The sequence below is a fragment of the Talpa occidentalis genome, unplaced genomic scaffold, assembly GCF_014898055.3.
Source record: "Talpa occidentalis isolate TD23 unplaced genomic scaffold, MPIMG_talOcc4v2.1 talOcc4.3, whole genome shotgun sequence".
NCBI lineage: Eukaryota > Metazoa > Chordata > Mammalia > Eulipotyphla > Talpidae > Talpa > Talpa occidentalis.
This window is the reverse complement of record NW_023603184.1, coordinates 103,615,204-103,903,561: the sequence shown is the minus strand read 5'-3', so window position 1 is coordinate 103,903,561 and position 288,358 is coordinate 103,615,204. Positions and strand designations below refer to the sequence as shown.

General features: G+C 41.5%; 1 protein-coding gene, 1 long non-coding RNA gene and 1 pseudogene across 5 annotated transcripts; 1 reads left to right on the top strand and 2 right to left on the bottom strand.

The window, feature by feature from the left end:
• Positions 1–124,983: 124,983 nt before the first annotated feature.
• Positions 124,984–125,912, bottom strand: LOC119255156 (GMP reductase 1-like). The gene is given in 2 exon segments (XM_037522116.2): positions 124,984–125,333; positions 125,336–125,912. Coding segments are annotated over 2 exon segments (759 nt in total). The 3' UTR covers positions 124,984–125,151.
• Positions 125,913–156,891: 30,979 nt separating this feature from the next.
• Positions 156,892–270,956, bottom strand: LOC129146639 (uncharacterized). 4 transcript variants are annotated; one of them, XR_008553583.1, is made up of 4 exons: positions 270,806–270,956; positions 250,714–250,872; positions 169,057–169,276; positions 156,892–158,052 (listed from the first exon to the last, which is right to left on the bottom strand). It is a non-coding gene; the product is annotated as an uncharacterized LOC129146639 (long non-coding RNA). The 4 variants fall into 4 exon arrangements; XR_008553584.1 differs by lacking the exons at positions 156,892–158,052; positions 169,057–169,276 and adding exons at positions 218,992–219,076; positions 222,253–222,392; XR_008553585.1 differs by lacking the exons at positions 156,892–158,052; positions 169,057–169,276 and adding an exon at positions 218,992–219,076.
• Positions 270,957–274,550: 3,594 nt separating this feature from the next.
• LOC119254783 (60S ribosomal protein L37a-like) lies at positions 274,551–274,821 on the top strand (annotated as a pseudogene).
• Positions 274,822–288,358: the final 13,537 nt, after the last annotated feature.

Here is a 288,358-nt window from a genome sequence, read left to right as displayed (position 1 = left end):
TGGCTTTCTTGGAGAAGCTGAGGTAGCAGAACATCCTTTCAGTAAATTTTTACCTTACTTCAAATAGCCAGAATTGATTCCTGAAGTCTTGAAACCAAGGCCTGAACTGACCCAGGAAGTCATCTCTTTCCCTGACAGTGTTAATACATCTCCGAAACACTTGCAAACAGATCATGAATTGGACCCATCATGAGCCAGAATTGCTCCCAAGGCTTGTGTTTTGCAGAGCAGGTGGTAGGGGCCTCTGTGCTTCTGCTCGCTGCGGCCCTGGAATGCTTGAAAGTGTCCCAAGAGCTGTCATGTACCCGATGTCTGAGGGCTGGCTCTGCTTCCAGCTTGTCTTCTCTCAGAAAAGCACTCTTTCAGCCAAGGTTTGAAGAGCACCTCTCAATGGAGGCGAACAAAGTTTTCCACAGACAGCAAATGGAAAAGACTCAGTACTTGGTGTCTACTCCGAGTGTCTACTTCCTGAGTGTCTACTCCCTACTCCCCGAGTGACAGTGCAAGCAACCCCCAGGTGCAAAGTCCCTGACACAGGCGAACTTCTGTGCAGGTGGGAGAGAAGCCCAAGCAGAGTGGCTGAGCAGAACAGAAACACCTCTTTACTTTTAGCTGAGGGCCACCATCCCTTCTTCAGCACTGGAAATGCTCTGCAGGGTAAAGTCTGGAACAGTGACGATAACCTCTCCAGCGTTCTTCCCATGGCAGAGCTGAGATCCCATTGTGGAACTCGTGGCAGAACTCGACCCATAACTTCCAGTCTCTATCCCCAAGTCCTCCTAACCCCATTTATTTACTGATTGTCAATATTTTATTATAGGGCATTTTGAACATTCACAAAAATAAAAAGGAGAGTGTCATGAACGACCCTGGCCCCGTGCCCGCATCGTGCACGTTGGATAACCATCAGCTCTCAGCTACTGCTGCCCGCTCACCCTCCCACCCGCTCCTCAGGCCATCATTTGGAAGCACACTCTGGTCCTCGTAGCTTTGCACAGCAGTTGAGGATGTCTCCTTTGTCCCCTTTTCATTCGTTTCCCCTGTTTATTCTCAACTATAAAACCATTAACACGCAAACAGTATTTTTAAAATGCCCTCACATATAGAACATTTTCATATCAAATACCCAGTGTTCAAGGGCCTAACTAACACTGTTAAATGATTTTAACTTTAAATTGAGCCCATGTAGTTTTTACATCACTGTAAATTTTAAAAGAAATGGGGCAAACCAGGGGTTTATATCCTGTTCTAAGGGGATTGGGGCCTCGAGGAGAAGAGGGAGTTTTACATGAAAAGAAGGGGATGGTTTCGAGGGCCTCTCTGGTGACACAAGAGGATGCAATCTGCAGCCTCTGCAGCACAAGTTCGATTCGTGGCTGATCAGGGAGCAACCCACATGGTGAGGCAGACCTCTCCTGCCTCACCCGTTGCTTCCCTCAGCAGTGTGTTTCAGTCAGTCTGCCTGTTCTGTTCCCTGCTCTGTATCTGGTAAATCCTCTCACCCCCCACCTCTCTGGCCTGTACCCCAGCTCCTGTATGCATAAATAAATAAATCGTTAAAAAAAAAAGAAGGGGATGGTTTCATATGATAAAACCTTGTCTTTAGATGTTTGCCCTCAAGATGTTTCTAGAGAGTTCCCCAAATCTTTAAGTAATGGTACCAATTTCTCCTGAAGTTAAAGGGTCTCCATTGACCTTGGTTCCACATGGCAAGGTGACACATATTGGGAAAAGCCTACTCAGGGCATCTTGGAAAAAGCCTATCCGAACATTTTTGGGGGTGGCTGTTTCCATGCCATCCCCAAAACAGAGAAGGACTAGGAAACAGAGAAGAAAGGAGCAGGTGCCGAGAGGTGGAAGAAAGACTTTCAGGGTTTTCTATAAGGATCTAAATCCTACTTCTTGCCTTTCTGAATCCTGGCTGTTTAACAACTCTTCACTTCTTTAAGATATCTCAGAATTCTTAAAATGCCTATTTTCTTTGTTTAAGCTAGCCTGAGTGGAGAAATGGATTTCTATTTCTTGCAACCAAAAAATATCCTAATAAAATGTGATTCTTCCCCGAGGGGAATCGATTTGCTCTATCATTCATGATTTGCTGTAATAGGCCTGACATAGAGTGCTGACATGCATTTTGAGAATGAGGTGGCTTATCTTTAAGGAGAGCATTTAGAAATTTAGGGTGAGCTGGGTAAATGATGACATAGGGCACAGTTACTTGGCTGTTTTCCCAGTCAGCTCTACCTCTAGCCTGGAGATCTCCAGCTTCTAGCAAGGAAAAGGAATCTCAGGGAAATCACAAAACAGCACACAAGCTCTTTCTCTAGGTAAACAGGCAAGTTCACTCTGCATGCCAGATTGAGATGCTGTACTTTAAAATCCTGAAGTTCCCAAGACTGGAATCCTGAGTGGAAAATTGGACCCCCCAAGGTCCATGGCTGTTGGCCTTGAGTTAAGTGTCACCCTTTGTTCTTACCATGGGAAGTTCAATTTAGAGCAATTTGGAATGATTCCCTCTAGTCCCAGGGCATCATTAGGTATTTCAAGGCTGGTGGTTAGCTTGGTAAAAGCCACTTCCCCACATTAGAAGATCACAGGGACTATTGAAAAGACATCACAGAGTGTATGATTTTAAGCAAGTCATAGTTTTCAGATTACCAGTATTTTCAGACAGTTTAAAAAGTGCTTGTATCTTGTATATAAACACAATCTATGTAGTAAAAGCTCACACTGACCTTGGGAAAAGCCTCTTTAATGCAACATGGAAGCATTGTGGTCTCCTTGGGTCTTACGAAGCATTCAGGAGTATTTTATTTTATTTTATTATATGGGATATTAGTTTATTTCCTTAAAGCCAAGATGGAAAAAAAATAATTGGGGCCCCTGATGAATAAATATGGACCTCAGATTAGACACCAGTAGTTCTTTCATTGATCTTCTTTTCAGCCTTTGGCATGATTTCTATTGCCACAAAATTGTTATTTTTTACAGGAGTTTACTGTTGGTTGGCTCTGGAGTGTGATTCTCATTTTAATCTTGTAAGATCAGTCAAGCTCAGTGTATCTGGAGTTGTCAGCTACTGCACTCCTAATGTGATGCATGGGGTACAATACCATTATTGTATTGATATTGCCCTATTTTGGAAGCAGAAATTATAGGAAAGAAGCTTTAAATTATAGGAAAATTAAGATTAAAGTGAAACAGTACTGAACCATCAAAGTTTCTATAAATATGAAATCTAGAGTGACATAACTCATCACCACATGGAAATTTCAAAGAACATTATTCCAAAATAGGGCAATACTTAGATCACTGACCTATGTGACAATGCTTTCCTACGTGTTATGATTTTTCAACCTCAGAAATAACATTTGGGCCAGAGAATTCTTTGTGGTAGAGGTCTGTCATAGATATTGTAGCATGTTTAACAGCATCCCTGGTTTTTCACACACCAAGTAGCAGTATCATCTGCTCCCAGCTCTGAAGTCATGACAGTGAAAATTTCTTCAGACATTGCCGAAGGTCCCTGGTGGTGTGGGGTGGTGCAAAATTACCCTGGTTGAGAACCACTGCCATAAATTTATGAGTAGAGATCGAAGGATAAACGTGAAAAACAAGGTCTGGCTCATAAGTATGTCCTAGACTGGAATGGCAGCAACCTCAGACATCCACCTCGTCCAACCCCACTTTCTCTATGAGGAAATAACTCAGAGAGGTGGAGTTGATTTCCTGGCTTCCCAAGGTCCCTGTCACAGGCAGAACTGGGAAGAACCTAGGTCTCCTGACCCTTGTACGGTGCTCATTGTGAAGTTGGGGATAAATAACTATTAAATTTCAACAGTGCTGCTAATTTTAAAGTACCTACGCTTAGAATTCTCGGTGCCAAAAATAGAACACAGAAAAACCTTATCTAATTAGTTAGTGAATAGCACTGAATTAAAATTGGACACTATAATTAATCAATGCTAAATTGTAGTCAAATCCATTACCCTTGAGTAGATTATCTATGTGACCCACAGTCTCCTTCTGACACCACACACTGGGGGTCTGCAGGCACTGATTGGAGGGTTTTGAGAAAGCGTGAAGCTGGGGCTCAATGAGGGGAACCTGTGAGAGGCAGTAAATCATTTGTGTTATCTGTAGTTTGTTTTTTATCTATGTCACTGCTCCTCCATTAACAATGATAATTGAGAATTGACTATCGCAAATTTTTATTATAGAAGAGGCTAAGATGGAAAAGCGCATATACATAACAGAAATTATTCAGTTGTGTATTTGAACTGTGGTCAGATTCAGGACCAAATGATCGAATTTCAGAAACTTTTCTTTCTTCTTTTTTTCACTAATGTACTCTTCAAAGGGTTTTTTCTTTTTGTCTTTTAATTACCGAACTAAACCTGCTTTTCCTAGAATTGTTTGATTTCTTTCCAGCACTGTCTTGCATGAGATGTATTTTGGAAGAAAAATTTGGTAATTTCCCTAATATTCTGTTTGTGTGCTTAGATCTGAACTGCAGGATTCAGTTGTCTAGGGCCCAGCACCTGAATGCTTGCTGTGCACCTAAATTAAAAAAAAAGATTTACTGTTTATGTCTCAGATTATTGGAACTCATCTCCCGCCTCCTTAATGACCCTTTCTTGCCCGGTTCTGTCGGTGGATTCCAGTGTCTTTGGCAGAAATCTAGACATTATCAGTGCTTTCTTTCTTAATAATCTTTAAAATTTAAATAATGAAAAATGTTATTATCCATATATTGAACACTTATCTTGCACCAGACACTGTGCTAACACGTTTCTTTAATCTTCATAACAGTCACAGGAAGGCAGGCAGCATGAAGGAATGAATCAGTGTACCCACAGTATTCTGCTGAGTCACTGCATTCTGGCCTCCGCTCCCTCATCAAGGTGGGTCAGATCACGCCTGTCTCTCTCTCTTCACACATCCTTTTTCCCACTTGAGAAAATGGTGGCTTTGTCCTCCATTTCCCCAAGGTCTCTCCAGTCACTGAGTCCGGACTTGAGACTTCTTCTTCAATGAGACTCTGTCAATTAATTAGTCAAATCAGACTTCTAATTTTTCTCTTACTGCTTCATGTTATTTGGGCCAAATCTTATGATCTTGTGATTGTGGTGTCTTCTAGAGTGAGTGCTGGAGACCAAAGACGAGTGACAGTTAGTGCACCCACACTACAAGCTGGTACCTGCTTACTGGTTTGTTTGGCATCACTTTTCAGATATGGGAAATTAGGCTGGGATAGAGGGGAGACTCAGTGCAAGCCCCTGGACATGCGCTGCAAGACAGAGCTATTCAGTCACCAAGTTAGCAAGCTTTCCTGACACGTAATCAGGGATTCACACTCATTTTTAAACAAAATCATGTTAACTTTTTTTTCTTTTCATAATCCACATTGACAAGGTCTGTTCTAATTCTATGAGTTAGAACAAAGTCCAACCACCTGTTTATGATTTATGCCTGATTGCTGTTATTAATTTGTGATAGATATTTGCTCTGATTCCAAAGTGTATTTTTCCAGTGTTAATGGTAAAGTAAAATTCTACCCATTTCTTTCTTTTTTTTTTTAAGATTTATTTATTTATTTTATTTTATACAAGCACTGGGTACAGTCAGAAGCGCGGGAGGGTGAGAGAATTCACCAGAGCCAGAGCGGGGAGCAGAGCAGGCAGAAGGACCGAAGTACACTGCTGAGGGGAGCAGCAGGCGGCAGGAGAGGTCTGCGCGCCATATGGGACCCTCCTCCGGTGGCCGGGGAGCAGCCGGGGATCGAACCGGCACTGCAGAGGCTGCGGGTAGCTTCGCAACCCAGTGCTCAACCATTGCGCCACAGGGGAGGCCCAATTCCACCCATTTCTAAGCAACATCTATCTTTGGATTTTTTATACGCCCTGTTGCCTACCACATAGTTCTAAATTCCATGAGCTCTAGTACTGTGGCTGCTTTGTTAGAGGGACTTTAGAAATACGAGTTACAAAAGATTTTTATTTATTAATGACACGAATGTTTCTTAAGGATTATTTTAGGTGCTGACAGGAATTAATAGAGTGCACAAAGCCCAATTTTAAAGGTGCTTCTAGTCTAGAATCTGTTAGTTGCTCACTCTGTCCTTCTTAGCTTGCGGTAGCTAGCTTTATCTCAATAAAGGAGAGGCCTTTAATAGTAATAGTATGGTTAACAGCATTCTGTGTTTTCTTAGGTTTTGTATTTGTCTATTTTGGCATCTATTAAATGCAGGGACAAAGTAATGTCCAAAGTTGTTTACATCTCCTGCCACCCAGGGTCTACACACCAGCCACCTCCCCTATCACACAGCAAGCCTGTATACCCTTGCCTGAAGCCCCCCAAGTACCAGGCAGCTGAAGAATCACCTAGAGCCCAGAGATCACCGACATTATTCAAACCAATCAATTCTAAGCTGTCCCCTCTGCTCTGCGTTGCCTTTCTTGTGGAAAATTCAAGACTCCGGCCTGAACTTTCCTTCACTTCTGCTTCTGCCTCCCACCAAGCTGTGTGGTCCTGCATGGCATTTCCCTGCCTCCTGGGAAATGTAAGTAATAAACATCTTTCAATGGCTCTGCCTCCCTGAGTCACCATTCGGTTGCCTCCATAAATGAAAATCCAAGGACTACAAATGAGACAGACAAGCATGCCGTTCCTGGGTGTTCTCTCGGTCAAGTGCATCTACATTCTTTTTTACGTCACTTTAGTAGCTCTCCTGTTCTGTGCTCTTGGAAACCTGATGTCTGGGGCTTAAGATGATATTCAACTATGCAAAATGTGTGCTGAAACTATCAGTTGAAGCTCAAGGTGGACTTCTTTCTCAGAGATGGAGATGGATAGTTAGCAGAAATGTGTGGTAGGAGGGGGAGAGGATGGCTTGAATAGGTAAAGCAGGTATAAGGACAGAGACAACCATCACAGAAAATGAATTCTGACCACCAAGATCTGTACCAGTTGTAGGCTGGGACCTGACTCATAGCATTAGGGTATCCAGTCACTCATTGACTAGATGTGAGGGTGATCTGGATGCAACATCTGTCATCCTGTGGACTGCTAGGGTTGATTTGGCTGATCAGACACTGGCTTAGGGAGTGTCCCCTTCTGCTCCCAGCTGCAAGCTTATCACCGCTGATGCTGAGGGCTCCATTAAAGAGCATGCCTTTCTCCATAGAGGAGGGTCATTCTTTGGTCAAGGTACGCAGTGGCTGTGCTTTCCTGCTAGGACCTGCACATAAGCCCTTATTTATTCATCAGTCCTCCCACCTTTCAATCACCCATCCGCTTAAAAATATTTCCTTAGCGTATTTCCATAGCAGGCATGGTTCTAGAGCTGGGGATTTATCAGGGAATACAGTCCTTGCTGTTTTGGAGTGTATATCACTTGGGAGTGAGGAAACTGGTGGTAAAACTGGCATTTCAGGTAGTGATAAGTGCTGCGAACAAAATGAAGTAGGGCAGGGGAGATAATATAGAGGATTGGAGATGCTATTTCAGTTAGGACGGCAAGGGAGGGCTTCTGTTGGGAGGTGCTTGGAGAGTGGAGAGGGTAAACAGGTGGGAACATGCGGGAGGCAACCATGCCAGGCTGAGTGAGCAGCTGGCAGAAAAGTCCCAGAGCAGCAGAGGCAAGAAGGCCAGGTGCGAGGCGCTATGGCAGGAGAGGCCCGAGACCGCCTCACGAGATGCCCTGTGCCATCCACAATACAGTCACTGGACGCTGCACATGCTGAGGGAGTCGCTCAGCTGCCCACAGAGAGGGTAGCACTTGGCAGGATCAACCCTGACATCAAAAGTGACGTCACACCAGCTACTGCATCAGCGTGCTCCCGAGATTCAGGAGCACGGGTCGTTGATAAACAATATCTCTTTGTATTATATCTTTAAATTAACGTTTTACTTTTATTAAGGCAATACATGCACACAGTTCAGCCATCAAGGAGAAAAGGCTGTGCCAGCTGACTTCTTCCTCCCATCTCAATTTTTTTCCTCCAGAGTTGGCCCCATCAGCTATTTCTTCTGGCACGTACCCCCTTATTCCAAATTCTGTGTTCTCACTGGTATGGCCTGCCTTTAGTCCTCTATTGAATTGTGTGTGTGTGTGGTTGACAACGATTTTGCTCTTACTATCCTCCTCCCTTCTCACCTTCTTCCCTTAGAAATACTTACATGAATTTTAATAGTGTAAACATTGGTATGACTGTGTAAATATTGTTTACTTCCCATCAGCCAGGGCAATATCACTATTTTTTCTCAACCTATCTTTTTCTTTTTTTTTTTCTTTCTCTTTTTTAAAAAATTTAAAAAAAAAAAGATTTATTTATTTATTTATTTATTTATACAAGCACTGGGTACAGTCAGAAGCGCGGGAGGGTGAGAGAATTCACCAGAGCCAGAGCGGGGAGCAGAGCAGGCAGAAGTACCAAGGCACAGTGCTGAGGGGAGCAGCGGGCGGCAGGAGAGGTCTGCGCGCCATGTGGGACCCTCCTTCGGTGGCCGGGGAGCAGCCGGGGATCGAACCGGCGCTGCAGAGGCTGCGGGCAGCTTCGCAACCCAGCGCTCAACCGCTGCGCCACTGGGGAGGCCCTATCTTTTTCTTACTGGAGTGAATAATTGTCACTTTTTACCTGCTCAGCTCTAAGTTCATATCATTACTATTTCTCTAAATTTGCTAACAGATGTGTCACATTTGGTGTCTACCAATAGCTTGTCCAGTTCCAAACACTCCATCATTTCTGTTCTTCTTTCTGCACACTCATGCATCGCAGTCCTCCATCCTCCCTCATACTTGGGCTGGGTGCTCTCTGGGTATGGGGAGCATCTCTTTCTCTCTTTTCTATGTTGCAGCTCTACTTCCCTGTAAACATGCTTATTTTGGGGGCTGATTTTCTCAACTTGTAGAAAGATCTTCTAAGAGCTTCCTAAGAAAGGGTACATGGACAGTTAATTTTTGATTACTTGCATGTCTAAAAAGTAATTTTATTCAAACCTCATATTTGAATGACTATTGGATGGGTATACAATTCTAGATAGAAAATGATTTTCCCTCAGAATTTTGAAGATACTTGTATCTTCCAGTCTCTACAAGTCCTATCGCATTCTGATTTTTTATATGTAATCTATCTTTTCTCTCTAAAAATGTATGATATTCTATTCAGACGTGAAATTTGAAATTGTACATTTTAGTTTCCTTTCAAAAGAATGGTAGAAGATTATTCTAAAAAAGATACAAAGTTTCTATGGCCATTAAAAAAAAACAGCAAAAAAACTTTTTTGAAAGAAAGGTATACTGGTAGCTGAGAAAGGAATCATACTTTTGAAAGCAATTCAGTGATTCAGTACTTTTTTGCTTTGTTTAAAACAGTGGTCCCAGGGCCTCCCCGGTGGCGCAGCGGTTGAGCACTGGGTTGCGAAGCTGCCCGCAGCCTCTGCAGCGCCGGTTCCATCCCCAGCTGCTCCCCGGCCACCGGAGGAGGGTCCCACATGGCACACAGACCTCTCCTGCCACCCACTGCTCCCCTCAGCAGTGTACTTCGGTCCTTCTGCCTGTTCTGCTCTCCGCTCTGGCTCTGGTGAATTCTCGCACCCTCCCGCACTTCTGACTGTACCCAGTGCTTGGATAAATTAATACATACATACATACATACATACATACATAAATCTTTAAAAAAATAAATAAATAAAACAGTGGTCCCAGGCTGGGCGTAATTTTGTCACCCTGGGGTCATTTGGCAATGTCTGGAGGTAATTTGATTGTCATGGTTTTGTATGGGGTGGGGTTGCTCCCAGTATCTGGTGAGTAGAGGCCAGAGATTCTCTTAAACAAGGCATCAGGCAACCCCTGCCTCCCCCTCCCCTGCAAAAAGCACTTTGGGTCCACAGTGCTGTGGTTGAGAAACTCTGCTTTAAGGATTTCAAGTTTGTTAGAAATGTCAACAATAATTACAATACAATACAAAACACAACACAACACAACAAAACAAAACCAGACAACTATAAGTCAGAGACATCCTGCTGGGGAGGAGGAGGGAGAGGGGCCAGAGGGAGGGAGGGAGGAGCACAGGGGACTGAGGTGATGGTGCACAGGTGCATTGGGGAAGGAAATTTTATGGGGACTACACCCGAGGTGGGGGCGGGGGGGGGACCATATATTGTTTAAAATTGAACAATGATGTAAAAATTAAAAAAAAATGTCAACAATGATTAATATAAGGTGAGTACTGTGCTTATCATCACAGAACATCTAGTCCCTCAAAGGAAATTCACTTGCTTTTAATTTTTGGTATATTTAGAGCTTCTATGAAATAGGCAAAACTTCTCTCACTTTTAGGGTTGCAAAACCAAATTTCTTAAAAAACCAACAACAAATCTCTTCAAGAAAAAATACAACGCTTCCAGCTTCCAAGTTTTGCTGTGTTTTGTTCTTGTACTTTCACTTCCTTGACCCTGTCAGCGTGCGATGAGGCAGGTTCATAGTGTTTACCGAGGAGAGAGGCATCAAAGTTACCCTAACACTTTATTCTGGTTTCCATTCAAGATCCGTGTCTGGGTGACTTTTACATCAGAATCAGAGGGATGCTGGTTGAAAATACCGATTTCTAGCACTTAACTCAGAAAAGAGGAATCTCAAATGATTCTTTTCCTCGTCAGCATCTGAGAACCTTTGACCCAGACTCTATGACATGTGGGAATGGGTGTGAGAGTATGGATGGGGGTAGAAATGGTGGTAATTAATGCACAGTGTCTTTAAATTTAGGAATAAGGTCAAGTATTAACATTGAATAAGAGAGTATCAATACTGTTTCCAGGCTGCCCCATTCGATGCCCACCATTTATTAACTGTGTGACACTGGGACATGACCTACCTTGAGTCCCAGTTTGCTCATATGTAAAATAGATTTAACAGTATGTATTTCATACAGTGTTTGTTGGAATTCATGGGGAATGTTGCACACCATCTGGTACATAGTAGTGCTCAATATTTTTTTTAAAGATTTATTTATTTATGCATACAAGAGCTGGGGTGCAGGCCAGAGATGCAGGGGGTGAGAGGATCCACGAGAGACAGAGTGGGGAACAGAACAGGCAGATTGACTGAAACACACTGCTGAGGGGAGCAGCGGGCGAGACAGGAGAAATCTGCCTCTCCATGCGGGTTTCTCCCTGGCTGGTTGGGGATCAAACTCGTGCTGCAGAGGCCGCGGATTGCTTCATGGTTCGGTACTTAAACCCTTGCGCCACCAGGGAGGCCCAGTAGTGCTCAATTTTACAGTCATAAAGAAACTCAGTTTTTGAGAGCCTAAGAAGAAAAATTTTCATCTAATCTTGACCCATCTCCCCAGCAGAATTTGGTGTATTCAATGCCAAACTTATTTCCCCCATCATTCTTCCTTAGAATGGTGAGACCAGACAACTGGTTCCATTCCCTGGATCTCCTCCCCACAGACTTCATGCCTGGACATGCTCAGACTTCATGCCTGGACATGCTCAGACTTCATGCCTGGACATGCTCACACAGTGCTCACTCACATGCTCTCATACATGCTTTCTCATGCACGTAAGTATCTCACACTCCCCACAGTCACAGGCACACAACACACACCACGTGATGCCTCTCACTCACACATGTTCTTTCTCTCACATACACTGCATATACCGCAAACGTGTGCGCTCTCTCTCTCTCTCTCTCTCTCTCTCTCTCACACACACACACACACACACACACACACACACACGGTCTCATAACACACATTCTCTGCAATCCCCGAGATAGCTTTCTCTTTCAGGGCCTAGCATCTGCTTGACTTTCTTTGTTCTGGAAAAGCTTCTTGTCAGCATTCTCCTTTCCAAGACCTGCACTGAACAGTGGCATATTGACTGTAATAATTAGTCCTTTTAGACGGTACAGGCTTAATGATAACCAGTGGGCAGAGCTGGATGGTTGGAAGGTGGGAGCAGAGGTGGAGAGGGCAGAGGAGGAGCAGAGTCAGCAGCTTTCCTGTGTGTGTGTGTGGGGAGGGGGGGTGGCCAGAAGCTGGAACATGCCCTCTTTCCTTCTGTGGCTTGTGGTGCCAGGTTTGGGGGTGAAGCAGAGACAGAGCACCCTCCTGGTGGCGGCCATTGGCCTGATGCTGCAGGAGCAGAGGGTGTAATCAGAGCCAGCCCGAGAACCCTCCAAGGCTCTTCCAATCACAATGTTGTGATTAGTCACACTTCCTGCTTAGAAAACAGGCAGACATGAGAAAGGGAAGTCCTACCCAGAGGTTTGGAAAGGATTTCAAATCATCTTTTCTGCAAATGAGATTGAAGGTGGGAGGAAGAGAAAGGAAAAGTGAATCAAAACTTTCTCTCCGGGTCGAGCTTGTTGTCCTTAGGGGTCAGGATGCTCAGAGACCCTGGGGCCCTTATTTCTATGTTTCCATTAAGTGTTGGGCTTTCCAGTGACCAGCTCGCAGATTTGGTGGGTTGTTGAGACATGGCAAGAACTTGAAGTATTTTTACATGGAAGAACAGGTATGGTGCCATGGGCAATGTCTATTGAGCCTCAACAGGAGAATTCTAGGGAAGCTGGGTTGACCCCTGAAAGGTTACTCTCTAGCTAGTACCCTCACTTGTAAATTGGGTGTTTTATAGGCTTTATTTCATTGGATTATTGTGAGCAATTTAGGAGAGGATGCTTGTGGAGAATTCAAACTAGCACATGGTGAGACTTCAGGAAACGCCAGCAATTACTTCCATGAGAAATTCAATATTCTATTTCTAAGTGCTTGTGGGTCGGGCTCACTGAGATATGGTGAAAATCTATGACTTTATGGTACAATTTGAGGCATAAGAGTGAGTTCTTTATGTATTTAAAACTTTATGTATTTAAAACTTTCTGGAAATAGAAACATACATTTTGAAATTTAGTTCTGAGAGGTAAGCCTGGGGCTCTCTCTGTTGGGGTGCTAACAATGGGCATGTTGAAAGAAAGGAGGTTTGTGTTCCTCTTGAAGCCTACAAAGAATATCCTTGGCTTTGAATTTTAAATTTCACAAAGGGACAAATAAAATGCATTGAAACAAAAGTTGTTCAACTCTTCCATCACCAACAGACAGGGTTAAGGGCCCTTTAGTCTCTCTTCAGAATTAAGGAAGATGCGACATTCTGGACAACCTTTGTGAGGAGACTGGCTTCTGTTCATTTTTTTTTTCTCCCCACTACTTGGGAAAACAGATTCAAACCATATGGAGATGGTAAACCAAGAACGTTAAAAAAAAAAAAAAAAGGTCTGGAATATTGTTCATTCAGAAGTAAAGTGACGACTGCTGGTTGGAAAGTATATTTTTGTTATTAAAGAAGCAAATTAAAATTGCAAGAAAACAATGGAACGATCAACTTGCAAAAGTTATTTGCTTTGATTAAAAGCACCAATAAATGTGTCTTGATTCTATAACTGCTTCATTTAGCACTTGACATATAATAGATTTTTTTCACAGCATAATATCTCCATTGAAATATAATTATTTTGCAGATTGCTCAACTGAATACTCTTATAAACATGCTGTTGGGGACTCGCCCCGGGCGATCATCAGGAGATCGTGACAATGTGCACAATTGATGGACACGTGAGGGACGTGGCAGCCGGGCGTGGAGCAGAGAAGGTGATTTGTTGCAGAGCAATTACCCTAATGCATTTTTAAAAGCATAAAATAAAGAATCATTTCATTTGGTGAAAAGATATTTTAGGTGCTTCTGTAAAACAGTGACAGAATATTTTGATTGTCAGGGTTTTTTTTTTTTCTTTAAAGTTAGATAATTACATTTACCAGCTAAAGAATTGCCATTTAAAAATAATATTTTGTCTAAATGTTTAAAGATGTCTATTAAAAATGTATACTGAACATGACAGCGGTCTTTTCATGCTGTAATTCTAGTCAGTGGTCTGAAAACAATTAGGATGAAAAAATGTACATTTATTCAGTGCTAGCTGCAAGTCAAGATCTGCAGAGTGTGCTGAGGGCTGTGTTATGATTTTTAAGATAGTTCTATTTTTGCTCAGATAATATTTCTAAGATAAGTCCTGCAACTGTGTGTGACTTTAGTTTCTGTAGTAATCTCTCCAGTGGGCCAAGCCCCCAGGGGGCTATGGTCTGGGGCACCACCTCTCCCATCCATAAGATTGGAAAGGAAACAGAGAAGAACTTTAATAGCATTGAATAGCCAACTACTACCCATCTCATTGGGATTATCATTCAGTTGGTGTACACTGGAATGTATTGGTGTAGCATTGAGATATCTGGTAAACCGTGTAGTCCTCAGCGGACTCCCTTATGGCAGGGCTGTGGTTAATGCGGGTCAGGCAGAATGTGTAGCACACGGTGATGCTCAATCAACAGCACCCACCAATGGCAACCAGTGACGAGTGTGGCTGTCCAGGTGGGGTTTCTGAGACAGTCCTATAATGGCATGGCAAGAAAATATTAGGAAGTACTAACCTACATATTTTAAACCTCTTCTTTTAATTTCTAGTTTGTGTTTTAGAATGTACATGATGTCAGCAGAATATTACATATATGTTTTAGAAATAAACATAAGTGGAGAATATGTTCAAATCTTATTTGGTAGAGGTACACGATCAGTAACTGAGGAAGTCAGGGGTCTGGGATAATTGTTGGCAATTTTTGGTAAGTCAAGTTTGATTGAATCACAGCAGCATCCATTTTTTTATGTGGTGTTGATGGCTTGTTCAGTGATGTCAGAGTTGAATAGTTGGAGCAGAGATTGTATGACTTGAGGAGGCCAAGAGACATGTCTTCGAGTACTTCACAGGCAGAATATGCCTCCCTGGCTGGTGGATGTTAGCCCGTGGGCTGCAGGTTGCCCCACCTTTCAAGTTCTGCTGAAACTCTTGTCCAGTAAAAACAGTGAGATCCAAAGTTATTACAGGGCTGGACCTCACCATTAGCAGCTTGTTCCTCACATGCTGTGAAAGGGACAGTTAATTGTTTCCCAATATCCAGTCTGCCCTCTTTCTTAATAACAGGGAGGCACAAAGAGGCCTAGAATAAAGACTGCATTTTGTAGCCTTGTTTGCAGCTGCTAAGACCAAAAGTCTTGTCAGTGGAATGTATAGTGTTGTATGCTGCATTCAGAGGTGTACTAAAAGAAGTGATTATGTTCTTCTTTTGCTCCTCCATTGGCTGGCCAGAATGTGGATAAGATGGCTGGAGCTTGAGCAGCCATCTTGCACCATGTGCTGGAACATGCTGAGAATAATCTGGCGGCCTAAAGGAGGAGGCTGGCTCCCTGCCAATGGTATGATGCCACTTAACCAGTTTTGAACTTCTATTTTGTTTAAGCCATTGTTCGATGTGAATCCTAAAGGGTTTCTTTTTACTTAAAATTGAACATAATTCTAATTGATACAGGTAGATTTATAATATAGCATCCCTCAAAAGTTTCCCATTTTGGATAATAAATGCCATATCTTCCAGAAGGTAGTTTGCTCTCCCCTGCCCCAAATCTGCATTATTAAAACTAAAGAACTAAAGTTCATATCTGTGTGAATGTTACAGAGTATTGATGAAATCAAGGGGATGATCAGGAAAGGCACACCTTGGGCTACTGTGCAGGGACCCAAATAAGTCACACTTGGATATGTAGTGTTTTTTCCTTAAAAGAGAAATGTTCTTCATAATTATATCTATGAAGTTTTTTCCTGTATCTTCAGAGACTTGACTTGTATAAACAATTCTTGATTCTTTTTTTTTTAACTTTTAGAACTTTTTCTAAGTAAATACCCTAATTACTTAGCAAAGTGATAAATGTTTTCCTGGCACTGCCTAACTTTATTATGTAGCACCTGAGAACAATCACTTAGGTTTTACAACACCCCTAATACAGAATTAATTGAGTACATCTTTTTGACTGGGCTAATTTATTTAGAGTTAGAATTTTTGAAGAAAGTAATGTTTTTTGTGCTCACAACAAAGTAATTAGTGACAGTCATTTTACTTAAAAGAAGGGTTTTGGAAGAGCCTTTTTTTTTTTTAAAGGTACCATTTAATATGGTAGCACATGTGAGAGGAACTCTTTATCCAGGACAATAGTCTTTTAGCCTTGTTAGTGTCTTATTCTGTATAAATGTGCCTAATTGTTATAGTTGCTAAACAGAACCCATCCTACTGAGTGTGATCATTTAGCCGTGAGGAAGCATAATAGCAGTTGCATCCAAAATTTGCAGCAATTTTACATATTCTTTCTGCAGAAATTTTTTTTCTTGTTGCCAAAGGCGCTGAGGAAGTGCTGCTGTTTTCCCCATTGTCAAGGGCAGCTGTCTGTCTGTGCTGAGACTGCGCACCCACCGACCAGGCAGATGGTGGAGGGGAGCTGAGGCATGTCTTCTGTGCTCCGGATCCACTTTGCTGGCTTTGGGGAGTGCAGCTGCCACACTCTTAGGATGGTGACAGCGAGGCAGCGGCTGCATATCAGAAGCCCTTGTATAGAGATGCGTGCTCTGAAAGGGTGTTGGGGTCTTTGGAGCATTGAATAGGCACTTGCATATTCAAACTGCCAGAGCTGTGTGAAAATATGGATTCCTGTTAATTAGAATTTTGGATAGGAAGCAGGCAGGAGTTGTATTGCGAGGACTAGGGGAGGTGGTCTGCCAGATCTGCATGTTAATGTGTTCCTGCTGGAGAGGCCAGCCAGGGCCCTGTAGTTCCTTAACACCACCAGGTTTCTAAGACACAGTTCGCTCCTCTACCTTAACCTGTGACATCCTTCCTGCTAATCACATCCTTCCTGGCTTTGACAATGCATTCAGTTTCCTGGGAGGATGGTCATAGAGTGGTGGTGGTGGTGGTGGGGGTTTGGGAGTGGTAGATAGTGGTTGGGGTGTTTGTATGCAAGGAATCCCTTTTTATCCTGTGTAGTGTGAAAGAATGCTCCCTGGTTCTGGTGCTAGGGCCTGGCCTTCGGAGAAGCCAACCTGTGGCCCATGGCTGCGATGCTGGGCTTCCTGATTTTCCAGTCAAGGCCCCGAGGCATGGCTTCAGCTGCTTTTCCTTTTTGTATCTTCCCTTCTGTTCTGCCCACTATTTAAAAGTGGACATTCAGGTTTCACTCAGTTATACTTTCAAAGACAGCTTTATTGAGATTCAATGGACATGTCATACCATTCACTCATTTAAAGTAGACAGTTCAATGTTTTTTAGTCTATTCAGAGGTATGTGCAGCTATAACTGGAGTCAACTTCACATTTTCCTCACTTCAGAAAGAAGCCCGCTACCCTGTACCTGTTACCTCCTGTTCTCTTCACTCCTTCCTTGAGCACTAAGGAACCACTGAGCTACTCCTTGTCTCTATGGGCCCAGATATTTTTCCATGTGAACCACTCGTTAAAATTGTCTTCATATTACCATGAAATAAAAATATCTGTTTTAGAGGATTTCATGACACTTCTGGATATAAAAATTACGTTTGCCCTATTGTCAGCTCTTGAAGGTTCCTGGTTGCTTAGAACAGATGGATTTGGTGAAAGAATCTTGGAAATTTTGCCAGAGCAGAGGTCAGAAAATGAAGATGCAGTGAAAACCTTGGGAGCAGTGGTGGGGGAGCTTCAGACTGTAGAACAGAGAGGAGAAGGAGGTGGGCCCTCAGAAAGGAGTGTTATCTCCCTGAGGCTCAGAGTGGAATAATGGAGTGAAATTTGGGGTGGGAATCAACCTCAGAGTGGCTGAGGGAGAGGGGCCATGAATGGGCTGGACCCAGAAGACCCATTTTGCAGTGAGCACTTGGCCACCAGGCACACGCTTCTCTTCTCTCAGGCTGGAAGGTTGCGCCACTCAGAGTGGGTGTTCTCTGCCGACTGGGCAGCAACCGAGTTCTGACTGTTACCTAGAAATTATTTCTGACCTAGAGTGACACTTCAAAGGCTGCTATCTCCATGCCTTGTCTAAGAGAAGGATGCTCTGTGATTGAAGACCAGGACTGATGCTGGGGGCAGGATACAGCACACTCCTGGTGCCTGGAAAGTAAGCAAGCTGGGACATCTGACCCTCAGTGTAGCCTTCATCAGCAAGTCAGATATAGCAAGGATTTAAAATTATATGCTTTAAGATTCAAATTCAGGTGTTTGTTTTGTTTTTGCTTTAGGATAATTTGATACCTTAGTTTTATATTTATATAAAAAGACATAGGAAGCAAGCAATGGTTATCCAGAAGAGGGTATGTTTAAATACAGTACAAGCCCTTTTGGTGATTAAAATATGGTTTACCCAACACATGTCCTCTGTAGTCACATCTCTGTGACCAACAAGCCATACTTTCTATATGTGGATACCAGACAATTTGCTGGCCTAGAGGGAGGAGGCGCTCAGAGGTTTCCTTTCAGCTGAACCATGAAAACACTGGCCTGTGGAAGCTTCTGAGGAGGAATGTCAGCTGTTCAGATGGTGTATTTCAGTTGTTTCTTGGGATTTTCACATTGTTACCAGCATGTGTAATGTATTTTATTTTATTTTTTTAAGATTTATTTATTTATGCATACAAAAGCTGGGGTACAGGCTAGAGGTGTGGGAGGTGAGAGGATTCACCCGAGACAGAGCGAGGAACAGAACAGGCAGACTGACTGAAATACACTGCTGAGGGGAGCAGCAGGTGAGACAGGAGAGGTCTGCTGAGCCATGTGGGTAACTCCCTGGCCAGCCGGGGATCGAACTCATGCTACAGAGGCTGAGGCTAGCTTAACCCCTTGCGCCACAAGGGAGACCCCTGTAATATATTTTAAAAATCGTAAACATTTGATATTGAAAGAGCCTAAATGATGCCATGGAACTTTCAAGAGAGGTAGACATCGTGCACTTCACAGAGATCACATAATGCTGTTCCCTAGTGGTGTTTAATCATTATGGACCTTAACACATAGGAGATACAGCGAGGTTGCTAGACTGTCTGAACAGATATTTGCCGTGCTGGCAAATAATATGCACACAGCATTCTTTAAAGGTTGGTTTTTATATTGAATATGAAACTTACTTGTTAAATTTATGAATGAAATAACCAGTTAACTGAAGCAGCTGTTTCATTTCTGTTTGACTCAGGAAATGGCTTCCACCTTCCACTTTATCACATGCCTATTTTGGAAGTAGTTGACTATTTTCACTGTACTCAGACTGACCTAAACCAAACCCTCCACACCATCTTCATGCTTTCTGTTAGATGGAAGTACGTGTGTTTGTGTGTGTGTGTGCGTGGTGAGAATATGTGAGACAAAGACAAAGAAGAGAGCAACAGAATGGAAAAAAATATTTCTCCAGGTACGAGTTTTTGAACCTTTTTCATTAGATTTGTATATCATTTCCCATTGTTTGCTTTTATTTTGAAAAATCATTTCCTAGTGCTATGACTGACTCTAACTGCTTTTAGGACTCTCTTTATCTTTAACTTTGTACCTTAATTATGCGTCTTATTTTATTTGGAAGTCCTTGAGTTGGATCTGGATATCTGGTTCCTTCCCCATGTTTGGGTAAGTTCTTGGCTATTTTTCTCAAAATAGTATTTCTGCCCTTTTCTGGAACCCATAAGCTATGATGCTGTCTCATCAGTGTCTTATGTTGTCTTCATTTTTCTTAATTCTCTTTTATTTTAGCTGGGCTTTTGGGATGGTTTCTTTCACTCAGTTTTTCACCTCTCAGATTCAGTCTTCTGCTTCATCAAGTCTATGGTTGAGCCTCTCTATCACACTTTTTAGTTCAACTATTGTATACTTTTGCTCTAAGATTTCTGTTTGGAACTTTTTCATATTTTCTCTGTCCTTCTTGTAGTTCTCATTTTGTTCATCCCTGTTGTTCTACTTTCAATGGGCATCATTAAGGCTGTTGCTTTAAAGATTTTTGTAGTATATTTAGTTCTGTTGCATTGGGATATTTTTTTCCCTAGAGTTTTGTCTTGGTCCACTGATTGGGGTAAATTCCTCTGTCTCATTATGTTTGGTGCCCTGTGTTTATAGCTGTGCATTAGGCTAAAGAGCTTCCCTCCCCATTCCTGTAGTAATGATCTTATGTTTAAATCAAGGGTGGCAGAGTATTGGCCTACAGAATTCAAAGCCTTGAATTCTGTGCTTTCTGTCATTGTGTGGGCTGAAACCTTATCACCAATCAGGATAACTGGAGCTTCAGGGCCAGCATGGAGTAATGCCCCAAGAACCCAACCTACAGGGTGGGGTGGGTAGGTAAGAAGCAAGGAGGTTGCTGCTGTAAGTGCGAAGGGCATAAACCTCCCTCGGTGATGTAGTTGCTTGCTTCAAGGGAGGGATCTGCAATCGCTGTCAACTCAAGGACTATTCCACTCACGGCTTTCCCAGAATCCTCACACTGCAAATGACCTTTCAGCTGCAGCCCAGCTCTGATCTCAGCAGGTTTTGCAAGCAGAGTTTCCCCCCTGAGGCTCAGGCAAGCACAGAGCAGCTGGGGAGGGGAGATGGTTAGACTTAGGTACAGCCAGGTGGTTGTAGTCTTAGTAGCAGGCAGTATGACCAAAAGGCTACTGAGCCCACGCAAGAGAGGGGTGGATATTGTGCAGATCCAAAGACACTGGGTGAAAGCAAACACTAAGATTGCTGCCTGTCCCTAGCACGTTTCACAGAGTTTTCCCTGGGAGACACCCTCTCATGTAGTTGCTGTGGGTGGGCAAATGAACCCGGGGAAACCCACAGAGTCCAGGCTGGGAAGGCACTGGTGTTTCATGTGGGTGGCAGGTGCTGACTGGCAAACTGAATTTCAGGGCAAGTTAGAGTTAACGAGGCAGCTTCAGGGATAGTGCAGGCAGGGGCTTTGGGAGAGTTGAGGAGGCTTCTGAGATAGGACAGTAAATTCTAAGAAGTGCTAACCAAAACATACTCCAGAGATGAGGTCAGAAAGTCCCGGAGGACTGAACAAAGACAGTAAAACTTGAGAGAGTAAGACCTTGGACAGGGGTGGTAAACTCTAAGATAAGAGCTGGGAAAATGGGCGCATCGGCCTGGAAGAGTACAGCCTCTAGGAGAAAGAGCCAGTCACAAAGTAAGATGATGAGATTTTAGAATAGAGAGAAAAAAGGTTTAAATATGTGGGACTCCTTACTTTCTTCCTTAAATAAATTTACCTTTACTTTCTTAAAGTTTGCTTCTCTCTGCTTACTTATCTAAATGGTCTGCAAATTCCTTTTTACGGCTTCGTGGAACAAGAACCTGTGTGGCTCAAGAGCTAAATTAACAGCACACACCGGTGTCAAAATCACGCGAGGGAGTTGCAATCACTGACTCCTCCCAGGAAGTACCGCAGGCAAATTCCCTGGAAGCCCAAGCACCAGCAGTTATTTGTGGGCTGGCGAGGCCCTTTGGATTTGCCCTCTGACCCTAGCTCATTTAATTTCAGTCAGTATGGCATTCTCCCGTGCCAGAGCTCCCCTGGAAAAGAGGAAAGGAGTCTAGGAGAGGCATCTAGCAGAGAGTCGGCTCAAGGAGTGTTGCCCCTCCTCATGCTGAGGCTTTTGTTTCAAAAAAATGTGAGTACTAAGTTGCTCTCTGCCCCTTCACTGATTTCTGCTCCCCCAGTTCTCTTGTTTTCCAAAACAGCTTTTCTGTTTTCCACACCTGGCTGAGTGCTCTCTCCTCAGTGCAGCTCCCACCTGATGCTGGAGTAAGCTCTGCAGACCCCAGAGGGAGGATCAGTGTGATGCCCCCGATGTCCCTCCTGGCCACGGGGCCCAGTACCCAAAAGTGTTCTGGTGGGACTGGGTCTCCGACTTTCCTACCCTTTCTGACTTTCATTCACTTTACCTTGTGAAGACGCGAATCCTCAATTCCTTGGTTCTTTTACAAGGGCAGTTGCTTCATTAGAGACGCAGGGTTTTTGAGCCTGTGGGGGAAGAGAAGAGTCCAGGATCCTGCTAGTCAGCCATCTTGCCTGGAATGCCAGAGACTGATTTTTAGGGAGCTTTCTTCATAGAGTAGTAAGAACTTTCATTCTGCACATACTGACCTTAATGACACTGGTCTGGATGCTCAGGATGGTGTACTGTGTGTGTCTGTAGTGCTGCAACCTCCCTAAAGTGGTCACCTGTGCCATCTCTGTTGGTGAGAAGACGCTTCAGCACATTCATTAGGCCTTTATTGCTTCTGCTGAGACAACCACCTGTGTTTCTTATTTGCTACATAGGAATGGGGTAGGGGGTAACTTTATGTGATGGAAAGGTGTTTTCCTTTGTTGCTCAGTGATATTCACTGGTAGATATAACCATTTGATATAATTAGTAATTGTAAGTTACTTCGTACTGTAAATGCTGTACTGGAATAATAGCAAACAGTTTAAATATAACTACATGAAAGAATCAGGGTGGGTTAATGTAGGACTAATGGGGACTTACCACAGGGTGGGTCAGAAGACCTTTGGGTCATGGGCCCACGTTATGAAGTGCCTGAAAATTTACATTTTGACATTATTATCAAATAAGGCTATATGTGGCCACAGGACTACTCTGTCAAGATCGACTATTTAAGCCATTCTTTTGTAACCCTGTTTTGGCCTTTATTGCTATTTTAATATATTGAGAATCTCCAAAAATTGGATGTGATCTAGTGGTCTGACAATCACTAGGAGACCCTGACAAGCTTCCTCAGTTTTATACTTTTCCTTACATGTATTCTTTCCTTTGTGCTAGAGGATTGAACAGAATCAGTGACTTTGTTTTCCAGTTTAGACATAAGTATGAAATGGCAAAGCTGAGATAAGGATAAGTGCAAGTGCTACACACCAGGTTCAGCATTCATTCACCCATTGAACAAATATTGATTGAGTTGCCAGACAGACCTGACAGGGTGTGCAGTCTCTGTCAGTCTCCAGGGAATGCTGCCCCCCCCCCCACCCAGAGTCTCAATTTCCAAATTTGTTAAGTGAGATCAGCAAAGTATTTGCCTCCAAGGACACTGTAGGTATCAAAAGAGGTAATTCATTTAGGAGGCAGCATAGGCCTGATATGAACAGAGAGTGCAGCAAAAATTAGCTGCTATTTTTAGTAGCATTGTGTTATACTACAGCATGTAAAAGTGCTATCCTAGGAGCTGGGATCAAAAGATGGATAAAATATGTCCCTGTGTTCTAGAAGACTGTGGTTTAGGAAGACAGGGGAACAACTGTAAAGTCAGTGTCTTAAGAACCATACCTGGCATTTGTGCAAGGAACCTGGACCACATGAGGAGGCAGAGTTCAGTGCCTCTTGGTGTAGAGGTTCATTAATGTCTAGAAAAACCCAGATTCTTATCTCAGCCATCCCCTGACTAGCTGGGAGACTTTGGGCATATCATTTGACCACTCTGAGTCTCAGTTCCCTAATCTACAAAAAGAAGGGCAAACTAAGGCATCTTAGAGATTTGCTGAACTGACCAGTATGTGGAACTGCTTCTGAGGGGCTATTTGTCCACATAAAGATATCAAGACCAAATAGATATCAGAAATGGTTAGGAGTCAGCTCTTCAAACTGAATTGAAAATGCAAAATCATCCCTAAAAAACTTTGGTGTTACCCTATAGAGAAAAATTCCTTCTGAATGGAATGTATGGCCTCAAAAATTTAATGGTAAAATAATGCATCATCCTTCAAAAATAATCTGGAAGAAAATATATAACAGCAAGCACAAAATAATTCAGTTAGTCTTGGTCTAGAGACCTGTACAATCACAATATTCCTATTCCTCTACCCTTGTCATTTCCTGCAGGCAGACTAGGACAAAGTGAGAATAAAGGGTAGAAACACCCATCTTCATATGGTGCAGGCTATAGGGAATGATGTGGAAAATAGAAACTCTCATCCACAGAAAGTACTGGGAAATAAGCCTTCCAGCATATGGTTCTGCCATTTTAATTTTATTATTATTATTTTTTGAAAGATTTATTTATTTATACAAGAACCAGGGTATAGGCCAGATGCATAGGAGGGTGAGAGGATTCACCAGAGACAGAGCAGGGAACAGAACAGGCAGACTGATGAAATACACTGCTGAGGGGAGCAGGGGTGAGACAGGAGAGGTCTGCCACGCCATGTGGGAATCTCCCTGGCTGGCTGGGATCGAACCGGTGCTGCAGAGGCTGCAGATAGCTTCACAGTGCGGCGCTCCACTTCCTGCACTACCAGAGAGGCCCTGGTTCTGCCATTTTTAGAATATTGTGGTAATTACATAGAAATTTCATTTAAACCTCTGGTACATACAATATCCTTGAAGATAATGTTTTAGAGTTGAAGGCAATGTTTTCCTTTCTCCTTCCCACCCTCCTCTGATGCCCTTCTTTCTTTCCCTTTTGCGTATAGGGAAACAACTTTTTAAAATCCCAGTTGAATAAGGAATACCATGAAGTACATTTTAAAAAATATATTGAGAGATGAGTAAAATCTGTTTGGGCTCATCGCTATGGTGAGAGAATGGATAGCTCCTGCAGTCATCATACTGCATCCCCATTATTTTATGCCTGAGTTTAAAAACATGCTTGTTCAATGTAAGCTTGTTCAATCTAAATTGTAAAGGGAGTCTATGCTGAAACTTTCATCAAATTGACTGTGTCACTCTTATTAGATCAAGAGCAAATTTTTTGTAGTGAACACTTTTTTTTTTAAGTTTTGACATCTTGGGTTATTAAAGATAGAAATAATGCTTAATTTGCAACAAATTCTAAGTTGGGTATATACTTTGCAGTACTTGACTTTAGCTTTCCAATGACTGCTAAAGTATTTCTGGCAATTATACTGTATTTTGACTGTGCAGAATTGAACTTAATTGAGAAGTGGTAAGTACATTAGTTCCTTTTCTAACAGACTTTTAAATAAAGCTGCCTACAGAGACAAAACTATAGTTTTCTGCTTTGCAAATTGATTCTCTTTAAATGTGATTGTTCATTCAACTCATTCATTCATGGATTTATTCATTCATGACTCTTAGAATGACCGGAAATCAAAACCAACACATAATATTTAGTTAAGTAAAAATGATTTTTCTCAGAGCTGAATTTACAAGGTCCAGATATTATCCTTCTGGTTGTCCAGTCCTATTTAAGGATTGAACTTGAGAGTCCTTGATGAGTGTGTAGGTTACATAATCCTTACACAGTCTCCTCTAATATTATTTGCAGTCAAACTTTTAGTAGGCACAGGAAAAAACACTGGACTGTGGTGAAGATTCAGAATATTAGTACTCTGTATTTCTGAGTGATAGTGGATATTTGGCAACTAAGAGCAGGTAATGGCAGGTGAAGTCCAGTTTAATAGGTTGAGGAGACTTGGTAGGTTGTAGACCACAAACCTCTACAAAGAAATGGGTCCCAGGAGTTTGCAGCCCAGCCAGCATTTTTTTAGTAAGCAGCCTTGAATTTTTTCCAACCTTGAATAATTGGCCTGTTGTTTCCAGTGTTTCATACAACAGCAGTGATTGTCAAAACAAAGAATTTTTTTTTCATTGAGGGAGTTTGTTTTCAAATGAAATTGTATATAGTAGACTGTGTATTAAATAGAAAAAAGCACTTATGCTTTGTTTGGAACAAGGTGGGGACCTAGTGAGAAGAGTTTTGAGACAAGAAATTTCCCCAAGTGGGTTTTGAATCACTTATCAAAGTCAAGAAACTGCCATTATCTGTTTACAGACCAAATTAATTGCAAAATATATATTCAGGAAACTGAACAGTATGACCTAAATAATTTAATCATGATTGAGAGAATTTTGGAGAATATCTAGCAAAAATGGTGATTTTGTTTGTATTGTGATAAAAGTAGTAGTTAACTGGCAATGTAGTGAAGTCACAACAGATGTGAACATGTGTTTAAACAAAAACCAAGAACTATGTCAGCTGCACATGAAGTAAACTATAAAACTTTACTAAATCACAGAAAAAGAAACCTAAATAAATCATAGTAGAATTTTTTGAGAAATTTGTCAAACTGATTCTGAAATGCATCTGAGAAAGAAAATGTTCATGGCAGTCAATGTTACCCTATTAAGCATTAAACATACAACTAAGTTTTAATAATTAAAATAATTCTTGGCATAATAATAGATCAGTAGAAGAGAATAGAAAGTTCCAAAACTGATTCATGATAAATGGAGATTATAGGAGGAAGTTGCCATCACTGTGGGAAGAAAGTCACTGTGGGGTGACTAGTGACTTCCTGTTTGAAAAAAGTAAGATAGACTTTTTCCTCATATCAATATGCAGTTAAACTACTGATGGACCATGGATTTAATTGGAAAATGCAAAACTATTAAAATAGTAAAATGAAACATGGAAAATGGCAAAGAAAATATACATTTAAGAATTACTGCCTAACCTCACTAGAATTTAGGGAAATGAAAATTAAAACAGTGGAACTATTTTTGTCCATCAGATTTACTATAAAGCCAATAATAGCCATTGCTGGTGAAAACCAGGGAAACGTGATTCTTGTTTATGATTGAGGGTGTTGAGACAGCCTAGGTAAAAGAAATTGTCAGTAGAATAAGAGTTACCCCAAGTCCTGTTTGAACAGGTGAACTGAATCATGGAGCAGTGAGCCCTGTCTAATCATCCTTTCCAAATAACTTTGTCCCCTATACTGACCATAAGGGGCCTTGTTAGATAAAATACATTAGGTCCTAACTAATGATTATTTCCATTTCCTGGAGGGAGAGAGCTGAGAGCCCACATGCATAGTTGGAATGTAATCCATCTGTACAGGCCTGGGTGTAGCCCAACCCAGAACAAGCTATGATACTTCCCTCCTCCATACCACGTCATGCACCAACCCTTTAAATATCTCTTCCTAACTCTGTTCAAGGAGCCCAGCTAAGTCTCCTTTCCAGAAGTGGTTGGGTCTTGCACAAGCCTCTAATAGAACTTTGCCTGGTTCAACTATACCCAGTGCTTGCTGGTGAATTCTTTCTCTAGAGGTCAAAGGAGGCACTCTTTTTGGGTCAGGGTCTGTAACAGTGTGCATTGGTATGGTCTTAGAGAAATGATAGTTTTGTTGAAGCTGTTCCAGTTGAAGCCATTTCTTCAAAAGAATGACTTGGAGATGTGCCTAAAGTTTTATATACAAGAGCATTCATTACCACATTGTTTGTGATAGTGAAAAATTGGAAACAGTGGGCAGTGGTTAAACAAACTGTGATACCACAGGCTTTGCAGCCTATTTTTTTTTTTTTGAAGATTTATCTATTGATGCATACAAGAGCTGGGGTACAGGCCAGAGTTGGGGGGGGGGTGAGAGGATTCACCAGAGGCAGAGTGGGGAACAGAACAGGCAGATTGACTGAAGTACACTGCTGAGGGGAGCAGTGGGCGAGGCAGGAGAGATCTGCTTTGCCATGTGCGTTAGCAACCTGGCTGAGGATCGAACTTGTGCCAGGCCAGCCGCAGTGGCTGGCGATAGCTTGGTAGTACTGAGACTTTAACCCCTGTGCCACCAGGCCTCTCCTAAGCCCAGGAGAAAAGTTTTAAAAGTCAGGTGACACAAGCTCCAGGAAGCAACTATGCTCTGTGGTCATATTTTTGTGGACTGAGACCTGGATATTTCACATCCTGCCATGCTATGGTCCCCATGTGAGGAAAGGGTCTGAAAATAGATGTCCTGGTCTTTTGTCCTCCTTGCAGAGAGCCCTTGCCAGCTCTGAACTTCCTTTTGTGTCCTGGACAGTGGCCTGCTGTGACTTTGGACAAGATTACTTCTCTACTTTGGTGGTAGACATAGAGAGCCTGTGTTGAGCAGACATCCCAACAAGATGAGCTGTATCATCCCTTATTTCTTCTGTTTCTGTTAACTGCATGTTGCACATTTTTAGAATAAGCAAGTATTTGAGAACTATTCCATGATATACTCTTGCAACTTATTTACCTATTGGGTAAGGCTGCTATAACTTCAGGGATCATAAACATACAATGAATGACTCCCCTGCCATGATGCACACATTTGAGGCCCCTCTGGTTCTTGGCAGCAGAGTCTTAAACGAGGATTCTGATTACATCAATTGCGCATCTTAACCTGGCCTTGGTCTCCCTTCCTTTCCTCCCTTCTTTTTAGAAACTTCTGGATGGGAAATTGTTTAGTTGTATTTTCTTCTGGGATTTTGGCATTTGGGATGCTGGAAAGAAATACTATAGACACCTGTGGCCTTCAGTATTCTGTTTGGTGCCCTGGCAGTAAGAACAGGAAGAAGAAGGAACTTCTGGCTCTCCCTTCTCTGTTTATTGGCAGGTGTTTGGGCCTTGGGGAGAGCACAGGCTTTTTTTCAGCTCTCAGCTCAATTATTTACCAACTGTGAGACCTTGGGCAAATTCCTTAATTTTTAAAATTGACTTTCAGCAGTCAGTGGTTTTTGTATTAAAAGGGAAAAAATATATTCCCTAGTGAATAGGGGGATTTAGTTTACTTTCTGGAAGTTCCCAATTTTCTTGGCTCACTCATCATTTCCATTTCTGGCCAAAGGACATTTCCTTTACCCATCTTTCCCCAGACTACCCGCCCCCCACCCCCCAACACTTCTGTTCTCTCAGCCTTCAAACTCTGCTCCTTTCTCTGCCACCACTTCTCTAGTACTGGGGTGCTGTCAGAAATTGTGTAGCTGTGTTCTGAGGTTAAGTGCCTTGCAGGGGTGTCAGAATCCAGAATGAAACCAGATTTCCCACTTTTCATGATCATTTCTTTGTTATGAAGACCACGTGACCACTCTATAAATTTGCCAGATTCTGATACTTTATATATTTCTTGCTCCTGAATGATGGAAACATGCATATTTTGTTGTGTCTTTGTGATGAATTAGATTTCCTTTGGAAAGAGGCAAATTAAAGAATGATTCTTGCTGATTACTTTAAAGAATTGAAAAGAAACACCTGCATAGACTGATTTCCTAACTTAAATATTGAACTGTTGGTGATGACTTGGCCATGTGTTCATTCAGTAGTAAGTCCTTACCTCTATTTAAAAAATATCAGATTGGGCCTCCCTGATGGCTCAAGCAGTTGAGCGCAGCGCTGTGAAGCTGTCTGCAGCCTCTGCAGTGCCGGTTTGATCCCGGCCCCCGCCGGCTGGTGAGGGTCCCACATGGCACGACAGACCTCTCCTGTTGCACCTGCTGCTCCCCTCAGCAGTGTATTTAGTCAGTCTGCATGTTCTGTTCCCCACTCTGTCTCTGGTGAATCCTCTCACTCTCCCACGCATCTGGCCTGTACCCAAGTTCTTGTATAAAAATAAATAAATCTTTAAAAAAAAATCAGATTAATAGCACACAATTTTAGGTTAGTAAAATTGCAACTTTAAAAAACAGGATTTTTTTTTTTTTTTAGTCTGTTCTGGCTCTTACACAAACAACTACAGGTTAGCTAACTTATAACAAAAAATTTATAGCTTGCAGTTTTGGAGACTTTAGGGTTAGCAGCCTGCACCTTCTCTCTGTGTCCTCATGTAGCGGACGAGCCCAGGGCTCTCTCAGGAGGCTCTTTCATGAGGTCTCCATTCTCACAACTGAGGCTCCTCCTAAGTGTCCCAAATACCAATACCATCACGGTGGGCATTAAAATTTCAACATGAGAATTTGGTGGTGGGACACAAACATTCATAACAGAAACTAAATATTGTTTTGAGTGATGAAAAATAATATTTGTTAATAGAAGAAAAATTGGAAATATGGAAAAATATAAAGTAAAAATTATCCACACCTGTCATGCAGAGGTAATTATGATTAACAATTAATGATTATTGTTTTTTATGTGCACATGTATCAATAAAACATAATATAAATATTTTTAAAGTGGAGATTATAATGTGTTTATAGTTTTCCAAGTAGTTTTTCACAACGTATCATCAAAGTTTCTTTTATCACTAATAATTATTTTATAATTTGATTTGTTTTTTTAATTTTTGCTATTTGTTCATGTCTACCATGATATCTATTCTGCTTTGCTGTTTTCTAGATTAAATTTTAATGATTAATTTTCATATTTAACTCTACAATCCATCTGAAATTTGTTCTTGTGGCTGTGAGGTGTGAGGTAAACATCAATATTAATTTGTTTTCTAACATGAATTTCCAGTTGACTATTTCCCATTTATTGAAAAGACCATCCTTTCCCTGATTGCTCTGGGGAATATTTATTTATAAATCAAGTGATGGGTTAGGTAGGTCAGTTTCTGGACCAATTATGTTCCATTGGCCTATTCCATTCTTGTACAAAATTCACTTTGTCTTGATATTGTTGTGTTATAGTAACTTAAAATATGATTCTTCCTAGAAGTATGATTTAACTGCATAATTTATAGCTTATATGCATGTGCAAATTTTGATAGTTTATATTATTGTTATCATTTGATTGAAAACACTTTCTAATTCCATTGCAATTTCTCCTTTGTGCCACCATGTATTTGGAAGTATATTGCTTGTTTCAAACATGTGAGGATTAAACAATTTATCTTTTGTTATTGGTTTCTAGATTAATTCTATCATAGTTAGAGAACATGTGTATAATTTCAGTCTTCTCAAAATTATTTTGACATGCTGATAACCATGCCAATGTAAATATTACATTGTGAATTGTTCATGTGTATTTGAAAAGTCTGTCTTCTGTCTTCACTGTTCTCTATATATTGTCAGGTTGTTTGATCATGTTTTAATTTTCTATATCCCTACTGCTTTTTTGTTTTTTTCTTAACATAATTTCTTAACATAGTTCCATTGGCAGGTGTTGAGTGAACTCCTGAGGATTACTAGGGAGGTAGCATTGGCTGGAAGACAGCAAAACAAATAGTTCTGAGGTGTAGAAACAAAGCCAAGTGACCTCTTGAAGGGTGAGTTTATGGGACAGCAAAGTAGTAGCTACCAAGGGAAGAATTTTGCAAAGGCTGATTAGGGCAGTGTCCAGCTTACTTAAACCATCCAGGGTAAGATTTAGTTCTGTGATTTCTGGGATAACTAAATCAAAATTAATAGGAAGAATTGTTCCAAGAGGGGGAAGTGTGTTGTTGGATGTAGTCCTGTCCTTGCTTGCTGATTTTCTTTGCTTAATTAATTAATTCAGGAACCGTCTGATTGACTAATTGTATATCCTTAATTTTATAGTTGGCATTGCTGATGAGATGATGTATGTTGAATTACTGTAAGCAAAAAGTTGCTTTGCTTTTGATTCCGATTCATCCTAATGATACATGTTCATGTTTTACTGGGCTCGAACTAAATCATTACATTAGTGGAACTGCCATCAGAGATTGCTATAAACATTTCCGTTACACTAATTGCCATGATTTAGTCCAATTCTATGCAGAAACTAAAGAGCAAAATGACCCTCTTATAGGCATTAGTTTTTTTTTGTTTTCCTTAGAACACAAAAATATACCCATAATTGCTTGATAGAAACAGAGTTTAATCTACAAAAAATGTAATTTTAAAATAAAATGATCGCTGTAGTTTAAAATGAAAGCAGCATATTTGATTTTAAGAATGTTATCATTTATGTTCATGGTCATGAATTGCTTTGATTGTTTGTTTGTTGTTGCTCTTTAACCTATGGGACTATGTTGAAGGCTTAAATAAGACCCAGAGAGCAAGATGTGTTTTGGGAAGTACACATATGTGACAGAAATTCCTCTCTAGATAGTTAGGATCTTTTTCACGGATACAGAGGAGCCCATCAGAGACTACATAAAGGTTATTTCTAATGCCTTTGGAAGCATCCCAGAAATTGGAAGAATGTAAGTCTTAGTTAATTATCTATTAAGCTTGGCAAGGTGAGCCTGGGCATCAAGGCATGACGGAAATGTATTGACCATGGCTAGGATTTTGCAGCTATTAGAGATTAACTACACTTTGAATAAAAATGATTGGATATGTGTATGTGATGTTAACAAAGGACTCCCTTGCATAAATAGAGAGGAAAGGAATATCCTTTTGTAAGCCATAGAAAGCCTCCTGATTCTTTTTTCTCTCCCCGTCTCCCTGCCCTCCTTTTCTTTCTTGAAGTTTATTTCTTTTCATGCAGTCTTTGTTTTTCCCAAGTTGCTTTTAGTGTGTGTGTGTATGTGTGTGTGTGTGTGTGTGTGCGTGAGTGTGTTCCTATCTCTGTATTGTATTTTAGGAGATTTCCTCAGATGTCTGATATGTTCAATTATCTGCTCACACTTAAGAACAGGGAGAAAATGCTAGTTGGAAGTTCTAACAGTGTGATGGGGACTTTAGTGTGGGAGGCCCTAAACTTTCTTGTCCATGGCTCCCCTGGAGTCTGATTCATTTCTTCATGCCACGTTAAGGTCCCAAGAAATTCCTAACATTTCTGCTTATTAGGTAGTTAGGTTGAAAGAATTTAATAACGCTAGATTTCATGGTGAGCAAGAGAAGTTGCTGTTTCACTTGAAAGTTCAAAATATCCACCGTGCTCTTGTGGGCTCACTGTGTGCTGCAGGCACCTTAGCGCACAGTTTGCAAAATATTTGTCAGTTTAGAAGTTCCAAGTCAGATCATTGACTGTGCCTTTGTCTGAACAATGGAGTTCTAAGCCCTTGTTTATTCCATTGTCTTTATGCAATAAAAGTGGAAATCAACCAGAGATACCCTTTCAAAAAAAATTCCGTAAGGAATTATTTCACCCATGTAAACTAGACCTTTATTAGCACGCAATAATACTGCACACATGTTTCTTTGGGGTTTGGATAGAAGGCCATAGTTCTTAACCTTTCAGTAGTATCTTTGATAATTCATTACTCACTTTGTAAGGATGAATTCTCTCTTTTCCCAGAAGCAATCTAAGCTATCACTGTGCCTAGATATAGAATGAGGGGATCTGGCTAGAGATCCGGGGTATCTGACAAGTCTTGGCCTTCTATGATTAGGAGAGTAGAGGAAAACCATGTACCCCTGCACTGGGAACAGGCGTCATCAACTGTGCAACTCTGGGGTTTATAGTGAATGAACCCTAATATGTTACTCTTAGACATAATTGGTGCATGTGTGCTCTAGGCGGCTCCTGTATTCTGGTTGTAAGTTTAACATATATGCAAATTACACAAAACTTACATGTTTTCAGAACCTTCATTGGACATAAGCAGCTCTTAAGGACTGGCTTGATTAGGCTCTGCGACCAGAACTAGGACTGAGGTAATGATTACTTCTCACCACCACCGCCAGACACTACAGCCTTCTCTTGTTAGAATTTTCATCTGTTCTGTTGGAGTCTTTGAGAAGATTCTTCTGTTTCTTCCTGCAGAGCGTGTATCTGGCTGCCAGCAATGTGGAAACAGAGCAGCAGAAGCAGGCTGAGGTCTCTATATTCAGGACCTTCCTCCACTGCTCCCAACTTGACACATATACACTGCCCCTGTTCCGAGTCTCCAAGTCTTTATTTTACCCTCTTGAGAGACAGCCTTCCAGGCATCTGCTGGGGCTGGGGAGACAGTTGTCTGGGACAACTGAAAAGAAATGAAATGTTGGGATCTAATTCTTCCTCAAACAGCTCTTCACTAACCTGCTCTTTCACCCAACTTCCAGTGGTATCTGCTACATAGATTTATGACCCTTTTGTATTTTCTACCATGTGGGTCAGATTGGTTCTTAGCTTTCATCACTGCTCATTTTGGATTCATTCTTCCAGATCTGCTGAGTGAGGGCCATCTGGCCGCCTGTTTTCCAGCTCCCCAGGAAAAACCCACATTTTGTTTTCCTTGTCTTCACTTTATTTCCCCATGTTTGTCTGTTTGTTTTAAATCAGTTTGCTGTAGTGTTGGTGGAATTTAGGGAGAGTTAAATTAGATATGCTTGTGTCAATCATCACATCTTCCTTCATTTACCCCTTCCTGAGTATCTTCATGTGTCAGAGCCTGCTTGAGCACTAGGATTAAAGTCTTTGGAGACAGTCTTTGACATCAAGAAGTTCACAGTTTGAGATGGGGGTTGGGACCAGGGGGAGACAAATAGGTTGATAAAGAATGAAAATGCACGTGATGACAATAACGCCTGGAGGTCTGTGTGGGGCTCTGGGGTTGTATGAGGTTAACCAATAGAGTTAGGTACTGCTTGTTGTGTCCTTTGACAGATGGCAGAGGGCATCCAAAACTGAGGAAAGGGCATGGCTTACCCTGTATGCATGGTGGATACCCCAGGAGTACTTCTTACCCAGCTCCTTGGCCCACTGGATCCCTGCCACGCTGCACTGTCTCATGACTGCTCCACTTCCTATTCCCTCAAACCTGATTCCATCCAGCTCCAAGCCTCCCAACTCCTGCTATTATTTCCTGATATCCCTTGGACTTGATGTTTGGCTTGATAGTCCCAGGAATGTTCTTGGCTCCTTTCTATTGAGATCCCTGATAGCCTCCTGACACACTGTCTCTGGCACCCACTGATAAATTTTTCTCCGAAGTAGGGAAGGCCAAGAACCCTACCCCAGCCACACATAATCCCCTGTTTCCTCTCCTGCAAGAAGAGAAGACAGGGTTAGTTTGGTATGTCACCTAGGAAGCAGTGGTCAGTGTGGGTGGTTGGGCTCTGCACAGCAATTCTTTTTTTTTTTTTTTAATTCAATTTAATTTTTTTAAAGATTTATTTATTTTTATACAAGAACTGTGGTACAGGCCAGAGGTGCGGGAGGGTGAGAGGATTCACCAGAGACAGAGTGGGGAGCAGAACAGGCAGAGGGACCGAAAGCACTGCTGAGGGGAGCAGCAGGCGAGACAGGAGAAGTCTGCCGTGTACCATTGGGAATCTCCCTGGCCAGCTGGAAATCGAACCCATGCTGCAGAGGCTGCGGACAGCTTCACAGAGCTGCACTCAACCCACTGCGCCACTGGGGAGGCCCTCTGCACAGCAATTCTAAGGAGAGGCTAAGCGCCAAAGCCAAAACCAGTGACCCAATAGGTGTCAGGGTCCAAGTCAAGGCAACTCTGTGAATCTCAGGCAATGACTCCTCAAAAAGGATTTTGGTGTGGATCGGCTTGAAGACTGAATGTGGCTAAATCTGCAGGTTAGGCATCTGCAAAGCCTATACTTGAACAGGCAAGGAGAAAACGGGTTCCCAAATACCCAGTTGTTGTAAGGACAGTGGACCCCTTCGTCCCCCTCTCTGTTTGTGCCTGCCCTCCCTTGGCTAGGTCAGAGTGGGATTCTCTGTCTCATACTGCTTGGCCCTCCGCATCCTGCACTATGTGGGGAGTGAATTTCTTGAGCAAAGTATCCTACAGAATCATGCCACGAAGCACTGTCGGTGTTGATGAGAGAGACAGATGTTTGTTCTGCAGTTGCCCAACTCAGGAGAATTGAGGCTCCAGGGCAGAAGACACTCTACACTCATGCACAAAGGCATGCGGGACCCGGGGCTAGGAAGGGAAGACAAAGAAGGAAACAGGCTAAGGAGTGGAATGAACGTGAGGGGCCCTGGGGACAGAAAGAAATTCAAGGAATTGTGAAGATGTGTTTGTGCTGGCCTGTGGGTTCTGAAGCCTGATAAAGTCTTCCCAGGACTAGATGGAACTTTCTGGACTTCACTGTGAGTTAACACAGCTTTAATTTCTCTCATTTATGGGTTAGTTCTTTAAAAAGACCTTAACTGTCCTCTTTCTAACTTCCTTCTCTCCCTGTGCCATCCTCCTTCATGCAGGGTTACCTCTCCGTGTCAGATAGCAAAGAATGAGCTATCAATAGCACTTAGAGAACTTAGCAGTGCTTAGAGTACTAGGTCGGTAATGCAAGTAATGTGTGTGCTTAATGATTTCTCCCAGGTAGAACCCAAATAACTTGATTTTCAACAGTTGGTGAGGCCAATTCAGTTCAGTCCTATTGATGTAAGCTGTCTGCCTGGATTCTGAGATTCTAGTTTTGCAAGTCTAGGGTATATGGGGATGCCTCTGGCATTCCAGCAGGTGTTCTGAGTGTCCATGTAAATCAGTACTAATTGTTACTCTGTGTCATGGTCCCTTGTCTTCATGCTTTGATCTGATCATGGTCACGCTCATACCCATTACTTGAAGATGGTATGGGGAAAGAGAATGTTCCATCTTTTGGTGTTGCATTTCAGGTTGATTGAACCCTGAAGTGTTCCATGCTAGCAGCCAAGCATCTGCAGAGCCTGGAGCTGAAAAAGCAATGAACTTAGAGCCACTTTCTCTCCATGGCAAATACAAGCCACCTAGTGTCCAAGTAAGAGTTGGGGCCATGGGGAAGCTCTACTGAGTGTTCAGGATAGCAGATCTCTCCAGTCTCTTGTCCTTGGCTGAGTCTTAAACAACACAGGTATTTTGCTTATGTTGAATTATATCCCAGGAACACTTTGTTCTCTTCATTGTGGCTCCTCCATCCTCTACCATATCCCCAGCACTACACAACATTGGATGTTGGTGTAATTACCTGAACTTCTGAATTTTTGTCCACATGTGCATCCATGGGTACACAAGTATGCTGTGGAGAGAGGCCAAGAAGCTATCCGACTTTCTTTTAATAAAATAGCAACTTACTCCCTCCCCCATCATATAGATCTTTGCATTTTAAATTTGAATTTGTATTGATTGTATTGTGTTGGGTTTTATAGTAACAGCCAACTATTTGTTATGCGCCCCTCTTTAGTAAAGGAAGTTAAGGCATCAGAGAATACATAGGAGACTACTTTTTTGGGGCTAAATGCTCTTGAAATCGTGTCCCAAGCTCATGGAGAATTTTCCATTAGTGCAACTCTTTCCCCTTTGTTTCCCTTCCCTTTCAGATTCTAGCATGTCAGACCACAGAGGGCCACAGCCAGGTTAAATTTCCTTGTTTTCTCTTCTCCAAGCCCAGCTGAGAGAAAAGGATATTGCATACTGAGTGCATATTCCATTTTCCCACTCAGAAGTTCTCCGGAAGCAGAGCCAAAATCTAGCAGAAGAAGGCAGTCGATTTATTCTAACATATGCTTCGTGTAACTTGAGATGTTGAAAATCTCTGATAGCTGCACCGAATTGAACACAGTCAGCAAATCCCGTGATCACCTGACATGTGTAATTTAGACAAGTGGATTAGTCAACCTGGGACTGGGTACCTTCATGCATGAATATGGAAGTGGGTTGCCAAGATACCCTCAAGAATGTCCTATGTGCCTACTGAAGCAGGAATCCAAAATTAGAAAAATGCAAATGACTGTGGTACATACACACAGGGGAAGGTGGGTCCTTGCCAATTCAGCTGGCTCCCCTCTAAACCCCAAGACTGAGCCTTCTGTGAAGTGAGGACGCTCTGGGCCTGAATGCTGCTTAGAGGAGGATTCCAGTTGTATGTAAGTCCTTTGGAAGGAGTTGAGGTACACTCTAGGTGGATAATGAATTGATGAAGGGGCATGAGTGATGGATAAGACATTATTTGTGCCTTCTGAGTAGTCAGGATTCATCAGACCTGCAAGCATTTTATTGGCTTGAAACCTACTCTAAATGATACCATTTCATCCTTTCTCTCTTTAACTCCTCAGTTTATGGGACATGGTTCCAGATATTCTCAGATTACCAACTGAATGTAAAGCTATTCCACTCCATCCCTAAATGTAATATAGGCTGGAAAGGAAAGTTCCATTTGGCATCTGCCTGATTTTCTTTAATTCTTCCGCTGAAGATTTTTAAGCATGAGCAGTAGGATCTGCTCCTCTCCAATTCCAAATAATGTTTTGATTTCCATGTAAGTCATAGATTGGGTAGATTTGACATTAAAAAAAAAAATCACAGTTCTGTGGTATTTTCATTTGGGGGGAGAATTTGATTTTATGATTATAAATAGTGGTTATTAGCAATTCCTCTCTTTCATTTCATCTCCATGAGTGGAAACTTCTTCACAGAGCATGGTGTTGTGCAGATGAACCCCACCCTCCTTCCATGAGGTATTTCTTCGGGAGGGCACTCATTCAGGGCTCTCTACAAAGCAACCTTGAGAAATAAAATCGATGAAAGAAAAGTGATTCACATCAGAAATCTCTCTTCAAAATACAATGTTTTAGGTAGGAGAATCATCTGTGGTCAAAGGCTATATAGAAGTTCAGAATTTTGAAGTTCTCCACCCCGTATTCCATGTAGAGACCTTAAAATGCATTACCATAGGCCAAATCCTTCATGATTGTTTTATTGGTATACTGCAATACTATAATCAATTTCAGCAAATTTATGTTACTTTAGAAATTATAAGATCCACACATGGAGTAATTCACTCAAATTTAGTTATTTCTTAATATACTCTTAAGTGCTATTTCCATTTTGCTATGACATGTAACACCCGAACTGGCTAATAATATAAGGTACCTCTCCTGACCTTTGCAGTAATTATTGAGGTTGATTCAACAAATTCTTACTGGAATTCCATTACCATCAGACACTGCGCTAGGGCCTATAGAATAAAGGAGTTTAAAAACCTTTGTCCCTTCGCTATTAATATCTGACAGTTTGGAGGGAGATAGACATGTACACAGATGGTTTCTATCATGTGGCAAATATAGCCCTAGATGTATGCCAGGCCCATGGACACTTAGCTCAACAGCACCAGTCAGGCCAGACTTCCTAAAGAACAGGACCCATATGGTAAGAATCTTCATACATTTTGGGGGATTTTTTTTTAAATAAAAATAATCATGAACAGTTGAATGCTACAGAAATGTGAAAAGCAAAAAGTGAAATGAGCTCAATCAGAGTGAGTGGCTTTGGGGGGTCCTCTGAATCCAGGATAGATTTGGGGTGGGGAAGATTTGAATGTGTTTTGCAGATCAGAAGAAGAGAGAGACTGCAGAGGAAAAAACCAATGACCCAAGACCTAGGAGAGCAGGTGCTGGGATTAAGAGGGCAGAGGAGACACCTGGCTTTAAGCAGGTGCAGGGTCCACTCTGCAAGCTCAGTCCCTCTGATTGAGGGAAGGGTGACTGCAGCTGTCAATGAGGGGTGTGTGTGTGTGTGTGTGTGTGTGTGTGTGTGTGTGTGTGTGTGTGTGTGTGTGTGTGTGTGTGTGTGTCTGTGAGAGCACAAGCAGGTAGAAAGTTATGTTAGGTTACCTCTGAATGTCATAATTTTAGACTGAACGTGTCCCCTCACAACTCATGTTGCAATCTTAACCCCCAATGTGATGGTATTAGGATGTGGAACATCTAGCAGGTAATTAAGTCATGAAGTAAAGCCTCATGAGTGGAATTAATACCTTTATTGGAAGAGATTTGAGAGAACTTGCTCCTTTTTCTTCTCTCTGACATATGAGGATAAAAACAGGAGCGAGTCATCTGAAAACCAGGAAATGGGTCCTCACCTGACACCATATGATAAGACACCAACCACAACTGTTGGCATCTTAGTCTTAGTGTTATAGCCTTCAGAATATTGAGAAATAAATGTTTATTTTTTTAAATTTTTTAAAAAGATTTATTTATTTATAAAAGAACCAGGGTACAGGCCAGATGTGCAGGAGGGTGAGAGGACTCACCAGAGACAGAGCGGGGAAGAGAACAGGCAGACTGACAAAATACACTGCTGAGGCGAGCAGCTGGTGAGACAGGAGAGGTCTGCTTCGCCATGTGGGATTCTTGCTGGCTGGCCAGGATCGAACCTGTGCTGCAGAGTCTGCGGACAGCTTCACAGTGCAGCGCTCAATCTGCTGCACCATCAAGGAGGCCCTAAATATTTATTTTTTTAAGTCAGCCAGTCTATGATAACTTGGTATAGTTGCCCAAAATGACAAAGACTAACGTTCATTGAACAAATGCCAGTGAGGCACCTACATTGTGCCAGATACTGATCCAGTCATCTGAGTCCCTGCCTCATGAGGGGCACAGATTAAAGTGTACCCAGTAGAAACAGGGTGTGCAATTATGGTTGTATCACACTCACTGATAAGGTGGTAGCATTGGCTGGACAAGTAGATTACAGTAGATAATTTGGGCTGTTTGGGTAAAGACCTCTCTTTCTCAGGTCTGCCCTTGCACACCCGGGGGATAGACCCAGAAGATATGTTCGTAGTTGTTGGCCCTGACCGTTCCCCTGGCATTGTCATTTGCATCAGGAATGGACACCTGGCCTAAGCTGAATAATTCATTTTTTTTTTCTGGGCATTTGGAATTGGCCCTAAGAGAGCTACTCTGTTTCTGTGATTGCTTTAATTAAAGATATGTAAATTCAGGAATCGTGAGCGTGGCCATGCTTGACTGTGTATAGAAGAGAATGGAAAGGCGATCTAGGGAAAAAGAGAATTAATTATGACAAGGGTACAGAGAGAGGCAGGGATGAAAGACCATCTAGCCTGACAGAATGAGAGAGCGGGAGAGAGAATGAGAGACAGATTCATTCACCAATAATAATTTGAGTGCGTACTCTGTGCCAGGCACTGTTAGACAGTGGAGAACCTACAGTGTCAAGACAACAAACTATCACCCTAGAAGCTTCTATTCTAGAAGGGAGGCAGGACTTGATTCTGGACAGCCTCTGGGTTCCTGGGTCAGAGGAACCCATGTATTATGAGGGGTGTCTCCACTTTCTTCTCGCATTTTCGTCTCACTTGTTTCTTAGGATAAGCAAGCCCTCCTTCCTTTGTGCCTCAGCTTCTTTGAGTGAGTCTTTACTACATCTGCTGGAAGAACTTGATCATATAAAAATTTTAATTTTTTAAATTTTTACTCAGCGACACTCAAAAATGAAAAAGAACTCTTTCCAGGTGGTTGTGAGATTCCAGCTCTGCTCTGCTTTAGTTCCCCAATAATTACTTTTTGTGGATGACGATGAATCTGTTCAGTCAGAGCCAGTAGTAACTTGTGGTGGGTCTGCAGCAAAGCAGGCTAATTACACATTAAATCTGCATCATCTTATTATGTACCACAATTTAAATCAATTATGTGGATTGATTTAAAAAATCATTTGTGGAATGCCCTATCTCTCATCAATTTTTATTTCAATTTATATAAGAAACTTCACAACAGTACAAAGGATACCATCTATCTTACTCTTTCCCTACCCCACTGTATTTCTGGACTGTTTATCAGAGTAGACATTTTGGCTGGTATTTCAGAGACAGACAAAGGCGAAGAAGGTGATTGTCAATCACACTGTGTGCTTTAGTGGGGTGTTCTTCCTGTGTTTTCTAATATCAGCATCAAGATTTAGCTCAATATTACCTAGGATGAGGGAGTTCTGTAAGGATTATTACAGTTTAGCTGGAAAGTCTGAATCTTCATACAAATAAGGCATTTTCTCATATATATCTTAATTGTTATCTTAATATATATCTTAAGATATTACAATTAAGTTGTAATATCTTAATTGTTCTAATAATATTTCCCTGGCCATATTCAATTTTTCCTAATTATCCTCTCAATATTTTTAATCCTCCAGCATGTGAGGAAATAAGTCATCATTTTCATAAATTGAATTCTAAAACCATATTTCATAAAATAAAGTTTTTGTGATTTCCTTCAATGCAGTTTTTTCAAAAACAGAAAAAAATTTAGCTGATCAACTAGCCGGCAAATCATTCCTATCTTCGGTTTAAAGTTTTTAGGAAAACCTATAGCATTGAAATCTACAGTGGGCATATTTATAACTCTTAATTCCTGATATGTGGGAAGCATTAAACTTTCAGAGAAATTTAAAGTCCATTTTTTTGTTGGGGGGGTGAGAACTGAATATAATTTTAGATTTTTCTAATGGCCCATTAAGTGTACATTTTTCATTTTACCAATGATCAGCTGGTCAACTAGAAAGGACAATTATTCTTTTTAAAAACTCTAAGTCAAAAAAAATCATACATATTTCAGGACTATCTATAAATTTTATGACTCCAGTTTAGTAGTGCATATCATCAGCAAACTTCAAAGGCAGAAAAGATTCTTTGCAAGTGGAATTTGGGGATTGGTAATAAAGGTAGGTCTAAAAATTTGCTTTTCCATTTTATTTCAAAGATTTTATTCTAGCATTATTCCTTCAACCTCAAGAAATGAACGTGAAGCCAATATAAATTTTAAGCCTTTTTATTGTAAAAAAAATTCAAATATAAACAGAAGGAGAAATGACTATCTACTGAATCCTCACTCACCCATCCCTTAACAGTTGTTCATATAACCACCATATTTAATTGACCATACTTCTTTTTTGCTGAAATATTCTTAAGTAAATGCAGATATTGTGACTTCACCCTCAAATACTTACATATAAATCTCTGCACAAATAAAGCATTTTTTTCATATATAACTGCCATGTCTTTAGGGAACACTCTAATAATAGTTCTTTTATATTATTTAGCACCCTGTCCATGTTCCTCAATGGCGGAAAAAGATTTTCTCCAATGATACCCTCAATATTTTTTAGGTTTTTTTTGTTTCAAATCAGGTCCAAAAAAGGTTCCCATGTTGTATTTGGTTGTATGTCTTTCTAGTCTTTTTAAATCTAGAGCAATTATCCCCTTTTGCCTCCTCCCCTGGCATTTCTTAAAACTTCATATCATTGACTTGAACAGACTGATTGCCCTGTGGAGTGGCCCACATTCTGGATTTGTCTCTCTTCCTCATTGTGATATCATTCGGTTTGTTTTATCTTTTGTATTTCTTTAAATTCTAAAGACTTTTAACATATTTGGGTAAAGTTTTCATATTTCATCGTATCAGGAGATAAAATGTATCTGGGTATTCCAAATTTAGTTAAGCAAGGATGGATCAATGCATTTCGCCGGTGACAGCCCTTCTTTCTACTATCACTTTATGGTTTCCTCTTATAACTATAAGTAATCTGCCCCAAATACCAGTTCTCCAGCAGTCCTTAGCATACATTGATATTTGCTGCCTCAATCAATTATTATAGGAGGGGTTACAAAATAGTGATTTGATAGTTCTATCTTCCTTTTACTATGTGTTAATTAGAACTGTTCTTAAAAAAAAAACACCTTTGCCTTATCAACTAGCACAAGTTAGTTATTCTGAAATATAGTTGATAGAATAAAGACAGAATGAAGGGTCTTTCCTTTAATTATAAATTTTCAGAGTAAAAATAGCCCATTGTTTTTTAAGCTTTGGTCATTGAATTTTCTTAAACAATAGCCCCTGTGATAGCATTAAGAGAGTGGTTAAATTCCATCCCTGGGCTGGAATCCCATGTGTCAAGAATGGAGTTACATGCAGGCTATGTCTCTGTGTAATAATAGATAAGAGGACCATTTGTAAGTACCTGTGTAGAATGGACCATTCATTCTGAAAGGTTTTGAAGCAAAAATTCTATTCTTTCCCCCCTAAGTCATGCTTATTTCAATTTTTCTTCTTCACTTTCAATCATAAAATTAAAATCAATCTATGCTATTCATAGTGTGTATAATACCTACAGAAAGGGCAGGTATGGCAGCTGAGATAGAATGGTGGGGGTGTGGAAATGGAGATCTTTGGAAACTTTTGGGCCCCAAATTGTTCACAGTTTAAAGAATGTTCTTGAAGCAGTGGGCCATGTGGTGCTCTTTCAAATATTTGACTTTGAAACAGTTTAAGTGAGAACATTTTTTTCAGCCATTAAGTATACTGTAAATGGCATATAATAACAAAATATTCTTTTCTAGTTATTATATTTACACTTTTACTGACCTCTGGAGAGTTTGGTATCACCTCTCACAAATTACTTGCTTTTTTTCACTATATGAAGTGAATCGACAGTTTCGGTGATTTTAAGAGTTGAGATTTTCTGGGAAATATTCCTGAGGCAGGGGGCTTCCTGCATTCCAGGAATGGCTGCACGCATTTTGTTGACTCTCCCCCTTTTAAAGCAGGTGGCAGGTGCCAGAGGATGGTGCCATTACTATGCCAGGTGAGGTCACCTGGCACGGAGGTTGCAGTTGTGGGCCCCCGAGTCACAGTGTCTCAGCTTGAAACCTGACGTCACCTTGAAGGACTATGTGATTTTGGGCAACTTAACTTTTTTCTACCTTAGATTCTTCATCTCCATAGAAAGATCATAATAGGTCTTAATTATTTTGAGGTTCAAATAAGGCAGTAGATCTAAAGTGCTTAGAATAGTGCCTAAAACTGTCTCTGATGAATCCTCTCACCCTCCCACACCTCTGGCCTGTACCCCAGTTCTTATATGCATGAATAAATAAATATTAAAAATGCATTAAATCAATATTGGCTTTTGTCCTTCTTTTTCCGTTATTGTTTTTATTGTTATTGACTGGCAGGAGTGGGCAGCCGGGAATTGGCATGCACAAGGTTTGCTGGGGCTTCAGTTCTGGCTCTGGCATCTCCTGGTTGCATGACTTCAGGAAAGTTTTGTTTTTTAATCTTTCCATGCCTCAACTTCTTCATTTGTCAATGGAGGTAACAATAGTTGTGTTGTTGTGTGTGTCAGGGTTGTGCTGTAATGAACTGATTAAAAATGTGTAACACCCTTAGACGAGTACTGGCAATATATGACACACAATAAATATTAGTCGGTGTGCCCAGGGTCATCGTAGTGGTTATGTGAACACAGTCAGAGGAAAAATGTCCTGCAAATCGATTCATGCCTGCACCTTAGGGGGAGGGATGCCATGAGCAGATGTCACGGAAGTAATTTTCTTTTTTGAGCTCAGTTAGTAAAGTATAGCATAAAGGGATGGGGCAGCCTCTTGCAGGAGCAAGGAGGGACTTCAGTGCCGTGAAAACTGCAGAGAATGTGATGCTGGTTTGGTGCCTGGGCACCTGCAGAGTGTTGCTGATGACAGTGGTGCCTCTGGGTGGCAACTGGTAAAGGGGACTTCTCAGTGGGCCTGGGCAGAGTGAGTCAGATGCCCACACATGGCATTGCACACAACCAAAAGCCCTGGCACAGAGAAGAACTGAGATGAGGTAAAAAGAAAGTGACGGCTACTTGGCAGTCACAGGGAGAACATGTTCATGAGTACTGAGGAGACACCATATGGTGACTTCTAGAAGTAACCAGGGCAGGGGACTTTCAGAGGCCTGAGGAAGGGCCAGATCCTGTGAAACAGAAGCAGCATTCCACGGAGGTTTTTCACTTGTGGTCTTCATTTACTCCACTCTTTGGAGAGGCCTAATCATTTGAGAGCCATACAAGGTGCTGGGCAAACTCAGCAGAGCAACCAGGGTTTGGTGGCTTGGTAGAGGAGAAAATAGGTGTTACAAGGAGCACATGGTCTTGTGGGCTCAAGTGGAACTAATGGTCCCCAAAGATGTCTAAAACCTAATCTGCCAAAACTGGGAATAAGTTTGTTACTGGGCAAAGGGCAATTAAAGCTACAGATGGAAATAATGTTGCTAATTAGGTGACCTTGTGGCGGGGAGATTCTTCTGGATTATCTGGATGGGCCCGGTCAGGTTCCTTGTCAGGTGAAGGGTCCTTGTCAGGTGAAGGAGAACCCCAAGGAGAACCAGTGAAACAGGACTCAGCCCTGCATTGCTGGTTTTGAGGATGGAGCAAGGGAACCATGAGCCAAGAAATGCAGGGAGTAGGGGTGGGGCTGAGATAGGCTCTAGAGGCTGGAAAAGGCAAGGAAATACGTTCTTCCAGGAACACTATCTTGCTTACACCTTGATTTTAGACTACTGAGTTCCATTTTGGGCATCCAACCTCTAACACTGTAGGATAAGAAGTTTTTTTCTTTCTCTTTTTTTTTTCCATTGACGTAATGTTAGTTTACAATGTTGTTTTAGAGGTATAGGATCTTCCCCTTCAGGGGTTGTTACCACACCACACCTACCACCAAAACAGCCTTAGTTCTGCACCAGAGTTAGTCAGTAGTGTGTTGTTGTCTCCACATATTAGAGGTTTTTCCTGCTTTCTTTTTCTGGTTGATTTCTATCTTGATAGCATTGTGGTCAGAGAAGATGCTTGGTATGATTTCAACCTTCTTGGAGTTGTTGATACTTGTTTGTAGTCAATCCTGCAGACTGTCCTATGTGCACTATAACAGAATGTGTATTCAGCTTTATTTTAAAAAAGATTTATTTATTTATACATACAAGAGCTGGGGTACAGGGCAGAGATGCGGGGGGTGAGTGGATCCATCAGAGACAGTGGGGAACAGAACAGGCAGACTGACTGAAATACACTGCTGAGGGGAGCAGCGGGCTAGGCAGGAGAGGTCTGCTGCGCCATGTGGGTTGCTCCCTGGCCGGCTGGGGATCGGACTTGTGCTGCAGAGGCTTCGGCTGGCTTCATAGTGCAGTGCTTAAGCCCTTGCACCACCAGGGAGGCCCCATTCAGCTTTTTTTGAGTTCAGTGCTCTGTGTCTGTTAAGCCATGTAGTCTAACACTTTGTTTAAAGCCATTGTGTCCCTGTTTATTTTCTGTCTGGGTGTTCTGTGCATTGGTGAAAGTGGGGTGCTGATGTGTCCAGCCACTAATATGTTTTTCCCAACATCTGTTTTCAGATTTGATAGTAATTGCCCTATGTATTTTGATGTTCCCTCATTTTGTGAGTATATATTGATGAGTGTTATGTCTTCCTGATATATTGCTCCCTTAATCATTATGTGGTGTCTATCCCTGTCTCATTACGCTTTCTAACTGGAAATCTATTTTTTTTATATACAAGTATGGCAAATGGGTCCTCCCTCCATCATCATCACATAAATCCTGGACTTGATTTAACTAAAGATGCCTCTGGGTTCTTGACAGCTGTAAACAACTCTTTAGACTCCCACAAGATAGTTGGAATAATCGAAGTTTGTGCAAAGAGCTAACTGGGGATTTTTTTTTTTCTGTCAGAGATATTGTGAAATGACTCAAAGTATCTGATTATAAGAGGATAAATGGTGCAACAGATCTCACACCTCTACGTTTTGGTGATAGTATGAAAATTGCTTAATTAAAGCTTGTTTATAGAAAATGATGCTGTGGGCCCCTTTGGAGTCAAAGTGGCTCACAGTTCATTCTACTTCTTTCCATCTGACAACAGGTCTTGTAGATGTGTGCAGATGCTGGAACTGGATGCTAGCTCAGGAGAACTGGTAATGTGTAGACAAGTTTGGTCTCCTTGGCACAGAGCACATGGCTGATTCCTCCCGCCCACAGCCACCTGCATCTGCCTTCACATTTGTGTTGCCCCCACAGATGCCCTGCAAGAATTGCTGGAGAAGGTGCAACGGCTTGGAACTTTGTTCTTAGTTTCCAATCCTACCTGCCAGTGGATCTATTGGCACTCCATGGAATTCTCTAGTCTGTACCTCCTGGTAGATTATGTGGTGAATTTATCATACACCAATCTAGGCCTGTCTCTGGTTAGGCCTCTAATTTTTCTAGAGTTTATTCACTGCAGGTGGGTAGGTAATCATATCCTTCTGGAAAAAGAGCATCCTCAAGAACACCTTTGCTGCTGTTGTTTTATAAATTTATCTTGAAGAGTTAAACTCCCAAAGGTGTTTTCAGAATTGAAGTTTACTGCCCATTTGGTGAACAGACTAGCTGTAGGGTAAATGATTTTCAGGTTTTTCTGCCATCAGGCCATTTTGTTACATTGTTGTAAGTTATATTGTTTACTTTCGTGGGCCATGGCAACAGTATTGATATAATCGCCAGGAGAAGCAGAAGCAGAAGACAGGCAGAGAGAGAAGGGGAGAAAGAATGCCAGAGTGAATACTTGCCAGGGGCCTGGAGGCATACTGGCCTCGTGGTCCCCCGGTACCCCCGGCACCTCTGCCTGCCGTGTACCTGTTTGCCACACTACATGTAAAAGCTCAATAAAAGCCTGAGAAAGCCACTGACGGCTCCAGGACTCTCCTTCACCGGTCTGATCTGCTCCAATCAGAGAAAACCTGCTCTGTGCTCATCATGCCCCTACACTAGCCCTATATTTTATTTAAGTCTCATGATAGCTCTGCACAGGTAGACAGCATCACCCATTACATGGGTGGTGGAACTGACATTCAGGTAAATTGTGTAGTTTGGTCAAGATCAGCAGGCACTTTGGTAAGCAGGGAAAGTCGCGAGATCTTCTAAGTCACATTGCTGATTTTTTTAGGAAAAGCAAGGCTTTCTTCAGGGAACTGGTATCATTCGACTGTGTTGTCAAATTGCACAGGAGAAACACATTCTTCCTTTTAGCCTAAGGTGCTCTCCTAATATCCTGCTATAGGGACCTTGAAGGAGAGAAGGAGAAGACAGACTGAGGTAGGAAGAGGAAGCAGGGCATTTGTTTCTAAAGGTACTCTTGTCTCTAAGGAAAGGAATTCAGTAGTCTTCTGCACAGTGAGTGGCACGCATGCCTGTGCTCTGTTAAGGGAGACTTGAAAGAAAACCAAATGGTGAACACATTGCTTTTTTGGTCTCATATTCTCATTCACAAAATTAAGTAATTACACCCCGGGAAGAGAAAAGGCTGCTATACAGTTGCAGTGGATGTCACTACAGGTAGCAGATTGAGTTTAACAAGCCATATGGGTTGTAATTGTCTAAGTATGATTAATTCATAATGTTTGTTCATTTTATGCCTTATATTATGATTTGTTATTATTTCATTTAATTACAGTATAAGTCCTTCTGCTAGACATGATCAAAAATCCTTGGGGATTTTGCTATCTTTCAAAAAAAAATGACAAATAACATCCCAATATTTCTGGACTTTACTTGGGACTCATTTCTGTTGGTGGAAGTTCCACAGAAGAGCAAAGGGACCTTGGTATAGCTGGTGCATCCGTCCATTGCAGAGCTCCACTTGCAGCCTGAGAAAAACTTTATACCGAAGGTGGAAATAATGGCTTTCTGCTCAGTTTGTTGTAAATTCTAAATGGGGTGATTGAAGGCTGTAATGATCACTGGTGTTGGACGCCCCTGGGCTTCAACATCTGGTGAGTGCCTTTACTGGCTGACAGCTGTTAGCCTTCATATTGCTGTGTGCTGCCCAGGGCTTTTGTTTTAAATAGGCTAGGGATTATGCTAGAAGCCACTATCACTTCTTCATTTATCATGATATTAGAAAAAAAGAAAAAGAACAGGATTAACTTCACCATGGTACATTTAGTAAAAACAGAGCCTTTTGCATATTGTTATGGAAATGCTGCAGACTCTTCTGCCCCAAATCCATGACTTTTATTACATTTTTAGTACAAGTGTTCAAATTAATATTCTTAACCCTGTTTAGCCTCTGCTGGAGATAAATCCAAATTACTAACAAGCCCAAGATAAATTTAGGAAAATTGGCTTATGTCCTGAGATCAGGTTCAACCTGAATCACTAAAACTGATACAAATGTAAGAGGAAACAATCTGACTGTGAAGAGAACAGAGAAGGAATCACACTGAAAAGTATAGCACTTCATATTGGAATAAGCAGTTTGTACAGTATTTAAAAGTATGAAGTTTAAGATATAATATAGGCAAAATATTTGGAATAAATATTTCCATCATTTAAACTGTACTAAGATACTTTCAATCTAGGTTTTGGGTGATTAATTTACATTTTCAGTAAGAACAAAAGTAACATCTGAGGAGAGAATTATCATTTGAGGTTTTACATTTTTAACTATTCATTCTCATCACTTTTTCAAGTTAAAAAGTTATGGGGCCTCCCTGGTGTTGCAGGGGTTAAGGACACACTATCAAGCTATTCACAGCCACTGTAGCATGAGTTCAATCCCCGGCCAGACAGGGAGGTGACCCACATGGCACAGCAGACCTCTCCTGTCTTACCTGCTGCTCTCCTCAGCAGTGTATTTCAGTGGATCTGCCTGTTCTGCTCCTCACTCTGTCTCTGGTGAGTCCTCTCACCACCACCCCCACACCACTGGCTAATACCCCAGTTATTGTATGCTAAATAAATAAATCTTTTTAAAAAAGAATTAAAAAGTTATTTTTAGTTGCTGTACCCAGATTTATTTTCTTTCATATTTCTAAATCACTGCTACTGGATTTAAGAACCATGGAATTTTGCTTTTTTTTTTTTTTTTTTTTTGGAGAAGCAAAACATATTTTCATAAGAATCAGAGGGATGTGTGTGTATGAGAGAGAGAGAGAAAGAGAGAGAGGGGTAGTTGACAGGTTATGATTTGAAATGATCCAGCTTACAACTGTGTGCTTCCCATGTGAGCATAGAAGTATGAATTTTTGATGTGAAGGAAAATGTGGTGGTGGCATGTCTCTCTCTCTCTTTTTTTTTAAAAGATTTATTTATTTATTTATACAAGCACTGGGTATAGTCAGAAGTACGGGATGGTGAGAGAATTCACCAGAGCAGGATGCAGAACAGGCAGAAGGACTGAAGTACACTGCTGAGGGGAGCAGCGGGTGGCAGGAGAGGTCTGCGTGCCATATGGGACCCTCACCCGGGGGCTGGGTATCGAACAGCCGGTGATGGAACCGGCTGGGGATCGAACCGGTGCTGCAGAGGCTACAGGCAACTTTGCAACCCAGCGCTCAACCGCTGTACCACCGGGGAGGCCCTGGTGGCATGTCTCTTTTAGAAAGTTTTCAGAGAAGGCCTACTTTTCAGACACAACAAGTAGAGCTTCCTGGGAGACAATCCTAAAGTCTAGAAACGTTTCCCCTTTACTAACTCAAGAAGACAAATTGCTCTTCTGATCTTCAATTTCCCTGCTATGCCTAACAGAAACCATATAGTCTTATATCTTACTGTTCTGTTAAAATGCCAAAGTAACCTCTTCACCAACGTAGATTCCATCTAGATGGCTGCTGACAACCCAGCAGATAATGATATATTGAAAAAGGTGATGAAGGGCCTCCCTGGTGGTGTAGGAGTCTCAGTGCTATCAAGCTACCGCCAGCCACTGTTGTACAAGTTTGATCCCCGGCCAGATAGCTAACCCACATGTATGTATAAATAACTACAAATAAATCTAAAAAAAAAAGAAAAAGGTGATGAAGTTGAGGAAGAATTTGATGATGATGATGATGATGATGATGATGGTGATGGCAATGTTGAAAATAATGGAGTTGGAGAAGATGGCGGTGAAATAGTTATGGAACTGTTCTTTAGAGTCTAATGTTTTACACTACGTGATATGCACATCAAAGACATCTTTACAGACACATCACCCAAAGCGGTGATAGTGAAGGCAAAGATAAACAGCTGGGACTACATCAAATTAAAGAGCTTCTGCACAGCAAAAGAGACAATAACAAAAACAAAGAGAAACCCCACCGACTGGGAGAACATTTTTGCACACAAGACTAATGATAAAGGACTGATCACAAAAATCTGCAAAGAGCTGATGAGACTCAACACAAACAAAGAAAATAATCCAGTCAAAAAATGGGCAGAAGAGCTAAAAAGAAACTTCTCTGAAGAGGAAATTCAGATGGCCAACAGGCATATGAAAAAATGTTCAACATCACTTGTAATCAGGGAAATGTAAATTAAAACTACCATGAGATACCATCTCACACCAGTGAGAATGGCACATATTAAAAAACTGGCAACAACAAATGTTGGCGAGGATGTGGAGAAAAAGGAACTCTCCTGCACTGTTGGTGGGAGTGCAAACTGGTCCAACCACTATGGAGAGCTGTGTGGAGATTTCTGGACCTACTAAACATAGAGCTTCCATATGATCCAGCAATTCCACTCCTAGGTATTTACCCAAAGGATACAGAAACATCAATTCCAAAGAACTCCTGCACCCCTATGTTTATAGCAGCACTGTTTACAATAGCTAAGCTTTGGAAACAACCCAAATGCCCCAAAATAGATGACTGGATCAAGAAGATGTGGTACATATACACCATGGAATATTACTCAGCATTCAAAAAAGATAAACACATGCAATTTGCAGCAACATGGATGGAGCTGGAAGGGATCATGCTCAGTGAAATAAGCCAGAAAGAAAAAGAAAAATACCGGCTGGTCTCACTCATAGCAGGAATCTAGAAAATTTAAATAAGGGACCAGGAAAATGAATAACTATAAGAAAGTGAAAATCAAAATCAACAAACAACTATGAACCAGAGACACTCTATGGGTGGTGGGGGGCAGGAAGGGGAGGGATTGGGGTCAAAATAAGGGGATTGCAATTGGATGGGGAATATAAAAATAAAATTTATTTAAAAAAAAAAGAGTCTAATGTTTTAGATGCCCCTAAAAGCACTGGCACACATTTAAGCAACTCATCCAGTAGGCTTGGTATTTCAAATCAGCACCTTCCAGAAAGCAACTTTAATAGAGTGCAGAGTTAATATCTGTGTGAATGATTGATTGGTCTAGTTAAATGAGTATGTTAAAAATCAAAATCAAAGAAAAGCAAAAAATTAAACTCATTAGACAAAAAGGGACAACTGGCATGTTGTGAGCTCTGTAGTGTCTCATCTCGCTGAATCTTTATTCAGTGAGGGAGGTGTTATTTTTATTTCCGTTTCACAGATGCATAAACTGAGGTTTTGAAACATTAAGGAACCTATCTAACGTCACTCTAGCATTAAGTGGTGGATCCAGGATTTAAATCCAGTTTTCCTAACTACAAAGTCATCAACTGTTATCCACTAGCAAATGACTTACTGCTTGACTGACTTTCAACAAAAGAAAATTACCATAGAATTTACTTCCCTCTTCCCATGCAATCACTCAAGTCATCACTAGGTGGTCCCACACCAGGCCACATTGTGTGGGCTGCAGCTGGGCCAGAGCACGAACTGAATTGGTAAGATAAAGGCATGTTGATTTAGCTATGAATACAACATTGTAAAATAATAATTTTGATATTATCTTTCCGGGAGATATTGATGGATGTGAAAGGAATCACAAGGGCAGTCTGCCAGAGAATAATGCTACCTAGAAGTCAGGGCAAGCACTCTGTCACTAACAGTGTGACTTTCAGGTAGTATAACTTCTCTGAGACTCATTTTCCTTAATTGCAACAGTGATTATGTCCAAGTTCTCTTGAAGTTATAACATATGAAGAAATGGGCCTTTATTACTTCCACTCCATTGTTCTTATTAATGTGCAAGCACATTTCTTTCGGAAACTTAACCTAACAAGTATCATTTGTTATAGCTTGAAACAGTCAGGCAAATTGCTTTACCTATGAAGTTCTCCTTTTCCATCGAAGGTCTAGGATCTGCCATTTGGGAAAGGGCTGGGGAGATCTGGAAGTTTGCCAGTTCTCCTGAAAAAGGGTTGCAATGTAGTTATGCCAAAAACTCTGCGTGTCAATCTGGACCCAATACTGTGTCTCTTGTTATTGTCTGCTCCTGCCAACTGCTGATTTCTGCTCCAGCTGTTTGGAATCCAGACTTGGCACTATGAAGTCTGCTTGGCATGCTGTGTTTATGTGTGTGTGTGTGTGCTTGGGCATGTGGGCCCACGAGTGAGTATGCATGCATATGCCTGTAGACTCCGTATGACATGATGGAAAGGAGCAAAGATAGCAGCCATATATGGAACTTTATCGTTCTTTCCTGCACCCTGCCAAGCCATATTCCAAATTTACTTCTCCCCATGTGACCCAGGCCTGTCTGAGTCCTTTCTCAGCACCTTTGGCTGTACTGAGATGAAAAGAACCAGAGACAACAAAACAAAGAGCGGATCAGTGACGCAGTGGTCTATCTGAACTGGAGGGCCAGCAAGGGTAATAGCCAGAATCTCTGCAGATCCATCGGATTATACTGTCATCTTCTGCCTTATGTTCTTTTGTATTTTGTCTTCCGGTGAGCCATAACATTTGAAACATTCATGGTTTCACCAGAACACTTAAGGCTCCATGTCAGGATGGGAGGCAGCTGAGTGTTTCTTTGGAGGTGTTTGCTATGTATTTGGGTGAAGCCCAGAAACAGAGTCAGCTCAGAAGGTGTGCGGGGAAGCTGCCTCACTCACGGATCAGCCCAGGCCTCACCTCTGCTGTAGGTCAGTATCATGAAAGATGGCCTTTTTGGGAATGTGACATTTCAGATGGAAATTCAAACAGGGCAGCCTCACAAGCTCTGAAGAAATGTATATATGGACAATTTATTACCTGTAAAATTGTGAGGTAGATGAGGTAGATACTTTTTTCTGTTTTCTCACCATTTTCTGTTCCTTTTAATTTTCTTTATAATTTTGTATCATGGCACTGTTTTAAAAACCTTCTGACTTTCCTTAGTTACTTTGATGGCTGTTTGAAGTTGTAACAGTCATTCTTTCAATAAGTGTGCCCAGTTAGTTGCTGGGAATATAGGAAATAAGGAAGAGAGACTAAAATCTTGCCTTCAGAGGGCTTAAGTTTTAACAAGGCTCACCCTAAATGACCACAGTGATGTGGGCTCAGGGCTGTGGGAAGGGACATCAGGAAGTAAATAAGAGAGGACAGTAGAGATGCGTGACTAGTCTTGATGCTGCTGCTGGCCACCCAGCAATGTGTGAGGCATTGAGAAGCCTGGCCACCCAGCAATGTGTGAGGCATTGAGAAGCCTGCAGAATGTGCTGGAGATAAGATCCTGCCTCCAGAGATTTACAGTCTGGCTGAGGAGAGCAGATAACACAGGGACACCACTGTGGAGGGCTAAGCTAGGAGCCACCTCAGTGTTGGCCTTCAGAGAAGTAGGACTTGTGGTGTCAATATTAGTCAACTCACAAAATCTTGGATTTATTCTACTCCTTTGATTCTTAATTTTGAAATAGAATTTGTGGGGCTATGTGATTAGTTAGGACCTGCATCATTATATAACTCGAATTTTTTTTATGGGTGTGCAGCTTTTCTTAATGAGTTCTGACTTTCTTTAGGGGTGGACATCATGAATTGTACTATGTTGTGTTCCCTGTCATATCCCACCCACTGTTTCTATATAGCAGCCATTCACTAAGCGCTGTGGGAAACAGTGCAGGACGTCATGATTTCATATTGTTTCCTTGAGAGTAATTCTAGAAGGATGAAAGGCTACATGAGAAAGATGAGAGTCTACAATTTCAGCCAGAGATTTGGAAGTTCTAGACTCATGGCTTGCTCTTCTGCTGATGGTTTGTCCTACTGATGTACCATCTACGACTCCGGACTGGCCTTGACCCCGCTGGCGATGGGATGAGTGAGCGCAGCTCCTTCCGCCTGAACATTTTCAGCAACAGAGCAAGCTCTTAAGCATTTGAGGGGATGGAGAGTGACAGCAGACAGATGGGCCCATTGACAAGTGTGTCCCCTTGTGGTACTCCTGTCACAACTGAATTATTCTGTCATTTATGCTGTCACCAAATCAGGCTGATCCAAGAAGTGGGAAGAAGAGCATTTCTTGTGACTCTTAATCACAAAGGGAAACGGCTCTGTGACATGTGTGCGTCTGGGAAAGGGGCTGGCTTTATTATTTTCTAGGAGGAGACAGGGGCCGTGGCATAATACTCACCTGCTTGTGATGGAGATGATTTTTTATTACCTCCTGAGTAATTTTGGTGAACTGATGTGTCTCTCCTGCATCTGCCCACTTAATTTAGGGAGCTGGGTTTGGGAGCTCGGGAGCCACGCTGGACCACAGCTCTCACCTGCCAACTGCGCTGCCTCCACGTCAGGGGCCCTTCCCTCCCCCTGTGAGTAGGTGCCTCACTGCCAACCTCTAGGGAACCCCACGAGTGGGGCAAGACTTGCCCATGTTCCACATGTGTCCTCCCCACATTGGTGGGTCATTCTTTGAGGACAGTCCCTCCCCAAAGCTCCAGAACTCTGGAAGCTCAAGTAGCCTCCTGGTGCAGGAGCTCCGGTGGCTCTGGAGGGCTTCTCTGTACGTCTGTCTGCCCCTGGCTGGAAGACAGCTATTGCGATTCCAATCCCAGAGAGTCTGAGGGCCCAGGGAGTGGGGGAATGGCATACATTCAGACCCCATTGACATAAACTCCAGAAAAAACTATTTACAAAATATATTTAGAGTCACATTTATTTTCTGAACTTGGGAAAATACAGATTTTTAAATTGCTTTCCACACTTCACATGTTGCTCAAGTTTTTCTGACTTCCCAAGAACTTCATTTTACTCATTTTGTATATGTAGATTTTCTATGCTTTGTCAAGGTGAAGTTAGAAGTGCATGAATGTTTATTAAGTTCCCACTGGGAGTCTGGAGATGAATATGGCCTGATTTTGACCTCAGGGAATTCAAGTATCCAGAATTCAACTGTCTGGCTAAGAGGACAATAAAAAGATGTTTAGCTACTAAGTAGCAAGTCACTGTCCAGAGCACCTCAGTATCTGCTTGATGCTGCTGAATTAATGGGATGTGAGTTTAAGAGTGTGTGTGTGTGTGTGTGTGTGTGTGTGTGTGTGTGTCTGGGGCTGTTTAAATATTCTCTCATATTTGAAATTTGATAAATAATTGAGTCAGCAGTAGAAACATAAAAACAGAAGCCACCCGGGTGTCTCACGATGTTGGTGGCTTCTTATTAACAGCAGCAGTGAATTTACTACTTGTCTTTAATTCTTGTAGCTCATATTAGACAGTAAAGCCATTTGTATGTGGCTTTTGTTTTTTTTTCCCTCCAGTTACAAGCCGAGGCTGAAAATTGGCAACTTTATAGATCTTTTCTTAGAATATTTAAAAAAATTTTTTTCAAAATGGTTTTTAGTTATGGAAAAATTCAAATTTATGCAGGAATGAGGAAAATAATAAAATGAAATTGATGCATCTATCACCAGTCTCAAGAACTATCAACTTCAAGCAAATCATGTTTCATCTCTAACCTTCTTTCCCTCGACTCCTTCCCATGCTGGCCTCCATTAACTCTGAGGCAAGTCCCAGATGTGTTATTTCATCTTTAGATACTGCAGGGCTCACTGTGTTTGCTTCCATGCAGTAGAATGTCATTACTCACCACATGGCCCATGCTTTGTAGTCCCTACCATTCACATTACCTCTTACCAACCTGCCCACCTTGCCTCTGTGAGCATTGGGTTTTCAACCTCTAAATTTCCTATTTTCTTATCTGTTCCCCTCAGTCACTTTTGTTAGTGCTTAAAGCCTAATTTGTGCTGCTGTCTATAAATTACCAAGCCATATTGATAACTGTATCCTAATAGTAAATTGCATAATTCAATGTTAGCTTAATTTTTATCCTTTGAGAGGTTTTAAATTTTATTTTCTAGGGTATGTTTACATTCCTGACTGGCTAAATGGATTTGAACATGCTGGCTTATTTTGCATTCTCTGTACAGCTTGATGAAAATGACTTTCAGATCTACCTCAAAATTAATAATGCATCATTAACAATCTCACCTACTTTAGACTTTGCAATCACATACCTGAATTTTTGAAGGCAAGTAAACTAAAGAGTTTATGATCATTTGAAGTACATACCTCAACCTAAAATCCTTCATCTTCTCTTCTACCTGCATCTCCTCCTCATCCTTCTAATGTTACTACCATGGCCATTGCACCCCATAACAATAAACCCCAGAATAAAATCCTCTAGAATTATTAGCATTCTTAACACTTAGAAAGCACAAGACTGTTGCCTATTGGCAAGCTACCTTCCTTAAAGAGAGCAGGAAGTTTACCTGAAAATTATACTAGAGAAACAATGTCCAGGGAATGCTAGTGTTCATTTGCATGAGGATGTAATTGAATAGTAAGGTAACTTAATTACAAGTATTATTTATGTATAGAGACATCTATGACATTGTCTATCACAGCAATGTATATCATATAGCATATATATGTATAATATATTTGATAGAATATAATTATAATACATACACTAAAATATTATGACATATAACACTTACAAATAGAATCATGTTATTATACTATTCTACTATCTCATCAGAGATTTTGTCATGTCAATAAAAAATCTAGAACTGATAAGAGAGTTACTTTTAGTCTAGTGATTAGAGCTTTAGAAGCATTGATGTACATTTTAGAAACTTGATTAGCGTGATTCATATTTCAAATTAGCCACTGCCAGAAAGCAGTGGTCAAAGTTGCTAATCCTGGGCCTCCCCTGGTGCCACAGTGGTTGAGCACTGGATTGCGAGGCTGCCAGCAGCCTCTGCAGCATCAGTTCGATCCCCTGCCACCGGCAAGGTTCCCACAAAAAGAAAAAAAGAAAAATAAATAAATAAATAAAGTTGCTAATCCTGTGACTAAGGGGCCTAGTAAAGGGAATGTGATAAAAACCAGAATTAAAGAAGAACACACACGTCCTTTCTTCAATAAGAGGGGTTAAGTGGCTGTGCAGAGGACACATTAAGGCCCCTTCCAGAGCAATGTTATTAGTGTTATCAAGGATTCTTTTGCTTCTTCATTGCCTGTTATACCATTTTGCTCAAGTTTTTCTGACTCATCCCCATAACTTCATTTTCTTTGTTTCCTATGCATAACCTTTCTATGATTTGTCAAGGTGAAGTTCCCAAGTGCATAAAGACTGTTTTGTTGGTTAATTCAAAAAATATTTATTAGGTATCTAGTATGTTCCAGGAGTCTGGAGGTGATTAAAGTCTAATATATCACTATTTTCCACCCACATACGGTCAGTTGCTATGGCCTATTTTTTTTTTTTTTAAAGATTTATTTATTTATTTATACAAGCACTCGGTACAGTCAGAAGCGCAGGAGGGTGAAAGAATTCACCAGAGCAAGAGCAGGGAGCAGAGCAGGCAGAAGGACCGAAGTACACTGCTGAGGGGAGCAGCGGGCGGCAGGAGAGGTCTGCACGCCATGTGGGACCCTCCTCTGGTGGCTGGGGAGCAGCCGGGGATCTGTGGGACCTCCTCTGGTGGCCGGGGAGCAGCCAGGGATCGGGGAGCAGCCGGGGATCGAACCGGCACTGCAGAGGCTGCGGGCAGCTTCGCAACCCAGCGCTCAACTGCTGCACCACCAGGGAGACCCCTGCTATGGCCTATTGGCTGAGCCAGAAAGTCACCAAGGAAGGCCAGTGGCTTGAAGCACCTGTCCAGCAAGCTGAGTGGAGAAATGCTGAGATTAGAGGGTGCTCCAAATGTTTTGTGGCTTTTCCGGTCGTTAACCAGGGATACATTTTTTTTTTTTTTTTTTTTTTTTTTTAGGACTGCTTGAATATGAGTTTCTTGGTTAACAGTATACAAATGTGAGATGTTTGGAATGCCATAGAACCAAGACCCCAAATACAAGAGAAAGTATTCTTTTGTGAAAATCAGGGACCTGATGATTTAAACTGGAAGTAGCAAAACTTAGTAGTTAAGAGTGTGTACTCTCATTTAGATACTTTGTACTTACTGTGTGATCATGGGCAAGTTGTTTAACTACCCTGGTCTTAGTGCCTCTGTAAAATGAGGGCTGATAATAGTAGTGACTCCATGGGGTGATTGGGAGGAGGAGCTGAGATAATGTATGCCAAGGACTATGTACCTGGCACAAAATCAGCACTCAACAAGTGTTAACTAGACTAACTTCTTTTGCCCTCTTCACATAACCTCTACTTGGGTGTGACAGTTCACATTGAAATCTGTTGTTTTTGTCTTAGGAGAATGAGAAGAGGTAAATCTTCTACTCTGCTCTCCCACCATCTCTCCCCTACCCACAACCCTTTTCAACTCATTGTGAACCAAAACAACACCAGGGTCGTTAAATGATGCAGCACACTTCCACAATTGTTATGTGGACCTGTATAGGATCCATGACATGCCAAGTTCCTCTGGTCACTTTAGACAATCCAAGAAGGTCCAGCAGACTGAACGGGGCCTTCCTGATTCTTTCTCCTCTAGTCAGCTTTCCAAAATTGGGAACAGATAACTTGCTTGAATCCCAGTCTGGTCTCCAGGATGCTTGCCTATGCCTGTGGATGTAAGGATGAGTGTGTTTATTTTTACTATAGATTTCTTTTTAAGCCATATGCACATTCCATTGCTCTGTCTTAATGGTTTAATGGTGTGTTTCAAAGTAGATATGTTACAGGGCAATCCTGATATAAAATGGGTTGCCTGACTGTGGGTCCTCACCTGTGCACTTAAAGGGGACTTAAAGTGCAGGAACACACAAAAGGTTAACAAAAGGTCTATTTACAAGGGAAGGGGAATGAGGAAATGTACAACTCAGGGAGAAAAGAGGGAGATAAATTCTTAAATGCGTCCTACCCATTCTGCCAACCTGGAATCCCAACTGACCTGCCAAGACCAAACCTGCCTGGCCAAGAGCTCTAGCTAAGTGCCCCCGACCCCACTAACATGACTGGTTTTTATTTACAAACAGAGAAAATGGCTGCTTAACTCCACCCTTAGGTCCTTGCAACTTCCCTTTGGGGATCATGGGATTTGTAGTTCCCAGTGTCTTGATGGAGTGGGGATGGCATCCACAAAGCCTGTATGGAATTCACTCAGGACATCCTTTCCCCCTAACAGATATGGAAGACAAGTACCTAATTATTTCTTAAAAAAAAAAATCTTCCCTTGCACAGTTTAACCACCATTGGGCCTAAGATCAACTTCTATTTATATGTCAATAAAAGGTAATACCTGTCTTAGTGTTTCTCAATTAGTGTTCTTGCTTCATTTCAGTGGTATAGAAGTATGTCAACTGATTTCTCACTTCTTCAATGTTTTAATTCTTCTATCTTAAAACATAATTATAGTAGGAGATTTTTTAATCTAGAGCCTAAACCCAAGATGCATCCAAACAATGTTTTGTGTTTTTCATAGTCACTCATTTCAAAGATACTGCCACCACAAGAGTTAGGAATGAGTCCATACACTGAATTGCTTGCTGGCAGTGTGAATGACGGGTTAAGTTAGAGGTTCAAGCCACAATATGTGGACATTTTGGGGATTTGGCTGTATCACTGCTATTGATGCATAATTAACATGGCTTATATTCTGTTGGGAAATAGCTATTCTACAGCACTCTGCAAACCAGCACAATATAACCCATTTTTTTTAATCTATGTAACAAAAATTTCTCTTGGGTTTGAATGGGGTTCTGTTCTGACAGTGCTGCTTCACATGTAAGCTCTTTAAATTTTGGAAATGTTTTTGTTTTGGAAATGTTTTTGAATCAGAGTACACCAGATTCTGGATATGCCTAAGAAATAGTCTACCAGTTATAAGTTAGGAAGTCAGAGGCATGATAAAGAGGATCTTAGGGCACAACTATATTATTGGCTTAAAATAAATTGAATTCAGATCTAAAGAAGACAGCTAGTCAACTAAAAGAAAATTGGATCCCTAATGTCAAAGAAATTTATAATTTGCAAGTTTCTTTTCCAAATAGAAACACATTTTATAAACTTTTTTTTTTTTTTATTTTAAAGAGGCATGTTTGTTTATTTATTTATTTATTTTATTTGTTTGTTTTGTTTATACATGCACTGGGTACAGTCAGAAGCACGGGAGGGTGAGACAATTCACCAGAGCCAGAGCAGGAAGCAGAGCAGGCAGAAGGACTGAAGTACACTGCCGAGGGGAGAGCGGGCTACAGGAGAGGTCTGCGGCCGGGGAGCAGCCAGGGATCGAACCGGCGCCGCAGAGGCTGCGGGCAGCTTCGCAACCCAGCGCTCAACCGCTGTGCCACCGGGGAGGCCCTATAAACATTTTGTTCATGGGTGACTATACATATTCTATGGACAGACATCCACATAATGTTTCTTTCTTCCAAAGAATGGGTGCTGGATTGAGAACTTTACATGATCAAAATCAACATTACAAAATTGAAAGGGGAGAATTAAGAGATGATCACAAGTGGATGGAGAGAGGTACAGAGAATTCTAGCAGATAAGAAAGCAGGTGTCAGGGTAAAGAGGGCAAGAAACAAGGCAGCTGCTGTAGGCTGTCCTGGGAATAGAGAAGCACCTCATGGGTCTTTCCTCTGCGGGTGATAAGCTTTTAGCACCCTCTGTCCCCTTCTTTCCTCCTTAGCATTTTATTGAGAATAGATAGGAGGAGGATACTTGTTGGGTCAGTAAGTGAAAAATTTCCAACTTTTGGCTGTTTCAGCTCATTTGAGCAGAGGTTCTCAACCCTGACAAACCTTGTGTTCTCCATCCAAAACATTTTGCTAATGCCCTTTACCATGCAGAAATGACATTCATAGTTAATATAGTCTACCTAACACAAAACATATCCTACCCAATTACAACATAAGAGAAAAATTTAAAAATCATTTCAAATAAAATATCCTTTATCTTAACATTGAAAATGCTTACATCTGTGCATCTGTGTAAGAACCCAGACACCGTCACCATGCCCGTGACAGCTCGGAAGGCAGCTGACGCCAAGCGCAGTGTCAGAGTCCCACATACCTAGAGCAGCATTACTGTCATGAACTGACATTCTGAAACAGTGACAACTCTTGGTAAAGTCTTAAACAAAGCAAGGAATAATCTTTCCTCAATCAACTGGAAAATTCAGAGCATAATAAAATCGTGCAAGGTGCAAAAGAATCTTGTGATTATATGTAAAATAGAAGAAGGTTCTAGGCCAAAAAAATAACATGATGTTCATGTATATGTATGTGCAGTAGATCATTTGAAAGTCATGGAGGATGCAGATGGAAGGATGATTCTTTGTTGCTTGGAAATGCCTATATGTTGCAGGACATATGACATCTTTGGCCCTGCCCACTAAATGTGTGCATCACTTGAACAGATAAACTAGGTCCAGGTCATTGCAAAATAGCAAATGGGTATAGAGTATTCTTCTAAGAACACTTACTATTCCAACTGACCATCTCTGTACACCATATGTGAAAACTTTGGGCTCCTTTCTATAACAATTTTTTTTTTAAATAATAAATTTTATTGTTATATTCCCCATACAATTGCAGCCCCCCCATTCTGACCCCAATCCCTCCCCTCCCGCCCCCGCCCCCCTAAAAGTGTCTCTGGTTCATAGTTTTTTGTTGATTTTGATTTTCACTTTCTTAAAGTTATTCATTTTCCTGGTCCCTTATTTAAGTATTCTAGATTCCTGTTATGAGTGAGAGCATCCGGTATTTTTCTTTTTCTTTTTGGCTTATTTCGCTGACCATGATCCCTTCCAGCGCCATCCATGTTGCTGCAAATTGCATGTGTTTATCTTTTTTGAATGCTGAGTAATATTCCATGGTATATACGTACCACATCTTCTTGATCCAGTGATCTATTTTTGGGCATTTGGGTTGTTTCCAAAGCTTAGCTATTGTAAACAGTGCTGCTGTAAACATAGGGGTGCAGGTGCTCTTTGGAATTGATGTTTCTGTGTCTTTTGGGTAAATACCTAGGAGTGGAATTGCTGGATCATATGGAAGTTCTATGTTTAGTAGGTCCAGAAATCTTCACACAGCTTTCCATAGTGGTTGGACCAGTTTGCACTCCCACCAACAGTGCAGAAGAGTTCCTTTTTCTCCACACCCTCACCAACATTTGTTGTTGCTAGTTTTTTTAATATGTGCCATTCTCACTGGTGTAAGATGGTATCTCATGGTAGTTTTGATTTGCATTTCCCTGATGACAAGTGATGTTGAACATTTTTTCATATGCCTGTTGGCCATTTGCATTTCCTCTTCAGAGAAGTTTCTTTTTAGCTCTTCTGCCCGTTTTTTGACTGGATTATTTTCTTTGTTGTTGTTGAGTCTCGTCAGCTCTTTGCAGATTTTTGTGATCAGTCCTTTATCATTAGTGTTGGGTGCAAAAATGTTCTCCCAGTCGGTGGGGTTTCTCTTTGTTTTTGTTATTGTCTCCTTTGCTGTGCAGAAGCTCTTTAATTTGATGTAGTCCCAGCTGTTTATCTTTGCCTTCACTATCACTGCTTTGGGTGATGTGTCTGTAAAGATGTCTTTGATATGCAAATCACGTAGTGTTTTGCCTATATTTCCTTCTATGTATTTTATGGTTTCAGGTCTTATGTCTAGTTCTTTAATCCATTTTGAGTTGATTTTTGTGTATGGTGTGAGGTAGTGGTCAAGCTTCATTCTTTTGCATGTAGCAACCCAGTTTTCCCAGCACCATTTATTGAACAAACTTTCTTTGCTCCAATGCATAGTCTTTGCTCCTTTGTCAAAGATTAGTTGACCATAAATCTGTGGGTTTATTTCTGGATTTTCTATTCGATTCCATTGGTCTGTATGTCTGTTCTTGTTCCAATACCATGCAGTTTTGATGATTATGGCTTTGTAGTAGAGTTTGAAGTCTGGGAGTGTGATGCCTCCATTCCCTTCTTTTTTTTTTCAGTAGAGCTTTGGCTATTTGGGGTTTTTTGTGATTCCATATGAATTTCATCAATAATTGTTCTATTTCTTTGAAGAATGACATTGAAATTTTGATTGGAATAGCATTGAATCTGTATATTGCTTTTGGAAGGATGGCCATTTTAATAATGTTTATTCTTCCAATCCATGAGCAGTTGATGTCTTTCCATTTCTTTGTGTCTTCTTCTATTTCTTTTAACAGTGTTTTATAGTTTTCTTTGTATAGGTCCTTTACCTCTTTTGTTAGATTTATTCCCAAATATTTGATTTTTTTTTGTTTCAATAAAAAAAGGGATGGTTTTTTTGATTTCTTCTTCTTCAGATTTATTGTTTGTGTATAGGAAGGCTACTGACTTTTGCGTGTTGATTTTGTATCCTGCCACTTTACTGAACTGACTGATAAGTTGAAGTAGTTTTTCTGTGGAGTTTTTGGGGTTCTCTATGTATAATATCATATCATCTGCAAATAGTGATAGTTTGACTTCTTCTTTTCCTATTTGGATTCCTTGGATGTCTTTCTCTTGTCTTATTGCTCTGGCTAGGACTTCCAGTATTATATTGAAAAGCAGTGGTGAGAGTGGGCATCCTTGTCTTGTTCCAGATCTTAATGGAATTGCTTTCAGCTTTTCACCATTGAGAATGATACTGGCTGTTGGCTTGTCATAGATGGCCTTTATGATGTTGAGGTATGTTCCTTGTATCCCAAGAATTTCAAGGGCTTTTATCATGAATGGGTGTTGCACTTTGTCGAAAGCTTTCTCAGCATCTATTGATATTATCATATGGTTTTTATATTTCTTTTTGTTGATGTGTTGGATAACGTTGATTGATTTTCGGATGTTAAACCATTCTTGTGCCCCTGGAATGAATCCTACTTGGTCGTGGTGAATTATCTTATGGATACATTGTTGGATTCTGATAGCTAAAATTTTATTGAGGATTTTTGCATCAGTGTTCATTAGGGAGATTGGCCTGTAGTTTTCCTTTTTTGTGTTGTCCTTGTTCGGTTTTGGTATTAGTGTAATGTTGGCTTCATAGAACGTGTTTGGTATTGTCCCTTCCTTCTCAATTTTTTGGAAGAGTTTGTGAAGGATAGGCACTAATTCGTCTCTGAATGTTTGGTAGAATTAATTTGTAAATCCATCAGGTCCTGGGCTTTTGTTTTTGGGGAGGTTTTTTTTTTTTTTTTTTTTTAATAGAGGCATGTTTTATTTATTTATTTATTTATTTGTTTGTTTGTTTGTTTATACATGCACTGGGTACAGTCAGAAGCACGGGAGGGTGAGAGAATTCACCAGAGCCAGAGCGGGGAGCAGAACAGGCAGAAGGACCGAAGTACACTGCTGAGGGGAGCAGCGGGCGGCAGGAGAGGTCTGCGCGCCATGTGGGACCCTCCTCCAGTGGCCGGGGAGCAGCCGGGGATCGAACCGGCGCCGTAGAGGCCGCGGGCAGCTTCGCAACCCAGCGCTCAACCGCTGCGCCACCGGGGAGGCCCTTTGGGGAGGTTTTTGATTACCATTTCAATTTAGCTGCTTGTAATTGGTCTGTTTAGGTGTTCTATTTCTTCTTTATCTAGCTTTGGGTGATTGTAGAGTTGTAGGAATTTGTCCATCTCCTCTAGATTGTTAAACTTGTTTCCATATAACTGTTGATAGTAGTTACTGATTATTCTTTTGATTTCTGCTGTGTCCGTTGTGATTTCTCCTCTTTCATTGATGATCCTGTTTATAACAATTTTTTTTTTTAAAGATTTATTTATTTATTTATTTATACAAGCACTGGGTACAGTCAGAAGCGCGGGAGGGTGAGAGAATTCACCAGAGCGGAGACTAGAGGAGGCAGACTGACAAAGTACACTGCTGAGGGGAGCAGCGGGCGGCAGGAGAGGTCTGCGCGCCATGTGGGACCCTCCTCCGGTGGCCAGGGAGCAGCCAGGGATCAAACCGGTGCTGCAGAGGCTGTGGGCAGCTTCGCAACCCAGCGCTCAGCCACTGCGCCACCAGGGAGGCCCTCTATAACAATCTTGATGATCAAAAGCACTTCCATAAATTTTCAAAATACCCCCATGGGGCAATTCTAATCCCTTTGAGAATCACTGCACCATACTTCTATGTTCATTGATGACACAGGAGATGTCGAGCCGGGAGAACCTTGCAGAAAATAGAACCCAGAGAACATGGAAACTGTTTACAAGGCCAGTATCTGCAGCACAGAAGGCCTCCCAGTGATGGAGTTGAATACAGTCCAGCCTGGATACCTCACCTTGAGTGTAACATCCCAGGGAGGTCACGTGCTCTGGACATCTGTCATCAATATTTGCACCCTACAGGGAGCTCTTGCTAATTCTCTATCTGCTTTCTTTTCATTAGTCAGCAGGATATGATTACTGGATGTATTTGGGCAGCTCATCTAGCCTCTTCCTGAAGTTCTCAACAAGATTACTTACAGGAGTGTCGAGTTGTCCAGTGGTTCTCCCTGTAAGAGCCTTGTAAAACTTCTAGTTCTCAGATTAAGATAAATAAAGCACATCAAATCTCTCTTTGAGAGAGGAGAATGAATTTACCAACCAAGACATCCAGTCATTTTGGCTTTCTTTCTACCTACACAGCAATTGAAAGATTTTTTTTTTTGGCGGTGAAAGAACAGATTTCTCTTTATTTTTTATTTATATATATTTTACATCATTTTTCATTTTCTTTTTACAATGTTTGCTTTCTTTTCTCAGGTTTAAGTGAAAGATTTTTGAGTCTTTCCAAGGCTACTGGCACGTGAACAAGAAGCATGACCCCTCCCTCCCACAACAAGAATTCTCTGCATAATGTAAAACTCAAACAGTCTCCTTTCCTCAGAGTTAAACTGTTCAGAGTGCTGAAACAGAGACACTGAGTCCAGGATACTCTGCTTTGTTTGAATCTGAGATTTCTTTCCTCTCTTTAGCGTGACTCACAGGGCCTAAGTCTGTTGGCTCCCAGTCAAGAGCCATTAGCTTTGCAGTGACCTCTACAGGCTGCAAGATGTGAAAATGGCCAACACAATTAGTCTGAGATGAGTGTTGCAGAAGACAAGCATGACGTCCGCAGACCTGGAGTCTGAGGTTACTGATATGGCCAAGACCACTTTTCCTGCACAGAGTCCCCACTGCTGAGAGCTGGTGGGGCGGGGGGGACTGGCATTCTCACTCAGCTCTGGGCCTTCTTTAAATTGTGTTTCCCTAGCAGAGCCAAGGTTTAGAGTCTGCAGTCACATCTTTCTCCATGTATGACCAGTACTCCTTATACTCCTCAGCAAGGTAATAATTCCTTCCTTAAAGGATTATTCTTTAAGAGAAAATTTTGTCTTCCTATCACAAGGATTATTCTGACTCAACCAGGTGATTCTTCCTAGGAGAATTCAGTGACGTGGCATTTTTATTCAAAGAGTGAGTCTTGTGAACCCAGCTGGAGAGAAACATTTTTCTTCCTGGCTGTGGGGACTTTTTAGAACAGTCAGATCTTTCTAGTTGATCCTTTAATTTCTAGAACCCTTTCTTTTCTCTCAGTACCAGAGTATAAATAATGTCTCATTTCTCCATTCTTTCAAAGGTCCAACATCATTTGTAAGTATTTGTTTTTCTTTTCCTCAAATGATTCATTTCCCTACCTTCTTTTCACATGAACTGGTAAGCACGTTGGGCTTTGCAGAATAGCAAATGGACATATATTATTCTTGCAAAAATAAAAATACTACTTACCATCTCTGGGTACCATATGTGAAAACTTGGGTTCCTTTCTGTTGCCCTCCAGGCAGACATGAAACTTTATTTTATGTGTATGATGCCTAACTGGGAGCACTTATTTATTTTATTTTTAAATTGCATCTTTAGCTCATAATTTTACTAATGAGATAATTAGCCAGCTTATTATTTTGAGTACTTTTGATTACAATCTCCAAATCCTTCCAGAAGAGCTTTACTTATCCTTTTTCATCTTGAAAGTCTGCTTACCCTCCATCAAGTATGTTGTTTGGAAATCCATGATATTTGCCACAAAGAAACAAGAGAAGAAACATTTATTATAATTCTCTTGCTGATTTCTTAAAACTGTTGGTCCTGTTTCCAACATCACAGCAGGAAATCAGGGTAAAAAACAAAAGATCTAGACATTTCATTAACATTAGATATTACATTAAAAATACCTAAAGATTCAGCCATTTTAGTCTTAAAACATTAATTCATAACCTTCATAACAACCTCAGTAGAAGCTCACCAGGCTGTGTGCATGTGGACCTCCTCTGTGCCTGTGGCTTCTCATAGCATGGTTGCTGGGTTCCAAGAAGGAACACCCGGGGAGGGAATGTTCAAGAGCCCAAGGCAGAATCTGCAAGGCTTCTTTGGACCCAGCCTAAGTCAGGTGAGGTCATTTCTGCCACATTCTTTGGAGGACAGATGAATCATCACCGTCAGTCGGCACTCACAGGGCTGGGACTCACACCCCTCGTCTCGAGGGGAGGTCTACTAAAGAATTTAAGACTGGCTTTAATCTACCATAGGTGGTACTGGAAATATGTTTAAGATGTGAAAAAGTCATACCATTTTATATTTGATGAATTACTCCATCTTACTCTGAAGCTCTAGCTGAAGAAATGAAAAGAGATCTTCTGGGTTTCTTTTTTAAGTATGTAAATAATTGACAATGAATCTAAATTATTTTTAGTACCTTGGGTTACAAACTGGTAATCTGCTGGCTGAACTCACCTCAGAATATTTTGTTTGACCTCTACAGTGCTTTTAAGAAAATGAGCCAACATTTGATAATAGGAGGATTTCATATAAAACCAAATTTTCAGCTTCTCTTGAAAAATGGAAAATGTGGGTCATAAAGGGCCTAATTCCACTTGGCAGTGCTTGACTAGAGCTGAGTAACAGCTGTCCCCATAGACGGTATAAACTCTGTGTCAATCCCTAGAGTTAAATGCCATTTTTCCACATTTCCGCAGAGGTTTTTTCCCCTTATGTTAGAGAAATAAATACCTATACCCAGTCCTTATTAAAAGTGAGAAAATAAAGGAAATATAGGGAGGGCCGTGCATTTCAAAAAATGAGAGAATGCTTTTTCCCCACCTAGTGTGGGGAATAGAAGAATATGCTTACATCTTCAAAATGCCACTTCACTGATATAGGTCCCCTGCCTGACCTCTGTAGACATTTGAGTTGCATTTCCTTTGTGTCCAGAGGATAAGGTTGCTCTTAAATGTTTAGCAGAGAACCTTAGAGTTTATGGGGATGAGGACATGTAGCTGTGAGAGCAAAGCTCTGTCACTCTGATTTTTATTCCAGCAGTTGTGGGATTATAGAATAAAACAGAGGCTATCAGTGGTGGATTAAAGACAACTGCAAATTCTTTGTCCCTTTGCTTAAGGAGAGTTGGACTCTATTTCTCCACCACCTTGAATCTGTTCTGAGCCTGTAGTTATGTTAGTCAACAGGATATGGGACAAGTGCTGCTAACCTTTCAGATGATTTACAGCTTCTGTTTCTTCCTCTTGAAATCCAACCTCCATACCGTGAGGAAGCCCAAGCAGTCACGTGGAAAGGCCCATATGGAGAGAATCGTGACCGCAGCTGACACCCAGCACAACTTGTCATTTTTGTGAAGGGGCCTAGCCCCAGGGGCCTAGTCCCAGCCTAGCCTCCCTAGTTGACACCATGTAGGACAGAAATGAGACATTCCTGCTGAACCTTGCCCAAATTGCATAGCTGTGAGCAAATAAAAGATAATTTTTTTTAATATTACTAAGTTTTGGAGGGGCTTGTTATCCAGTCATAGTAAGTCTAGTGTTAGGTTTATGCTCCCCAGATTCATGTGTTCTTCCTACAGTAAGGTTACCATCCACTTCTTTGAGGAAACCAATCTGATTCCTATACCCAGTACACATATTTTGAAAATAATTGACTCAATCCCTGATTCCGGGTATGGGCTTATGACTCAACTTGACTCAAATCAGAGGAACTGAACCCTGAGGTGTTTTCTGGAACCTGGCATGTGACCCAATCAGAATCAGTGAGATTCAAGAAAACCTTTTCTGATGCTCTTTCTTTTCAACTGCATCAAAATCCAAGAAGAGGTGAACCTGGAATTGCCAAGGGCCACCGAGTAGAGAGCCTCAGAATGAAACAAACATAGCAGACGACTGAGCTGGGAGAAATCAAGACCTGATGATACTGATTTTTGGCATAAGCAATGCCTGAGGCCAACCTTTCCCTGGGTCTTGCCAACTATGTGGACTGGTAAGGTTGGTTTTGTCTACTTTGCCTGAGCCAATTTGAATTGGATTTTCTGTCACTTGTGGCAGAAGAAATTATCAGACACAGAGGGTCATTTCTGAATTTGGGTTATGTTTTGATATCTTTTTTCTTTTGACATAAATTTAGATATAACAGAACATTTTTCAAGAATAATACGAAAAATTCCCACACTTTTTTACCTAGATTCCAAATGTTAACAATTTTATCACATTTGCTGTTTACCTTCGCCTTCTCTCTATCCCTACCTCCTCACTCTCCACACTCACAGATCACTTATTTTCTGAACTGATTGAGAGTAAACTGTAGACACAATACTCTTCTATGTTTTTTTATTTTGATATTCCCCATACAATTGCAACCCCCTTATTTTGACCCTAATCCTCCCTTTCCCCACCCCCCATAGAGTGTCTCTGGTTCATAGTTGTTTGTTGATTTTGATATTTTCTTTCTTATAGTTATTCTTTTTCCTGGTCCCTTATTTAGGTTTTCTAGATTCCTGCTATGAGTGAGACTAGCCGGTATTTTTCTTTTTCTTTCTGGCTTATTTCACTGAGCATGATCCCTTCCAGCTCCATCCATGTTGCTGCAAATTGCATGTGTTTATCTTTTTTGAATGCTGAGTAATATTCCATGGTGTATATGTACCATATCTTCTTGATCCAGTCATCTGTTTTTGGACATTTGGGTTGTTTCCAAAGCTTAGCTATTGTCAATAGTGCTGCTATAAACATCGGGGTGCAGGTGCTCTTTGGAATTAATGTTTCTGACACAATACTCTTTTACTTAAAAATCTTTCAGTGTTCCCCCAAACAAGGATATTCACTTTTATAACTTAAGTGTAATTTCCAAAGTCAAGAAATTAACATTAATATAATGCTTTTATCTCATCTATTAAACTTGCTTAGATATACTAATTCTCTCAATAATGTCTTTTATAAGAAAAGAAGAATTTGGATCATGCATTGTCATGTCTTTATTTTAATCCAAAAATGTTCCTCACTCTTTTATGATATTGACATTTTTTCCAAAAGTATGGGCAGGTTATTTTATAGTATTTTCTTCAGTTTGAATTTATCTGATTTCCTTATGATTAGATTCAAGTCATGATTTTTTTAGTAGGAACATTGCCTTTGAAATATATAAATATTTTTGTGGTCGGGTTCTTTTGAGTGAATCATAGCAGGAGGCACATAATGTCTATTTGTTCCATTACTGTTGATGTTAATGTAGATCATTTGATTAAGATGCTAACTGCCAGGTTTCTCTACTGTAAATGTACTATTTTTTCTTTTTAATTAAGAGGTATTGTGGCGGGGCACTTTGAGACTATGTAAACACCTTGTTATTCCTTATGATTTTCACGTGAATTGCTCATTGCTATGGTAGTAGCCAAATGGTGATTTTTCTAATTCTATCATTCCTTGTATATTTATTTGTTGGCTTTCAAACACAATAACGAACTTTTCCTTGTTATCCTCCCTCATTCCCTTTCTTCTTTCCTTCCATATATCCATTTATTTCTTCTCTTTATTTCTCTGTCTCATTAATTTGTATGCACTTATGGATCCCAGTTTTATTCAATGGGTTATAATCCTTTCCAGACCATTGTGTCTGACCCTCTTTAATAAAGAGGGAAAAGCATCAGCTCTGAGGCCAGACTGCTGAGCTTAAAATTTTAGTCCCATGACTTAACCTTACATCCTTGGGCAAGTTACTTAACCTTTATCTCATCTTTCTCATTTGGAAAGTGGACAGAATAATAGTGTCACTTCAGAGGATTATTATGAAGACTAAATGAAATAATATCAGAAAAGCAATTAGAACTATATGTACATTAAATACTCTATATGTTAGTTGGGTAATGTTAAGTAAAGTACATAAAAACAACTCTCATTCTAACAGAGTAAACAATGTTAACTACCTTGCCTTTCCCCTTTGCAAAGAGGAGTAAATAAAATATTCTGTTACAGATGAGAAAGTGTTTTAGTGCTGTCTCATCACTGGGGAAACTCATTTTATTCCCAAGCAGAGGTCCCTGGAGTGAAGGTAAATGCAGAAATTCCTTAAAACTCCATTTATCATGGAGGTGCATGGGACTTGCTTTTTAAAAAAAAAAAAAAAAGATTCATTTATTTATTTATTTATACAAGCACTGGGTACAGTCAGAAGTGCGAGAGGGTGAGAGAATTCACCAGAGCCAGAGCGGGGAACAGAACAGGCAGACTGACGAAATACACTGCTGAGGGGAGCAGTGGGTGAGACAGGAGAGGTCTGCCGTGCCATGTGGGACCCTCGCCAGTGTCCAGGGATCGAACCAGTGCTGCAGAGGCTGCGGGCAGCTTTGCAGGCCAGCGCTCAACCACTGTGCCACCAGGGGATGCCCGGACTTGCTTTTTATGGATTATGTCTGAATCTCCATGATTCAAGTGGAAACAGCTGAGTGGAAAACCTAGTAATTTAGGAAAAGCATTCTTTTCCCCTCCCTCCTGCTCCTCTTCTTTCTTATCTTCCTTCTCCCCCTCTCCTCCTCTCTCTGCATCTCTCTTTCGACTCTACTTTATTGGAACCTCCCTCTGTGCTCACACTGACGATCATTCTAATCTGCTTTTTGCTATAGTTTGATGGTCTTGACCAGAGTGAACATATATCTATCTTAATTTTGACATTGTAAATTTATTAACTAAGAAAGCTCAACCTGGGTTGCACATTAAATACTGGGCAAAGTATAGAAGCCTCATTGCCTCCTGGCTAGTCAGTTAAAAGGGCAATTTAAATCACCCACCACTTCCTCATGCCACCCCCACACATTTGGCACAACTTTCCCAGTCAAGTCTTCCTAGCACACCACCTTGTGTATGTATTTCTTAAACTCAGAAATCTTTAGAGCTTCTAATTACTTAATATATTAAGCACAGATTCTGAAACCTAACATATAATGCCACCAGCACTGAATAATAGGTAACAATTGTTAAGCACTTATTATTGCTAAGCACTGCTTAGTGCTTTAATGCTTTACCTGATAGAGTCATAGCAAGATACTCTTTTTAATTGTATTATTTTTATTGAAGTAACATTGGTTTATAACGCTATATAATTTGGGAGTTCACACCTCTTCAGATGTGTTACCATACCACATCTACCAACAAAGCACCAGCAATCCTCACCGTATTCTAATGGGCTTCCTCTCTTTTCACCTCCCCCCTGCTACCAACTGGTAGCTTTAGTTCTACAACAAATTTGTAGGGTTTGTTCTGACTTTGTTTTTCTGTTTCTTCCCCTCCCCTCTCTGTTCTGCATATAAATGAAATCCTCTAGTATTGGTCTTTCTTCTTCACACTTATCTCCTTTAGCATAACCCCCTCCAGTTCTACCCATATTATTGCAAATGGCAAGGTTTCATTATTTTTTATATTCCATTGTGTATATAGACATGACACCTTCTTAATCTACTTGTGTGTTTTTGGACTTTTAGGTTATTTCCATAACCTGGCTCTTATAAATGGGGCTGCAATAAGCATAGGAGATATATCAGTTTTTTTTGCATCTTTCTGGTAGATAACTAGGAGTGGGATTGCTGGATCATAAGGCACTCTATTTTTGTAATTTTGAGAAGACTCCATACTGTATTCTATAGGGACTGGTACAGCTTACTTTCCCACCAACAGTAGATGAGGGTTCCTTTTCTACACCCTCACCAACACTTGTTGCTTTTGCTTCTGATCTTATGTTATAGGTCATTCTCACAGGTGTGAGATAGTATCTGATTATGCTTTTATTTACATTTCTCTGATAACAAGTGATGCTGAACATTGTTTTCATGTGCCCGTTGGCTCTGCATGTCTTCTTTGGAAAAGAGTCTACTTAGCTCTTCTGCCCACTTATTAAACTGGGTTATTTGTTTTCTTTTTTGTTGAATTGTATGAGTTCTTTGTAGATCTTGGATATTAGTCCCTTGTCAGATGTAAGGTGTACAAATATTTTCTCCCACACAGTAGAATTGTTATAGGACAGGGAGAGGGGCAGCCCAAACCCCGCAAACCTGCCTATTCTACATGGGTTCTGCCATCCGCAGCATCAACACAAAACATAGGAGACTTTAATGGGAAGGAACTTTAATTAAACTAGGAAACAATACAGGTAAGGCAAAGAGTCTAGTTTCTAAATGAAGCACCCAAAGTTACCCGTCCCCTCGTGGGTAAAAGTCCATCCATATGGGATCGGCCCAAAACAAGGCCCCAAAGTCTACCACAAGTCTAAAGCATCTTCCAGTGGGGACCCACAGAAAAGGGTCACAAACAACCAGACAAGCCCGGAAGGAAAAGAGCAAAATCAACATCAAGATAAAAGCTGCCATTGTCACCTCCCCACAGGTCTCACCCATATCTGTGTCACCCAGTCCACGACCAAAAGACAAGCGCAGTTTCTTCACGTGTCTCTAGGCTCCATGCGCCTCCTCCAGGTCTCCTGGCTCCATCCTGCTTCCTTCCTTTCTCAGTCTCTTCTGCAGCTTCTCCTCTTCCTGCTCAGCTCCACCCTTCCTTGGGTGGGGCAGGGAACCTCCCCCTTTCCTGGGGACCACCCTGTTACAGAATGTTCATTTTTTTTTTTTTTTTTTGGATAGTTTCTTTGACTGTCAGAAGCTTTGATATAGTTTCGTTTGTTTATTTTTGCATAGCAAGATTCTTGTGAGGGTGGAGGTTACTGTTACTAAATTCATTTCTACCCGGTCATATGGCTAGAAAGTGAAAGAAATGGACTCCAGACAAACTCCAAAGGCTTAACAACCACACCAATGTGCATTCAGCTCCCCAGTGCTTGTGCTTCAGGAACTCACAGCAATTGGAACCACACTCAGGTGTCACTTATCAAAGGGGAGACTTTCTAAGAAATGCATCATTAAATGATTTGGTCATTATGTGGATATCATAGTTTACTCATACCAACCCCAGTGGGAGAGCCTAGTACTCACTTAGGCTGTATGGAAGAGGCCACTGTCATGGTTTATTGTTGATGTAAACATCTTTGTGACTGTATTTTCTACCAGTCCCACTGTCATTAATGTCTCTCTCTCACCTTTACCTGTACATACCTGCACATACCAAAATCCTTAGTACCTTTGAGATTCTCCTCAGATGGCTTTCCAAGTATTACATCTACCTGCAGCTCTTCCTTTAACTTCCCCTCTTCCTCACGCAAGGTGTCTGTACCATCCCTTCTTGAGATCTTAAGTACTTTCTTCTTTTTATTGTGGTAACATTAATTTATAGTATTCATGGGTTTCAGGTATACAGTTTCTCACCTCGGTAACTGCATATTTCATATCACTTCCACCACCAAGATTTTCCCTCCCTTCTCTTCCCCCCTCTGGTAACCACCATTTGGTTGTCAGAGTCTAAGGGTTTGTATCTGTTTTTGTTTTGTTTGATAAGTTGCTTTTTTCCCCCTTTATATGCCACAAATGAGTGAACTCATCCATGTCTTGTCCTCTTCCTTTGGACTTATTTTACATTGCATTATCCTTTCAAAGTTCATCCATGTTGTCACAGATGGTAGGATTTTATTTTATTTTTTTTATACTGAGTAGTATTCCATTGTATATGGACAACATGTTTTCTATATTCATTTATTTTTTTTCTCTTATTTTCTTATGAGACAGCCAGTTTGAGACCAGAGGTGACTCTGTTGAGGAGCCCAGACTCATCTTTGCCCCCTTTATTCCTGTAAGTTGCCAGGACTTTTTTCTGAGGAATTGGGAATCTTTTTAATAAACCTGAGAAGACATGAAGCCCACTTGGAAAACTAAGCTGTAGTAGAAATTCATATGGCTTTTTGTGAGCAACATAAAACAATTGGAAAAGGAGATTACTCATGGATAGTGACTAGTAATAAAGTAGCATTGCACCAAAAAACAAAAATAAAGGCTAGGTAGCAAAGAACCTGATAGGAGAAAAAAAAATTGAATTAACTTTAGCAAAAAGGCAAAAGGCAAAAATGAGTAACTTCAGAATAATTAAACTTGCTTCATGTATAGCTTTACCTTGAGCATCACTGGGTGTAGATCTGTCACTGTGCAGAGACACTGCAAATTTCACACATCTCAATCCAACTGGTGAGTCCTCCTCTCACACCATCCGTACCTCTCTCTGCACTAGTGGGTGCTCAAACCACCCAAGCATTCACCCAGGCAAGATTGTTGGATTTATTCCAGAGAATAGACTACAGATATTCCAGCCTGCCATATGGAGCCCTTTGCTACTTGGTCCTTTTCCATACTTCCAGTTTCAGCTCCTCATGGACCCCTCATCCAGTGGTATTTGTGAGAATGCTTTCAGATGCATGTAGAAGTAAATAAATGACAGTTTATTTTTCACATGAAAAATCTGGAGTTCGGGGATCCCAAGTATCAGTTCAGTAACTCATCTCTTTCATTGGCAACATCATGTCCTGGGTTCCTCTCAAAAGCATATCCTGAGACAAATATTAGCATGTAGGTGGGTAATTTGGAGAGTACTCCCAAGGAACAAGAGTATGGAGCCAGGGAGAGTAAAACAGGGAAGAAGGGAAACCCTAAATATTTATGTTAATTATGGTTAGTTGAGTGTGACTGAAGTGATGTGCTGTCTCTTCTAGACTAGATGGAAAAGGGCTGTCTTTCTCTTCAGTCACCATATAATGAAGAAGACAATGTAACTTGGACAGCTCCTTTTGGAGGGATATAATGGTCTTTGATCCTCAGTCCAGGCTAATTCCCAGCCACCAACCCACCAGCCACATGAAAGGATCATCTTGGAAGCCGATCCTCCACTCTCATTGAAAAAAATGTTGATTGGGGCAGAGATAAGTGTTCTCCTCTAAGCCTTGTCTAAATAAAAGGTTCTAGAACAATAATACATGATACTGTGGTCTTAAACTACTAAGTGTTAGTGTAGGTTATTAGTTATTGGTAGATGACTGGAGCAGATTTTGGCCCCTGGAAGTAGGGTATGGCTTGCCAAAACCCCCTAAAACATGTGAAGGTGCTTTTGCAACTGGGAGGTGGGTAGAAGTTGGAAGGACCTTGAAAAGGTTGTTAGCTAGACCTGAGGTCCCTTGAAGAAACTGTGAGTAAGGCCTTGAATGAATTGGAAAAAGAAAGGTTAGTGGAATCTGATGGAAAGAGGATTTTGCCTGCAGTGACATAAAAAAATAGTAAATGTACCCAATGAGCTGGTGAATATGACCAAGGAAATATCCAAGAAGAATTTTGAAAATGCCAATTATATCTATAAATGACTAGATAAGGACAGAGAGATGAACTAAAGGAAGCACTATTTGGTTTTCAAACCAAACATATTTAAAGGAAATATAAATGAACCAAAACTTCCTGGATTTGAAAATAAAACTTTATTACTCCTACTTTCTCCAGATGGCACAGAATTCCTAGGGAATGGCCTTAAGGAAAGACCAACTCCAGAGTTGACTTTAAGATAATTAGTTGAAACCTCAGGAAGATCTAAATCAGTGCTCAGAGAACCTTTCCGACAGATCAAAGACTTAAATATCTATAAGATGTGACTCAAAGATTCTATTAAACAATAGAGTTTATAAGAAGTTGAAGGGCATTATCCCTCAGCATCTTCACCAGTAATTCAAAATAAAGAAAGGCTTACTAGAGATTTGTGCATATCACTTTATTTAATGTAATTTCGATGAATTTATAAGAAATTTGTAAGAGTTTAAAATGGTTACATTGTAGTAAACAAAGTCATGTGAACAAAAGGGGACAGAAACTTCACAAAATACAAATAAATCTTTGGTACCTGAACTTCCATGGACAGGAAGCAAACTGAGAAAATTACCCAGTTACAAATGTGTGCTATATTTTATTGAAAATATAAGGATAATTCAGAGTATAGAATTAGGAGCCCAAAGGGTATAGTTATGAGATATAACAATTTTACACAGGCAGCAGAATTAAGCCCTAAGGAGCTGGCAAAATGTGCCCGATTGTATTTCAGAATTGCTATGGAGCAATATCTTTGTGTGGCTCCATTTTCTTCCTTTTTGAACAAGAGTTTTTATAGAAGTTATCTTATATCTGTCCAACCACTGTAGGTTGGTTGTGTATAAAGTTTATAACTTTATATTTAATTCATGGGTTTTAAAATTAAGAGAAATTTCACATTGGTATCTATAATTGGGGAGCTTCACCTAAGAGCATTGTCTCTTTGCATGGCCATGAGCTTTTATTTCTTTCAGGTAAATACCTAGACGTGGAATGGCCAGACCATATGAGAGGTGTAATTAACTTTTCAAGAAATTTAACTTTAAAAAACCTGCTTTCCCTCAATTTGTTTTGTATGATTTAATCCTGGACTTGCAGCCTGAGCCCAGTATCATCATGGAATGAGGCCTTGGAGGTGGGAGGGAAAGAGCATATTTCGCATGTGAGATGAATGTGATTTACTGAGCCAGATGGTGAACTGTGGTAGATTGTACTTTCAAAAATATAGCCTCAACATTATTTCCCATTCCACAGGCTTTTTCATAATTTTCTGCTCTCCGTTGAAAGGTAGATTTGGTGTCCCTTCTTCTTGAAACTGGGTGTGCCTTTGTGACTACTTCAATTGCTGGGATTTGATGAAAAGGAAACTACATGATTTCCAAGGCCAAGCCTTAAAAGGGGATTCAGCTTATACCTGACTTTCCCATATGACACTTGTTACTCTGAACCAGTCACGAGGCTGGCAGTTCAGGGCACTTGTAAGGTCACTGGCAGCACAGGTTCAGTTAGAAAGAAACTGAGGCCTCTAGTCCCCAACTCACACTAGCTCCCAGCTTTTAGTCAGTACCGACATGCTACCATGTCAATGAGCCACTTTGGGATTCTGTCCTGTAGCCCTCAGCTGAGTTGTCACAGCTGGTATCCCATGGAGACGATATGAGCCCTGCCTATTAGCAGATCCATTAGCAAATTAAATGCTTTTATTTAGCTTTGTTTTAAGTCAGTAAATTTTCTTCTAGCATTGCTTTTCAAGATGTTATTTAAAAAATTTTTATTGAGACAAACGTGGGATATAACATGGTATATACTTAAAGTGTCCAACTTGTTGAATTTTGACATATGCCTATGTCTATAAAACCATTGCTATAATGGAGACAATGATTGTATCTACTACTCCTTAAAGTTTCTTTGTGCCCTTTGAAAGATCTCCAAGTGGTTGCATCATTTTACATTCCTACTAGCAGAATATGAGAGTTCCAGTGCTCCAATTTCTTGGTAGAGTAAACACTTGGCACAGTAAATCTTTTGAATTCTAGACATTCCAATATTTATGTAGTCACTAAGTTTTGGAGTGATTTGTTGTGCAACAATAGATAACTAGAGGGGATAGAAAAAGAATCCCCAGAGTTGAATACACACACCACTTTTAAATTCATTAAGAGCTATATTTGTTGAGGCCTCTTCATAGTTAGAAATATCAGAAAACATAAGAAAGGAAGAAAACTCTGTGCCCAAAACACAAATATTTTATAATGCTATTAAATAGTGTTTACAATCCTAGTTTACAACCATATAGAACTTAACCACCAGTGAGTAATTGAAAGCTTAGAAGTTTAAGAAGACATTAGAAAAATGATACTAAAGGTGCTCAGAACAGACTTCCCGGAGATGTGTCACTTTGGCATATAGATTATTTCAAACTGAGGTCAATTGAGGCCCTGTTGGCTTTCAAACTTTCACCACTCCCTTAACTACCTAAAAAAAAAAAACCCAAAAATTAGAGGTATTACTCAAATTAGTTTTTACCAGAAATACCCTCTCTGATGGAGAAAACTATCTATATGGCAGTATAAATGTATAATTACAGAGCATGTAGTCTTTGTCATATGAGTCTGCTTCCTCTCTCTCTCCTTTAAGCCCTATTCCTTAGCTAAGATACATACCTTTACATCCCTCACTGAAATCAAAACTCTTCATTTTCTGTGTAGATTCCCTGTATGTAAATACTTAAATTAGTATTTTTCTCCTGCTAATCTCTCTGATGCTGTTTCAATTAATGACCAACTTGGGAAAAGCCTAGAGGGCAAGAAGGAAAATCCCCCTTTGCCCAATAACACCAATTTGCAAAGACATAAAAACTGAAGCTGAGAGTAACTTACCTAAATATCACAGTCAACAAAAATGGAAACTGGGCATACATAATGAATATTCCTTCACTTTTGATCCCCTTTACTCAGGCTGACCTTCACTTTCTTGCAAGTGATACTCTCCACCATATGTTTGTGGGGTCCCCAATGTTGTCTTTACAAACACTCTGGAATAAGTCTGAGCAGATGATGGGTTCTTCCTCCACTGATTCCTCCACCCCAGTGGGAATGCTGGGTGTCCCCAGAGCACGAAGGATGCATGTTCAGGCTTCAGGTGGAAAGATACCTCTCTCTTGTGTTATCAGAGAGATCACCAAGCAGGGAGATGCCACATGTGCTCATATAACCAAAGAGATTTTTCACAAGTAACTCATACACCATCCTGCTCTATTATGACCCAACCATGGGTCAAATTTAGGGCTAGCATGGGAAAATGAATCCACTCACAGACAGATCTATGTTTATTTTCATGTTTCCTCTCTCTTTATCATTGGGTCAGGCTCAGTGTGCCTGGAGCCTTCTTTCTGAAGGATGAAGTATTATCCCAAATCTCCCCCCCAATACTCACACACTCTTTAGTTATAGAAATTACAGGTATATGCACCCCAGCTATTTGTCAGATATGCCCAAATTTATTTGATTCAGCAGATTCTTAACCACAGATTAAGCTGAGATACTCTCAAATAATGACAAATCAGAATTATTCTACTGCTCTCAAATGTATTCTCTGTTCAAAATCTGTTTTGGTTTTATGACTGATTTTTAAATGGATGTTTAATTCTAATTTTCTTGTTTTCTCAAAGCAGACCATCCCAAACAAATCTCCCTCCCCAAAGAATTTTTGTCTTTCATGGGTTTTATTTTCCTGACATTCTCTTAACTTGGATGTGTTTTAATCCAGCCTTCATTTCAGCAGTGTAGACAATAAATATGTAAAAATTCTGAGATACCAAACAAATATTCATATTCCTTGTGAAAGAATAAGAAATCTGTAGCTCCTGCATGTGTGTTGTGATTTACTTTCTCAATTCCAGTGCTTAAATTGAAAATGTAAACATCTTGATCAAAAACTTTTCAGTTGGTTATCTTTAGTCCTTCGTGATTAAAACTGTGAGCTCAACACTCAGCTTTCTCAAGTGCCCTTGGAAAGAGAGTTTCCTTAATGCTTCTCTCTCTCACAGAGCCACCCCCACCCAACCTCACACACATTATGCAAACAAAAGCCTGAAAGGATAGGGCTCGCACCGAATTTCAGGAGGCTGTGATTACTTCTCTGAAATTTAAAAAAGAATCCCACATTTGACAGAGATTGTTAAGAGTCTACAATTAACAAATAGATATGGCATTAGTGTTTTTTCTAATCAAAATCTATTGTTCTGCCGCTGCTCACTGCTGTTGTGTTAACTGACAGTGGGTTGCCCTTGCGGGGCGCCCAGGGAGAGTGTGCACCGGAGAAGTGCTTGTGCTTTCACGCTCATGTCCCCATCTGTCAGATCACTCGGGAACAGCACAATTCCTATCCTGCCCTCTCTTCTGACGGTACCAATTTGTCCCTCATGTTGAGCAATGACCCCTTTCTTTCCTGAAGTCTTCAAGGGAAAGGAAAAAAAATAGATGATTAAATTCTTATTTAACTAAAAAAAAAAAAAAAAAAAACCACAACAGCAACCAAAAAACTTGGCTCTGCTAGAGCAGAAAGTCCCTTGCTGGGTTGCCCTGGACAGAGGGGGCTTGGCTGCCCCTTTCAGACTAATCTACAGAAAGCATGGCAGACAATAGGCATTGCCAGGGAAATCCGTGGCGACTACATAATGAATCAGATATATAATTCGATTAACAAAATGGGAACTTTAGATGTTCCTTTATAAAACTATGGCAGTGATATTTTTCAGCAGAAACATTTTCATAACCAGCAACCTAATTTATTCAAGTATTGATTCAAATATAGTAGCTGCTGCAAATATAAAGTAGCCAGAAGAGGAAAATCCTGGCGTGCTTAATGGTTTAAATATAATAATAAAACAACAGAAACAGGTCATCTGTACCACTAATTTTCATGTTCAGGGTGTTTTTGCAAGCCTGTAAGATGTTGATGAAATACCTGTGGGCCACTTTGTTTGCGATGCTTCTGCTGCACCTGACTCCACCGTGGAGCTTGGAGCTCAGCTGCCTCCCCACCAGCTGCCCGCTTTGCTTCATGTTGCCTGCAATGTGCTACTTAGGGGCCTTTGAAGGTGTAATGTCTTGGGCAAAGTCTGCTCCTCATTATGTTTGGAATCCCACCTGGAGAACATGGGTTTAAGTCGGTGGGAAGTGCAAATTCCAAGGCATTCAGAGGTTTCATTTTCTGGGATTGCTTTCCTAGGAATATATTATAATCAAGAAAAAGATTACTTTCAAAATCAATCTTAAAATACAGATGTCTTCCTCACCTGCATTTGACCACACAGCAGTCATGTCAGGGATCCTTTCCTTTCCTGAAAGATAAATTTGGAAGTTCTTACCTAGAGAGATGGGCCTTGGCTATTTCCTTGCCTTGCCTGTCATCATTCAAGGCTCTTGGTCAGTTCCCCCCATCATGGTGTCTTCAGGACCAGGAGGTTTTCTGGGCTTCCTGAGGGACACTCCCCCCAGTCACCCACTGCTTCATATTCCTCAGGCCCATCATCTAGACACACTGCCCCTAAATTTCTGCTCTCCTCCCATGAGATGAATTCTTGGGAGTGGCTGGCTCTGGTCTCACCACTCTTAAGTCTCCACTTTGGAATGGGACCCACATCCTCCCTGCTCTAGGTCCTTCCATAAACTCTTAGGGTTTCTATACTTCTCTCTCCATGAAGTTTAGCCTAAGGACTGTCAACAGGGAGCAGTTGGATCTAAACCTCTTGTGGGTGTGTGTCCCAGAGTGCATTAAACCTTGGCCTTCATCCTCACTTACCAAGTCCAGAATCTCCCCAGCAATGGGGCTGTATGAAGTGAAAGGCAAGGCCTTGAAACCAAGCAGCCTTTTCTCTCCCCATGCCCCAGCCCCCAAGGCAATGAATGTTCCTGACTAAAGATGTGAAAATACTAGAGGGAGTTAATATTTCAAGGTATCATCCCACCCCAGAAGGATAGAGTATACATCCTGTTGGTACATCTGAGTCCCTTCCTCTGGGAACTTGTATTAAGAAATTAGCCTCTCTTGGGGCCTTTGAATGGAAGAGGTATAAACATTCCAGAAAGAGCAAACTCACAGATCTTTAAGTATGCATTTTTGAAGGGAGAAATAGACCATCTAGTTCACCACATTCATTTTCTGAAGTGTGGCATGGGAACACAGAAAGCTGCCCGAAGATGAGCACATCACTTCCCATCCTGTCACACCTCACCTTGTGACTCCAGACTAAGCCTTCCTGCTCCTGAGCTTCATTGAAGGAGAAGGAGGTGGAGTAGAAGAGGAGGAGGCGAAGAGGAAAAACAAAAAGGAGAAAGGGAGAGAAGGATTAAGAAGAGGAAGAAGATCTATTTTTTGTATGCTTAACTACTAAATAATATTACTATTTGTAACCAAAAGTCCAAATTAAATCAGTGAGACTAATTCTGCCTTAGAAAGAGATGGAATGGTTTTTTAAGAGGTGATATTTACATGAGTTTTGAAGACTGAGTAGGAATTCACCAGGCAGCCAGAAGGAGGGAGGAAATAACAGCAGGATATGAAAGCAGGTTGTCCCTTATGTTTACAGCAGGGCCCAGAGCAACAGCACAGAAAGAGGTTCAAGTGCCATATTTTGAAATATTTAAAAGTTATAAATCAAGATAATAAGCTATCAAATGAAACATAATCTACCCCACCACCATGGGGGTAGGTTTCTTTTTTCTTTTAAAGATTTATTTGTACAAGAACTGGGGTACAGGCCAGAGGTGCAGGAGGGTGAGAGAATTCACCTCCTGAATTCTCTCTGAGGAGAGTGGGACACAGAACAGGCAGATGGACCAAAAACACTGCTGAGGGGAGCAGGAGAGACAGGAGAGGTCTGCTGTGCCATGTGGAATCTCCCTGTACGGCTGGGAATCGAACCCTCACTGCAGAGGCTGTGGACAACTTCACAGCACTGTGCTCAACCCGCTGCATCAATGAGGAGGCCCGGTAGGTTTTTTTCGCAATGACCTAGAAGGCCAAATTCAAATTTTGAATTCTAGCACTTGGTTCCATACAGGAGTGTAGTGGCCTGAGGTGTGCTGGTCCCTATCTCCTGGTGCTCCTGTCTGGGATCCTTTCTTTTCCCACCCTTAGCTGTATCCTGTATTGTAAGGAGCCTCATGTGCCACATAGAGACACCCTGTTTTCACCCCAACTATCCTGCAAACCTCATGGCAAGCCTCGAGGCCAACAAATGGTCAGGCTTGGTGGTGTGGGCTGCCCTCTGGAGGAGGCATAGGGGAAGAAGCCACACAGGCCTTGGCTGCAGGTTTGGGTTCCTTGGTGGGGAACTCTGGAGCCCTCTGTACAGGAAAGGCAGTCTAGAAGGAATGTGCAACCTCTGGACAGGCATTGTGACCTTGGTGTCACAAATTGCCTGCCTAGTGTAGAAGGGTGGTCAGAGGAGAGTCAAGCAGGCGCCCCTAAAGTATAGGAACCTGGACAGGACCACCACTAGCCCAATCAAAGGATGATTTTGCCGAAAACCTTGAACACCAATTGAAGTTGTGAAAGAGCATAGTGGATGTGAGAAATGTTAACAAATTCAGCGTGTCTCAAACATGGGTTGTTTGTTATAAGAGGCAGAAGATGAAAGTAGGGCAAGGTTGTAAAGGGAATAGCAAGTGGTATGGACTTTGTTGGATGAGCGATGGAAAAATTGAAGCATGAGAGTTTTGTTGATTTTATCTGAGGAATACTGGAGACAGATGGAATCAAGGTAATAGGGAGACTGTCTATGATTCCTGGAATTTTTGTAAATGAGAGAAGGGCATGATGCCTGAACTGAGGGACAAAGAAGAAAGATCAGATTCGAGAAACATTTCTGGAACAGCACTGACAATATTTTATGGGAGACAGTCTACAATGACTTTGGGATTTCCAGCGCGGAAGGCGCTGGGGATCGTGGTGCACTGACACAGGGGAGAGGCTCAGGGCAAGGCTCAGGCTGTAAAGTGTTGAACCTCTTTGGCCTAGGGTCATAACTCTAGCTATCATGCCATTGTCAATGATCATAGACGTGGCAGTCATAGGCCTTTGAGATCTGCATCCTAAGTGTAAAATCCAGGAAAAATACTGTGGGAATATTGTATAGGTTTTCGTATCAAAGAAGTTTGCCTTTACAGTGCCAGCATTTCCTAAGTGCTTGATGACTGCCAGGAAGCTTTTTGACAATCATTTTCATATTTTGAGGTCCGTTTCTGATAGTCAAGTAATAAACCCCGGCCCCTTCCACTGGGGAAAAATAGCTCATGTAATGAATTAAAATAACAACTTCTATTTTTTTTTTTTTTTTCAGACAGCACAAAGGAACTTAGTGTGGCAGCATTTCTCTTGCCAAGATCTTCCTATGGAAGCAAATATCCCTTGACACCTCAGTGTTTGCCCACTAGTCTGATATTTTAGGAGCAGTGGCAGGCTCTTGATGCCTTGGGCTTATTACATTTTCCGAGCGTTGAGGATCTGAAACAAATTTTGGCAGAATATAAATTCTAGGCGACTAAAAATGTGACTCTATGTTTTTAACTTGTGAAACCAGAGTTTGGATTCTCAGGAATGTCAGGCCACCTAGCAGCGGACGCACTAGTTCATCCAGCTGCCTCCCCACATTGTCCCTCCTTGAGCAAGCCATTCCCCAGGTGACGTCTCGCTCCCTTCCTTACCTTTTTTGCTGGTAGGCACACGATGGCATGTTGTTATTTTCCAAGTTGCTGGGATTAATGCTCATTTTCTGGTTAATTAAAATCTTTTAAATAAAAACACTCCGAGTTCAGAGCATTATTGTGCTCATTACCATGTCTGCAGTATCTTTGCGGCTCAGCTATTATGCGAGACTGTGGCAATTTCACCACAGCCCTTTTATTCTGTTTGTCTTTATTGAAGACTTTGTGCTCATTACCCGATTGTCTCCTGACAGCCCAGAATACTCCCCCAGACTCTCCTCCTGAACTGTGTGAAATCTATTTTGCATTTGCAAGTGTCTGGGCCTTCCATGATCAGGTAAGTGACTGAATTCAAGGATAATTAAAAACCGGGAGGGGAGGGGGTACAATCTCTTAATATGAAATTCTTTCCACTTGGGTCTTCAGATAGCTCACAGGCTTCGTTTTTGGTATTAAGAGCCTTGCAGAGGTAGAACTGGCTGCATTCCAGAGAAAAAAAAAGAAGTGTTTAAAAATATACTTAAAATGCAGCATGATACTTATGGATTAATCTTAAAAATACACTAGATGATGTGAGTTTGAAATATTTGTCACTTACTTTGGAAGGTGTCACCCCAGGAGCACGCCTGCTTCACTGGATTTCGAGGGCAGTTTTCACTCTGCAAACACGCACTGTGTGCTGATGGCTGTTCTGATTCTCCTCGTCCGTCCATTTTCTGCTGGACAGAGGTCCTCTCTGTCATGTTTTAATAGGTGCGTGTTTTCTCTCAGCGTGTTTTTTCTAGGCTTGTTCTGCATGGGTGGGAGGATTCATTTTGACATGCTTGCAACCCACTCCAACTTTGGTGATTCACAGAAGCAGCTTCAACTAGACAGAAAAACCATTTCATGCTCAAATTATTCTTAGCAAGAAGCTACATCTACTTTTGAAGAAAGATGAATTTAGAGTATCTGGGTTTTCTAATAACAAATAGCACTGAATATACACACAAAAGAAATCTGTAGCAGAGCTGAAGAGGAGCAGGCCACCTGCTCTTGAATTCGGATCCATCCCTCTCAATGGCAGAGGAGGGGCGCTTCCACAGACACAGCCTCTGTCTAACATACTTGAACCTGAAGGCCCCCTCCTGCATGCACACTAGCATGCTGCTGGGCAGGGCCTGCAGGGGCCAGGGTGACTGGGGAAGCCCCTCTGGCTCTTTCAATCAGTAACTCTCCTCTCTCTGGTGTGTTTGAGATGTGACCAGCTCCAAGATGGGGGATGGTCACTGGCTCATATTTTAGACATTTCTAAGCAGACTGCTACCTGCTTCAGGCTCATTGCCAACTCACCACCCAATGCAGTGACGTGACCATATATAAAAGATAAAAACAAACATTCAAACAAAAAACCCCAAATGGGTCTTTTTCCTAGCCCCCCCACATGGGGGTAGTAGATGTAACACCCACATCACACCTATCACACTAACTTCTGTCTCTCACAGTGTTTCCCCTTAAACGTCTACAGATTTAATGACTCAGAAAACAATTATTAGCAGCTACTGTGTGCCAAGCACTGAGTTGGGCCCTGGCCCTGCAGCCATAAATAATGGACATAGACCTGTCTCCTGGCAGCTATGGGTCAGAGGAAGGTGCCGGTAGGAGTGTCCCATGTGTCTTTGAGTTACAGCAACACTGGGGTAGGGGGCGTTGTGTTTCCAGCAAACCCTGGAAAGAGAGTCCCTCCATCCCCACTGCCATCTCTCTGCCAGTGGAGGGTACCTGGAGGAGAGCAAGGACATGAGGATTCCTTGGGTGGGAACTGTTTCTATGGGCTGGGAGAACATTCTGAGAGTGCCTGATTACACAGTTGTCTGAGAACCTGCTGACCCTTGTACCACTCATTTAAATTCATGCTCAACTTGGAGTCTCCAATGCTTCAAATGTCTCCTAGAGAACGTGTGGAAATAAGTGCTCTCTGGAAGCCCAGCGACAGTCCTCATCAAAGGCTGGTTCCCTCTGTCCAAGGGTGAGTTTTATGAGAAAGAGAATAACGCATAACTAACCACATTTTATTCTTTGACATTCCAATTACATTAGCCAAGGCAGGTATTAGAGATCAATTGATGGGCCATCTCAGTGATGTGAGGGCTGAGAGGGGAGGCTCGCAGAGGAGATGGCCCTAGGTGGCCCTGGGGCGGTGGTGGGAGCCTCTGAACAGACACTTTCTCTCTGTGAACCTCGGCCCAGTGCTTCTAAAGTGCTGTCCCTTCATTACCTTCCTGCTGTTCTTTTCTGACAATCTGAACCTGTCAATCTGGACCATTGCCTGGGTTGGAAACCCAGTTAACTAGGATTCATCTCATCATTTCAAAAGACAGTTTCTGTTTGTGAGCAAAATAAATGAGTGAGTTCCCAACTACTGGGCTTTTCATTGAAGCCCTATGGGCCCCCAACTTAGATTTAATCAATCTATTCCTAACTTAACCAGCTCAGGATCCAGTGGATTGTTCCTTTTCTCAAACTAACTGTGAGAAGCTGTGCTCACCTTCTTTATTTTTCAGCTGATTGACTATGGCATGGAGTTTAGTAGATTGTGGATCAAATAAATGAGAACCATAAAATTTTCCCCCCAGGGACTAGGTTTTGATTATTTCATTGACCCTAGAATAAGAAATGTGCCCTCCAGACCAAAAAAAAAAAAAAAAAAAAAAACCCTCCACATGGCAACCCAAGGCCAGATGCTCCTGCCCAGACTGATTCAATTACATTTATTAAGAGTAAAAGGGTAGGGGGGACACTTTTTTTTTTGAGAATTAGCACATGCCTTGATGGGGGAAGAACTGAGAGTAATAGTCAATGCCTAAAAACTTGATGGTTCCTAGAAAGTGAGTGTCAATTTCATACTCTGTGGTTCAGAAAGAATTCCAGGAATGATGATAGGACAGTTATGTAAAAATTACAGCATTGGTAAGAACGTGCTTTTATTTGGAAGGATCTAAAAGCTTTGTAATTGCATTACTACTGAAATTTAATGCTTTCTAAATAACGAACATCACTATCAGAGATTTTTGCAGCCTATCCATAAATATTTTATCTTTTATTCCACCCTGAAAATTTGTGTCCTGGGTGCCTACTATGTGCCAAGTTATGGAAAAGGGAATGTGATAGAATTTAAAGAATGTATTTGGGGTGCAGCATATCTAGGTCAGAAGTCTACTTACTATGTGTCTAGCCTTGGGCAAGTCAATCACAATAAACCCATAAAAAGGGTAAAATAGTAGCCTTACTTATAATAGAGACTTCTGAGAGTGTGTACTTAACTATACCCTCATTTCTCTAAGTTCCACCTTCCATGCAGGACTGGTTTCAAGGACATATCGTCTCTGGTCCAGCAGGACCTTGGGCTTAGAAGGGCCCTATTCTTGGATAGTATGCTGTCACCGTCTTGAAATTCTTAATAACTTATTGAATAAAAGGCCCTGCATTTTCATTTTGTGCTGGTCCCCCTATGTCATTTGACCAGCTTTTCTCCATGCACAGGGCCCCTCAGCTGTGCAGGAGTCACTCAGAACAAATCTGCAGTGGAATTGCTCTTTCTGTCCTTGAACAAAGAGATACCCACCTCCCTCCCCGGAGATTCTTCCTTTTTGCTCAAGTTTGTCTGAATGGATTCTGTAACTGCCAACCAAACCTTCAACAAGCTGCCCCTGGCTAATGTAACTGGAATATCAAAGGATAAAATGTATTTCTCTTCTTATTATGTGCCAGACTAAAACTCTGCCCAAGATGGACGAATTGGAATATTTCTTTCAGGTGTTGAGAATGGGGCTGAGAGACCCTGGTTAATCTCTGTAACTGTCTGAAGCTGTAGGCAGCTATCTTCTATGCAGGGAGAGAGGGAGTAGGGAACCAACACACAGCGAAAGGCTAAGATGAGACACTGGAGCCTCACCCAGGGATTTGTGGAGCAGATGTCACGGCTCCTGGTGACTCTGACTTTTGTTTCCTGTTCCTCTTGAAATGAAATACTTGCTGTCCTTAAGTTCTGAGGGACTTGTGTCTCTCCCCTGATAATTGCCCCTGTTAGCTTATGATCGTTGGAATGAGTTTCTGAAACTCAACCAAGTCATCTTCAACATACTGCCCTGCTCCTACATGGGTCACAGGGAAGAGCAAATGAGCCAGGTGATGTGGGGCAAGCACTTGGTCATCTGTGAGGCTCCCCAAAACCTTGGCGTGCTATTTATGTAACAAGCTAAGCTGAAAGTAGCTGGGACTGGTAAAGTCTTTGGTGTTTATTTTAATATTTTATTTCTCAGGTGACATTCTTCATCATCTAAATTCTCTAAGATGGTACTTACATCACATAGCAAATGCCACAAAGTCATGTGTTTAAAGTCGTTTTAATGTTCATGGGGAAGATGCCACATTAATCATATAATTTGAACTAATGTGAATATTTTTATAGGGTTATTAACATTTCAAAGATGTTAGGGCTGTTTTGGAATTTAAAATTAGATTTATGGCTTTAGGGAGCACGTAAAAAATTAATCTGATATCTTTTGGTTTGAAACCATGAGGTTGAAACAATTGAAAGAGTCAGTGGACAGCATAGAAAAGGCAATTTAAAAGAAAAGGAATAGAAGGAAAATATTAAATAACTTGGAAAAACATTAATGCAACTGACAAAATGGAAAAGTTCTGATTGGACAAGTATCAATAAATGGAAATATATGGAAAATAAAAGAAGCACCAAGAAGCAGATATGTAGTTGAGGTACATGCTAATGATAACTAAAACCTACTATAGTTTCTTTTTTAAAGATTTATTTATTTATACAAGAACCGGGGTACAGGCCAGATGCGTGGGAGGGTGAGAGGATTCACCAGAGACAGAGTGGGGAACAGAACAGGAAGACTGACGAAATACACTTCTGCTGGGTGCAGCGGGCGAGACAAGAGGGGTCTGACATGCCATGTGGGACCCTCGGGCCGGCCGGGATCGAACTGGTGCTGCAGAGGCTGTGGACAGCTCACAGCACTGTGCTCAACTACCTGCGCCACCAGGGGAGGCCCAAAACCAACTATAGTTTATTTCTTGCTTATTTTATTTATCCCGCTTATTTTATTTATCCACTCATTCTACATTTCCTGTGCTCTTTTGGGTGCTGGGGTTACAGTGGTTAACAAATGAAAATATGTCTTTCTGGAGTTTGCTTTCTTGGGAAATTAGAGCCTGAAGAGCAGGAAATCATGGCGGAGGAGAAGGAAGGGTATAGTCCTGTCTCACAGTCCCATTCGCTGAGTGCCAAGTACCATGTGGGCTCCTTTCTTCTATTGTGTCGCTTAATCTTTACCATACTTGGAGGTAGATTGGATTTCAAATGCCCACACAGGCCAGGCAGGCCAGGCCATAGTGCATGGAGGACGCAGCAAACGAGCATATACAGCACTTCCTCAGGGCAGTCCTAGCCAGCTGCTGCCATGTGGGAGTGGGAGTTCTGCTCTCATGCTCTGCCAGATGTTTCAGTTTTCAAGAAAAGCCTCACATTCATTTTTAAAGTGAAATCTGATTTTTTAAGATGTTGGATCAATTTTTAAAAAACCACTAGGCAGCATTTGTGAAACAGCACGCATAAGATCATTACTCTAGTGTTGTTCATAATAGCAAGAGATTGGAAACAACCGAAATATCCCTCAACAGTATATAACTTCTGAGCAGCCTCAAAGAGCTATGAGGAAGCTCCTGATGTGCTTCACATATTGTTAAGTGAAAAAAGTTAGCTGCATTGCAGTGTGTATGACATCCTACACTTAGGAAAAGGAGGGGGAGAGTTTAGATAGATAGATGATAGATAGACATTTGTTGATTAATAGAATAGTTCTGAAAGTGCTGACACGTTTATAGGTCCACAGGAAGGTAGGTAAGGCTGCAAGCCCTCTGGGGTGTCCTCCCATACAACTCACACACCATAGTGCTGTTTCAGATCCTGAGAGCGGCCAGCCCCCACATCCCATCGTGCCCTGGAGCTCTTCTATCTCTGTTCGAATAGCAAGTTCATGAAGTCTAGCCCCACTCCCTCCTCTGATCCAAACTTTGCTCAGCAACCTCTCCTCCCTTATTCTCTGTGCCCAGAAGATCTCAACTTGGCAAGTAGTATGAAAAAGGTCACGTTTCATGATCCCATTCATCACACCTCTGGTGCACATCCTTCATTATAGCTCGGGTCAGCATCTGCAGAAGCATAATCGTCACTGCTGGTGTGGTGTGTGGTGTCTGGGTTGATTTGGGGGTTTTCACCATTTGGGATGTGTGGTATCTCTGGCTTTTACTGCAAGGCTGAGCTGCTGTCAGCTCTCTTCTAGAGGTTTTAAGTCTTCCTATGGGCCTCCTTGATGGTGCAAGGGGTTAAGTCTCAGCACTATGAAGCTGTCCACAGCCACTGCAGCACAAATTTGATCCCCAGCCAGGGAGCTAAGTAGACCTCTCCTGACTAGCCCGCTGCTCTCCTCAGCAGTGTATTTCAACAGATTCGCCTGTTCTGCTCCCCACTCTGTTTCTGGAGAATACTCTCATCACCTCCACATACCTCTGGCCTGTACCCCAGTTCTTAGGTGCATAAATAAATAAATCTTAAAAAAAAAAAAGATCTTCCTATGGCTGCCTCTATTTGTCAAGTTCCAGAAGGAAACAGAATCCCATTCAGGTGTCCCACTGAAGACTTTAATGAAGTGTCTCTTCACAGAGTTGTGGGCAGGTGAACGGCACCGTTAAGAGAGTGGAGGTACTTGGAGTGAAGACAAGTGGGAGAAGACTTTACTAACCCAGGTCAGAGGCTGGGGGAGGGAGGGAAGAGTATTAGTTCTCTCTGTGAGAGCTTGAGCCCAGGAGACAACCCCCCTCCCCGCAGGAGCGCACACACACACACACACACACACACAAGCTGTCATGTGAGAAGATCCAACCCCTGCCAGCCATGGCATCCATGGAAGCAAGGAGTGGGGAGCAAATTCTACTAATATTATCCTGCTAGTGTCTCCCACTGGATAAACCTGACTGGAAGTCCGACAGCCAGGGGGCAGTCAGGCAACCCGCCAGGTCCAGGGAGGAACAGCAGGTAGCAAGTGCATCAGGAATCAAGATGGCAAATGGCGACAATGAGCACTTGTGCTGAGGGGCTGGCATGCCTCATGGGATCACACTTTAGCCGGAGATGCCCTGTGTGGGACATGGGCCGCAGGGGATCATTCTGACCTAGCTCATGGGCAGGTGGGAGCGAAAGGCCACCATAGTGTCTTAAAAAGCACTGGCCGTCATTCCCATTGAGGAACATTTCCACGACCCATTCTTGTGAATCCCCTACATACTTTTCACTTTTCAATTTTTTAATTCTTTTTTTTTTTTTACATTTCAAAATTTGAATTAATAATAATAAAAAAAAGTCCTCAAGGTTGACAAGGACTAGGATTGACAGTACTATGGCTTTTAGGAATCCCTGTTGTCCATTTAAATTTTAATGTTTCTATCATTTGTTCCTCAGTGTAAATTAACAGCCATGGCAGTGTGTTGGGTTTCTTTTCTGAAGTCGAGACTTTAAATTTAATTCAATCGTCGAGATTTACGGCACTTCTATATTTCACACGGCAGAATCAATAATGTGACTGAAGTGAAGAAGATAAAAATTTATGGTATCTTGCAATTTAATGGTTGAAAAGATGCAATTGGAGAGATCATAAATTGTGAAGGAGTTTATGCTTCATTGCTCCTGATTCAGTGCTTGCTGTTAGAACTTGATTTGTGGCTATTCACAAGGTGTGATTAATGATGTGATCAATGCTTGCTTCAGTGCAGTAAAGCAGTTGTAATGCTCTTCATTAGAATAAATAAAATAAATTGACTGAAGCTTTATAAAAACTGTGTAACATTTAAAATCTAAAATGTCAATTTTTTTTCCTGTTACAATTTAGGTTTCTTCAGGCAGTTTCCACCTACATCACATCACTCATTGTCATTCTTTTTGGATATTATAGAAATCCATGTGGGTTTCGGTAAGCTTTATGCAAAGCCCACTGAAGAGGAAAAAAAAAGTTGAATAGGATCGACAGAGCTGGGGTATTGTGGGGACTGTGCTTTGCCACCCTCCTCATGTGCATTTGATCCTTCTTAAACATCTGAAGTTTAAAGGAATCGAGACAGAAAATGACCCTTCCACACAGATTTGCTAACAAACACAAAGTGTTTAAGTGGGATGCATCTATGTGCATCTGAATCTCCTTGCAAGAGCCTGCCTGAGTGGGCTCACCCTTTCGACAACTTTGTTTTAATGTTAGGATTTTGCCTGACGTGATTCTATTGTTAGTTCATGCTCGGATTCAAAAAAGTGAGCACACAGAGAAGGGGCATGGCAGGCTCTCTGGGTTTGGAAAGAATGAAGTAAGTCTAGGTAATGCTTCCAGACCTCAGTGAGTCACCAGGCTGGGAAAGTTGCCTTGGCCGTGTGTGGACATCTTGGGAATGTATTTGTCACAACTGTGAACCTGCAGCTTTTGTTTCAATGTCATTCTCTGAAATGTATTACAGTCAATTGAAGAAAATTTTTGACCTGCCTTGGAGAGTGGCACCTGTCTCCAGGAGATACCTTTGCTTGATTCATTTCATACATTCATTTCCTCTTTTACAAACACCCCAAGTTGCCATCAAATGACATGATTCATCATACAGACTTAGAGAGCTGTAGCTGACTTACGGTACCCTGATCCCAACCTCATTTGCAACTGTGGATTTTTACCAGGCCCTGGTGCTGGCACATTTTTCTAATATGTCTCCAACTCAAGCAGATTCCATTAGGATGAATCTGGAAAGGCTTGATGTGGCATTTTGTTTTCCCTTCACGGCTAGGCCCTAGGGAAAGGAAGACATGGGAGCAGACTTCCTGGGCTTTGCCTTTGTCCTGTATGGAGGTTATTTCTGCCTCTCTTGGGTACCGCAGGAATATGAGGGGGTCATGAATAGCAGTTCTCAATTTTAAGGCATCAATTCAACTGACCTCCCAGATTTTCCATTTCCCTAAATAGATCCTTAACTCATGCTATATTTCAAAATGATGAGATCTCTTGATTTAGTAGATACCTACCTTCCAAAACTACTTCCAGGTTATCTATACTTGGCAAGCCTCAGTTGAGTGAATTTCCTTTTGAATTGGTATCTTGATGTTAAACAGGAAATAGGGGCTCACTCAAAAAGTTTATAATATGTATATTTTAAGGGTACTTCCTGAATTATTTGGGGTAGAGAAGCTGGAGGGTATAAAGAATGTGCTGATTAAAAATCAAAGAAGCGAGCAGGAAGACTCAACAGAACTTGAATGGAAAAGAGCTAGTCACCTCTGATTGTTGTTAGATTCCTGGAAGCTAATGGACATGAAAGGTTGGGTAGAAAATAAAGATTATGATATTCCGCTGAGGACTGCTCCTGAAGTTGGGGGATACAGCAAATTTCTGGTGTGAGTCCCAGGAGGGTGGGTCTTCATGGATATGTGCATCACTGTGTGGCAGTGTCGAGAACAATACACCTGCAGCAAACCCGCAATAAATGTTTGCTTAATGGGGTGAGGCAATGAATACATATTTCTAAAGACTCTAGGCAGACTAAGCAAGTAAGAAAATGTCAAGGGCCTTCACTGAAAGCTGTAACAATCAAAGAGACTTTTAAGAGAGAGAAAATCTGAGGAAAATTGGGGGGAAAAACTAGTACAATTTTAAATGCAAGTCTACCTTGTGACCTCAATGAGCCATTGAATTTGTTTGGATGCCTATGGCTTTAACTTGACTTCCAGTCAATGTATTTTAGCCCTTTGAGAGGGAATAAAAATAAGAAACCCTAACTTTTTGTGGAGGAGATTGGAGCTGTGGAAGTCAGCAAAGAAATTTCAGCTTAAACATATAAATGGATGATGGGATTTTTTTCATCAAACGTGGGGAAGTAAATGATGCTCTCTGGGCCTGTCTTCCTGTCTGCAGTACAGTTTAGAGGCCAGAGATCCCCTGGGGGGATCTTTCAACTCTGTGTCCTTAGCTGTGTGTCGGGTATAATTCCCAACCCCTTTCTGGGGCCAAAGCTCCACCCTCTAAACAAAGATGCCTGGTTTTCTTCCTCTAAGATTTTCCCCTTGACTTTCCAAAGCACTTGCTGGCACGTGACCATTCTCTCACCTGCTATGATTCCAAATACGTAAAAAATTGACTGGAGGTTACAAATAAGATTTGCAGTGAGAAAAGGAAAACTTGAACTCGATTTGGTGGGAAGTCTTTCCCTCAGTGTAGCAGTGAGGGTCCCCCACAAGGGGACCCCCATGCCTCTCCTGCTCCTCGACATCCTCTATCCGTCTCCTTCTCAGCCAAGAAGGGCAAAAGACAACCCCAAACCCATCTCACTACAACCCATCTTACTCATCCTGAGCCAAAATGAAACTCTAAACGCAGGGCCCCAAATATCTCCACTTCAGAATAGGATTTTGACCAGACATTTGCATTGTCCGCAGAGATATTTCATTTTGCTTGTGTTTTACTCCCTTAAAATAAGTGTACCCTGGCCCTCAATTTAAACCTTCATCTCCATCAAAAAAGAAGCAACTACCAAAACTTTGTTTTTTTGAATGTCACTGACTGCAGAATGAATTTGTCTTAATGGCGCAGAGATTTCAGAATCAGAATTTGACCTGCAGCTCTTCTGTATTGAAGATAAACAATTAAATTTCTCTATGACCTTAAAGAGCACTAAAGAAAAAAACTGTTTCTCTCAGCGATTGTATTGCAGATGCAGTTAAAAACAACAACTCCAAGACTGACTGGGGCCTGAAAACACAGAGAAAGAAGAGGCTACCCAGAAGAGTGGACCTTGAAAAAATGAAATCCTTTACTATATGCAAAGTCTTTTCTAATTGCTTTGGGTGCATGGATGGATGGATGGGGCCCTTACTCTGTCCCATGGGCCCTGTTACTATATTGACTCTGATCTCTGGCCCTTTACTCCAGACTTATTTAGTTCCCTTTGTCTCCAAAAGGCTGCAGACATTAAAACTTCCAAATAATTGTAGTTCAAGGGTGTAAACAGTTGGGATTTCAACACTATGACAATCAGTCACATCTCAGGTTAGCTGGCTCATATGAGGCAGCCCCAAACTTCCACCCCTCTCCAGCGGGAAGTAGTTCCAGAAGACAGACCTCTGCCCACTGGCCCTCATGAATGAGGAGCAGGATAAACAGGAGGGAACTGTCACCAGCCTGGTCACCATAATTTTTTTGCCCTTGCCCTGTGCCCTGTTCATCCTTACTCTGCTCCTATTAATCTTTTCTTATGGACAAAACCAGAAACAAGCAAAACCAACTGAAATCAAGATGCAGATAGAAGTAAGACAAGTATAGAGCCACAAGCTCACCACCATATTCAAAATCACACCTGCTCTGTGCTTGACAGATCTGGTCAGCACCAAACTTGGAAGAAAAAGGGGTATGAATACAGTTTATAGCAATGCCTGCCTATTTCTCTGAAATCCTGCTGGTGCAGACAGTTTAGCCAGATTCCCCAAAATTCTTCTGACACTTTGACCAGCTGCCCCGAAAGCATGTAGCTCTGATTAGAGCACAGGGTAAGATTTCACAAGGCCTAATTCCACTGTACCAAAGCTGACCTGATAAAAATTTAGCTTTTTCTGTGTAGTTTAAAAAAATCATGATTTGGGCAGATTTTCATAAGAAGTCTTGAGTTTTAAGTTCTTTTGTAACAGGGTGGTCCCCAGGAAAGGGGGAGATTCCAGGTTTCCTGCCCCACCCAAGGGAGGGTGGAGCTGAGCAGGGAGAAGAAGCTGCAGAGGAGGCTGAGGAAGGAAGGAAGCAGGATGGAGCCAGAAGGAGATCTGGAGGAGGCACATGGAGCCAAGAGACACATGAAGAAACGGCGCTTGCCTTTTGGTCATGGACTGGGTGACACAGATGTGGATGAGAGACCCATGGGGAGGTGACAATGGCGGTTTTTGTCTTGCTTTTGATTTTGCTCTTTTCCCTCCAGACTGGGCCTGGGGTGCCCCTCTCCCTGCCCTGTAACAGATTTGGTGCCCAACGTGATTTAGGACAGAGCCATCCGTGGTTAGTCAGCCCCACGGAGAAACTGGGCTTCCCTCGGGCACTGGCTACCATAAGTGCAAATGTGATTTTTGGTTTCTCTGGTGTGTTTGTTTCATATGTAGATTTGCTGTTGAAAACTGGCTTGGGCTTTGTGAAGATCTGTGTGTCTGTGTGTAATTTGTAGTGACTTGCTAAAATATTTGATTTTGTGGACATTGTTCTGTGCAACAGTTTTACTCAAAAGATTAGGGCCATGTGGCCAGGTCAAAGATGGCGTCTGAGGCCACTTGGAAGGCTCTTACAAAACTCAGAGTTTCGTGTTGCTAGGACTTTGGACCTTTTTTTTTTCCTTTTTGTGATCTCTGCTGTCTCATTAGCATTTCTAAAGGCAATAGTGATTCTTCAGTGATATGTTGCTTTGTCTTAGACTACTTCCTGACCCCCAGCCTGAGGGGTTTTGCAAGCCAACTGTGGAGCAATGGTGTTTAAATTAGCAAATGTATGCCTGGGTGTTAACAAAAGTTAACCGGTAATTGCTGGTAGCCTTGATGGATTCTTGGAGATAACTTGAATTTTTGGAAAGTCTGGATCAGAAAAATTAAAAAAGATTTTGTCTGAGTCTGAAAGGATTTGCTGCTGTGAATTTTGTCTACACAATTTGTTTTGGGCATGTTTGCCATTTGAATTCTGGATTTAATTGCTGGTGTAAGACAAGATTCTAAGTTTCTGCTTCTACTAAGGAAGGTCTGTTGTGGAAAGCACTCTGTATGGTTCATCGTGTAACTGTACCAGGTTTTCATACCTGTGTTGTTGCTGTCCCTCCCTAGTGTGGGGGAGGTGTAATCTGTGCTTTGATGTTGTATCTGCTCTTTCAGCTGCTGTCCCAGATTGGCTAACAGAAGTAAGGAGGTGACTCCTTGTAATTGAAAGTTGATTGCTGATAATTTGATTTTGCTTTTACAGGTTCTGTTCCAGGAAACCCAAGGATTGCCTGCTTGGTGGCTAACGAGATGACTCCTTTTGCTTAAAAGTTAACTGTTGCTTTTGCTCTTTCAGCTGCTGTGCCAGGATACCCCAGGATTGGCTTCCAATAAAAAGGTTGAACACTGAAATCCCTAAAGGGATAAAAAAGGTCATGTAACTGTTGTTGTTACAGAGCAACCCGGATATAAAACGGGTTGCCATCCTTTTCCCCCTAACATTGTGATTAAAAAAACTTTTTCTTCCTGGTTCCAAAGTCTTAGGTTTGTAGGATGACAACTGGAACCTGTGATTTCTGCCAGCAACACTCCACATTTTTTTGGACTTTGATTTTTTTTTTCTGAACCTATGCAGTAAAACTACAGTTATATAAGATATTCCACATGGCATAACTTAAAAAAAAACTGTCTATATGTTGTATGTCTGTATGTCCTTGTGTCCATCTTGGCCTCAAGAGGTTAAAAAATTGGTATACATGGTGCCCATACACATTGAAAAAAAAGTCTCCAGTTATGAGAAAAAAACTAAAGGTTGTGGTTTGATTGTCAACATTGTACGACTGAACTAAGCCAATGCCTTCATAGAGATTGAATATTGTTGTTGCTGTTGTTTTCTGATGTTTATGGCAAAGCTTCCCAGAAATCTAAATTCAAGTAAAAATTTGGTAGCCTGTCATTTGGTTCATCAAGAGAAATCTTGTGGAACCTCAGTAGAGCTCCTGAGACACTCCACAAAGTTTCTTCCTTTCCTCCTGGGGAAAGGCATTAGATGAATTTGTCCTATTTGGTTTACCTAGTAAAGTAAAACTAGAAGGGAAGCATTGTCACTTGGGAAAATGGTAAAACTTTGACATGTACAGAAATGTTAACATTGGTTTTCTAAAACGTGTATGAAATTTCATAGTACTGCAACAGGGTGGTCCCCAGGAAAGGGGGAGGTTCCCTGCCCCACTCAAGGGAGGGTGGAGCTGAGCAGGAAGAGGAGAAGCTGCAGAAGAGACTGAGGAAGGAAGCAGGATGGAGCCAGAAGGAGACCTGGAAGAGGCGCATGGAGCCTAGAGACACGTGAAGAAACTGCGCTTGTCTTTTGGTCGTGGACTGGGTGACACGGATGTGGGTGAGACCCGTGGGGAGGTGACAATGGCAGCTTTTATCTTGATGTTGATTTTGCTCTTTTCCTTCCGGGCTTGTCCGGTTGTTTGTGACCCTTTTCTGTGGGTCCCCACTGGAAGATGCTTTAGACTTGTAGCAGGTTTTGGGGCCTTGTTCTGGGCTGATCCCATATGGATGGAGTTTTACCCACGAGGGGACGGGTAACTTTGGGTGCTTCATTTAGAAACTAGACTCTTTGCCTTACCTGTATTGTTTCCTAGTTTTTATTAAAGTTCCTTCCCATTAAAGTCTCCTATGTTTTGTGTTGATGCGGCGGATGGCAGAACCCATTTAGAATAGGCAGGTTTGCGGGGTTTGGGCTGCCCCTCTCCCTGTCCTATAACAGTACCTGATATGTATGTAAATTGTCTGGTGATTGTCACCTTGCAATATTATATACTTCAAGTGTTTGATATCTACAGAAATTGTTTCTGGAAAAACTAGGGGGTAAATCCTCAACAGATTCCTATTGATGGAACTTTTGATGGGTTAAAAAAAATTTCCTACAAAAGACTGAATAGACTGTTGGAGACACACCTGATTTTTACTAAGTTTTCTTTGACATAATACTGGTAATTTTTTTTTTTTTTTTTTTGCATTTTGCTCTGAATCCACAAAGTTTTCTTGTTTGACTGACCAGGATCTGCAGCAAGGTTGCGTTTTTTTTTTTTTCCCAGCAAAGCTAACTTGTGTTTGCATTTTCTCTCCCCTTGATACCAACACAACATAAAAATAGTGGTAGTAATATTTTACTGCTTATCTCAGAGTCTGTTTTTGCATAACTTCCATAGGGATTTTGTCTGCTTAAAACATAAACAATTGGAAATGAGTTTCTTTGTGTGGCTTTGAATGGAGTTCTTCCAGGAAGTTAAGCAGAGCTGAACCAAGAAGAGAACCTGCTGCTGCTTTGTTTGTAGGGTTCCAGAGACCTCCAAAGAAGGTGAGGAAGCTTGCCTCCATTGGCAGGACTGGACAACCCAGAAAGCGAAAAAGCCCTTGTACCCTTGAGAAGAGGAAGTCCAGGTGGAGTCTGGTGAAACCAACTTTGTTCTTGAAGACTATGTGGACCGGATGTCAAGAGTTTGCTCTGATCCTAGATGGAGTATTCCAACAAAGCCAGCTAAAATTGCTCTTTAGTTATTCTGCCCTGTGATTGTATGCAAAAATATGTAATATGGTTTAAAAGTAGATTTAGTTTGTAAACTTTTACTATGCTGTTGAAACAATTTGAGATCAAGGTTGAGAGAACTTGTTTTTGTTTTTTTTTTTAACATAAGTTTAACCAATTTTAAGATTTTTTTCCCCTGTGATTTTGATATATTTGCTGTCTTGTTTTAGCTAGTGCCTCCAGATGTTTTTTTTCTTTTGGCTTGGATAATGGACTTGTTATAGGACAGGGAGAGGGGCAGCCCAAACCCCGCAAACCTGCCTATTCTAAATGGGTTCTGCCATCCGCTGCATCAACACAAAACATATGAGACTTTAATGGGAAGGAACTTTAATACAATTTGGAAACAATACAGGAAAGGCAAAGAATATAGCTTCTAAATCAAGAGCCCAAAGCTACCCGTTCTCTCGTGGGTAAAACTCCATCCAAATGGGATTGGCCCAGAGCAAGGCCCCAAAGCCTGCCACAAGTCTAAAGCATCTTCCAGTGGGGACCCACAGAAAAGGGTCAGAAACAACCAGGCAAGCCCGGAAGGAAAAGAGCAAAATCAACATCAAGATAAAGGCTGCCATTGTTACCTCCCCACGGGTCTCACCCACATCTGTGTCACCCAGTCCACGACCAAAAGACAAGCGCAGTTTCTTCACATGTCTCTAGGCTCCATGTGCCTCCTCCAGGTCTCCTTCTGGCTCCATCCTGCTTCCTTCCTTCCTCAGTCTCCTCTGCAGCTTCTTCGCTCCCTGCTCAGCTCCACCTTCCCTTGGGTGGGGCAGGGAACTTGGAACCTCCCCCTTTCCTGGGGACCACCCTGTTACAGACTGTTTTCCAGAATGGAAAACTGTCATACTGGACATTCATGGACAATGCTGCTGACTAATTATTGCTTCTCTTACATACATTGTAACCCTGAAAAAAGACCGTCTCCAAAGACTACACCCTGAGATCTGTGCCACCATAGATATGGTGGAATAAAAGTTAAAAGGAGGGGGGAATTGTAACAGGGTGGTCTCCAGGAAAGGGGGAGGTTCCAGGTTTCCTGCCCCACCCAAGGGAGGGTGGAGCTGAGAGAGAGAAGCTGCAGAGGAGACTGAGGAAGGAAGGAAGCAGGATGCAGAGCCAGAAGGAGACCTGGAGGAGGCACATGGAGCTGAGAGACACGTGAAGAAACTGTGCTTGCCTTTTGGTCGTGGACTGGGTGACACAGATGTGGGTGAGACCTGTGGGGAGGTGACAGTGGTGGTTTTTGTCTTGCTTTTGATTTTGCTCTTTTCCCTCCAGACTTGTCTGGTTGTTTCTGATCCTTTTCTGTGGGTCCCCACTGGAAGATGCTTTAGACTTGTGGCAGGCTCTGAGGCCTTGCTCTGGGCCAATCCCATTTGGGTGGACTTTTACCCACGAGGGGACGGGTAACTTTGGGTGCTTGATTTAGAAGCTATATTCTTTGCCTTTCCTGTATTGTTTCCTACTTGTATTAAAGTTCCTTCCCATTAAAGTCTCATATGTTTTGTGTTGATACAGCGGATGGCAGAACCGAGCAGGCAGGTTTGTGGGGCCTGGGGTGCCCCTCTCCCTGCCCCTGTAACACTTAGTCTGGTTTTGTGATGAAGAAAAGAGAATTGTATGTAGTTTGTGGCTAAATTTTGGTCAAGTCTATGCTTGTTGCCTCCAGTTTAGGTGTCCAGAGGGGGGAGAGCGGTTTCTCTATGTCTGATGTCCACGCATGTCCAGAAGAAAAAGTGTTTTACCTGCTCTGCCATATTTTGATGCTGGCAGTTGCTTCAAGGTCAGTAACTGAGAAGTTAACCTGTCAAAGTAACTCAGGAAAAAGACAATTTTGCTTTTTGAAAATATAAAGTGCTACCATAAAATGCTTAATAATAAAAACACTTGTGTCCAGTTCATTTCCACGTTCCTTCTTTCTCTCCAGGTTGAGTTTTGCGATGGTCGTGCAGAACGTCACAAAGATAACTTTACAAGCACTTTGGAATTTCCAGAGTACTTCCCTGTTGTCTTTGGACCTTATTCCTTACAGCTGAATGAGAAATCTTGGTTTATTAGACCCACTTTGCAGTGGAGTCAACAGCCTCCCCCTGGGCTCACCATGGGGCCACCACAGCTGCCTCAGGATGGGCGTTGGGGGGGAGGGATGGGCAAGAGGGCAGGGGTTTCTCCAGAACATCCCTTCATGCTCACACCTGGCATGAATACAGCACTCTGTGCTGCAAAGTACAATCTGATTTTATGGAAAGACTTTCTGTGATAGTTCAGAACGGAAATTCGCTCTGCTACCTTTTACAAATCAAAGTGATTCTTTTAAACACATTTTTCCTGGAAGGTTTGAGCTGGCTCTTACACAAACAACTGTTTTATCTAGTACTTTCTGAAAGAACATGTGAGTTCCCCTGGGATCTGAGCAAGTAGTTTGCTGTCATTGCTGCCCTGCTTCCTTATAATGTTGTCAAGATTTGGGGGACGGGGGTGGGGGGCAGAGACAGGGCCTTCCCCATCCAAATATTCCCAAGCCGTTCCTACTTTGAGTGTTTGAGCTTGCCAAATGTCTAGCCTGCTGCAACACCCCAGAGCATTTAAGCCAGCCTGAAAGGGCTTTAGAGAAAAATCTTTTAAGCATGACATCCTGTCCCTTTAACCAAACTGCTTGCAATTGCCATGATTTTTGGAAGCTTTCTTCATAATTCCTTTCTCACCATTTGTCTTAGAATGAAATCACGTTTCTTTTCGCAGCACCCTTTACTACCTACATTTCAGTGACCTCATATAAGGCAAACCATATATATGCAGTTAATATATATGACAGCTGGGTCAGGACTGAGAAGAATTACTGAGAATCCCTCCTGTCCTGGTTTTTTCTGAGTGGGCAGCTGACGCGGGGCGGGCAAAGGCCCATGGGAAAGCAGCCTCTGAGTGGCAGCGGATGCAGGTCATGTATGTGTGTAGGGGGGCTCTCATTAAGCCTCCCAGGCTCCACTGGAAGGCTGGAGGCCCTCTAGGAAGATTGCTGGCGGGACTCCTGCTGTTACCCTTAGTTGAGTTTCTTTCCTTTTTCTCCAACTTATCCCCTTATTAGAGCATCCTGTAAAACCAGGAGGAAGGAGGAGAATTTTCCGGCTAGCTTATAGTCCTTCTGTCTCTCATTAAGGCCTCTTTCTTGGGGTGTTCTGTGATGTGAACTTGTGAACTCAGCACTGCTTACTTCACCATCATTGCAAAATCAGCACTTAAAGATATTAAGGACCCAAAAGCAACTCGGCTCTTGGGAGGCAGGAACAAAAGCCCATCCCCATTGTACTCGACCGTCTTCCTGTCACTTCCTGCTGCTCACAGGTGAGGGCATTTCAAGGAATAGGAATTGGACTATGGGATGCATCCTTACCCATCCTTGGGGCTCATGTAGCACGGGCAAAGAGCACTGTTTGGGCTTCTGAAATGAATTCTGAACATAGTAATAGGGAAGGGGGTTTTACAAATCAGTTATGCTTCAAGCCAGTGGGAAAGCCTTCAAGATTTCAGTGTTGAACACTAACAAGATGGGGTAGTTATGAATAAAGTAAAATGGGAGGAAGGATCCCAGTTCAGGATAGTTCTGAAGGTCTAACTATGATGGTGGTGGGAATGGTGGGGTTGTTCAGTGGGTGGGGGTGGAGGCTGGGAAACCGATGTCTCAGCCCCTTTGCTGACTCTGGCTCACGTGACATGGCCTTGGACACAGTCACATGTGTCGTCTGTGTATTCCTGCTGCAGCCTGTAGGATGACCTTGTGCAACTGTGATCATGAGACCAATTGCTGAAGACTCCTAAGGGTAAGGGAAGATCATCAGTTAGGTCCCCAGACCAAATTCAATTTGATGTCCATTTCTATAAACAAAGTTTTATTGGAACACAGTCAGACTTATTCATTTAGATGTTATTTATGCTGTTTTCATGCAACAATAGCAGAATAAGTGTGAAATCTAAAAACAATTTCTATTTTTAAAAAATGCTGGCTTTTTGGAACAGGGACTATGTAAGGATAAGATATGCTTAGTGGATTTGTAATAAGGATATGGGGTGTTATAGGTACTATGGTTTTGGACCAAATCACACCAAAACTTAGTGAGTGGCATAAAACAACCATTTCTTATGCTCATGGGGTCTATGTATCAAGATGGGGCATGGAAGTAGGTCTTGTTTCTGCTTCATGATATGTGGGTCTCAGCAGGAAGAGTCAAAGGCTGTGGATGAAGGTCCTTGGGTATCTGTGTGCTCGCTCCTGCATTTGTACCTGTTGCCTCAGGCTCCCCAGATGTGTATGTGTGTGTGTGTGTGTGTGTGTGTGTGTGTGTGTGTGTGAGAGAGAGAGAGAGAGAGAGAGAGAGAGAGAGCAAGAGAGACAGAGACAGAGAGAGAGAGAGAGAGAGAGACATGAACCTATATTGCCTTTTATGACCCAGTGGCAGTGGCATAAGTCACATATCATCACTTCTGCTGCCTTCTATTGGTTGTAGCAGTTGCAAAGTTCTCAGAGGATTCAAGGGGAGACAACATGGACCCCACTTCTCAATGCATGTGTGTCAATGTCTCATTTCAAGACAAGCATATGGAGGTTACATATTTGTGTGTATCTCCATCTTGGAAGATCTCCACATGGGGAAAAAGCTTTCAGCCAGAGAGTCCCAGCTTTCAGACTACTTTCCCCTGATCGCTGTCTTCCCTTGGTTACTCACACATGCCTGCGCTGTCCGGGACATCCTTCCCCCGGACACTGCCTGCAGCGCTCTCCCCTTACAATCTGGCCTACACACCCAGCCAGATTCATCTTTCTCTGCAGGAGTCACTTCCTCTGACGTCTTTGATACTTGCCCTTTCTTAGCCAGTTTCACAATCCTCACCCTCTCGGTCATCACGTCCCCAGCACGGACTTTCCCTCACTGCTCCACTGGGCTCTGGCACAGACCCCAGAGAAGATGGGGTCTAGAGAGCTGTTCCTCCTCCATAGGTTTTAATAACTGGGAATTTTTCTTCACATGGTGTTTTTTTCTTAATTGGGGTCTCCTATCCCAATAGCTTCTGTTCTCCCTTGGTTCACCTTCTCCCAGTCACATATTTGAAGGTCAAGTTGGATCTCTTTTATGAGCTCTTCTCCACCATCCGGTCTCTAATGAACTTTCCTTTCTTGTGTATCGTCGTAGTGCACATGTGACCTTAGCAAGCACCCAGTAAACACTTGTTGATGCTCATCTGCATAGTACTCAAGTTCTTAATGGGTGAGCATGTTGCCAAGTGAATATATAAATGCATCCAGTTCACACTGAAAATTCACTTGGGTTTATCTGAAATGAGTAAGGAAGAGGCTTGTTGCTTCATCCATCTGAACAAGTTTTTAGACTCTGATTAGAGGTAAATATAATATAATTCAAAAGTAAGATACCAAACTTCTACTTTTAATCTGTATGAGCAGACTTCTTGCCAGTGCCTTTGCCTCCTCCAACAGTATAAAATAGATATTTGGCAAGAAAAAGCCAATAGAAAAAAGAGAAATAGAAATAGAGGAAGTTCATTGAGGACATTTCTCCACATGGCCCTCTGAATGTTTCTGTTTTGGGGTGCTAGGTTAGCCATGCTGGACACTTGCCAAAAGATGGCTCTAATTTGTGTCTGACTCCTAAATGGACTAATTTTTCTGGTTGTCTCGAATCCTCTTGGTCATTTTGCCAACAAAATTAGCAATTGGTGTATCACGGAAGATGAAAAGAGATCATCTCTCTGTACACATACACAGAACATGTATACGCACCATCTGTTTTTGTCTGCTTTGCCATTTCTGTGACAGGTATGTAATAGTTCCTCTCCGGATGGCTCACAGTTCATTGAGGGGTTGCCCAATTTATTAGGAACCAATCATGCATTTATACATTCTTTTATCTAAGTGCACTTTTAAATGTTAGACCATACACTAATCAAGTTGAACAAGATAATGAGCGCACGTTCACATTGTTAAGGTAAATGACCCAATGCACTTAGAGTGGGGACATATTGGAACTACAATTTGCACTTTTCATTGCAATATTGAAGAATCCCAGCAAGGGTCACATGCTGTTGGCAACTGTCTTGGGAAGATTAGATTAGTTTCACATGCAGAACCAGACCCTCCTTACTGCACTATCATTTTTTTTCCATTATTGTGTTAAAATACAGCAGGATAAGAAAGCAGAATTTGAAACAAACAATAGAATTTGTAGAATGACAGAGTCAAGTTTTGATAATTTCTAAGTAGTAAGAGTAGAGAGACGGAAGCTTTGTGGATGTTCTTAAACAGCTGGGAGTCTGGGGGAAAATGTGTGTTTAGAACACATTTGGTCATGATTTTAAATTGGTTGGAGTTTGCTTTGAAAACAATAGTGGAGCCACACAGTAAAGACATCACTCAGGAGAAGATGGAAGCACATCTAGTCCTCCTTTGTTTCTGCCCCACCCTTTGTTTCATGCTTGCTGGGATTGAAACTGTTGAAACTGTCTCAAATCCAAGATAGGAATTTAAACCAAGCTGGGGCAAATGAGGGGAGGGATAGTTAATGTGATTTCTCTTCTGTCTTATAAACAATGTGCAAAGCAAGTATTTTAGAACAGGTAGAAACATTCAATAAATCAGAAATATTGTATCCTGGTGTCATAGTTCCCTAGTTTAAGTCAAACTAAATGCAGCTTGTCTGGATTGAACAAGGTCTTACTATCACACTATTGCTGGGTCGATGAGTGTACAGAAATCCATAAAAAGTGGCGTATTTGCTGAAGAGTCAGGATAATATTTAAGCTTTTTAGGAAATAGATAACTACATTCTGAAACCCATTAAAGGAAATATAGAATAAGGCATGCCAAGACATGCTCTTTGCCAGGCATTCTACTCATATAAATATTAGCTTCTTAATACTCTAAATTCTGATGTTCTAGAGTAGAAATTGTCACCTTCCCCCAATTTACCACCATTTTCCTTATTTGTATCATAGATAAACATTTGGTGTCTTTACATGAAAATTCTTTTAAGGTTAAATAAATTTCTGGACATTCTGGTTTTGTTGGGTAAATGCTTATTGAGCCAGGCAAAGAGGAATAGACTCGGGAGTGTGTATGTGTGTGTGTGTGTGTGTGAGAGAGAGAGAGAGAGAGAGAGAGAGAGAGAGAAAGAGAGAATAGTGAGGGAGAACAGGATTCATTTTCACACTAGGGAGCTTCTGGAACTAGCTTCTCACCGTGTCTACATGTCATGTAATTGCCATCATCAGGTAATTCTTACAGAGCACCCTGGTGAGCTCAGCTCTGCTGACCATTTTGTACTTACTTAAAACGTCCTAATCATTGCTCAGTAGAAACTTATGAGCTGATGAAGAACTTAGAGCGAATCCAGATGAGCAATGTCAAGCAACTGTGGTGTGCAGTGGAACAGGCTTTCAACAGGGAAAGCTGACTGCCTCTGCCTCAGTGCGGATCCCCAGGCCTCTGTTTGGATCCCCAGGCCTCTGTTTGGATCCCCAGGCCCTTCGGTTCTAGCATTCTGTTATTCTCATTTATTGTTTTAGTTTTCATTTATAAGTAAACCAAAACATTCTAAAATTAATCAAGGACATTATCGAATGTATGACATTTTAAACATAAGTACTCTCTACATCTCTTTGCATTCTCATTATAGCCAGAACTAACTTGAAATTCTTATTGGGCTGATGAGAAATATAAAAGACACAGCCACATAGAAAGGGGGAGAGCTGGGATCTCAACTGGTATCATCTGACTCAAGACTGTGCACATGACCCCTGAGCTCTACAGCCCTCCCCAAGCCAATCAACAGTGTCATTTGTAGCACATTTTACAAAACGGCAGACTGTTGAAGCATCCTGCTCTCTGTCTTCAGGCTTTGGGACTTGGTGAAACTTTTCCTCTTTAGTGATTTCTCAACATGATTTAACCAGCCATCAGCTCTAACACAAAAGTGTCATTTCACCATCCTTTTGATTCCAGAAAATTATTTAGATTGCTAAGTATATCAGATGTAACAATGCAGCAGCTAATTCTTACACAAACAAAACTTTTTCAGAATTGCCATTGGTAAGAAATCTGACCTGGACTATCCATCCTCTTAACTGGAAATTCATCACTACATGGAAAATGATTTTGTTCTTTCCTAACCTTCGCTTGCCAGTTCGGCTTGTTTTCTTCTGCATGTTGCATTGAAGTTGCCACTTGAAAAGTAACCACCCACAATTTCTGATTTATGCGCATTTTTCTGAAACTGAAATAATCTTACCAAATGGCCTTGGGAATTTTTGACAACTTGATTTGAAAGTCCATCAAATTCATCCTTAAATTTTTTCTTCTTGATGAATTTTTGTAAAAATATTTATTTTCTAACAAAAGATTTTCTTTATCATTCCTTCAAACTGTGTCTCCTATTCTTCTCATTTTGTTAATAAAACACTGGTTTTTCTTCTTTTTCTGTCAGGTTCCTTTGTTCCACATTGCTTTCCATTTTTTTCTTTATTACATATGTGATATGTGGCCTTTTTAGACAATCATAAATTGTAAATAAAGCAAAAGAAGAAGAGAAATATGAGGAGAAAGAAGGGGGAAAGGAGAGAAAAAGAAAAGGAAAAGAAATTCCATTCTCTCCTTTCTTTTGGTGTCTATGTCCTCTTTTGCTTTAATCTTTGGGCGTCTATGTCCTCTTCCAACCATATAAATTTGTGGAGTTTTTTTTTAGGGCTATACTGTTTTTAAGACCTCTATTAATGTTTTTAACAGCTCTATACTGTTTTTAAGAGCTCCATCCTGCCTCTTCCACTGTCTTGTTTCAGGCAACTACAGATTTTCTTTCTGTCATTATGAATCAGTTTAAATTTTCTAGAATCTTAGGTAAAGGAGATCACACTTTATCTACCCTTTCTTATCTAGCACATTTCACTCTGTAATCAGCTTGAGAGTCTCCCATGTTGTATAACAATCAATAATTCATTCTTTTTACTGTTGAATAGGTTTGATTGTATGGATATAACAATTTGTTTATCATTTCGCCTGTTTTTAATCAGTTTTATTGATTTGTCATTGTTCTCGTAACTATATAATTGCCATCACATATATAACGTTATATAATTTGGGGAATACAACTTCATACCTCAATTGTGCATGTACTTCATTTGCTCTTCACCAAAATCCCACTGCCAATACACTATTACATTCTTCCTCCCATTCTCTCCTTCCTCTCCTCTTCCCTCTGGTAGCTACCATATTTTTCAAAGTCTAAGAGTTATTTTTGATGCATTTTCCCAGTTTTCTTTGGTTATTTATATTCCACAAGCAAATGAAACCACCTTGTAACTGTCTTTCACAGTCTGACTTACTTCACTTACCATCATCACTTGACACTCCATTCATTTTGTCCAAAAAGGAGCTACTTCATCTTTTTAACAGCAGAGCAATATTCCATTGAGCATATATACCACAATTTGTTTTTTTAATCTCCGTTGTCTGTCAATGGGTATTTAGGTTAATTCCATGCCTTGGCTATTGTGAATAATGCTGTTATGAACCTAAGCGAGCATAAGTCTTTTCATATTCGTGTACTCATATTCTTTGGGTAAATACCTAGGAGAAGTACTGCTGCATCTTACAGAATTTCCATTTTTAATGTTTTAAGGACTCTCTTACCATTTTCCATATAGAATGTGTATTCTGTTGCTGTTGAGTGGAATGTTCTGTAAATGTCAATTAAGTCAAACTGTTGGGTAGTGTTACTCTAATATTCTATATTCTTATTCCCTACTTACTTGTTCTATCAATTGTTGACAAAAGGCAGTTGAAATCTCTGGCTATAGTTGTAGATTTGTCTATTTCCTTTTGAATTGCTTTCAGTTTTTGCAACATTTATTTGTAGATATGTGACTAAGGGCAAAAGTAGAATTGTTATGTCCTTTTAAAAAATCCTTTCCTCTTTTACTAAAAATCTATCACTGTACCTAATTCCATTAAGCTCCTTGCATTTTTCTGTAAATGGCATCATTTTGGTTTTCCTTAGGACTAGTAGTATTCCATAGTGTGGATATATCAATCTAGAAGATTGGATCAAGGAGATCAATGGGCATTTAATTTGCTTCCATTATAAATAGGGCTGCAAGAAACACTGTAGAGTACATAGTTTTTTTAAATGATGGTTTCACATTTGTTTGCTAGATAACTAAGAGTGGGGTTGCTGAGTCATACGACATTTCCGTTTGTAGTTTTAAGGGTAAATGCAGATCACTTTGCATGACACCAATATACATTTCCACTAATAGTGTAATAGGGTTCTTCTTTGTTAACATCTTCTCCAGCTCTTGTTATTGGGGGTCTTTTTGATATGTGCCATTTTCACAGGTGTGAGATGATATCTCATTGTGTTTTTAACCTGCATTTCTCTTATTGGAAAAGATGGTGAACACTTTTACGAGCATCTGTTGGCCTTCTAGATATCCTTTTTGGTGAATTGTCTGTTCAGACTCAATATCCATGTATTAGTGGTTTTTATTTTTCTCTCTTTTTTCTCAGGATTGCTTTTGTTATTCAAGGCTTTTCATAGTTCCATACAAATTTCAATATTTTTGTTAAATTTCTTTAAGGAATATTATTGGCATTTTGATGGAGATTGCATCAAATTTGTATAGTCTATGGCAAGATAGTCATTTTGATTGTATTTATATAACATATTTAAATCAATATCTGTATAAGCTAATTCTGGTCTTCACCAAAAATCTAATTTTCATTAAACACTATACAATTGACCTCTTTCACAACTCCTTTGGTCACTACCTCTCTCTTCTCTAATAATCTATTAGAGAAGAGACATTGTTTATATTTTGTTTCAGTCTAAGATATTTAAAAAAAATTTTTACCTCAATAAATAACTTCTGCAGTATTACTTTAGATGACTGCATAATATTCCACCAAGTGGCTAGACCAGAAAATTTTAGACCAATTTTCTTATTGAAAGTTTATATTGTCTCCAATGTTGCTGTCATTATAAACAATATTAATATAAACATTTCTAAACTAAATATTTTAGCCTTCCCTAACTACTTTATTAAAAGAAATTCCAAGCAGCGAATCTTGGTCAAAGTCAAGCATATCTCTGATTTTTTTTTTTTTGTATTTTATCAAACAGCTCTTCATAAAATTTATGTGGTATTTTTTCTTTGTTTTACTTATTTCCTTGCTAATTTTTTTAGTATGTGCTGTTTTCCTCTCTTTCCTTTAGCTTTTCATTATCCACTGCATTTTTTAAAATAAAATCCTACAATTCGCATTGTCTCAGTAAAAGAAGGGAAATCTAGGTAGATGAAAAATGTGGCTTTAGTCAGACTGCTTTCATGCCCTCCAGAACTGAGGCAAACTTGGTTCAAGATCCTGCTGTCCCCAGCTGGTGTTTGCTCACTGGTGTCCACTCTCCCACGGTTCTCCTTTCCAAGTTCAAGCTTTATGGCAGAACTAAAGAAAAATGTCACCACTCTGGGAAAACAGCAGGATGACTGATATTTCTAGAGTAAGCAAGACACTGAAGCATAACACAGTTGTTTGGTGCATCAGAAGCAGACTAGTTCAGAGTGATTTTATTTCCCTGTGACTCTTTCTTGTCTCCAAAATGTGCAATGATTAAACTTCATATGGAACTCTCTGAGTGTAACAGAGAAACCTACAAGAGACTCATATCTCTCTCCCTGCTGAGGGAAAGACTAAATTCTTGGCAGCTGTTACAAAGAGAAGAGACCAAGAGTCCCCAAGGGAAGAAACATGTGGCCCCAGAATGAAGGGTTGATGATGAAGCCTCACTCACAGGTAACTCAAATTAAAACTGCGTTTTGAAGTTCACAGACACATGGTAATGTGGCAGCACAAAGACAACTGTCGTTTTCTTTTAAAAATTACAAAAATCGTGGTGTGAGAACTATGGTAACCACACCTGAGGGGAGAAATCGTATACTGTCCAAAAATTTATGATATATGGGAAAAAGTAATACATTTGAAAAGAAAAAAATTATAAAAAAATTCTCTATTTATGGTTGATATTTTGTAAGACTTTAAACTGTGTTAGTGGTTATACTTAAAAGAAGGTGTGTTCTTATTTTATCTACTTCCATAACAATTAAAGGAAAACATACAATGTTTTTTCTTTATTCTAAATTGCAAGGCATGTGACTCTGCTGGGGGTGTGAGGTTCTGGAACAGTCCATACAGGTTGCAATGGAATTGCAGGTGGGATGGGCTGCAAGTCAAGGAGAGCAGTAAGAGCTGCCTGTGGAGTCAGACAGAATGACTATGAATCCAGCTCTGTCGTTGGGGCTATATAATGAGATACAAGCCACTTACCTTACCCTGTGCAAGCCTCAGTTTCCTCATCTGTAACACAGGATAATATTCCCATGAGAGATGGTTGTGAAGGGTAGAAGAGCAAATGCAGGGCACAGAGGCCAGAAACATAGATAATGTTATCTCTGGCAGACTGAAGATCCCCTTGCTGCTGCCATTTTCCCAGGATTATGGTCACCCTGTACATGTGAACACTGGTCGCTGGGCATAGAGCAAGGACTTGATAAAATGCTACCTATTATAAGTGAGGTGGCAACATAGATGCATTGGTATGCCTTTTAGTAATGGGAATATAATTTCTTTCTTGAGGGCTCTCATAGAATAATTTGCAAATGAGTTGTACATTAATATAAAAGAGGAGAACGTGTGACATAAGTCTCAGCTGTGCTCTGGCTTGGTGAAACTTCATCATAGTCCTCATTACTGAGAAAGGAAGGCCCTTTTATTTAACTGAGCTTTGCCATGGGTCTGGAGCTGGGTTCGAGGATGGAGTGGAGGTTCTCTGGATGAGCAAGGGAGAAGATGGGGAGGGTGAGGGAAAACAAGTTAGCACAGGGCCTGGCTCTGCCCTATGTGTCTGGGGCTACCACTATCCCCATCAGGCTTGAGAAGTGGCATATGCAGGTGTGACAGCTGAATTTTCATGAATTATGCAAGGTAGATGGTAAACATTGCATTATTGAAACTTGAATTATATAAATAATTATTAATTTTATGGCATTGTAAATCCAGTTAGCAAGTGACTAAAAGGTCTTTCGTGAACACGGGTGCTAATATTCAGTGTCAGGTTGTTACATGGCTCCTCCACTGCCCAACACACTTGCCCATGATGCTTCCCTGCTCAAGTCCTACCGTGCACAGCCGCCCTAGCCCATGTCCTCCATACTCTCTTCCCCAGGCGAATCCAGCTGCACTGGCTTCCTGTCTGTTCCTGGAATGTAGCAAGCAAGCTCTCTGATCTCCAGCCTTTGCAGATGCTGCCCCACCTGCCTGCATGCTCATGCAACTCACCCTTTACTTACCTCAAGTCTAAGTCCAGAAGCCACTTTCCAAGGGCCCCCTGACCACGCTGTATAAAATAGTGACTACCTCCCCTGGTCCCCTATCCCAGTGGTGCCTTGGAACTGGCTGGTACAGTATGTAAGAAGTGATTACTAAACTTTCAGGAAACTTGTAAGCTAGTTATTAAATACAATATTATTAAAATGTGAATTATGCAAATAATTAGTGATGAAATCACACCAACTTATATTAATAAGTAAATTAAATTATACTAAAAGAAAATGTAATAACTAAATGCTGAAAACTCATCACTTCAATACTCACCCTAATTATTTTTTCATATTTTACTATTATCCATGGTCTTCTATGCTTGGCACTTAAGTCTTTTGAACTAAATGAGTCTTTGTTATAGGATGCTTAGTGGCCTCCCTGGCCTCTACCCACTCGATATCAAGGGAAATATCTCCTCCCCCACGGATGTGACAAGTAAAAAGGTCTCCAGACATTGCTGCATACCTGTGGGGTGGGGGCTGGGAGATGACTGCCCCCTGCTGAGCACCACTACTTCTGATGGAAATGCTATCCCATGGGTCTCTTTCCAACTCTGTTGTTAAGAGCTTCAAGCTGGAGGTCTAACCATGGAAATCTGCAAAGACAAAGTAGAGTTTAATTAATTGTTTTGTTTGTTGCCTGGGCTTAATATTAATAACAGTTTAAACTTCACAGTGTGTCATATCTGTAGCCAGTACATTTTGGAAAGCACAAAAAAATTGGGGATATGTTCTAATGATCGAAAACTATTTGCTAATTCACTAAAGAAGTCACTCACATCACTAAGTTTTGAGTCCCTCTTTATTATTTCACTTTCACCTGCCCTTAGTATAATCAAAAGTATCAGTTGGCATTCCTGTTGAAACTATCCTCCTTCGCCCATTACGTTCAGAGGGTAGCTATGGATACTAGAGTTTGGCAAAAATCAGAAAATCAGTAAGTTACATGAAATTCACAATGAAAAGCATTATATTACACATTTTATTATTTATAAATGGTGTGCTACAAATCTTTATGTAGTAAGCTTGATAATAAATATAGCACATATGTTATATAATAATATTCTATATAATACATACTCAGATGAAGTATGAAATCTATGATGTACATATACAGACGCATACTCTTGTCCAGGGAGCTGGTTGTTAAACAGTTACCAGCACACCACTGCCTTAAGCCTTTTATGCTTCATTCATTCACTATTCACCCCCATGTGCCAGGCCTATTCTAGGTATTGGAAATAGGTCAATCAATAAAACAACAAAACAGAAAAAATCCCCCACCCTTATGGACCTTGTGGAGCTGACATTTTCATGCAATGCTCTGTCAGTCACTGCAACCTTAAGCACTCTGCTAGGCCATGCATTTACTTGTTTCTTGTTTTATTGCACATCTTTAGTCATTAAGATGTATATTCCATGACAACAAGCACGTTTATGAAGGAATGGATCCATGAATAACCATGTGCATGTGTGTCTCAAGGGAAGGAGCTGGGTTTCTTATCCAGGAAGGACAGTATACATGAGATGACAAAGCAAGACATAAGATTGAATTAATTTAGGAATAGGTTGAGCCTAGAGACAGAATTGAGTATGAGAATTTAAAGCCCTCTAGGATTTTCAAAAATTTTTAAATCTTCACACTGTCCACATAGGATTTGAATTAAGTGTTATATCCTAAGTGGCAGGTGACTTTGCTGTCACTGAGGTTATGCCTGCTGTCCACCCAGGGGAGTCTGGACGTGGGGTAGTACAGAGGTGCATCTCAGGGTTAATTGCTCACCTTTGAATGTAGCTAGGGAGGCACGTGCTCTCAGTGAGTGCCAGCTCAAGCTGTGCATAGCAGAGGACCTCGAATTTACACCTAACACAGGCTGTGCTAGATCTTGGAATACCACCTAATGTAAAAATGAACTTGTGGACATCTTTCTGAAATCAGCTTTACTATGAATCAGGGTGGCAGGATGTTTTAGACTGAAGATTTGATATAGAAATTCAGACAAAACGGCCACTGAAAGTTGGTGGGCAAGTCAGACTTCATAGACAAAGTTATTTAAACAATGAAGTTTTTCCTAAGGGCAACTATGGCTGTTCTCAGATATACTCAGTTTAATAAGAGAGTCTCATCTCTGTTGCATCTGCCCACACAGTCTCATAAAGGCTAGGCTTGTTCTGGGCACTGTCAACCTGTCTAGCATCAGAGTTCTTCATGGTGGAGGCCAAAAGTTCCCAGAAACTGGTATTCTCTCTGGAAGTGGTGGAGGGAAAATGCTGGAGAGTGCTAGAGTCAGGGTCCCTGGCATTGCAGGCATCTGTGGTTAACAGTTTAACCTAAGACAGGTTCTTTGTAATGAGTTCAACTCAAACTCACAAATGACAGACATGTGGTAAGATGAGAATGATTATTGCTGAAAAGCACAGAGAATTGGCATTGAATGGGGAAAGGAAGCTCCATTGGAGTAGGAAGGGGTTTCTGGGTTTATTAGGAGGAAAATTATGTGGGAGTCATCTGGACTATACAGGGGTATGGAGGACCACTGCATCCCACTGTTGGGATGGTTGACTTAGGAGAAGAAGAAGAAAGGCGAAATCAATACTACTCTCACAGAAGAGCCCAGAACATGGTAGAGAGACAGAGTTGATGTGAGTCTGGTTACTGCTAGGAAGTGTGGCCTAGCAGATCAAGCCAATTCCCACCGTCACTGCTGAGCCCCCAGGTTAGTGACTATGCCACCTGTTTGGCACTGGTGTGGGCTTGCCAGCTGGACAGCACCCAGTGGGAGAGGACTCTGAGCTTGCTCCTGAGGAAGCTCAGGAATGCTTATGGAGAATACCTTTGGATCAATGAAACAGGAATCCCAGTGTGAGTGTGTGAGAGAGACATTTTTTCTTGGCAAGCTGCATCCTTGCTGAGAAACTAATACTGATCTTGAAAAAGCAACTATTTCCCTGAAAGGATGAAGAAATGAGGACCATGCCAAAGGGGAACTTGCTGAAAAAATAGACCCAATTAGAGAACTTTCTCACTTTTTTTGTTATAAGCAGAGGAGGAAACATGGCATCCTGTTTCCTTCCTCACTCCACCACAGCCATGACAGAGGCAGAGGATGGGCTGGAGCTGGGAGAACTTAGAGGATGTGGGGGTCTTATAGGCGGCGTTGCTCATGCCTTGTCTGGGTTTGCCTTGATTACACAGCTCCAAGGTGATGGGATATAATGTGAGGTGGTTTATTTTGTGAACATTCTTAACTCTATTAAATTAAGTTAGAGAAACTCAGAAATGCCTGAGATCTCTCCATTCTGCCTTCTCAAACTCACAACTCTGAAGACAGGAATTCCATTCCAAGCACAATAAACCCAACAAGACACTCAATTGTGTCCCTCATCCTCTCCCACCTCCCCCACAGCCCCAAAGTCTCTGGCACTTGAGCTTCCTGTTTCTGATGGAAACCAACTTAGTTTCCATGCTTCCTCTTAAATTCCAGTTCTCCTTTCTCCTAAATCAGAAAGATAGACTCTCCTTGGGTGAGAGAGTATGATTACATCTCAATAAAAACCAGAGTTTGTTTCATTTAAATCACTGATGCTTTGGAAATTCATGGGGGCAATTGTCAAAAATGAAGTCAGTGTTGGGGAGGGGGTGCCACAACTCATTTAAATGAGAGTGGGAGACAGGATGTTTAGCTCTGTTCAATAAAAAATTGCCACACCTCAAATCTCAAATATCCCTCATTGTACATTCACACAGATGAAAATATATCACCTGAGATTAGAATGCACTCATTTTGAAATACTCTTTCATTTATAAATATGAAACACTTTGCACAGTTTTAATAATGCTGTTTCTTCTGGAACATTGTGTAAAATCAAGGGAAGTTTGTACTTTGTTTCACTTGGAGCATGACCAAAATTTGCTTCTGATTTTGGCAACTCCCACCACCAGTTGCAACACACTCATGGTATTAAGTGTGCCAGTACAACCACTCACCTCTTCCAGCTGCCCTTGCAGCTCTCATACTTAGGGCCATGCTATGTGTTTTTTGGTAGCAATATTCAGACCTGAGTGTGTATGTATTGAAACTCAGGTAATGCTACTATACCCACTGGCCCTTAACTGTGCCTTTATAACATAATTAGGCCATCTTATGAGGTTTTTAAAAGTTTGTCTAAATAGGATGAATTTCATCTCAAGATTTTTTTTAAAGATTTATTTATTTATTTATACAAGCCCTGGGTACAGTCAGAAGTGCAGGAGGGTAAGAGAAGTCACCAGAGCCAGAGCGGGGAACAGAATAGGCAGACTGGCGAAGTATACTGCTGAGGGGAGCAGCGGGCGGCAGGAGAGGTCTGCACACCATGTAGGACCCTCGCTGGTGGCTGGGGATTGAACTGGCGCTGCAGAGGCTGCCGGCAGCTTCGTAGCCCAGCGCTCAACTGCTGCACCACCAGGGGAGGCCCTCATCTCAAGATATTAAGGGGGCATCCTAATTGATTCATGATAAGAAGGGGCATTGGCATTAGTTTGATAGAGTTGGGATCAACTGGTCTAGAAGTTCTAGAAGGTTCATTAGGTTTCTTTTCTTTTCTTTTCTTTTCTTTTTAAGATTTATTTATTTATACAAGCACTGGGTACAGTCAGAAGTAGGGGAGGATGAGAGAATTCACCAGAGCCAGAGCAGGGAACAGAACAGCAGACCGACAAAATACACTGCTGAGGGGAGCAGAGGGCACAGCAGGAGAGGTCTGAGCGCCAAGTGGGACCCTCGCCAGCAGCCGGGGATCAAACCAGTGCTGCAGAGCTGCGAGCAGCTTCTCAACCACCGAGCCACCGCCACTGGGGAGGCCCTCATTAGATTTCTTTATGACTATAAATGATTTGCTTTATCAGTGAGAACAAGGGGGTTACAGAACTGCTTATAACCTCTTGGGGATTAAACTCTGTAGATGGTCTTGTTGGAACCAGTGCACAGGCTCTGCGGGTTTCCTGCCTTGATCCCTTTATGATAAATAGCAAATTCCATGTGTTCCTAGTCTATATTTTACCTTCTTGGGCAGAGGGACCTATCAGAGGTCAGAGAGTTGGAGTGCAGCTAACGATACAAAGTTCATTCATTTTGAAATATGTAGACATTTATGTATTTGACACTAAGTTATAGTGCCTCCTGATTTCCTGTGGGCTGACACACATGATGGTACCTTTTGGGATCCCTGTATTTCGCCTCTTATTTGGAGCCTTTCAAACAAAACTATTTCTTCTTTTTTATTTTAACCATCTCACCAGATTTAAATTTTATCTCCGCTTTATGCTAACATCCTACCTCATTTCTGCTAGTGATATGACTATTTTGTGCAGTGCAGAGGAAGTGCCTGGTGAGATAAATAGGAATGTATATCCACAATTTCAGTTTCAAAGAAATTGGTGCTATTCTCAGGTTAAAAGTATTGCCACAGTATTTACTCAGTTTTCCAATTATAATTCTGATCTTTGTGGTAGAATTTTAAATCTTGTAGCTGGAAAGGCAGTTCAACATCATTTCTCTTCATTTATGTCCATGTTGTATTATTTCAACATAATCACACTATAGTTGAATGATTTATGTTTATAGTATGTCATTTATATTTGAAAATGTGCACACAGATATTGCAATAATTCTAATAACCGCATTTCACTCTATTTTCAGTAGCAGGAAAATGCAATATTCCACCACATTGAGTTACAAAAGCTACATAATGTAATCTTACTGGAACATTTATTCAGCGCCTAATCTGTGCACTGTCAAAAAATTTTTCATTGTTATTGGAAAATTAAGACTATAACAAGCCTTACATTGGTATATATATATATATATCAGTTTTATATTTCCAGTAGTTAAAGCTAACATAATAAATAATTCATTTTTTTGGTCTTTGTTAGAGGGAGGATTAAAAACAAATCCATGTGATTTACATTAGTATCTGAGGTCTGCTAATTGCATAAACTTGCATCATTCAAAAGGGATATGTTTTCATCCCTTTTCATAGTTGGAGTCCCATAGTCCAAGCATCTCAAGCTGTGTACATGAGATGGTCTAAGCATTTGCCCTTTAGAGCAGTTGAAGTCAATTATGTTGAGGGAAGGGTTCATTCCGGAGTTGGCAAAGTAGATGTGGGGTCTGACAAATTTTACAAGCCATCTGAAGATACAGTAATATCTTACCACAAATCCCCTCCAATGACTACATAATTGTCTGGTTGTTACTGCAGAGCACCAATTACCCCATGGTTTCCATGGGTTAAGAATTCAGGAACTGCTTGATCAGGGAGTTCTCTCCTGCAGTCACAGACACAGTAGCTGGTATTGCTGCCTGCATCCAGTGGGCTGTCTGGAATAGGCAGGGACTAGGCAGCCATTTCTTTCTCTATTCTTGTGGTCTTCAGCTTCTTCAGGTGCTTTCTCCCTGGGATTAATTGGGCTTTCTCTCAACACAGTGGCCTGGGGGCTGTAGGATTGTGTGTATGGCAGCTGAGGGCTCCAGCATCAGTGTTCCAAGAATGAGGCAGAAACTGCCAAACTTTTACTCCCTAATCTCAGAAATCATGGTCATATTTCCCTTATTCTATTGGTTACAACTGAATCAAAAGCCTACCCAAGTTTATATAGCCCCTTAAGGCTAGGGATATAAGCCACACTTCTGGGAGTGTTATAGGACAGGGAGAGGGGCAGCCCAAACCCCGCAAACCTGCCTATTCTACATGGGTTCTGCCATCCGCCGCATCAACACAAAACATAGGAGACTTTAATGGGAAGGAACTTTAATAAAACTAGGAAACAATACAGGTAAGGCAGAGTCTAGTTTCTAAATGAAGCACCCAAAGTTACCCATCCCCTCGTGGGTAAAACTCCATCCAAATGGGATCGGCCCAGAACAAGGCCCCAAAGCCTGCTACAAGTCTAAAACATCTTCCAGTGGGGACCCACAGAAAAGGGTCACAAACAACCGGACAAGCCCGGAAGGAAAAGAGCAAAATCAACATCAAGAAAAAAGCTGCCATTGTCACCTCCCCACGGGTCTCACCCACATCTGTGTCACCCAGTCCACGACCAAAAGACAAGCACAGTTTTTTCACGTGTCTCTAGGCTCCATGCGCCTCTTCCAGGTCTCCTAGTTCCATCCAGCTTCCTTCCTCAGTCTCTTCTGCAGTTTCTTCTCTCCCTGCTCAGCTCCACCCTTCCTTGGGTGGGGCAGGGAAGCTGGAACCTCCCCCTTTCCTGGGGACCACCCTGTTACAGGAGGAGTGTCTGATACTAGATAGGAGAGGTTGTGGGGGTTTGCTGTGGGGCGCAGGACAATCCCACTCAGCTTGGGATACCCCCAGTTGCTGTCCTGCTGTCACATCCTTTTTGCTTCTGCAGCAATAACCCAACTTAAGGTATGACTCCATCCCAAATTGAAAGCAAACCTTTGAAGAAGAAACCTCATCTTTAACCAGACTACACTGTACTAGTGCACATGACCACAGATTACATGAGGCAGGGCCATCTTTGAACAGGATTGAAGTATATTTTCAGTTAAGGTTGCAAATAAGGGACAGTTGTGTATTTTCCATGGCCAATCTAGATCCACCTAATCCTCTCCAAAGTTTCTTTTTCCTCTCTGAATATTGATACTTATTTTGTAGCAGTGGATAGCTACAACTATATCATATAGATTAGACAGAAATTTACTTGTAAAAATACTTACTGTTTAAAAACTAAACATGCAATATTTGAAGACAATTGACATCAACACGCTGCCTTTTTTCCTGTGTCTTGCATCATTTATTCATGCATTCATTCACTCAAACTCCAAGCGCACTTAAGTGCTAGTCACTATGTTCAATACACCTCATACCTAGGATAAAAATGCTGGATTTGTGACTGATTTTTTTCCCATACTCTGCACATTTGTATTGATACTTTAAAAAATAATATCTGTATCCACTTCAACTCTTTCCATTGCAAGTGTCACAATGTATTGACTTAATAGAGCTTGTTGGAAAGCTAGATAGCACAACTGGATCTAGGGGCCTGTGAGGTAATTCACTTGTCAGTTCTCTCCCTGCTCACTCATCTTTTGATTCTGCCTCTGCCTCTGGCACATAACATGCTAAACCTCTATTCCCACCTGCTGCAAATAAGCTGGCCAGTACTGAATATGGTGGCTAATATCCTCCAGCTCTGAGGACTCCATTCCTCCCATTTGAAATTAAAATTTCAATAGGCTCTGCTTGTGCCCTATCTCCATTACCCCAGAGCCAATCCCTGCGGTCACTGGAATATGCCAGAACAATCTGTAAGGTGAGGAAGTGTGGGATTGCATGGATAGCTGTTTCATGCCCACTGAAGTGCTGCTCAGGCTAACCTTTTGCTATTTTTTTCTGCCTCTGGTCTCTCTTTTTTATAGGGAAAGAACAAATGGTGTAGTTGATTTATCTAAATGCCAAAATTAAAAATTTCAAGGTACTAGATACTTTACATATGGAGGGGTGTTTGGTCGCATGGTACTTGTTAATCATAACTGATTCACATTTGGTTTAGGCACTGGGAGTATCTAGGTGTCAGATTTTATTCGAGAGAGGGGCGGGGCGAGAGGGAGGTCTGGAGCACAGAGCATGGTGGAGCAGCAGGCACAGAAAGAAGAGAACTTCTGCTGCACCACTTGCGCTCTGGCTCCATGCCCCCTTATGGGGGCTAACTCCCACGCTCCTTGCGGGTAGCTCCCTGGCCGGGGCTTGAACTCAGGCCGCAGCGGTGAGAGCGCTGAGCCTAACCCCTAGGCCATCCTGGCAGCCCCTCCAGGGGCTTACTTAAATGGAGCCTTTAACCTTTATTAGGAGGCTTCAGGAGAACTACTGACAGCTGCTTCTCTAGCAAGTCAGAAGAGACTACGGCTGCCCTTCCCTTCCCTCAGTGATCATCACTGTCTCCTCCTAGGGCCCGTGGGCGCTGAGGGAAGATGGCTTTCAGCGGCACCTCCATGTCTTCATCGGTGACAAGAGGGGGCAAAGTATGGGGATTTTTCAATTCTAAAACAAGTATTTTTCATTGATGAATCAGAAGAAAAACCTACACAGTTCAGAAAGTAATCAGGATTGTACTGATCCTGAAAGATTTCTTTTGTGATGATCATGTGTAAAATCAATATTTAGAAGTTTCTAGAGATTTAAGTATGCAGACTTCTGATGTCCTCATAGAATAATGACTGCTCTTAGCGAGCTGAAGAGACTCAAAAACAACAAAGTAAATAATCCAGTCACAAAATGGGCAGAAGAGCCAAAAAGGAACCCCTCCAAAGAGGAAATGCAAATGGCCAACAGGCATATGAAAAAATGTTCAACATCACCTGCAATCAGGGAAATGCAAACCAAAACCACCATGAGATACCATCTTACACCAGTGAGAACGGCACATATTAAAAAAACTAGCAACAACAAATGCTGGCGAGGTTGTGGAGAAAAAGGAACTCTCCCGCACTGCTGGCGGAAGTGCAAACCGGTCCAACAACCATGGAGAGCTGTGTGGAGATCTCTGGACCCACCAAACATAGAGCTTCCATATGATCCAGCAACTCCACTCCTAGGTATCCACCCAAAGGACACAGAAACACCAACTCAAAAGGGCATCTCATCCCTATGTTTATAGCAGCACTGTTTACAACAGCCAAGATAGGGAAACAACCCAAATGCCAAAAAATAGATGACTGGATCAAGAAGATGTGGTCCATATACACCATGGAATATTACTCAGCATTCAAAAGATAAACACATGCGATTTGCAGCAACATGGATGGTGCTGGAAGGGATCATGCTCAGCGAAACAAGCCAAAAAGAAGACGAAAAACACTGGATGGTCCCACTCATAGCAGGAATCTAGAAACCAGCAAAGCACCTGTAGTCCATGACCTTAGTCTATCCTTTGCACTTGTTTTCTTCACGTTGTATAGAAGAAATGGATTAAGTAGAAGAAGCCATACATTTCTGGGCATTAAAGAATAGTTTGAGTGGTTGTTCAGAATCATCTTGGAAGGTGCAGTGATTTATCTCTCCATATCCTCCAGATATTTCTTAGCTCGTAAGTGTCTTCTAGTACCACCGTCTCTTCTCCCATCAGTATACATTCTGTTTGCCTTCCTTGCTCCTAGAAGAGAGATGATGTGCCCCTTGAGGCCGTGGGCAGAGTCCGCGCACTCGATCACGGCGCTCAGCTGGGGGTAGCCCACCCGGTCTTGGTGCGGGTGGTGCACACGGAACCAGGCCCAACTCCCACTTTGATTATATCTGCTCCAGAAAGAATCAGCTCTTCCACCATCTCGCCTGTCACCACGTTCCCTGCCAAAATAGTGTGTTCTGGAAATTTTGCACGGACGAGTTTCACAAATTCCACAAAATGCTCTGAGTACCCATTGGCCACATCCAGGCAAATAAACTTGACCTGTGGCACAGCTTCCAGGATGCTGCTCATCTTCTCTAGATCCTTCTTCCCACTGCCCGAGCTCACGGCTATATGCGGCAGGCATTCTGGGTGATTCGCGGCAAAGAGCTTCCAGTCATCCAGGGTATAATGCTTATGAATGGCTGTAAACATGGAATGCTGTGATATCACCACTGCCATCTCGAAGGTCCCCACTGTGTCCATGTTGGCCACGATGATGGGAATCCCTGAGTAGGTCTGCTTCGAGTTCCGAAACGTGAAGTTTCGCTCCAGATCCACCTCGGACCGGCTCTTGAGGCTGCTGCGCTTGGGTTGGAGCAGGACATCCTTGAAGTCCAGCTTGAGGTCCGCGTCGATGCGGGGCATGGTCCTCTGGTCTCTCTTAACTTTATTATACCATACCCCAGCATTGGATTCATTCCTCAGAACCTTCATCATGCACGCCCCTTCTCAAAAATCTCCCAAGAATCCGCAGGATTCGATTTCCAGTATATAATATCCCCCCTATACCCCATTCTAGCACTTCCACAATTGCCCAATTGCCCCATGCCCAACCTCCACTCCCGATTGATTCTTCCTTCACAAAGTCTTATTACATCCTTTCAGCCCCTATGCACTTGCTCTCAGTGTTTCCCTGGCCCACTTGCCCCCATTTCTGATTCCCCATTTAGTGACCCTCTCGGCTCAAAGCCTCTTTGATCGCCTCATGCCAGAGAAAAGGGTGAGTCTCAGAACAGCACACCCATTCCGATTTTTACCCTCTTTCAGGATAAATCCTGTAATTCCAGACACTTTCTCACAGGACCCATTTCCACCTCTCTTATCGCCTCGTTGGCTTTTATTCATGTCAGTTATATGACTGTTTATATGTTAAAAGTCTAATATAATATAAATGTAAAATGTCTGTGGACATGGCAGGAAAGGCACATAGCAGCAGGCCCTCAGGATTATATGGACTCTGAACAGAGCCAGCTCCACCTGAGCACATCATGGATTCAGCAGAGAACATGAAGCCAGGGCAGTGGGGTGGGAGTGGGGAGTATCAAACTCATCCACTGCCCTTGGATGTGCTCCGGCAGGTTCCTTGTGGAGAAGCTTGAGTTGTGTAGACAGCTCCAGTGAAAGACCAGCCCAAGGTACAGAACTAAGTAGACTTTGGATCCTGAGGCGGGTAGCTCAGACAATCTTACCATAATTTACTTTCAAATTGTGAAACAATAAAAGGTCAGGAAGGACACTTGACAATTGAAAAAACTATATATTGTTAACAGTTCTTCTTTTAAGTCAACAAACTTGGATAAGGGATGCTTTGATGGATTTAAGTACTCCTTTGAAACATTTTCTTCTGCTATAATAATCCATTCCATTGTGTTATAAAGTAATTATAATCACCACTCAGAGTCCCAAGGCAGAGCAGAATAAAAGAAGTATTTAGAGCCAGAAGTATCAGAAATACCTTACAGGCTGGCTTTCTGCTTTTTAAGCACTAGAAAGCAACATGTCTTTATACTATGATCACCAGGACAAATATAGACAATCCTTGAGATATGACTAGACCTGAAAGGTGTACCATGAAGATGTGACACAAGACTGAAGAGCAAAGGGTTCCGTGGATGACCCATTTGGAGAAGGAAAGTGTCCCTGGTCAAGAGAGAATTAGCAATGGAGCAAAACAGAGAAACAAGACTGGAGTCTCTATTGAAATCTCAGGGTCTACTTCCCTGGGCAACAGTGTGTCTCTCACTCTTGCTGTTCCCAATGCTGGAAGAGGGTGGGTGAAACAGCCAAAGCTAGGGCCAGGCTGGTGCCTTTCACAGCCACGGAAGGCTACGAGACCATGATTTGACATAACCAGGGAGCAAGTGCTTGACGAATTCCATGTCTTAATGTATGCTTGAAGTTCCAGAAAAGGTTGGGAAGACACACAGGAAAATGTACACTCCAAGTTTCCACATCTGCTTAGGAAAGGAAAAGCAGCACCCATGGTTGAGAGGGAAGGGAATGTGATTTGCAGAGATTGCCCAAAATTCATCAGATCCCATATTACAGATTTCACAGTGTGTAGTGTAGGTGTTTCCCCTTGCATAAACTTCTTGCATCAATTTTCCACAAGAGTATTTCTCCAAAACTATAGAATTTAATAAAAATAGTAATTGGAGGAATTTATGGAGCACAGTAGCAATCCATTGCAAAACAGAAACAGTGCTCTCAACATGGAGCCTGGGCAGGCCTGGAAAGCACAAATAGAGTAATGCTCAGTCTCCCATGTCACACCTTGCTGCACCAAGTGTGGCCCTCAATTCCACCCTTGTGCTCGTCTGTGTGTTTGTATTTACATTTTTATTTATACGTCTATTGAGGTAACTTTAGTTACTACAGTAACTGTAGTTACTGTGTAGGTTTCATTTGTAAAATTTCTCACCTCAGTGTCTGTATACCCAACATCCAGTCATGATCCACCACTAAACAGGAGGCCCCTCTACCATTCCATCCCCCTCCTTCCTCTCTGGTAACCACCATTCTGTTGTTAGAGTCTAAGCTACCACATGCCCTTGGGAATCCCCTTTGGCCAAATGAGGAAGAGAACGTGAGCCAGAGTTGGGGGGAGGTGGCAGTCTACGCTTGGGTTGGCGGAGACAGGACTTCAGCTGCCTTGAGACCTCACTCAGAGGTGATTGTGAAGGACAGTGGGGTTGAGGTAGTCTCCTGGCATATAGGACATCAGTAGGTCACTTCTTATGAGGGAGGTTATAAAGAGACTGGTCAGCAGTTAGTGACAGGCTGCAGGAAGTAAGACTATAGCCTCAGAGACAGGGAACAGTAGGGCAAGGGATGTGGATGTTTCTAACAGAACTGTGTTTACCAAAAAGTACCCTTCACAGAGAAGGATCTTTTTTTTTTTTTTTTAAGGGAATCCCTGATTTTAAGGGACCTCACATAATACTTTCATTTTTTTAAATAAAGATTTATTGATTGATTGATTGATACAAGCACCAGGTACAGTCAGAAGCGCGGGAGGGTGAGAGAATTCACCAGAGCCAGAGCGGGGAGCAGAGCAGGCAGAAGGACCGAAGTACACTGCTGGAGGGAGCAGCGGGCGGCAGGAGAGGTCTGCGCGCCATGCGGGACCCTCCTCCGGTGGCCGGGGAGCAGCCAGGGATCGCACCTGCCATGCAGAGGCTACGGCCAGCTTCACAACCCAGTGCTCAACCGCTGCACCACCGGGGAGGCCCCAACCGCTGCACCACCGCCACCGGGGAGGCCCCACAGAGAAGGATCTTGACAAGCAGGTAAGTGGGCAGTCTAACTCCTCCCAGGAGCATCAGGCCTGTCTGTTCTCAACCCTCAGGGAGCCCAGTCAGCGTACCAGGAAGCTTGGTGTGATCACTGGGTTACTTTGGGCTTCTAAGACCAGTAAGATGGCAGACAAAGAAAGGAAGTACTCTATTTGGGGGGCATTTGACCCTGACCAACACATCAGCCTCATCTTCATCCCTGCACACCCCTGACCTGAGAGAAGGGAGGAGCTTTAATCCAGACATGATTGAAGTATACAAGTGGGACTAGGCTAACTCAGCCTAGAAAATAATTGTCTAGATTATAATATGTCTGACAGGTCACTAAAGCCGGGAAAGATTGAAGGCTAAGGTTGGAGAAAAATAAAGCTGTTTTCTGTTTGTGTGTCATCTGGTTCAGCTTTTTTCAATAAGCCAGCTTTTAGCATATTATTGAGAAACACAGAGGGACATCTCAGAAGGAACAGCTAAAAGACAAGAAAGAGGTTGCCTCTGGGAGCATGATCTGGAGTTGGAGAATTTTATTCCATGATGCATTTTGCTCATATAATTTTTAGAACTATATCCATGTGAGACTGAAAAAAAAAATTTTCATTTAAGTCTAGCAAATGCTTTTGTGTGAAGAGGAGGGAAAGGCCGACATGAAGAAACACAGAATGGGCTTGTGCTAAAAATTATAGAACATAATTTTTGAACCAAATAGCCCTTTTAAGCTTCTAGATCAGATTTCCTAAACTGCAGTGCATGGATAGGGAGTCCTTCAAGGGGCTTTGTAGTCAACATGAGGATTTTGCTTTTAAAATGTATGCTTGTACATTTTCTGGGAGGGAGGAAGATACTTAATTTTCATTCTTAAAATTCTTGAAGTTTAATAATTTAAGTTCTTAAAATTCAAAAAATGAATTAAGAACTATGGCTCCGTGTTTTTGCATAAAGTTAACAACAAAATAATAACAACATTTGTACAGAATGTGCATGTTTGATAAAAGTGGTGGAAAGATAGATCCTCCACAGCATGTTTGCAGAAGTTGTCATGCAAGGATGGGTGGGATCATGGGGGTCGACGGGACTTTCACTTTATCCATATTGTTTGGATTTTTTAAATAATGGGAATATAGTCAGCACTACTTATTAAGCTAAACGATTTTAATATTGATCCTATTGATTCTTCTCATTTTATAGTTGACAATATGAGTTTCAGAGATGCAGCTTCACTGTCCAAGTCATACACTTTTGCAGAAATGAGACAAGATGCAAATCGCTCACATTCCACCCTCACACTTGCTTCATGCCCCAGTGTCATTCCAAGCTGGTTTAAAGGCATCTCTGCTACCCTTTGGGTTGACCTCTTTGCCAGGCACATTTTCAATTATTTGGTTGTACCATATGTATACCTGCACGTACAGTCATGCAAGCCAAATGGCTTTACAAATATCATCACAATGCCATCACCACTTCTTATACATGGTTAGAAGGCGAGAATAAAAGAAAATAGTTTACACAGGATTTTAGTGTCAGACATTCTGGAGCTTTTGATTAATAAACTCTTCTTGTCTTATGAGACCAAGCTGCCTGCTCAGTGTGACAATACCTGTAAAATGTACCTGATGAGAATCATAAACTGGGCAACACACCCTGAGTGATGAAGAGTAGGGCTCTGAAGTCAGACTAACAGCTTTGAATTCTTTTTCCATTTACCTGTGTGTAACTTGGTGACTGTTGCATCAAGTTCTCAATCTCCCTGAGCCTCAGTTATCTCATTTAGAAAATGGGAATATAATAATACCACCACTTAGGACTGTTGTAAAAGTGTAAAAACACTTAGCATATGTATGGCATCATTTAATGTTAGCTGCTATTCTTAGCAAAAGGGGGTCTCCTTCTTAGGTACAGAACAGCTTAGAAAAAGCTGGAACTCTACACGTGGAATGGAATGTCAAACAACTCCCACTCAAACAAGATTTCAGCCTATGTGATCCTAATTAAGGGAAAGATGGCAAAGAGCAGCATTTCAGGGAGAGCAAACCCCAAACCCACTGTTTTCCCTCTCCCTTGTGGCCAGTTCCCCTTGCAGACAGATTCCATTTTGCTCATTCGCTTTATGATTTGATCGGATCAGGGTGGGTAAAACAGATGCTGAGCCCTAAAGGGTTGCTATGGAGAAGAGGCAAATTTTACAGTCTCTTCCAATCAGTTACTGACGAGCACATTCCAAAATCCCTGCCAACTGCTGCCAAGTGAGTCAGTCTCTTCATGGCTGTACTGTGGCATACCTCCCTAGCCCAGGGTTTCTCCCACTTCAGGAGGCATGAGAAGGATCAGGTGTGGCTGAAATTTGGATTTAACAGTCTAGCATGACTTTTGCTAGCTGGGTTTCCCAGTGTGTGCCTTCTGACCACCTGCTTTGAAATCACCTGTTGACTTGTTGAAAAGTATGGTTTCCTGGATGAGCAGATAAACATTAAAGTGTGAGAACTACCAGAAAAAACCTTTGCAACTTGGCTTCTTGTGGGGCAGAGCAAATGGGCAATGAGGTTATGGGGAGTCACTGTGTTGTAACAAACTAGAGGAAATCTGATTGTACTGATTCCTCCATGCCCTTGCCTAGTGGGATCAACTCTCAGGAGCTAACAGGCCTGTCTAGTTGTCGCTGTTGGAGTCTAACTCAGTAACTCAGTTACACTCTTCCTTCTCTCCTTCAACAATCAGACCGCTGAGCCAAGAGTTTCTTGATGGTGTTGATTTATCAAATAAGTCACATCAATCTAAAATGATCCCAGTCAAGAATCATGTGTTATTTATTGATAACTTTAGTTAAGAAGAGATCATAAAAATTTCAATACTTGCCTAATGCAAGCAGAGGGTGACATTTTTATGATGCAATAAACTCTGACTCTCCAGCACAGCAGAGCAGGTTGCATGAGCACTGATGGAGCCTTGCAGAGACCAAATCTGTACTGTTCAACATTTCTAATAAAATTATAATAGTGAAAATCTTTTGCACAGGCTAATGAGATTTTAAGTGAGATCAACCAGTCGCTCACATGAAGGTTCTCTGGTTTTAAAATGAGAAGGCCAAGACCAATATTTAATTCACTCATAATAAAAGAAATGCAAATTCCACAAGACCATCTCTCACCTCTTAGATTGGTAAAGACCATGAAGTATGATAGACAAGAGTCTTGTGCTGAGAATAGAAATTGAAAGAAAGTTTTTAGAGGCATGTCTATCAAAAATTTAAATACAATGAAATAGACTCAGCAATTTTGCTTTTAGGAATCCATCCTACCTTTAGAATCAATGTGCAATGATAATTGTTATAGCATTGTTTATAGCAGCAACCTCCTGGAAGCAATCTAAATGATCATCAATAGGCCCAGTGAAATACATTTTTGTGTTTTTATACACTAGAAGACCATTCAGTAACTAGTAACAAAGAGCTATATCTAAACAAACTAATCTATAGAACTACAGTTAAGTCGTAGACAAACTTGTTATAATTTAGATTGCAGGCACAATCCTGGCCTCCACATCTATTAGTCAGTGAATCATATTATATAGTTACCATTGTGTCCTAGTCCTATTGATGCAGAATATTCATTCCAAAGAGGTTAAGTAACTGATCTGACATCACCCAGCTGCCATATAGCAGTCAGGATTCAAACCCAAATCACCAGACACCAGAGTGGTGTCCATTGTGGTGACCATTTTGTTAACATTAGTGGCAAAAACATTTTTATTGCTATGCACACACACACTTCACACAGTGATACATGCACACTCTCTTCCAAAAGACAAATATGAAAACAATGATGGGGTTGCCTTTGTGGTGATGAACTTGAGTCTGGGGATCAGTGGAAGGGAGACCTGAGAGTTGTGTTTCACTCTTCAAATTTTCTTTTTTTTTTTTTTAAATGTCTGGGATTTTTTTTTTTTAAGATTTATTTATTTATTTGTTTATACAAGCACTGGGTACAGTCAGAAGCTCGGGAGGGTGAGAGAATTCACCAGAGCCAGAGCGGGGAGCAGAGCAGGCAGAAGGACCGAAGTACACTGCTGAGGGGAGCAGCGGGCGGCAGGAGAGGTCTGCGCGCCATGTGGGACCCTCCTCCGGTGGCCGGGGAGCAGCCGGGGATCGAACCGGCGCCGCAGAGGCCGTGGGCAGCTTCGCAACCCAGCGCTCAACAGCTGCGCCACCGGGGAGGCCCTCACTCTTCAAATTTTTTAATGAAGTTTTCAGTTATTTGAAGGAAATGGACAGGCAAACCAGATGATTCACTAGTCACTGGGAAAGAAGAGCTGCTTATTACAAACCTATTGAGTAGTAAGTAACAACAGCTCTCCTTGACCTCAGACACCAGCACTGAAGCTGTCAGCATCCTCAGGGCTGTGCATAGAGCTCTCTATTGTGCTTTCACTATAGAGGAAAACTGGGAAGAAGCCTCACCGCAGGTATTCTCTTAAAGGTCAGATGTCACCGCCAGCTGGTGTGGGTTGTCCAGAGCCTCCAAATCCCTAAAGAGAAGAAAACCCACAAAACTCACAGAAAGCCGAGACTGGGTTTGAATTTGTCTGATTCCAACAGAGAGAGTGAAGCATTCTGGGAGTTTTACTTCTCTCTGAGATGCTCCGTAAGACCCCTTCAGAGCAAACACTCAAAGATAAAAAGAAATTTCATGGTAACCATGCAACTTTTCAAGACCCTTGGGAGGTCCCCTAAAGATATGGGTTCACTGGATTTGTCATGTTGGAACCCACTCTGGAGTATGCTGGGGAACATGGACTATAAATCCATGAAACTGGCCTTGTTCGTTGGAACCTCCTCATGCTGTACCCACCTAAGAGAAACTGTGTATTGCTTGGGCAATGTGCAGCCAATTCTCTAGTATCTTCCATCAGCCAGTGTTCACCGGCCCTTATTCCAATTTCTCTCTCACTTCTGGCCTGGGCTCAGTTTCTCTGGACCATCCTCAGTGCATCATTAGCAGCTCCAGTCACAGCTGAGCACATCTGATACTGCTAGGTCCCATTTCGTGGTGGTGAGGTGAATGAGTCTGGATTTAAATCTTGGGCCTACCACGTGTCAGCTGGGGGACCTAGGGCTAGTTTCTTCACCCCTCTTTCCCTGTAAAATGAGATGAATTAATACCTAAGTTATAGAATTGATTTAAGAATGGAGGAGAGATCATCTATATAGCTGACATCACTTTTTTTTTTTTTTATTTTGGGCTTACATGCAGAGGAAGTAAAGCATAAGTAAAATGTTTAAACCAGGGCAAAGATATTTTTGGTGGTAAGAATTAATGCTGACTTGGATTACTAAGAGAAGGCATGGAATTAAAACAGAACAGAATTCTTCTCTTAGGCTACCTCGGCGATCTGGGTGAGAGTCAATGGTGAAAGGGACGTCTCCCTCCCCTCCCAGAGTCTCTGTCTTACATCTGACTCAGGGGCTGTATTGTAGGGGTAGGAAAGGGAAGGCCTGCTATCTTGGCAGTGGAAAGCAAAAATTCTCAGAACTAATCTCCCAAATGTGCTGCCTAACTGCCGGCTAAAGGGTAGGTACAAGAAGACAGCTTGAGAACCGCACCCCTCTTCTGCTCCATCCTTATGTTTCTGTTGCACAAATGCAGCAAAATGAGTAGCAATATTTTCATTGAAAATATGCCTCATGCAAATCAGTTTGGTAAATATGGAATTTAGCCTTTATAAAAGAGCACCTGTTCCCCCCTCCCATCCCTCCATTTAGTTTTTGCATTCAGATGTGCTCTGCTCGCGCGGAAGCCTAGTCCCATACACTACCGCAAGAACAGCCTGGCTGGTTTTGAATCCAGTCAAACGCACACCCTCTATTTTCCAAGAAAAATCTTCTGTAAAAATTAGAGGCACCTGCATGTCGGTTTTCCAGTGGGCCTGAAGAACACTTCCATAGGGGTGAAACATACTGACATTTCTAAGACATGGCAAATATTGGGAGTTGCCCGAACTTGGGAGTGAAAATAGGGCGCCGGGGCAGACGCTAGGGGCCGCCTGGTCAGCCACCGCCTGGGCACCAGCGGAGGCTCTGGTCCCCTCCCGGCGTGGCGACGCAGGGGTTAAACGCTCTTCTTACTGAGGAGCTGGGATTTTAACCCAGTTGTGGTTTGGTCTGGGTGGTTGCCTTTTTCCCTCACCATCAGAGGGATATTTTAAAATCACAAACAGAACCTGGGGAGAGGAGGCCCAATTTGACACCTTTGAACCTTGATGGGGCCACTTTATAGATTCAGATTTAGCGGGGTTGTTGGGTGGGGATTCGCAGCCCGGGAGAGGCTTCCTGCGCCTTTCATAGAGGCTCAGAGAATCAGTTTCCTGAAATGGTGTTTTTTGTGTGAGACCTGTCAATAGAAATATCAAACTGTGAATATACAATTGAACTTTATTATGCCTTTTGATTTTGTAACTACATAGGTATGACAGACGAAGCCGACTTGAAAAGAAACTCACAATTGCCAGCGCGTCCCTGGTATGAATCCCACCGCTGGAAGTTTTTCTGTAAATCGGCATCTTCAGGTAGGGGCTGTGCAGGTGCCTCCCACTGACTCTTGAGATATGTTTAATTAAGGAACATGAAATCTCTCAACTGTCCCTTACAGAGTGGAAGTGCCCTTGTGTTCTGAATGCGGCTCCAGAGCCAGCATTGTGGGGCTCCATATTTACTCCCCGACAACTTTCATTTCAAAGATTCTTACTTTGTGAGCCAAAGGGTTTTTTTTTTTCTTTTCTTTTCTTTCTTTTCCTTTCTGCTTATCCCTGAAATGGACTAAACCTGGAATTCAAGAATCAAGCTGTGCTCTTTCTGCTTCTGACATTGTTAAAAAGCCAAAAGGTGGGAGCTGGTTTTCAAACATTTGGCCTCAAAATGAAAAATCTTGCCCCACTGAGGGATTCAGAGTCTGGGCCAAGGCCTCCTTTCCCGGACCAAGCAGGAGTCAGACCCAAAGACTGCTGTGCTGCCTGGTGCTCCTAGTTGCTTGAAGTAACAGGATGTGGGGCTCCTTCTGGGGTGCAAGTTTGACATCAGTTTTCTAATTTTTAACTCCCCAAACCTACATCTTGGTAAAACAGAGAATTCACAGACTGGGTGAATGAAGTTGACATTAAGGATGCTTGCAATGTAAACTATTTTAGCAGAAGTTGCTAGAACTGACACGGATTGATAAACAAGGAGCACAGGGGTTAGGGATCACAAAAACCGAGGCCAAGGTAAGAAGGCTGACCCAAGACTAGGCATTTGACCTACTTCTGCAGCTATGCAGTGGGAGATTGGACCAGGTCATCTATAGAATATCCTTTCGGTACTAAGATTCCATGACATCAGCGATGGCAGTGAGATGGTGAGGAATCAATGGCCATAAAGAGAAGGTAGGAAAGGTAGCACTGCCTAGATGGCCTCCAAATGGTGACAGGATTAACTTCTGGAGAGAGAAGAGAGGAGTGGGATGGAGGTGACAGGCAACAAAGTTTTAGTTTTATCTGTAATTTCTTTCGTTTTTTTCTTTATTACAAGGAGTCTTCACTCTCATACTAATTGTGTAGTTAAAAGTTAATTTGAAATCCAGAAAGCTCTAAAATGAATTAGTCAGAATGGGCCAAGTATTGTCTCCCCACCCAATCTAGCAAGTGGCAAATCAGTGCAAACCATATGGTATTTTTTTTTTTATCAGAAATATGCACACACAGCTCTTCTGTATATTTTATGCGGGCATATACATGAAAGTAAGTGTCCAGGAAAAAGGTACGGAAGTACATATACCAAACCAATGCCAATGGTGCTTTAAGAGGTGGGAAGTGTGTGTTGCGTGATGGTGGTTAAAGATAATTTTAGACTTAACTGCAGTGCTTTAAAGTTCTATAGGAGGAATGTTTCATGCATTTCTTATCTAATTATACAGTTTGAGGGCAAAGCACATGTATACTCATGTGTGTGCACACACATATAAACTTTACCCCAAGTAAGGATTTACAACATAATTGGAGAAATTTCAAAAGTGTGGACATTCAACAACTGGAGAACAATCCTTAGGCAAACATTTGGCAAGCTCAGTTCACCTCCTCCAGGAAGCCTCCACTATTAGGCTCACATTGACCTTGACCTTCTTGAATGCCTACCTACAGCATCATGTCTCTCCTCACCCCATAATTTCTCCTTCCCAGAATTCTTTGGATCTAGTTTTATAGATCCCTGAAACAAACATTCTCCCAACATCTTATCCAATGTTTCTTATCTTGAGGCACAAGCTTGGGCCCCTCACATATTTGTTATTCCTTATCCTGGCATCTCATTGCTTGAGAAGCACCTCTTCTCTGCCATAGCATGCTCTGGAGAGCCCACTAACAAGCAGAGTCCAGAGATAAGCCCATAGCGATTGCATCAGACTGTCTAGGTAAGAGCAATATACGTCCTTGTCAGTAACTGGCAGCCCAGGGAAACTTAAACCAGGTATATTTGGGTAACACCGCTCTGAGGTTCGACACCGCCCCCACATTACATGGAGGGGAGAAAGCAAACACATTTCTCTCCCATGTGAGATGTACTAAAAATGACTTAGATTCTCTTCCACTGATAGACTCAGAAAGGAAAGCAATTTGGCATTATGTATTAAAAAAAAAACTTTAGAAAGCTCATAACCTTTATTTAGCAATGCCACTTCAAGGCATCCTCATGATAAGAATCAGAAAGAAAGATAAAAATTTATGTATAGATATTTATCATGCAGTTCTTTATTATGGTTAAGTATGAAAATGGCTAAATGAAGTGTGATTCTCCCATATAATGGTACTGTAGAGTCATTCAAAAAAAGAAGGCGAATCTCTAAGTGCATGGTTATGTTTATGGCTATGTATTAAGGAAATAATCAGCAATCAAAAATGTCAGGAGCACATCTTTCTATAACTAGAACAAGGCAGAGGTAAAAGGCTGAAAGAAAAAAGAAGGGGGTGGGAAAATGAGCAAAAAGAAAGGTCTTAAAAAGAGAGACACCTGAGAAACAGAGTTAATTGACATAAATCAGCCCTCAGCCCTTGGCATTCTATCCCATCAGTACCAGCAATAAAGAAAAACTGAGCAGACAATTTGGTTGACGATGTGGGAGGCAGAATATCACACAGCTGCTCTACCCACAGCTGTATGGCTTTGCAGTGTTGACAGTTTGAAAAAAGAAAGACAAATAGGAAATAAAACCTCATCTTGGGCTGGGAACTGAGCAGATGGGATGTGACCCATACAGGGAGCCTTGGGTTGATTAGTAGAGTTACTGATTTAACTTGAATTTCAGACCTATAATTTCTATCTTTTTAATGAAGTTTCCATTATTTGGGGTTTTTCTCTCCCCCACCCACCCCCCAGGGTTCTAAGTGTTTTTTTAAAACCAATATTTATTTCTATATGTTTTGTTTCATGCTTTGAAAACCTCCATAAACAAAATCACTATAATATACATTTCCCTTTGAAGATTCATCACCTCCTTACCCAAATTGTCTTCTTCTCACCACCCCCAGATAGTAAGTAAACTCTGTATTGTTGAAAATCTAAGCTGGTAGACACAGAGAAAGTGAAGCAGTGAATTAAGTAATTATTTAGTGAACTTCAGCTGGGTTGACAATTTGCCTAACTGATACCATAAAATGTTTCATTTTCTCAATAGCAGTTCTTTTTTTCTTTTTTGTGGCCAAAAATATATGAATGACAGCCTCAGCATTCCGTTTCACTTTGGCCTAAATCATCTTGTTACCGCTTCTTAGGTCAGATGTCAAGTAATTAAGAGAATTATATTAACACGTCAATTCTGCGTATTCTCTATTTTATGAAAGCATCTATTTTAGAACTCTTGCAGGTGGCTGATGCTTACAAAGCTTGTCAGATGTACTGGATGCAAAAAGGTTCAAGGGCTGCTTGTGTTTTTCAAATGTTATCTAAGGAATCTTTTCACAAATCCCTCCTATTGTTCGACATAATTTTTGTGGCTCTTGGGGACTTAAATGCAACTGAACAATTTTAAAGAAACCTAAATATGACAAAGGAAATAATAGCCCCCTATTACAAAGCATTCTCTTCTTTTTCTTTCCCTTCCTCGTCCACCTTTCAGCCAGTGCCCTAAGCTGGCTGAGGCAACTTATGTCTGAGACTGCTTGAAGTTTTAGGGTTTTTGACTGCATGGGTTTAATAGAATATCTGGAGCACTATACACATATTAGATTACCATAAATTAAGGGGATTTTTTTTTAAACTTGAACACACTGAAATGAAATATATGGCTGCTGGGTCAAGTTCATTTGTTTGATTTAATACCATCTTGATAGCAATTATGATCTTCATAGATGAGGTGCTCAGTGACTATGATACGCATGGCCAAGGAAAACTACTTTAAAGAATTTCCAACTTTGAAATTATTTGTGAATTTCAAAAATCAAATAGAAATATATCTACTTTCTCCACTTTACTTTATTCTTTCTTTTTAATCTCCCAAAGCCCTCCCTTTACTTTAAAACATCTTTTTCAGAGGCTCTCCTCCATTTTCACATTCAGTTTGTGTGTAATAATAATGATGGTGATAACTGATATTTATTAAGTAATGACTACATGCAGGACATGGAACTAAACACTTTATACATACTCATTTACTTAAAACTCACAGTACCCCTGTGAAGTCAGTACTGCCATTATTTCCATTTTCCAGATGAGAACATTTGCTTAAGGCCCCCTAGGTTCAGGACCCAAAGTTTTAATTCTTGGCACCCTGCTCTTATCTACTGTGGTGGATCATAAATATATATTTTCCACCCTGGGAAATACTGATCTATCGTCACACCTGCACAAACAGAATTCATTCATTTTTTTTTAAAAAAAGGAGAGTTGCCTGCCAATACTCATTAGATTCAATTATGTTTTTGATTTATAAGATCTGACACAATAGACACATAATGCCATTTATATATTTAACTGTAGCTTTGATGGCATAACAATTCTGTGCTTAGTATAAAGTGCTTTTTCATTGCTTTATTCATTCATTTCCATAGAATTCCTTGACTTGCCTCTAACCTTTACTCATTTCACAGGAGAAAGGGCCAATGAACAGTCATTTGTAGATTAAACACAACTATAGCAGATTTATGAGCTCTACATTGGGTAAATAAGACATTTCTCCCAGCAACTTCTCCCATCTAAGAAGTTTATACCAGGGAGAATTATTCCAGGAAACCAAACCCCATTGTTTTTCCTCCAGTATCCCCACTACTACCACCATCTAAGATTTGACTAGAAAAGGTTATCAGCAGAGAGAAAAATGAAGACTCTCTCCAACTCTAATAGAGTATCACAAGATAAGCAGGAAGTGAATAAAACCCAAACTAGTAACAGGCCAGTCTTGGAGACTGCTGTAGATGAGGGCTTGGTGCCAAAACATAGGTTGCAAACTTAAAAGTGAAGTCAGGAGCAGTCAGAGGCAAAAGATCAGGCCAGTCAGCTCAACAGCAGGATAAGAAATCAATACTAAAGAGCTAATGCAAGAAAGAGTTTGTAGGCAAATGCAAGAATAAAGGCTGCAGGGGGACTGACAGTGAGTCTAAGTCATGAAATGAAGGTAGGAGGCTGTGACTGTCCATCCATCACTGCATATAAAACATGTTCCTGCAGCAGGGCCTCTTCTAGCAGCACCAAGGTCTTTCTCTTCCTGTGTAGGCTTTCAATCGTGAAACTAAGTTTGTTAATCCTGGTGAATGGTCCAAGTCTGATTTTAATAGAGAGAAAGAAATATTTGAGAATGTAAAAAGAGCTTCAATAGAACAAATAAAACTTTTGCCTATTTTTCCATGAGAAAGCTGTTTGAGAAGTTGAGAGCTTCATATTTATAAATTTCTGTTTCTAGGCTTTGCAGAAACTCTAAAGATGGTGATTCTGTCAGCTGAGTGATGTCAGCTCATCTGCCATGGAAACCACAACTGGGTAAAGCCATGGTCATGCATATGCAAGATAGAGGCACAGCCATAGATAAATTGGGAGTCAAATAAATTAGGAGCCCTCAGCTTCAGAAAGCCATGACTTCAGGGAAAAGCCAGATCCAAGAAGTGAAAAATATGGTCAGGTCGCAGGAGGGAGGTTTGATGGCAGGACACATTACTGAAGCTTTCTTTGTCCTGGAATAAAGACGGTACCAGTCAAGATACCAGTTCATCCTCTGACAAAGCCCTTTCACAAATGCAGCCTATTTCCTTCTTTTACTTTACCCAAAAAATGATAGTTATTAATTGCTGTCTTACACAAATTAGCCTTCAATTCCAGACCTGTTCCTTCCATAACACATCAGATGAATGGTCTATGAAGTTCTTTACCAGCACCAACAGAATGCCTAATACTGCTGATATTTGACCAAAATCACTATAATCTCCTTGCTTCCTGTGGAAATTAGATTTAATGGTTTTCTATTCCCCCAAGAGCTAAGAAATTATCACAATAAATATAAACACCATCTCCATAAAACATGGCTTATATGTTTATGTATGTAGGCCTGGCTCACTTTCTCATTATCTGGTCCTGGAGAATTACTCAAATGATAGGCAGAAGGAGCTTGGCTTGTGGTTAAGTTTTCCCTAAAATAGAGCACACAAGTTGTCAGAGATTTCAACACAATTTCATCAATTATGTCTTTTACCTTAAAGAAGATTTCATTAAAACAATAGTGTAGAGGGCCTCCCCAGTGGTGCAGCTGGTTGAGTGCTGCGCTGTGAAGCTGTCCACAGCCTCTGCAGCATGGGTTCGATTCTCGGCTGGCTAGGGAGATTCCCATGTGGCGTGGCAGACCTCTCCTGTCTCACCCGCTGTTCCCCTCAGCAGTGTATTTCCATCGTCTGCCTGTTCTGCTCCCCGCTCTGTCTCTGGAGAATCCTCTCACCCTCCCGTGCCTCTGGCTTGTACCCCAGCTCTTGTATAAAAATAAATAAATCTTTAAAAAAAATAGCGTAGATATCCACATTTAATTTCAGTGGCAAATTGTGTCCTTTGGAGTAAGACTTAAATGAATATAAACATCTAGGCCAGATAACACATTTAAATGTTAGGTTCTTAGAAATGGACTAGTCTCCTTAGAGGACTGATTTGTCATTTGATCTCCTTGATTTAAGTTTCAGAAAACAAGCTAGAAAGGGCAAGTGACTGGTCCATGGTTGGACAACTACTCCAATAGAAAGCTTGAACCATCTTAGAGCACGGGCTTCCTCTGATGTTAAATTCAGAGTCTTGGTGTCCTCACATATAAAGTCAACAAGCTTAGGTAGGTAATCCCTGGGGAGATCCCTCCCAGCTCTTAGATGTTCTGATTTCCCTAGACCTGAGCAAGAGTCAGCTGCTGGCCGAGTTTCCGTTCAGCTTGACCTGGGTAGCCGCAGCAGCTTCAGCATTAGTGACGTCAGCTTGCAGCCTTGGCTGGTCATTCTGGAGTCTTCAAGAGCACCCATCTTTCACCATGGTCTTTTTGAGCATTGGGTAAAGATCATTAAGTCTTGACTACTCTCATTCTGTCCTGCTCCCGGGCTAGTCCATATCCTTTCTCTTGCCTTCTGACAAGGGCTGGTGTCTACTTCCCGCTCAGAGTGCTCCCAGCTCAGATTGCTCCCAGCTCAGAGTGCCTGGCGTGCCAGTCTGTCTCCTACACACCCGCATTCAGATTCCCTATCAGCCCAGCCGGGGTCCTTGGAGGGACCCAGGAGTCAGGAATGGCTGTTCTTGGGGCAAAATAAAAATTCAGGGCTCCTGTTCAAAATGAAAGACTGTTAATGATACTGAAATGTAGTGTTTTCCTTTCTGCTATGACATTTTTCTCTTGGCTTATTATGGTTCTTTTTTCTTTTTTAAAGATTTATTTTGTTTGTTGTTTATTTATTTATTTATTTATTCATTTATTCATTTATTTATACAAGCACTGGGTACAGTCAGAAGTGCGGAAGGGTGAGAGAATTCACCAGAGCCAGAGCAGGGAGCAGAGCAGGCAGAAGGACCGAAGTACACTGCTGTGGGGAGCAGCGGGCAGCAGGAGAGGTCTGCGCGCCATGTGGGAACCCTCCTCTGGTGGCCGGGGAGCAGCTGGGGATTGAACCGGCGCTGCAGAGGCTGCGGGCAGCTTCGCAACCCAGCGCTTAACCGCTGTGCCACCAGGGAGGCCCTTATTATGGTTCTTTTTTAATTTGTTATTTCATATTTTTCTAAGGAAAGAAAAATTAAAATTTCGCATTGTTGGCATGAATTTTACGATTTGTCTTTATACTGTGCATGTCCACTTTTAACATAAGCACATTTTACTTGTAGGTGGCATCAGCAGAGTAACACGATTTATACTCCTGGCTCATACATGCACGTTTCTCCTTATTATCAATACAGGGAAAATGCTATACAAAATTACCTCAACTCTTTTCACTTTGCTGCTTGTTTGATAAATACTTGTTCTCCCCACACTATCTTCAATTTACTGGTAAGGAAGGACTGAAAGGAAAAGGAATTATGGGATGCCCATTCTTTTTCCCTTGATGTCATCATTTTCAGAATAAGTGGTTGACTAATACAGGGAAGTAACATGAATCAGAAAAAAAATAGGAGTGTCCCTTGGTGTTTCTTAGAACACAAGTTCCTTCTTTCTGCCTTGGAAGCAAGTTCTGCTTCCAAAAAAAAAAACAAAACTATAGGGCCTCCCTGCTGGTGCAAGGTGTTAAGCACAGCACTATGAAGCAATCCACAGCCTCTGCAGTACAAGTTTGATTTACGGCCGGTCAGGGAGCTACCCACGTGACTCAGCAGACCTCTCCTGTCTCGTGTGCTAATGCTCTCAGCAGTGTTTTCAGTCAATCTGCTTGTTCTGTTCCTCACTCTGTCTCTGGTGAATTCTCTCACCCCTGGCACCTCTGGCCTGTACCCCAATTCTTGTATGCATAAATAAATAAATCTTTAAAAAAAAAAACTAGCCTCCCAGGAACGATAGCACCCAGGGACTCCATCACTGATGTACTGTCCCTATCTGGTGCTGTCTCTTGAGCTCGTGAGCCATGCATCGTGGGTCCAGAGGAACTCTGTGCTTGGAAACATGGTGGGTGAGTGGGGCATCAAGGAACAGCAGGCATGCACATTGCAGTATCTTCTCTGCTCACACACATGCTCCATTGTTCCATTGGACATCACTCACAAATCACAAGTTCAGACATAAAGCTATTAAGAATTTGTGAATAGCAACATCAGAGCCTTGGGGTTTCTGGCAGCTGCTCAGGTGGCACTTTCATGTAGCTGGTCCTGCCTCAGGGTACAGGCTGTTGTGCAGCTAGGAAACTATGCAGCGGCATCCTGAAATATAGGGACCTGCACCACTGTGATAGAAATGTAGTAGGCAGCACACAGAGTCCTCACAATGAACCCCACTCACAAAATGGGGCAGAATCCTGGTGAGAACCCCTGGGCTTTGATTCAGGGATGGGTCCACTTGTCTGACCAGTGCTCCAGGACACTTGCTCAATGACCGGCCAGAAATCCTTTCCTGGTCCATGAATATATCCTTGACCTGTACTAACTCTAGAAATATTCCAGAATGACTTCGACAGAAAAACCAGAGCCACCTCTCTTTTGCCTTCCTCCTCCTCCTTTCTCCCGTCTTGTTTTCTGAATGTTACCCATCCTTCTGTCCCTTCCTACAGTAACAGAAGAGAGCTCAGTAGCCTACAGGAAAGGCTACCACCTTAGAAACACCCAGTCCTGTTTATCTTCCCTGCTCGGGGAAGGTAGGGAAAGACATTGGGGAAAACTTTTCATTCCTCCTGGTGAGTTTCTACTCCAAGACTGAGCAAGAGACACTTTCTGGTATCTTTTTGCAAGATGGCAAATAATACATCACAGATTAATTCTTAATCTGTGGGTCTTCCAGCTATATATATAGGATCAAAGTTCAAAAAAGGGTGTCTCATCAGAGGGAAGGGAAAACAGAGAGCTGAATTATGAGAGAGTGTGTGCATATGATTTTGTGTCACTTTTCAACTGCCTTGTATATAGGGAGATATTTTTATCTTTATTTGACAGACAGATATGCAGCAGAGTAATTGTGACTTGCCAAAGTTAAAATTATACCAATTCTCTGGAAATTTTATGATTATATATGCATTTTTATATAAATCAAACCAAAGCACAATCTGTGATCTCAGGTATTTGGGCAACTATTCCAGATGGTTAAATAACTAACCCAATATTCTCATTACTGAGTACCAGAATTTATTTATAAAAATTGTTTATTATACATATATAATTGTCTATATATAATATCATATATGAGAGAATGGTCTTATAGATATACATCAATGTATCTATACGTGTAGATGATATATGTATGTGTGTGCATATATCTATGGCCTTGTAGTCTTATGGACAATTTTGGCAGTTCAAAGTGCTCTTTATAGGATGCAAAATCTTGTGTAATCTGATTTAAGTTGCCAATTTCAATCACAGATTCTCTCTGTGAGAGAGGCAGTCATATAAAGCATCTAGTTTGACTGATAGTAACAGTTCCAGAAATCCAACACAGAGTGCTTTTTAAAATAAAAATGTATACAGGATTGGAGTGTTGATAAGACATTTGCAAATGTATATAGAAATATGATAATTTATACTATTTTGTGATAAGACTCCTGGTTGGCATTAGTGATGCGTCATATGATTGCATTAATTGCAAAGAAGAAACTCAAAATGGCATAATTGTGCCTGATGTTCAAGTAATAGAAATGGAATTTAAAGTGTTGTTAGAAAATGGAAAATGTTACTGAGGTGAAAAGGTTTTAAAAACATGAATGCAAAATGCAACCATTAACACATGTAACCCTTTCACGGTAATATGAAGTGAGAAGAAGCGTTCTCACCAGCATCCCCTGAGCTGGACAGACAGTGGGAGATGAGCATGTCTCCAGTGGGTTGCCGGTCAGCTGAGAAAGGGCAGAAGAGGATGGTCACTCGAGGTAACCCTTCACACATTCAGGTCATCAGTAAATACCTGGTCTCAGAGGCAGGCAGCCTTGCACAGGGACACTGACCACTTCCTAGGAGCTGTCGTGTCACGTGACAGACTGGACCTTGATCTCTGCACGTCCAGGTGCCTGAGGGCAAATCTTGACTCTATTGCCCAATCAGTGTTCTTAGGCAAATCACTCCACCTCTCTGTGTCTTTAATAGAATTTGCATAATATGAGCCATTCATTGTACCTTTTTTTCAGCAGGTTATAAGATTTAGTTAATATTTGTAAACTCTTGAGACAGTGCCTGGCACATTGTAAATGAGGAGTATCTTTCTTAAGTAAAAAACTTTAATTGATTATAAAGTGTATACATGGTATTTTTCATAGTCCAGGTGAGCAATGATGATCTATCCTCTGACTCTCCCTAGCTCTAGAGTGGAAGATAAACTTCATCCAATCAGTGATGCCAATTCAGCCCCAACAGTCACACCTGAAACTAAAGCAGCTTTATTTTACTTATCACCGGGCTGACCAGGTAGGCCCAGGCGGCTAGAGCTGTTTACAGCTCTGACTGCCGCTGATTGGACCAGAGACTCAAGCTGAACAAGGTTTTTCCCTCCAGAAATTTAAAATGAGAGAACTGGAGAATTGACTGGGCTACTTTCAGGAGCTGAAGTGCAAGGTCATGTGGAAACTGAGCAGCAGTGAGCATCACTGCAAGGCGAAGTCAGGTGCCAACACTCCTTAGGAAGGAGCACAAACCAAGAGCCTGTACAGGAAGTCGAGCTGTGAGCAGCTCCCCTGGCCTTGCAGTAAGTGCCCTTTGCCTCAAGCTAGATGGAGTAGGTTATTGTACCTGGCAATTCTGAAACAGTGTTAGAACTCATGCTGGCAGATAATTATTGAGCAGTGTCTGCGGTGCCCTCTGCTGACTGGGAGGAAGGGCTGGGAAGAATTTCTGTGTATTGAGGTGCTCACGCGGTGCACCCGCTTCAATATGTTATGCCTCTTAAGCTTCTGCTTATCCTATTTCGTCAATCTCATTATCCCAGGTTCACCTGTAAAGATACTATGCTCAAGGAAATGACTTAATTAATTAACTGGTTTTCCCAAGAAATTACAGAGTTAGAATTTTATTTCAAAATTGTCGAATTCTAAAAAACTGTTAAAGGTGTGTCCAGGGGCAGAGACATGAAAATCTCCACCACATAGTTCAAATAATTCTTTGGAGATTCCAAAAATGCGGTGCACATCATTGTAACAACAGAGCCCAAGAGCCAGCCTCTGTCCTTTTCCATTCAAATTAGCAAAAGTAAAGTCAATAATTTTAGTCTTTGGTGTTGGAAGTGCATTTTAGGAGGAGGGGAAAAAAATAAGTGCAGAACTGGGTTGAACTTGGGTGGGGGGAGTTGAGAAACCTTCCTTCTATAATAATCAAAGTGAGAAGATGCTGGCAGTTCATCTGCTCTCTATCTGGAGACTTTCCTGTTGTCTGGAGAGCCCAGGAAAGTCTCCACGTGGAAGTCAGTGGAAGTCAGATCTCCCTCCTCTCCAATCCCGTGGACCTTGCTTAGTAAGTGGTTCTTGCACCTAAAAGCAGATATCGGTATTAGATGCATTCTGAAAACTCTTTGGCCACATTGTGCAAGCCAGAATAACATTCTGAAAGACTATTTTCAGCAGATGTCATGTAAACAGTTTATTGAGAAATCGCTGCTCTTGGACATATGAACATTAAAAAATTTTGTTTTACAAGAACTGACACCAAACTGCTTTTACTGTTGGGTAGTGGTTCCCTTAATTAATGTTTCATTTCTCTTATTAATAGATTATGAAAATCCAAAGAGATCATAAACACTAAAATACTTTGACAAAGGAAGGTTCCTCATTGCCTATAAAATAGCAGAACAATCTACTAAGTTCTTGGGCTGTCTTTCGAGGTTTCCTATGCCTCAGTTGTCTAAACTGCCTTTGGTTCATTCATTCACGCCCTAACTCAACACAGACAACCTGCTGGATACTAGCTCGGGGTGGGGGGAAGGCCCACAAGGCCTATCCTCACCCACAGCCATGCTCAGCTCAGCCTTTGCCTTCACCTCTGCCTGGATTGTCCTCTGTTCCACCATCGTCCCACAAAATCCTTCCCAGCATCTGTTCCACTAAATCCTTAATGTCTCCTTATGATGCCCTCCTGTTCCACTTTGGTGCTCCATATAACAGCAGAAGTCACCTGTCCTTGAGATTTCAATAATATTGATTCAAGTTAATCCTTATACATTCTGGGGAATTGAAAAGTCATATGTGATTCTGGCTCCAAATTCCTGCTCTCTCTGAATTTTAAACCTGGTTCATGTTTCACTTTCTGTGGCTCCTTCTCTCAGCAAATATGAGATGCATCCCACCCGCCATTTTTGTAATTTCCTCCACACAAAGCACTCAAAGTAGGAGGCATTTGTGTATTAAATTTACCAGACAGTCGAGGCAAAGGGGGAGGTGTATATACCTGCCACAAAGGAGCCATACCATTAAATCTTAGACAGCCTTACCCTCAAACGTTTTTTGGTCACTGCAGAAGAAGAATATCTCATGTTTCATTTTTCTACACAGACAAAGCCCCCGCCATTTTGTCTGCTCCCTCTGTCTCTTCTCCCTCCTTCCCTCTCTACTTGCCTTTTCTCACCCCCAAATTCCTATAGCCAAGTTCCTATCTCCTTCTAAGCTTTAGCTTTAGGGCCTTACCTGCACCCTGGTAATATAGCTTATCACATTTGTTTTTCTTGAGGATTATTTCCTCTTCAAAATATATGTGCCATCTTGTAAAAGCCATTTTTCTCCTTATTACATTGTCTGAGTTATTTAAGATTATGTTTTACAGCCTTTCCTGGGTTACATGTCCTTCATGGGATTATTTAATTCCAATTTATTTTTTTAAACTTCCCCAGAGTTTCAACCCAATGCTTTGCATGTAGTAGACTCTCAGTAGTGAATGAGTGGGTGAATGAACGAATGAATGAAGTTGGTATCTTCTATGTAAGCCTAAAAACAGTGGAGTAGAAGGAATAGAAGCACCAAATTTACATGGTAAGGTATCATTATGTTTAAATCATTACAGAAAAGACCAAGACGGAATACAGAGAGCCCCACAGACTCATCCTGACCCTAATAAGGAGGTGAACGCTGGGGCCGGGGGCCATGAAGGTTTTGTGCTGTGCCTGCTTCCCCGGAAATGAGTGTGCAGCAGCGAGTCCTTTCAGAAAGGCAGCTGACCTCCAGCTCAGCGGTAACAATTTATGACCATTACCAATGAGAACTAGAACCGCTCCTGTGACCCATGGGATTTGTCCTTTAGATCCCATTTGTAACCCTTCAGATCAGATTTCCTTCAGTGAAATCAGAGTTGTCACAAGGAGTAAAAATTCAGGGCAGAATCACAAAAATCCTTATATCCACTGCTGGAAATCTGAAGCATGTTTTTTATTATAAAGACTGCCATTCATCTTATAAAACATAGAGAAAGAGAAAAAAAGACTATGGCTTGAGCATCAATGAAAGAGGCTGTACAACAGGGAACTTGCTCTTGAAATTGTCATTGAATGCTGCAGTTCTTTAGATCCTGAAAGTAAAAATACAGATGTTCATAGAGCTTTATAGTTCACTAGTGAATTCATTCAAGAGGTGCATGATCTCACTACACCTTTGCAATAAATCAGAAAGGGAAGCATCATCACTATTCCCATTCCATAGATGAAGGAACTGAGACCCACAGGCCAGTCTTCCCAATGTCCCTTATCTAGGAAGAGGCAGTGCTGAACCCAGAAGCCTTGTCTTTAGGCTCTTAATCTTATTTGCTCCCCATCACAGTGTGCCATCTAGACTGGAAGAGAAGTGTAAAGTCCTGCCAGTACACTGCATATCAGGACAGAAAATATTTAAAGGCTATTTTAAGATGAATAAGATCATTGATCTGATTGATGCAGGGGCTTAGTTACTACTGACAAAATTACTTTCTGAAGAGTAATTGTTTAAGTCAATAAATCATTTTCCTCAACTGTATTTGACATATTACTTGGATTCAGTTTTGACCCATTACTTGGATTCAGTAAATCTGGTGAGCGTAGCACTGGATCCAAGAGAAGCATAGAGGGTTTCAGAAAGAGAAAAGTAGTGTAAGCTTTCTCTTCTGCTCCAGGAACTTATTCCCTTGCTGTAATAGTCAGCAGAGCACAGTGTTACGATCCAATGTTTTGGAGTCTGATTAGTGTGGGTATGTGTCTTGGCCCCACCATCGACTTTGAGCAAGTTACTTGGCCCCTTTGAATTTCCATTTCCTTTTCTTCATCTGCAAAATGGGAACATGTCAGTCAGGATTCTTTGGTTGTAAGCAAGAGAAACAGACTCACTTATGCCAAAAAGTTTAATTCATTGAAATGGCCTTAGTTCTCTTCCAAAGTCAAAGGGAAAGTTGAACAATTAGGCCTTGCAAAGAATAGAACCAGCGACTCCATTGATCTGAATGACAGAGGAAAGAGACTTTCCTGCAGCACTCTGGCATCAAAATGATACTAAAATGATACCATAACATTTCCATCCCAGTATCACTCAAACGAGCTTGATTGGCCTCACTTGAGTTGTGTGCCTACACCGAAGCAGGAAGGAGGGGTAAGGGCCTTGACTGACAGTCTCTCCAGACCACATGGAATGGGGCCAGGGTAGTTATTCAAATTAAAATTGGGGTGCAGTTTGGAAGAAAGGAGAAGGCAAAAAACAGGGATTTACTCCATAGTAAAAAAAAATACTTCCTAGGTCTGGTTTTAGTATTCAAAGATAAAGTAAATTTAACATGTTTAACATGCTATCTGATACAGAGTAGGTGATAGATAAATATTCATTGTTGTAGTTAGATTGAAACAGAAGTGAGTTAAGAAGGACTATGAATAGTCCTAGGAGAACAATAAATCAAAAAGAGAAAAGGATTCAACAAGTGGCTTTGCAGGGCAAGTAGGGGCCTCCTTCTGCTGATACCATGACCACCCCTAAAATACCTTGAAATCGGTAATGAATGCCTTTAATTAGTTAAGCATTCTATTTTGTAGAAAGAATGCTGAGTAAAGAAGCATTAGTAAATTGACACAATCAGAAGTTACTTCATGACTAACCTGAATAACAGACACATAGACAAATCTATACAGAAATAAATGGCAATAAAGTTGAAATATAAGTGATTCATTTTTAGGAAATTCAGTTTTAACAATCTAAGGAATGGAATGAATATTTTATAATTATTATGATGGAATCATTTAAAAATTATAGTAAAATGGTTTTCACTTATTCCTTTGTAACATGAATGAAATGTATTGGCAATTAACAATTACACTCTGATATTTCTGCATACCACACTAACTGTAATGAACATTAATATTTATGTGTTACCTACACTGTTACTGACTAGGCCAGATTTGGTCCCTAGATCCTCATTTCTCTATTCCTAGAGACATAAATGGGAGTTGCAAGTGAGTATCTGAAGGCACATTTTCAACTGCTGTAGTTTATCATTCTTATAGTTTATGCCTTGAAAGCTTCATAACCGTGGCAAATCAGCCCTCACTCTGGGAATGGTCTTAAACAAGTTGGAAACCATAAACCTACAGATAGTGCCAAGTATATCTGAACAATCACTCACCTTAATGATGAAAACGTGGCTCTATTATTTCTAAAATCACAAAGTAAATTACAATTTTGAGCAAAACAATATCTATCTATCTATCTATCTATCTATCTATCTATCTATCTATCTATCTATCTATATTATTTATCTGTCTACCTATCATTCAAATCAAATGATACAGCTTCATAAATTTACTCTGTTACTACTTTGTGTGATAGTGCAGAATGGAGCTAGATCTCTTTGGGTTCTCAAATTTGCATCTAAACTTTGACTTTTCTCTAGAATCTTCATACAAATGAGATTTAATGGATCCCTGTTGTTGACCTTCTCCCTCACAGTACCCCATCCTGCTACTATCAGAATTTGCCTTTGGGGGATTAGGTAACGTCTACAACATACAAAACAATTCCAGACTTCAGAACTGTATTTTGTAATCATTCTGTTCTCCATTTATTAGGAAAATGAAATGGGAATGCTTTCAAACCTCTAGCATTTTAAACAACCCTGAATAGTCACAATGAGTGAAGAAACTTTTTGTTTTCCTTTAAAAGACCTATTGCTGGGCCTACCCTGGTGGCTCAGCAGATGAGCGCTGGCTGCAAAGCTGCCCACAGCCACTGCCGCGCCGGTTCTATGCCCGGCCACCAGCGATTGTCCCACAGGGCACGCAGACCTCTCCTGCCATGCCCGCTGCTCCCCTCAGCAGTGTACTTCGTCCCTCTGCCTGTTCTGTTCCCCGCTCTGGCTCTGGTGAATTCACTCACCATCCCACACTTCTGACTGTACTCAATGCCTGCAAAAATAAATAAATCTTTAAAAAAAAAAAAGGCATATTGCTAACTTGCAATGTTTTTTATAAATGATATCATGTGGCATACCTCTAAATTAGTATGTCATGGCATTATATTTGGGGAAGCAGTGGGAACCAAATAAGTAGGCTTAAGAGAGACAAAAAAGGGAAAATGTTCATTATTTAAATAGGAATGCATATCCTAACCACTTATATTTCAGAAGTGGTGAGGATTTTAAAAAGCTCATTCTTATCAGTTGCCTTTTAATGAACTTGTACTTGAATGACTTTGTTGGGGTTCACAACACATTTGTTGTCTGGGACACTTACACAAGCGGAGCACCCTTATAATGAACAAGGTCCCCAGAGCATGAAGCCCTTTGCCCTGCTCCACTGCATCTCTTAAAATTCTGGTCAGCCTCTCCCAATCAGATGCCGAAAAGTAGTGAGACATCATGGGCAAAGTGGAAGCAAATTAGTGGGTTATAGATAAATACATGCTCATCATTATGTGAAGGCAATAATATATAAGGTAAACAAACAGTAAATCAAACTCCTTAACTCTTTAACTACTTAAGATTTTGCATGTGTGTATAATTTTTTTCTTTCAAACCAACTTTTTTTCCTTCCTATCTATGGAGAATAAATATATAAAATATGTCAAAATAAAATAATATAAAAATGTCTTCTTTTTTTTTTTAAAAGAAAGTATCTGAGGGTATGAAATAATGCCTTTGGAGAATTGTGATTTTCTCTTTAATGGACCCTGCTCCTAAAATTTTTAGTGACTAATGCCACTGTATCATATGGCCCAGTCATGGACATAAATATGTTCCCAATATTTTAACATTTGATTACATCTTTAGCAAAAGGTAGCGCTGAATATATGCTCTGTTGTCTTACCATTATATGGTAACTGGCTAATCTAAGAAAAGTTTGTACTGAAATAATATATGGAAGGCCAAAGAGGAAAAGTGAGGCATTCCAATCATTGTTTCCTAAACGGGTCAAGTTCAGCTGGCACAAAATAATTCTTAGGTGATTATTAAAATGAAAACATAAATCTTAAAGTTCTAGAATTATTAGACCCTTCAGATATCAGTGTGAGAAATAGTGAGTTCACCTAACCCAGGCAGATAGATTGAGTCCTATCAAAGTGCTTAATCCTCCCCTACCTCCCTCCAACCCCCCACCAGCCCCCCTGCCCAGAGTATCATCAGAATGCCTAAGTAACCCATTGCACAGCTAAAGGATTCTTACAATCTGGAAATTGCTGAGTTCCCATAGTGCAATTTGTCTCCCTTTAATATAGATCATTTTCACCCTCTATAATTAGTAAACTATTTATGTATTTTCAGATAATAATTAGGTTCCTCAGGCTAATATATATTCCTCCAGGTAATATATATCTCATAATCTTATTTAGGATTCTATTATTTAAAAAAAAAAAACTCTGTTTCATTGAAACTTTCTCCCTACTTTCCACCTCATATATTCCAAGCTGAATAACCCTAAACTAAACACATTTGATCAGGCAACAATCCAAGCGATTGTGATACAAGTGTAACACAGTGGGTAGATAGTGTTAAAGGTTCTTTACTACCATTGTTGTAATGGCAGTAAACAAAAATGTTTTTGTGAAGACTCCTTAAATGCTACATCAGTAATGATCTTCTTGTTCTGATCTGTAAGACTGTCTAGCCAGGGCCTCCCCTGGTGGCGCAGCGGTTGAGGGCTGGGCTGTGAAGCTGCCCACAGCCTCTGCAATGCTGGTTCAATCCCCGGCCACCAGTGTGGGTCTCCCAGGGTGTGCAGACCTCTCCTGCTGTGCCCGCTGCTCCCCTCAGCAGTGTATTTCATCAGTCTGTCTGTTCTGCTCCGCGCTCTGGCTCTGGTGAATTCTCTCACCCTCCCACACTTCTGACTGTACACAGTGCTTGTACAAATAAATAAATAAATCTTTAAAAAAAAAAAAAAAAAAAGACTGTCTAGACAGTTGTGGGATGGTTTCTGGAGCCATGGCTGAACCCAGTTAGCAGGGCAGTGCACCCCAGAACCTGACCTCATGGATTCTCCGCCTTCCCATTGTCATTTTTTATTTGCATAATTGGCCTTTTCTGAACAGTTTACTCCCATAGTCTGGTTATAAAAAGATGTTTCATAGAAGCTAATGATTGCTTGATTCATAAAAATGAGTATGTTTTGCTTTCCTCACTGGTATATGTAATGATTGACAGAGCAGAAAACTTTATATAATGAAGCAGAGTTACTACCACCGAAGCATTGCACTCTGGGGCTTTCCACCCTGACTCAGTGTGTGACTCTTTTACCTTGACTGGAAATGCCATTTCCCTTGTGTGTGTGTGTGTGTGTGTGTGTGTGTACCTCTAAAATGCCCCCCTATTCTCTTCAACTGGGTGTCAGTCCTTCTGCCAGGCCTCATCATACCTGATAATGGGTCCTAGTACCCTTAGTCCATGAGCCAAATGTTTGCCCGTGTGCCATGTGCACTTCTACACACAGTGAGGCCTGGTTGGTCTTGCTGTGGTCCGCTGACAGAACAGCCACTAGCTTTTACTCTGCCCATGCTGTGTGCTGGCAATTGTGCACATGATTCCAGCTGGGTTAACTAGGAAACTTTTAACCCTTCAAACCAGCACTTCAACGTTTTATACTTTTTGCACTGTTTTCTGATCCTTGCAAGTGTCCCTACCAACCAAAATAAGCGTTTCAGACATTCCTGTATCACCTGCTTCCTACTATGGCTAATCATTAATGCTGCTTGGTTATATTTGCTGTTCACAGCACGTGTGCTTGTGTGACTAAGAAAAGGTTTAATTCACGTAGTGTAATATCAGCTCTGTATTTCAGTGTCAATCCAAGATTTCCTTGGTAAACTCAACTTTGAAAAGTCTAGTATTTAAATAGCTGACTTTTTGGAATTGTGACCTCACCACATATTACCTCTATTGTGCTGGTCCAGTTGCTCGCCTAGACAATACCTACCCAAAGGGCAACTGGGGGGATTAAATGAGTAAATCATGTCAAGTCCTTAGAGTAGTGTTTGTCAGGAAGTAAACTCTCAGTGATGTGGGTTATTACCAGCTACTATTTTTTCTGTCCTCTTAGGAAATGTTCATTTCTGTGTCAGATGTGAGTTATGCAGGCTTACATAGACAAAACATGTTTGTTTTTTCATCAGAGAGAAAGACTTAGAAATTCAGGTCACCTAGAGGTTTCCTTCTGGGGATCTGTTGCTTGCTGGGAGCCACCCTGTCTTTGCAGCCCAGAAGACTGACTCCCAGCTCACCTTCTGCCTAATCAGGGCAGAACAAACAGGACAGCTATCCTATCCAGAGGTGAACTCTATGTCAGATTCTTTCACAAACAGTTTTTAAAAAAAGAAAGAAGAAAAGAAACACAGTGGTAATTTTTACCTGGCAAGTTTTGCTTCTCGCTCTGGGCAGGGTTTCCACTTAACTTTAAGCTGAAATTTTCTCTATCAATAGCATGCTTTGCAGCTGCCATTTTCTGGCTCCCTGTGGGTCTGCATCCCATCCAGACGTGAAACCACGAGGCCAATTTCTGGCCTGGGAGAGCTGTGCTAGTGCGTGAGGGTACTGTTCTTTTAAGGGTGGCTGCCACTTGAGTGTAAATGCACTGTTCAAAACCCCAGCTGCACTTCATTAGGGTAATGACCGCAGACCACGAGGAAGATTGTCTGCCAAAGGTGACGGTGGAGAGCGGGCGCTGCTGCAACAGAACGCATCTCACAAAGGACTGCTTAACCTGAACCCCGGCTTTCATACGCCCAGGAGGGGAATTTTAGTTTCAAGTATTGTGGTTGTTTTCACAGGCCCATAAAGAGGATCTTTGTCAGAACCTAATCATTATCATAACATTTGAGTGGCCACATAATTCCATTCAGTCTGCAAATAACCAATGGTGTCATTATACTCAGGACATGGAGCTGGGTCTTAGGAGAATTCAGAGAAACAAGACACAGCTCAAACCCTCTAGTAGCTTACAATTTAGTAAGAAAGATGAAACAAGTATAATCACTAATTATTCAAATAAATATTCACTGGTTTCCACTTGTGTGCCTGGAAATGGGCCAGATTAGTGAAAGCAGGTGCAGAATGCAAAGTTTCTGCCCTCAAAGAATGAAAGTAGGGCCTCCCCGGTGGCGCAGCGGTTGAGCGCTGGGTTGCGAAGCTGCCCGCAGCCTCTGCAGCGCCGGTTCAATCCCCGGCTGCTCCCCGGCCACCGGAGGAGGGTCCCACATGGCGCGCAGACCTCTCCTGCCGCCCGCTGCTCCCCTCAGCAGTGTACTTCAGTCCTTCTGCCTGCTCTGCTCCCCGCTCTGGCTCTGGTGAATTCTCTCACCCTCCCGCGCTTCTGACTGTACCCAGTGCATGTATAAACAAAACAAACAAACAAATAATAAATAAATAAAAACATGCCTCTATAAAAAAAAAAAAAAAAAAAAAAAAAAAGAATGAAAGTAAAATATGAACTGCAGTGATTCCTATTATTATTTTAAGCTTTTTATTTGAATTAATTTTAAGCTCAGAGAAATGATGGTTAAAGAGTACACCCTAGATACACTTTACCTAGACTTTTAATTGTTAGCATTATTATCACCATTGCTTTGTCATTCTTGTCCTGATTATTGTCTGTACTTTCTTTCTTTCCATTAAATCAACTGAAGATAAGTTGAAAACTTCTAAACATTACATTGTGTATTTTCTAAAAGACAAGGTTACTTTCCTACCTAATCACAAAATGACCATCAAAATCAGGAATTTAATATTGATATATTATTGCTTCCTAATACTAGGATCTCATTTAAATTTGAACAATTGTCCCAATAAAAGTCTTTACAGCAGGAAAAAAAATCCTTTATGGTCCATTTTCCAATCCAGCATAGCATAATGCATTTAGTTGTCATATCTTTCTGTATTATCTCTTTCAGTCTCCTACTTCTGGGGCACTTTCTGAGTTTTTTCTTGTCTTTTGTGATCTTGATATTCTTTAAGTTGATGGATAGCTGGGTTGTAGAATGCCCTCAGTGTGAGTTTGATTAATTGGATTCAGGTGATGCATTTTGGACAGTCATGTCTCCAAACTGCTGCTGTGTCTTCCTAGTACATCAAGGTAGGAAGACTTGATATCAGTGTTCCATCGATGGTCATATTCACATTCATCACTCTGGATAAAGTGCTATTCTCCAATTTTCTCCCTTATAAAATTATTGATTTTTTCCATTAATAATTAATAAGCATCTTGTGGGGAGCTATCTTGAAATCATATTGATATCATGTTCCTGAACAAACTCTCAGAATATTTTATCATCCTTTGATGGTTCTTGAATGATATATTCCTACAATAGCAAACAAATTTTGATTTTTCTAATTTCATCATTACCTATGCATTCATTGTTGTGCCCTTCAAGAGGAAATACTATCTCTTCTTTCTTATTGATTGATTGATTGATTCCTATGGATAAGATGCATGAATTGCCATTTTGTTCAATGGATCATTATCCATGACATCAGTATTTATTTTGAGATTCAAATTGCCCCATACTTGACCAGTGGGAGCCCCCTTCAAACTAGTTCCTGTGTGATTTTTGACAGATCTTCTTTACTTGGCAAGACATTTTTACTTTCTACAGTAAGAAGACGTTCCAAGTACACTTCATACTTCATCTGTTTCAGTCTTTGCTCCAAAGAGCCCTGATTCCTATGAGTAGAGAATGGCATTTAGAAACCAAGATCTGGGCACTACGCATCCTCATTGCTTGCTTCTAAGACCCCTCAGTGGACAGAGGTAAAATATGTGCATATGTACACACACAAGTCTGTATTTGTTTCTACAGCTGGGTGCATCTATTAAAAGTCATGAGTTCACACCGATAACTTCTATTTCAATTAAACACTTACAGGGCCTATTTGAGTTTTTATTCTTTCTGTATTTATAACCCCTTTCTTCACTTGTGGAAAAGAAAACTCCTTTATCTGTTTATATATTTAATTATCTGCTTATTTTCCTTGTGTGACAGCAAGCTCCTGACCCCACCCCATCCACTCTGCAGACCCTGTGAACCTCACCTACTTCTGAATCACTGACTATTTCTTTCACTCCTGCTCTGCAGGCCCCACTAGCCCCACTGGCAGTGCCATCCCAAGGGAAGGGAAGGAAATGAATACATACTATTTAAAGAAAAGAAAACAAAACAAAACAAAAAAGAAGGGAAGAGGAAGAAGAACCAGATTTTCTATGTATTATAGTTTGAATGTGTTTCCCCAAATCCACATGTTGAAATTCTAATTCCCTGTGTGGGAGGTGGAGGCCTGTGGGGGTGATAAGGTCATGAGAGTGGAGTCCTCATGAATGAGATTAGGATGCTTATAAGAGACCCTGTCCTTTTGTTGTTGTCAGGGCACAGTGAGATGGCTGGGTCTATGGTCCAGGAAGTGGGCTCTCTCCAGTCACTGGATCTGCTAGCACCTTGATCTTGGACTTTCAATGTGTATAACTGTGAGAAATAAATTTTTGTTGTTTATAAGCCACTCAGTCTACGGTAGTTTTGTTACAGCAGTCCAAATAAAAACAAGAATCTTAAAAGGAAAAATAATCGCCCCAAATTTATTCTCCTTTTCACCAATTCCTCTTTTATTAATAGACTCAATTATTAGATTTAATTGTATGGAGATTTAATGTTTAATATTTAAACATTAAATAAAATCACAATCAAATGTTATAAAAATAAAAGCCAACAAATTACTGTACTATTTTAATAGTAAGTAGTACATGATAGTTTTGAATTCAAATTTAAAGCAAATAATTCAAAGCACTGTTTTTCTTATAAAAAGTAACGGCAAAGTATTGCTTATTAGAAATTCCACGTGATTTCCTCTTTCTCATCTTGATTTGTTTCCCCAGTTCTCTACTAATAATTGTGCCATGTGTTACAAAAGAATGACAATAATGAGGAGTATTTCAGGAGAAACATCTCCCCTCACTCCTGAGTTAGGAGGGAGGGGTGTGTGTGTGTGCACACACACATGGGCATGCATGCTAGTAATAATCAAGATTACTTGCATGATAAAATAATAGGTATTTAATTCACTGCTTTGCCTCCTTTTTCCCCTTCTGGAATATACCTAACAGCTTGGCCTCATCAAGAAGAAATCACAGATATTTACTCCAGAGCAAAAAAAAAAAAAAAAAATTCCCTTTTCCAGGTTTTTAGAAATGGAAAATAATTAAATCAGCAAAAGACAGATTAACAGGAGAAAAAAATCAGTTTGATTTCATGACCATGCAAGCTGATGAATATGGAATCTGGAAAAATGACCAACTTCTACTTAGCTTAAATACTTTTTCAGATAAAGAAGCAATAAATCTGAAAGGAATTGATAGCATAAATAATTTTTAGTGCAGACCCTAATTTAGAGAGGAATTTTGCAGTTTATTTACACAGCAGAAACAGGCCCTGAAAACCCTGGTGATAAGATGTCTCCTTCCTGCCTGGTACGGAGGGCACCCTGCATATGAGAGATTTATTTCCTGTTTTTAGGAGACAGGGAGGTTTAGAGTATCTTTCATTGGTTGTTTCTCAAGAGCTTTAATTCAAAACAATAAATACGCCATTTTAGCACATTTTGGGACAGCCTGTCCTGAGCCCCCAACAAATAGAATTTTACAAAAATTTTATTATTTAAAATTGTACAAAGATATATTATTGTTTGACATAAACATGAGTGTTTATTGGGTATTTTGGTGACTGATTCATTTCTACAGGATGGCCAATGGGAATTTCCTTAAGAACGCAGGACTGCACCTTTGTGGAGTTGCCACCTCCCAGCAGAGATAACAGGGAATGAATCACAGCATCAGAAAGAGAGATTTAGGGACGTCTTCCTGCAGCAATGGGAGAAGGAGAACTGTTTTCCTTACTCAAAGCAAAAAGAAAAAGGGGCCACAATAGAATCTCATGAACACGAGGGTGGTTAGAGGAAGGTGAGACTGGCATTTCATTCTTTAGTTTACTGACTAAGCTAGCAGAGTTGCCCCTATAATTCCCAAACAAAGGAAAAAAAGAATTGATGAAAGTTGGCTGTGTTCCTCGATGAATGTAAACGTTGGATCCCTCACTTAGCTAGGGATCGAGAGTTTGCCACAAATTGTAGATGATCCCAGGAGCTCCAGTTTTCTTGGCTCTGTGGCGGCATAGAGGGCAAGAAGGTGCACATATTAGAGAAATGCAGCTTGAGACCCCAGCTCAGAGTTAGCCGGTAGATGAGGCTGCCTGTGGTGAGGGACACAGCAGGTGAGCTGGCTGCCTGTGCACCAGCTCCTTGCCAGTGGGTCACATGGAAGCTATTATCTGTCGACCCCAAACCCAAGACAGTGAGCAGGAGCAGCAGGTACAGCCAACCAAATGGAGGACTGGAGACTGGTCCAGTAAAGGAGACATCGCCCCCTTTTCACTCTTCCCTTTTCTCTGCCCACAAATATGCATGCAGAACTAGCATCTCAAAGGAGAGGGAGGAGGAGGTGGCAGAGAATCAGGAACTCAATCTCCCCCACCTTCACCCATATCATTCTACCCTCTGCTTAGGAAAGGGAAGGAGATGATTTCAAATCAAATTAGAGATTGAAGTTTTATAAGAACAGGCTAGAGGGCCTCCCTGGTGGTGCAAGGGGTGGAGCAATGCACTATAAGGCAAGCCGCAGCCTTTGCAGCACGAGTTCGATCGCCTGCCAGCCAGGGAGCAGCCCACGTGGGACAGCGGGACCTCTCCTGCCTCGCCCGCTGCTCCCCTCAGCAGTGTGTTTTGGTTGGTCTGTCTGTCTGTTCTGTTGCCCGCTCTGTCTCTGGTAAATCCTCTCACCCCCCCACCCACATCTCTGGCCTGTACCCCAGCTCTTGTATGCATAAATAAATAAATCTTTAAAAAAAAAAAAGAACAGGCTAGAAAATGGTTATAACTACTGAACATGAATAAAAGTTTCTGTAAATTAGTCAAATAGGGCCTCCCCTGGTGGCGCAGCGGTTGAGCGCTGGGCTGCGAAGCTGCCCCGCAGCCTCTGCAGCCCTGGTTCGATCCTCGGCCACTGGCAAAGGTCCCACATGGTGCAACAGACCTCTTCTGCTGCCCGCTGCTCCCCTCAGCAGTGTGTTTCTTCGTCACTCTGCCTGTTCTGTTCTCCACTCTGGCTCTGTTGAATTCTCTCACCCTCCCGCGCTTCTGACTGTATCCAGTGCTTGTATAAATAAATAAATCTTTTTTTAAAAATTAGACAAATAGTCATTAAGCAGAAAAGCATAATAAGAAATAGATGATTAAAGATGTTCAAAGTTAACACTGTAACATTTCCTAAATTCTAATCTAATAACTTTCTTGTGTCTCCAGTGCCCAGAAACATCCTCTTGGAATAAACATGTCTGGAGGCTCCACGCATCTCCCTGGGGGTGGGCGGGGAGGGAGGGAGAGGCTGGGGCATGCTCTGACTGATTTTCTTGGGAGCAATTCTGGAGGAGAATTTCTGATGAATAAAATTCTCCACCTCATTACACTAGTAACTAATCTAATCAACCAGTCTAGCAAGTGGGCTAATTTCTGGTGTGTGAGCTTCTGCCTCAGCCCACCCACTCTCCCCAATGCCCTTTCTTCTTCCAAAGCATCAAACGATTCTCCGTAGTTCATCCCTTCAACTAACACTCCCTGCCAGGCACTCTGGGACTTGCTAGAAAATGGACTTTTGGGGACTGTGACCTATCTTGTTGTCCAAAACCAAAACCTTTACATTTTCCACAAACAAGAATGCATCTATCACTGTGCTCTCAGACTCCCCGGAACCTGAGAATGTCTGGGAGAGCAATTACCCAATAAATAGCCATCACAACTTCTATTTCTGCTGGACACCCACCTCCACTCATTCCCAAGTTCTGTCTATCTGACTCCCAGTCACCAAGGTCATCGTCCCTTCTGATTTTCTTAACTCTCTACCTGACTTTTCCTGAATGCTTCTACATTTGATTTCTTAACATTCAGTCCTGCTGGGACACCATTCTTACTCTAAAAATTCAGAAGGGCCTCCCTGGTGGTGCAGGCAGTTTAGCACAGTGCTGTGAAGCTGTCCGCAGCCTCTGCAGTGTAGTTTCGATCCCCGCCCGCCGGGGAGATACCCACATGGCGCGGCTGACTTCTCCTGTCTCACCTGCTGCTCCCCTCAGCAGTGTATTTCAGTCAGTCTGCCTGTTCTGCTCCCCACTCTGTCTCTGGTGAATTCTCTCTTCTTCCCATGTCTCTGGCCTGTACCCCAGTTCTTGTATAAATAAATAAATAAATCTTTAAAAATTTTTTAAAAAATTCAGAAGCTCCATAATCCACAATCCCTCTCCTGGGTATCTGCCTACCCCACTGAAAGCAAAAGGGACAGTTTATGCCTGCTTTGTTTACAATTGTTCATAAATGGGAAACAACTCAAATGTCCATGGACAGATAAGTGGGTAAAGAAAATTTGGTACATTTATTCTCTTTAGCAATAAAAAAAGAATGAACTATGGACATGTGCAATAGTAAAATGAATTTCAAAATATTATTTGGAGAAGAAGCCAGACAGAAGCCAGACAGAAAAGTGCATATTGTGTATTTCCATCTTAAACATGAAGTTTAAGAAAAAAACAAAACTAATTTATGGTGATAGAAATCAGATCATGTTTGCTGTGGGGTAGAGGTTAGCTCAAAGGGACCACCAGATAATTTTCAAGGGTGATGAAAATGTTCTATATTTTGGGGAATTGGTAAGATAAGTGTATACATCTGTCAAAATTCATTAAATGGCACACGTGAAATCTGTGCATTTTGCCACATGCACATTTTACCTCAATAAAAAAAATTAGTAGTTTCCTACTCCCTAATTAATTATGTACAAATTCATCTGCCAATCCTTACAAACAGAAAGTAAATTAGTGGCTGCTGGAGACTAGTGAGGGGAGAATGGGGACTAGCTGCTAATAGGTAGGGGTTTCTTTTGGGGGTGATGAAAATGTTCTCAAATTAGATAATGTTAATGGCTGCACAAATCTATGAAAACACTAAAAACCACTGAATGGTATTGTAGGGTAAGGTAAAAAGTATTAGGCTTTTCTGCCCTCCCACCATTAGGATTGATGATGGATCCTTGCAGTCCTGAATGCATGCCTGATGGTGGACACCTGGAGTGGGTGTGGGCATGCGTAAGTAGGTACACCAGGGCTAAGGCTGGGCTTATAAGGGCGGCATCACGTGGACACCAGTAGAGCAGAGAAGCTGAAGCAGAACCATGAGAGGAGCAGAGAGCCCAGAAAGAGTGAAGACTTGCTAGGGGTTGGGAGGCCTGCCTGCCCCCCAGCACCCCTGCCTCCTGTGTACCCAGTAGAATCCCAATAAAAACCTGCAAAAGCCACTGAGGGCTCCAGGACTCACTTCTTCACCTTCTGCTCGGATCATAGAGATCCTGCTCTGGCCCTTCCTGCCCCAACAGGTATGCTTTAAAGGGGTGTATTTTCCCATTCATGATAAAAGCCCTTGAAATTCTTGGGATACAAGGAACATACCTCAACATCATAAAGGCCATCTATGACAAGCCAACAGCCAGTATCATTCTCAATGGTGAAAAGCTGAAAGCAATTCCATTAAGATCTGCAACAAGACAAGGATGTCCACTCTCACCACTGCTTTTCAATATAATACTGGAAGTCCTAGCCAGAGCAATAAGACAATAGAAAGACATCCAAGGAATCCAAATAGGAAAAGATGAAGTCAAACTATCACTATTTGCAGATGATATGATAATATACATAGAGAACCCTAAAAACTCCACAGAAAAACTAATTCAACTCATCAATCAGTTCAGTAAAGTGGCAGGATACAAAATCAACACGCAAAAGTCAGTAGCCTTCCTATACACAAACAATAAATCTGAAGAAGAAGAAATCAAAAAAACCATCCCTTTTTTTATTGAAACAAAAAAAATCAAATATTTGGGAAGAAATCTAACAAAAGAGGTAAAGGACCTATACAAAGAAAACTATAAAACACTGTTAAAAGAAATAGAAGAAGACACAAAGAAATGGAAAGACATCCCCTGCTCATGGATTGGAAGAATAAACATTATTAAAATGGCCATCCTACCAAAAGCAATATACAGATTCAATGCTATTCCAATCAAAGTTTCAATGTCATTCTTCAAAGAAATAGAACAATTATTGATGAAATTCATATGGAATCACAAAAAACCCCAAATAGCCAAAGCTCTTCTGAAAAAAAGAGAAGGGAATGGAGGCCTCACACTCCCAGACTTCAAACTATACTACAAAGCCATAATCATCAAAACTGCATGGTATTGGAACAAGAACAGACATACAGACCAATGGAATCGAATAGAAAATCCAGAAATAAACCCACAGATTTATGGTCAACTATCTTTGACAAAGGAGCAAAGACTATGCATTGGAGCAAAGAAAGTTTGTTCAATAAATGGTGCTGGGAAAACTGGGTCGCTACATGCAAAAGAATGAAACTTGACCACTACCTCACACCATACACAAAAATCAACTCAAAATGGATTAAAGAACTAGACATAAGACCTGAAACCATAAAATATATAGAAGGAAATATAGGCGAAACACTACGTGATTTGCACATCAAAGACATCTTTACAGACACATCACCCAAAGCAGTGATAGTGAAGGCAAAGATAAACAGCTGGGACTACATCAAATTAAAGAGCTTCTGCACAGCAAAAGAGACAATAACAAAAACAAAGAGAAACCCCACCGACTGGGAGAACATTTTTGCACCCAACACTAATGATAAAGGACTGATCACAAAAATCTGCAAAGAGCTGATGAGACTCAGCAACAACAAAGAAAATAATCCAGTCAAAAAATGGGCAGAAGAGCTAAAAAGAAACTTCTCTGAAGAGGAAATGCAAATGGCCAACAGGCATATGAAAAAATGTTCAACATCACTTGTCATCAGGGAAATGCAAATCAAAACTACCATGAGATACCATCTTACACCAGTGAGAATGGCACATATTAAAAAAACTAGCAACAACAAATGTTGGCGAGGGTGTGGAGAAAAAGGAACTCTCCTGCACTGTTGGTGGGAGTGCAAACTGGTCCAACCACTATGGAGAGCTGTGTGGAGATTTCTGGGCCTACTAAACGTAGAGCTTCCATATGATCCAGCAATTCCACTCCTAGGTATTTACCCAAAGGACACAGAAACATCAATTCCAAAGAACACCTACACCCCTATGTTTATAGCAGCACTATTTACAATAGCTAAGCTTTGGAAACAACCCAAATGCCCAAAAATAGATGACTGGATCAAGAAGATGTGGTACATATATACCATGGAATATTACTCAGCATTCAAAAAAGATAAACACATGCAATTTGCAGCAACATGGATGGCGCTGGAAGGGATCATGCTCAGCAAAATAAGCCAAAAAGAAAAAGAAAAATACCGAATGGTGTCACTCATAGCAGGAATCTAGAAAACTTAAATAAGGGACCAGGAAAATGAATAACTATAAGAAAGTGAAAATCAAAATCAACAAAAAACTATGAACCAGAGACACTTTTTGGGGGGCGGGGGCGGGAGGGGAGGTATTGGGGCCAGAATGGGCGGGCTGCAATTGTATGGGGAATATAAAAATAAAATTTATTATTTAAAAAAATAAATAAATAAAGGGGTGTATTTTATGACATGTGGATTACATGTTAATTTTTTAAGTTCATCTACCCATCATTCCAGACAGTCACAGATGTGACTAAACTGGGTTTCAAGCTCAAACACCCAAATTGGTAGCCTGCAAACAACCCACCTCCTCAACTTTCTTCATGCCATTTCTTCTTCCCAGAACCCCTGCACATCTTCCCTTGTGAAATTCTACCCATCACTCAAGATTATCTTAAAAGCCATGGTTTTCCTAGTCTTTGCTGCCAAACATGGCCACTCTTTCCTCTGAACTTCTCATACTTGGTAGAGCTCTCTCAGAGACACCTCGCCATTTTGCACCTTGCATTATAGATATGTGTACATTTGTTCTGACACTTCCTCCTTGACCATAAGATTACTAAGGATAAGAACAGGGTCCTGGCGCAGGTGGTTGAGCGCCGTGCAGTGAAGCTGTCCGCAGCCTCTGCAGCCCCAGTTCGATCCCGGCCGGCCGCCAAGGGTCCCAAATGGCACGGCAGACCTCTCCTGTCTCGCCCGCTGCTCCCCTCAGTAGTGTTTTTCTGCCTGTTCTGTTCCCCACTCTGTCTCTGGAGAATCCTCTCACCCTCCCACACATCTGGCCTGTACCCCGGTTCTTGTATAAATAAATAAATCTTAAAAAAAAAATAAACTGGCTGTTGCTCAGTCATCTTTGATGAATTGAATAAAGATGAGTTACTCTAAGGTGACAAACTTCAAGCCAGGGAGAAAATATTGCCCCAGTGATAGGTTGCGTGAGGAAAAAATGTTTAGGATGTGGGTTGAGAGCAAGGGGGTTCTCAAATTTTAAGGTGTTCCAGGATCAACTGAGAGAACTATTACCTCTCTGTTCTCTACACTCACCCCTCAGGGGTCTGACTGCCACCTGGAGTAAGGCCCAGAAGAATCCCCAGGGACTTTGATGCAGTGTCCCACAGGCAAAACTTTTGGGAAACTCTGACTTTGATTTAAACATTTACAAATGAATAAATGTTTTTACTTAATTTATCTTCTCTAGCTGTTTAGTCAACTAAATTCTTAAGTTCCTGTGGGAATGACCTCCTCCTGAGAATTAACTGTGGGGAGAGCTATGTTTTGTTGGAAGTCTTCAAAGGAACTCTTAAAAAGGTGGTATTATTCAGGACTTGTGGTTAAAAATGCTCTGGTGACTTCCTGGCCATGCTAACCATACACTGGTGCCTCAGATGTTGAGTCAAGTGGTGATTTCTGACTTCCCCTGTTTCATAGCTCCACGTTGCTTTCACCGTGACCTTGGGCATTTTCCTGGTATAAAGGAAAGAAAGCTCAGTCTGAGGGGTGTGTATGTGTGTGTGTTCATTGCCTGGTTTTTCAACCTTAGCTCTGAACACAGATGCTGAAAGTAGCACATTTCTTAGTACATAGGCAGAAAAGATAACCTACAAGAAACTACTCAAACACTTTTCTCAAAATAAAAATGGGCCATTCCTAAAGCCATTGTTTTAATAAATAATGTGAGTCACTTGGATTTAAAACTAGCAACCACAGGTGAAAAGGTCCCTACTCACAATAGTCATAACTGCAAGAGCAGATAAGATGTACATGCAGCAACCCCTTGACCAAAACAGAAGGCCTAGCACACCTCCTGCCTGAGCAGAGAGCTCTGAAGAATGCAAAGGCACTGGATCTGAAGCACAAAGAGCTGAAAGAGCATGGAGCCAAGTTCTATGTTCTGTTCTAAGTGCGTTTCATTTTCACCCCATTGCTCATGTGATCCCCACACCGAAAGTCTCCATCACCACCCACAGGACTCCCAGGAGCTTAGCAAATGGATGATGTTCCAGTGGTGAATCATCTGGTTCTGGATCTGGTTTTCCTTAGATCCCCAAGGCTGTAGGTCTTAGATCCTCCTGTCCCGTTTTACCAATACCTCAAAGCAGGGATTCGCTTATAAAGTCCAGCAGAGAGAGCACCTTGAATTGAATGCTTGGTGAGAAGTAAGCCAGGTTCAGGGGCCAGTAGTATCTATACCTGTTCTGAAATTAACTAGAGTCACATTTCCCCCCGGTGCAATTGGAGCGGTAGTGCTAAGGGTTTGGAGAGCAGACCTTACCCAGTTGAACATCTTTCCACCTTTTGTCGCAAGACAGATTGCATTTGATTATACCCAAGGAGGATGCTTTTGCTGGCCATGCACTGGCACACGGGCAGTGTTTATTCAACCTGCAAGCTTGAGTAACTCTGTCCAAGCTATTCAGAACAAACCAGTGTCCCCCAAGAGATCTAGCGTGGTGGACACCAGGACCCTAACAATATGTTAGATCAGAGTTAAAGGTGATGAGACAGATCAACAGAAATGTAGGGAAAAGTAAGTAAGCAGTGACTCCTCCCCTGGCCTGGCTGCTTCCTCCCTACCCCTCCTAGATTCCCGCATCTACTCAGCCCTAGTTACCAGGGTACAAATGTTGGGGTGGGCAGCTATGTCTGAATAGCATCACTGAGGTTAACTAAGGGTAATAATTGTGGTCATAGAGTTTTGGAGATGTTCCCTGGCTTAAGAAACCCCAACACCAGGACAATGATCCCTCAAGGTTCAGGAAGTTTGGGCCCACTGTGGGGGGGAGGGGTTGGTGTCACTGCTCTTCTATATAAGCCAAAACTGGACCAAGCCCAGAGGCCTCACATGGACTCTTTCTCTGGGTTCACCTGTGACTTTCATTGTTTGGCAGCTGCAGTTCCTACTGGGCCTTTAACTTGGCTGTGGATTGTCTCTATAGCACATGGTAGCTGTGACTCCTTGGACAGTTATTTAACCTTTCTGCTTCATCTGGTAAATGGAAGCCACATCTCCCTGGTGACATAATGCATGTCACAGCTTTCATCCTGTGCCTGGATCTGAGTGAGCTCTTGCTAATGGCTACCATTCTTCTTATTATTACTATTGCTCATATTGCACATTAATATTATTTTTAAAGTCTGACAGCAGTTTTAGATAAGTACTCACTTGTCTGGCACCAATGACAGGTGGATGGAGAAGACTTGGTGAGGGATGCTGAAATTTAGGAACTTGTAACCCCTCTAGTGGTATAACTTCAGAAGAAAGGGTCTCCTCACCAGGATGGCTTTGAATGGAGAAGGGAGAGTGAAGAGCAAATTTGTTTACTTCCTCTTTGCTGCAGAGAAAATGAGCTTGACTGAGCCAGGATGAAGTTGTTTTCAGAGCTCTGGTGGGTTTTCCAAGAATGAAAAATTATGAGTGAAGATATTGCAGTACCTGTTTGCATTCTTCCTTCTGACATGCAGCCCTGGAATTTGCAGACAAATTGTTCTGAGTCCCCATGGATCAGTACCAGGGACGAATGTCTCCCTCTGCCTGCTGCCACTGCCTACACTATGTCCCCAGTAGCAGACCCAGGACACAATCACAGGACTCAGGAAATAACTCAAACCAGTGTCTGAGCCAGATTTGGTAATTCCAAATTAAATTCTTGAAACATTTTTAAACACAGGAAACTGCTAACAACCTTCTCCTGTGCTGTGCTTTTGGGCAGAAAACACGAGAATGTATACATTCTGTCTACACAGAAAGGTACTTGTAGACCTTCACTAGGGATGGTAGCGCTTATAAAACACCAGAGATGGGCCTCCCTGGTGGTGCAGGCAGTTGAGTGCAGCACTGTGAAGCTGTCGGCAACCTCTGCAGTGCTGGTTCGATCCCCTCCCCTTGGAGCAACCCACATGGTGCGCAGACCTCTCCTGCCGCACCCGCTGCTCCCCTCAGCAGTGTATTTCGTCAGTCTGCCTGTTCTGTTCCCTGCTCTGGCTCTGGTGAATCCTCTCACCCTCCCGCGCATCTGGCCTATACCCCTGCTCTTGTATAAAAAAACAAACAAACAAAACCAAAAGACGATGACCACGACGCAGACCTCAGTGATGCACAGACACCCCCTGGGAGAGTTCTAGCTCCTTGATCTGGCGCGCACCAGTGCCATCTCCCTGCTCTCCTGCCTGAGAGAGTGATTGGGTATAATCTCTAAGACATCAGGGCTGCGAGACCTGGCCCTACTCATCAGCACTAGTCACACTCAAGTTCTCAAACAAATCTCAAGCATGGAGGAGTTTAGCCCGAGGGAAGGTGTGGCCACTGGTGGAGGCTGAAGCAGTGTCTGCAGCTTGTTGGAGCTCCAGGCTGATCCACGATAAGCCTGTGGAAGAGCTGGAAGCTTTGGAGCTGGGAATTATTAGCTAAATGTTTAAATCTTTTTGAAAGTAAACCAGACCCTGATTTTCCATCTTAATGCTACCTTTTATTATCAATGTGAACGTGAGTTACTTATGATGCCCAAACCCTATTTTCTACACTTGTAATAATACCTACATTACTTACCTCATGTCTTTGTGAGATTGTGTGCATTTTGTAAATAGAAAGCACTCCACAAATATAAGTGATTGTTATTACTATCCCTATAATTCTGGGACTTCGGAAGAAACAAAGACAAAGTTATTGATTATTTTCAAGGTCCTGAGGAAAAGAGGAAAGGACAAAAACAGCTTTAAAAAACAAGTGAACTTTCATCATGTATAAAAAAAAAATTAGCAAACTCAGGCAAGGATAGAGTCATTGACATGGGAGTTTCAGAAGCCAAGTATATTGATCAGGGTCTCCAGAGAAACAGAGTGTATCCTAGCTTCATTTGGTGGGGGAGGGTTTGGGGTGTTAAGAGGGGAGTGAGCAAGGCAGGTTTTCGGAGGCATTTGCTCATGAAATTATGGGGGCTCGTAGCTATGAAATATGCCTGGCCGGCTTGCAGGTTGGAGACACAGGGAAGAGGTGATGTTGTAAGTCAGGTTCAAAGGCAGTCCAGAAGCAGAATTCCTTCCTCTTCAGGAGACCACAGTCTTTTTAAGACCTTCAACAGGTTAGATGAGGACCAACCAGATAATCCGCTTTACTGAAGTTCACTGATTTTAATGTTAATCACATGCAAAAATTACCATCCCAGCGACCTCTAGACTGGTGTTTGACCAAACACCTGTTGCCATGACTTAGTCAAATTAACATCTAAAATTAACCATTGCACGAAGCAATGCAGAACTGCCCTTCAAAATAGTAATTTCATAAATTCTAAAAAACTGCAGCAGTGATAAGAAACACACTAAGTAATCTCAGGACTTCATCAACAGTTAAAGTGCAAATGAGGGGCCTCCCTGGTGGCCTAGGGGTTAAGTCTCAGTGCTATCACCTCTATGGTCTGAGTTTGATTCCTGGCCAGGGAGCTGACCCACATGGCACAGCAGTCCTCTTCTGTCTCACCTGCTACTCCCCTTAGCAGTGTATTTTAGTAAATATGCCTGTTTTGGAGGCCTCCCTGGTGGCACAGGCAGTTGATCGCAGTGCTGTGAAGCTGTCTGCAGCCTCTGTAGCATGGGTTTGATCCCAGCCGGCCGGGGAGACACACATGGTGCATCAGACCTCTCCTGTCTCACCTGCTGCTCCCTTCAGTAGTGTATTTCAGTCAGTCTGCCTGTTCGTAGTCTCTAGATGAATCCTCTCATTCTCCCACACATCTGGCCTGTACCCCAGTTCTTGTATGCATGAATAAATAAATCTTCAAAAAAAAAATGCCTGTCTGTTCTCCACTCTGTCTCTGGTGAATCCGTTTACCTCCCACACTCTGGCCAACACCACAATAAATCAATAAATAAATTTTTAAAAATAAAAATTTATAAAAAACATATGAAAAGTCATTTAAAAATAGAAGAAACTAGGTCAGATCACTCCAGATGTTTATAAAGAAAGAGTAAGAGTGTGTAAGAACAAGAATGAGGAATAGGGGCCTCCTCTGGTGGCGCAGTAGTTGAGCGCTGGGCTGTGAAGCTGCCTGCAGCCTCTGCAGCGCTGGTTCGATCCCCGGACACTGGCGAGGGTCCCACATGGCGCGCAGACCTCTCCTGTTGCACCCACTGCTCTCCTCAGCAGTGTATTTCGTCACTCTGCCTGTTCTCCCCGCTCTGGCTCTGGTGAATCCACTCACCCTCCCACGCTTCTGACTGTACCCAGTGCTTGTATAAATAAATAAATCTTTAAAAAAAAAAAAAAAGAATGAGGAGTAGGACAGATGAAAGGGGATGAAATCAGCCATTACAGCAGAAGGCACCAAAATAATCAGACACATCCTCGGAACCCAGGTAATATTATTCAGAGTCCAAATGCCTCTGTGAACTCTCTGGGCCTCTGGCTTCTTGGATCCGTGTATTACAGAAGCTGTTTCTGTGGCAGCAGAGCCAGGCCAGGACCGGAGCTGGTGGGAGGGGAAGCCTCCGTGAGTCTCCACCGTAGAGAGAAATGCTCAGGAGGACGATAAAAGGCAGTGGTGGCCCTTTGTTTATTGGGTCTCTCTTTTAAAAAAATATCAGATGTGAATTATAAACCAATCAAAACTTAGTTGTATTGGAAAAAGTGAAACTGAATGTGACCAGCAACCAAAAGTGTCCCCTGAGAAGCTGTGAAGCTGAGTGTGGGCACGTGAGCCAGCTCTGAAGCCTTCCGGCTCCTGCTCTGTTTTCTCGGATGGTGGCAGACAGAAATTCCATTTGAGTAGAAATGAAAACAAATGTGGAACCCATCTTTAAAAAAAGGGGGTTTGGGAGGTGGAGATGAATTAATTAGTAGTTAAAGACCAGATAGCACCGGTAGCTAGGAAGATTTGGTTGAATCATTCCATACATTGATCTCTACATCAAAGAACATAAAAGACCAGGATGCAACCAAAAGGGCTTTTTGAGATGCTTGGGGAAAAGCAGGTTCAAGTACGGCATTCTTTCCAAATTTGGGAGCACACAGCACAGTCTGGCCACCTCTTAGCCGGGAACCTCCAGATTTAGTCGCCTCCAGGGGCCTGGAGTGCTGGTCCCACACTCTGGAGATAAAATGTGCTGCAAGCAGCGTCCTACCCACACAGATACAAACAACTGAATTGAATCCCAAGTGCATTTCTTGAGTTTATTGTGTGGTGTCTGACCAGGAGGTGATTTTTTTAAAACTGCACGAATGCACAGGACCTGATTTTTGCCCGCCAACGCCACCAAGACCGAAGCTCACATTAATAAAAGAAAAGGTTGATTGTAGTTAAAACAGAAAGGAGAATTCAGACTTAAGCAATAACTCTTAACCATCAGGATGATAACATTGGAATTTCCTCTGGAGAGAGAACTAAAGAGTTTCCGCTGTTAGATGTAACGATGAGACTAAACAGCAGCCGGGCTGTGTGGGTGGGTAGACGTTCACCTGCCCCAGAGCACAGCCTGGGGCAGGTAATTTGGAGAGGTCCCTTCCCCTGTATAATTCTAAGACACCCTCATTTCAAAGTTGCTAAAAATAGAAGCATGGCGTCTGGTATGTAACAATATACAATATTGCAGCTGTGTCTTTATGATGAATAATAATACTTTGGAGTTATATGATGAGGCAATCACTTTGCAAGCGCAATCTCATTAACCCTCACAATATTCTGATTAGGTAGGCAGGTGGCAAGTGATCTGAACTCAGTTTGCAATGGAAGAAACGAAGGCACAGAAAAGATCAGAAACTTCCCAGGAAGCACATGGTTTCCTCCGTCTTGGGAATATAGCCCAGATTTTCTTTCTTCAAACCCAGGGCTTGAGCAGTGGTCCACACGGCTTCTAAAGTTTAGCACCAGAGCAAACACAAAATTGGCACTGCCCTGGGTGTACCATCTTGGAAAACAAGGCTGTCCCCTTGACTGAGTGGCAGCGCCACCCCAAGATGAAAAGTATAGTGGTTGGGATTTTTTTTGTTTTGTTTTGTTTTTTCTCTCCCTTCTCTCTGACAATTAACCTCTTCCCCACCACAAAAATAAACAAACAAACAAATAAATATCTAAACTGTCTTGAAACCAACCATAGAAATTTTAAAACCCCTTTATGACTTCATTCACTGTTAAAATCTCCTAAGCTTTTGCTTTGGTTTATGGGTCCAGTTTAAATAAAGGTCAATTGTTTTATAAAAAGTCACTGTTCCAAAAGTCTTTCAATACTCTGAGGGCACCCTGTCTAAACAGCTTTCTCCTCTCAGTCTTGATTTTATTCGTTTCTTTGTTAATGGGGAAAATACTCCTTTGCTTTCTTAAACATGCTGAGCGCTTTCCCTTAGACTAGAGGAACGGGTTTGGTGCTGCTGATATAAAAATCACAGGAAAATGACACCATTAGCCAGGAAACGTTTGCCAGCCAAGAGCAAAGGAGCCTTCTGAGCCTCTGGGGAGACACTGAGGTTTGTTTTTTTATAGGAATCGCGAGATTAATATGGGAACTCGGGTTTTGTGCTTTTGGGGCAGGCTTCCCCAGCTCCCTGTGAGACAATGACACGCAGCCACATCTTCAAATTGTTAATTATGTACTGCCCCCTAGGGATTTTTGTTTTGCTGGTGGCAACCTGCTTCAAATCCTACAGGAAATATTTATCAGCCAGTTTCAGCCACTATTTGTCGCATAGAAAGCTGCACCTTTTTGTGACCTTGTTGTAGGGAGCCCACCCCTTTCCTTAGCAAGTCGAATTCACACACTTTACTTTTTGGATTGTTGATTTTTCCCCCCTCCCTCTTTTGTCTTTATTTTCATTTCTTTTCCCAGGATGGCTACATTTGCATAATCTGGGGTGGAGTGATCGCCTCTGTTCTTTCAAAGCTTTGCTTTACCCACCTCCACCACATTTCCCCGGCAGTTTTGTAAACATCTCTGGATTTGGGGGAAAGAAGAAGAGCAAACTATGAATTAGAGACACTTACACATATGCACTTACATATTTATCTGTACTTACAGATGGAGGAGTTCTACATGCTGAAATGTTCTCTATGAAATCCCATTTAAATCAAAAACTTTTATCAGAAAAATGAAATTGCTTTATGATTGAATAGCACTTTGCTTCTAAGTGCCAGCCATTGAGGCTGATGAAATGACCAAGAGGACTTTCTTCCCCAGAAAGACATCCTTGCCCTTTATTTTAAAGTTGGAGTAAATTTCTGCACTATATTCCTTCACCTCGGTTCTCTCATATAAGGGAATGGTCTTTAACTATAATTAGTGGCATTTTGGTATCTGATAAGAATGTTGTAAATATGTGTGTGCTTAATGCTTGTGTAGTTTTGTTTTGTTTCATTTGTAGTAATGTATAAGACAGTCCTGGCAGGAATCTTTCTCCTGCATTATGTATTTTTAAACGCACACACACACACGCACACACACACACATCATGTACACAACTTTAGCAAATATATGCGTGATCAAAACAGTTCAGAAATATAAGATCTGAAAATGAGAAAGGGCAGCAGGTTTTTGAATAGGCTTCATCAGCAGAGGGGAGAGGTCAGCTGTGGAGATTAGTTATAGGAGCTATTAAGTCTCCTCTGGCACCCACAGTACAAGCTGCTTAACATAATCAGCCGCAATCAGCAAAACTGCTGTTTATTACAAAACGTTTTTCCTTTTTAATATTTCATATTGTTCTGTAAAATGGTGCAGTGTAGGGACACACACATTTCACCAGGGACAAATTGTACAAATTGTCAGCAATAATAATTTGTGGCTCTTCTCGTGACATCTTTTAAAGTTAAAACCATAGAGCGATACCTCTCCAGAGCTATTTTCTCTAATGTGGTTAATGGTTTGCACTGGAGTTGGCCAGCCACTCTCCAAGGTATGATGTTGTCACCATTTACTGGCATGAGAAAATGTTTGTGTGACCGCACATCAATCAGATAAGTCTGTAATTCAGGGCCCTGAAGCTTGATTCTGCTCCCCCTTCCCTCTTTGGTCAGAGGCCTCCATCACAGGTATGCTCCTACTGGAATAAAAATTAGCAGCCATACTTCCTAACCAGACTTGATCACCAAAGTAATTCCTGCTTGAAGATATTTTCATTTAACAGAACTGCCTAGGAGATGGCCACTAGGAGTCCGTATAGAATTCCCTGGAATTTTATACCCTGGGTATTGGGGTGAAAAAAATGTTTTAACTGAAATGTAAGGCAGATTGCATGGTCCCAGGTTATAGGAGACTTGGGTATTGCCCCCTGTAAGGGCAGGAATAGGCACTGATCCAGCAGACCGGGTAAAGGAGGAGTCCTGGAGCCCTCAGTGGCTTTTGCAGGCTTTTATTGGGATTTACTGGGTACACAGCAGGCAAGGGTGCTGGGGGGCCGGCCTCCTGGCCCCCAGCAAGTCTTCACTCTTTCTGGGCTCTCTGGCTTTCTCTGGTGTTCTCTCTGCTTCCTCTGCTTCTCCTGTTTCTGCTTCTTTCTTGGCTTCTGCTGCGTCCCCATGACGCCGCCCTTAAAAGCCCAGTCTCAGCCCAGGTGAATCCCATCTACCTACGCCCACACCCTACTCCAGGTGTTCACCATCAGGAATGCATTCAGGACCGCAGGGTTCCGTCATCTATCATAATGGCGGGAGGGCAGAAAAGACTGATACTTTTTACCTTACCCTACACCCCAGTACTTCTTTTTTTTTTTTAATTTATTTTTTATGCATACAAGAACTAGGATAACAGGCCAGAGGTGTAGGGACGTGAGAGGATTCACCAGAGACAGAGTGGGGAACAGAACAGGCAGACTGACTGAAATACACTGCTGAGGGGAGCAGTGGGTGAGTCAGGAGAGGTCTGCTGCCCCATGTGGGTAGCTCCGTGGCCAGGGATCAAACTCATGCTGCAGTGGCTGTGGATAGCTTCATAGGTTGCATCTTAACCCCTTGCACCAACAGGGAGGCCCTGCCCCCATACTTCTTTAAGGAGAATGTGGAAGTACTGACACAGCCATGACTGGTTTCCATTGCAGCTCATCCAAGATCTCATGCAAGATGCTCCGAATCCCTGGAAGCACTCCCTCAGGAAACACCATCCCTGGTCAGGCCTCCTGCCCATTCAGAAACAGCCTGGCTGGTCCTGGAGATGCTGAACTGAGGAGGAAGCACTGGGAGCAGGACACAGGGAGAGGATTTTCACTTTACAAACATGCCAGTGCTCAACAGGTTGACAATGTCCCTGTCACCATGGTTGCTTGGGCAGGCTCAATGACAGACTTATTCAAATGAACTGATGTTCTTCCTCATGCTTTTTGGTCCATCTCGTTTATTAGCCACGCAAAGCAATCTGTTTCATTTCTTTGTACTCATGTCTTCTTTAAAACCCCAACTTAATCATCTATTTTATTCTCCAGGCCTGGCTCAAATGAATGGACTTTCGTCACATGTTGTACACCCTGCTATTAATTTATTTATTAAAGATTTATTTATTTATACAAGCACTGGGTACAGTCAGAAGTGCAGGAGGGTGAGAGAATTCACCAGAGCTAGATCGGGGAACAGAACAGACAGACTGACAAAGAAATACACTGCAGAGGAGAGCAGCGTGAGCAGCAGGAGAGATCTGCGCGCCATGTGGGACCCTTGCCTGGTGGCCGGGGATCGAACCAGTGCTGCAGAGGCTGCGGGCAGCCTCGTAACCCAGCGCTCAATCGCTGCGCCACCAGAGGAAGCCCCCCACCCTGCTATTTAAATTCATTCTTTTGGATGGTTATTATTGGCTCTCTTTCCCCAATGTAATAAACTCCTTGAGATTAGGAAATTTTCATTTTCACCTCTGCATGCATCACTTTCTAGTTATATCAAATACGTAGTAAGTGCTCAGTGGATGTTTGCTGAATAAACAGATGAATGATACCTGGAAACTAGCTTCATACTTATAAGACAAAGGTATGACTCCACAAGGACACTGGGCACTGAAGACTAACGCAAGGTGGGCCTCCCTCATGGCGCAAGGGGTTAAGCACAGCACTATGAAGCTGTCTGCATTCTCTGCAGCATGAGCTCGATCCCCAGCAGGTCAGGGAGCAACCCACATGGTGCAGCAGACCACTCCTGTCATACCCACTGCTTTCCTCAGCAGTGTATTTCAGTCGATCTACCTGTTCTACTCCCCACTCTGTCTGGTGAATCCTCTCACCCCCTGAACCTCTGGCCTGTACCCCAGTTCTTGTATTCATAAATAAATAAATCTAAAAAAAAAGATATAATGCAGGAACTGTGTGATTTAAATTTTCTAGTAGCCACATTTAAAAAAGATAAAACAAGTAAAATTAATTTTGACTGAATATTGATAATACATCTCGTTAAACCAATATATCTGAAATTTTATAATTTAATGTATAAGCAAATAAAAAAATTGGGATATTTCACATTCTTTTTTTGTTGTGCTACACCTTTGAAATTTGGTGTATATTTTACTCATAGCACATCTCCATTTACAGGAGCCACATTTCAAGTATTCAATAGTTACATGTGGTAGCTGCTACCTTTCATTTATTTATTTTAATCTTTTTTTTTTTTTAGATTTATTTATTTATTTATACAAGCACTGGGTACAGTCAGAAGTGCAGGAGGGTGAGTGAATTCACCAGAGCCAGAGCGGGGAGCAGAGCAGGCAGAAGGACCGAAGTACACTGCTGAGGGGAGCAGCGGGCGGCAGGAGAGGTCTGTGCGCCATGTGGGACCCTCCTCTGGTGGCTGGGGAGCAGCCGGGGATCGTACCGGCACTGCAGAGACTGCGGGCAGCCTCTCAACCCAGCGCTCAATCGCTGCACCACTGGGGAGGCCCGGTAGTTGCTACCTTTTAAACAATAAAGTTCTAGATGTTCCTGTGCCTTCTTGAGAGGGATACCTTTCCAGGTGGGCTGCAGGGGGCAGCAGCAGGCAATGACTGGAGTGGTCACTTCACCACTTATTTGCCCTTTCTCCCTGGCGGAAGCAAAGACTGATGAAACAATTGGGGTTTTGTTTAAATTAGAACTTCAAAAGCTCTTGAAACTAACCAGCTTTCATGTTGTCAATGCAAACCACATTTTTATCCTTTGGGTTTTTCCCATTGCTGCTTTTCCTTGTTTTCAACCCCATCCAGCTGGGGGAGAGGTTCAGACAAGGGACAAGCATGGCTTCCCCTAGAGTTGATACTACTTAAAGACATTGGAGAGAGAACAAGAGAGTCAAGAATGACTCTTGGGTGTTTACTTTTTTCACTCATGCTCACGGTGGGATGAGCACAGTCTCCTAGGGCGCAGTGTAGACAGGGAAGCAGGCACTGCTCATTTCAGAGCCTGGGGACATTCCAACATTAAAGACTGGGGGGAAATGGGGAAATCAACAAAAGAACTGCAGGGAACAGTCTGCAAGCAGGAGACCCAGGGGGTAAAGGGCGGCCCAGAAACTAGAGCAGAAACTGTCTTCAAAAGCCGGGAGTCTCCAGAACCAGGATGATCTGGTGGTTCTGAGAGCAAGGTGCAGGTCACACTGACCCAACAGACCTGGACAAGAACAGGGCTGAATGAGAGGAGCACTGGCATCAAAACTCAAGTGAAGCAGTCACTGGAACATAAATGCAACAGAGAACAGTCAGCCTCGAGTGACTCCATGGTTTTCACTGGCCCAGGAAGTTACTCCCAGCATCTTTCTTCTGCTCAGTGGCAAGCCCGGGCTAGCCCCCACCCTTATCCAAGGGTCTCGTAGAGCTCAAGTGTGTGGTGACTCAAGTCCACTAAAATTTAACATAAGCTGACACCTGATTGCTCAGCATCAATCTTGCCTAGATTTTATGATGAGAATTTTCGTTAATATAATTGACCTAAATGTTTTTGATAAAATATTAATGACATAAATGATGAAATATAAAATAATAGTACAGCAAGCAGCAGTTAAAAAGAATGAGTGAGGTATATTTAGCATATAGAGAAAACAAACATACAAACTAAATGAAATAAAAATAAATGTTTAATTTCTAAGACCAATGAGTGGTTACCAGAAGGAAAGGGAGATGGGGGGTGGGCAACTGGGATAAAAGGGGTCAACTGCATGAAGGATAGAATTGAACTTTTAGTGGGGAACTTAATGTAGTACATACACATGTTGATTTTAACGATGCACAGTCGAAACGTATTTAATGTTCTGTGCAACGTTACTTTACCCATATAAATGCACCTTGTGTATGTATAGGAATTTTCTGGAAAAAAAAAAAAAGGAAGCTGTTAACAGTAATTGCCTCTGGAAGAGAAACTAGACAGGAATTTAAGAGAGGACATTTGCTTTTTTCATACAATCTTTAAGATTGCTCAATTTCTTTTGACAAGGTGCAGAAATTATATTTCAAATTAAAATAATACTTTAAAGTTTTTAAGCAAGTCTAGGGTAAAAGCACTAATTAGATCCATGAAAGAATGCACCATCTGTCTTAGCCTTTGCCGTGAGAGTATACAAAATGCTAGCTAGCTGAGACACAAAGGGAACACAGGTCTTGCGTTCTGTTGAAATTCAGGAAAGAGACCATCTTGTGGGCCCAATAGCCTGCACCTGAGAACTCGATGGTATGGCGTTTAGCCTGAGGGGAGCTGCTATGGTAACAGGGTGGGCCCCAGGGAAAGGAAAGGTCCCGCTTCCCTGCCCCACCCAAGGGAGGGTAGAGCTGAGCAAGGAAGACGAGAAGCTGGGAAGGAGACTGGGAGATGGAAGGAAGGAGGATAGAGAGCAGGAAGGAGACCTGGAGGAGGCGCTTGGAGCAGAGAGGCACGTGAAGTAGCTGTGCTTGCTTCTCATCCTTTAACTTGTACCAGGGACTTGTGGGACATGGAAGGAGACACTTGAAACAGATATGGGGGAGAGACCCGTGGGGCGGTTAACAATGGCCACTTTTATCTTTTAATTTTGATTTTCCTTCCTTCCTTCCTGATGTGCTGGACCCCTTCTGCCCCTTTCCTATGGGTCCCCACCAGAAGGTGCCTTAGACTTGGGGCAAGCTTTGGGGCCTCAGGGGCCCCACTTTGAGCCAGCCCTCTTTGGCTATGTATTTACCCTAGGGGATGGGTAACCTTGGGTGTTTGATTTGGAGACTATTTTATCTATTCTTTCCCTTCTCATCTTTATTGCACATTTATTGTATTGAAGTTCCTTTCCATCAAAGGTCTTACACACTAGAATATGATTTGTCTTGATGTGGTGGATAGCAGAACCTATTTAGAGTGGGCAGGTTTGGGGGTTTTGGGGTGCCCCTCATCCTGCCCAATAACTATATGAAGATTCCCAGATTCCCTCAGGCTGCTTGTGGAGATTAAGAAGTCCCCTCAGGATCTGGTGGGGTAAGCAGAAGGACTGAGAAATTGAAAGGACCACAGAAATCCTGAAGTTTGAATGAAAAGCTGACGAATGAATGAACGTAAGCCTCAGTTCAAATACCAGCTGTGGATGCCACTGAAGATTTCCAAGCAGGGAAAAACATGGTGAAGGAGGTACTTTAGAGAGTTGATCTTCGATTTGCATTGGGCTTGCACTGGATTGCACACTAGCACACTAGCAGTGTGTAGGCAGGGACACTCCTGGACCCAGACATTCTAAAAGTTCAGAATTACACAATGATAGCCACGAGGTTGTCCTCAACAGAATCACAGTGCTGGGCTGTTCCAAGGAAAATCAAAAAGCTTGTAGGGCACTGTGTTTTATTTTTATTTATTTATTTTTTAAAAAGATTTATTTATTTATTTATACAAGCACTGGGTACAGTCAGAAGTGCAGGAGGGTGAGCGAATTCATCAGAGCCAGAGCGGGGAACAGAACAAGTAGAGTGATGAAATACACTGCTGAGGGGAGCAGAGGGCGCGGCAGGAGAGGTCTGTCGTGCCATGTGGGACCCTCGCCAGTGGTCAGGGATGGAACCGGCGCTGCAGAGGCTGTGGGCAGCCTTGCAGCCCCAGAGCTCAACCGCTGCGCCACGAGGGGAGGCCCGGCACTATATTTTAAATGCCACTTCATTCATTTGAGCTAGAGTTGAGGAAACAGAACAGTGATGGATTTCTGCCTCCACAAACATCAGCCATGTATGGCCACTGTAGGTCTTAGTCCTGCCAAACAGGGTCAGTCACCAGGGGATACTTACTGGGTTTCCCGGACTTGATCAGAGCTCATAGTCACGCACTGCTAAAGAGCATGCACATTTTCTTCACTTGTAGGAAACATTTCTCATTCCCAAAGGCATGCCTTTGTCATTCAGTACTGTCCAATATGGCCAGAACACAGAGCAAAAGCCAGACCTACACTTAAGCCGAGGAAAATGGTTATTTGTTTGTTCTTAGATTTGTTGAACTGAAAATGCAGTGTGAGCTCCAGTGTAGTTCTTCAAGTTAAGGATAAATCAAGTTTGCTGCTGGGGCGTAGGGGGGCAAGTTCTTTCAAGTATACTCTACTTCTTTTCATTCATTCTGAGTATCCTTTCCTTCGGCCTGTATTTCTAGACTCTGGCTAAAATTCCTACCAGTAGAGTTGAATGTACTTGCCTGCACAATTTCTTATGAGATGAATATGTTTATATGAAAGTTTTTCCTAACCCAGCTAAGAAAATAGAGCTGAGTGTTTTATCTGTTTCCTCCAACAGTGTGATAGCATTGTTTCCCATCTAGAAAGATCATCCAACCATAAAGATGCAGATGAAAAGCAGAGAGCCTACCCAGATGCTTTTTCAAGTCTATATTAAATGTTCCCCCAATACATGTGCACCCCATGCTTCTTTTAAATTTTATTTAGAGAGAAGAAACACGTACCCTATTATACATTATGCATTGTATCTCTGATGGACATTAAAGGAAATTGTGGTAGATTTACTGCCTTGGGTATATTGTTTTTTGGTTTTTTTTTTTTTTTCTTTTTCCTCCCTCACTGGCTAGGAGCTATGATAGCCAAATAGGGCCAACAAGAGCCAGACATATCAGCTCATATAGTTTTAAAAGCCTATTTGGCTGAATAGTGAGTTGAAATCCCCTCCTAATGAATTTCTATCTTGAAAATTATCTTCCATGTCAGGAAAGAGACCACAAGGAACAAACATTTTCTTTCTCTGATTTGCATTGTGGAAAGAAAAGGAAAATAGCACAGATGCGTTCGGTATTGTACAAAGAGCATATATGGGCATTTCAATCCCTAATATCACACTAGTTTCTGATGCTAATGTAAAATATGTTCTTTTTGCATTTATAATCATGATGAGCAGATGGTGAAGACGGTTTAAAGTAGTACTGTATGTCTATTAAAATAATGTATGCTGTTACTGAGTCTTCCCTAAAACTGGAGTTTAATTGCTTATAAACACATACATTAGAAAGAAGCACGATTCTAAGAGCCATTTGCTTTGCCAGGACAATAGTCAGACAGAGTTCCTTCTAACAAGCAGCCTCTGGACACAAGAATTCTTCTGGCAGCAGATGCTTCACTGGGCTCACTCTCTTAAAGAGGCTTAATTGACAAAAATGTTAGGATTTGTACAAAGGACCTGGGTTTCTTAAAACAAAGGAGTCCTTAAAATCAAACTAAAATAGAGAAATTAAGGGAAATGTGGACTGGGGGGAACTGGGAAAGGAAGAATTAAGTATGTAAGCTGCCTTTTCTCTTTTTTCTTTCCTTTTCTACCCTGTGTCAAGCAAACCATCAACAGTGGCATTTTGTAACTTTCAGCCATGAAAATTGATTGTGCAGTTGCTGTGTTTTCTGAAAGTAAAACTCCCCAGAGGAGGGTTTCCTCTGTTTAATTCCAAGGAGGTTCACAGCTCCATCATCGAGAGAGGAAGCAATGAAGCTCCGGTACCACCCACATGGCCTTATTCGGAAGACAGTGCTCCGAAGGAAGGACGTCTGATCGCCAGAACACACACCGACATGGGACAATCAGAATTCACCCTGAACACCCGTGAGAGGAAATGGATACTGTTTGCAAACAGGAGGAGGCGAAAAGAAGGAGGCTGCAGTTGGGAAAGGCAGGCTGAGAGCCAAGGGCCCTAAAAAGGCAGCAAGTTTTAGAAAACATTCATTTGACTAATTTGCCTAATATAATAAAGAAAGGATGGTTTTATTTTTCAAATGCAGAAATGGTGATTGATTAGGTGGGCATTATATTTGCAGCATGTGGAATGAATAACGTTCGTGAGTGGATATGGAAAATATCTCACCAAGAAGGAAAAAAAAATCCATAAGTCATACAAGGCAGAGCACAAAAATACCAACATACCAACATTCAGAGAGAGTTTAAATAATAACAGACTGAATCTTGGAAGCACTCCAAAGAAAGAGGGAACGGAGTGAGCTACACGCAGCATAATGGTTTCTAGACAATAGGCACTGAGAGAGGGTCTGCACATGCTTGTGAATGTAGTATTAGCTCTTTAATTATTATAATTACCTAAGTTTAAGGTCAAATCACCTGTGTATTGCTGATAAAATGAATGATTTCTTTTAAAATAGTAAAAGTAGCACTTAAATTACCTAGGATGTTATAGAAATAGATAAGCCGTGTGGGTGAAGTATTATGGAATTATCCCCATCTTGTAGAGTAACATCCCTGATAGAGAATGGCATGGAATCTCCCCACGTGTGTGGTATTAATCCAACATGGGACCCAGGGGTGCCTTCCCTGCCCGAGTTCCCAATTTGGCGGACGGTTGTCCCTCCCGTTACTGAAGACCCCCACTCCTCTTGCCATTCAAGGTGGCGCCTCATAATACAGTTTACTCATGTAAGATGCAGTCAGATTTAGGCATTTGAACTCAAGTTTTACAACTTGATTGGTCATCAAATAGCAGCCTGAATTAAAAAAAAAGACTAGATATAGAGAACTTGCACATTACCTATACTCTGAACATTTTTGAACGGTGAGTTATCTGTGTTATTTAGTGGTGAAATGAAAAAATTTACTCCTTTTCTTGTCAAATAATTCCAAAATTCCATGATTTAATTTTTTTTTAAACATTTGTGCTTTATTTATTTATTTTAATTTATACAAGCACTGGGTACAGTCAGAAGCGCGGGAGGGTGAGAGAATTCACCAGAGCCAGAGCGGGGAGCAGAGCAGGCAGAAGGACCGAAGTACACTGCTGAGGGGAGCAGCGGGCGGCAGGAGAGGTCTGCGCTCCATGTGGGACCCTCTGCCGGTGGCCGGGGAGCAGACAGGGATCGAACTGGCGCTGCAGAGGCTGTGGGCAGCTTTGCAACCCAGCGCTCAACCGCTGCGCCACCGGGAAGGCCCCCCATGATTTAATTTTTCATCCATATGCACTCCAAGTATTTGAGACTAAACACTTTAAGTGACCCATTCAAAAACTATTTGGAAAAAGCTATCCTGCTATCCTTCAGGTAGGATCTATTTAGAGTTTGGCATGGAGGATGAGCTCATGTGTACAGCTGCATTTTACAAATACTTCACACAGGTGATGGTGATGTACAGCTTGAGAGCCATTGCTGTAGGTAGGGAGCAGGCAGATCTGCATTTTTTTCCCAACAGATAAAACATAATGGATCAATTTGAAATGGGGCATGACTGGTGTTGGGGAGGTGGCACATTGGGGTACTACATAATGGCTTAGGTGAGTGTCTAAACTAGGGAAGGGAGAGTTGGGGAAGGAGGTGGGATTCAGGGCTAAGGAGGATGAGTTAGTACATACTTAGAAGGCAAAATCAGCATCACTTAATGACGAATGAGGAGAGTGGACTAAAAGACAAGGCTAAACTAGTGTAGTGGCAGGAATGGTACAGTGCAGGATCTCTATGACCTGAGCAGATGGGGTAAAGGAGGAGAGAATCCTGGAGCCCTCAGTGGCTTTTGCAGGATTTTATTGGGATTTACCAGGTACACAGCAGGCAAGGATGCTGGGGGGCCAGGAGGCTGGCAGGCCTCCCTGTCCCCAGCAAGTCTTCACTCTATCTGGGCTCTCTGGCATTCTCTGGTGGTCCCTGCTTCTCTGCTCTCTGCTCTTCCATTCATTCTCTGCTCACGACCCCGTGACGCCCCCCTTATGAGCCCTGTCTTAGCCCAGGTGAATCCCATCTACATACGCCCACACCCTACTCCAGGTGCCTGCCATCAGGCATGCATTCAGGACCACAAAGATCCATCATCTATCCTAATGGCGGGACGGCAGGAAAGCCTGATACTTTTTACCTTACCCTACAACTAGCTATCAGATTTCTACCTTGGATGACCTGTTGGATGGTGAAGATTTTAATTAAGCATATTCTAACATCAATTCTCTGACACGACCAACAAGATGGTGTCAGTTCAGTTCTACAATTCAGTTCAGTTCTAACAGTAGTTCACCGGGTTTAAAAGACCCCACAGGTTAAAGTCTCGACGTCCTATATGACTGTTTCACTCAGATGGCAGCCACAAGTGAACTCTTTAGGTGACCCACGCTTCTGTCTGATTTGGCTACAAATTTAAGATTCCCATAACTTCCCTTCTTGTAAAATAATTCATGTTCAAATTCAAGAACTCACAGTGTCATACCATGTGATGCCTATTTTATTATGAGATGCAAATGAGTGGCCAAATGAAGAGGTACATAGGGTTTGTCTGGAAGGGTCCCAGCATAGATGGCTCATTCCTATTAGGGTTGGGATGCACCTCCCTCCTGGTACATAGCTCTGCTCACCAGGAAACTCCCTGCTAACCTCATATCAGAGATTTTCTGGGTTTCTGGAGTTTCGTTATATAGAATTGATTAAATGACTGGCCATTCACTCTCTAGGCACCTCCTTTCACTGGTAGTGGAGTGTGGAGAGGGGTTTCTGAAATCACAAGCATGGTCTTTCGGGTATGACCAGCCTCTCTTTGGAAGCTATCCAAAGGCCCACCATGACTCATCTTGTTAGCATAAACTCAAGAATGGTTGAAATGAGTGATAAAAGTTGTTGCTATCACTCAAGGAATTCCAAGAGTTTTTGAGATTTTGTGACAGGAACTAAGAAAAAGATCAAATATCTTTTTTTTTTCATTATATCACACTAACGAATAATAAAGTAAAGCACATTTTCAGAAGAAGGTAGCTAGTTTCATTTGAACTTGGTGGGTTTAAGGATTACTCAAGTGATCCATTATGCAGGAAGTGGAATGTTGTAGAAGAAACTCAAGGGGAGAGGTCACAACGGGAGGTAGAAATACAGACATCACTGTTTGACTGAAATGATTCTCTGAGCACTCTTGGGTGCCTTGTGGTGAGAAAAAAAACAAACTTCATGTCCATTGGAACTCATGTCAAGCCCAGAAAAACTTGTATCCTGCCATTACTCACACAGAGTGATAAAGATTTTGTGTTCTAAATCAGGGGCCAGAAAACATTTTCTGTGAAGGGACAAGAAGTCAGTATCTAAAAGCTTTAAAGGCCACACTGTCTCTACCATGATTCCTCAACTCTGCTGTTGTAACGCACAAGCAGACAAAGATTAGTTATCAAATGAGCGCCACTGTGCTTTAGAAAACTTGATTTGTAGGCACTGAAATTAAAATTTCTTACAATTTTCACTGTCACAAAATATTCTGATGCTTTCAAACATTAAGAAATATAAACCATTCTAACTTGTGGAGTCTACACAGGAGGAGGGCCAATTTGGTGAGTGGGCTTTACTTTACCAACTCCTGCGCCAAACCAAGAGTGTGTGTGTGACTCTCTAAAGAGGAAAAATAAACATGAAGATCCAAGGACCCTGAAGAGGCAATCCCCAGAGGTAAATAGATTTGCTTGTGGCATTAATTTATTATGAGCCATGGCCAGCATTTAACCCCAAGACCTCAGGCTTTCTGCCCAGTGCTCTACCTGGCTTACCTCAAGTGCTTTCTGTTTTTAAGTCACTAAGTTTTAGGATGCATTGTTACTCAGCATTAGGTAACTAGAACATTCATTAGGGCAGTGAGAGAAGAGGGGAGGCAGTGGTGGAGGAGGAGGAAACTACACCTATATATGTTTTATCAAAAAACCCCAAAAGATCCCCAACCACCCACTAAATTCCTTTAAAAAAAAAAAAAAGCTGAGACTCTCCTCCTAAAGAAACCCTTCTATAGTAATTGCCCTGAAGTAACTCTTCTTCCACATTCTGCTTTGCTACTGGAAAAATAACCAGGAAATATGAAGGCAGAAATTTACTGGCATAGTATCATTCTCAATGGTGAAAAGCTGAAAGCAATTCCATTAAGATCTGCAACAAGACAAGGATGTCCACTCTCACCACTGCTTTTCAATATAATACTGGAAGTCCTAGCCAGAGCAATAAGACAAGAGAAAGACATCCAAGGAATCCAAATAGGAAAAGAAGAAGTCAAACTATCACTATTTGCAGATGATATGATAATATACATAGAGAACCCCAAAAACTCCACAGAAAAACTAATTCAACTCATCAATCACTTCAGTAAAGTGGCAGGATACAAAATCAACACGCAAAAGTCAGTAGCCTTCCTATACACAAACAATAAATCTGAAGAAGAAGAAATCAAAAAAACCATCCCTTTTATTATTGAAACAAAAAAAATCAAATATTTGGGAAGAAATCTAACAAAAGAGGTAAAGGACCTATACAAAGAAAACTATAAAACACTGTTAAAAGAAATAGAAGAAGACACAAAGAAATGGAAAGACATCCCCTGCTCATGGATTGGAAGAATAAACATTATTAAAATGGCCATCCTACCAAAAGCAATATACAGATTCAATGCTATTCCAATAAAAATTTCAATGTCATTCTTCAAAGAAATAGAACAATTATTGATGAAATTCATATGGAATCACCAAAAACCCCAAATAGCCAAAGCTCTCCTGAAAAAAAAAGAAGGAAATGGAGGCATCACACTCCCAGACTTCAAACTCTACTACAAAGCCATAATCATCAAAACTGCATGGTATTGGAACAAGAACAGACATACAGACCAATGGAATCGAATAGAAAATCCAGAAATAAACCCACAGATTTATGGTCAACTAATCTTTGACAAAGGAGCAAAGACTATGCAATGGAGCAAAGAAAGTTTGTTCAATAAATGGTGCTGGGAAAACTGGGTTGCTACATGCAAAAGAATGAAGCTTGACCACTACCTCACACCATACACAAAAATCAACTCAAAATGGATTAAAGAACTAGACATAAGACCTGAAACTATAAAATACATAGAAGGAAATATAGGCGAAACACTACGTGATTTGCATATCAAAGACATCTTTACAGACACATCACCCAAAGCAGTGATAGTGAAGGCAAAGATAAATAGCTGGGACTACATCAAATTAAAGAGCTTCTGCACAGCAAAAGAGACAATAACAAAAACAAAGAGAAACCCCACCAACTGGGAGAACATTTTTGCACCCAACACTAATGATAAAGGACTGATCACAAAAATCTGCAAAGAGCTGATGAGACTCAGCAACAGCAAAGAAAATAATCCAGTCAAAAAATGGGCAGAAGAGCTAAAAAGAAACTTCTCTGAAGAGGAAATGCAAATGGCCAACAGGCATATGAAAAAATGTTCAACATCACTTGTAATCAGGGAAATGCAAATCAAAACTACCATGAGATACCATCTTACACCAGTGAGAATGGCACATATTAAAAAAACTAGCAACAGCAAATGTTGGCGAGGTTGTGGAGAAAAAGGAACTCTCCTGCACTGTTGGTGGTAGTGCAAACTGGTCCAACCACTATGGAGAGCTGTGTGGAGATTTCTGGACCTACTAAACATAGAGCTTCCATATGATCCAGCAATTCCACTCCTAGGTATTTACCCAAAGGACACAGAAACATCAATTCCAAAGAACACCTGCACCCCTATGTTTATAGCAGCACTATTTACAATAGCTAAGCTTTGGAAACAACCCAAATGCCCAAAAATAGATGACTGGATCAAGAAGATGTGGTACATATATACCATGGAATATTACTCAGCATTCAAAAAAGATAAACACATGCAATTTGCAGCAACATGGATGGCGCTGGAAGGGATCATGCTCAGCGAAATAAGCCAAAAAGAAAAAGAAAAATACCGGATGGTCTCGCTCTTAGCAGGAATCTAGAAAACTTAAATAAGGGACCAGGAAAATGAATAACTATAAGAAAGTGAAAATCAGAATCAACAAAAAACTGAACCAGAGACACTTTTGGGGGGGTGGGGGGGGGGAGGGGAGGGATTGGGGTCAGAATGGGGGGTTTGCAATTGTATGGGGGAATATAAAAATAAAATTTATTATTTAAAAAAAAAAAAAGAAATTTACTGGCATGGGGGCCTCCCTGGTGGCGCAAGGGGTTAAGTTGCAGCACTGTTAAGCTATCAGCAGCCACTGCAGCACGAGTTTGATCCCTGGCCAGGGAGATACCTACATGGCACAGCAGACCTCTCCCGACTCGCCCGCTGCTCCCCTCAGCAGTGTATTTCAGTCAACCTGCCTGTTCTGTTCCTTACTCTGTCTCTGGTGAATCCTCTCACCCCCTGCACCTCTGGCCTGTACCCCAGGTCTTGTATGCAAATCTTTAAAAGAAAAAAAAAAGATATTTAGGGGCCTCCCTGGTGGCACAGGCAGCTGAGCGCCACACTGTGAAGCTGTCCGCAGCCTCTGCAGAGCGGGTTCGATCCCAGCCGGCCGGTGAGAATCCCACATGATGAAATAGACCTCCCCTGTCTCGCCTGCTGATCCCCTCAGCAGTGTATTTCGGCAGGCTGTCTGTTCTGTTCCCCGCTCTGTCTCCGGTGAATCCTCTCACCCTCCTGTGCATCTGGCCTGTACCCCAGCTCTTGCATAAAAATAAATAAATCTTTAAAAAAAAAAAGAACTTTACTGGCATGTTCTGTGCTCTGTGATGTTATCAGGTGATTTGTTACTCTTGGTTCTGGAAATGGAGTCACTCAACATGCTCTAGAAAGCTTTCTGTTGTCCACACATACCACCTATAGTTCACAAACATGGTGTTGGAAGCCATTTCTGGAAAGCCTGGGCATAGGGTCAATAACTGCTGCTTATAAGTCAAGTCAGAGATGACTTAAATCACTTCAACCAATAGCACCATTTTGTAGGAAAATGGGGAATGCAAGGACTCTCAGACATAGAAAATTCCTAATTACTAATTCTATACAGAACTACACAGTACCAAAGTTAACCCTATGGGGGGTGCTTTGGGAGGTAACTGTGTGTTCCTCACAAAGCCCAGTTAGCGTAGCTCTCCTGACATAGAGAAGTACCAGTCAATTGAGGGTGTGGGAGAGGAGTTACTATAAGGAATAAGCAACCTTTGCTGCAGTCCTTAAAACGCTCTACAATGATATTTTTAATTTTTAAAATTAATTTATTTATTTATACAAGCACTGGGTACAGTCAGAAGCGTGGGAGGGTGAGAGAATTCACCAGAGCCAGAGCAGAGAGCAGAATAGGCAGAGTGACGAAGTCCACTGCTGAGGGGAGCAGCAGGCGGCAGGAGAGGTCGCCGGGGGCCAGGAATCGCGTTGCTGAGGCTGTGGGCAGCTTCGCAACCCAGAGCTCAACCACTGCACCACAGGGGAGGCCCTTTTAAATGTTTTTCACATAACAACTATATGATAAAAGTATCATTAAAATACGAAGTTTATGGAGTTTCCTTCCACTCTACCTTTCTTATTCAGTGTCCCTGGATTAAACAGATGAGTTTTCAAGGCCCCTGACAACTGGGTATTGCTTGTTGAAAAACGAATTAATGTCCTTCCCCTTTACTAATAAAAATAACTCACAAAAAAACATTGCTATTATGAAAATTCATTCCTGTAGGAAATTTTTTTTTTATTGAAAGGGGAAACATTTTTATCCTTCTCATCATTTTCCTCATCCTTTTGGCACTTGGTAAATTTTGTCAATAAAAGTCTGTTATCAGTTCTTTCTGGAATTAACTTATCCAAACCTCTATGGAACAGAATTAACCGGTTCACTTTGTCATCACTAAATATACCTGGTATTTCTCCTCAAGATCAGATTTTTTTTTTTTTTTTTTTTTTTTTTTTTTGGTGGGACCCTCACTGGCGGCCCGGGAACGAACCAGCGCTGCAGAGGCTGCCTCGCAGCCTAGCGCACAACCGCTGCACCACCAGGGGAGGCCCAAGATCAGATTATTTTCTTATGAATGCTACAGTGGAATTTCTTGCCTATATGGTCTATGTGTTAAAACTCCTGCTTCTTTTAAAAATCCATTGTATTTCATTAAAGTAGTAAGTGCTGCATATAGCTTTCTATAAAAATGTTTAATTATAAGTATTATGATCTTATGTGTGACTATTTTCTTACCAGTTCTTACCAGTAACTTATATTATTACTTGTTGTAAAAAACCAAAAGCATCATTTCTTCACTCTGTGTATGAAGCTCTTTGCTCTTTTCTCATAATAAAACTTTCAGGCAGTGCAGTTTTACCCACTTCTCCTTTTCCTTTCAGGGTTTGTTAACTGCTCTTGAGGCCCTGAAAGCTTTTTCCTTTCTATTTTACTTCCCAGGTACTCAGATACCAAGTAGAAGCTCTTTTACCTTCTTCTCGTCCACTTCAATCAGAATGATGGCAGTGCTTACTGGGCCACTGGGCTCCTCTGGCGTGGGGGAAGCTAATTTCTTGCTTTTATCCGGAACTGCACCATAGGAACCTTGTGCTTTTTACTGCAACCCCAGCTCCTTTTCCACTTTCAGGGGTCCCCAGATGAGCACCTCACTACAAATGCCAACAAAAATGCTGCTCCACCTCCTAACTAGATGGAAAGCACACCACCACGTACCAATCAAAGGAAATGAATATGATTAGGACCCATCACATTGATCAAAATGGCTTTACTTGTCTCAGATAAACTCACAATAGCCTAAAGTGATCATGGGGATTTGCCATGTCAGCTACTGTGAAGCTCATCTTAAGGGAGTTTTTTTTTTTTTTTTTTAGTGTTTAAGGTAAATTTGTACCTTAGAATCTATTTCCAGCTGACACTTATTTACAAAAACATCATAACAGTGTCTGGTTAATAATTAGAACAGCTTTTGCAGTGGTATGGTTGAGGGGGAAATTCTGGATTTCTTTTTTTGGTTTGTTTGTTTTTGATAACTGATTCACATGAATGAGAAGTTATCACATTCTGATAATTACTAATTGGCATAAGGGCTATAATTTTTTTCTTATTTTTGTATCATAGATTACAAATCTCAAAAAAAAAAAAAAAAGGAAAGTGGCTTCAAGTTAAACGTAGCAAAATTATAACATGCTTTTGTCATTTCTTCTTCCCCCAAACTTCCCTAAAATGACAACAAAGGGATTTTCAAAAAGTAGTAATACATAAGGACATTGAGGTCAAAAACAGAAGAGAAATTTCAACAACTTTTTTGAAGATGAAAACCAGGTTGTAGAGTCAGTAATTAATTGACTTAGCAGAGTTAGGCAGTACCAGATAAAAAGGCTGCAGAGAGATTCAAAAGCAGTGAGCACCCCTTCCATCTAACCCCCACCCTATGGGAGAGTTGAGGTCCATATTAGAGAAACTGAACAAAAGCAACTTTAGAACAGAGGCCATGAGATCAGAGCCAGGAAGGAGCGAGCTGTCAATTCAAATAGAGGGATGGACTGAAAATCTGCTAATGGAAGGAATTAGGAAGACTCAGCCCCCGGTCTCCCCTCCTCCTGGAATATCTATAGCCAAGTCTCACTAGCAAGAGATTGGAGGTCTCTTCAAAAACACTCAGAGAAAAGACCTCAGAATGGCACGTGTAGGAATCTCCCTAGGGAAAGGCTGTTAGACTGGAAGGATCCCTGGTGACCCCACTGTAGCGCCAAGATCTGCTCCCGAACCCCACCCCACACACAGCTGTTCCAAACTGCTGTTCAGTACCTCCATCTTTAATATAAATAAAAGTTGAACAGACACTTGAGGAAATTCCCCAGCAAACAGAAAAAGAATTAGAGACAATATAAGGAACAGAGAACAGAAGCAACCTGAAGGAAAATAAAGAAACCAACTTTTGATTGAGATAACACAGTCATAAAATAAATCCAAGAAACTATGAGGAAAAGAATGGTCAGAGGACAAGGGAGATCTTCTGGAAATTTAAAATACAGTATCCGAAATTTTAAAATTTAGCAGAAGGTTTGTTCTAAAAAGTTAATATCTTCTGGAAACTTGGATAAAATACATAGATATGGAGGATAGCAGAGAAATGATTAACTTAAAATTAGAGAATCCTCCTCTAAACTCTTACGTGTGAATAGTAAAGTTCCCAGAAGCAGGGGAAATGGAGATAACAAAATTATCAGAGAAATGGCACATGAAAAAAGTCCAGAAGTTAAAGGCATGTGTCTCCAGACCAAAAGAAAGCACCAAGTGCCCACCAGGGTGAGGAAATGAAAGACAGAGTGCCACGGCCATGTCACTGGGGCTTTCAAAGATGTTCTTAAAAGCTTCCAAACAGAAACAGAAGCAACAAGTCACATACATTTGGGGATCAAGTGCCACCAGGTTGGACAATGTATCAGAGTTTTTTATAATAAGATATTTTTAACTCTGTGATTTTTTTAATGCTTAGTGTGTATTTTAAAGAAAAAATAACAGTTAATTTCTAAAAGAAAAATGCCATCTCCCCTCCTTTCCCATCCCTTCTCCTTCTCTTCACCATCTATCAGTGGTTCTGGATTCTGCTGTGTGACTGGCACGAAGGACCAGTCTGCAAGGGGGAGACTGTGAAGCACCCCTGGCTCTGCATGACCCTCCCTGCTTCTCCTGTTCTGTCTTTCCCAAGCCCATTTCATATGCTGTGCCCTAATTACAACCAAATGCTTATACGTCCTGCTGATCTGGGTCTCTGAGTCTTGTCTCTTGTAGATCTCTTTGATCTGAAGTTCTTTATAAGCAACACAATTGATCCATGGGCCTTCTGGATGGCAAGTCTGGCCATTTATCCTTCCTCACCTCTCTGGATGCTAATTATAATGAAATTGTATGTTTCTTTCTCCTCCAATTACCATGTGGCTCCCAAGGCCAAGGACATAAATTTATCATTTTTAATTATTTTTTTATTTACTTAGAATGCATTGGATCTTATCACAGTATATAGAAGAGTAGCTACTGAGCATATGGCAGTTCCTCAATAAATACTAATATTTTTTCTTCCTCTCCACAGTCTATCACATCTTTATACTGTGCGGTCCAGGCAAGTTTGGAAAGAGGATGCATCAGGTTGGAGAGCTAGTCAAGGATTACTTTTGCCAGTTTACCTCAGTTCATTCTATAATGATCAGGATAAAAAGTGAACAGGGCCACAGGAGGTTACTCAAAGTCCTTCCAAAGAAAGGTTCTAATTCCATTAGTAGCACAAAGAGACATAAGTGGAAGGAGGCAGGTGCTCTCTTTCTTATATATATCCCTAACATCAGGGAACATAATATCATGAAATGTCAAGGTTTCAAAGGATCTCAGAATTCATCTGGCTCAACTCAGGACATAATGCAGTGCAGAGATTAAGAGCATGATTTGTATGTCTATGTCCCCAACTTAGGTATCTGATTTTTACTCCACTGTTCTCCTTGAAAGTAACCTCAAAGTCGTATGTCCAAAATGTAACTCTTAATTTCCCCATCAGGGTGCTTCTCTTGCACTGTTTCTTATCTCAGGGAAGGGTACCTCCATGCATCCAGTCAGAAAGCAGAAACCAGGATCTCCCCAGACCAGACTATAGAAAATCAGATACTGAACATATAGCAGGACCTTAATAAATATTTAATATTTTTTTCTTACCAGGATCATTCAGTGATCTTTTAACTGCTCTACATACCACTGAGCTCCTCAAAAAGGTAGATTTCAACACCTCAAAAAGGTAGATTTCAACACCATTCAGACTCTCTCATTGAAATCTTTCAAATATGGCTTTCCCTGCTCTGGAATAAAGACCAAACTCTTTAACATCACATAGAAGGTTTTGTTTGATCTGGCCACTCAAGTGCATCTAGTTCCACCTTGTACCGTGGTCTGCTTCCATCTTTGCCCAGCCACGTTATCCTCCTTTCAGTCCCCTTCATTTTTCATCCTCTGATAAATGGTGAACTTTCAATGAAGAGTCTTGATTACATGGTATCACATAGATATGGGCTCAAAACCTAGTATGTCTTTGAACACACAAGACACTGAGACCTTAGTTTCCTCATCTATAGAATGGAGATAATAATACCACCCATCATGGGCTCATACAGGATTCAACAAGATAATGACCAAGAATTTAATCATAGTGCCTGGCACAAATTAAGAATCCAGAGAGTTTTAGTTATCTAATATTTTGAAGAATTCCATCAAAATATTCCTGTTTCCATTAGTAACTGGTCATGTATGTCACTTATTAATTAATCTGAACCCTTTAAAACTCCATTAACATTTTCAGTCTGCACAAATTCGTGGGGGGTAATAAATTTTATGACTTTATTATCTTCAGTGTAAAATAGTTGAGTAATGCTAAAGGTATGCCAGAACATGTTCCAGCTCACAAGAGCCAACTGTTAAATTTTCAGGAATTTTGTGAGCTAGTTATTAAACAACTTTCATTGAAAATTAGATTGTATAAATTTACAATTGAATTATATTAAACAAAATGGTAATAAAGGTAATACTCAAAACATGTCATTTCCTAAATATCTTAAGGAATTATCTATTTTCTATGCTCTTGAAGTTATTTATAACTGCTTTATCTGTATAGTGAAAATACCATCTAATGATGCGTTATGCTCATCTTTTCCAAACTCTACAATCTATGAGATTGCATTGGTGCTTCAAATTATGTAGTGTACTTACCATGGAAATCAGCAATCACCACAAATGAGAATTTCCATCCCCAATCCCAAAAACTTGTTTTTGAATATTTTCTGGCACACCAGTGAGTAATTTATGTAGCTATCAGACACAAATGAAGACTTCAACATAAATGACATTGATCTCTATCAAATTCAATAGCTGTTTTAAAGTCCTTTAATTGAAGATCATTTTCTTTACCCTATTCATGAATCCACTGGATCCTTCTTCAGAGAGTACTACTTCAAGTACATAACTTGTCCTCTAAGGATGACAAAGAACCTCAGGAAAAGGCTTGCTATGTTTTCCATATACTGTTTAAGAAAATAGAATAGTGTGTAATGTACATTTTAAATACTTAGTGATTAGTCAAGGAAGCTGGGGGAAATATCCATATGAAAAAGGTAATATTGACCTGAACATTGTGGCACCTACAAAAATTAACTCAAGGTGGATCAACACCTAAACAAAAGAGTGAAAACTATCCAATTCTTAGAAGAAAACATTAGGGGAAGGTTTATGACATTGCATTTGGCAACAATTTCTTAAAAATGATACCAAAACACAGATACCAGAAAAAAATTGATAAATCGAACTTCGTCAAAATTAAGAACTTTCATACATTTAAGAACCAAAGGAACTTCATTATCAAGAAAATGAAAAAGGCAACCTACGGAGTAGAAGAAAATATTTGTAAACCATGTATCTGACCAGGGATTAAAATCAGAATATATAATGATCTCCTACAACTTAATAACAACCAAAAAACCTAAAAATGGACAAAGGACAAAGACATTTCTTCAAAGAAAATATGCAAATGGCCACTAGTATAAGATGTTCAACATTATTAATCATTAGATCAATGCAATCAAAACCACAATATGATATAATTTTATACCCTTTAGAATGGCTACTATTAAAAAAACAGGAAATAAAAAATGCTGGTGAAGATGTAAAGAAATTGGAATTCTTGTGCATACTAGTAAGAATGTAAAATGGCATAGTAATTATGGAAAATAATATGACAGTTTCTAAATAAAATAAACTTAGAATTATAACATGATCTAGTAATTCTATTTCTAGGTACATAACCAAGGAATTGAAAGCAGGAGCACAAACAGATATTTGGACACTCATTATTATTCACAATAGTCAAAATGTGGAATTAATCCAAATGTCCATAGACAAATGAATGGATAAGAAAAATGTGATATATATATATATATATATACAATTGAATAGTATTCTATCTTCAAAAAGAACAAGATTCTGATACATGCTACAACATAGATAAGCCTTGAAAACATGCTAAGTGAAATAGGCAGACACAAAAGGCTAAATAATGTATGATTCCACTTATATAAGGAACATAGATGAGTGAAATCAACAGAGACAGGCAGTGGGATATGGCCACACCTGAGTGGAGAAATCTTATACTTTCAAAATATTAACAAGGATATAAAGCAATGATAACTCTTAAAAAATAATAATTAAATGAAAATAAAAAAGGAAGAATCACACAAATAAAGTACATACATATTAGTAAAAAAAAAAGGGGGGGAATGTAAGATAGTGGTTACCTAAGCTATGAGAAGGGGACATGGGGAATCACTAACCAATAACTGGGTTCAGTTTCAGTTTAGAATGATCAAAAAGTCCCATAGACGGACAGCGGTGACAGGTGCACAGCAGTGTGAATCTACTTAATACCACTGACTGTAACCTTCAAATTGGTTAAGATGGTAAATTTTATGTTATGCATATTTTACCTCAGCAGAAAGTGCTTGGCATGCTTAAAAATTCTAAAAATGGTTCACTTTATTTAAAATGTGCAATATAAAATGGGCAAGTTTCTGGTATCCAGAATAATAACTTACATGGACTAGCTCAGTAACCATCAGATGTAAGATCTATTCAGGATAAATGTATCTGTAGACATCAACAGTGACATCTTCTATTGCTATAAATCAGACATATGAACAATATAAAAATTAATGCAGCCATGAATACAATTGTGGAGAAATAGACAGAAGGGCAGATATAGACAGGAAGGGTGGAGAGGGATTGGCTTCTCTCAGGGATGTTTAGAAAGGGAAGTGCAGAGACGGCCAAGTATCCTCAGTAGTTACCTGAAGTGTGAACTTTCGTGCACCGGATCAGTGGGCTAGGTTCAAGTGCTGACAGCTCTTTCACTGGCTATTACAAGGCACCATGTTGAAACTATTACCAAAACTCCCCCTGACCCCTACTCTTCCTTTTAGTAATCCCCCCACCTCCACCACCATTTGAGCCATAACCTCTGATGGATGGAAAGTCACTATTCTTGGTCATGTTGGGTTTTGTATTTTAATGGACTATATACTAATAAAATAAAAAGCTTACAGTTTTACCTCTGTATTTAAGAGTTTGAAGAGAGTGGTCACCTCCCCCTTCTTCTCCCAAACACCCTGGAGACCAGAATTAATTTGCCTATGCCATGCTGAGGGAGCAAAGGTAGCATGAAGAGAAGCATTGGAAATACAGATGTTGATTAGCCCCAGAAAGGGAAGTTCTGGGGCAGCCATAAAAGTGGGCACTGCATGGGCAGTCTAGAGCAAACAGGCTCTGGGATCATTTGGCAGGGATATTTACCTGGGATAGAGAAACCCTTGAGTAAGAGAACTGTCGGGGATTAAATTTTTGCCACTTCAGCGGAATGGTAATGCCAAGCAGGAATCAAGTGATTAAAAAAGTCCAGAAAAGTTGCATTTTCCCCCCATGTGAATTTGTACTCAAGTATGCACTTACTGCACAGTTTTGGGGGAGTCCAGGAAAATATCAAAACGGTCCAGGAAAGCATGCAAAGTGAGAGGGTAGTGAGGACAGCAGAAATCCTAAAATTTAGTGAGCAAGAAGTAGAAATACACACAAAGGAGATAAAGACCCAAAAGGTAGGGAGAGAGCCAGGAGAGAAACGGCCAGAGAAGGAGACGCCACATGGGCTCAGGAAGCCCCCGGTGCTGGTGCCAGAGAAAGTCATGAGACTTTCTCAGCCTTACAGTGTAATCCTCTCCTCGGACTCACCCTCGTTAATGATCCATCCTGTCTTCACAGGTCATGCTCGATCGACTTGTTTCATCAGTGCCTTTTTCACCTGGTCCACGACAGTTCCCGCTGGCCCATGCTCTACCCGCTCCCCTCACCACAGCTTCGTTCATATTCCTGAGTAACTGTGATGCTGGGACCTGATTCCTGCTTTCAACCTGTCTTCAGGTCAGGATCAATACCTGCTGCTCGGCTTTTATTCCAGTGATGGATAGCTTGGGAATCTCTTATCTGGGCTGCTTTGCTGTCTCCATCTGATACTCCAAACTGACCTTTAGTCTGAGAGTCTTAAAAATTATCCATACTCTAAGGAAAGATGGATGATTCTCTCCTTTCAAATAAGAAGGAAAATCTTTTGATCATAATGGGTGCAAGGAGGGAATTGGGTTCTGTTTTGTTTCAAAACGTCTCCTTGAAGCGCTGTTAATAGATTGTCATTCTTTCCTTTAATTGTGTTTATGCCCCAAACGCAGTAAGGACCAGGTTGAGGGGAGATGGGTGGGGAGTAGCGCGAGAGCTAGCCCGGCTCTGAACTAGGGTTAGAAACTGAACTTCTAAATATTGTTGTGAAAAAAATTCTCATTGAATTATTTTCTGCTTTGTCTTTCAGACTCAAGAAGCACCAAGATTTCAGAAAATAGCTGAGATTTCATCTGGACACTGAAATTAGAACCCCCACACTGAACTTTTTTGGGTTTTTTTCTTTTTGAGACAATGCAGGTTAGTATTTGGAAGCATAGTTTCCCCCCTTGCAGTGCTGATACTCTAGCAAAATACATGTTTCAAGTAGTATGCTAAGTATTGATAGCATGGGAAGTTCCCAGACAACCATACCACAAGGTAGCTTCCTGGGGGTATGGCTGCAGTGACTGCCTGAAGTGACGAGAACAGTGTGAGAGTGATTCCGAGCAGGAACAGGTAGATCTGGGGGGTGGAACCATAACCCGCCAAAGAAAAGGAAACAGTTCTGTGAGTAGAGAGACAGGGCAGCCTGGATACTGACTGTAAACAGGTAAAGAAGAAGAAGGAGCTATGAAGCAAAGACCTATTGGGATTTCGGCTTACAAAATTTCTATGACCTTCCGAATGTAAGAGCGTCCCGGGTCAAAAGGATGCCTGGAAAGAGAAAATTGAGCCACCAACACAAGCTGCCTTCTCAAGAAGTTTGGCAGTGAAGAGAACAAGTACAACTGGAAATAAACACAGAGCGAAGGAGTTAAGGGTCTGGAGGTCAAGATGGAGAGCAAGAGAGGCAGGGCTGTTAAGGTTGTGGTGACACCAAGGAATCCAAAATATGTGACAGGCCATGCTTGTAAGACAAGAAAATCATTCCTATTCCCACCACATTCCTCTGGTTCTAGTTGAAAATACAGTGAGGAGTTAAGTCCTCAAAATAAAGACCCTCCAAAACAACAAAACCTGAATAATAAAATAATGTCCAAATTCTGCACCAGTCATATTGATCAGAGCAGTGGTCATAGGGACAATTTTAAGGGTTAACCTTGCTCAGGAATTGCAGCTCTGTGAGCAATTATGTAAGTCTGCTGTCCCTGTGTCTAATGGACATCTGGTAGATCTGAAAGTCAGTAGGGGCAGCAATCAAACAGGACAAAATAATGTAATATACATTGTTTGAGAGGAGCTTCCCCCAGAGGCAAGGTTATATGTTCCTAAGTTTCATCATATTTGAAGCCTTTATCAGCCCTGAAATGGTCATATTTTGGCCAGATCTGTGGCTGTGTAGGAGAATCTCTCATCCATAAGTGTAGACACAGCTTTGCATATCATTAGGTATACCATTGCTTGCCTAACTCTTGCAATATTTATGATGAGGGGTGATTATCTCATATATAAAGTCACAGTAATGTTTTATATGAAAAGAAAATCACACTGAAAAGGAGAGAAACCCATGGCCCTTGTTGACCGTCCCTACCACTGTCAGAAAAATCAGTCAGGAGTTCTGGTTGCAAACATTGATTTTATAACAGCAATAAAGTTTACAAATGGCAAAAATATGAGCTTGTTTACTCCTGGAAGATTTTATTACTCATGCAAACTATTAGTCAAATAGAGAGGTTATAATACACATTACAAAACCATTTATGAGCCAGAAAGATTCCAAGGAGAGAGATTCAATAGAAATAACTTGCAAAATCAGTTTGAAGGACTCTTAATCCTTAGATTAAAAAGTCAGGCTCGATACCTGAAGCAAAGGTGAAGCCCAGTCAGGCTGTCAGTGACTGGGGAGAAATAGAGGGGGGAACCATTTATTTTATGGGCTCATTTACAGGGACTATGTTGTTTCCAGACAGTGGGGTATCTCCAATTTAACAGAAAGTTTAATGAACCATCCCAACCTATTGAGTTATACACTGCTGAAGGGTCTTTGGATTCTATTGCTTCAACTGAAGCTGTTCAGTAGGTCCTTCCAGGTGACATGTCTTACCATGAACCCCAGGAGTGGAAGAGCAGATAGCCCAAGCTTGGCCAAACAGAGCATTCATTCTGTCCCATTACTTGAGTCAGACCAATGAGAGGGCTTCTTAAACTTCTTATAGAACACACATGTATTCTTCAACTGGGAAGTCAATTATAACAGGCAGCCTGTAGGTGCTTTGCATCCACGTGGAAGAGCTAGTTATTAGACCTGAGAGATGCAGATAGACACACACGGATGAATGAGATTGAACCCCTGACTGTTCATTCTATCCACGAGTATATTCCCCTTGTGCTTAAACCATTCAGAATTGGATTCTGTGGGCGCCAATGTACTCCCATACTCCTGAGGAGCAAAGCACAGTCTCATTGCAAACAATGGTGAAATCAGGAGGAATTCAGGAGCAATCTGGGAGTACATACTTTTCCTAGAGCTCTGAGAAGGCGGGAGCCATGACAACTCTAACACCTACAACACCCTTCACACCCGGGGCCAAGTAGCAAAATGGCAACTGGATTTATATTTGCAGGTCCCTTCACATCTCTGGTTGTCATATGAAGTCAATTGCTTCTTTTTATTCAATATGTATTAAATTGCCAGTCAATGAAATGATCCTGTATGAATTGGTCCTATGTATGAACTGAATAAACATTATTTGAGAAATCAAGTGTTAGAGAACAGATGGTATGTGTGAGTATAAGATGGCTCCCCCCTCTAAAATCTCCACGCTCTGCAACTGTTTTGCTCCCTGCAGCAAGAATTATTTGTTCCAGGTAATCTATATTTATCAATATAGTACTAACATTGTAAAAATAAGGCAATTATACTCCAGTGACAGAGCTAAATATTATGTCACTATATGAAGCAAATGGCATTGTTAGTCATTTCTTCGGATATGATTTGCTTTATAAAAGCCGCATTTCAAGGCATGGGAACTCAGCAGGGATTCTTTGTCAACAATCTGCTATTTCTAGCTAAATTAAGTAATCATCTGGCTACTATATTTAGAAAGCGTGTGCAGGCTACAGAATGTATGGAGAGCTCTGAATGGAGTGTTTATCTTCAGGGGACACCATTACATAGGAGCAGGAAAGCGTCTGCTTTTAAGAGAAAATGGGCTTCCTATTAGAACCATCACACAGTAAGAACACTAGCAAGAAGTTCTTACACTGCCAAGAAGATGCAGGTGTGATCAGGTTGCCTATGAAAATAGTGTAGATGATCTCAGTTTTTCATAGAGAGTTGAGTGATTTTACATGATTCTCCTACCTACTTCTACTCTAAGCAAGAGCTTTAAAAAAGCCCCCTCAGATTTTTTTCAGGATCCCTCCTAGATAGAAGGCACTCTATGCTCATAGACCAGGGATTCAAGATTTTGAGCCATTAGGGTGACTTCGGAAACAATGATGTCAACTTATAATTATTGTGCACTTGCTGTGCCTTGGGAATAATAGATTTTTACCATGCGTTATTTGCGTGCATGTATTTGTGTGGATGGTGCCTCTAGTGTTTGGGCTATATGTGTCAGCTATATATATTTAAAGATTTATTTATTTATTTATACAAGCACTGGGTACAGTCAGAAGCGAGGGAGGGTGAGAGAATTCACCAGAGCCACAGCGGGAAACAGAACAGGCAGAAGGACCGAAGCACACTGCTGAGGGGAGCAGCGGGCGGCAGAGAGGTCTGCACACCATGTGGGACCCTCCACCGGTGGCCTGGGAGCAGCCAGGGATCGAACCGGCGCTGCAGAGGCTGTGGGCAGCTTCGCAACCCAGCGCTCAACCGCTGTGCCACCGGGGAGGCCTAAGCTATATATTTTTATCCCTGGTTTATAAATAAGGAAATTGCTCAAAGATATAAGCAATTTCCCAAATAGCTCACAGATGTAAGAGACAGCGTTGGATCTGGCTTCTTCTCAGGTCGCTTACACCACACCTCCTAAACAATTAAATCTTCCATTGCTCTTCTGTTGTATTTTCCCAACTATATTAATCCCTGTCTTTCTCCTCCTGGATTTCCAAACTCCCTCATCTTCCTTTTATTGCTGCTCTTGTGAATGGGCTAAAATACAGAAACTGCTTTTAGGAGCTGTCTTGAGTTCTCTGAAAAAATAAAACATACTCCAATGAAAATGAATTTAAAAGATGCAAAGAACAGCAGGTAACATGCAATGCCTAGCACAAGCATGGCTGCCTTCCCATAGGCCTGTCTTGGTTCTCTGGGCCCTGGTGCACCTCAACATGGGTTTATTTTCATGCCTGTACTCTAGCTCATTGCATTTGAAACAAAGACACAGGACCTTGCTGTTGATAAGAGCTCCTCACAAGAAGCACAGAATATGCCAGGCAGCAAGGGTGGGTTTGAAGACCACTACACAGCAAACTTCCGGCTTTCTTTTCTACCAGAGATCTGTTCCATGGTCAATAAGGAGGAAAAACTTCATGACACTGCAGTAGAGATGAGATGCTGGGAAACTGCAGGAGTGGGGAAGGTGAACTTGAAGGCATAAGCTAGCAAGTTCAGAAAGACAGTTTGAAAGGCCGGTTGATAATACACAGTGCCTATGCCAGGAAACACAGAGGACCTATAAAGCAGAGACACGTACAGTATTTGTACTGAGGCATGAGCATTAGCAGTATCTTCTAGTTATTTTCCTGCTATTGATTCCTAATTGAATTCTCTGGTAATCAGAGAAAACATACTCTATGACTTCAGTTCAATTAAATGTATTCATACTTGGTTTGTGGTCCCAACACATGGTCTGACTTGCTGACTTTTCCATGTCAAGTTGAAAAGGTGTGAATTCTGCTATTGTTGGGCAGAACTTCAATGTGACCAAATTGCTTAATATTGTTATTCTAATATATCATCACTGATTTTCTGTCTACTTTCCAGTCAATGTCTAAGACTTCTCCTAGTTGTTGAAATGTCCAACTATGATTGAAATTTGTCTATTTTCTTTTTTTTGTTTGTTCTGTCATCCTATGTACCTTTATTTTGAAGCTCTGTTGGGGATATAAATATTCAGGATTTTGCATTTTCTTGATAAAATGTTTCCATAATCATTATAAATTGTTCCTCTTTGTCTCAAGAAATACTTCTTTGTTCTAAAGTCTACATTACTAGGAATTACCATCCCAGCATTCTTAGAATTAATTTTTAGAATTATATCTTTTTCCATACTTTTAAATTATAACCTATTTATAGTCAAAGTAGTTTTCTTATGGAAACCATATGGTTGCTTTTTGATCAGGTCTGACAATCTCTGTCTCTTAAGTGAAGCATTCAGATCATTAACTTATTAATGTTTTAGAAAAAACTTAAAAATCAGAAAAATGTCGATTATATTTACTCATGTATATGCATCTCCTAATGCTCTTTGTGTAATCCAAGTTTTTATGTGGTAGCATTTTTCTTCTGTCTAAAATATTCCCTTCAGGCCTCCCTGGTGGTGCAGGGGATTGAGCGCAGCACTGTGAAGCTGTCCGCAGCCTCTGCAATGCGGTTCGATTCCCGGCTGGCCAGGGAGCTACCCACATGACTCAGCAGACTTCTCCTGTCTCTCCCACTGCTTCCCTCAGCAGTGTCTTTGGTCTGTCTGCCTGTTCTGTTCCCAGCTCTGTCTCCAGTGAATCCTCTCACCCTCCCACACCTCTGGCCTGTACCCCAGTTCTTGTATAAATAAAAATAAATCTTAAAAGAATTTAGAAATGACATTTTATTTTCTGCAGGCTTGCACAGTTTAAGTCTTCAATGCTCTTTCCATATAACATGTTCACTCTCTGACTGCTTTTAAGATTTTCTCTTAATCACTTGTTTTGAAGAGTTTGATGATGACATGCTGTGGGGTATGAGTGTGAGTGGGTTTGTTTCGTGCTTGAACTTCATTGAGCTACTCTTATCTAAGATTTCATAATTTTAATCAAATTTGGAATTTTTTAGCCATTATTTATTCAAGTAAATTATTGTATATTTCTTTACTCTCTTCTCCAATTTATATGTACAGTAAACCACTTAATATTATCCCACAAGTCATTGAGGCTCTGTTTGGGGTTTTCTCTTTCCCTAGTGATTTTTCTCTCTGTATTTTATTTTGCAGATTCTATTCCTATGCTTCAAGTTCACCAGTGTTTCTTCTTTAGTGCGTAATATTCTGTTAATTCCACCCTCTAAATTTTTTTCACTAGAAGTTCCACTTAGTTCTTTTTATCTTCTGGTTCTCTCTTCATTGTATTCTTGCCTTACTTGGAATATTTGTTATAGCTCTATAAACATCTTTTTCTGCTAATTCTAACCTATAGAACTGGTCTCCCCCACTGGCATACATTTGACACATTTTTCTCCTGCTTATGGATTACATTATCCTGCTTTGTGTCAAGTCTGATGATTTTTTTTTTAAATTGGATTATGGAATTTCAAATGCTATTGAATGTCTGACTTTTTGTCTGTTTGTTTTCCTTAAAGAACACCAGGCTTTGATCTTTAATGAAATTAAGGTTATGCTTTTCAGTTTGATTCCGTCTAGACCTGTTTTCTTAACTTTCCTATCACATATGTTGTGTAGTTTTATTCCAGGAATAAAGTCTTACTTCATGATCAAATGAATTGTCCCTGGTGACAAATGAGGACTTTATAATCTGGTTGGCTGGAGTTTAAACATCTCCCTGCCTTTGTGAACTTACAAGTCCTTGATTGTATTTTGTCTCATGGAACTTTACCCCATACATGTACAATCTAATAATTAGCAAAGTTTCAAGGTCTTCTTCATAAAGATTTATGAAGCCTTATTTGTGCTTGGTGCCCTCTTCTTCAGAATGATGACCTATAGGTTTCCAACTCCTCAACCTCCCTGAATTCCTTCTTCTCAATTCAATAAGTTCGTTATGCTTTGCTTGGGATTCCCCTTCCTGCACAGTGATCTAGAAATTGCCTACAAATGGAAACCAGGGAGATAATGTGGGGGAGAAAAGGGATTTGAGGAAAATCTTCATATCTGGGATTTATTGAATGATACTCTGCCTTAAAAAAGGTTCAAGGATAGGAGCTGTTTAAAATACCAAATATTAACACATGAATGAACTTCTCAAGCTAAAATCACTCCAGCTGCAATGTGACTTAAGAGGAGATGAAAAGGAAAGAGGAAAACAATTTAGTAAGCTAACAAGTTCAGATCAATGAAATGAATAAAAAACCCACAGTGACTTAAGGAGAGATGTAAGACAGTGAAATAAAATTCAAAATGTATTTAAACATGTGTGTATGAGAGAAAAAGAGACAGAAACAGAAGCAGAATACAAAGTTGAAGACAGATGTCTTCAGAAAAACAAAATAAATATCACTTTTCTATTTCACTAATAACCACATGTTCCCCAGTTTTTTAAGAAAAATATCTGTGATTTCACACAGATGAGCCACTTGCACACACAAATAGTTCAGGAACATAAATAAACTCTTCATAAATTCATAATTTCCCCAAGAATATTTTGATAAGCCTGGTACCTGGAACCCAATAAGTGCTTCATAATGTCTGTCCAATGTATGAGTATACATTCCTGACAATAATATACAACTAAAACCAAATTCATATAATCATGCTTTCTTATTATCTTTAAGATTAAAAACTCATATTACACACTAGTATCTCTTTCCTTAGAAAAATCTGAAAAAAAATAGATTAATCACCCTACAAAAGTGTGATAAAATTTACTAGAAGTTAATGAGTATGCATAATATATTGTTTCTTATATTTAACCCTGATTCTGCTGAAAGCATTGCTTTCTGTTCATATGGGTGCATGTAAGTGAGACCACTCATAATGAACATGTGAGACCATAGAAAATAGACCTAATTGTCCTTGTCCTTGGTTCCTGGCACATTACTCCTGAAACTCTTATAAATTGCTAAATGATAAAAGCACTATGAGCATCTTTGATGCTCACATGAGGATCCTGGATGACCCCTGGATGGGGGCAGGTGATGAGAATGAGCAAGCCAGGATTAGGAGCTTAGAATGTCAGATCCTATCCTACTTCTCTCAAGAGGAGAGGAGGGCTGGAAACAGAATTGACAATTGATGGTGCCTATGAGAGGAAGCCTCCACAAATTCCTGACTGTGGGGTGCAAAGAGCTTCAGATGAGTGAACACATGCATACACCAGAAGATGATGTATGCACCCAACTCCCCAGGGACAGAAACTACAGTGATCCTCCAGACCCTCATACTACGTATCTCTTCATCAGTATCCTTTATGATGGTCCTTTAAAAACTGGTAAACATATGTGTTTCCCTGAGCCACTGTGCAAATTAATTGAGCCTAAAGAAGGTTTTATGGGAGCCTTAGATTTTCAGCTGATCCGTTGGAAGCACAAGTGACAACCTGCCCTTATGATCTGAAGTGGGAGGCAGGCTTGTGGCCCTTAGCCCACAACCTGTGGAGTCTGAGACTTCTTCAGGAAGGAAGCATCAGAATTTAATGAAACTGTAGGACACCCAGCTGATGTCAGAGAAAACTGCTCGGCATGGGAACCTGTCCCCCGCATGTGTTGTCAGAAGTATTGTGAGTGTGGTAGCAGTGAGAGGAAAGGAGACACATACAAGGAAACAGTTTTTCAAGTACAGGGACTAATGTGAAATCCAGCCTTTGCTTTTTTTTTTTAAAGATTTATTTATGCAAATAAGAACTGAGGTGTAGGCTGGAGGTGCTGAAGGGGGGAGGTGAGAGGTGATGGGACTCACCAGAGACAGAGTGGGAAGCAGAACAGGTGAATCTACTGAAATACACTGCTGAGGGGAACAGCGGGCATGACAGGAGAGATATGCTGTGCCATGTGGGTTACCTCCCTGGCAGGGGATTGAACTCAGGCTGCAGTGGCTGACAATAGCTTGATAGCTCTGAGACTTAACCCCTGTGCCATCAGGAAGGCCCTGACCTGTAGCTGCTTTTAAGCAAAACGACTGTTGGTGGTATGGCCTCGGCATCTTGTGGAATACTTAATGCTATTTTCAATTTTGTCACTTTTTCTCTCGTCACTGTTCATTTAATGGCCTTCTTTTTCCTTTTACCACTTTCAAAATTTCAATATTTAATATCTGAACTACCTGGACAAACACTTGCCTCTACACAGAGCTTCCCACCCGAGGCCTGCTACCTGCCAGTGCTGACTGTGGATGCCACCACCCTGCCACCTTCTTCACAGTGTTCTCTGTGCAAAGGTGTATACCCTGTGTTTACCTCCACCATTTACACACCTAGCTGATGTTCCGCCTTATCAGTGAGAAGAAATGATGCACATTTTATATGTGTTGATGAAACTATCATAGAATCCAATTCCCAGAAGCCCATACTAGCCTTGTAGGACAGTATCCTGTCCCTATTTGATGCAGTAATTCAGTATTTCTGACAAAACATTTACATGGGGATTTTTAGGATATTTGCTATCAGTGATCCTCACACTGCTTAAGAATCACATGGGCTGGTTTTTCATAACACAAATTCTGGGATCCAGTTCTTAGGGACTCTAACTAATAGGCCTCGGATGTGGTCCAGGAATCTGCACTTGAACAAACACCTTCAGGATGCCTGGCTTGTACTTCAAGAAACACTGATCCTACAATCTCAGATATTAACAAGTCAGTGCTCCATTGGGTTGTATCTGTAAATCAGATTTACAGAACTGTATCTTACAAATAGGCAAATAAGGTACTGCACTCTGAGTTTTATCAGTAGATCAATAACTGAATTAAGCATCACTTCAACTCTACTAGCTGACATTCCACCCACTCAACTTAGAAATACTATTATCCTCACCAGCACTTTCAAGTGATGGTTTGACCTTGATAAAATACCAGACAGCACAGATAGCATGCGTAGAATAGGGTGGCCTATTGTAGCTAAGTCAAGAGACACATGAGAAGAGAAAAAATGATTAGTTTTCCTATGTAAGCCACGTCTGGAACTTTGTCCCATTTTATTTGTCACTAAAACATAACCATCGAAGCTTCACCAAACCTGTCAAATATTAGCCAGAGATACACTTGACCTGGAGGGAAGTATCAGGAATTTTTAAACATTTAACTCCTAGTGTGTATTAGTATGAAACCAAGTTGAGCAGAACCCATTAATGTCACAGTGATCGGTTACCAATGGAAATAAATAATTCATGATGAAGGGAATTAGTCTAATTAGCAGGCAGTTTGAGTCCTTTGATAAAACTCAGCTCTAATTCCGTGAAGGGCAGGAAGTGCTGTCATCAGTCAGCCCTGAAAAGATTAGCATCTATTATGAATGAGGTTCGACACCCTCGCGAAGTCATGTGTGTCCTGGAGACAAACTTAATATGTTCCAGAATGGGACACAGTTTGTCTCACCAACACATCACGATTCCTACCAGGCTATTGTATGTAATAACAAGCAAAGATCAGCGCCCCATCCTGTCACTCGCTCCGCTGTCCGTCATTCTGACAACTGTGCAAATACATTCTCCATGCAAAGTAGGGAGTGTGCCCTGAATACTTGTAAAATTGCACAAGATGTCAAAGAAAATATGTGTTACTTTCTTACTCACCAAAACAAACACACAGAACCAAATGTCAGTCCTGAAACTGACAGTTTCAAAGATGGTGGGCAATATAGGATGTCAGGCTTAGTGTATACACATTTCATTTTAAAAACTGTTGTCAGTCTCCCGGGAAATTTGCTTCCCTACTTATCTCTCTCTAGATATTGAAGTTACAAGATCAATCATAGGCTTCCAGCTTCTGCAACAGCAGATAAGTGGAGATGAGAGTCCTAAGCAAAGTAGTTGCTGGAATTCCAAACTAATATATGAGAGGAAATAAGAAACAAGGGTTTTATTATTTTGTTTTTTATCACGGCGCACAAATGGCTTGGATTATTGGGACAGCTCAGTTCTAGGAAGATTTGCAGTCTCTGAATCATATGTGGCCTGATGTATCTAAAAGATGTTGACTGTTCCACACTGTGCAAGCCCCATGTTATTTTGCAGCCCACAAGCTGACGCGGCATCAGCTGTGTTTCCATTTTTACTTATGAGCCTTTTGAAATTACATGTTTCCATTTTGCAATTTGATGTAATAATGAAGAAACTCCAAATTTGTAAGTTATTGTATTGCTTGTTTTTATTGTGTAAAATTAATTACTTCATTTATTTATGTCATTAAGAAGGGGGGTACCATTTTGCACATTTTGTCTTTTGCTGTAATAATTAACATGCCAATAACACTACAGACGCCTTGGAAACAAGACGGATCAGCCTGAGAGCCAGAACAGCACATAACATGGCAGCCCTTGTTGTTAGAAGGATTGCTACCCCAAAGTGTGATGAAGAATGTAATGTCACCTGAGTATTAATAATCCTGATGAGCATATACTGACTTGCAGAATCAAGTGGAAATGAGTACACTAAGGCAATACAAGAAGCAGCTTTTATACAAGCAAAATAGTATAGTTCTCAAAAATTGTTATCCAGCTGTCCAAACACAGTTGAAATAAGCATTGATGTTGCAGACTTACCTAGGCTGCACAAACTTGGTGTTGACAACTTACTAAGATTTGAAAAGATATCTTGGTAAATATTTGGTACAGATTTTTATTTTTTATAACTGGCAGTTACTAATGAGGGTTAAATATTTGCTGTATCTTTCCAACGTATCTATAAGCTGGAAAGCTGAATCAGTTTCCCAGCTTGTATTTTATGGATTCAATATCAGAGCTGTTTTTGCAGGGGAGCAGGGAGAAACTACAGATTTACAAAATCTTTAGCATTTGGGGTATCCTTCTGATTATGACTCATTATATACAGGTACATCTATTGAAGATAAGAAATGTTCCTTATTCCTCTTTGTATCTTCCCTGCTACTACCAGTCTTAAGCTGAGAGAAATCAATATTGTTGTTGAAATCAATATTGCTGTTGGTATTGACTGAATGACAACTGAATGAATAAACAGAATCTACTAACCAAATTCTATCACCCAATCCAGTGTTTCTTCATTCCTAGTCTCAGAAAATGGCAAAATAAATGACAGAATGACAGGTCCTCCCTGGTGTCTCAGGGGTTAAAAATCTCAGAATTATCAAGCTATCACCAGCCACTACAGCATGAGTTCAATCCCAGCCAGGAACCTAAACCCACATGGCTCAGCAGACTGTTCCTGTCTCACCCGCTGCTCCCCTTAGCAGTAGATCGACTTGCTCTGCTCCCCACTCTGTCTCTGGTGAATCCTCTCACCTCCCCCCTCCCTGGCACTTCTGGCTTACACCCCAGTTCTTATATGCATAAATAAATAAAATAAATATTTAAAAATAAATAAACAATAGAATGACAACAGTCCACCCCCTATCTTCAAACTCACCTATTACCCAGTCTCATCATGTTGTAATGGTCTGTTTTCAAGTCCTGAATTCAGAGTCCTGTTTTAATAGTGTCAGTCAGTTAAATTTTAGTTGTCCTGCTCAAGGTTCCCTTTGTGTCCAGCTGAGAGTTCTGATCCACAGAGAGGAAAACCTTTCAGCTGAGGCCCCAATCACTCTCAATGCCTCTGTATGGAAAGCCATACAAAACTGGAGGTATTTTGAAAGCGTTATAAAACCAAATATTTTTTCAGAATTCAGAACATTACTGCAAATCTCATGTCCCCTTAGAATTTAGTCCTCTTTAGTCATGTGACGTTTAAGACAGTACTACCCCTTTGTTGCCAGAGAGGAAGGTTCAAACATCATAGGGAAGTCGGCAACTTGAACTCAATAAAAACCACTAATTTAGATTAATTGGGTGAAAAAAGCACCCTGTCTGATAGTGAAAGATATCATTCATATATATATATATGTATGTGTGTATATACATATATATATATACACTATATATATATAAACCCAGTAGCACACATATGAAGTTAGTGTGCCAATAGCTTAGAAGCAATAATTCTCAATTAGTGTTTTTAACTAGGAGGTAGAGTGACAGTTCTAGGCCTCCTTTTCAGAGAAACATGAATCCCCACACAGATGAAATTTGACAAAAATTTTTTTGAGAAATATAAGGTTTTATTTGTCTTCTTAGTATATTTAGGTAGTTATTTCTTGATAGTATATTTCAGTTCCAGCACCTAAAGAAATACTGCACCTAAAGAAATTACTACCAATACTGAGTGATTGAAACCCAAATTGATCAGATTTCAGTTTTATCTCCACTTCTCTATTTCTATAATTTTATTTTGCATCCTGTAATAATTCTTGAATTCACCTTGTTTCATGAAAGGAGAATCCAAAGTGTGAAATACATGTAGTAGGTTCTCATCAGCAAGGAGAGATGGATTGATAGGGGTTTCCAGAACTAATGATTTTCACCATGGCATACAGTGACAAATTTGATTAATTCCCTCCTCAATGTCAATTTTCTCCTTCTCTCTTGCTAACATAACCCTTCCTTTATTTGAGGTTTGAAAATGAACTCTATCTTGGCAGTTTCTCTTGCTACTCATGGCAGCTATACCAAATCATAGCCAGCAGAAGCTTCTGGAAGGAAGTTCTGCAACAATTTTGACAAAGGCTCAATGGTTTCCTCTCTTCACCCTTCGTTTTTTGCCTGGAATACAAAATGACAGATGGAGAGCCAGGACCCATCTGACTGCCACGAGGACAAAAGTTACACACTGAAGATGACAGAGTAGAAATACAGATGGAGGGAGGAAATCACGACACCAGCCCTGAGCTGACTTAGCTCTAGATTTTATATGATATGAGAAAAATGATTCCCCTTGTCTGCTTAAGCTACTGTTTCATTAAGTTTTCTTTTACTTGCAGCTGAACCCACATCCTAATATTCACTCAACCACCCACGATGAAGCTGGATTCCATTGTCTCGCAGACCAGTCCTTCTCAAACTGTGATGTGCATATAAATCACCTGAGAATTTTGTTAAAATATAGGTTTTAATTCAGAAGGCTTAGAATGAGGCTCAAGAGCTTGCATTTCTGTGCTCCCAGGTGAGACAGATTGTGCTGGCCTGCAAATCACTCTTTGAGTAATAAGTTTCCAGAGCATAAATAAATTAAATGCAAATTTCATCCATATGTGATATTTTTTTTTTCCCTGAGAACAGGGCCTATTGTTTTCATCAGATTCTCAAAGGGATCTGTCATCAAAAAGATATAAAACAGATATTGTATGGGATTAATTGACAATAAAAGAAAAGAGCCAAGATAACCACTGGAGTCAATTCCACAAACCCAAGGATGTGGAAAAGAGCAGATAAACAATGAACTGTTTAGTCTATTTGCTCCCAGTCTTTACCTATTACCCAGGTACTACATGTATTTCTTTAGGTGCTGAAACAGAAATATACTATCAAGAAATAACTACCTAAATATACCAAAGAAGACAAAGAAAACCTTTTATTTCTCAAAGAAATTTTGGCCAAATTTCATCTGTGTGGGGATTCATGTTTCTCTGGAAAGGAGGCCTAGAACTGTCACTCTACTTCCTAGTTAAAAACACTGATAGAGAATTAATGCTTCTAAGCCAGTACCTGTACCCTCTACTGTAGCATTATCAAGATAGACTCTTAGAACTATTTCAGAGCTGTGGAATTAAGGGTCAGGCATCATCCTGGCCCAAGCTGGTTCAAAGTAACATGTACAGAGAAGACCCGCTGGACCTAGCCATTCCTCAGTTTCATTAAAATAGTGGCAAAATTAAATCTCCACCCAAGGGATGCACTCAACTGCCATTTTCTGCACATGTGATCCATAAGGAGGCATGATCTGGTCAGGAAACGATACAATCAAGATTCTAAACATTCCACCCTGTCCACCCTTCCCCTCTGTCCCGCAACAACAATCCTATTAAAATCCTAACTCCCTTTAGAAAGGGGAGACAGTATTTGGAGCACCATCCCTCACCCTCCTTACTTGATTCAGGTAATGAAACTCTCTTTGCCACGAATCTTCTATTTGGTCAGTCAAATTGCTAATGTGTGCCACGCAGCTCACCCTCATATTCAGTAACATACCCAGCTGGGTCCCTCTCCTCTACCCTCTCCTGGCGCTGGGAGGAGGACTCTTTGATTCTATCACCTGGGCTCTCTTGTCAGCTGACTCGGCTTGGGTTGGGCCATTGGAGGCACTAGAGAAGCCTGGAGAAGGGTGTCCTGTTTCAGGTTCTGTCTCTGGCAGTAACTATGTTCTCCACGACCACAGCTCCCACGCAGGCTTAGCCCTATTGGGCCCTGACAAAATTGTCCTTCCCTTGCAGCTTCATCCCACGTCATTACATTGCCTGTAAGGGAGGGAGACCTATGACCTCTAAGACTAAAAAAAAAAAAAAAAAAAACCTTGTTTTAGCCTCACTGCCAACTTCTCTTCCATTCATGTCCTGCCTGGATTCACACAAATCCATTTTATGTTCCCTAAATCTTGCCATTTCAAGCCTCTAAGTCTTTTCACTTGCTGCTTTTTCTTCCCAGAAGAGGCCTCTTCCTCCTAGTTATCCAGAAAATTCCGATTTTGCTTAAAATTCTGCCAAATGTCACTCGCAAGGACAGTGAGTTCAGCCATTGTCCATCCTCTGCTTTCAGAACATTCAGCACCTGGTTCCTTCTGCCTGTCACTCAGTATATTGAAACTTGTTTCTAAGTCTGTCTTCTCTGTTTGAGCATAACGAGCAACAGCCTGTTCACCTCCATTCCTGAGCATCTGACACAGGTCAGTACCCTTTAAATATAGGGGGGAGGGAGGGGCGGAGCACCCTTGGGAAAATGTCCTCTGTTTCATGGGCCTATCTTCTTCCTGGATACAAGAGCAACAGCCCCCACCTCCACCTTCCCAGAGCCCCATGTTTGTGTTAGATTTTACATGTGCCCCAGCCTCAGCAAGCTAGGCAGGGCTGAGAATCCATCTGAAAGCACTCCCATAGCCAGACTGACACTTCGACGGGCGAGATGCTGCTCGTGATGAGAAATACAAGATGAGGCATGAAAAAATGCTCTGCACCCATCCATTTTGATCTCTCCCCTAGAAATTCATCAATGACCTATGGTTTTTTGTTATTTCCATAATAATCGTTTTTTTACTTTGGTGTATGTAATATTTATCCTTCATGAGTTCCCTGACCTATAAAATATAAGCTGATGAGAAGAGGGAAAAACTATGGGTATCTTATGTAAATTTATTTAGTATTCATAATGGTGCCCTAAAAGATAGCCAGAGAGGATAAAATAGCTTCTATAATTGCCAGTCGCTCTCCCTCCCTGACAATAACCCAGCGTCTCTATCCTTACTTTGCATACGTCCATGCTTGACCCATATGTGCTGCGCCTTTATGAGCCAAACATAAAAACTCCAGTACTCATCTGCCTCATTCTGTATCTCTTTTGTTTCTCCTCCTGCTTCATCTTCCCTGCAAAATCTCCCACAATAAAGCAATGTGTTGCTGCAGCTCAGGACACACCAAGCAACATTCACGGCTAAATCTGCATTACTTACAGCAAAGCTTTTGTTCATCTTTATGAAGTGTGTGTAAGGGCCCCTAGTGATTCAGACCCTGTTGGTTATGAATCATGTGGCCTTGTATCATTCTTCCTGTTGTGCACAGCAATGTAAGTGACATCTGCCTCAAGGCTAGCTGTCAATATCTTCTTTAGAAACTCTGCGTTAAGCCTGCCACCTCCACATACTCATGGGCAAGCTTCAGATACCCCCGGTTGCCACTGCCTAGAAGGCTTCCTAGCGGGGCTTTCTAACTCTTGTATGGACCATGAGCCACACACACCTCATAAGTCAAGACTGGTGTGTCTATGGGTCTTGCCTCATGCTTATGGCTTAAGTTTAATCTTGGAGGTACACCCATTCCATTTTTCTCCCTCTGAGAGCTAGTAAAAGAGGAAGAGCCATTGCTTTCCAATGCTCTACCACCCTCACTTAATACAATTCCGTTCCAAGAGCATCTTGTCCTGTCCCCTAGGAATTTTTTACTCTTACTATTGATATTTGAAAATAATCTTACTTTGATGTTAACATTGTGTTACAAGAGGAGGGGTTTTCCATTCTAAATGCAGAAAGGAGTGGATTCTGCTGAGGAATTTATTTAAATAGAAAATGATAAAGAGGCTGTCACCCAGCTTCGGATCCTCTACAGCTATTGAAAGGAAGGAGGGTGGAGGTGGCTGTGCGTTCCTTCTCCCTGTGGTGGTTTCCCACTATTTTGAGTTGCCCTGGATGGGATGGCAGCTGCTCTCTGCGCCCCCCCCACCCCACATAGCACTTTTCCCTTTCTCTCTCAATATGATAAATTTCTGATTTTTTTATGGGTTCGTGGACACCCACAGAAAAAAAGACTACATTTCCATTCTTTCTTGAAGGTAAAGATGACCACATGAATAAGTTCTGGCCAACAAGATGCGAATGGACTTGAGGAAGGCAATTTACAGACTAAGCTTTCACAGCCCTAAGAAGGAGCATGTCCTTCCTCTCTCTTCCCCTGGCTGGGCTGTCTCGGATGTGCTGGTGAAGGCAACACACCAGGGAAGGCAGACTAGTAAGAGAGAGGTGCTTGGGAAATTGGCTTCTCTCTACACTTGTTAAATACCACAATGCTTGGGAATTCTCCATAAGAGATCAATTTTGCTGTTTCCTAGCTTTCCAACAATAACCCTCTTTCTTTACTGTCCCTCCTGCTCACCTCTTTATTACCATTGGAAAAATAAGAATTCAAATCCTAATTTTTCAACTCCTTAATATTTTACAGCTTGAGAATCTTTCATTATTATTCCTACATTACAAATGAGAAAACTAAGACAAAGTGACTTATTCCCAGTGTTAGTATTACCATTCACAGGAGGGTGCAGGAAGGATCCAAAGAGCCCAAGAAACAAGGGGCCGCAGGAATGCATTGGCTCTTCACAGTGACATATGGCTGAGTGGACCTTCAGTTGACGGGATACTGCTAGTTACCTATGACATCACTTCCTCAAGGACCACTGAGAATTCCTGGAGATTTTCTTCTTCTTCTTGCTTCTTCCTTGCTTCCAAAGATCAATTTGAGTCATCCTCCACCAAGCAGCTATGTCCTTCAGGGGATGGTGAGAATGGTGGTCTCATTCTCCTTGCTGTTGATGGTTTATTTTTTTTAAGATTTATTTTATTTATTTATGCATACAAGAATGGGGTGTAGGCCAGAGGTGCAGGGGGTGAGAGGATTCACCAGAGACAGAGTGGGGGGCAGAACAGAGGAGCAGTGGGCAAGACAGGAGAGGTCTGCTGCACCATGTGGGTCAGCATCCAGACCAGGGATTGAACTCATGCTGCAGTGGCTGGTGATAGCTTTATAGCACTGAGACTTTAACCCCTATTCAAGGAGGCCCCCTGATGATGGTTTAGACATGATAAAAGCACACAATTCTAACCAGAGATGTTTGGACAGAAAATGCTTTCCTCACTCTTAAGACTGTGAGAGAATACCTCTCCTTTTGTCTCTTCCTCTGATAATGTTGTTCTGTGATGGCTAGAACTGCAGTCACAATGAGGGTGAGGCCTAAAGACAAGGGCAGAGGGCACAACATAAAGACAGAAAGAACCTGCCTCTCTGACCCTCTCATTGAGCCACTGCGTTGCTCCCCCAGAAATGCCTGTTCTTGTCACCTAATAAATGTCTTCACTTTTAATCACTGCAATTTATTATTGTTGTTGTTGCTATTTACAACTGAAACATCTTATTAAATTACATGCTGAATCAGTACCCATCAGATGAATACTGGAGTGGATGATTGTCAAAGGTAGAGTGATCGAGACTTCATCATTTTATAGCTTCATTCTGTTCTGTGAGGATTTAGAGCAAAGGAAGGCAAAGGGAGAAAAAGAGATAGAATGAATACTTGAACTTAGGGCAGCAGAAGTCTGGTTGTTTGCAGTAAGGCTGGATTTAGAAAGTCTTTGCAAAGACACATGGAAAAAGTATGTTCCAACTGTGGTCCAGCTGCTCTGGCGGGGTTGGGGTGCTGATGTGATGTGAATCACACCTCAAGAACCCAGAGCAATGATCTAAACTCCTCTTGGTATTGCTGCTCACTTAATGGGAATTATCTCTTAGAAATAGCCCTGCATTTCACAATCACTAAACTTCATGCCAGCTACTTTGTCTTTCATTCTATAATTAAACAAGATTCCTTTTCTTGGGATTGGAGCTTACAGGAGCTCCATCTTTTGACTAATTCACCTTCAAATCAGTGCTGTGTCTTGATGTATTACAGTGATAGTCTGCACCACGCATGCAATCCATCATAGCAGTCAGCTGTTGCTGGGCTCCCAGGATAGAGAAACTGAGCCAGCTGTTGTTCTGACACATCAGAGCAATGCATCACCCAAGCCTCGGACACCAGTGATCTATTACTCCAAGATGGCACTGTCCAGAATAGAGATAGTCCTGGGGCACTTGGAGCATCCTGCTAACTTGACAGAGACCTACTTGATATTGAGAAAGACTTTTCTAACCCTGAGTGGTTTGAAAGAAACTGGTTTCCCAGACCCAGTTCAGTGGCTTTTATAGGGAGGGCAGTGCATTCACATATATTGTTATGATTGACCAAACTCAGAACATCAATTTCTTAGTAATGTTATTTCTGAAAAAAATCAAGGCCCTACCTAAGATAAATCTTAGGTATCTTAATCTTTGTTGTTGTATTTATACAATTCTTTCGAATCAGCAATGATAGAGGCCACTGGTCCAACAGCAGGGCCCTCGGTTGTATATGTGTAGAGAGGAGCTGTAAAAATATTGATTGCTGGGCCTCCCCGGGGGGAGCAGCGGTTGAGTGCTGGGTTGCGAAGCTGCCCACAGCCTCTGCAATGCCAGTTCGATCCCTGGCCACCAGGCGAGGGTCGCACACAACGCACAGACCTCTCCTGCCGCCCGCTGCTCTACTCAGCAGTGTACTTCGTCAGTCTGCCTGCTCTGCTCTGCTCTCCGCTCTGACTCTGGTGTATTCTCTCACCCTCCCGTGCTTCTGACTGTACCCAGTGCTTGTAAAATAAATAAAATAAAAATCTTAAAAAAAAATATTGATTGCTGAGAATTTACTGAAATCATCCATTTCAATTTGCTCTTTGTACCTCAAGTGAACACTTGCATTAGTATCTGCATTGCCTTAATGCACAAGAGCACAAACGAAGTTATCTGGATCACTGACATTAAATACTTAGGCACGCAGACCTGTCTCTCACCCACATGCTCCCATTTTTCCAGCCTTACCAGGACTGGCCTGTCTGAAGAGGGAATTGACCCAGAAAATGGAAAGATTTCAAAATGACTTATAAACACTCTAAACCATTGTGTCTCAGAGAATTTTCTATCTCGATCATAAAAAGACCAAATATTTATAAGCAATTCATCATTCCTCCAGCATCTTTTAAGGAGCCACCAGTCCAGTGTATTTATTTTCCTGGCCATGACTTTCATGGCACAAAATGGACCCTTCTGAACCTAAATCTCCCCATCTGTGATATGCGTGATTATTCACACTTGTCAGGGCTTTCCACAAAAGAGACTGCCCCACCTAGAATTGGAGGAGGAAGCACAGGCAAGAGAATACTTGTGGAAATGCATTAGTCCGATCCGCTTTTCTTCCCTTTTTACTTGTGGCAAACATATAGGCATAAAATGTACCCTCTTCAACATTTTTAGTGTACAATTCAGTGTACCATTCAGTTCCAAAGGTTGTGCAAATGCCTACCATTCATGTCCAGAACTCTTTTCATCTTTTAGTTAAACTCTGTACGGCCCTTCTCCCCAGCCACTAGAAACCATCATTATACTTGCTGTTTCTATGATATTTGACTACCTAGACCTCAACTAGAGAAAATCTTACAGTAATTTGGCTTTGGTGACTGACTTACTTCACTTAGCACAACCTCTTCAAGCTTCATCCATGTTGTAGCATATGATCACATATCCTTCCTAAGACTTGAGTAATACTGCATTATATATATATATATATTACATATATATCACAATATATATCTCATTTTGCTTACCCTTTCAACTGTCATTGAACATTTGGGATGTTTCCACATTTTAGCTATTGTGAATAATACCTCTATGAATATGGTTATACAAATATCTCTTCCAGATCCTGCTTTCAATTTTTTTAGGTGTATGCTTAGGACTAGAATTGCTGAATTATATGATAGCTCTATTTCTAATTTTTGGGGGACACACCTCTCTGTTTTCCACAGCAGCTGTACCATTTTAATTCCAAGCAATAGTGCATGATAGTTCCAATTTTTCTACATCCTCACTAACACTTGTTATTTTTTGCTTTTTTTTTTTTTTGTAGCCATCTTAATGGGTGTGAGGTGGTATCTTACTGTAGTTTTTTGGTTTTCATTTCCCTAATGATTAGAATTCTTTTTAGGAAAAAAAATTAATTTACATGCAGATAAATGTTAACCAAATGGCACAGAAAAGTTAGATTCAGAAATCCATCATTCTCTACTGGATGGTCTCACTCATAGCAGGAATTTAGAAAACCTAAATAAGGGACCAGGAAAAAGTCTAATTGCAATAATGTAAAAATCAAAATCAACAAGCAACTATAGACCAGAGACACACTACAGTGAGGGGCCAGAGGGAGGAGAAGAGGGATTAGGGCTAGAAAAAGCGGGTGGGAATTATATGGGGAATATTACCAAAATGAAAATGCATACATTATGCAAAAATGAAAAATGATGTAAGAATTATATAAAATAAAATAATTCATTAAAAAAAATCCAGCATTTTCTATGTGACCAAAAGATGATGATGATGATTTTCACTAAGTGGAATACCCAAGATAGAAGTTTTGTCACGTCAATGGAGCTGGAATATATAGTCAGCAATTTTATTTGTGGTTTCATTCTCTCTGTCCCTGACAATTGAAATAAGGTCTCCTTTACTTATACAGGCACAGAATACCTCCCCACTAAAAAAGAAGCATTAAAGTGCAAAAGTACTAACTTACCTTTAGAAAAGCAACGAAAGCTGTATCTACTATATCCAAAGAGTCATTATAGTGACCAATTCATTCCAGTTTGCATGAGAATTTTTTTTTTTTACTATTGCAGTCTTGTGTCCTGGAGAACACTGCAGCAGCTGGTCACCCTGGTGTAGATATTCAGGAACCGATATTTGATGACAGCATAGATAAGCCCAAACCAATCACTCTGTCTAAGCCTTGATTTCTATTTCTTGTAATGCAAATAAGAAATAAAATGCTACATAGAGAAAGATACAACCGGAACTAGGTTAAGAAAAAATAGTTTGTCCTTCATAAAATGCCTTCACTTGGGCTTTAGGAGAGAAGAGAAAGGAATGAAACATATACGCATCAGCTATTTTAGGCACTTAGCCTAATACATTCTCTCTACTCTGAAGTAAATGTTATTAATACTATTTTTTTAAGAGTAGATTGCTGAGATGCAGAGAGGTTAAGTAACTTTGTTAAGGAATCTTGCCCCAAAATAGACCGCTCTGCTGCTTGTAATTCTCTCATCCCTACAAATATGACTGCAGAATGAAGGCTGCTAGAGGGGGAGGCAAGGTGGGCAGAAAACAAAGGGTGTTGGCGCCCCAATAGCCACGGGTAAAGTTATACAAGTGCTTTGATGGTGGGGGTGTTGTGGTAACATGCATCTGGAGGTGTGAACCTAAATCATATATAGTGTTGTAAACCAATGTTACCACAATAAAGAGTAAATAATTTTAAATATATATATTATTATAAAATATATAGTTTTTCTTGCATCAGAAAATGTTAATAGTCTCCAATTAAAAGGCCAAAGTTCCTATAAACAGAATCTGAAGGGGCTGAAAATATTATAAGCTAGCACTTTTCTTATTAACTAGTCATCCTCTAGATATTAAATGAGGAGCAGCTGAAAGCAGGAGCTTGCATGGGCAGGTGCCTCATGTGGATAGGGTGCTGCTGGAAACGGAAGACGTCAAAGATCAGCTTTGCTTCTTAAAATTTATATGAAACCAATACTGAATGTTCTTCTTTCCTCACATAGTAAAAGAACATGAATTAGACAAGGAATCGAATTCCGCCTGTAGCGTTAGGGCCAAGCCCTGAGAGATTTTGGCCAGCCTCAATTCCTCAACCTTGGCAGGAGTGGGGTGGGCCAAATAACAGCTGTGAACTCTTGTTTCCGTTTAAAGCTGCCTAGTTCTATAGCAATGTACTAGGATTTCTCAGAGGCCAGTTTTCTAGTTCTCACCTCATCTTAAAAGTCAGTGGGCTAGATATAATTTGCAAGCTGTAATTTGGGGCAAGTTCTGTGGTCTCTTTAAATCGTGTTATGCTTACCTTGTAAAATAACTATAAATCGACTGGTAGTTTTGCCAGGAGCATTAAATGACAGGGCATATGATGTATCACCCAAATTATAAATGTGAAGGCTCTGTCAGCTACAGAGCTGTAAGTCAGCCTCTCAGGAAGTGCTTTCCAGCTATTCCTGGCAGGCTCCCAGGCTACAGTCTCTCCTGAGTATGGAACAGGCCCATGGGAGTCCCCCACCTCAGCCTTCCTATGTGGCCTCTCCTCTAATATCTCAGTTGCCCACCACCCTGCTGCCCATGGCTAATGGTTGTGAGAACTACTTCCACTCTGATCACAGGGGGAGAAGAATGGTTCTCTCCTTTGACACTTCCACTCCAATTTCTGGGCAACTCTTCCCTAACAGGTTGGGGCACTGCAGAGACTGGGCCATAGTTTTAGTCTGGGCTAAATTTATGAAAACTCTTATCAAAAGGGAAGTTTCCAACCAGGGAACATGAAAATGTACCTGAGATGTAACCTGGGGTCTCTTACAGCCCCCCTTATCACTTTGTCCCCAACTAGATTCCCAATCTATTCCTAAGGCTAGAAAACTCCAGACCTCTTCCTGCCTTTAGGTTTGGAGCAAGTTGACCCCTGGCCTTCTAAAGAGGAAGAGATCTATCTCCTCCCTCCCCCTCCCCACTTGTAACCTGAGATCTACCCTCTCTTTACCTGTTTAGCCTCTTACCAGATGAGGAAACATTCCCTTAAGGGGAAATGCCTTCCACAGACACAGGGTTGTGGCCTAGCCCTGTGCTACAACCACCTCTTTCCAAAGTCCAGGTCAATTGGTTCTCTGACACTCAACAGCTGAGCACACACCTTGCTTGTTCCAGTTCCTTTTGGTTTTTTTCTCTTCAAATAATTTCTTTGATATTTAGTTAAAATTTCACCATATGTATAAACCGTGACCCAACATCAGTGTGACATATACACCTTCCTTCTCTTTACCCATAGCTAAAACATGTCTCTCTCCTAGTACATCAATTCTAGAGAATACTGCAGTCTTAGAACCTGGACCCAACAGGCATCTCTCCCACAAGGGACCTTCAGAAGAGTCACCGAGCTCACCCAGGGCTCCCACAAGCTGTGTGGCCTCCCCTTCAATCCAGACCACACATTGGTATCCATGCCCACGAAGTAGGCCACACTCCACCTTCACCCCTCAGACCCCTCTGACATTTTCTAGCTCCAACCACTTTCTGTTCATGGTCTGAGCACAATGTGCAAGAAGAGGCGCATGTGTCTTCTGTATTAAAATACTCCAAATTTGATCTTAAGTAAAAATAACCTTCAATTTAAAGCTAACCACTCCACTTTTGTGTGGGACCAAGACAAGAATAGTCATAGTCAGAGAGAGAAAGCAGAGCAGTAGCTATAGGGGCTGAGGGGGAGGAAAAGGCAGTTGTTATCTAGTACACGTGGAGTTTTAGTTTGTGAAGATGGAAAAGTTCTGTGGATGAACAGTGCTGATGGTTGTACAGCAACGCAAAGGTACTTAATGCCACTCAACTAGACACTTAATGTGGTTAAAATGATAAATTATATAAAATGTATGTTTTACCACAAAAAATTAATCTATCATAGAAGAAAAACCTCAGATGTTTCTTGAGATTTTGCTATGGACACAATGCTGTGTTCTCCCAAAATTCATATGTTGGAATCTAACCCCTAGCGTGTGGTATTAGAAAGTGTGGCCTGTGGGAGGTGATTAAGGTCGTGAGGATGGAAACCTCAGGGATGGAATTAGTGCCCTTATAATAGAGACCCCAGATGGTTCCCTTATCCCTTCCACCCCTTCCATATGTGAGAGCATATGGGGAGATGAATCAGAAGCTGAGTGTCCCCAGACAGGGAATTTGCCAGAGCCTTAACCTTGGACTTGTCAGCCTCCATAACTGTGAGAAGTAAATCTATGTTGATAAAGCCTTCCAGTCTATGGTACTTTATTATAGCTGCTGAACAGACTGGGACAGACTCACTCCCTGACTAATTTTAATGAGTAGCCACACTAACTCTGAATCCTCAGTGGAAGGAACCAACACAATTCCTATTCTGGAGGAGATTAAAATCTGGCACAGAGTGAATACTCACTTGCAAAACAGATGAGAAAATTCAAACAGGGAAAAGAGGGCACACATCCTGAATTGTGAGGTCCTTCCAACACTGCAAGTGGACGGAGCACAGAGGAGGCAAAGACAGTCTTACATATGTTCACAGGCGAATGGTTTCAATATCAGAACACAAAAGAGCCCTCAGCTCTCCTTACACTTCTCTCCAGGAGACAGTGCAGTGTGATTGAAGAACTTGGCATCCAGCTGTCTAGGTTAAATGCCAGTTGTGCATACTTGAGCCATTAAGTCTCTCTGTGCCTCAGTTTCCCCATTTTTTGTGGGAAAAAGAATATTAACTATCTCATACAAGAGACTAATCTGACTTTCCACAGAACAAGTAGTAAATGCTATCGTGTGTTATTCCTGGCTACCACTCCACCCCTTTCCAAAATCAAGTTAAACTTGATGTTTAGTGTTATAAATCTGCTTTATTAAGTTTCTTTATTTTTTTTTTTGGACTATCAAACTTTCTCCCTGAGCAGTGGCTTTGCCAGATTTACAGATCAAAAGACTTTACACTCCTTGTGGTTACTTTGAAAATTTCCTAGAAAATCTTTTTTTCAGCCAAAGAAATTTTGACATACAAAGAGTAGCATTAATATGCAAATCAGCATACTGTAAAATTCATTTTGGTGCCTCAGAGGCAGTATTTTTATAAATACAGAAACATAATTATGCATCCTCTAGAGGACTAAAAATAATTATACAAATTTACAACAAAGCCCAAGGCTGTGTTTCCTTTTAACTGACTGTTTTTAATATCATTTAAATCTTGTTAGAACTTAATTACCAAATCTCTCTTGTAATAATTCAGGTGGAAGATTTAAAGTCTAAACTTGCCATTCAGAAAATAGAACCTCGTCAGAGAAACAAAGACATGGAGGCACTGATCACCCAAATAGGGTGACAGAAGAAACCGTCCGGATGGAGCCTAGAGTGGCCCCAGAGCAGGGGGCCACTCAGGGAAAACATTAATGTTAATATGTGAGCCATGCTAATTTTTTTAACCTACAGTTTCTTGGAAGGACAAGATTATATGTTTTGATCATTATGGATTATAAAACCAATTATCCATTTCTACATTTTCTTTCATTTCCCTCTATATTTCTCCTTATGTTTTTCAAATTAAGGTAAGTATAATTTAGGGGCAGCATTTTTTATGGATATGTAATTATCTTTTCCAAAGTGTGTAAATGTGTGTGTGAGTGTGTGTGTGTGTGTGATATCCCTGTAGCCTGGTTCATGTTAGCGCAGTGAAAAACAACAAGCAAAGTCATGAACAAGGGTCCAGCTTATGCTCCGTCTTAAAGCAATTATCTATTAGCACTTAGAGAAAATGGGTCCCTTGTTATGAAAAGAAAAAAAAACCATAAGAATCTCAAACACTTAAAATTCAAGCACATTTTCATGTACTACTAGTTAATAATAGTTTCTAGGACTTAAGAGTTCTCTGGAAAATTATTAGTCAGCTTATGCTATAAAGGATAATAATTTGTACGTATGATATTTCTGACATAGATTGTTATCCATTATGGAAGAAGCTGACCAATTAATTCTCCAAGAATCTGTAGCAATCTCATATATGGGATGTCAACACAATGTTACAATTCAGTTACTAGTCACTAAAAAATATCAATCAGTGAAAAAAATATTAATCAAAATGATTGTTTGACAGCATTTAGACCAATCAACCAGTTGGTTGAAACTCTCATTTTTCATTTGTTTTGGCTTTGCCTAGATCTATTAATGTGCATATATATGTGCTTATGGCATATGGAGTCTTCTTCTGTTTCAATGACTTTAATCCCATGGGAAGTTATATGACAGTAGAACTTTTTATATGTAATGTACTTGATGGAATTGGGAGAGTAAAGGCTCAGCTATTGTTTCTTGGGTTTATAGCCTCTTTTTACCACCTCCTTTGAATGGATCTAAGAGAAGTGACGCTTTCACAGAGGGAGCTGGAATGAAGTTCTCCACTGAAAGGACAGATTTTTGTAATCTAATCCATCTTCTTTCATTGACATGTGATGCTTTGAAGAGTTATCTCCATTTTTCTATGTCCTTCTCTTAAAATTATGTTATTACCTGAATTCAGGTCATATATAAAACCACTGATTATTTTTGGAAATTCCAGTCTTGATGTGCTTAAATTTCCTAGCCATCTATTGGCTGACATTTGTCATTGATCCAAGTATGACCTAAAGTAAATAAACTGATCTGTATAGATTACTTATATGAAAGAGGTATATCTAACACTAAGGGGAAGCCAAAAGACCGCATCAATTTCCACAGCATCTCTAAAGTTGCATATAACTGTTAAGTTCAGCTTGATCATAGAAGAAATCTCATTTAATGATGGCAAAGTATTATTCAAAATTTTAAGACTAGATATATTGTCTTGAAAATGGAGAAACCCAAAACATCTTCCTGGAGATACATATCAGCCTTGCAGCCTGTGACCATCTTTCTTTTTGGCCTGTCTGGGAAATCATCCGTGATATCTGCCCATTGTACATGTCTACTGCATCTGCCAGCTAATGTTTAGTAACAAGGGCTGTTTGTTCTTCTTAATAATTTGAACTTTCCCCATTTGTGTTTACCTTCGCATCCAAACTAGAATAACTCTGCTCTGAGTCAATTCTTCAAATTCATTATGGCCACACGAGGGAAGGGAGAGAGGACCTGCATCCAAACCACCAGGCAGGAAACAATGGGAACAGGCAGTGATCCAAGAGGCTTGGCATGATTTTCAGGAGGAAGCCAGCTCTGATTAATGCTATCAAAATGCTTGTCTTTCCTTTGATTGGTATTCCAGACCCTTCTTACAATTATGGATGCTGGTGACAACTATCATCAACTCTTTTCACGGCTGGCTGTTAGGGAGTGAGGTGGCATGGACTTCACCAGAATATTTGCACACCTGCCTCAATTTAACCTAAAATCCATTATTTTGCAAACAAAATATATAAACTGAACATAGCAATCATCGTTTCCCTTATTCTTTTATCAAAATCTCTGCAGTTCATGGTCAGGGGGAAATCTGTGCCTGGCCCACCACAGGAATAGTGTACAAATGACAGTGTGGAAGGTGAGGTTCTTTGGGATATGAAATCTGGCAAATTAAAGATGTCATTGGGATGGAGGACTACAAGAGCTTTAGTGGAACTACATTGTGGAAAAACAAACAAAAATGTATAATGATGATACATCATTAATTTTTTTTAAGATGTGGTTGGAAATAGCTTTGTTTGTCCTGTAGTGGAGACATTACAGCAGGCTAACAACAGGCAGGGGTAAAGTTTTCTAGGCTGTTCATGTTCAGCCACAAGAATCTGAAGATGACCTAGCCCAGAAAAGCCAGTCCTGGATACATAGACGTGACTATAAACACTTGGCAGAGAATGCATTTGGCTGGGGTGTGTGTGTGTGTGTGTGTGTGTGTGTGTGTGTTTGATAAAAAGTCTGAATAGGTTTGTACTCTCATGTAATACCATTAGTCTAGTTAAAATAATTACCAAGCCTAACCTCTGTGTACCTTCTCATTTAAACAAGACTGAACTGAAGATTTTCTTATTTTCCGGCTTCTGACACCTATTGAACTAAAATGTTCAGCCTTCCTGTCTTCTTGGGACAAAATCCCAATTACTAGGAGGCAGAAAAATCACAGAGAGAGAAAGTACATTTACAAATGCTCTCTTAGAGAAACTCAAGTTATTTTCTCTTCCATAATATATAGACTTAGTAAGGACATTTATGCAACTGCTTTTTAAAAGGCAGATATTCTTAAAAATAAGTCACATTTCAAAAGATTTGTTTACTCTAAAGAGTATTTTTGTTAAGTAGTAGTTAAATAAGTACATAGAATAAAGGAACAACCTCTCTTTTCCTCCCTAGTCAGGGCAGAGTTGTGCACCAAAAAATTCTTGTTGGGTGAATGAGTAATGAATGAATGAATGAATAAATAAATAAATAAATATAGCAAAAATAAACGTTGCCGGATAATGTTCTATGAGGGTTGTCACAAATGCCTTGATCACCGGGGCAGTCTGATCTTGATAGGACACACGAGGTCTACCTCATCCTGACACCAGTCTATATCAACACCAAGTGTAGTGCTGATATCAACTTTTAGTATGAAATGTTTAACCTATTAAAAGAGTTTGAAGAAGCTATAGTTTAAAAGATGGTGATCACATTTGCTCCCTCTTTGTGTATGACTTGAAAGTAATGTGCAGACATGGTCCTTATTAGCATTTGAAGGAAATTCTCAGTCTCTGACTGCAACAGCTTCGAGTTCAGGGAAAGGACAACCTACTTACCCACTGAATGTAAAGCATAAGATGTGCTCTAATGTTCCTAATCTGTTTGGGCTGCTTTAACAGAACACCATAGACTAGATATCTTAATCAACAAACATTTATTTCTCACAGTTCTGAAGCTTGCAAGGCCTAAGATGAGAGCCCACTTCCTGGTTCACAGAGGGCTGTCTTGCCCTGTGTCCTCACATGGCAGAAAGGATGGGGGAACTCTCTGGAGTCTCTTTGATAGGCCACTAGTTCCATTCATGAGGGAATCACTTCCCAAAGAACCCCTTCCTAATACCATTGCACTGGAGATTGGGTTTCAACCTATTTATTTCGAGGAGATGCAAACATTCAGACCATAGCATGCTATCTGCCAGTTGCTGTCCTAGGAAAGACTTCTTTTTTCATTCTTATGATTTTAAAGCCTCTCTCTCTCTGTCTTTCTCCACTCTCTCTGAATGTGTGTATTTTACATTCTGCTTCAAAGAAAAGAAAAACTCCCAAAATTAGATCGGAGTTGGAATGGCATAGTTTGAAGAAGCTATAGTTTCATAGATGCACTATGACTCCAAATAGAACTGTTACTTAGAATAACATCATATAACGATCAACTCTACCCAGACCCCCGCCCACCATTTCACTAGGGCAGCCAAGGGCCTTACCATTTAACCACTGCTCACCTTACAGCATATGAACCACATCCCATGTGTTTATGTTCCTAACAACAGATGTCAGTGCAACAAAATATTGTTATATTTAATTCATATTACTAAGTGTAGAAAGGAGTTTGCATTTTAGCTCAGGTGTCAGATGATGAAATATGAATTCCTTGACAAGATTATTTTTGTCATGAATGGAACTGGTGAAATATACATTTCATTTGCCATGAGCTCCCTCCCTAATTTGTTTGGAAACTTATTTAGAAAGTGACTGTAGGAAATATTTATAGCAAATCTTGGGTAGCAGTACTCCATTGTATCTAAGAAGTGTTAACTGAATGCCTATGCTTGCCAAGCAGGATCCTAGGCACTGAAGATAAAAAGATGAACATTTGTCCCTGATAAATCCCATAATTCATGGGGAAGAGGTCTGCTGTGCCATGTGGGTTAGCTCCCTGGCCGGAGATCGAACTCTTGCTACAGTGGCTGCTGCTAGCTTCATAGTGATGAGACTTAACCTCTTGTGCCACCAGGGAGGCCCAAAAAGCCCAAATTTTTTGAAGCAAATCATCAGTCTTTACTACCTCTTCAGACTCTCATTCAGTGACATCCCTGCCTCCAGACCAGTGGAGTCACGGTGTTGTCAACATAAGGCTCATTGAACCCCTCTCTATTCTCAACCATGGGGTCACCCAACATCCCAACGCTCAGCTTCTCATCCTCATTAGCTCCAATGAGCTTTGCTTCCACCTCACCTACATCACATGCTCACATCATCAGACCCTAGACCTTGTCGTTGCCACTAATTAAAACACTGGGCTCTCAGGAACCAAACTCTTCTTATTTTCCTCCTATATTCTGGACACTTCATCACAGTAAACTTTGTGGGTTCTTTCTCATCTTAATTTCTCAACATTGGAAATCTCTAACTATTCAACCTCTTCCATCCTCTATTCATACACATTCCCTTAGAGATCTCAAACAGTCTTGTGATTTGGGATGACTTCTAAATTTTTATCTTCAGGATAAAATAGGAATAACTACATACCAGCTGCTTATTCCACTCCCCTGTTCACAAATCTAAGCTTCAACCATAACATGATCAAAGCCAAAATCTGATATTCAAGCAAATCTAATTCTCCCTCAGTTTTCACCATCTGTGAGAATATCCATTCCAACCTTCCAGTTGCCTTAGCCAAAATTCTTGACTCCTCTTTCTGTCTCACATTCAACCCAACTAGCAAACCTTTTTTGTCCTACTTTTATAATGTATATGAATTGTGATCACTCTTCACCAGTGCTACCGCCCAGTTCCAAGTCACTATCATCTTTCATCCAGACTATTGCAGCAGCTTTCTAGCTGACCATTCTCCTTCTATCCTAACCCTCTCTATTCTTGTCCACCTTCAGCTCCTCTCAACCCAGTGGCATAGTGATCCTTTAAAGCATCTCATCTCTGTTCCAAACCTTCTAATAACTTTCTACCTTACACAAGATAAAAGTCAAGTATTTGCCACAAACTACAAAGCCCTGCTCAATTTGAAACAAGGCTCCATGTGACCTGGCCTCCTTCTCCCCCACAAGCATATGTTGCTGAACTCCTCACCTACTACTCCCCACCTTGGTGACTTCAGCCCAGCCACTGGTCTCCTTGCTCCTCCTTTCGATTACCAGGCAGGCTCCCTTCCAGAGCCCTTGCATCTGTTATCAGACCACCTGGATCAATATATCTGCATGTCAGTTCCTTCTCTTCTTTCCATCCTTTGTTCAAATATCACCTTCATAGCAAAACCCTCCATAACCACCCTATTTCTCATTACAATGACCCACCTTAGTTCTCCTTATTCCCCTTCCTTGCTTTATTTTTGTTGATAACATTTATTATAATCTTACATGTGAATATATTTTAATTGTCTATTTGTTTCTTGTCATTTTCTGCAATATATTGTGTCATGGATATAAGTTTCATTCAGTAGGATATACATTTCATTCAGCTGGCCATACAGTAGGATATAAACACCCATGAGAACTCAAACAACGCACTCTTTGATCTCTATTCCTGTCTTTACAGCCCAGCTCTTCCAGTACACTCCAATTTATCATCCCAGCCACATGTTCATTGTACGCTTCCTCAAGTCCTCACAGCTTTCACAACCCATGTCAGACACTGATCATTTTCACTTTCAAATATTCTTAATTACATTGCCTCATCTCTCTCCACTGCAATCTCCTGATGAAAACCAAAGTCTTCTTAAACTCAACTGTTTACTATATTCCTGTACACAAGCAGCTGAATGTTCTGGAGAAAATCATAGAACCATGCTATCAGGAGCCATTTCAAATTTATGACCAAAAATCTTCCCTGAGCACTTAACACTGACAACTAAACTTCCCTAGTAAATTCATTAACCTACTCCCAAGATGACTATTATGCACTTTGTCCTCAATCCTCAAATCTCCAACATCCCCTCCCACTCAACTCTCAGCTGAAGACCTTGTCATATATTTCATAGAGAAATATAGATGCAATCAGAGGAAAACCATTCAACTTCCCACCTTTCATTCCACTAGCTTACCTATGTAGTCAAATGCCCTGGGAAGCTTGTGCCTTGGAGCTCATCTTGTTCTCAATCTCTTAGACTTGACTCCTAAAAGAAATTTCTTTTTTTCTGCATCACCCAATTCTAAATAGACTTCTAAACCAAAGTTCTAAGCACTAATTGCCCCATGGATATTTTGTGACTCTCTTTTCTGGCTATACTTTTTCTCTAGGAAAAAAGTTTCCCTTTGTCTTCAAATATCATCCATATGTTGATGATGTCCAAATTACATTTTCCAGTCCACACCTCTTCCTTGAGTTTTAGACCTGTGGATATAATTCTGTTTAGAGATTTAATATGCCTCTTAAATTACTATAGTTGAAAGTAAACTATTTTTTCCCCTAAAACCCATGCTAATAAATATTTGTAGCCCAGAAAATAGCACCATCATCTATTTAGTTACTGGGATCTCTCTTTTTGTCAATCCCACATTCAGCCTCACAGAAAGTCCTGTAAGCATGCCCTCCAAATTTTATCTTGAGAGCTCGCTTCGGGCAGCACATATACAAAATTTATCTTGAAAACAGTCATTTCTCACCATCTCCACTGTTCCCACCCTGATCTCAGCTAGCTCCTCCTCTTCCTTGGACCTCTATAGAGCAACAATCAACAAAAGAAATGTTAAAAGTACAGCATGCTACATGATGATAAAAGCTAAGGAGAAAAAAATAAAGCAAGAAAGTGGGATATCAACCGTTGAAGGGTTGAAATTTTGTATAGGAAAGCGGTGGAGAATCTCAGACTTTGAAATGGGAGTATACCCGGTTTGTTCAAGAAACTCGGAGACAAGCATGGCTGGGGAAGAGTTCAAGGGTGAGGCAGGGAGGAGATGAGGTCAGACTGGCCACAGGGGTGGCCCAGGGACTGGGTTATGCAGGTTCTTGGGGTCATAGTAAAGACTTTGGCTTGCACTTTGGGTCACATAGGAAGGCGCTGAAGAATTCTGAGCAGAGGAGTGACAGGATGAGACTCACATTCAACAGGCCCCTACTACTGGTTGTTGAGCCTAGATTGCAGACAGCAATGATATATGACAAAACCTACTATACTGAATAATCCAGTAATTACAGTATTACTGTACGCTATTTTACAGTAATTCAAGTGAGAAATTATGTGATTTTGACCAAGATGGGGCAGTAGTGGAGGGTTAGTGAAATGTGGTTGAATTCTGAGGTCTGTATATACCCCTATCTCATAGAATCATAGTACCCAGAAAGAATCCAAATGTTGACATCAGACAATCCTTGGCTTTAATCTGGGCTACCACTACTAACTGTATGAACATAAGTTTACTGAGATCAGTCTCCTCATCTGTAAAATGGAGGAATTAATGGTTTACAAGCTGTTGTAAAGATTAAATGTAATAGTTTATATTAAGCTAGTGGCACAAAACCCGCCACAGTTCATCCCCTGTTTTACTGTTCATCTAACAGGTGACAGAGCTAGAACTGAAGTGCTAATACACAGATCTCATAATTTCTCATATTACCCTCTAGTTACTGGTCACTTTTCTTATTTGAACACTTCTAGAGAAGATATCTTTCATCAGTTCTCTTGTTAAAAAGCTCGCATTGTTCAACTAGTAGATTTTTATTTCTCAATATGGTCTTTAAAATAGTAGTTGCAGAGGGCCTCCCTGGTGGTGCAAGGGGTTAAGACACAATCTATGAAGCTATCCGTAGTCACTGCAGCATGAGTTCGATTCCTGGCCAGCCAGTCACAGCAGACCTCACATGGCGCAGCAGACCTCTTCTGAATTGCCCGCTGCTCCCCTCAGCAGTGTACTTCAGTCAATCTGCCTGTTCTATTCTCCAGTCTGTCTCTGGTGAATCCTCTCACCCCCCCACACACACACACACCTCTGGCTGTACCCCAGTTCTTGTATGCATAAATAAATCTTAAAAAAAAAATAGTAGTTGCAATATAATTGATAAATAGGAGAAACAATGGTCTTTCTTGGACTAGGAGAAATAGGGGATGTTATTATGTCAAGGAACTTGGATGTGTTCCCAACAACCCACTAACCAAAGTCAAAGAAGTAAGCAGATCCACTAGCCAAGCACCCCTAGTTCTCCTCTTCCTCCATCTGAAAGATTAATTCCTTTTCAAGATGCATCTCAAATTACCTCTTCTGTGAAAATGTCTACCAATATAAAGGACAGGATTCTTTCCGTTCTTTTCTCTATACACAGCACTATATATTTACCTTTGTTGTGGCAGCATGTTCACTGTAATTATTTGTGTAAACTTGATTATTGATTTCAACTTCCCACCCTTCCCATTCCCTGAAACCTTACATGAAACCCTTGGATGTGCTCTGTTTCATAGCATATCCTCTGTGCTGCTAGGGGTCAAGACATTTTAGAGAATGACTTTTAATATCGGTTCCTTCTTCAGTTCCTTGCTCATATGGCTATGGGAGTTAGCAAAAAGGAAAGACTGAGCTACTTTCTCAGGTTCTTCCCTTTTTCTCTCATGATGTTTTTCTTTCTTTCTTTTTTTTTTTTTGGCCAGGAGACTCTTTTAACCCCTCATAAGTATTACCCTGCCCCCAAGAAATTCCCACCTACCAATCTCCCAGTGGTTCCTCAAATCTAGAATCTACACAACTTGTAAGAGTAGCTTCAGCAGGCTTGCTGTTCCTCTGTCTCCCCAGAATAAGTCCCCGAGAACCAGAACCTTTGTCTTTGGTATCCGCAGATCTGTTTGGACACTGCTTGTCGCAGCTCGCATCTGTTGGGATTTCAGCAACTGCAACTGAATAATGACCGCTGATTGACAATACCTTTCAAAGGGCTTCTAACTATTATTATTTCATTGTTATACAATCAAATTGTTCTTTGCTCCTGAGGTATAAGTAAGTCTAGTACTAGAGTAGTTTGTGCATGGCCATGAAATTGCTTGAAAAGATCACACAGCATATATATTTTCTGTAACGGGGATGGATTTAGATTATAAACGTCCGCTTGTTATCCCCATTGTTGTGATATATGCATAATTGCTCTCCTCCAAGAATACTTAATCACAGTGGGTGAGGCTTTAAATAATATTACTTAATATATTAGGAATCCAACATCCATCAAAATAATGTGGCAGTGCCTTATTTATGAGGTCCTATTTTACTGCTATAAAAATGATAGCAAGTATCAACAAAAAGGGCATATTTGACTTCTCATAGAATTCTCCTCCAAGTAGAATCCCGACTTCACTTCAGTATGCATTGTATGTGGTATTAAATTGATACCATTTTGTCAGCAGCACATACACAAGGAATCAAAGTTGGAAGACCAGACACAACACTGTAGGTAGCTTCAAAAATACATACAGTGGTTAAATTCTCTTTATCTCTTCAGAGTTTGATTGAAGAATCTTTTTATTCCCCTTAATTAAGTTCACTGAAATGTAATAAGTCAATGTTTTTTTTCTAGAACATTATACAATGGGGGTAGTATCTAAATAAATGATTTAAAATAAGACTGTAATGTTTTCTTCACTCACTTGGATGTAATATAAGCAATATAGAAAAATTTGCTCTTGGGTGTGGTATAGTTTATATGATTAACTGCTTTATTCATACTCATATGTCAATCTATTAGTGTGCTGTTAATTCAAATGTTACTATGATGTATTTTATCCCCATTAGCACATTCATCACAGGTGGATGTGAAACTTAGACAAAGGTGTATGTTCTCATTAATGATGAGCAGCCTATTCATCTTACTAGAATGTAATTAATGTTAGTTACAATCCTTAATTTTTCACTGTTTGTCATGATGCATATTTAGCATTTCTCTTGTCCTTTACCAACCAGCTCCCTCTTATCGCAGCCGATTCAAAAAGACATATATTTAACTAAATCTGCTGCTATCTTTTCAAGTGTTATTTTTTGGGGGGATTTTTTTTTTCTTAATGTTTGTGGTAGTTCTCACTCTGTGAGAATTCATGTTCAATGTAGCAACCACACAAGCAATATTAAGGGATTGTTGGGCTTACTTTATTTTTAATGTATAAAATTAATATAATCTACGTTCTGGATTAACTTTTAAAACTTGAAGATATATTCTCATATTCTGCAATACAATATCCACTGAATAGGATTGTTAGGTTTGGGCAAAGGAAGAGCCTTTTTAAAAATACATGCATTTTATGTACTGAGCAAATGTACAGATAAACTACATATATCTAGTATTCTCTCTACCACAGTCGGGGAGATGTACTGTACATGTGGTAACTCACTTGCTCCTCATAGCAATCTCTGTGAGGTAGATGAGGAAATGAAAAGACAGAGAGGTTAAGTAACTTGCCCAAAATCACACAGCCACAAGTAAAGGAACAAGTCCCCAGGTCCATACCACCTGAATACAGAAGCTCTGCTCCTCTGCCTCTCATCTTCATAATTCTTAAATAACTTCATCATTTAATGAGATTACATTAAATATGCATGATGTCTAAGCTAAGGTCCTGAATTTTGTTATATTTAAAGATTATCTTTTCATCATTTTGTCTTAATTTTACTTAATTTTACTCTAATGACATAAATGCCTTAAGTGAAATATCTAGGCTATTTGTAAAACACTAGACTTTAAGCATTTTGAGATCAGAAAAGACATTTCGAATCACTTTATCCTCCCACCTCTAGACAAATACCTGCAAACAATAAGGACTGGAGAAACAACTTTTTTAAATTTGGGATTCAACTCAAAGATAAATTCAGGCCCCACACGGATTATGATTTTGAGGCTCTACTAATCACGTATTTCAAAGTTTTTTCAGATGAGTCTCCTCTACTCCAAATCTCCAAGTTTAAAATTCAGTCAGTCTTTCATATATTTCTCAAAATTATTTTTTGGTATTGAAATAAATATATTTCTTAATTCACAACTTAGGTTTTCAAAACCTGTAACCCTCTTATCTATAACCAAGTAAGTTTTTATCGTAATAGAAACTCAAGCCTTTGTCCAGCCTGTATGGGGAAAACATTATCCAATTCACAGTGAAACTGGAGTTTGCCTGATAAATTTGGGGTAAGTCTGGTCAGTGTAGGCTCTCCCTTTCTCCGGGGGGAGGGGGGCTGGTGGGGGGGGTGGTGGCCTGTGCTCCTGCAGCTTTTGTAGAATCACAGCATCCAGGGAAAGCATCTGCTGTCAACCTTCGTTTGTCCACTTTGGCATCTTCCAAAATGTATGTATCCTGCCTGGTTCTGAGTTCTCATTTCTAGATGCAGGCGTCTTCCAAGTGGCAATATGCCCACCTGGTCTCCAGCCATCCAAGCCATGACTGCCTTTCCTCACACTCGCCACAGGGTCCCCAGGTCAGCCAGCTCTTGACACCGTACCTCCGTCATCATGGCAGGCCATGCAGGAAATAACTTCATGCTTCTGTGCCCCCTGAGGGCCTGCAAATGCCTCCGGAGGCTGCTGAGCCGCCCTAGTTTCCACAGGTAGTAAAAGCACTTGATGTGGCCATCAAGCGGCACAGCAGCTCTGTGCTGCCCCCCAGGGGCGAGAGTAGAAAGCTACAGATCCCCAGCCTTGTGAGGGCAGACTCGCGTGTGCACACACCCATGTACCAGGCCCACCTGATCACAAAGCACAGCAGGAACGCCCCTTTCTAAAGAACAATCACTAGCTCTTAATTATTTTGGTCTTCCTGTAAACCCTTTGTTTTACTCATCCCACAAATCAGGAAAACTTTCTTTGGGGATACAGTGATGGTGAAGGGGGCTGCTACTTCCAAATCATGTATTCCTCCAAACATTTCCTGTGTCATTCTTGGGCCATGGCTTAGATTTTCAGGGCTAAGGTGCTTATTCACTATCTCCCACTTTGGATCCAAGAGAGCCCCTGCCTAAGAGGATCCTGGGAGCACGAGAAGGAGGGAAGTGCCATCCCATGTTATGTTTTTCACAGAATTATGTAGAACAAAAGGATCTGCATCATTAATTGAATATGCCAATATGCAGCCCAGCTCTTTCAAACACTAAGAAAGCCCTAAATTTGCTTCTTAGTCCTCTCTGGGGTTTATTAGCTACTCTAGCAACATATGGGCATTCATCCATTTCTGGAAGACAGACCTCCATCTTCCTCTCTCAGTTTAATTTCCAAGATGATTTCCAATGCTGCTGTTTGTTTGAACATACAGAAATAATAGAACCTGGATTGAAATGCTGGTTTTCCCTTACACTAGGGCACACCTGGACAAACTAACTGAAAAGCATTTTTTAAAAAATCACTGAAGGAAACTCACCTTCCGTATTTTTCCTTAGTTTTGATGCAGATTTGGATGTAGCCTCTGTCATATTGTAAATATTGTAAATCAAGTGACTGTCTTAACAACACAAAATATTTCAAACCAAGCTCACTTGAGGTCAGTTTTCTGTCTCCACATACCAATACCCTCAAATATAGCAAACTCAAGAGCACTAAGAAAACTCTCATGGGTCTGCCTTGCCTTATCTGCCCACAAAGCCAAGAAACTCTCACAGGGAAAGATCACTGCAGGCTGCCACAGCTCACCCGATGAGTCAAAAACCACCAGAGAAAGTTGCAAGCTGTTGGGTTTACAATGTCTGCTTTGTTACATGTAGACTTTGCTTTTCCCTTTCCAATTGAGTTGAAAACCAACAGCTCACTGGAAAATTATTCTCAATATATCCATAAAGGCAGTAGGAGCCTTGGTGCTGTCATTTTGGAGATATTCTCCTATTTACAACAGGCGAGACTAGCAAGGGGAAACTAGTGCCATCTCTCTATTAAGTGAGGGGGAGACAGCTACTGGTTGAGTCACCTTTCCAACCTCAGGTTAGAAGATTATCAGAGTTCAGACATCCATCCCCATATAACCAGAGTGTGCCTTTTTCATCACCCTCCCAACACTCAGTGCAAAGTGGTGAGCCAGCAGGTCTTTTCCAACCTACCTCAGGCATACGCTGAGGTGCAATACCACCTATTCTTCTTTAATCTACCCCACCTGGACATTAACTAGACCCATGACAGTGGTGGTGGAGGGGGACCCCGGGGCCAGAACAGTGCAACCTCTGGGCCCAGGCGCCTGGAAAGGAAGTGCTAGTTCCTCCTCGGTTTCCCGCCATCCGCAGAGTGAGCTGTCTGCAGCCAGGGTGGTCTGCTCATGCCTCTGCCAAGCAGATTTAGGTGAATCAATCTCTCTGCATGATGCTTTAAACCAGTGTGTGAGCACGACACACCAAACCCCTTCTTTCCCTGTCCCGGAAGAAGCTTCCCTGTTGGAATGAGGCTCTAAGCTTTGTACAATCAAAAGCCTTTGATTAAATCGGACCCAGTCCTTCTACTCACGGTGGCATTGTGTGACCCGGGAAAGCAGCGGGGCTACAAAACAGCCCAATCTGTCGCTAGGTGGGCTGAAAAGCAAGGCTAAACACACGGTTGATTTCAAGCTATGTTACATCTCCAAGTTGCAAAGCCAGCGATAAAGCTGCCAGAAAAGCATACCCGTAGGTGAATATTTCTCACAGACAGAGGCCACTCTGCTCAGAGAGGGCTGTTGTCCTTCCCACTGGGAGTTTTTAAGCCACTTAGGGACAGCGATCATTTGAACAGAAAATTGTTCCTGTTTCTAAATGATTTTTTTTAATAAAGAAAAGAAAAAAAGTCCCAGAGAAGATGCTGCTTTTCTGCCATCTAACCCATAATCTACACACATGACCACACACAAAGAGACCAGTGTGAAAAATTAACTCAGATACTTGCTTACTCTGCTCCTTACCTTCAGTCTGTCTGGTGCCCACACTGTTTTTTACCTGCGGGGTGGATTCCACAAGAACAGCTGGCGAGCTTTCCCTCCCAGCCGCTCAGCCTGCAAGGCAGAACTCAGGAGAGGCCAGCTGACACCTTCCTTCATGGGAATCCCACCTTGCAGCCTCCTCACAGCCCATGAGACCTGTGGGTGTTTGGACAATCATTTCTGACCTCAATGAGTGTTCTATCCGGCATCTTCAGGCTCATTTAGTGAAAGAAAAGATGCATGCTGTGCAGGCAAAGGGTGTAGAGGGCTCCATGACAGACCCCCGAACAACACCTGAGCCCCACCTGAGCGCTCCTGCCCTCCTCACGTGGCTCTTTGTTTATACCCAATATTACCCAAGCATGCTCCTTGTGCAAGAGAGCTCTCCAAACACCTCCCCCAACCTGATTCCTTCCACCTATGTGCATGATTCTCCCTGAAATGTACCCTGAATATATGTTCTCAAGCCCCTCACAATTCCATTATGTTCAAAACACCAATAGAGGCTGGTGCCTTCAGCCCCCACTGCTAACTCTTAAGCTAAAGCTCCATCTTACCTAACTACTAGACCTGAGATTGGCCCAAGGAGCACCCACATGATGAAGAGATGAGGGACCCAGACAGCAGCTGCTGAGGAGCAGGGAAGAGATGAGCTGGGGTTCCAAGCAGGGGGCTAACTGGACCAGAAGCCACTCCCTGCTCCTTCCCCTCGGAAGGCTGGGATCAGGGTAGCATCAGTAGAGGGTCCAAAGGTGACCTGGCACTGTGAGAGTCCCTGGATCACCACTCTTACACACAGGGGCCCGAGCCCCACGATCTGGACCCATCCACTCATATCACTCACTATATGAAAGGACCTACATTCACTCAAGTTCCAGTTGTGACATTTCTTTAGCCCAGTGACATTAGGATTTCGTTGTTTTTTTTTTTAAGTTGATGTTAAATATTGGTGTTTTATAGAGAGCTGTGAAGATAAGGATCACAGGGCAGTGTTATTGATATAGGGTGTGTCTGAGGGCGCATTTGCAGTGAAAATGAGTTTCTAACACATTCCCACGTAGGCGGCTGTCTCAGCATCACCAACGACTGGTTAATTCATTAATATTATTCAGTGAAAAACACTTCTTCCATGTCATTTGTTAATAAATCTATTTTCATTCTCATGGAAATAAGTCCCTTTCAAGTTCATTTAAGAGGAATACTTCATAACTTTCTAGTATGGGAAATACTTTTATTTCACTGCTTGCAACAACTAAATTGAGAACTCATGCCTTTCGTCTTTAAGGATATTTCTGGAATGCTTTGTGGTTACAAATGATTGTGAAATTATGAAACATAATAGAGAGTTAAATAAAATGGAACCTAATTTCAGTCACTTAGACTCTGTTGGTGTTATTCATGGTAAATCAGTGAAATAATAGGAATTTATTTTTTAAAAGATTTATTTATTTATATAAGAACTGAGGTACAGGTTAGAGGCGCAGGAGTGTGAGAGAATTCACCAGAGACAGAGCAGCAAGCAGAACAGGAAGACAGACCAAAGGCACTGCTGAGGGGAGCAGCGGGCGAGAGAGGAGAGGTCTCCTGCACCATGTGGTTTTCTCCCTGGCTGCCTGGGAATCAAACCTGTGCTGCAGAGGCTGCAGACAGCTTCACAGTATGGTGCCTGAATAAAATTGGTCAGCAAAAATTTGTTGCAAAATATTTAATTCCATGCAACAATGACTGAGTTTTTCTTAAGAAAAACAAAGGTTCAAAAAAGGTAGATTCTGTAGTGTGAAATGCTTTTAAGGAAGTATTACCTGGGGTGTTTTTGTGGCATCCTACTACTCCCAACATAACGCTGGATTTGGGAACCACAGGTACCATGAGATGGTGTCCTTTTTACTTTTCACTATTCATTCATTCATTCTGTTGAAAAACCAACAGAAGAGGCAACATTTGTGTATACTTGAGATATGAGGTGGTTAGGTCTTTGTTTTAATTTTTGTAATGGAAAAAGCTTTATTTCCCCCCACCTCCAGCTAATTCTAATGCACTTTTGCTATATTGTAGTAAATCATTTCACACTATTATATTTATGCTCATTTTGTAACTAATCAGAGTAGATCAGAAAAGAAAAGGAAATAATGCCCTACAATCAGCAGGAAGCTCTGCACCATGGCAGCCTGCAGAAGTGGAAGGAAGAGCGTTTGTAGGGAGCCGAACCCCAGTTAGAACTAAGCCAAGGGGTGGTCTGCTCCAGAATGCCTTGGCATTACTCAGCCTGGCTTCTAGAAGTACTTGTACATAATAATGAGAAAATGTTAATAATGCTTATTTTCAGTAACATAGTACAGCTAAGCCCTCAAAAAAGAGGAAGTTTTCATTGGTAAGGCATTTCATTTAAACATTGAAATCTGGTGTAATGTGAAGTATGAAATAAGTTTTGAAAGGAAGCTGATGATTAAGAAGAAATGCAGTGGGCATTTAATAAGTGGAAGAACCGCAAGATAATTAACTGGCATGCATAAAGATTCATGCTTTATACCAAAATTTTAATTTTGCACATAAATGTGCCTGATGTAGGCAGCATTTAATCACCTAGCTGACAGGAGTAACTACTTTCATTTAACCTTGACTGAAGATCATGAATTCTAACAGGTTTAATTGGATACATCATTTAACAGAATGAACAGAGCAAATTTTTCTCAATTCATAGGTTCTGATTGACATGCACCAGCAATAAGGCGTTGCACAATTACAGCTGCTCTGCATTCCTGCCCTGGGCAGCAATTGCCATAGTGATGTGACACCGTTGGATCACAGGGGCACGGGAACGATGCTGAATCTCCCCTTGTTTTGAAAAGGGTAATGCTTAAAAAAAGAAGGAAGGAAGGAAGGAAAAAAAGAGTCTGGAAAAGAAAGGGGTTTGGGCACATTTTTTTTTTTCATATTAACCACATTGATATGCACATTTTGTAAGGAAAGGGTAGGTCTTGTTACCGGCCAGTGGAAAAATAGGAGAATAATGACATTATCTTTTATCTGTTTAGCCTCTCTTTCTATAGGAAAACAAAACAGACTCAGAAAAGAGGACCTAAAAGGAAACCATGCCAGCCTGAGGTCTTCGATCCTTGTAAAGAAATGCCCTGTGATTTGAGCGCGTGGTGCTGCTGTCCACCTGGGAGCACTGGCTCATTCCTCATCCCCAGGCCCCAGCATGCACTGGGAGACGCTGACCCTGGGTTTGAGTAAGCTTGGGAGAAAGGAGATTTGAAGTGGTTCTCCTCTCTCCTCCTTTGCCTCACTTACAAAAACCCAAATGAATCCAGGAAAAAGTTTCCAAAATAAAAGTATACACCTTTCCCTCATAAAATGAAAAATATCAAACCTTAGGAACTTGCTCCGGCAGCTGAATCCTATACACACCTTGGTCAGTCTCAAATTTCTCAATAACCTATGTGAATTTTCTAAAGAGAACCAGAAGATTACACCTCAAGGTACACTGTGCAAGTTTTGCAATTCTAGATATGGAAATAAAAATCAAAAGCTTTAAATTTTAAAGATTGTCCTCTACAAATCAAACACCACTGGTTTCCTCAGTGCTGTTTCTGCAGTTTCCAATCACTATCCTTATTCAGCAAACTACTCAACTGTCAAAATCCTCCACTCCTGCAGGCTTAGTGGTGTGCCCTCTGCCCCATCCATGTCCTGCCCTTGCCTTGCAATGAAGTGGCAAACTGTGATTTGTTCCTTGGTTGTCCTCTCCTGTCACGGCCTCCTGGCACCCTGTGGCCCAACACTACCTAAACTGAGGGCTTCTTTAGAGCAGACATTATATCCTTCATTTCCATATCCCCAGTTCCTGAAATGGTGCCTGGTGGCTAAGCCTGTAACTCCATCATTAGCCAATGAGTGGATGAACTGGTCTGGGCGGAGGGAGGGGGGCCTCGGAGCAGTGAAGGAGCACAATGCTCTGTTTTAACTCTCCTGTCTTCTCCTTCCCCTTGCCTGGTCTGTCTGCCTTCCTCTCCCACTTCTTTCTTCTCTTAAGCCCTGCAAATGTGTTCTCATTCAGCAGAGGCTCACGGGATATCAGCTACATACCAGACCCTGTGCTGGGCTCTGAGCCCTTGCAAATGAATAAGCCAATGTCTCTCTTCAGCAGCAGTCACAGTCTCGTCGGGAGACTGATGAGAAATATGTAATTATAATATAATGTTATTTGTGTGGTACTATGATGAGCAACAAGACTGCGGAGACTAAGTGGAGGCTGGAGGTGTAACTACTGCCTTCGCCTGGGGTTCAGAGAAAGCTTTTGCGAAGGAGGTGATATATTCGAATGAGAAGTGAGTTTGGAAGACTAGAAGGTTCAGCAGGAAAAACAGCATCCACAAGGTTCTAGGCTGTGAAACACCATGACCTATTTTAGGAATGGAAAGTCATTCTGTGAAGGGGGGGTCAGGAAAAGGGAAGAGAGCACAGCTGGAGGCAGGCCGGGAGCTGGGGCCTACAGTGTCTGCAGGCTAGGCTGAGGAGTCTGGACGTTAGCCCAGAGATGATGGAAGCAGTAAAGAATTTTTTAGTGGAGGATTACTCTCTGTTTTAGAAATGTAACTCCAACAAGTTGTGTGGGGACAGACTCACAAGAAAAGAATAAAAGCTGATTTCAGGGCTCCCTGCCTTCCTGCATTGTTTCCTTTCCCTGCTTTCCAGTTTCCACCTTCTTTTCCCCTCCAGAATGAACTCAAATGATCTTTCAAAGAATGATTAACCATGAATCTTTGACACTGGGTAAAGTTCACCAAGGGTACGTGCCTCACAAAGTCTGCTGGAATTTCCCTGCCCTTCTCCATTTGACAAGGGAGAGGGCGGTAGGGAACGGCCTCCAGCAGAAAGAAACTAAGTTAGAGAATAGGAAATCCTTCAAACAGACATCCTGGGTCTAATTCTCCCCAAGGGCTGTGGAGCTGTGAAGACTGCAAGGGAACCCCTATCCCCAGGCCCACCACTGGGTCCCCATGGGTGCCTAAAACACATGGGCCAAAGACAGAACCCCATTCCTGTTGGGGCCTGCCCTGAGGGTTCTCCCTTCTTCCTGACCCAAACATCAACTGCTCTACCCGTTGAAGCCCCCTAGTCATAGACCCAGGGGATCGCCCTACTCCCTGGCAGGAAATCTGCCCAGAAAACTTCTAGGGAGAATGGGGGACTGCACACCCCTCACGCCCACTTATGAGGAGAGAATGTAAGGGTCTGGGTCACTGTCCCTTTCCTCCCCTCCCCAGAAACAAACCACCTGGGCTTGTCAGGTACTCAGGTTCAGTATGGCCACATTTGGCTATAAATTTTCTTGTTTAATTTGCCCTTATTTGCCTATCAGCTGTTTCCCTCACTAAATTGTAGTTTTGGGGGGTCGGGGCCACACCTGACTTATCTTTGTTCTCTCCCACTCCTTCAAGTGTCTGGAACTTGATGGCTGTTATGGGTTGAACTTCATACCTCCCAATATTCCTAGCACCTCAGAATGTGAATGTACTTGGAGACAGGGTCTTTGCAGAGCTAATCAAGTAGAAATGAGGTCATTAAGGTGGACCTTAATCCAACATCACTGCTGCCTTTATAAAAATAGGAAATGTAGGGCCTCCCTGGTGGTACAGAGTTTAAGACACCCCCTATGAAGCTATCCGCAGCCACTGTAGCACGAGTTCAATACCCAGCCAGGGAGCGACCCACATGGTGCAGCAGACTCTCCTGACTCGCCTGCTACTCCCCTCAGCAGTGTATTTCAGTCGATCTGCCTGTTCTGTTTCCCCCTCTGTCTCTGATGAATCCTCTCACCCCCCACACTTCTGGCCTGTACCCCAGTTCTTGTTGTATAAATAAATCTTTTTAAAAAATAGGAATTTTAGACAGACATTCACACAGTGTGAATGCCATGGGAAGATGAAGGCAGAGGTTTCTGTGACGCATCTATAAGCCAAGGAAAACCAAAGACTGCCAGAAAACCACCAGAAGATAGGAGAGAGGAATGGCACAAAATATCCCCCACAGTCCTCAGAAGGAACATTTTGGACTTCCAGCCCCTAAAACTGTGAAACCATAAAGTTCTGTGGCTGATATCACCCCCTTGGTGATACTTCATTACAACACTAACAAACTAACAAAGTAGTCATTTGTCTAATAAATGATTAATCATAGGATTCTAGAAAGTAAGGGATAATCATGTTCCTGGTGAAAGATTGCCTATTTTGCCTCCTGTGTTATCATCAGTGCAAATGACAACATAAAATGTTAGATAATAAACTTTGTGGTATCTGGTATTTCCTCCTACTCCAGCTTAATGGTCTACATTGGATGGTCATTGGTCCCCATGACAGTTGTTTGGAAAGCAGGGGAGGACATAGAAAACTCAGAAGGTTGGAGGGGGGTTCCTTTACTGATTTGAGAGGAATTTTGTGGAACTAGGTCAGGGCTAGCCTAGAAATAATTCTATGGGCTCAAAAAATAGTCAAGTATCTTCTCCATGGTTCTGTACCCAGAATTTTCCCATGTCTTGTCAGGTTCTTAGCTTCGATTTCCCTGAGTATATCATGGACTGATAATAGCTCAACAGCTAAACTAGCCTTGTGTAAGTTATATATCCAAGGAGAGTTTTCCTGGTTCTAACTCATTGTTTCCGGTGTCATAAAACCATGACAAGCAAAATTCTACCCGATGCCATGAACGTTCTCATTTGCTGTCTCCAATATGCTGGAAGAGCAAAAGCAGTTTTCCTGTCCTCATGGAAGTTCTTTGCAAACATTAAATGAGCTGATAATTGGTTGAAAGAGAACAGCAAATTGGAAACACAAACAGTGACTTTGCCATTTGAACAATGCTTCTTCTTGAGTGTTGCCTCTGCCCCCGCCCCCCAAATCTCTCTTCTCACCTTCCTCCTACTCCAGAAAAACAACCAAGTCTCTTGAACACACATACACTCACAACCTAATTTTCCTACTCATGCTTTCCACTTATCCTCGGTGAGCACTGCTGTCATTGCAGCCAGCTCCCTGCGACCCCCCAATCTCCTTGGCTCCCTTTCTCCATTACATCCCCAGCTGGAAATTCTGTTCTTGCTGGTACCGCCCCAGCCCCTCCAACCCCTCCACCCCCAACTCCTGCTCCCTCCCTCTGAGCTGTTGATTCATCACAGTTCTTCAAATTTCACCTTAAAAGCTTCCCCTGGGTTTTCTCTTGCCATCAGCTCTCAATGCAAAATGTTTTGGGACACTTTGTATTAAGTGTGTCATTGCCACTAATGGCACACACAAATCAATTGTATTAAATCTTCATGACTTCGGGTAATTTGTCTGGGAAAATAGCATTCTCCATTTCCCCCTAGGATTTTGAATTTGTGTGTACGTTCTTTTTTTCCCCCTCGGTACTGTTTTGAACAAACAACAAAAATTACATAAACGGCCGAATATCCTTTTCTTCCATTTTCTCCACTGCACCTTCTCATTGTGTGAATTGGCACAGTCTCCTGAACGCAGTTATGTTTACTTCTAGGGCACACTGTATAATTTAACTTTCTGCAATATAAAATAAGTCAGCGGTGATATTTTTACTTGTTCTGACAATGTCCAAAGTTGTCTCTCACTGTTTTTATTTAAAGGAACTAGACACAAACCTGGCTGCCTTAACCACGGCCTCTGGGAGGGCTAGAGCTGAGAAAATCCGCTGTCAGGAAGAAGTGAATAGAACTAACAAGACTATTGAGCTGGCCAACAGATTAGTGAAAGGTCTGGAGGTGAGGTCCTACAGGGCAGACTAATGAAGCAGGCTGCAGAAAGCACTTCTTTGTTAGACACTACTGATCTGGCAATAACAGCAGCACTTAGCAAAGAGCCTGATGAGCTGAAAAAATTATGTCATTATCATTCATTTTTTTCATAATAGAAACATGTTTTTGACCTTTACATTTTCTTATATTTTACCATGCTGTGGCCTGTATTAACTGTAAGATTACCTAGTGACTAGCATATTCAGGAGGCCCTACAGGAAGGGGAACAGGCGTTCTTTCTTGAGTATTGACAAATAAAGTTGATGCAATAAAAAGGCAAAGACTTTATTTGGAACAATTAGACAATGCTAATGATAGAGCCCTAGGTCGGTTTACCGCGAAGCCCAGTGCAATTTGTCCGACTTAGTCAAGGAATATGATAATGCCCTAATTATCTGTCTAAGATGTGCCCTGGATATTACAGAGGAGACAAAGAATAAAGAGTGGCAAACCATGAATTATCCGAAATAATCCATATTGTTAAAGGTTGGCTCCTGAGAAAGTCTGGTCACTGGCAGCTTTCTCATTTGCCATTCATCTATTGTTAAATTAATCTTTTGTATATATTCAAATTTTTTCCCCTGGGTTAACATTTGTTGGGAGAATGTCTCTTCTTGTTCTCCACCATTGTAGGACGCATGTTTTTCCAACCAGCGGCTTCCAATGCCTTTCTTTTATTCTCTTAACTGGACTTGCAGTGGGCCAAGAAAGCATCAACCCACTGCTAATTAAACAGATTTATCCAACTGGATATTGTTAGGAGAATTTAAAATATAAATTGATGAGTGCTTGTTTAGTGCCATTTGAAGTAAAAATTGAAAGGATTTATTGGCCGAGAAGAAAAAGTCTCAGTGTCTCAGATGAAAGCCGGAAAATCTAATGAATTTAAATGTATCCCACCAGGGGAGCCATAGTTCTTCTCACTGTGAGACACTGATGTCTCTCAAATTCATGAAAGTAAATTACTATCTTAATCTGACAAATCTATCACTGTTTTATCAAATCAATTTGCTAGCTCCCAAATAGATCAGGGGAAATAGTAGAGGAGTAGCAATGGATTTCTTTTTTTTTTTTCCAGTGAGTGGTGTGAGCCCCATACTCTAAAAGAATGGCCAGGCCTGAGTCTTACTGACTTAGTTTCGCTCCATTGGATGGAGCTTTTTGTGAAAAAAAGGATACCTGTAGGAGCAAGTTCAAGGCAATAACCATGCTCCAAGCTTAGGGGGTGTTGGCTCTCTTCCGCCATGTTTCATGTCTTTTGTGCTACTTTTCCTGACACATGAATTTGCGGGCCCCAGAAAATTTCTACCAGGCCTGTGAGCACAGGACTCCTGCGGGAAGACCTGCTTCTCCTCAGCAGCCTGGCGTGCTGGCTCCTTCATGAGCCAGGCTCACATTGGTCTTGTCTGGTTCAGACACCATGTTGCCAGAACTAAGCCATCAAAAAGTAAATTCTACCACTCATTGGTGGAAGTGCTCACCACATCTGCTCTAAATTGTCTTTGTTGAAATATGTGTGTCATTTATTTTAAGGTCTTTTACAGCAAGTGAAAACATAGCAGCCCGTGTGACTGTGCAGAAATGCACACTCTCCTGCACTCACTTCCATGATGATGGGTCCCAACCACGTAAGTGTCACAAAAACACTGCCATCCCTGCTTCTCTGGCAAATTGGGCAATTAAGTCTTATTTCCTGCAAGCATGGCTTTCTTAAACTGTGTATTCCTAGTACTAAAAATGTTTTGATATTTAGCCCATTAAATATTACCATCCTAGAGACGGAGTTTGCTTTAAAATGCTTAAGTCTCTTTGCTTAGGTTCTGGTTTTCTACTCTTTCTTATTTTCTTTGCTCCTACCTTTTCTTCTTTTATTCATGATTCCTTCTGCCTCTTCTTTTTAAAATATTCCTCACTTCTTGTTCTCTCTCTCTCTCTCTCTTTCTGTTTCTCTCTTCCTTCCCATTCTTCTTTCTGTCCTTCCTCGTCTCGTAGATTTTCTTCCTCTAGGTTATTGTTCTGGTTGAACAGTAGAAATCATTGTTTATTTTTAGACAAGCTTTTTAAAGTAGACTATTAATTTTTTCTCTTCTTTGTAAAATACAAAAACGGTCTATTACAATAAGTTCTGTGTTTACAGTTTGAGATCTGTGTTTAGAATAATTAAAGTCTTCATTTGTAAGTTCTGAGCATTTCTCTGTCTTTGGTACTGTACTAATAGCCACTTCATTATCATTTTAAATAATTCTTTGGCATCTCTCATTATTAAATGTGGTTATAAGAGTTGTTTTCTCCAAGACTATTACATTACCATAGTTATAAAATTCATTTCAATTCATTTAATTAGTATTTTAAAATTAGAACACAATAAAAAAGGAAATGCAGAAATTTTACTAAGACTTGTTGCTTTAAAACATATTATCTTTCTGGAGGGAAATTTCAGAGTAGGCATCAAAAATAGAAAGCATATATAGATTTTTTGATCCAGGAATCTTACAATCTTATTCTAAAGAAATTAGAATATGACAAGAATTCACTATTAGAAAATTACAACACTTTTTATAATAACTATCCACTAGAAATAAACCCAGTGAGGGCCTTACTAGTGGTGCAAGGGATAAAATCTCAGCACTATGAAGCTATCCGCAGCCACTGCAGCATGAGTTCGATGCCCAGCAAGGGAGCTAACACACATGACACAGCAGACCTCTCCTGTTTTACCCGCTGCTTCCCTCAGCAGTATATTTCAGTAGATACACCTGTTCTGCTCCCCATTATCACTCTGGTGAATCCTCTCACCACTCCATACCTCTGGCCTACGCCCCAGCTCTTATATGCATAAATAAATAAATCTTTTTTAAAAATTCAAAAGGAAATAACCCCAGTGTCCCAACCTTGAGTATTGATTAAATAAATTATGGGTCATCCACATGTGGAATATCATGTCATTAAAATTACGTTGTAGAAGAATATTTTTATCATATGGATAAATACTCTAGTATATTTTGTAGTAAAAAAAAAGAAAAGTATAAAATAAGATATATGCAATAATCTCAGTTCAGCAATACTCTATTGCCTCTCAGCTCCAAATCTATTTTCATTACCCCTTCTGACTTTATGGGCTGGGCCCAAGACACACTGTTCCTTTGCAGCAAGTAGTACGTTAGGTTTGTCAGTAAAGGGCAAATGAGAGGCAGTACAGGAGGAAGTTTTGCTTCCTGATTTTGGGGTTTCACTTCTGTTTTCCTTCTTGCTTCCATACACACTGCCAGAGGCCTCTGCCTCTGCAATCCATGCAGAGTGTGCGGTCCCTCAGCAAACACTCAGCCTTATAACAGGCAGCGACCTTACTGCAACTTCCCTCCCAACTTTCAGCCCAGGCCTCTGTCCATCCCACAAACAAGCCAACTCCTGGTGCCCCAACTGCTCTGAACACTTGCCCTGCTAGGTGTGTTCCTGTTGGCCCAGCAGTTGTACATCAGTTCTGGCCCAGGCAGCCCAGAGATGTCACCAGCCAGGGGGACTGGGAAGACATCTTGCCCAGAAAGTTCCACATCTGCCTCACGAAGCCCCATTGAGCTTATGGGCTGGGCCCATGACACACTGTTCCTTTGTAGCAAGTATGTCAAGCATGTTCCTTCCTTGGAGGTGCTTTCTCAGGGTTGTTCTCGAGAGTTTTCTTTTCAACTCCCTAATTACACCTATGTTGTAATAGCTTTATAATAAATTTTCTCTGTTCAAATTATGTGGTTTCTGTTTCCTGATTGGACTCTGACCAATATATATATTTTACATATATAGATAATGTATATATGAAGAGAGAAAAAGAAGATTGAGACAAAAACCAAAAACTTCATCATGGTTAACTCTGGGTGGCATGATTATAGGCCTTTTATATTTTGGTCTTTGCAATTCACAATTTTTTCCAAGACATTTTGTAAGAAACTTTTGGTTTCATTCATTTATTTCTTCTAGTTTCTAACTCTGAGATTCATTATTATGCTAACATAAATTAAGATTCAATACAAAATTGCTTGTACATTGCTTGCTACAAAATTCAGATTCAAAACCAAAATAATTATATTAGAGGCTATTCAATCAGCAAAGTAGGTGGAGCTGCCTGATAGTGGGACCACACAAAGTTCTCCAGCTCCTTCTAAGAAAGACAGCAACCACCACCAGCTCTCTCAACCCTGGGATCCACTACAACTCTGGTTTTAAAGTCACTGTATTACTGCAGAAGTGTTAAGAACTGTTTTTAAAACCAGTAAGATGAATTTTAAAAATACTGTAATGGTCTTGAAAAATACATCATGCAATTTTATTGCAATCTTCTGCTATTTTTACTGTCTGTACATATGAAAACCTGGCTGTTAACATTTGGGCAAACTGGCTTGCCTGCTAATGCAAGAAGGATACTGTGGTAGACTCTAAGGTGAGCCCCAAGATTGTCAACCCTTGGTGTTCACATGCCTTCTCCCAGTTATCCAATCAAGCTAGAAGGAATTTTTGCAGGTGTAACTGAAGTCTCCAGCCAGTTGACCTTAGATAAGGAGTAGACCTACCCTATCTATATGAGCTCTTTAGAAGTAGAGGTTCTCTCTGGCTAGTTGCAGAAAAAAAGAAAGTCATAGATTGGAAGCACAAGGGCATTCAGCATGGAAAATTTCTCCATTGCTGGTTTTGAAGATGAAGGGGAGCAAGTGGAAAGGAAAATGGGCAGTATCCAGGAGCTCAAAGCCAGGCAGGAAACAGGGACCTCAGTCCTACCATCACAAGAACTACAACCTGCCAAGAATCTGAGTGAGTCTAGAAGCAGGTTCTTCCTTGGAGATTCCAAATGAGATTAGAAAGCTAGAAAGAACACAGATTAGATTTTGGGGGTCACCCTTATTCTTAAAAATTCAACAAAACAGACTTTAAAAACCTCTTGGTGCGACTACAGATTCATTGGAATTATGAATCTTAACCCTCAAACAGTGGTGGGTTTGTCCTTGTGTAATGCACCCCCATGTCCCCGACACCACACTGTTTGGATTATGGATTCACATTCCGGATTACAGATTCCAAGTTTTCACTACTAGATGAATTACACTGCCCTTCTTTGTGCTATTTCTTGGGTATTTGATTGCCAAGAACAACTTCATGGTGGGCAAGGATTTAGGAACAGACAACTATTTTTTGTGTTTTGGCTACAACTTTGAAACTGAGTAATCTTTAATTCAGTCCCAGGCTTGAATTCTCAACACTCTTTTATTCTTACTATCAACCCTCCCTTGCTCATGTCTTTTTTGCCCTTCATTTCTGATTATGATCTCTGTAACTTGGTGATTTCATGCCAGGTGATCTCGCTAACATGTTGCTCTTATTTTTGGTTTTCTGTGTAGACATGTTTCCATTTTCTTCTTATGTTTGGTCAGTCACACAAGGGTAGGAAATAGGAGCATAAATTTGACTAGAAGATTTAAGTGATTCTGCCGACCTATAAATTTTCATATCCTCGATGAAAAATTGGAATCTGGTCCCAGATCACTTTAAGCAGTTCTTACCAGTTAACAGAAAAGACTCTAAGTTCTTAGGAAGGAGGATGAATTTGTACAATCCTGAAGAGAACGGTTTGTCTCTGTCACTTCGAACTTAGATGATGTCACCAGAGTAAAGTAATTGCCACGACTGAATGGGGGCTGCTCGGGACTTTCTCTGCTCTCCAAGTGTATTGCTTTTATCCCACTTTCCTGATAGGTATTAATCCTGGTCCACTAATTCTCAATGCTCCCTCTGCAAATGGTTATTTCTCTAGTCTCCCACAGCCCTGTTAAAAATAAAGCAAAATAACACTTTATTTCCCTTTCAATAGTGGACTGGGAATTGAACTACAGAAGCCGTGAAATCTCAATGAAAGCCCGTGAGATGATCAAGTTAGAAGGGCAGTGATGCACGTTTCCTTTGTTGACAAGACTGACATTACAGGTTTGAAAAATCCTTATTGCTGTTTCAGTCTGCACTCACCAAGAAGGAAAATGATTTTAAAATAGAGTTGAAAATTCAGCTGGAAGATGAGTTCCTCACCTGCCTTCCCTCTGCACACAGTAATTTCTTTAGGGACATTTTCCCATTGGAGAAACGAAATAAGCCCACCCAGCAGCAGGGGTCAGAAGGGAGGTGAAACATACAGGAAATATCCTTGATGAGTGTTATGGGCTGAACTGTGTCCCTCCCCAAATGCATATGTTCAAGTCCTAACCCCCAGGACCTCAGGACATGACCCTGTGGGAAATAGCACCATTGCAGATGGAATTAGTAAGTTAAGGTGAGCTCAGAGTGGATTAGGATGGGCCCCTGATCAAATATAACCAGTGTCTTTATAAAAAGGGAAGATTTGGACATAGAGACACACACTTACAAAGAAAGCCATGTGGGGCCTCCCTGGTGGCGCAAGGGGTTAAGCACAGCACTATTAAGCAATCTGCAGCCTCTGCAGCATGAGTTCAATCCCCAGCCAGCCAGGGAGCAACCCACATGGCGTGGCAGACCTCTCCTGGCTCGCCCACTGCTCCCCTCAACAGTGTACTTAGGTCAATCTGCCTGTTCTGCTCCCCACTCCGTCTCTGGTGAATCCTCTCACCCCCCACACTTCTGGCCCGTACCCCAGCTCTCACATGCGTAAATAAATAAATCTTTAAAAAAAAAAAAAAAAAACACAAAGAAAGCCTTGTGGTGATTGAGGGTTAGGCTGCCACAGGTCAGGGAACTACCAGAAACTAGGAGAGAGACCTAGAGGAGCCCCACTCTTGGAACTTCAGCCGGTGTGTGACCTGCTGACACCTTGACTTCCAGGGCTGAGAGACAACCAATTTCTGTTGTGCTAAGTCCTGTAGCTTGTGACACTTTGTTGTGACTGTCCTAGGAAACTGATACAGTGACAATGATTGTCCTTTCTTCACTTTCAATAGTGCGCCCTTGGCAAATATCACCCCAGCATTGACCTGAAACCCACTGTCAAAATGACAAGAGTTTGAAATAAGAAGAATGGGCAGGCCTGCATGAGGCCTCTGATGTGAGAGCAAACCAGAGATCTCTGGGGCTGCTGCCCAGCTGACCTCTGAACATTCCAGAAAGTCCTCCCTCCTGCCGGTGGTCGCATGGTGACTGAGCCAAAGAGCTGCTGCCCGGTGCTCATGAGCTAACGTCCTCTCCTGCTTGAAAGTGGATGGGACAGTATTTGTCTAGAGCAGATAATTAGTGCCTGCCAGTGTGAGCATGTGTGTGTGCTTTTTCTTTTTTTCTGTTGGTGAAACTGCTCACTGGAAAGTGCTAATGTAAAATTTTTTTCAGTATAAAGTATAAAAAAGCAAATACTCTAACACTGCTTTTTAAACTATATGTTGCTCACTGTTATGTAAATAAAGCTTCTGAACACTTTTACTTTTCTTGCTCATTTTTGAAAAATCTATGTTAATTTTAGCAATTCCACATTTTGAATCAATACTGTCAAATTAACCAGATTTGTTTTCCTTTCTGGAGGAAGGTCTTTTGTGGTGATATAATCAAATCAACTCATTTAAAAACCTGCTGTGTGTTTCATTTTCTTCCCTGATATTGAAGCTTGCACATATTGCAGTTGGCTGCAGTGTTAATTTGTTTAATTCTATTCTTTAAGCATGGAGATAAAGTGACTTAATCTTAGCATGCAGTCAAAGCCAATACATGCAATGTGCATATGTACAAGTGAGTGCCTCATTTTAACTGCAGGGACTCCCTCCACCCTTATATTTGAAGACGTGTTCCCCATTTTAGAAGGCAGTGTGTTCTTTGGGAGGTAGAAGTGCACTTTTCCTCTTCATTATTGACATCAGTTTATGAAACATTTTAATGTCAGATTTTAAGACAGGTACAAATAAACTGGAACCATCACTGTGCCCTTAGCTTTGCAGGTCTAGTCCTGGGCAACCCAAATGTGCCAGGGGGAGAGTGGGCTGCTCAGGAAGCGAAAAAAGACTGTGCTTAAGTTGACATCTCAGATTTCTCAGTTTCCTGCCTGAATTCACTTTGCCTCATGCTACAGTTTCTAGCATGAGGGTAACACACCCATGAATTCAAACTGAGGTGCCATTAGCAAAAAGGGAAAGTGACTCTCTGTAGTGACAACAGATAAAACTCCTAATTTAATAAGGGAGGAGAGTAAGTTTAAGATGTATGTTCATCTCCAATACTTGGATGAGGAAGTTAAGATATTTACAACCCAGTTTCTTATGGAGTTTCTTTCTTAAACATTCTGTTATTTCTTAAGAACCACCCACATCTCCACCCCAGGAGCTGCTCCCAGGAGTTGAAGCACAATTTGTGTCCCCCAGTCTTCACTAGGACACCCCTCAGGCTTAAAGGCAATGACAAGAGTATATATGGGGAAATCAAATTAAAGCTTTTCTCCACAAAAGGACCTCTCTTACACTGCTGGCAGGAGTGCAAACTGGTCCAACCACTATGGAAAGCTGTATGGAGGTTCCTCAAATTACTAAAAATGGAGCTACCATATGACCCAGGATTTTACTTCTAGGGATCTACTGAAAGGACACAAAACATTATTTCAAAAGGAAACCTGCACTCCTATATTTATTGCAGCACTGTTTACAATAGCAAAGATATGGAAATAACCCAAATGCTCAAAAACAGATGACTGGATCAAGAAGATGTGGCATATATACACAAAGGAATACTATTCAGCAATCAAAAAAGATAAAACTCATGACATTTGCAGCAACTTGGATGGAGCTGGAAGGGCTCATGCTCAGTGAAATAAGTCAGAAGGAAAAAGAAAAATATCAGATGGTTTCACTTATAGGAGGAATATAGGGGAACCAAATAAGGGATTGGGGAGGGGGGAGACAAAATTAGCAGGCAACTATAAATTGAGGGGTAAGGGAGGGAGAGGGATCAAAACAGGGGCAGGAAGAACACAAGAGACTATGGTGATGGTGGGAATTTTATGGGGACTATACCTGAGAGGAGAAAGCAAACCATACAAAAATAAACAATGATGTAATATATATATATATATATATATATATATATATATATACACACACATAGAGAGAGAGAGAGAGAGAGAGAAATTTTTAAAAATAATAAAATAAAATCTTTCTCCACTGCAGCCATTGCTACTCACGGAACATGCCTACCCCACCCCACCCCACCCCAAGCAGGAACACAGACAGCATCTCCTTTAGATGACAGACAGCATGTTGTATTTCCACAACTGTCTCTAGCTAGAATAGCTTAAGCTTTCTTTTAAGCAATATGTGGAAAATGGGAGTCATCTGGCAAAATGTGAGGGCTGAGGTATCCTAATCTGAATATAAGACTCTCCTCGGAACTCAAACTTTGGTTGGAAATATTTGCTTGGGAAGATTTGTTTCCAGCTGAATGTGGTTGATTGAAGAATTGCCTGGCTCTGATGGGCTACTCCCATCTATGTGTGATGTCCTATCATTTGGAAGTTTCTAAATATATAAATGTCCCTAGAGACTCCAGCAGTATGTACTAATGTGTAGGTAAAAATCCAGAAAAATATAAAAATATAGTGCTTGTATTTCCATGCTTTATGATACCTCCAGGCAGATTGCAATACTTAATGTCCCCCTAAAAAGGAGCAATTTACTCTGGTTTCACAAGTAGGATCAGGACCAAAAAATTGTAAAAAAACAAAAAAGAAAACCCCTAGTATTCAGGGCACATATATAACTACACTCAATGAAAATGTTCTAAACATAACTCAGAGTCAGCTCCAATCAATCCTCCTCCTGTGAAGACACAGTGCTAACAGGTCTCCTCTGGCCATCACATTTCCACATTCACTAAAAAGCACAAGTTATTCATCAGGGTCACCTCTTTGATACCTCTGTTATTTGTACCCAAAGCAATCTGGAATACAAAAGAAGAGGAATAAAATCTAGAGGTCAAATCAAATAAAATTGTGAGTTATGATGGGAAGTCAAAAAATAACAAAAATCTCAACATAAAACTTTTTCTCTATCTGGGTCTAGGACTCTGTTCAGGGTCCAACTTTTTTTTTTTTTTTTTAAAGATTTATTTATTTTATACAAGAACTGGGTACAGGTCAGAAGCATGGGAGTGTGAGCGAATTCACCAGAGAGAGCGGGGAGCAGAATTACCATAATACACCGCTGAGGGGAGCAGCGGGCGAGGCAGGAGAAGTCTGCTGCACTATGTGAGGTTCTCCCTGGCCACTGGGGAATCGAACCGGCATTGCAGAGGCTGTGGACAGCTTCGCAGCACAGCACAGCGCTCAACCCCTGCGCCACCAGGGAGGCCCTGTTCAGGTTCCAACTTTATGGCTGTCTGTTGCTAGCAAAGTGTGTGAAATTAGCTACCAATCATTTGAAGGTAAAGAGCTGATTTTACAGTTCATTGAAGTTCTAAGGGATGCACTGCATTTAATTAACATGGTTCTTTATATAGCGTTTAAAAATATTTATAATGTTTTTCAGGCAATCAACAAGTGAAGTTAACCAAATAACTAGAAAAAAATATTTGTCTCCAGTTAATAACAGACCAGCTTCCCCCCTCTGTCTCTGGTGAATCCCCTCACCAGCCCCACCCCCCCACTGGCTTATACCCCAGTTCTTGGATACATAAATTAAAAAAAAATACATCTTTAAAAAAATGTAACAGTACAGCAGTGATATGCATACTATTTTCACACAGACACCCCAAAATTCTTTTGTTTTTTTTTAAAAATGTGGTAGGATAGAAAAACTACCTAAATGAGGGAAAATAATGTTTTTAAAACACAGCAAGTGTTCAATTAAAAGTGATTTAAGGGCCTCCCCCGTGCCACAGCGGTTGAGCGCTGGGTTGCAAAGCTGCCCGCAGCCTCTGCAGCGCAGGTTCAATCCCCAGCTGCTCCCCGGCCACTGGAGGAGGGTCCCACATGGAGCGCAGACCTCTCCTGCCGCCCGCTGCTCCCCTCAGCAGTGTGCTTCGGTCCTTCTGCCCGCTCTGCTCCCTGCTCTGGCTCTGGTGAATTCTCTCACCCTCCCGTGCTTCTGACTGTACCCAGTGCGTGTATAAATAAATAAATAAATCTTTTTTAAAAAAGTGATTTAAAATGCATCATCAAATGAATTTCATCACAAAGAAGAAATTACCAGTGAGGGAGGGAGGGCCTGTAATCCAAGAGCCAGAATGTAGATCTTTTGTATTTCTCTGGACAACTCCTACTCCTGGTGACCTTTCTGCTATGGGCCTGGTTCAGCCTGTAGGGGGAAGGCACCTTCCTGGCAATCCAGAGAGCTAAGTTCCCCATATCCCACTGAGCTCTGACATAGAAGAATTTTGAGACTATCCCATAAGTAAAAGCACAAATAAGGGAGTTTGCCGTGATTACAACATAAGATAAAGAAGTGAGTGGCTGTGGTTTTAGAAAGATTTGAGACAAACCTTGCTTAATGCCAAGAAAATAGTAATACCTTAACATAAAGGTTCACAATCTCTAATCTGAACCCCTTCACACTAGATTTCCTCAGAATTCAGAAATGTTAGGAATTTAGAGTTATAATTGAGTACATGTGTCATAGATAATATCCCCATGGGAGTATGGGCAATAATCCTTAGTTAGGTACATTCATATTTCTCTAGTTAATATATAAATGTTTACGCTAAGTGAGACAGATAAAAATTATCAGTGGCCTCATATCAAATCACACATATTTTGCTGCCAAGGAAATCATGAAATAACTTCTGGTTTTCAGAAAATGTTTTTAATTTCAGCGTTATGGCTACAGGCCTCTAGGCTAATGTTATCTTTTTCAATGCAACATCACTCACACATTTCATGAGCACCTGCCAGAGGCACTAAGGTGGGTAAGGCACATAGTGGCATCTCAGCATGACAACATGGAACTCAGGCCTTCAAAGGGGAAATGATTTGACTCCAGGGCTTGCAGCTGGGTCTTAGAAAAGTGGGAACCAAGTGTTGGTTTATAGAGATGGACAGACAGTGGTAAAGCACCAAAAAATCTGCCTCCTGGCCACTTTCATGAATACCTACCCTCGTGGTCATCCCGTTACCAGCCTTCTAGCAAACTCCTATTACATGAGCAGAGAATTTTTTTAATACTTCTCTAAAAAGAAATTCATCCCAATCAAAACGAATTGTTTCTATTATCTCTTAGAATGTTACGAAAAGATTTTCTTTACCTTTTTATAACTTCTAAAAAGAGCATTGATGGCAGATTTCTCTTATTTATACACTAAATAGTGGGCTCCTACTGAGAGGAAGGGAGAGGGAATATAAAATAACAAGAGTGAAACCAAACCTAGAAGAATGGTTATCAAAAGAACACTTCTCCCCAAAGTGCAGTATACAAAGAGGGGGCGGGGAGGAAATAGCATTACTGGGGGGAAATCTGATGAAAACCCTATCAGCCCAGTGATGAAGACCATCACAGCAGCAAGCAGCCAGGTGGTCTCTGTGACTCCCTGGCAGCGCGTGAGGAAAATGGCTCTTTCCTTCTGTGTACTCTCCCCAAACTCCTGCCCCAGTCTAGTCACGAGAAAGACAAGAAACAGACTCCAGTCGAGGGACATTCTATGAATTACCTGAGCAGTCCTCCTTAAAACGGCCAAGGTCATACAAAACCAGGAAAGCCTCAGAAACTATTGTATCTCAAGGACCTAAGGAGGCATGACTCAAGGTAATGTGGTGTCCCCAGTAAGGTCCGGGAAGAGAAAATGGATATTAAGTAAATATGAGGGAGATATGAAAAGATCACAAACTTTAGTTAATAACATCTCCACATTGATTCATTAGTTGTGACAAATGTCACACTAATGTAAGATGTTAGCAATAGGGGAAATAGGTGAGAAACGAGATCCATCTGTGCTATCTTTGCAGCTACTTTTCAAGTCTAAAACTAATGTAAAGATTAAAATTTTTCTTTTAAAAATATTCTTCCTAATATTCCAATGATAATAAACAGTAGAATAGACAGAAATATTTTGTGTTGAAATAGCTAAACTGATACAAAGTATTCTTATAATAGGGAATGTTCTTCATTGTGATTTACAAAACTGGGTTTCTAGAAATGTTCATTCATTGCTGTTCTCAGTTTTTCTATTTAAAATTTGGAAAATAAGTCTGTAGAATAATTTCTAGTGGTATAGGGTTTTGTTCATTTTATGTAACATGTTTGCAAAATAAGTCACCTGGGCAAAGAACTCAGAGTTCTGTCCTTTCATCTCTCACTAATTGCCTTTTGACTCTCACTTTCTGGTTGGTAAGAAAAATAACTTCTTGTTTTATGTCACTCAAAGCTTAGTCTAGTCCTATCACTTAAAAATCCCCTTAATTATCATACACTCAAGAAAGAAATATTTCAGTCTCTGAGTTTGCTCAATCTTCTCTCTGCCTCTCCCTCCAGCTGAACACCCACGATGGTGGCTAAATACTCTAGGTGAGAAGACGGCCTTTTGCAGAGGTGCAATGGAGGGAGGAGCTGATGTCTTTTGATCTTCAAGGAAATTTCCTGCCCACCAGGTTGTCAGATATCTGTAACTTCTGGTGCTGAGGACCATCACTGATGGACCTGCTGGCCCTTCTTTGACAATAGCTCAGGCAAAGCACAAGGGAGTGAGAAGCCAGGCAACACCATACCAGGCTGTAGTATCCCATATTTGCTCCATGATGCTCCTACCAAAATCACATGCATCTTTTAAAGAGATCAAGATTATCTTTTAAACTACAAATATCTTGATATTGAAATAAAACTGTCAGAGTTCATCTCTTGCTACCTCTTCAGACAGGATCTCTTCAGATCCTAAAATAGGACATCTTTCTTCCTCAATAGGGGATTTTCATTAGTTAACACCCAAATAGAGTCATATAGGTTTGGATTATGTCACTTGGTTTCTCCAAGGTCAGATGTCATAACCCCCTACTTTTAAAAGCGCTCGCTGTGTATTGGCTCAGTGGCTAATTCAGAAAAGCGCCAGGACAACCCTGTGCTTCTGAAGCAGGGTGTGCTTAGACCCCTCGCTGCTACTGACAGAAGGATTATGCTGATAAAGGAGACCAACCAACCCTTTTGTGGATTAGCAGTTGGGGGAAGTGGAAGTCTTCCTTGTCTTACTGTTTGGACTTTCCTAAAATGCAGGCAGACACTGGGCCCCTGCCTACTCTGCAGCCCCCTTGTGCACATAATGGAGACCCTTAGGCAGTCCCCTCTTTTGTGAGCAGTGGAGCTTGCAGCTGGAGAGCTCTTTGTACAGACAGACCGCACTCCTTGTACGCCTTGTCATGCCGATAAAGTTACTGAAGTGAGGCTGACAGGTCAGAAATGCGTCAGAACAATGAGAAGAATGGGCTCCTCCTCTCTGATGGTTTTAAAGGTTGATCTTTCTGTACCAAACAGAGAACTTTAACTTTCCTGTCTCTTAGTTTGGCAGGACAAGAGAAAGGTTAAGGAGATTACGACTTTAATAGAAGACTTGTTTGTCCAAAGAATATTCCAAAGTAGAATCAGCCTTGCCCTTCACTCCCTAGTCTTTGTTTCACATCCTTGAGCCAGTGGTGAGTGGTCAGCACACAGGCTGGAGCAAAAGGTTGCATTCCAGGAGGACCTAGTCATCACTGCCACCAGCTCAGAATCTCCCGAGTCTCTCAGCCCTTCTGCTCTGCGGAAGCCCCTCGATCCCTAAGCCCTGCTATAATAGCCCCTCCTCCCTGAAGCCTCCTTTATGCCAATCCACCCCCTGTCCTCTACTTGAAATATTCACTCTTCTGCTAGGGGTGCATCCTCATGGCATTGAGAGACTTCACGGTTCCCTCCATAAATTAACTTGACATGATTGTGGACTACAGATTTCTACATTAAGTCTTACAGGATGAATTTGTTCACAGGTCTATCTGAGGACTCAGAATAAAAGATTTTAATGCATTATGTTGGATGTTTTAATAAAGTTTCTGGGAGGGAGCACACGAACAACCTTTAATGTGCTGTGCTCACTATTTTCAACAACAGGAAGTTCCCACCCTCTATCTCTGCCACTTCCTGTTTCCTTCTGACAGTGGAGGCTAACCTTTTCACTACCTGTCTGTCACTGACAAGTTTGGGAATTAAATCACAGGGGAATTAACAAGTACAAGAAATATCTGTATTGTCCCATTGCCTTATGGATAAACTTTATAAATTAAAAACAAAAATAGTTCTTTTTCAAGTTGACTATAAGAGACCAAATCAAGGGCCTCCCTGGTGGCACAGGGGTTAAAATCTCAGCACTATCAAGCCTGCCACGGAGGCATGAGTTCGATTCCCAGCCAAGGAGCTAACCCACATGGCATAGCAGACCTGTCCTGTCTCACCCACTGCTCCCTCAGCTGTGTATTTCAGTGGATCTGCCTGTTCTGCTTCCCATGCTGTCTCTGGTGAATCCTCTCACTCCCAACACTTCTGGCTTATACCCCAGTTCTTGTATGCATAAATAAATGAAAATAAATCTTTTTAAAAAGAGAGAAAGAGAGACAAAATCAAAGCGATTGTATGGACAGCTTACCTACTTTACAGGTAATCTGTTTACTGACTTCTCTACAACTTTTTTCTCACTTTCTTCCCCATAACAGCTCTACTTTAACCTCACCACAGATGGGGTATACATGAAACTTCTCAACATCGCAAAAGACAAGATGAATAACCTGACTGAGGAGTTTTCAGTTTGACTTTCATTTTTGTTCATTGTGGTCTACTTGACAAATACACCTCTCTCAGGTTTAAATAAGCAAGCATTTTTTAAAAAACCAAACTAGTAGGTATCTTCTTTTCCCACATCATTAAATCAAACATTTGTGGATGAACATGTATATGTACTGGAATCACACTCATTAAATTAGGATGCTATACCCCCAACTTTTATATTAGCATAGAGAGATTCTCTATCACTACTTCTTCATTTCTATTTCTTTTTTTTTTTTTTTAAAGATTTATTTATTTTTTTATACAAGCACTGGGTACAGTCAGAAGCACGGGAGGGTGAGAGAATTCACTAGAGCCAGAGCGGGGAACAGAACAGGCAGAAGGACCGAAGTACACTGCTGAGGGGAGCAGCGGAAGCGGCAGGAGAGGTCTGTGGGCCATGTCGGAGCCTCACTGGATGGACGGGGATCAAACCGGAGCTGCAGAGGCTGTGGGCAGCTTTGCAACCCAGTGCTCAATAGCTGCGCCACCGGGGAGGCCCCATTTCTATTTCTTGAAGATTTCTACAGATCTCCAAGAAGTTGAAGTAAAATAGCTATGATTAGAAATAGCACAGTAAGGGCCTCCCCGGTGGCGCAGCGGTTGAGGGCTGGGTTGCGAAGCTGTCCGCAGCCTCTGCAGCGCCGGTTCAATCCCCGGCCCCTGGGCAAGGGTCCCACATGGCGTGCAGACCTCTCCTGCCGCCCGCTGCTCCCCTCAGCAGTGTACTTCGGTCCTTCTGCCTGCTCTGCTCCCCGCTCTGGCTCTGGTGAATTCTCTCACCTTCCCATGCTTCTGACTGTACCCAGTGCTTGTATAAATAAATAAATAAATATTAAAAAAAAAAAAAGCACAGTAAGCTTCCTATGCCTTCTTGATATGGAATTAACCTTACCTATATGAAAAAATGTCTACCTTTAACCCAGAAAGAAAGATAGTTTATGATTACTACTCAAAATTCATCATCTAAAGGTGAAGAATGGTTTTGAAAATTCTGAAGCAGGTTTTCCATATTAACATTTTTATTACGACAATGTCTATAATTGTATATTTTGCATGAATGAATCATTGACTACTAATTACCATGTGTGATGGTTACCAGAAACCAAGAATTATAGGATTATTGCCTCACACAAAAAAATTCAAATCTTCTCAAGTCTGATAAGTAGTGGCAGAGTTGTCCCTCATAAACCTTCTGGAAATGTTTTCTTTTTTCAGTCACTGAGCCATCAAAAAGGGTCCTGAAGTAATAGTTAAGGGGAAAAAAGCCTCTCAAGTGTATGTGCCTAAATCTTTCAGGATGAGGAAAGAAAGGCGAGAACAAGGTAGGAAACCAGAGACCCTGGATACTTGGGCCTGCTTGTGCCATATGGGCTCACTGGACAAAAGCCATATGGAGTGGAACAGATTGTTTCAGGCTGCAAAGTTGCCAGATCACAGGATTTCTGGGATTTCTCTCTAGTGCCTTGGGCAGGGTGCAAATTTAATTCTAAGCATATCCTAGCAATGGAATGTAAGCTATGTGTCCTTAGCCAAGGAAAGGAAAGGGTCTCATCTTTACCCATCTAATCTTGGCTATAACTCTAGAAGAGTAACTGATGAGGAAAAAAAATTAATGGCCAAAAGTTTCAAAAACCCATTATGTCATCTCTAGGGAACACATAATGGACAGAACAAATGAAGAGTCGAGATATATTTAAAACAAATCTTGTTTTAACCCAGTATTTCTGACACTTACTTGCTTCAGGATAGTTTTTGGCTTGTGTCTGGGGACATGTTGTTATGACATGATGGGCAACAAAGCCTCTTCTAGCACTGCCTGCACACACTTACCGCCCATCCCTCAGAGATGGGCAAATGAAAAGCAAGCCCCTTGCTGTTTTTAGAAAAAAGTGGATGCACGTGTTTCTAACTGGGGAGTTAAGCATCTTTTTCAATAACGTCAGTTGGCTATTGCTATTAATGGGACCTAAGCTTCTGCAGATTAGGTTCCTTTAGGAAAAAATGCTTTCTTACCAAATATGGATTTAGGCAACATAGACTCCGGTAAGGTTAGAAGTGCCCTCCTGCTAAAAAACTGAAGTTGTCAAAATGCAATCTTGACCTTCTACGAAAGCCCCAAACCTGAGCAATTCACCCAAATTTGGGAAAATATATGTTATCAGGCCATGGAATACTCAAGGCTTTCATATGTTGGCCACAGGAATGTGTCTGCCCTAAAGGAAATAAACGTACTCATGTTAAGTCTTCTCTTAACTTCCTCTGGGGGATTCTGGGAAGGCTCTGTGTCCACACTCAGGATGAAGCAGCACAGAGAACAGGATTGGCCACGAAATGGGGAATGAGCAGATCAGTGGTTCCAGACCTGAGAACTGGATCAGGCAATAACCAGAAGAGAGATGTGGAAGACTTGGTAAAGAAAACGGGGGTCAGGTGATTATGATGGAAACATCAGGACAATGAATCTGCAGCATCTGCAGCATCGGTAGCACAAATCCAATACAGACATTGCTCAGATAGTTCTCTGACATCTAAGGAAACAGCAATTGTTCTTAATGAAAACAGCATCTTGATAGAAATGCCTGTTATTCCACATGGCCAAGAATGACAGCGTAACTAGTAGTGGATATTTCCCAGTGTGCTGGGAGAATTCCAAAGGAAAGATAAAGGCAAGGAAAAATATGAATATGTAGAGGACAGTCTTTGAACCCCAAGTGCACTTGTAGATCCCCACCTTTGTTATTTCAGTGTCCATAAGAGACCTTGAACTCGTCTTCCCAGAATCACCTTAAAGTCAACAAAATACTAATACTGATTTCTCCAGTTCACTTGCAGTCCTCTATGAATTCTCATTAATACGGCATTAAATAAGCATGCATCTTTTTGAAAACAAAAACAAAAACAAAAACATCCCCCAGTAGTTGAAAAGGTTTACTCTTCTTCACCAAATAAGACATTCTAGAACCTAATTTCCTAGAAGATCCTTACTTCTAACAAAAAAACCCTCTCTTGTCCAATCCCAAACCTACTATGGATTTTCCACATTAAAATTTGCATTAGAGGCCTCGCTGGTGCTGCAGCAGTTAAAGACACAGTGCTATCAAGCCATAGCCAGTTACTGCAGCACAAGTTTGATCCAGGCCGGCCACAGAGCAACCCATGTGGCGCAGCAGACCTCTCTTGTCTCGCCCGCCGCTCCTCTCTGCTGTGATTCAATAGATCTGCCTGTTCTGCCCCCCACTGTCTCTGATGAATCCTCTCACCTCCCACACCTCTGGCCTACACCCCAGTTCTTGTATGCAAAAATGAAAAAATCTTGAAAAAATAAAATAAAATCAGCATTATAATTAACTGTCCTATGTAAAGAACAATAGAGAAATGGCTTACCAAATTGCACTGGATCATCTGACTATTAGAAAATAGCAATTCGTTAAATGCAATTTAAAATTAGCTGGATCCAAGACAAACTGCTTTCATGGTGGTTAACATTTAGGACACTATGAATATTAACGCAGGTTCACTTCTCACTGAGGAGTTCTATGGATCAATTTGCTTAAATTCAGAGGCTAAAACACATTTTTAAAATGTCAAACCTGCGTAGGCTATAAAGAAAGGGAGCCAGGTAAATGCAATTAGCAAAAATTGGAAGTTGGAGAAGTGAAATTTTGGCATTTGTATTTTGACCTCACGTAGAGATAAGTAAGGTTGTGAGTCAACTGAGCATAAGTACTTCAAGTCCAAGACTTCAAGTCCAAGTCCAAACACAGTTGTGCTATAGAAGCTTCTATGGGAAGCACCTGTGTGTTCAGCCTCTGACGGCATTAGCTGCCTCAGGCTTTCCAGGAAGAGGCTGATGGATGCGAAGAGTGATGGTATCCCTTATTTCAAAAACTGTATATAGGGCATGTACACTAACCATATAGTTTTTAATCCAGAATGAGTTATTTACAACTTCAGTAGTAATAAGTACTGTTTTCATTTAAAGAGACATGAACATATTCAAATTACACTTAAAGAGATATAATGATCAATTACATCTATTTTATACATTCCTGTGAGGTTTTTTATGGATTTTTCTACTTTTCCCAGACATTAAAAAATCTTAAGGGCCTCCCGGGTGGCGCAGCAGTTGAGCGCTGGGTTGCGAAGCTGCCCGCAGCCTCCTCAGCGCCGGCTCGATCTCCGGCCACCGGGAGAGGGTCCCACACGGCACACGGACCTCTCCTGCTGCCCACTGCTCCCCTCAGCAGTGTACCTCATCAGTCTGCCTGTTCTGTTCCCCGTTCTGGCTCTGGTGAATTCTCTCACCCTCCCACGCTTCTGACTGTACCCAGTGCTTGTACAAATAAATAAATCTTTTTTAAAAAAAATCTTCAAAATAAGCATTTAGATTATAAGGCCAATTAGTGGGTACCGGAAGGGGAGGAGCATGAGGTATAGGCTAACTGTATATAAGGGATCAACTGAATGGTGAAGGACAGGGTTGGCCTAATATGAACTGAATCAAGTATATATACATGTTGATTTTTAATGATGCGCACTTTAAACTTATAAAATATTATAAAGTAATGTTACTTCATTAAAAATAAAATAAAATAATAAAGTGGAGTGATGATCTATACTAAAATAAAAGTAGACTTTAAAATGTCTTTCCAATTCTTTCATGAAGACAACTTTAAAAAAGTCCTATGTCCTTGTACCTCGGTTATTTCAGGATGTTCTTTAAACTAGGTTCTTTAAACTACAACACTGAGCCTCCTGGGTGGTGCAAGGGATTAAGCACAGCACTATGAAGCTATCAGCAGCCTCTGCAACACAAGTTCAATCCCTGGCCTGCCAGGGAGCAACCCACATGGTGCAGCAGACCTCTCCTGTCTTGCCTGCTGCTCCCCTCAGCAGTGTATTTCAGTCAGTCTGCCTGTTCTGCTCCCCACTCTGTCTCTGGTGAATCCTCTCACCCCCCACCCCTGCACCTCTGGCCTATACCAGTTCTTGTATGCATAAATAAATAAATCTTTAAAAAAATAAATAAACTAGAACTACCTAGTTTAAAGGATGGATCAGGTTTAAGAACAAGATTCATTCCACTGAAGCCTATCGGTTGCATCTATTGATTGAGGCATGACAACAAAGAACGCTATAAAAGCATCCTCAATTGAAGTCTATAGAAAGGGTGTTTCTCAATATGTGTCAAAAGATTTTAAAATATACATTCTACTCTAGGAGCTCATCACAAGAAAACAATGATGGATTACCTAAGATGTTAGTAATTATAAACATTGTGAGCAACCAAAAGTTTTGGCAACAGGGAGTTGAGAATCTTAATTCTGGCACATTCAGACAAATGATAAAACAATCTGCCAGTCAATAAAAATCATGTTGGAGAAATGTCTTTATTTCAATGGAAAACTGTTTCCCTTTTTCTTAAAGCAAAAATGCAAGTTACAAAATAGAACATACAGTATTGAAAAATAGAATTATATGCATCAAGATGTCAAAATGGTTGATTTGGGGAGAGTGGAAGAATAGGTATTTTTACTTCTCTCTGTCTTTTCAGACTTTTCTGTAATGAGCACAAATTACTTTTGCAATTATGGGAGGGACAAACATTTTTAACAGTAAAAAAAAAAACTGAGCACTGCATGAGTTAGCTTTTTTTTTTTTTAAGGATGTATTTGCAGTCAGTATTTTAATTATACTGGCATTTTTAACTTGCCACGATGACTGAGGTAGCTGCTGGCACTTGGAAGGAAGCCTAATTTTCTCCACAGAACAGAGACATAAAACTACAGTCTTGCAGTTCCTAGTTTTTGCCCAAGAGGAAAAACTCTTCCAGGTTCAGTTATTGAAACCCTAGGGGAGTTTCTGATTGGCTTCATCCATGAAACAAGTCGCTGGGCCTCTGGTAGTAGCAACCTGATTAGCCCAACTTGGCCAAAGGCCTTCATTTTGACCAAAATATATGTAGAGACAAGTGGGATCATATAAAAGTATGAATTCCTTCTTTGGTCCACATGGGATAGAGACAACTGCTCACACAAAGAAAGGGGGTGTTATTCCCAGAAGGCAGGAGGAATGCCAAGAACACTAAGAATAAATAACCGTCATGCCAGGACACCCCCAAACCATTATTACTTTCCAAGTTTCAACAGACTCTCTTGTTCCGGGGTTCAAATTACAGCAGCAAAGCCTAAACTACAAACCTTGCTCCGTGAGCCAGCTGTCTTCTAACCAGATTCAGGCGGCGCCTGTCTCTGCATGTCTGGTTGTGAGTCACACACAGCTAGATCACACTACAGAAGGACAAAGAGCAAAGGTGCAGACAGAAAAGGAAAGTGGATTCTGCCAGGGGCATATACCTAGAATGAACATCCTGAAACATTCTAGACCATTCTAGAATGCCCATGTCTTCAAGGCAACAGTCAAGCCCATCAGCTGTAGCTGACCCTGAGGAGGGCTAGAGGCTTGCAGTGAGTGCTCATGTTCCAAACACAAGAATCTGATGGGGCTGGGGTGGGATGGGCTGGGGGTGGAGGTATGAGAAAAAGGAATGTCAGAAGAAATGTTCCAATGGTAAATACTAACTCCCTGTTCCTTCGTACCTAAGTAGAAGAGAGACTGTCTCTGTGTTTCTGTTTGCCCCCATTCCTTACAATCCCTCATTCACCTTTCCCGCTTTCTGGTTTTGTTGATATTCATATCATAGTTCTCAAAATACATTTTCCCTTGTTTACTCTCTGTCCTCCACTAGATTGTAACCTCCAAAAGGACAGGGATTTTACCTGTTCTGTTTACATCTGAATCCCCTAAAACCATGCCTGTAATGTAATAGGAACTCAGTGATATTTGTGAAACTGATTTGTTGAAGGACTCGATTCCCAAGAAAGTGACACAAACATACCTGTTTTCTTTCATGTGTGAGAAGCTACCTCGCATAATAATCCACTCTCCTCTCCAATTCATTCCTTCTCCGGAAAGGTGGACTGATGTAGTAATAGATGCATTTGGGACTAAAAAACAGGGCCTCTAGTCATGCTCAGGAACTGGCTTTGCCATCTCATAGCAAGCATGCCTTATGCCCTGACTGTGCTGCACCCGGGGCCAGCTGTGGCCCTGCACTGCCTAGGCTGGGGGCAGAAGTGCTTCCATCTGATTCCTGCAACTACCGATCCTATACCAATTTCAGCTTTCTCAGGAATAAAGGTGATATTTTTGTCCCATACTCGCCTGACCTTTTGTCTTATTTCTCTGTCAGTTCAGAACCATTCACTGGTCCCTGTCCAGTTTGAGCATTAAGTACTAATGGACTAATTAGTGAAAATGGGACTGTGACAAAGTAGCATATGGTACTACCCAAACTATGCTCTGACATGGGTTAGACACTCTAGGACACAGAGATGAAAACTCAGATTTGCATGTAAGAGTTTTTTTGTGGGGGGTGCCCACAGAAGCAGCCACCTGCCAGGGAGTGACGGGAGCAGGATGGGCAGGAGGAGGAGTTGAGCATTGATGCAGCAGGCTCCTCAGCCAGGCCACACAGAGCTCTGGCTGCCCTCTGACTAGCCACTGGATGCAGGCAGATTCCAGGCAGGGCATGCCTTTGGTCAAGGCCAAATTCCTGGGAAGACTCATCTGGGAGTCAGCAATAGTGCATTTTGGTCCTGAAGGAGAACCTGTAGGGGACCACAGAATCAATGTGCTTGCCACCCCATGGTTACGTGATGCTGGGTACAACAGCAATGGCAAATTAACTACAACATGGAGTGGAGAGGAGGTTTGTGAGAAATGTTTCGTCATCAGGACTGCAAAGGAGGAAAGTGAGCGAGGACACACCCAAGTGACATCACTTACCCGCTAATTCAGGTGGGTCAAGGAGGATGCTTCTTTTCTCTCCCCTGTTTCAGTAAGTGCCAATCCATTGAGGTGTGATCTGGATCCCCTTCCACCTGTGAAGTGGCTTGGAGAAAAGTCAGCTGGCCGGCAGCTTCTCTCACCCTGCAGAAGTCCAGTTGTCTACACGCATACACTGCTATAGCTTAGCTTCTCTGATGAATAAGAGTAATATTTTTTTTCTTTACGTTTCCAATTCTCCCCCAAATTTTGTACGTTGAAGTCCTAACCTTGGTACCTTATAATGTGCCCCTATTTCGAGATTAGGAGCTTTAAAAAGGTGGTTATGGGGCCTCCCCGGTGGCGCAGAGGTTGAGTGCTGGGTTGCAAAGCTGCCTGCAGCCTCCTCAGCGCCGGTTCGATCCCCGGCCTCTGGAAAGAGGGTCCCACATGGCGCGCAGACCTCTCCTGCCGCCTGCTGCTCCCCTCAGCAGTGTACTTCAGTCCTTCTGCCTGTTCTGTTCCCCGCTCTGGCTCTGGTGAATTCTCTCGCCCTCGAGCGCTTCTGACTGTACCCAGTTGTAGAGGCAGAACTGGACACAGAGCAGGTTTTCTGATCCCATGCAGACCGGGTAAAGGAGGAGTCAGAGTCCTTAGTGGGTTTTTGCAGGTCTTTTATTGGGGTTCACCAGGCATATGGCAGGCAGGGGTGCTGGCTGGGGGCTGGGAGGCTGGCAGGCCTCCCAGCCCCCAGCAAGTCTTCACTCTATCTGGGCTCTCTGGAGTTCGTTCTGCTGCTTCTCGGCTTCTCTTTCGGCTTCTGCTTCGGCTTCTACTGCTGCTGCTGGCGCCCCCCCATGACGCCGCCCTTAAAAGCACAGTCTTAGCTCAGCTGAATCCCATCTACCTAGGCCCACACCCTATTCCAGGTGCCCGCCATCAGGCATGCATTCAGGACAAGGATCCACCATCTATCCTGATGGCGGAAGGGCAGAAAAGCCTGTTATTTTCTTTACCCTACACCAGTGCTTGTACAAATAAATAAATAAATCTTTTAAAAATAAATAAATAAATAAATAGGTGGTTATGGTTAAGTAAGGTAATAAGGATGGGGCCCTTATCCAATATAACTGATGACTTTATAAGAAGAGGCTTCTTATAAAAGATGCACTTTATAAAGGCAAGATCAGAGCAAAAATGCAGCCATCTGCAGGTCAAGGCAAAAGGTCTCTGGAGAAACCAAACCTGCCCACACCTTGACCCTGGACTTTAGGAGCGTGAAATAATAAATTTCTGTTGTTTAAGCCACCTGGTCTACAGCATTTTGTTATGGTAGCTCTAGCAAATGAAGATGTAAATCTACATGCCAGTTTAAGATTTGATTTACCTGTATAAACACCAGGCTTACTGTGTTTACATTTACTGCCTCATTGACCACGAGGGAGCAAGCTATTGGTCAGGTGGGTACATTTTAAGAGCAGCACTCTGGAGGCAGCTCCCACCTGTCCTTCACTCCGTAATCTCAAGTCTTTCAACTCCTCAGAGCCTAAGTTGTCTGACCTGCCCAATGGGCTTCACACAGTGATGTTGTGTTTTGGCATCATGCCAATTAGTTCCCAGTGATGGGCCTCCCTGGTGGTGCAAGGGATTAAGCACAGCACTGTGAAGCTATCCACAGCCTCTACAACTCGAGTTTGATCCCTGGCTAGCCAGGGAGCTACCCACATGGCACAGTAGACCTCTCCTGTCTCACCTGCTGCTCCCCTCAGCAGTGTATTTCAGTAGATCTGCCTGTTTTGTTCCCCGCTCATCTCTGATGAATCCTCTCACCCCCACATCTCTGGCCTGTGCCCCAGTTCTTACATGCATAAATAAATAAATCTTTTTTTTTAAAGAAATTATTCTTAAAAAAAAATTAGTTTCTAGTGATGAGGTTGCATGGACCTCTCTTTCTGTTTCACAAAGCACTCAGGAGTCACCATTAGACCAGGAGTTCCTTTGTTTTTGTTTTTTGCAGGCTTTCAAAAAAGAATATAATTTGATGCCATTAACCCCAGATTTAAAAAAAAAAAAAACCAATTACCTTCCTCTCTGGGCGCTCACCTAGTTTACAGTGACATGGCCAAATGAACTAACAAGGTGGGGATCACTGGTAAATATGGGACCCGTTATGGTACCTCCCTTAGGAAAATGGTGAAGAAAATTGAAATCAGCCAGCACGCCAAGTACGTACACTTGCTCCTTTTGTGGCAAAATCAAGTGAAGAGGTGAGCTGTGGGGGTCTGGCGCTGTGGTTCCTGCATGAAAACGGTGGCTGGTGGTGCCTGGACCTACAACACCACTTCTGCAGTCACAGTGAAAAAGACTGAAGGAATTGAAAGACCAATAGAAATTCTACAATTTGGAACATTGCCAGCCTATAATAAATGGGTTAATTTATGTAAAAAAAAAAAATTAGCCTGTGGACTAGTTAGTTTGAAACAACTACATACTGACTGGCCAACGTGTCATTCTTTGGCACAAAAGTGCCTGCTGAATCTGCACGTGTTTGCATTAGTGTGACCGTTCTGGAGTAAGCATGCCTGGAGCGCTGCCGTCCCTGTGGGGAAGGCAGTGTCTGGGGGTCTGGAGTGTCCGGGGGTCTGGAGCAGTGCCTGGCTGTGAGAATGAGAATCGTCTTAGCTTTTGCTTAGCTCTTTCTAGTTGTCCTTGTCGTGGGTGTAGCTCTACAAATCTCTCAGCTCAGGCCTCTGAGTGTCTCTGTGCCTTCCTTGTTTAAATTGCTAGAATCAAAGATAACTGATACACAAAAAGAAACAGAAATATGAATCCACAAACTTTAAAGGTAATACCAACGGTATATTAATTTGATGGTTGCCTGCAATTTAACTATGTGAAGATCATAGATACAAGCAAATCATGAACTAATTTTATTGTGGCTCTTTTTTTTCACTCTGATGGTAAAAACTATTGAAGTATGATGACCAGATTTACAACATTAAAATAAAAGAGACATTTGGATGATTTAGAAGGTTTTCTCAGAAATCTTTTTACAAGTATACTAGTAATAATAATAAAACTCTAGGCCAGGGTAATTTATCAAAATGAACAATCTGGGAAAAGAAAAGAAGAAAACCAAAATTTATTGAACATCTTGTAATTTCTGGACCCTGTGCTCAGTGCTTTGCACATATGATCTAATCTAGTTCTCACAACAATTCAGTTGGGAAGGCATCATTAGCTTCATTAGAAAGACAAAGACTATATTAGGAAATAAATAATTTGTTTATGATTCCTCCATTTAAAGGAGGAAGAACTGGATTTTAAATCAATATCCTTTAGTCCAAGTTCTTAGATTTTAAATTAACGGCTGTATGGTTATTGGTGTCAAAGCAAAGTTTACAATCTTTTTTTTTTTAAGATTTATTTATTTATGCATATAAGAGCTGGGGTACAGGCCTGAGATGGGGGGTGGGGGCGAGCAGATTCACCATAGACAGAGTGGGGAACAGAACAGGCAGACTGTCTGAAACACACCACTGAAGGGAGCAGTGGGAGAGACAGGAGAGGTCCGCCTCACCATGTGGGTTTCTCTCTGGCCGGCCAGGGATGCCGGGGATCCGAACTCATGCTGCAGAGGCTGCGGATTGCTTCATAGCGTGGTGCTTAACCCCTTACGCCACAACAGAGGCCCGCAAAGTTTACAATCTTAACCTCAAGGAATGCGTGACCTCAAATAACCAAACAAATATCAACCTAAGTGGCACTCTTAGATAGTGTTTCCCAAAGTACATGATAGAATGACAGCCTTTGTACATGTACATGTCCATGTTTGCTAAAAAAGATTTTATGGTCAGATATGTTTTGAGAAATGCTGCATTTTACATCCCCTCCTTAGAGATTCATGGTGCTCATCACCATGTGAAAGACACAGAGAAGGTCTCCTTTCACCTAAGAACATGCTTTCCCAGGAACACACTTTGGGAAACCCTGATCTCAGGCACTATCTAATAAGTCCAGTTGCAGAAATAAAACGGACAGTCCTGCAGGAGCTGAAGGGAGGGCGTGACAGTACCGTGAGCTGACGGATTGTGCCGTGATGGGATTTGGAAGTGGAAAACTTACCTGTTGCTGGAGAAGATAGTCCAGGAGGTGAAACCTATCCCCAGTGCAGGCGGAAAGGCCTGTTTTGGCACAGAAGAGCGTCAGCTTGATGGAAGTAAAGGCTTACTTCCGGGAAGCAGCAGGAGGAAGTGGGGTAAGGTGACTGGAATGAGAACATTTTTGCATGCAGCTCAAAAGAGACTGGGATTTGCCCTACAACTGGTTTCCAATGACACCCCGTAATTACACAAAGCTCTTCAGGCTTGCGGGTGCCTCTCCTGTGTGTCCTCACGCGCTCTAACACTGTGCAAATGGGAAAGGAGGGGCCTGGGGGAAAGGAGCCTTATAATGGGGCTCCTGCTTCTCTCCTCCCTGGGAAGTTTTGTAGGGAGAAAACCACTTACCCTTGCTCACTACAAGAGATGTTCTAGAACTTCAAGGTAAAGGATCTACAAATGACACGTTTTTTCTCGTTATTTCATATGCTAATTATTTCACCCACTGCAGTACTGTCAGGCAATGGCACTTTACAGATGAGGAAACTGAAACTTAGAGAATGAAATAAGGTGTCTGAATTCTCTAGTCGTCTGAGCCAGGAATCACAGATGATGAGGACAGTGGAGGCAAGCAGAGGAGTGACTTTTTCAGGATTTGGATTTAAGGAGAAGAAGCCAAGGGAGAAGAAAACACTGGAAAAGTCAAGTGGGAAGGAGTTAACCAAAAAAAAAAAAAAAAGGTGTCCCTAAGGCAGGAGGGGCTGTGGAGTTGAGAGCATAGGTGGGGGTTGTCTTAATGAGCTGAAGGGCCAGCTCTTTGCCCTAGACGATAAGGAATATGAGAGAGAAATCCAGGAAAAGAACACCACCGAGATGGGGGAGGGGCTTCTGCTGAGCTGCAGTCTCATGGACAAAGGAGGAGGTGACGCAGTGTATAGGGATAAGGGGCCGGGGGCTAAAGAGAAAATTTGGAAAAGCTTCTGTGAGGCATCTTCCAAAAAGGAACAGGAGATGCTTTGCTGAAGATAAACAGCAATTGATACTCTATCAGAGATCTCCAGTCCAGGAAGAACGTAGGGAACAGTGAATTCTCGAAAAGTGAAAGAAGTTGAGGGGAGAGGGAATTGGAGTTGTGAGTGGCCCCAAGGGGTGATTCTGGCCTCGCACCACACCACCTGATCTTACCTGTATCACTGCATTTATACTCTGAACTGACACTCCTGAAAACTTATCCGTGTCCACACTAGATAAACCCCTGGGGAAAGGGGCCGTCTCAGTTGAGCTGGTGGCCATGATGCCCTGTGCGGTGTCTGGCAGATGGCAGACAAGCAGTGCAGAGAGAAAAGAGGAAGGGAAGGCTGACTATGGAGTTAATCTTGGATAGAGAATCTCATATGCCCAGCAGGAGCTTGGAGAGCAGAATGAAAGGTGAAGCGCATGGGCCCCAGGAAGATGGAATTATACAGGAGACAGCTCACATCAGCCCACAGGAATGATTTTGCACATCTCTTCCCAACTGCATGTCAGTGAAACTACACTGGCAGCTTGACACCAACAATGGTGAGTGTACTTACACCATGGCAATAGCCAGTCCTATATTCGGCTCTTTTTTCTGAAGAGGCAGTTGTTAAACAATTACCAGCACACCAGTGGATAAACATTCAGATTCTGCTCAGGTGGAACAGAAGACATCACTGTGGCAGGTTGCAGACAATGAAGGTGGCCTCGCACAACACAGGAGGTGGGAGGTCCCCTCTGCAGAGGCCACAGTCACCAAAGGCATCACCCAGGACCAGCGCACACACCTTCATTCTTAATAGCAGGACAGAGCAGCTCCTGTTTCACTCGCTTTCCCTCTTCTGTCTGCTGTTATGACACCTGGAAAGTGTACAGATGAGGAGGAGGGGTTGAGTGAAAGCAAGCAATATGAAGATGAGTTGGTTTCATATCACCTTAGATTCTCTGGGGAATTGTTCAGTTTGGGGGCCTTTTGCAAGGAGAGAGCAATGAGACAATGTGAGACACTGCTCGAGGTGACGGGCTTGTATAGAGACAGCAAAGGGAGGAGCAGCCTCTCCTTTCTTTATTTTAATTTTTGCTACTATTACTATTATTTTCTTACATCATTGTGCATTTTTGTACAATATCTGATTTCTCCCCTCAGGTGTAGTCCCCATAGCTTTCCCACCACCATAGCACCCGTGACCATCACCACAGTCCCTTATGCCCTTCCCTCTCATTTTGGTGCCTGTCCCTCCCCTCCCCTGCTGGATGCGTCAGGTCTCAGTCCAACTTGCAAGTTCTGTCCTTTTCCTGGCCCTTTGTCTGATTTCTCTAGCTGCCACTCCTCTAAGGCCTGCCAGCCTTGAACAGGCCCATAGTTATGCATATGCGCCCCTCCTGTGTTAAAGTGCTGCAGCCTCTTCGCAAGAATGGTTGAAAAGCGGGTACATAGCCTCACCAATACCTGCAAGCTTCCACGCTGGTCTCCCACAACTCACCTGGTTACATGTAATCCTACCTCAGTCACACATACACACCTCTGAACTTCAAATGCAAAAAAAATTAGAGCAGACCCAAGAAAAGTCAAGTTGTGGACAATACAAAGTTTGATAAAAATTCACAGTCTTCGGGCCTCCCTGGTGGCACAGTGGGTTGAGCACAGCACTGTGAAGCTGTCTGCAGCTTCTGCAGCGCGGTTCGATCCTGGCCGGCCAGGGAGCAACCCACATGGTGAAGCAGACCTCTCCTGTCTCGCCTGCTGCTCCCCTCAGCAGTGTATTTCGGTCCATCTGCCTGTTCTGCTCCCCTCTCTGTCTCTAGTGAATTCTCTCATCCTCTCATGCCTCTGGCCTGTACCCCCATTCTTGTATAAATAAATAAATCTTTAAAAAAAAATTCACAGTCTTCCCTGGGGAACACTGTCAACCTGATAGTTAGGAGCTAGAGCGTTAATGAGTGCAAGCTTTACATTGCAATGGCCAGTGGCACTCTATGGGAAGCTGAAGGTTTTGTTTTTTTATGTTTTGTTTTTGCTTACCTGAGATAGTCTGAGCTCGCCCTGAGCCAGTGCAAGGAACTGAATCCCGGTGATCCAGCTACAGTGAGGTGAGGCTGGGTCACTCTGACACCCACTAATGTTAACCTGTGTCCATACTCCACATGCACATAATTATATATGAAATATAAGGGCTCTGTATTCAAATAAGAGAATGTTTTATGCTCAAGAGTAGTAAAGAGAAAGTATTAAGTAAGAAATATGTATTCTTAAAACAAGACAGTGGAATGCATTAAATCAAAAGAAAATCTGAGAATCACAAGTATTTCAAGTCATAACTCTTGAAATCTATATGTCAATTTCAATTTAAAATGGACATTCTGGGGCCTCCCTGGCGGTGCAGGGATTAAAGTCTCAGGGCTGTCAAGCTATTGCCAGCCACTATGGCATGAGTTCCATCCCCAGCCAGGGAGTTAACCACCATGGCACAGCAGACCTCTCCTGTCTCACCCGCTGCTCTCCTCAGCAGTGTAGTTCAGTAGATCTGCCTGTTCTGCTCCCCACTCTGTCTCTGGTGAATCCTCTTACCACCACACCTGTGGCCTACACCCCAGTTCTTGTATGCATAAATAAATAAAAAAATATATGTCTTTAAAAATAAATAAATAAAATGCACATTCTGAGATATTCTGTGCACTAATTTAAAAGTCAGAAACCATAATTTTTCTAAGGGAAAGATGAACTGGAACAAAAAAGAAGTACATCATAGTAAAAATTGGCTCTTTTAAAAAATCAGTGTATAGGGCCTCTCTGGCGGCGCGGCGGTTGAGCGCTGGGTTGTGAGCGCCAGTTCGATCCCCGGCCGCTGGGTGAGGGTCCCACATGGCGCGCAGATCCCTCCTGCCGCCTGCTGCTCCCCTCAGCAGTGTACTTCATGGGTCTGCCTGCTCTGCTCTCCGTTCTGGCTCTGGTGGGTTCTCTCACCCTCCTGCGCTTCTGACTGTGCCCAGTGCTTGTGTAGATAAATAAATAAATCTTTTTTAAAAAAATCGGTGTATAATTATTAATCTTAGACACTGAGGGTCTAGACTTGACATTTCTTTATTGCATTTCTGTAATTTGATGTATAGGTAATTTATGGTATGTACAGAATATATTATAATGCCAGAATTGTATGCTCAACTTTTAAGTTTAAATAGCCTAATCTCACTCATTTCTCTACCAGAGGGTTTAAATGTTCACTGAGTTCCTAAGAAAAATAAAGAATACACTTAATAGCAATTTATATTCCTAGATCTTAAAGGCACATTAGCTAAATATTACATTTCTTTTGACAAATGATATCTCTACTTAGGTACCATTTGGGAATGCAAATGTATAAATGCAAGGATGAACTAGTGATCCGTACCTGCGTGTCTTACTCCAAACAGTAAACTTTTCTGGGCCTCCCCTAGTGGCGCAGCGGTTGAGCGCTGGGCTGCGAAGTTGCCCGCAGCCTCTGCAGTGCCGGTTGGATCACCAGCCAGAGTCCCACATGGTGCGACAGACCTCTCCAGCCACGCCCGCTGCTCCCATCAGCAGTGTATTTCTTCTTCAGTCTGCCTGTTCTGCTCCCCGCTCTGGCTCCGGTGAATTCTCTCACCCTCCTGTGCTTCTGACTGTACCCAGTGCTTGTGTAAATAAATAAATAAATCTTTAAAAAAAAAAAAAAAAAACAGTAAATTTTTCTTAAGCAGTGGTTTGATGTTTAAATGTCAAAATATCGGGCTTTCCCTGGTGGTGCAGCAGGTTGAGCACCTTGCTGTGAGACTGTCCACAGCCTCTGCAGCGCTGGTTCAATTCCAGCCAGCCAGTGAGGGTCCCACATGGCGCGGCAGACCTCTCCTGTCACACCCACTGCTCCCTTCAGGAGTGTATTTCGTCAGTCTGCCTGTTCTGTTCCCCACTCTGTCTCTGATGAATCCTCTCACCCTCTTGCGAATCTGGCCTGTATCCCAGTTCTTGTGTAAATAAATAAATAAATCTTGAAATATATATATAAATGTCAAAATGTCACTGATCCACCTTGTAGAGCTGCCACTGAACCCCACAGTGTTCTTCAAGGCAAGCCCTTGGGTTGAATCTCCTCTGAGCTGTTTGCAAAGTTCCAAAGAAAACTTTCATGCTCTGAGCACTGGGGAGAAAGGATTTGGTTATAAATTTTCCTGTTTTCACAGAATGATTCCAGGATTTATGTGTTTTATTTATGTATACGAGAACTGTTACAGAGCAACCCAGATATAAAACAGGTTGCCTGACTGTGGATCCTCGCCTGCGCGCTTAAGGGGAATTAAACTGCAGGCACATACAAAAAGGTTAACAAAAGGTTTATTTACAAGGGAAAGGGAAGTGAGGAAATGTACAACTCAGGGAGAAAAGAGGGAGATAAATTCTTAAATGCGTCCTACCTGTTCCACCGACATAGAATCCCAAATGACCCGCCAGGACCAAATGCTCCCTGGCCAAGAGCATGAGCCGAGAGAGAGAGAGAGAGAGAGAGAGAGAGAGAGAGAGAGAGAGAGAGAGAGAGAGAGAGAGAGAGAGAGAGAGATGACTGCTTAACTCTGCTCTCAGGTCCTCACAACCTCCCTTTGGGGATCATGGGATTTATAGTTCCTAGTGTCTTTATGGAGTGGGGGTGACATCCACAAAGCCTGTATGGAGTTTGCTCAGGACATCCTTTCCCCCTAACAGAACTGGGGTGTAGGCCAGAGGTAGTGGGTGAGAGGATTCACCGGAGACAGAGTGGGGAGCTGAACGGGCAGATCTAATGAAATACACTGCTGAGGGGAACAGTGGGTGAGACAGGAGAGGTCTGCTGTACCATGTGGGTCAGCTCCCTGTCCAGGAATGGAACTCGTACCACAGTGGCTGGCAATAGGAATAGCCATACTGTTTTCCATAATGGCTGCACCAATTTTCATTGAGAATGTAATCTTGAGTATTTCAGCTCCATGAAATATGTGACGCTTTCTGCATATGAGAGTCACATGGCTGGGACATACCAAAGCGCATGGTGAAGAGCTTGGTATCTGGATTTTTTTTTTTTGAGATAGAAAAATGTATATTTTGATGTCTAAAACCAATTCTCCTGTGACTGACACCTACCTGTTAGTTTTAAAAGTATGGTCAAAAAAGTCTACATACTTAAGAGAATGCCTGGAAACATTGCCAAAATTTCCCCAAAATGTCAGTATAATAGAGTTGATTCTATAGTTAACCAGAGAAAGGAGAATAAGGCAAGAAACAGAGAGTAAGCTCCCTGTGCTCTCATTAAGCCAGCATGCTAGGGGAAAGAAATTGAAAATATTTCAGGATACTTTTAAAAATGCATATTTAAAAAAAGTTTATACGAAGTTCATAAACACTGAGAGGTTGTAGCACAAAGGGGCTAATTAACATGGGCAGTGCTAATAAAGGCTGGGGCTCCAGGCACATGGTTGGGACCGCACAGAGCTCACTTTGTGTTCGATCAAGTTTTAAGGCGAGCATGTAGAGAAAAAGAAACTCTCCTGCACCGCTGGTGGGGGTCCAACCACTGTGGAAATCTGTGTGGAGATTCCTCAACCTACTAAAAATGGAGCTTCCATATGATCCAGCAATTCCACTCCTAGGTATTCACCCAAGGGACACAGAAACATTAATTCAAAAGGGCACCTGCACCCCTATGTTTATAGCAGCACTATTTACAATAGGTAAGCTATGGAAACATCCCAAATGCCCCAAAATAGATGACTGGATCAAGAAGATGTGGTACATATATACCATGGAATATTACTCAGCATTCAAAAAAGACAAACACATGCAATTTGCAGCAACATGGATGGCGCTGGAAGGGATCATGCTCAGCGAAATAAGCCAGAAAGAAAAAGAAAAATACAGGATGGTCTCACTCTTAGAAAGAATTTAGAAAACCTAAATAAGGGACCAGGAAAAAGACTAATTATAATAAAGTAAAAATCAAAATTAACAAGCAGCTATAGGGCCTCCCGGTGGCGCAGCGGTTGAGCGCTGGGTTGCGAAATCCCGGCTGCTCCCGGCCACCGGAGGAGGGTCCACATGGCGTGCAGACTTCTCCTGCCGCCCGCTGCTCCCCTCAGCAGTGTACTTCGGTCCTTCTGCCTGCTCTGCTCCCCGCTCTGGCTCTGGTGAATTCTCTCACCCTCCCGCGCTTCTGACTGTACCCAGTGCATGTATAAACAAAACAAACAAACCAGCAAACAAATAAATAAAGCATGCCTCTAAAAAAAAAAAAAAAAAAAAAAAAACAAGCAGCTATAAACCAGAGACACACCACAGGGGGCGGAGAAGGGAGTAGGATCAAAACAAGGGGGCTGGGAATTGTATGGGGACTATAACCAAGATGAAAATGCATACATTGTGCAAAAATGAAACATGATGTTAAAAATATATATACAATTTTTAAAAAGAAAAAAATTTTAAGGGGTAGGAACAAAGTACAGTTGCTCGTCCAGTCTGCGGCATATTTGCTCACTTCATAATCTGCTTCTTACATAAGCTGTTACTGAATGGAAAACAAATGCAAGCGCGTCAAGCCCGTGAACAGATGGTGCTTCTGTATGATGAAGAAAGAATGCGGTGAGAGGGACAGCAAGTTTTAAAAAGATCTCTCTTTCCCCTTCCCCATTGTCTGCTGAGTTTCCTCCTCGACCTCCTCCTGCTAGCCCCATCTTTCTCCCGGGCTCCTCCCACCTTTGTTAAGATGAAAGATGTTACAGGTTAAGAGAGATGGAAGATGATGCTTAATCCTATATCCCCTTTGTGCGTTTTAGTCCAGCTCTTGTCTCCCAAAGTAAAATAAAGAGGCAAAGGCAGCTGTAAAATGGCAGCGAGGCCGGACACAAAGAGCACAGGGCATATGGTGACCTTCCTTTCTCCGAGGCGGGTTGAGCCTCCCTTGTCCTGCTGGGAGGTTGTTCTTAAATATCATTTGGATACTATTGTTTGTCTGAGGCCAGGGGCGAAAATGTGACCGTCTTGCTGAGCTGGAGGGAAGAAGAATCTAAAAAGGATTTATGGAAATGCCTGGAAATATTGCCAAAATGTCAGTGTACTAATCGTCTGCTGAATTACATCTGAGGCAGTTCCTTCTCTGCGTATGTTCCAGAATGTATGTACTTTCTTACTCTCCTTTGGTTCCTTTTGCCTTGTTTTGGATCGGGATTCTACACGGTTACATAAAAGTGATGTGGTATATGGTACAATGACAACATTAAGCAATAGAGACAGTGCCCACAGAAATCAGATTTTCCAGGGTAGTTCTCATTTCAAGCAGTCTGCTTTGTGTGTCTATTGTGTGTCCTACTTCTCAGACCATACGTTGCCCAGGTTTTTTATTCCAAAAATAAATCACTGTTCGTCTCTTGTTTATTATGAAACAAGTACATAGTAGGCATGAATAAATATTTTGGGAAGGAAAGATGGGAGAAAGGGAGGAAGGGGGAGGAAAGGGCAGAAGCTATTCTAGGAGGTGTTAGGAGGTCCAGACTTCAGTTCTGCTGACCATTAGCTAGTGGTATGGTGCTCGGCCAAGAAGAGTAACCCTCTGGATCTTTTTTCATCATTTAAGAAATGCCTAGATAAATCCAATTTCTTTCTATTTTTTTAATTTTATATATTTTTACATCATTTTTCATTTTTGCACAATGTATGCATTTTCCTCTTGGTTATAGTCCCCATACAACATCACTTGTCATCAGGGAAATGCAAATCAAAACTACCATGAGATACCATCTTACACCAGTGAGAATGGCACATATTAAAAAAACTAGCAACAACAAATGTTGGCGAGGATGTGGAGAAAGGAACTCTCCTGCACTGCTGGTGGAAGTGCAAACTGGTCCAACCACTATGGAAAGCTGAGTGGAGATTCCTTAACCTGCTAAAGATGGAGCTTCTATATAATCCATAAATCCAGTTTATTTCTGAGTTCCACCCAGACCCAACAATCTGTATTCTAATAAAAAGAGAGCTTCCTCCAACATTTTTTTAAATATTTATTTGTTTATACATACGAGAACTGGGGCACAGGACAGAGTTTTAGGGGGTGAGAGGATTCACCAGAGACAGAGTGGGGAACAGAACAGGCAGATCGACTGAATACGCTGCTGACAGGAGCAGCGGGCGAGTCAGGAGAGGTATGCTATGCCATGCGGGTCACCTCCCTGGCCGGGGATCGAACTTGTGCTGTGGTGGCTGCGGTAAGCTTCATAGGTTGCATCTTAACCCCTTGCGCCACCAGGGAGGCCCCCCTCCAACATTTTTAAGGTTTTCTTTTCCTTGGTTCCTGGTCTAATGGCTTAATTATAACTAATCAGAATTACCAGCCCTCTTCACAAACATGGCAATGATATTTAAGTTTCTCTATTCATGGTAAATGGCAAGGCCAGCACTGGGAGTCACTAAAAGAACAATCTATAAAGGGGGAAAAAGATGCAGAAACAATCATTTAGGACTATTGCATTTCTTTAAGGAGAAAATGAATATTAGCTTTAGGACAGAAAGGGTACCAAGGTGCAGAGGAAAAACTAAAGACCACTTAATCGTGCTGAATAAATGATTTAAGAATAATTTACTTAGTGACTCAAAAGACATAACTGAAATATGAGCGATTTGGGGCTTTACACAGGACTGTTCTGTAATGAAGACAAGACATCTGAACTCACAGCCAAAGAAAAGAATGCCTTGTAATTAACTGCGTGCACTCAAAATGTGGTCCAAGTTATAAGGGAAGATATGAGGAGTAATTTTGAAAATGATTTTAATTCTAATATTTAATTTTGCTAGAAAGAGAGTTGTGATTTAATGGGGTAGTTAAGTAGAAGCTGATAGAGATATAAGAAATGCATTCCCTCAGAGTTCATGGGCTCTGAGAAGACTCCAAGCTGTGGTGGGTTGAGAAGTCTCATACAAAGCATCCAACTCCCCTCAACACACCCTCTGTTCCCAGAGCAGGCTGAAGGAAAGATTCCCCAAGACAAGGATCATGGAACAGGAGGAGGAAACCAGGGCTGGAAGTCTGTGGCTGTGCACCTTTGGGGATTATCTTGCAAGAAGTCTCCTACGATGCTAGTTAGTATACAGTAGGTCCTCGAAGAAAGCCATTTTGTTCTTTTTTTGTTTTTTGTTTTTTTTTAAGATTTATTTATTCATACAAGAACCGGGGTACAGGCCAAATTCGCGGGAGGGTGAGAAGATTTACCAGAGACAGAGCGGGGAACGGAACAGGCAGACTGACAAAATACACTGCTGAGGGGAGCAGCAAGCAAGACAGGAGAGGTCTGCTGCGCCATGTGGGATGCTCACCAGCCAGTCGGGATAGAACCGGCAGCGCAGAGTCTGCGGACAAATTCACAGTGCTGTGCTCAACCGCCTGCGCCACCAGGGGAGGCCCAAGAAAGCCATTTTGTTATAAGGTTGATGAGGAAAAACAATGGATTCCCAGGGGGACCCCCAAGTCTGCATGGGTTTTCTCCCATACCTCAAAGATGCACACTTTAGGTTCACTGGTGTGGCTCAATTGTCCCAGTAACACTGAGTGGAAGTGCATCCTGTCCAGGGTTGGGTCAAGCATCTGGGATAGACTATGGCCACCTGGGACTCTGATGTGGAATAAGGGTAGGGAGGGGTTTGAAAATGAATGAATGAATGAATGAATGCATGCATGCATGCAAATGACTGCTTTAAATTAAAATGTTCTGGGTCTTTATTTAGAAGTTTGGTTGTGTTTTTGTGACCAGAAATATGCTATAGAAACTTAACTCTTGTTTACATCAATTATGTTAAAATGGGTTTCCTTATACATTTTTTCACTTAAAGAGATAGTTTCCAAGAATCTATCCATAATTATTGATTGCTATATATTATAATTATCGCTTTATTATTATAGCTACCATGTATTGATATGTGCCAGGGGATGCTCTAAACACTTTATTTACTTATTCAATACCTCACAGCAAATCTGTCAGGAATTTACCAAGTGTGAGCCCCATTTTGCAGATGAAACAATTGAGGCAAATGAAGAAATCATATGCTCAAGTCACATGACAAAGATCAATCACAGACATACTGGCTGCTCTGTTTGCGTCCCTAATCCTGATACTTGGTGATGTCGAACAACTTTTTGCAGGAGTTAAGTCTCCTTATTTTCACTCACTTTTTCCCTTGTTAAACCGTATATAATGCTTCTACTTTCATTTCTTCAATAAAATCTGAAATCAGAATTAGATTAAATATATATGTACATATATGTATATCTATACAGAGAGAGTATTTCAAAGGAATTCAAGTCTGAGAAAGCTTTGGAAGCATGTTTGTTCATTTTAAAGGATTTTCAGTAAAAATGCTAATGTTTTTAATCTCAATCCCCATATGTTTAAAATAAAAGACTTTTACTAGAGAAAGTCATTGAACTAAGATGCATTTTTTAAAAGAAAGGAACAGAAAAAGACTTTTAAAAAATGACCCAGAACCATTATCTCAGAAGAAAATGATAAATGGGATCACAGATATAAACAGCTTTTTAAAATCTAGAAAGTGTTGGATTTAACCTGAATAGATTTTACATGTACCTCTAATCGACAAGGATGTCTATTGTTAGCATTTTGGATTATTTCCTCCAATAAGTATTAATATTTCCAACCATAACCACATTGTTTACATAGTTTAACTCTTGGATTAAGGATAGGTTATTTGGTTTATTGTTTTAAAAAAGATTTCTGTGCCTTATGAAATACATCTTATGTGTGACACCAAAGAAGCAAAATGTT